At 44.2% G+C, this 204870-nt stretch overlaps 8 protein-coding genes across 11 annotated transcripts; 2 read left to right on the top strand and 6 right to left on the bottom strand.

Annotated features, from left to right (window-relative positions):
* Positions 1-18324: 18324 nt before the first annotated feature.
* On the bottom strand, positions 18325-28397 carry C1QBP (complement C1q binding protein). The gene is made up of 6 exons (XM_060259385.1): positions 28121-28397; positions 26028-26178; positions 23851-23935; positions 22951-23046; positions 21960-22082; positions 18325-18795 (listed from the first exon to the last, which is right to left on the bottom strand). The coding sequence occupies exons 1-6, from the start codon at positions 28359-28361 to the stop codon at positions 18646-18648; spliced, it is 846 nt and encodes a 281-aa protein (XP_060115368.1). The 5' UTR covers positions 28362-28397; the 3' UTR covers positions 18325-18645.
* Positions 28398-31899: 3502 nt separating this feature from the next.
* On the bottom strand, positions 31900-51163 carry DHX33 (DEAH-box helicase 33). The gene is made up of 12 exons (XM_060259506.1): positions 50797-51163; positions 47424-47584; positions 46407-46634; positions 45149-45319; positions 43871-44056; positions 42983-43094; positions 39490-39649; positions 37950-38038; positions 37485-37612; positions 35534-35737; positions 33675-33761; positions 31900-32958 (listed from the first exon to the last, which is right to left on the bottom strand). Exons 1-12 carry the CDS (start codon positions 51026-51028, stop codon positions 32650-32652), a joined length of 2067 nt encoding a protein of 688 aa, XP_060115489.1. The 5' UTR covers positions 51029-51163; the 3' UTR covers positions 31900-32649.
* A 1725-nt stretch (positions 51164-52888) lies between these two features.
* DERL2 (derlin 2) lies at positions 52889-63031 on the bottom strand. Of its 2 annotated transcripts, XM_060259252.1 has the most exons (7): positions 62854-63031; positions 60773-60838; positions 59037-59110; positions 58134-58227; positions 56443-56638; positions 55764-55854; positions 52889-53411 (listed from the first exon to the last, which is right to left on the bottom strand). In XM_060259252.1, exons 1-7 carry the CDS (start codon positions 62944-62946, stop codon positions 53306-53308), a joined length of 720 nt encoding a protein of 239 aa, XP_060115235.1. In that variant the 5' UTR covers positions 62947-63031; the 3' UTR covers positions 52889-53305. The 2 variants fall into 2 exon arrangements, with proteins under 2 accessions (XP_060115235.1, XP_060115236.1); XM_060259253.1 differs by lacking the exon at positions 60773-60838 and having other exon boundaries at positions 62854-63002.
* A 58-nt stretch (positions 63032-63089) lies between these two features.
* Positions 63090-65004, top strand: MIS12 (MIS12 kinetochore complex component). 2 transcript variants are annotated; one of them, XM_060259250.1, is made up of 2 exons: positions 63090-63467; positions 64251-65004. In XM_060259250.1, exon 2 carries the CDS (start codon positions 64294-64296, stop codon positions 64912-64914), a length of 621 nt encoding a protein of 206 aa, XP_060115233.1. In that variant the 5' UTR covers positions 63090-63467; positions 64251-64293; the 3' UTR covers positions 64915-65004. The 2 variants fall into 2 exon arrangements, with proteins under 2 accessions (XP_060115233.1, XP_060115234.1); XM_060259251.1 differs by having other exon boundaries at positions 63175-63467; positions 64031-65004.
* A 1913-nt stretch (positions 65005-66917) lies between these two features.
* RPAIN (RPA interacting protein) lies at positions 66918-81559 on the bottom strand. 2 transcript variants are annotated; one of them, XM_060259249.1, is made up of 7 exons: positions 81383-81559; positions 74155-74349; positions 73305-73368; positions 71474-71588; positions 70229-70292; positions 69011-69145; positions 66918-67200 (listed from the first exon to the last, which is right to left on the bottom strand). In XM_060259249.1, exons 1-7 carry the CDS (start codon positions 81470-81472, stop codon positions 67171-67173), a joined length of 693 nt encoding a protein of 230 aa, XP_060115232.1. In that variant the 5' UTR covers positions 81473-81559; the 3' UTR covers positions 66918-67170. The 2 variants fall into 2 exon arrangements, with proteins under 2 accessions (XP_060115232.1, XP_060115231.1); XM_060259248.1 differs by lacking the exon at positions 66918-67200 and having other exon boundaries at positions 68216-69145; positions 81383-81553.
* A 272-nt stretch (positions 81560-81831) lies between these two features.
* NUP88 (nucleoporin 88) lies at positions 81832-99480 on the top strand. The gene is made up of 17 exons (XM_060259130.1): positions 81832-82191; positions 84112-84281; positions 86621-86746; positions 87096-87182; positions 87322-87501; positions 88010-88196; positions 89661-89811; positions 90765-90863; positions 91852-91942; positions 92756-92857; positions 95719-95877; positions 96601-96726; positions 97223-97288; positions 97758-97838; positions 98462-98588; positions 98700-98818; positions 99314-99480. The coding sequence occupies exons 1-17, from the start codon at positions 81925-81927 to the stop codon at positions 99375-99377; spliced, it is 2202 nt and encodes a 733-aa protein (XP_060115113.1). The 5' UTR covers positions 81832-81924; the 3' UTR covers positions 99378-99480.
* A 528-nt stretch (positions 99481-100008) lies between these two features.
* On the bottom strand, positions 100009-188639 carry RABEP1 (rabaptin, RAB GTPase binding effector protein 1). The gene is made up of 18 exons (XM_060259504.1): positions 188435-188639; positions 148524-148649; positions 146833-147036; positions 143712-143872; positions 138517-138636; positions 135174-135309; positions 133379-133557; positions 130647-130772; positions 124577-125041; positions 122803-122907; positions 119546-119662; positions 118683-118781; positions 114640-114780; positions 110959-111148; positions 108493-108548; positions 106515-106613; positions 105478-105594; positions 100009-103065 (listed from the first exon to the last, which is right to left on the bottom strand). Exons 1-18 carry the CDS (start codon positions 188484-188486, stop codon positions 102964-102966), a joined length of 2595 nt encoding a protein of 864 aa, XP_060115487.1. The 5' UTR covers positions 188487-188639; the 3' UTR covers positions 100009-102963.
* A 10400-nt stretch (positions 188640-199039) lies between these two features.
* Positions 199040-204066, bottom strand: IFT22 (intraflagellar transport 22). The gene is made up of 5 exons (XM_060259503.1): positions 203733-204066; positions 202074-202153; positions 201427-201516; positions 200181-200383; positions 199040-199398 (listed from the first exon to the last, which is right to left on the bottom strand). Exons 1-5 carry the CDS (start codon positions 203769-203771, stop codon positions 199250-199252), a joined length of 561 nt encoding a protein of 186 aa, XP_060115486.1. The 5' UTR covers positions 203772-204066; the 3' UTR covers positions 199040-199249.
* Between the last annotated feature and the right edge of the window lie 804 nt (positions 204067-204870).

Here is a 204870-nt window from a genome sequence, read left to right as displayed (position 1 = left end):
TGGGGACAGGTGGTTGCCTTTTGAACTAAAAGATGCTTCTACAACATTCCATAGAGTCCCATATTCTTCATGTCAGAGCTGATGTTTCAGGAAACAGTTTCCCCAAAGTCAGCAGCCTAGTAGTGATGGGCTAACTATTGGACAGCTAGCATCAGATTCCACTTTTGGGATCAGGTAGCAAAATCAGGAGCGGGTTCACAAGAGTTGTGGGCACAGGCAGCCATGATAGAATGGGAATGGCCCAGAAGGGACCATGGTTCAGTACCACAGCAGATGCTTTGTATGCAGAAGGCCTAAGGTATCTGGCATCTCTATCTGAAAGGCTCAGAATGACCATGTGATCAACCTTCACTGAAAACACAGCTAGTGGCTACTGATCAGATTAAACACTACTGACCTTGATAGACCCAGTGGTCTGACTCAGTGTAAGGCAGCTCTAGAAGACCGTAGATTTATACCCTGTCCTCCTCTCTGAATCAGAGTCTCAGAGCGGCTTACAATCGCCTTTATCTTCTTCCCCCACTGCAGACACCCTGGGGGGAGAGGGGGAGGACTGAGAGAGCTCTCCCAGAAACTGCCCGTTCAAGGACAACTTCTGCCAGAGCTATGGCTGACCCAAGGCCATTCCAGCAGGTGCAAGTGGAGGAGTGGGGAATCAAACCCGGTTCTCCCAGATAAGAGTCCGCGCACTTAACTGCTACACCAAACTGGTGCTCATACAACAAAGATCTTCATCTCTAAAATGGACCAGGGTTATGCAGGGAGAAAATTTGACCTTCCAATTCCTGCTCAGTTTTGCTAATCAGAACTAGACTCCCCGCTCTGCTTGTAGCATTTTAAAGGAAATACAGTGACCTTTCCTGTAAAGTAAAGAATAACAACAAGGAGAGACTAGTTTTGACAGTGAAACCAAGCAAGGGTTCAAGGGTGGAACTAAATTTGGAATTCCCTCTCCTCTCTTCATTTAGTCCGAATCTGAATTGGGTCCATAACCAGTTTGGTGTAGTGGCTAAGTGTGTGGACTCTTATCTGGGAGAACCGGGTTTGATTCCCCACTCCTCCACTTGCACCTGCTGGAATGGCCTTGGGCCAGCCATAGCTCTCACAGAGGTTGTTCTTGAAAGGGCAGCTTCTGTAAGAGCCCTCTCAGCCCCACTCACCTCACAGGGTGTTTGATGTTGGGGAAGAAGATAAAGGCTCTGAGTCTCTGATTTAGAGAGAAGGGTGGGGTATAAATCTGCAATTCTTCTTTTTCTTCTTCATATATATGTGTAGTTTGTCTTTTACAAACTTTTACAAATCCATAATCTTTGGGATGTCTTTGTGCACCCTTACCTGAAGGCTGGCAGATTTTCAGAAGGGGACAGGTGACTGATTCTAGAGGAGCTCACTTCTGCCTTTGGGAATCTTCCTAGTATTGACCTAAGGATGCTGCTGAATGTCACAATTTCACTGTTTTGGCTCAAGGATCCCCATTTCAGTTCTGCTTTTCCCTACAGCAAACTGAATTTACAAGTCTTTATTTTTAGTGCTATTTTCCGTTTCTTCATGATGATGATTTTTCTACCATCATTTCTGCATCCATCACATGTCAGTGCTGTACAACATAAAACTGGAAACATCAGCAATGAAAATAGCCACAGTGACAAAACAGGAAGGGGGAAAAAAGAGGTTTAAAAGGGCAAATTTGTATATCTTTCTGTGATATCAGAGGCAGAACCATGAGCAACCTACAAAGCAAGCTTTAGGCAAATTTGGCTTACATCAGACAAACTGTCTTAGTCACACAGTTAGTGGAGCAAGACAAAGACTTAACTACCACCCTGGATTGAGCTGTTAGTAGAAAATCACCTCCATTCCCAAAGAAATTCAGTGTGTGGAGTACGCACTGCATAGATTGTGTGCCCCATTGTTATGAGATAGCCTCAAATTTAGTGGGAGCTCACAGAAGCGCAGCTCCTGAACCTTTCTGAGTTCCTCCTCCTTCTCCTGAGAGTTCCGCCTCCTTGACCATTGAATAGTAGGTGCAGCTGCATAACAATCCCTGAATGAGCTCCACCACCTATTTTTCTACAAAATGACCCCTGGTTATGAGAACATACCCAGAGGGATGATCCTAAGCAGGTCTACTCAAAAGCAAGTCCTATTTTATTTAAGGGATAGCCATGGGGCAGCCCTGTGGTGCAGAGTAGTAAAGCTGCAGTACTGCAGTCCAAGCTCTCTGCTCACGACCTGAGTTCGATCCTGGTGGAAGCTGGGTTCAGGTAGCCAGCTCAAGGTTGGCTCAGCCTTCCATCCTTCCGAGGTTGATAAAATGAGACCCAGCGTGCTGGGGCGAAAGTGTAGATGACTGGGGAAGGCAATGGCAAACCACCCCACCGTAAAAAGTCTGCTGTGAAAACGTTGTGATGCGATGTCACTCCAGAGTCAGAAACAACTGGTGCTTGCCCAGGGGACTATCTTTACCTTTTTTACTCCCATGGGAGAGTTTTTAGGATTGCAGCTTGAGAGACTGCAGAGCTTAACAAAAGGCTAGTTATTTGAAATAAAATGTCTCAAGAATCCAGGGCAAACCGAATTAGTGCTGTGAAATGACAAAATACTCATCTTGTCCTACCTTATGTTTTTGGTTGAACTCCCGCTGTGCCCTTTTTGACCAAAAACAGCAACTGGCTATTATCTAAAAGTAATTTGTCTGTTGCTGATTTACAGTGCTGCCAAACTGCTGTATGAAACATACACCGGATAAAGGCAGAAAGATGCGATAAATAGTCCCAGGAGAAATGACTTCCTTCCCCTAAGAGCAGGAATGCTCTCCTTTATGCTCTGGCATAGTTTGTGATCGATAATCTGCTTTTTTATGCGGAAATGAGCATAGGATTGTAAGACTGGTCCAATCCTAAACAGAGCTTCACTCTTCTAAGCTTGTTGATGTCAATGACCTCGAAGAGCGCAGCTCCACTTGGGATTGCACTGTAAGGATCACTGATTCCAGTCATCACCTGAATTTCATTTCCTTCAGCAAGCAACCCCATTCCATCACTTGAGTGTAATCTTTTAGATCTACACACCCTTCAAAGATCCTTCCCGTAATCAGAAAAGCTAGCTGGGAATCACTGAAACACCTCTACAGAATGAATACTGAGGAATAGCTCACACACACACACGCACACATACCGCCGGTTGCGTTATCAAAAGTGATCGCCCGTGTAGGTTTTCAGGAAGACTGGAAGCAGCCGTGCATAGCTGTGTGAGAAAGGAAGGAAGAGATTAAAGGAGACAGGTTGCTTCTAAGAGAGCGGCAAGCACCCTTTTATCTTTGCCCAGATACGCACTCTTTGATAAACTCCTCTGTTGACTTGCAAAGATAGTTCCGAGAAAGCGCAAGAGTATGATTCCATGTAAGACAGTTTCATTGCAGAAGGTCTGTAGATCCAAGGAAGAGCCCATGAAATGGCACGCCAGAGGTTCAGTTCTGAGCATCAAGAGACCTCTGCTTAGGACCCTGGAGAGCTGCTTCCCATTGGACTAAAGGAAAGGAAAGGTCCCCTGTGCAAGCACCAGTCGTTTCCAACTCTGGGGTGACGTTGCTTTCACGTTTTCATGGCAGACTTTTTATGGGGTGGTTTGCCATTGCCTTCCCCAGTCATCTACACTTCCCCCCCAGCAAGCTGGGTGCTCTTTTTACCGCCTTTGAAAAGATGGCTACCTGAAAACCCAGCTTTCACCGGGGATCGAACTGAGGTCGTGAGCAGAGCTTAGGACTGCAGTACTGCAGCTTTAACACTCTGTGCCACGGGGCTCTTATTGGACTAAAGAGCACTCAACAAAGGATAGCCAATAGGATTCAAAAATCAAGTCCCCCGGGAGGAGTCTGTCATTCGTGATACAGCACGAGGGCCCAAGCTTCATTGCCTGACATCTCCCTTTACAGACAAGATCGGAAAAGTCTCTTTCCCAAGGCTCTAGCAAACCTCTGTTAGCCAGAGTAGTAGATCATGCTGTACTTTCCTCCCGGCCACTTTCACAAGTTTGCATCTGTCTTATTGGAGCCACGTCAAATTGTTCCATTGCACGAAGGTTTGCTGCTTGAAGAGTGATGCCACTGAGTCATCACAGATGCCCGAGTCAGCTTTCAGTTCGACTTGGAGCCTCTTGAAGCTGAGGTGTGTTTTTGGCTCAGGCTGAAGTCTTAAGAGCTTCACCTTTTGAGAAACAATTACCAATGTCGCTACCACCATCTCTCCATAAAGGGACCATTAACCTTTCCCAATACCTTTAGGAACACTTGGCACAAGGACACTGCACTGTCCTAACAACAAATGACCACAGAGGTATCTGGAAGTATCATTCCCGGTATGTTATTTCATTTTATTTTTAACAATCGTTCGAAGCTTTTCTCTCCAGTTTTGGTTCCCAAGTTTATATAAATAGGAAACGGTGTTTCGAGAGCCATCTCCATTGTGATGCTAACCCCTGGTGAGCAAAACAGTTGCAGCTGTCAGACTCCAAAAGGTGGGATATAAATGCTGAAGAACAGAATAAAACCCACCAGTCCCACTGACGGAAGGTCACACCTATCTGATCTCTAAACCGCACCCTAATAGATGACGCGTGCAAAACCTTTTTGATGTTACTCTTCCTCCACGGAGCGCAAAATAATGTACATGGTGCTCCCCTCCTTTATTTGCTCTTAATAATCATTACTCTGTGAGATAGGCTGGAGAGAGACTATGAGCTTCACAAGTGAGGAGGGATTTGAATCCAGGTCTCCCCAGCCTGACACAAACCATGATGCCACCCGGGCTCTAGGAAGAGAGGACAACCTCCAGACGAATGGGGAAAAGGAAGTCCATAATCCTAGATCCACCTGGCAGACCTGGTGTTCAAGGTTACCATTCTGAATGTTCAAACAAGTATCCCATCTGCCTGTAAAAGTATTCTGTCGCTGGCACCCTGCCTCCAAAATTCAGCTTTACTCATGCTGTCCTGTCTCCAGGGCTTTTTTTGTAGCAGGGACTCCTTTGCATACTAGGCCGCACATCCGTGAGGCAGCCAATCCTCCTGGAGCTTACAGCAGGCCCTGTACTAAGAGCCCTGTAAACTCCAGGAGGATTGGCTACTTCAGGGGTGCGTGGCCTAATAAGCAAAGAGTTCCTGCTGCAAAAAAGAGGCCTACCTATCCCCAAACTTACAGCGACTGATCTTTCCTTCTTTGTGTCCTTCTCCCCATCACGCTACCTCAGTTTTTGTGGAACTTATGAAGTTAGGTTCTAATTCTCTAATGTACAGTAAGCTTGATATGTAAACAATAACTGGGTCAAAGGGAATATAGCAATGTTTGTCTCGTGTATCTGCCAGACAGCACCTTTCACATCAAAAGATACTTGTTAGTGTGTGCATAATGCATTCGTTAGGTGCACCAGATCTGTCACTACAGCAATGCTTACAACAGCCCTGTAGAGCAAGCCAGCATTATTGCCCCCAGGGGTGGAATTCTAGCAGAAGCTCCTTTGCATATCAAACCACACACCCCTGATGTAGCCAATCCTCCAGGAGCTTACAAGGCTCTTTTTTGTAAGCTCCTGGAGGATTGGCTACATCAGGGGTGTGTGGCCTAATCTGCAAAGGAGCTCCTGCTAGATTTCCACCCCTGATTGCCCTCCATATAACAATTTTCGGGCGGTGCTAAGGCTGAAATAACAGCGGCCTGCCTGAAGTTCAGAGGAGACAGGCATGCTTTGAGCTTCGACTACCTGGCAGCTTTGCAGGAAAAGGGGATGCAATGAGAGGCAGGGATTTCAACCCGGGGAGTGCCTGTATGTGGCTTCCAGCCTTCAAAGATTCCTTCAGGAAGCAGCCGAAGCTCAATGGCAGAATCTACTTTGCGCGGTGTAGATTCCTGCTTCAATCCTAGGCATCGCCACTTTTAAAAAGACTTCAGAAAATGTTGAGAAAAGACCTTTTCCTTGGCCCGAGGCCCAAGAGAGCTACCAAGTCAGTCTAAAGTAGCTTCCTATCTTCATGGTAGGGTTGCCAGGTCTGTGTTGGAAAATACCCGGAGACTTTGGGGGTGGAGCCAGGAGAGGGCGGGGTTTGGGGAGGGGAGGGGCCTCAGCAGGGTCCAATGCCACAGAGTCCACCCTTCAAAGCAGCCATTTTCTCCCTGGGAGCTGATCTCTGCCAGCTGCAGATCAGTTGTAAAAGTGGGAGATCTCCAAGTCACACCTGGAGGCTGGCAACCCTAATTTATGGGAACGGAAGACTTCCTGATCTGCGTGCATCTGCAAGCTCCAGATTTTAGACCAATAATTCCTCTAAAGGCTAATTTGGTGCTTGGATGGGCCCTGGCAGCAACAAACAAAGCGCCACCTCCGCGCATGCACATGGATCTACTCTCAGTGTGTTGGAGCTTCGTGGAAGTTTGGGCTGCAGTAGAGAAATGATTTTAGAGCCCCGTGGCGCAGAGTGGTAAAGTTGCAGTACTGCAGTCCGAGCTCTCTGCTCGCAACCTGAGTTCAATCCCGGTGGAAGTTGGGTTCAGGTAGCCGGCTCAAGGTTGACTCAGCCTTCCATCCTTCTGAGGTCAGTAAAACGAGTAACCAGCTTGCTGGGGGGAAAGTGTAGATGACTGGGGAAGGCAAAGGCAAACCACCCCGTAAAAAGTCTGCTGTAAAAACGTCGTGATGCGACGTCACCCCAAAGTCAGAAACGACTGGTGCTTGCACGGGGGACTACCTTTAGCTTTTTAGACAAATGATTTGTGGTTTGTAGGAAGTAAAAGCTCATAGGCTATTATGGGATATCCTAATGGCTGCATCCATTTATTCTGGATCAACAGCAGGTGTGTTTTTGGTGTTGTAATGGTGCCTTAATTTAAAAGTCAAGATTCTGCCCTGTGTTGAAAACATTGGGGATAGAATTCCGATCCTCCACGCTGATTTTTTTTTTGAGGGGTGGGGTGGAGAGTTTTGCTGCTTTGTATGCCCTTCCCCCAAAGTAACATGCATAGTGTGTGTGTGTCGATATTTTTGTCTGCTGCTATGTTTGGTGTAAAAAATCAATCTGTATGTATATTTTATGGAATTCCAAAGCATGATGCTCTGCGCGGCCGCTCGCAGTAATGGCAGCGAGAAGGCCTTTGCGCTGTAAATATGTACCATGAATACAGAGGCTATTTTTCGGGGTGGGGTGGGGTTTGGTGGGTTTGCATGCTTTTGTACTCTAGAGATTGGGGAAAACGGCAGGGTGAGGGCAGGGACACCAATAAAGGACTTGACTAAACCAATAGACTGTGTGGTGATTGAAATGCAAGCACATTAATGCCTTCTGACTTCTCATGAATGAACCAGGAGCTATTTTCTGGAGGCAGATAACATGGCGGCTGCCATCTTGCATGCTCTGGGGACTTCTTGGCTTGACTGCTGCCAGGAACTATAGGTGGGGCTGCTCTTGAAGACAGTCCAGTTCTGTGCAGCCAGCCAGCTTCTCGGCAGGCTGAATTCAAATTGCTGACTTGACCTTTCAAGCCCTAAACATCAAAGACAAGGTGATCATCTTCCACAATATAGCAAGGGCAGGCTTCTTGAAGCAGCCAGCAATTCACCGCCTGCTTACCATCTTCAAGCAAGGCTCTTCCCTCGGTTCCTATTCTTTTTCCTCGTCTGCTGCCCCTACCACCACGCACACACCCTTGCTGTGGATCCCTTTCTTGCACCTGGAGCCCCCCACCGGTCACAGAAGCAGGGGATTCTCTTTAGTGGGGGCCAGGCTGCAGAGCCCCTCCCTCAGTGAACGCCACCATGATGCTCAGCTGCTGCTTTTAAATGCCCCAGAAGGTTGAACGAGAACCACTGTTCCCTCTAAGCTGCAGAGTCTTGTGAGCAAAAATTCTACTTTGTGAGCTACTGGCATTCAAGTTGTGAGCTACTGGATAAATTAGTGTGTTCTGGGGTCCTCCTTCCTTCCTGAGCTAAGCCAAAAATGTGTGAGCTGGAGGCTAACAATCTGGGAGCTCGCTCACGCTAACTCAGCTTAGAGGGAACACTTACCAGAACCAAACATTAGGAAGAACTTCCTGCCAGAGCGATTCCTCAGTGGAACGGGCTTCCTCGGGAGGTGATGGGCTCTCCTTTGGAGGTTTTTAAACAGAGGCTAGATGGCCATCTGACAGCAATGCTGATTCTGTGAACTCAGGCAGATCATGAGAAGGAGGGCAGGAAGGGTTGCATCAGTGCTTCATTCTTGTGGTCCTTCCTTACACATCCAGGGAAGCACTAATGGCCACTTTGGGGTCAGGCAGCAATTTTTCTCTAGGCCAGTTTGGCCAGGAATCCTGGAGGTCCCCTCCCTCAAATTCTGGGCATGGAGCAGGGATAACTCTGTGTGTGTGTGTAGGGGGGAGGTATGTGTGGATTTCCTGCATTGTGCAAGGGGGTGGACTAGATCAGGGATCCCCAACCCCTGGTCCGTGGACTGGTACCGGTCCGTGGCTTGTTAGCAACCGGGCTGTGAGTTGTATAATTATTTCATTCTATATTACAGTGTAGTAATAATAAAAATAAGAAGACAACTTTGGATTTATATTCTGCTCTGCACTCCAGATTTCAGAGTCTCAGAGCAGCTCACAATCTCCTTTACCTTCTTCCCTCACAACAGACACCCTGTGAGATGGATGGGGCTGAGAGAGCCCTCCCCAGAAGCTGCCTTTTCAAGAACAACTCTGTGGGAGCTATGGCTAACCCAAGGCCATTCTAGCAGCTGCAAGGGGAGGAGTGGGAAATCAAACCCAGTTTTCCCAGATAAGAGTCTGCACACTTAACCACCATGCCAAACTAATAGAAATAAAGTGCACAATTGTATCATCCCAAAACCATCGCCCCCCCGTGCCCCCCCCCCCCGGTCCCTGGAAAATTGTCTTCCACAAAACTGGTCCCTGGTACCAAAAAGGTTGGGGACGGCTGGACTAGATGACCCTGGAGATCCCTTCCAACTCTTCGATTCTATGACTGATTAAAACTTGGTTGCACCCAACTTCCTGTGGCTTAAGGAAGTGAGTGCGGAACTGACACCTCCTGCAGGTTGCTTTTTTCCCAACAGTGTTTTAACAAGTTGCACATCGCATTTAGTCATAGATATTTATACCCACACTTTACTCTCCAATGGGAACCCAAAGCAGCTCACAGCAACAAGTCTGTGAGGTGCTTTATGCTGAGAGGAGAGTGGTTGAAGAAGACGACTGCAGATTTAAACCCCGCCCTTCTCTCTGAATCAGAGACTCAGGGCGGCTCACAATCTCCTATATCTTCTCCCCCCACAACAGACAACCTGTGAGGTGGGTGGGGCTGAGAGGGCTCTCACAGCAGCTGCCCTTTCAAGGACAGCTCTGTGAGAGCTATGGCTGACCCAAGGCCATTTCAGCAGCTGCAAGTGGAGGAGTGGGGAATCAAACCCGGTTCTCCCAGGTAAGAGTCCAGACACTTAACCACTACACCAAATTGGCCCATCAGTGACCTCCCTGGCACAGTGGGACTTTGAGAATGGGTCTCCTAGAACAGAGGCTGATGCTGTCACGGCTCCAAATTGCTGGCTGCATCTGTAACAGGGAAGATGCGAAGGAACTGGGAACTCTATCTATGTATCCCTTTAGGGGAGGGACGGTGGCTCGGTAAGCAGAAGGTCCCAGGTTCAATCCCTGGCATCTCCAACTAAAAAGAGTCCAGGCAAATAGGCGTGAAAAACCTCAGCTTGAGACCCTGGAGAGCAGCTGCCAGTCTGAGTAGACAATACTGACTTTGATGGACCCAGGGTATGATTCAGTAGAAGGCAGCTTCATATGTTCATATGTTCATATCCACAAGACTGCAGGTGGGTAACCGAGTTGGTGTGAAGCAGCATAGTTTAATTCTAGGTATAAGTTTTCATGTGTATACACTTTTCCTCAGGCACATGAAAGTTTATACCTAGAATGACGATTTATTGGTCTTAATAGCGCCACTAGACAAACGCCACTAGACAAATGTATTCACAAAATTCAGAAATACCAGAATGGTGGAAGATTCCTTTGGCCTTCAGCTCCGTTTTGGAGACAAGGCACTCCCAAGAGAAACATGAATTAGGAGAACTTTGCAAGAATCCTAGAGAAGAGCACAAGAATTAAGAAGTTGTGGGCTGGGGAAGAAGAAGCCCATACACTGAATGACAAGACCTGAATCCCTTTGACAGTGCTTGGGGTTGTGTTGAGGGCACCAAAGGGAGAGGTCAGGCCAATGACTCAACTTCATACCGCAGAAGAAGAGGAGACTGAATTTATACTCCACAATTCACTGTCCAAAGGAGTCTCAGAGTGGTTTACAATCTCCTTTCCTTTCCTCTTCCCACAACAGACATGCTGTGAGGTAGGTGGAGCTGAGAGCTCTGACAGAAACTGCTCTTTCCAGAACAGCCTCTGAGAGAGTTATGACTGACCCAAGGTCACTCCGGCAGCTGCAAGTGGAGGAGTGGGGAATCAAACCCAGTTCTTCCAGGTAAGAGTCCACACACTTAACCACTTCACAAAACTGGCTCTCATAGCACAAGATGGCCAACGCGTTTATCCAAAGGGATAGGCATGGAAAAGCTAGACTGATATTTTAGCATCTCTGTTCTGAGAGAGCTGATGTGGCATGGTAGTGAAGAGACTCTGCTTCAAACCAGAACATATCTTGTTTGAACCTCACCTCTGCTGTGCACTCCCAGGGTAGTGCCAGATAGGCTGATTCTCTCCCTGTCTCCCCTTTTCAACAGCAAGGATTCCTGCCTTGCAGGGTTGGCTTCCAGATCCTCAGATATGCATGTGAAATGTTCGACAGGTTGAAAGTGCCATTCAAATACTGCATACACAGCCAAACCCAATCTCATCAGGTCTTGGAAGCTAAGCGGGGTCAACTCTGGCAAGTACTTGGATGGGAGACCTCCTTGGAATACCAAAGGTGGGAGGTTGGGGCAAGTTTTATTCAGCCATCTCTCTGAACAATCTCCAGGCCCCTAGTAGGGATCAGTCACCAGAGGTTGCCATGACTTTCAGGTGCACATACACACACATTAAAAAAAAAAACTGCACACACGCACATCCACACACATAATCACTGTATCAAATAGTATAGCAGCCCCCCTGCCCCCCCCCCGCCAATAATTAAAGGAGCATGAGCATCCCACCCACAAACTAGATAGGGGACTCTAGGTTAGGGACTAGGTAGTAAATGACTTTTGTTGGCCAAAAGGGGGGAGAGGCACCCCACATGAAGCCTGGACATGCCTCAGAAAGGACAGAATATCAACAGCAGCAGAGATTCCATCCACATCATCAGCGGAGACTGTGCTCGAGCTGGAACAGTGCTTCTCCTAGAATCAGGGGTGTCAAACTCATTTGTTATGAGGGCCAGATCTGACATAAATGAGACTTTGTCAGGCTGGGCCATGTGTGTACCTATTTAAGATTAGGTAGCCAAGATATAAACTTTTAAAAGGACACAAACAGAACTTAAGATTTTTTTTTTAAAAAAAAATCATGCTTGAAACATTAGCACTTGGTCTAAAAGATGCTTTCTTTGTATCTCTCCCATGGGATCCAGGGAACTAGGCAAAGGAAACTCTGGCTCTTTCCCTCCCTACCCAGGCGACCAGGAGGGGGAGGAGACTCAACCAATGGAGAAAATCGAGGTTTTACTCTGTAGCTTCTGTGTGATTGAGCAAGCCTTGTAAAGCAAGCTGAGATGCAGAAGGAAGCAGACAAGACCCAGTTGCTGGGGAGGGGGGCTGATAGGAGCCCTCCGGAGGCTTGATTTGGCCCCTGGGCTGCATGTTTGACACCCCTGATCTAGATGGTCTTGTTTGCACAGGAAAATCCAGTTGCAATTCTAACACTGACAAAGCAGCTTCAGTTAAAGGGGGAACTGAGAGATAAACCAGCCTCTGGAAACCTCCAGGGGTGGGGTGGGGGGACATGAAGGGATTTGCCAGATGGTTTTCTCTCTCAGCTTGCTGGGGGGAAAGTGTAATGACCGGGGAAGGCAATGGCAAGCCACCCCGTAAAAAGGTCTGCCGTGAAAACATTGTGAAAGCAGCATCACCCCAGAGTCGGAAACGACTCGCACTTGCACAGGGGACCTTTCCTTTCCTTTCTCTCCCCTGCTTCCTTGCAGGTCTCCAGTTCTTCATTTCCTATTCCAGATCTTTGTTATGCTACAGCAAGGACAGCAAAGTATTAAACCAGACAGACAACTCTGCAACGTAGAAGCTAATTCTGCCATCAAGTTCAGACATAGGTTGAACAAGTAGCATTCATGTTCCTAGAATGGATCTGCTGTAATCAACTGGCGCCCTCTCCTGGACTTATTGTTTACAAAATTTCTTGCATCCAGACCACAATTCACTAAGAAATTTTTTTTAAAATGTAATCTACTGCACAATATCTTCTGAAAAGGCCAACTAAAAGTTCTCTGAGTAAGAATGTGGTTTTGAGTGTGTTCCACTACTCTTCAGGTTGGGTGTTAAGCTTAAAAAGGTTAAAGGGGAAAAAACCACTTAAAATATGTAGATTTAAAATGGTAGAAATAAAATAGCCCTATGATGAGGGGAGGATCCATTAAAGCTTAAGTCTGAATAAATGAGTTAGTCTTTACTGTGGCACAGAACTCTGTTTCGGATTAGGCTGGATAAGTCTGGATTCAGCTTGCTGCCAAAGAAGAAGACTGCAGGTTCAAAGAAGACTGCCTATTTATAACCCACCCTTCTCTCTGAATCAGAGACTCAGAGCGGCTTACAATCTCCTTTATCTTCTTTCCCCTCAACAGACACCCTGTGAGGTGGGTGGGGCTGAGAGGGCTCTCACAGCAGCTGCCCTTTCAAGGACAACTCCTACGAGAGCTATGGCTGACCCAAGGCCGTCCCAGCAGCTGTAAGTGGAGGAGTGGGGAATCAAACCTGGTTCTCCAAGATAAGAGTCTGCACACTTAACCACTACACCAAACTGGCTCTCTCAAATTCCCAAAGGATCTCCGGGGGCACCTGAGTATTTGGGATTTGCACACATGAAATCTATACAAGATTGAGATGCAGCATGCAGCACCACAGACAGTCAGCCACTGGTTTAAGGCCCTGCCAACTGTAATTATAATTCTTATACAAGGGTAACAACAATAAAAACTGGCCTACCCTACAGAGTTGTTATAAGCTTATTATTATGAGTGGGTGAGCACTGCTAGGAAAAGTGTTTCACAGGCTCCATCCCAGGGGGCTTCTGGCCCATTCAGAAACAAACCACCCCCAAAAGTCCATGTGCCTTCTCAGATTTGGTTTTAAAAGGCCACCTACTTCTATCTAATCATAGCACAGGAACAGGGCAGTCTTGTAAAAGCATTTCAAGCTTCCATTTTAAAAAACTTTCAAGTATAAAAGGTCAATGGTGCTTCAATCCCACTTTTTATGAACTTAAAAAGCAGTTCTACCCAGTCCATAACTAAGTGCAAGGGTTATGGAACTGGATTTCTTACAAGCCAAAGTCTTCCAGAGAGATCGTTGAGAGAGACAACTTCTAGCTCTGCAAAAAATCAAAAAGGCCTCTCTCTCAAGAGATGCAAATGTTTTGGCAAGAGCCATTTCGAGTTCGCTGGCTGCAAGACACTGTGGATAATAGAGAAAAGACAGAGGGAAGAGGAAGAAAATTGCCTAGATCACATAATGATCTCTTCATGCTTGGAACGCCCTCTACTCATTCAACAGGTTCCTTCTCCTTCACTAAAACTATTCCTGCACAAAGCAGCAGTGCTCATGAATGGCTGGACACTCTCTCGGCATTCCAACATTCCCTCCAGCAAGCCAAAGCTGAAGCCTGTGACGCTTGTGGATGACTCTCCTTGCATTTTTTGTTTGGGACAGGCAACTGGCTTGATGGAGGACTGGACTTCCTTGGGGGTCTCCCGTCCAAGTATGAACCAGGGCTGACCCTGCTTCGCTTTCAAGATCTGGTGAGATCAGCCTAGCCTGGGCCATGAAGCCAGACAGCTCTGAGGTAGCCTCGGAAGAATTCAGTAGCTTCTGCAGGGCCAACTGTCCCCTAGGGGTGTGAATTCGGTAAAGATAAAATGTGAAAAAAAAACCCAAAATGTCCTTTTTCGGTAATTTTAGGCTTTCATTTTAGGCTTTCTCTGATCTGACCTGGTAGCTGAATTAAGCATACCAGAGAAAAAGCCAAAAAAAATCAGTTTTTTTCCCTTCGGGAATCAGGGGGAAGGGGAGAAGAATACTCCTTCCTTGCATATTTCAGGGGAATCTTTCATCTTCTTTTGTCTCTACAATTAGAACCATTAAGAGGTGAAAATTTTCAATGTGTTCCTCAATCACTCAGCCATCAAGTTAACAACTGTTTTATCAGTGTGAACTCAATCAGGGCAATGGGGAGAGGGGAGGGATTTGTTGCAGCAAGTTATTTTACTGCAAATAAGAATAAATGCTCTAGAATGGTTAATATTTATAATTTCACACATACTCAGGAATAGATTAGCAAAGGAATGGACTTCTGAAATAAACCAATAGCTAAAAACAAGGCTAGTATGTAGTTTATCTAATTTATCATGCCTTTGTGTTTCCTTTAATTATACAGTATAAATTGCTTTCCTTTGTAAGGCCTAGCAGCGAGGAGGAAGGGGGGTGGGGAGAGAGAGATGGAAAATCCGGCCAATTAGGGCCAAAGAAGTGTATGCCAGTCACAGGGGATTTTTCACATTTTGAAAATCTTCTGTGCATGGCCAGAGAGCATTACCCTGCTGCTGAATTCCTTTGAACATTTCTGAAGGAATACCCCTGACTCCTGTCCTGACCTGTGGCTGCAGGAAGAAGACATCTCCTGGTTTGTCTGGCAATGCTTAAAAATATTTTCCTGTTAGGTCTTTTAAAATTTGCCTAGTGGGTTAAAGGGAGGGCTGTTAAGGGCGGGGGGGGGGGGCTGCCCTTGCCTATGCATTTTTTAAAAATTGCTTTGTTGGGGAGCATAGGTCTGACTTCCAGAAGGTTGTTTTTCAGGGGCAAGCTGGTTGGTCTGAGAGTTGTTCAATGGGTGCTTCTGAGTTTTTACAACTTAGTTAGGGCTATTAGTAGGCTTTTAAAAACAATCAGGGTCTGAGACAGGGAATTCTTTGAGTAACTTTGGCATAGAGCTTTAGCACTGGAGAGCCAGTTTGGTGTAGTGGTTAAGTGTGCGGACTCTTATCTGGGAGAACCGGGTTTGATTCCCCACTCCTCCACTTGCACCTGCTGGAATGGCCTTGGGTCAGCCATAGCCCTGGCAGAGGTTGTCCTTGAAGGGGCAGCTGCTGTGAGAGCCCTCTCCAGCCCCACCCACCTCACAGGGTGTCTGTTGTGGGGGAGGAAGGTAAAGGAGATTGTGAGCCGCTCTGAGACTTTTCGGAGTGGAGGGCGGGATATAAATCCAATATCTTCTTCTTCTTCTTCACTTGCCCTGTAAGTAGGCCAGATAAGATCTTAAAAGCAGGAGATCTCCAGGCTCCACCTGGAGACTGGCAATCTCAATTTAAGCAGTTGTTTTCTCCAGGGGAGCTGATCTCTGCCACCTGGAGAGCACACCAGCCCTCACCTGGAGATTGGCAACAATGGTTCCCCAGAAAATCCCTCCTACCCAATTTGATCTTTGTTTTTTTTTTGGCAATGCCATAGTAGCATTGCCTCTGCTGGGCACATGCACTGGTTCTGCTGCTGACTGAAAAAACACTGTTTTTTAGGTAAGAGATTCTCTTATTTGACCTTAATCATTTCCCCTCCCCGCAATTGAAACCAACGGGGTTTTTGCAGCCATTGATTTCAACTGGGATAGGGACACTCTTTTTGGGTGCCCATAGGATTGGACTCCCTGGTCCAATCTTTTTGAAACTTGGGAGTTCTTTTGGAGAGAAGCTCCAGCAGGTACCCAGCAAATTTGGTGCTTCTCGCTCAAACCCACTCCCCCCCCAGCCCATAAAATGTACTCTGAGGGATTTTGCCATTGATTAAAGTGGCCCATAGAGTATAATGTAGCCGAAAAAAATTGGGAATACCGATTTTTTTTGGTTTAATCAATCCAAAATTTATTTTTAATGATTTTTTTCCCATGCACACCCCTGCAATTGAGACTTTGAACGAAGAGGGGGGGGGAAAGGTAAGATTAAATCCCCTGTGCAAGCACCAGTCGTTTCCAACTCTGGGGTGATGTCACATCACGTTTTCACGACAGACTTTTTATGGGGTGGTTTGCCATTGCCTTCCCCAGTCATCTAGTTTCCCCCCAGCAAGCTGGGTACTCATTTTACCAACCTTGGAAGGATGGCTGAGTCAACCTTGAGCCAGCTACCTGAACCCAGCTTCCGTCAGGATTGAATTCAGGTCATGAGCGGAGAGCTTGGACTGCAGTACTGCAGCTTTACCACTCTGCACCATGGGGCTGCCCCATGCCTAACTCTTAAATAAAATAGGACTTGCTTTTGAGTGGACTTACTTAGGATCATCCCTCTGGGCATGTTCTCATAACGATGAGGCACACCATCTATGCAGCGTGTTCTCCACCCACTGATTTTTTTGGGGAATGGAGGTAATTTTCTACTAACAGCTCAGTCCAGGGTGGTAGTTAAGTCTTTGTCTTGCTCCACTAACTGTGTGGTTAAGACAGTTTGTCAGATGTAAGCCAAATTTGCCTAAAGCTTGCTTTGTAGGTTACTCATGGTTCTGGCTCTGTTATTGCAGAAAGATATACAAATTTGCCCTTTTAAACTTCTTTTCCCCCCTTCCTGTTTTGTCACTGTGACTATTTTCATTGCTGATGTTTCCAGTTTTATGTTGTACAGCACTAATATGCGATGGATGCAGAAATGATGGTAGAATCATCATCATGAAGAAACAGAAAATAGCACTAAAAATAAAGACTATCACTCTGCGCCATGGGGCTCATTCTGATAAGAGAACTTAACTGCAAATGGTTCAATCTTTGCCCCCTTCAAAACACTATGGCCCTGTTCAGACGCAACTGTTTCATACCAGATTAAAAGTGGCTGATCAGACAGCAACATCTGCCTCCCGGTATTAACTCGTAGTAGCCCCCCCCCCCAATCCCTCTCGGAACTGGAGTATTTTGTCACCTGCTCTTTTGTGGTGTTTTTTTAGTTCTCTGGTTTTATCTCATAGTTTCTCCGTCTGGATAGTTCTCGACCAGCTTCCAGATGTCTGAAGGCTGTCCCGGAGCAAAAGGAGCCTCAGATATCCAGTTTACGGTCACCATTTTTATGGGAGTTTGATCAATAATATCCGGAACAAAGATATTCGAATAGAACCGGGTCAGTTTAACACGGACTCAACACGGTGTGAACAGGGCCTTAGTGTGACACCAAGCACCTCAGAGGAAGGACTGAGCTCCTTGGCAGGCTTTCTACAGGCAAAGCAGGTTTTTAAAGTATTTTGCACATCACCTCCTGCCTGACCCTTTTATACTGGAGATGCCAGAGACCAGTGTTCCCTCTAAACTGAGTTAGCGTGAGCCAGCTCACAGATTTTTAGCCTCCAGCTTACACATTTTTGTCTTAGCCAGTAAGGATTGTCCCAGAGCACACTAATTTATGCAGCAGCTCACAACTTTCATGCCACTAGCTCACGAAGTAGAATTTTTGCTCACAAGACTCTGCAGCTTAGAGGGAACATTGCCAAGGACTGAACTGAGAGCCAGTTTGGTCTAGTGGTTAAGTGTGCTGACTCTTATCTGGGAGAACCGGGTTTGGATTCCCCACTCCTCCACTTGCAGCTGCTGGGATGGCCTTGGGTCAGCCATAGCTCTTGCAGTTGTTGTCCTTGAAAGGGCAGCTGCTGTGAGAGGCCTCTCAGCCCCACCCACCTCACAGGGTGTCTGTTGGGGGGGGGGGAGAAAGTATAGGAGATTGCCTGATGCTGAGAGCTTGTTCAATCTTTGCCCCCTTCCCTTCACACACACAGGATCCTGGTTCAGAAACTAACTCTGGGGATCTGTGCTGCATGAGACGGAGCATCCCTTTTGTGTGCCTGGCCACAAACCAGGATACTAAACCATGTGAGGTTCAGAAGTCTGGTCTGCACACCTGCATTTGCACATAATGCATAACTCGAGTTAGTTTCAAACAGGGATTCTCCAAACGAGAAACAGGGTGGGGAGAAGGGGGAGGGTGTCTCCCCCACCCGGTTCCAAGCTAAGCTCACCCACATCCTAGCTGGTTAGAAGTGATACCCAAATCCAGCTAAGCGTTTGGGGGTCGGGAGGAGGGACCATTCATTATATACAGGCAAGGTGTTCAGTTGCATTTATTTTCCTTCCTTCTTTCTTCAAATTGTACAAAATCCACCCAAAAATTCACACTTCCAAGAACAGCAGGCGTGTTTCAAATGTGAGAGCTGGACTTCACCACGCCAGTCAGCCATCACCAAGTTCTCCAAGTGTTTACATTTTCCAACCACGATGAATGTTTCAGACTATCAACTCTCTCTCTCTCTGTGTCTCATCGCCTGGGTTTCCAAACAAGAGTCCAGCACCTAAGGGTAAAAGCACAGGAAACGGAGCCCCATTCCGCAGGGCTGAGGCCTTCCCCTTGGTTTCGGGGCCTACTGGCATTTCACAAACTGCTTCAGACCTTCGAGGAATCGAATGTATTCTTGGTGCTCCAGAGCTGTGCTGAGCTCTATCAGCTCATCCGCAAATGTGTTGTCCACTCCTCGGTCCGCCAAGAAATCCATTAAGTGGTCATACAAGGCCTGGAAAGGGAAAAAAATATATAGGGCGTTGTACGAAGCATGTTCACACATTGCACAGCACAAACCAGGAACTACAGGGACCTGTGGCTGACCCTGGTTTTCTGAGGACCACACGGTGTGTGTGGTACACGTTCAGAGTGAGGCTGCAACATGTAGACTAAAAGGTAAAGGTAGTCCTCTGTGCAAGCACCGGGTCATTACCTACCCATGGGGTGACGTCACATCAGGATGTTTTCTTGGCAGACTTTTTACGGGGTGGTTTGCCATTGCCTTCCCCAGTCATCTACTCCCCCCCCCCCCCGCAAGCTGGGGACTCATTTTGCTGATCTCAGAAGAATGGAAGGCTGAGTCAATCTCGAGCCAGTTACATGAACCCAGCTTCCGCTGGGATCGAACTCAGGTCGAGAGCAGAGAGTTTGGACTGCAGCACTGCAAGCTTACCACTCTGCGCCACGGGGCTCCTATAACATGTAGACTACTAATAATTTATTTATTTTATTAGAAGGTTTATAGCCCACCCTCCTCTGCAAAGTGGGGCTCGGGGCAGGTCACAACAGTGTTAAGAACAATAAGGATAGATTAACTATTTAAAAATTAACCATTTGATTTGAACCATTTAAGAATTTAAATTATAGATTAACCATTTACTTCATTTGTACCCTGCCTTTCCCCCCACTAAGAGCCCCATGGCACAGAGAGTTAAAGCTGCAGTACTGCAGTCCTAACATCTGCTCATGACCTGAGTTCAATCCCCTGGGAAGCTGGATTCAGGTAGTCGGCTCAAGGTTGATTCAGCCTTCCATCCTTCCGAGGTTGGTAAAACGAGTACCCAGATTGCTGAGGGGAAAGCGTAGATGACTGGGGAAGGCAATGGCGAACCACCCCGTAAAAAGTCTGCCGTGAAAACTTTGTGAAACCAACATCACCCCAGAGTCGGAAATGACTGGTGCTTGCACAGGGGACTTTTCCTTTCTCCCCATTGGGGAACCCAAAGCAGTTTATGCTGTTCTCCTCACTTCCGTTTTATCTTCACAACAGCCCTGGGAGGTAGATGAAGTTAGGAGTGTGTGACTGGCCCAAGGTCACCCAGTCAAGTTTCCGTGGCATGCGTGAGGTTTTGAACCCAGATCTCCCAGACACTAGTCCAGCCCTCTTAACCACTACCCCACACTGGCTCAGATTAATCACACTTCATCAGATCAAGTGATGCTTTCAAAATTAACCTGGACAGTCCTCCTTAGAAGTCATGGATTGGATCTGCCAGAAATGTCAACTGGAAATTTCTGTCTACAGAATACTACGTTCTCTCCTCACCACACGCTGTAACCCCAAAATGCCCCTCTGAAATACTGTTCTCAGCAGATGGGGACCACTCCCCCCTCCCCAAGGACAGCATAAGGGAGGAATCAAGAGGTTGGAATTAGCAAAAATTACACCACCATTCATTTTGCAAAGTGGGAAATTTGCCAGTGGATCTAAGCCAGTCCTCCCTTCCCCCCCCCCTCCAAAAAAGGTCACAAGGCCTGGTTCACACATGCAAGAGAATATGGTGGGAATGAGATGGCAGAGCCCTGAGATGGAACCACTGCAGATGGCAGGTGAGAGATTCCAGCTGCTCATGTCCCTCTATGGAAAAACCCACTACAAACAGAAAAGTCAGTGGGACCGGGAGAGATTCCCCTTCCCTCTCTGCTTGTGGTTTTCTATCCACAGAGAAGCTTTATGCATAGGCACCTCATTATCCTGCATCACGAGATTCTGGGAGTACAAACTTTCAAGAGTCAAACCTCCTTGGATGAGGAAAGCGCTGACTCTTGAACACTTCAACCCCGAAAACCTTCTTGGTCCCTCAGGTGCCATGGGACTCAAAACTGGCTCTTCCACTGCAGCCCAACACAACCACCCTTTGAAACTACTGCGGGAGGCTGATAAAATTTACTTTAAAAAGCTGTGCCATAACTTCAGGGGCAAAATACTCCTTAGACACAGAATCGTCCCACCACCACCACATATGAAGCTACCTTATACTGAATCAGACCCTGGGTCCATCAAAGTCAGTATTGTCTTCTCAGACTGGCAGTGTTGGCACTCCAGGGTCTCAAGATGAGGTTTTTCACGCCTATTTGCCAGGACCCTTTTTAGTTGGAGATGCCAGGGATTGAACTTGGGGCCTTCTGCTTACCAAGCAGATGCTCTACCACTGAGCCACCATCTGGCAGCTTGGAGAATGCATTTATAGTTAAAAGTTGCTTTCTTCTCCCTCCCACACGTATTGCATTAAAACGGCAGCTATTCTGCCTGTTTTACCACAAGCTGGGGGCAATCAGTAAAAACCAATAAACAACCTGTCCTCTAAATAGATTATCTAATTCAAGAGCCCCCAACCTGGTGCCCATGAATGCCAGGGCATCCACTGACAACTTGCTTGGCACCCAGTTTTTAGAAAGTGGGTGGGAAAAGGCAAGGCTCTTGCTCCGCATGGCTTTGGATTGGGCCCAGGAGATCTGATTGCCTGTGCAGATTAAACACAATGTTGTTGTCTCAGCAGCAGGCAGGGGTGGCCAAACTGCAGCTCGGGAGCCACGTGTGGCTCTTTCACATGTATCATGTGGCTCTCAAAGCCCCCACTGCCCCATCAGGTGGCTTGGAGGAGGCAATTCTCTCTTTGACAGCTTGGAGAACGCATTTAAAATTAAAGTTGTTTTCTTTACCCTCTCTCCTTCCACCTATTTCCTTCCTTCTTTACAGCTCTCGAATATATGATGTTCATGTCTTGTGGCTCTCAAACATCTGACATTCATTCTGTGTGGCTCTTACGTTAAGTAAGTTTGGCCACTCCTGCTCTATTCTTTCTCACTCCTCTTTCCTAGTGTATTTTTATATAGCTCCTGTTCCTCCCCACCCCGCACTTGGAACAGCGTGTGATTGCTCCTACCACCCTGTCTCAGAATTTCAAAAGTACCCACAGACTCAGAAAAGTTGGGGACCCCTGGCCCAATTTACTTTTCCTTCAACTTAACTCTATTAAATGTAATGTAAAACAGGTAAGCATCTTTCAAAGTTAGAATAAGCATATCTGCACGTGCACAAATCCACCAAGCTATACACAAGTCAGGGGTTCTTTTTGCGGCATGTTTGTAAGTCCAGCTTGCACCTGCCCTTACCCAGTCGAGAGAGTCCGTGTTGAGGGTGTAATTATTTTCTCGCCACTCTGAGTCTCCTGTAGGCTGGAAGCTCACCTCCCGGATGGCGAAAATGTCGTTCTCTTCTTCCTCACCGTGACCAATCTGATGAAGAGGGCAACGAAATGTCAACCGGAGTTCAGAAGGATGGGAAAGAGAATCTCCTGCTTCTCAACAGAGGGTGAAAACCCTGAAACTTCACACTCCACGGCAATTAAGAAGTGCTTTAAAAAGGCCCTCAAAGGGCTATGCAGTGTAGAGGTACTTGGACTCACAGTGCAATCTTATGCAGAGTTACTCCAGTCTAAACTATATTGATTTAAAATGGAGTAACACTGTATAGGATGGCACTGCTAGCCATGCTCTTCAGGCTAGGTTCTCACAAACAGCAAGTGAACCGTGAAACCAGGGTTATTATTGTCAACCCCTTCCGACTGCAGACAAGGGCATGCATGATCAAAGGTTCTCACAAAAGGAACTACTTCTATGAATACGAATAGGGACTAAATTACCAGGAAGGAAGATAGGCTAGAACTCTTCTCCCTGACAGACTAACTTTCCAAGAACAGGTAACCAGGTGGGGAAGGAGGGAGCATACACTTGAAGATAAACTAAAAGACACACCCAGAATCATCCTGGGATGCATCAAGTTCTAGTCTCTTGCACATTTTTGTTAGGCACATAAGAAGAGCTCTTCAGGATCAGACTAGCTGGTCCAGCCCCCTACCTCTCACACAGCAGCCAGACAGTTCCTCTGGACACACAACAACAGGGCATGGATGCTGAGGCCTTCCCCTCCTGTTGCCTCCCAGCACTGGCATTCAGAGGCTGACTGCCTCTGTATGTGGAGGTTCTCTTTAGTCACCATGACTGACTTATCTACCATTCATCCGTCCAATCCCCTCTTAAAACTGCCTGAGTCAGCTATTGCTACATCCTCTCTTCACAGCCAATGAGCAAACACAACACCAACCTCGTCCTCAGGATAATGGCAGTCTAGGACAAGCGTCTGTTTGGTGTCATCCTTGGTCACTTCAACGACAAAATTCGGGGTCGAGGTCAGCTCAGGCTGTAGGGGAGAGAGGACAATGGGGACCATGTCATCACCTGAGGCCAAAACAGGAACAAGAGCGGAGGGTGGCCCTTGGACTTGCCCAAGTTGCAACATAACAGACACCCGACAAGCATCACCCAGTAAAAGTCAAACACTTTGAAGCCCTCTGGTTTTCATGGGAGCTTTCTGAACATCTGCTTGACAAACTGTCTCCCACTGAGGTCTAGTGGGACTTCAGACACGACCAGTTTAAGCACTGGTTACTGATTGTCCCATTCTGTTGACTGTACTGACTCACTGCGTGCAATCCATCGTGAGTCCTTGTGAAAAAGGCAAACAATAAGTAACGTAAATAAAAGATCAATTAAAATAAAAAATTCTAACGACTCTTGGTTAACAGTAATTCTTCGGCTTCCGTGCCCTTCCTTCGGCAAAGGTGGCAGGGAAAAATCCATATAAATCTTCTTAAAAAACACCTTTAAATCTTGTTCATCACGTCATGCATTTTAAAACTCCAAACAGCCATAAATCACGAGGCCCAGATTAATAGGAAAAAAAAGAGGTTCACGCTCAAAAAAACAAAAATCCTCCCTGACTTATTGAGAATTATATAAAAAGTTTTAGCACACACTGAATTCTAGTATTATAGAACATGGTGTAATGTAGACACACCATTGAATGCACACTCGAGAATCTTAAAAGATCGCCTTTAAAAAACCGAGTTTCTGAAAATGCAGGATACACACAACATGGCCCCCAACTCAGTGATTAACACTGAAGATGATGAACAGTCCAAAGAGCACCCCTCCCCTCACTTACCTCTTGCTCTTCAGATTTCTGTCCTTCCTGGGGCTCATCAAAGCTGGGAGGGATGCTGTTGTTGATGTTGAAGGAAATGGTGATCCTACAAAGTGACACAGCGACAGTTGGGGATCAGTTCCCGGAAAGCAGGACACACCAACAGCCCGCTTCCTTACCCATTAGAAGGGCCCTTGGAAGGAGAGGCTTCCAAGGCTACAGCCTATGAAGGACCTCAAGAGGGAATGTGTTTCTATGAAGTCCACTTCTCCAAATCTGCCGCTTCCCCCAAAGGGGGATTAACACATGTTATTCACTGCCACAGGAGGTGGTGGCAGCTACAAGCATAGACAGCTTCAAGAGAGGATTGGATAAGCAAATGGAGCAGAGATCCATCAGTGGCTATCAGCCACAGCGTATTGTTGGAACTCTCTGTCTGGGGCAGTGATGCTCTATATTCTTGGTGCTTGGGGGGGGGGGGCAAGTGGGAGGACTTCGAGCCCCACTGGTGGACCTCCTGATGGCACTAGGTTTTTTTGGCCACTGTGTGACACAGAGTGTTGGACTGGATGGGCCATGGGCCTGATCCAACATGGCTTCTCTTATGTTCTTATGTTCTCCAGGGGAACTGGTTTCTGTAGTCTGGAGGTCAGTTATAATGCTGGAAGAAATCCCAGGCCTCACTGGGAGGCTGGAAGCTCCACTCCTGCCCTGTTTACCTGCGGGGATGCCCCAGTGAATCTGATGGGCATGACGGTAGCCAAATGCATTTGGGGCTCCCAATGTGGAGAACAGGGAGGGGCATAAATGAAGTAAATATAATAAATCAATAATGAACATTAAACAGGGAAGCCATGTTCAGTCAATTCATTGGCAAATTAACCCAAAAGGCTTTGATCAATTAAAATGGGGGGGGGGGGGGGCTCCTGCAACGAATTCAGCAGCAGATTTTAAGTTAATTTAATTCAAGTGATTAAACTCAACATAGCGATATTATAAACAAAATGGCTTGGATCCTATGCTATACAAATTGAACTGCCCCTCATAAATGTCTCTCCCCCATAACAATCTTCTGTGCCCCCAAAGTTGTTTCCCTGTGGGTCAGTGGACCCCCCGAGATTCACTACGTGAAGGGTCTAAGGGGGGGGGGAGGGGCTGCAGCATGATGCCATAAATCAGTAAAGACTGTGTACATGACCTACTACTGTAAGCAAGAAAAGATCCTGTTGTATCTTTATGAACCGTTGTGTTCGTAAGGATAACACTGTTGTGTTATCCTTGGTGTAGTGGTTAAGAACAGCAGACTCCAGTCTGAAGGATTAGATTCCCCGCTTGAAGCCAGCTGGGTGACCTTGGGCAAGTCACAGCACTCTCAGCCTAAAAATAAGCACAGCTCGCCGCCTAGTGGTGCCAAAAAGAGCTACAGCTTCAGGCAGCCAATCAATCCTTCAGGATCTCCTGGCTATGCCATATGATGATTTATTTTTATTTACACCACTGTAGTTAATGTCATGTTTATCATTAAACAAAAGGGATCATTAATTTAACATTTTTATTACTTACAACAGCCGTGCAAGGCAGGCCACCTTCACTGGTATTACTCTCATATTTGCAGATGGAGGAAAGCATGGCTTGCTGAAAGCCAAGGAACGTATTTGTGGCACAGGCTGATGTGAGTCAAGGGCCTTCCAAATCACACCTCATTTTCCTTCCCACTACACTATACAACATATTTACTTAGCATTGCTGCATTGAGCCCGCCTGGGCGAGGAGGACGGGATACAAATCGAGTAAAATAAATAAATAAAAATGTGTGTGAGAGAGTGTAGGAGTCCCCTGATTCACAGCCCTAACCCCAGTTAGAACTTTCTGCCCTCCCACAGGAGGGGTACCTGTCATTGTCCAGACCAGTTCTTTTAAATCTCCCACTTCTAGCCTGTGACCCAAACAACATGTGCAATCCATTTCCGTCACGATTTCCAGGTTCTCCAGAGACACAATTAAACTGATAATGTGGTTCGCTGGCAGAGCATCTGTTTGGCATGCAAAAGTCCCAGGTTCAATCCCTGGCAACTCCAGTTAAGGATCAGGTAGGAGGTGATGGGAAAGACCTCTGCCCTGAGAACCTGGAGAGCTGCCACCAGTCTAAGTATTAGTAGACCATACTGACTTTGATGGTCTGATTCAGCATCACTTACGTTTCTCCGGCAACTTTCCGAACCAGCTTGGCTTCTGTGCCCTGAACGTCCAGCTCCCACCCGCCGGACATTTTAGGCAAAGTTTTGTTTTTCTGGATTTTCTTCTCCTCCTTAATCTCATCTGTCAGAAACTCTGCAAAAGCTTTATCACCTGTAGGTCAGGTGGAGAGAAAAAAAACAGCAATGTCATGCTATGAACCACCAAGGTACCTTCCTCCGCTAGCTCCAAAGGGCCTTGATTTCTGTAACTTCAATTGGGTCGTCAGCATATTTAGCACTTCACAGAGTAACAAAGCCGGCTTTGGGGGGGGGGGGACAGAATGATTTTATGATATTTTGACACCCACACCCCACCAGTCAAAACTCGATTCCCAAAAGGGTTCACATGATTCAAAGTCTATTTTATAACTTTTAAAATATAGTGTTAAAGGGAGAAAGAAGTTGTGAGTGGTAAATGTTGGGAGAGCTGGTTTGGTGTAGTGGTTAAGTGTGCAGACTCTTATCTGGGAGAACCCGGTTTGATTCCCCACTCCTCCACTTGCAGCTGCTGGGATGGCCTTGGGTCAGCCATAGCTCTGGCAGAGGTTGTCCTTGAAAGGGCAGCTGCTGTGAGAGCCCTCTCCAGCCCCACCCACCTCACAGGGTGTTTGTTGTGGGGGAGGAAGGTAAAGGAGATTGTGAGCCGCTCTGAGACTCTTCGGAGTGGAGGGCGGGATATAAATCCAATATCTTCTTCTTCTTCTTCTTAAAAACAAGGGCCTACTGCCCACTGATCAGCCACACTGGCCAAAATACCAGAAGGTGGGAGCAGGTTGGGCCCCTTACTGTCTAGTTGGACAGAACACCACACACTGCATAGCTATCATCCTATGAATTTTGAGGAACAAAAAAGATTGAATATAACAACCAATATCCTCTCAGGCAGCTCAATTTGAATGTTTAACTTTTTTTTTTTAAAAAAAGGAAGGCCTAGAGATTTCCTTTTTTAAAAAAATAAAAGCTAAAAATTCATATTAAGCTCCCTGAGAGCATATTGGTTAGTTACAGTCAATCCTTTTAAGGCTCTGAATTGGAAGAATTACACCACTTTGAGGGAACTTTCTCATAACTGAAAAAAAAAACCCACCCACCAAGACATAAAAAATGTAATAAAACCCAACATTTACCACTCACAACTTCTTTCCCACTTTAACAGTATATTTTTTCAAGCTATAAGATTCCAAATGTTTGAACCTTTCCTACAGGGAAGATGCAGTCTATCACCTATCTCTCTCCTTACGAAAACCATACTACAAAATTACACACTCGGGGGAAAACACAGATCAGAGTCTCTCTTCCAGCATCCCACTAAGTTTCAAAGAAGCCACCCAGGAGTCCTTGAAAAGTCAACAAGCAGGGCACAGGGAAATGGTATTTGAGGATGAACTTCTCCCTCTGGAGTCTCCTTTGTCACTGACTAGGGTTGCCAACCTCCAGATGCTGGTTGGAGATCTCCTGCAACTACAGCTGATCTCTGGGCGACAGAGATCAGTTCCCCTGGGAAAAAATGGCTGCCTTAGAAGGTGGACTGTACCGCATTGTGGTCTGCTGAGCTCCCTCCCCTCCCTAAACCCGCCTTCCTCAGGCTGCGCCCCCCAAAATCTCCAGGTATTTGGAGCTGTCGACCCTATCGCTAACAGACCTCCCCGTTGCCCTCAAACCTATATTCATCTAGAAACTTCCTCTCCCACTTTGAATCTCAATACTAGAGCCGGCGCCTCGGTCATTTCGATGGCCGTTTTTGAGAGCTAAAAGCTGCTTTCATTCACATTATTCCTCCCCCAAAAAGAAGTCCAAAGGTTTTCCTGTAACGTTACAACGGCCATGCCGGATGGATTTGGCTAACCACCCACCCCATTTCACCGCTCAGCCGGGATTTGAACCCGGCTCTCCTCGTGCCTAGCCCCCTCCCCCTCCCGTGGCTCGAAAGCCCTGCTCCAAAGCGAGCGGAGCCCCTAGCGAGTCAGCGCTCCCCGCAGCCTCTCGGGCGCGCCAAAGGCCGCTCCACGCCCGGCGCTTCTCCCAAGCCCACGTGCGCGCTCGGCTGCGCTCACCCTCGGTGTGGAGCCCCCCGCAGGTGCAGGCCAGCGAGGGCGAGGCCCGGGGACCGCGCAGGAGACCGCTTCGGCCCTGCCCGTCGCCGCACAGCAGCCACAAGGAGCGGGTGAAGGGGCGGGCGGCCGCGGCGGGCGCCAGGGCGGCGGGCAGGCGAGGCGCGGCGAGGCGCAGCTGCGCTTGGAGGGGCCGGAGCGCCAAAGCGGCCACGGCCGGGCGGAGAGCGCGAGCCAGCAGCATCTCGGCGGCGACAGAGGACGAAGGAAGACGAGGCGAGCGGGGCGGACGCACGTGGGCCACAGGGAGGCGGCGCAGCGGGACCCAGAGCCGGAAGGACCCGCGAGAGGAAGCGCCGGAAGGGAAGGAGAGGGAAGGCAACGCAAGCCACCGCCTGCCCAGGATCTCTTGCGCCCCAGGCTGGCTATTCGGCGTTCTGCACACGCGCCCAAGATGACGACAGTTAGACGAAATAGCAAGAGGCCGCCTGTGAAACCATAATTACTAATACTCCGTGGGTAGCTGGGGACCTGTTTTTTGAGACAGAGGCACCAGATTTTCAGCATAGCAACTGGTGCCTCGTCTCAAAACACTCCCCCTCCCTAAGTTGCAAAAAGATTGGACCAAGGGGCCCAATGCTATGAGCCCCCAAAGAAGGTGCCTCCATCCTCCGTTATTTCCAACGGAAGGTAAGGATTTAAAAGCATAGTCCCTTTTGTGATGGCCCTAGGGCATTTTTTGTAGCAGGAACTACTTTGCATATTAGGCCACACACCCCTGATGTAGCCAATCCTCCTGGAGCTTACAGGGCTCTTCTTACAGGGCCTATTGTAAGATCCTCCAGGAGGATTGGCTACATCAGGGGTGTGTGGCCTAATATGCAAAGGAGTTCCTGTTACAAAAAAAGCCCTAAAACTCCCTTTGGCGTTTGATAGTGCTTCTCACACTCTTGCTCCTGGATCCACTCCAAAAGTCCCCAGATATTTTCAGACTCAGACCTGGCAACCCTAGCTTCCAGAGACTCATCCTCACCGTTCCTCTTCCTCCTGCTGTCACTTTTGGGTCCTATTGTGAAAACTCCTGCTTTAACTGATATTCAACTGTCCCCATGTTCTGTCTCTTCTGGAACATCTGCCCTGCTGAACACAGTTTGAGGGACAGGTGGGGTTATTTGGCCAATTTATAACATTTTCAAGCCCTACAAGTTTGTAAACATTTTATTTGGGTCTAAATCTGCCTTAGGTAATATTTTCTGCCCAGCTCTCTGTGACCTTGGGTGAGTTGCCTCCTAGAGGACTGTGAGGGGACTAAACAAGAACCACACATGCAACCATCAGCTCCTTTGAAGGAAGACGGGATAGAAAGGCAAGAATGATATGAGCTATCTTCATACAAGGAGCTGCTTGATCAAGACCAGTGAATGAATGGAGTCAGATCAGCAGTCTGTCTAGCCCAGGACTCTTTGCTTGGAAGCGGCTCCGCATGTCTCAAAAGAGTGTGTTGGAACAGTTAACCGGACCGATTTTAACTGGAGGTACCATGAGTGAACCTGTGTCTTCCTGTCTTCAAGCCATGCTCTCTTGTGACTGACCTAGTGTTCCATTTCCAGCCAGGATGCTTCTAGAGAGTTTACAGGTACATTACCCTTCTCTTTGTTTTCAGCCTGTAATAATCAAACGCCTAATGCCTCTGCATGTGGAGGTTTCATTTGGCTACTGGAGCTCAGATTCATTGGAAGACTTCTCAGTTTTGTGATATGGCTTGTTGGACTTAGGGCATGAGTGAAATCAGACTGAACTGGGCAAGATCTCTTGACCAAGAAGGGAAACCTCACAATTTATCCCCCCCAGTAGGTTCCTACAAGGTCCTCAAGAGTATTTGTTTTATTTTTTGCCCCCTTCTCTGTCATAATTAGCTCCCAAAACATCTCAAAGGAATAAATAGAAATAAATGTTCTATGCAAAGGGCAGGAAGGACATGTAATGCAGTCTCAGGGCTTTTTTTGAGCAGGAGCGCGCAGGAACACAGGTCTGGCTAGCTTGGTGGCAGGTGTGGCCTAACATGCAAATGAGTTCCTGCTGGGCTTTTCTACAAAAAAAAAAGCCCTGCTCAGTCCTTGCATCTGTGTTAGGGCCTAACACCGGAGCATATGGTTGAACTAATGAGAGCAAGTATGTTTAGTGGCTACAGCAGTGGTACATATTCCATGGCTTGTAGAGAGCCACATTTGCAATTACTGTCAATCAAAACAGCTTCATTCACTTCCGTCCCATCCCTGGCATAAGCCCTGCACCTCAGGGAGGCTCACAGTTTACCTGTTCCTAGGTGGAAACCTCCTGCCAACCACGTCCCATCAGGCAAGGACTCTGCCCACTTCCCTGAAACATAGGGTAGGGGTGATAACACTGGGGAACAGTGCTCGGAGGTAGAGGCAGCAAACTGTCAAAGAGCAAAATCTGTTTCCTCAACCACTGAGTGAGTATCATCAGATCAGAGTGTTGGACTAGGATCTGGGAGACCCAGGTTCGAATTCTCACTCTGCCTCAGAAATTCACTGGATTACCTTGGACCCAATCACACGCTCTCAGCCTAACTACTATTGTGAGGGCACAAGAGAAGAGAGCAAAACAATGTCAGCTGCTTAGGTCCCCATTGTGGGGGGGGGGGGGGAGTGCAGAGAATGCTATGCTTTCAGCTGCTTAAGGAACGCAATGAAATGCTGAGAGATGGAGAAAGAACAGTAGCGTTCTAGTAATGAAATCAATTAGAGAAAGCCTGGAAAACAGTGTATAGTAAAGAAATAAGGCACCATCATACTGTGTGCAATTCTGGTCACTGCACCTCAAAAAGGATATTATAGCATTGGAAAAAGTGCAGAAAAGGGAAACTAGAATGATTAAAGGTTTGGAACACTTTCCCTATGAAGAAAGGTTAAAACGCTTGGGGCTCTTTAGCTTGGAGAAACGTTGACTGCGGGGTGACATGATAGAGGTTTACAAGATTATGCATGGGATGGAGAAGGTAGAGAAAGAAGTACTTTTCTCCCTTTCTCACAATACAAGAACTCGTGGGCATTCGATGAAATTGCTGAGCATATAAATTTTTTGGCCACTGTGTGATACCGAGTGTTGGACTGGATGGGCCATTGGCCTGATCCAACATGGCTTCTCTTATGTTCTTATCAGACTACTGCATTCAAAATTAATAAGACAGTCCCAGAGGAAGGATTATAAGGATCCGAAACGAGAACGGACCAATTTTGCATCGTCGGACTGTATTGTTTGGAAATAACCTGATATCATCTTATGGACAGTAGTGAAGTTGTGTGCTTCGGATGGTATTTGTCACTGAATTTGTTACTGAAATTTACATCGTAATACTATGTTGTGAATGGAAAGTATTGTAATTATCAAAGATTTCGGGTTTTCACGGCTGGTAACATCATTAGGGTTTGTAGAATCTTTCGGGATCAAGTGCCGTGTTCTACTGGAGAAAGTTTTCCTTCCAGACTGAGAACGAAACGTCTGGAAGGAAACGAAACGTCTGGAAGGAGAACGAAACGTCTGGAAGGAAAACTTTCTCCAGTAGAACACGGCACTTGATCCCGAAAGATTCTACAAACCCTAATATTGTAATTATATTTTGATATTGTTTTGTAACATGGAGGGTGTCTTTTCTGTCATTTCCTGATTCAGCTGCTTAATGACAGGATCTCCCCATACACCAAGGGAGAAGCTTCCAAAAAGGGGATTAACACCTCCTTCCTGAAAAGGAAGACTTATTTTTTTTAAAAAAAGGTTATCTGTTTAATTCATGATAAGTCCAAATGAGTAGCCATGTTACAGCTAATAAATAAATATATTAAGAGCCCAGTGACACCTTAAAGCTTCAACACATTTCATTTCAGCAAAAGGTGGTTATAATAATAACCAACTAAAATGTATGCTGGAATGAATTATTAGTCACTAAGGTGTCCCTAGACTCCTTTAAAAATTTTTGTTACTACTGCATAACAATATAGTTTTTTTTACGAACCCTGAGATAAGGCCCTGTACATACACATAGGTTCTTGCCTCTTTGTGAGGGGAAAGGTCAGTTTTCTTTCCCCTCCTCAAAAGCAAAAAAAGGAAGATATTTAACCAGTGCAAACCTATGCAGAGGTACAATCTTCTATGTCAAATGGGCTTAGAAGATTGTGAACTCTGCTTATGACTGCACCATAAAAAGCATAGTTTCAGAGCATCAACACAGGATCCGCTGCTAAAAAAATGCTACCAGCCGCGTGGACAGCTGCTTCCACTGAGGCGTGGATTGCCTCTTCGTGCTGCTTGTCCTACACAAATGCCCATTTTGGAAGAGACTCTGCAAGGGGCTGGAAATCCAATGCTGTCATGGGGATTTGGACATTCATGAAGTCCAGTCGCTGATTAACTCGCTCTTGTTAGTGGGTACCTAACCAGCACAGCAGAATCCCTGTCCATTGGGTTAACCAAAATCAGGACCATGGTTCTCCCACTTCACAGCCTTGACATCAGTTCTTGGCTGCTCTGAGCTTCCGGCGGAAGTACTCGGGTGCGGCATCGTACAGCCAGTCGGCGTCCACCACGCAGAGGTCCCGCATGTAGCACTTGTTGGTGTGCAGCAGTTCATTGTACGTGACACAGGCTGGTTTGCAGTGGAAAAGGACGGAGGAAGGGTGGATGGCCACTGGCTGGTGGGCGTCAGTTGTGGCGTAGGTCCCGTCCAGCTGCAGCTCGGCTGTGTACATGAAGAGGCTGTACGCCAGGCAGCGGCGGATGTTGCCTGTGTCAGATCGGGAAGACTCCAGTGGTATTGAAAGCTGTAGTGGGAAGGCAAGATAATGGAGGATTATGGGACTGTTTTCCACACTCCCCCCTCCCCAATAACACTGTCTCTTTCGCTATCACTTTCTTTAATTACATGGATATATAGTTCCACCACTATGCAATAAATAAATAAATAAAGCTCCATAATTCACCAGCACAACTTTACTGGGTGCACATCTATGTACGATAGGGAGCCTTTTATAACATACTGTACTGTATGGCATGTATACTTGAAGGAGCATCTTTTTCCATATGTCCCCACCCCAAACCTTTCGCATTAGGAATCTTTTTCAAGATCCTTTGCCTTCTGAGGTTGTGCATGCCAAAAACAGGGCCTTTTTCGTGGTGGCCCTTTCTTTGTGAAATTCCTCCCATAGCCATTCCATTAGCAACAAGAGGGCAGGAAGAAAAGCATCAAGCCATTCATTTTATTTTGTCACGCTTTTGGTTGTATGCTGTTGAGTTTAACAAGTCATCTTTTGCTCCTAAGTGGTTTGAACTGATAGTTTTACTGCAGTTTTAAATGTTTAGTTGATTCAGTTACTTACAACAAACAAACATGGTACATGCTATCTGAGATAAGAACCATGAAAAGAACAGCAACAAGGAAACAAGTTTGGCAGTATATAAATAACAACTCAGTGGATTTGGAAGATGCAAGGTTTATAAAGAACAACTTCAGTATATTTTGGAGTGCTTCTGTAATTACCTTCAAACAAATATCTCGCAGCTGAGCTCTGATGTCGGAGACCAGCATCATGTTCCTGCTATTTACAAAGTTCTCTTTGCACCATTCCTGAGGAGGAGAGAGAGTAAAAAAATGATCTGTTTATCCATAAAGTACATTTTTTCCTGCCTTTCCTCCAAGGACCTGAGGAAGGCATGCATGGTTCTCCCATCCCCTTTTCTCCTCACAAGAACCCTACAAAGTAGCTTAATCTTCTTTCCTTGCCATCAGCTGGATTTTTACTGGCATTCTTATTCTACTTGGACTTTTGACATTTCCCCTGCAAGTTAACTATAATTACACAAATACAGTTCTATTGCTGATTCACTTTGTTCAATTCCTGAATTCTAGTATTAAAGGGGAAGGAGTGTCTCCAGTTTCTCCAACCTGTGTATCTTTTTGCAAACTTGTCTACCTCTGCAGACATTTTCTGTCTAAACTAAAATATCTCTTTTCTAGGACAGGTGCTCCAAGCCTATGGCCATTTTTGGTTGCCCTTTTATTCATATTTTCAGCATTCTGAATGGGCATGCACCACAGAATCATTTGAAGACCTTATGATGCACATTTATTTAGACCCCTTCCTGCATAATTTGTAGCACAGAATTTACTTTTTGGCAGCGACTGCATGGTGAGTTGACATCTACTACTACAGACATGGAGGCCCAGGGGTAAAAACACAGAAAAACTTTTGGGAAAGGTTGTTTCATTACTTTCCCCAATTCTTCCAAGTAGAAAAACTGGAAAATTGAGGGGAGCAGTGGGGAAAAAAACTCCTGTGAAATATTTTCTATTTTAGAATGAGTAAAATTATTCTTAAGAGTATTCTTATGAGTAAAATTATTCTTAAGGCCATTTTTTTCACATTTAAAATGTACATGAAAAAGTTTGAGGGCATTTTCAATTTTTCCAATTCAAACATTCAATTCAAACATTCAGCCGCCCTGAGCCATTCGTGGGAAGGGCGGGATATAAATCTCGAATAAATAAATAAATAAATAAATAAATAAACATTGGGGAATTTGAGGGAAACTTCCTATGAGGGGTTTCTTTTTTTTGAGTGAGAAAAACATTGACTCGTGTTACCAAGCATTTCACTCTTCCCAAAGGTACAACCTCAAAAAGGCTTGCTCAACTTTTCCAATGGAAACATTAGAAAATTTGGGAGACCACTAAAAAAAACCTTCTTATATTGTAGACATATAAAGCATTCTCAAAATTATTTTTATTTACATGTAAATAATTTTGATAATTAATAATTGATAATTAATATGCGACAGCATATCACTAGAGTTTAGTGTTTCAAAGTTATAAAGTTTAGCTTAATATCCAAATACACTGGCAATCTTACCTACTGTGACTATAAGGAAGACACAGTACACGTTCTTTTGTTTACTACCAACATTTGTTTTCTACCTTCAATGCTTGCTTTTTTCTACCTCTCAGATGGCAAAAATTAAAGATACATGTGTTACGTGGTGCCATAGGGAGCAGCGGTTTGCAGCGGTTTCTCAAGTATTTGGTGTACTTGCAATTTTTCTTATAGAAAATGAAGATATTTATACTTTTAAATTCCAGAAATATACCAAGCAGTATGCTAAGTAATAATTTTTCAAAAAAAATTCCTTGTACGCTAAGTATTAAATGATGTATTGTGTGTAGTTCAATCAGTAAAAGAAGTTTGATAGAAAAGTGTATTGCATAATTTCAGTTTTCTTCAGTTTTTTTATTAAAAAACCCAACGTTTTAAAAAAATCCCTGTGACTTCAAAATTTCCATACATTTTACATTAGAGATGAGCTATCTACACCAGCTCCTAGCAACACACTGTGAGCACCTACCCGATTGCCACTGATATTTTTGAAGGCTCGGTAGATGTTGAGCAACGTGATGTGGTCCCCTTCACTGGAGATGAACTTTTTCCGGACGGCCTGGACTTCATCCCTTCGGGACAGGGGGTTATGGAGGACGCTGTCCACGGACAGCAGCGAGACAATGGTCAGGATCTCCTCTGAGCAGTGGAATCTGGGGGACATCAGGATGGTCTGGGGAGCACAGGCAGAGAGGGAAGAGGGTCTGCTTTATTACCATATTCAGCCAGTCAGCCAGCCAAAGGAAATGAACAGGATCAACTCAAAAATCAGCTACAGAAAGAGCTGTGCCACCAAAGTGGTAAACCTGCATCTGCTATACCAGCAAAGGAAGCAGCCCATGTGAAGGCATGGTCCTCAATACACAATAAAATTAAATGGCCTGCAGCTACAAACTTAGCATATAAGGAAGCCGAGTTCTAGACTGGCCTTTTCCCTGACAAGCTTTTCCCTCCTCTCTCTGGCTTAGAAAACTAGCATGCAGCATGTCAAGAAAAGTGTGAGATGACCAAGTTAGAACCTTCTTCCTGACAGGTTAGTTCCCTGTATTTGGGGAAACTGCATGGAGGAGTATTAACTCAAACAAAGAACCGATTTGCAGTCTGAAGTGGAATATTCCACTGCAGAAAGAACTAGATTTGAGTCATACTAGACAGTGCTAACTATTGTACAAATATCTTGCCTTTCTTTCAAACAGTTCAGGGCTGTGTATCTCTTTTTGTTCTCTGTCTCCATTTTACCCTCACAACAGCTCTCTGAAGTAGGTAAGGGCAGAAAGAGAAAGTGGCTGGTCCAAGGAGTGGATACTCGAACCACAAATCTCACCAAGCTTGGTTCCGCACTAGCACCCAGATTAGTGTTGCCAATCCCTAATTGGAGGCAAGGGATCCCCCGGTTTGGAGGCCCTCCCCCAGCTTTAGCGTCATCAGAAAGCGAGAGGGAGGAGGGAAATGTCTGCTGGGCATTCCATTATACCCTATGGAGACCAATTGCCATAAGGTTTGGGGATGGAGCCTGGGGAGGGCAGGGACTCCAGTGGGGTACAATGCTGCAGAGTCTACTCTCCAAAGCATCCATTTTCTCCAGGGGAGATGATCCCCAGGTCCCATCTGAAGGCTGGCATCCCTTTTCAAGGGGCTAGCGTCCATTTTGATGGTGGCCTATCACAACACTGCACAGGCCTGAGACTATCTTTATTTACAAGGATTCTCCCTGCTAGCAGAAAACTACATTTCCTCCACCACTAGCGCCAAGAGGGGACCCCCCCCCCCAGTTTTTAATTCAAGCTTGCAATTAACATCACTGTTAAGAACCTCGGCACCGGCAAAAATTTTCTACAGCAGTGAACGTTCTCCTGCAATCTCTTCAAGGAGCCTCTCTCTCTCTCAGTGGGGCTTTGTACTTAGTCTAGCAGCTCTTCTTGCAGTTAACAGCTACACCAGGGAATGAATTTGTGGTCTGTTCCCCTTCCTTTCCCTTGCAGAGCTATTCTCAGAACTGCAGAACAACAAGGTTTCCTTTAGGGGATTATACTGAAAAGGACTGTTACAAATCCCCTTATATGACTGTGAATGCCAGAAGAAGAGAGGAAGACTATGCCCACCTTTTTTGGTTGCCATATTGACCTGGCCAAGCACAGTGTCCCCTCCTCTAACTGAGACGGGGTAAATCTTGATACCCAAGTGCCCCAAGCCCCACTGTTTCCTTTCTCTGTGTTAGCAAATGACAGCAGAACCAAACTAAACAGCATGGCCTTTTGTCACCAGGAAACAAAAAGCAAACGCTTAACCCCTTGCAACTTTGTTTTCTTCCACGTTTCTTGGATGCTGAGCAGCAAGAAAGCAAAAGCAACAAGATCTAATATTTTTTTCATTAAAGGAAAATGTTAAAAAAAGAGAAGTCATCCTGTTAATATTTTTACTTTGGAGAACTTGGGTTCCAGAGGAAATGCTGCCATCTTTCTTCCCAGTGTGGTCAGGATGAGCTGGTCATCTTTTCTTTCCACCGCCCCCAATAGGGCCAGCTGCTCAATAGCAGACTGAATGGCTTCTGTTAAGGCAAAAAAATACAACCATAAGGATTCAGCTAATAATACTTATGAGAAGAGCTGAGTGACAGGTGTCCAAGATTTCCAGATCGCAGCCAAGATGACTGGGTTACCAGGCACCAAAGAGTGGTGGTGCTTTTTAGAAGAGGATTCTTACGTGCCTCCTTGTGTGCATTTAATACTGAAAGTGCAGTATTTTGACTCAAACAAACAGACAAGCTCATGGTGCATTGTGTAAGCATTAACTTGTTGGGGAGTTTTCTCAAGCGATGCCCCTTATCTGGGTTGGGATTTCGAATGGCAATGAATCCTGCCTCCGTGGGGCTGCAGTCTGCTTACCTGGAGATGGCTTGGACATAAAGTCAAAGGTGAGAACATTTGGAATCCTCAGGGCCAAAAGATGGAGCATCACGCTGGCCAAATTACACCTGCAGAGGGAGAGAAAAGCCTGCTTTTTTGCTTAAGGAACCAAATCTTGCTTTGGCACACAAACCTATCTTGCCAGTGATTCCCCTGTAGCAAGGACAGACACTGTCCAAGGCAACTTTATCAGGAACTTACAAAAGAGATTGTTCTGTTGTTGCCCTGAATTACAGAACTCAGTCCCGCTAGGAGAGGCAACTGTAACATTCTTGGAGGCTTTCTGGCAGCACCCGAAAACCTGCTCTATAAGACCTTTGTGCTCAAAACGGACAAAGAGCTCTTCAGAAGCATTTGCGGCTGCTAAATCTTCTGAGTGACAAGATGTGAACCAGCTCTGGGGGTGGTTGGGGCAGGGTGCAAAGGATGTTGATGCCAATGTAGCCGCCAATTACTTGCTGTACTGAACTGTCCCATGTCACTTATGAAGTATTTAGCAAAACATCCATCTAGCTATTACATCCTGCCTTTCCTCTAAGGAGAATATGGTGGCATCGACAGATCTTCATTTTATCTTCACAACAATCCTGTCAGGTAGACTGGGCTCAGAGTGGGTGGATCCAGCCATTCGAAGGCTTCAGACAGAGTCCCTGAATCCACCCGAGGTCATGCAGAGAACATAATGGTTGAGTTGAGAAAATAACTCTCCCCTGGTCTTAGTTTGATGTTCTAACAGGACCCATGCCACAGTGGCTCTCAATTACTATGTATAGTGGGGCAACCAATTCCTGTCAAGTGCAAGAGCACTTATGCCAAAAAGCAACAAGATTTATTAATCTATTTTACAATAGGACCCACGTAAGATTTTTTAGATCTCCCATCCAGGTACAGGCCAGATTCCTGCCTGTCTGACTTCTGTGAGTGTATTATAGATTTGTGTGCCTTTTAACCATAGCCTGGTTACAGTACTCCTTACAATAGCCCAGTATCCTCTGCATAACGCAGATGGCAGAGCTGAGGCTAAAAGGACAGCGACTAAGCAAACAGCAACTTAGTCAAAAAGTCCAAGTGCAGAGTGATATTTGAGGATGTCCCAGCTCACTCCTTCAGCTAGGCACAGAACCTGCAGTATCTATCAAAATATATAAAGTTTCCTATTTTCCCTGCACTATAGGCTTACCGTCCTATCACTCCTTGGGGCCCGGATATTCTTCCTTCCATGTGCTGTAAAGCATTATATCCCTCCCCGCAACTTCAGAATGTTTTTGAGATTCTAAGTGATCCTGAAAATATCTTGCTTCAGAATCCAAGTACCCCCTGAGAGAATGAGCTCAAGGTACACTTCAGAGAATCCCCACAGAAACTGCCCAGTGACCCCCCCTCCCCGGTGGGCTCTTTTATGGGTCAAAGCCTGGTTCAAGTCCTTGATAAAAGCACACTGAAGGTGTGCCCAGGGCCACAAAGGGAACAAAACTAGTTTTAATAACAGTGCGGGAACAAAAAGGAATTAAAGCCTCACCTCTGTATTTCAGGCACTGTCATTTTGTCAAACTTCTCAAACTCATCTTCCGTGTACAGGCGGTAGCAAAGTCCGCTGTCCTCTCTTCCAGCTCGGCCTGCCCGCTGCCAAGCCTGTGCCTTTGACACCCTTTGGACTGCTAGCACTTCAAGTCCGCTTTCTACCAAAGAGCAGAGATCATCCACCATCAGCATAAAATGTTAGAAATCTTTTGTTCGGGGAGATACTTCCTGATGGAGAATAGATCAATATCCACTGCAGAGCTGATATGATCTCTCTGGATCTAACCAGACTCTGCCAATCTGGTAAGATTTCATGGACTGATCATTCAATTGCTACCAGATTCATCTTTATCCTTGGCCAAATTATGTGGGTAGAAAAAGAAGATCTATCTAATATGCTAAGGTTAGCCCCCATCCCATCTCTTCCCCTGGCAGCCACTGTTTCTTCCCTAGCTTTCTGATACATTCTTCCCTCCTTTACCTTGCTTCATTTTTTAAAGCCTTACCTGTTCCTCCCTCTCCAATTCCATCCCATCTTATTCCTTTCAGTTTACTTCCCCCTCCCCCAGTATAGTTAATAACTGAGGCTGAGAATTCTCAGCAAAGTTGAAAAGTAATTACTGTGTTGTTTTAACTTTACACAAATACGTCTTTACTCTACTTGTATGCATGTTTCAATGAATATTATTATTTCCCTGTCTATTTTCACTGTTGGGCAATAATCAAACTGAGTAGGATGGGTGTATCGGCATAGGGAAGAAACAAAGTATTGACAGGATTTATTTTTTTTAGTCTGTCCTTGATTTTATACTAAATTTAGATGTTTATAGTTTTAAACGGCATTTTCTTTTAGGACAAAAGGAGATTGAGGAAGAATCACACTGCTACAGCACCAACCCCAAATCAGACTTTTTCCTGCAGCCACTGTGGCTGGATCTGCCTGTCCCGCATTGGTCTTGTCAGCCACCAGCGAGCCTGCAGCAGACGTGGACTACTGCACCCTTCTTAAATCTTCGTTCGTGAAGTCAAGCCGAGAGAGAGAGATAATTGTATTGCCTCCTACTTCCTATTATCTGGATTCCTATGAACAAATGCCTAACAAAGGTTTCAGTAATCAGTAATCAATATGCTAAGGGCTGGAAGCTACAAGAATCAGTGTGGGCTGAAAGAGAGAGCTCACAGCTCTGTGGAAGAGTCTCTGCTTCGCCTGCAGAAACCCTCAGGATGAAATCCCACCATCTCTTTTTAAAAGGATCTCAGGTAGCAGCCATTTCTCTGACATCCTGGAGAGTCATGGCAACTAGTCCTGGGCTACAAGGATCAAAGGTCGAATTCCATAGAAGGCAGCTTGGCAGATCTTTGCTTAGGAAGGGCAACCACTGGCTCAGTGGGAGAACATATGCTTCATAGGCAGAAGGGTCCAAGTTCTATTCCTGCATCTCCAACCTAAGAATCTCAGGCCAAAAGGATGGGAAAAGATCCTCAAGAGGCACTGCTAGTCAGGAATGGGTTAGATCAGGGGTGTTGAACTCATTTGTTATGAGGGCCGAATTTGACATAAATGAGACCTTGGAGAGCCAGTTCGGTGTAGCGGTTTAGTGTACGGACTCTTATCTGGGAGAACTGGGTTTGATTCCCCACTCCTCCACTTGCACCTGCTGGCATGGCCTTGGGTCAGCCATAGCTCTGGCAGAGGTTGTCCTTGAAAGGGCAGCTGCTGTGAGAGCCCTCTCAGCCCCACCCACAGGGTGTCTGTTGTGGGGGAGGAAGGTAAAGGAGATTGTGAGCCGCTCTGAGACTCTTCGGAGTGGAGGGCGGGATATAAATCCAATATCTTCTTCTTCTTCTTGTCGGGCCGGACCATGTGTATCATAAAATGTAATGCCAGGTAGTGGACATATAAACTTTATAAAAGGCACAGACACAATTAAAGATTTTTTAAAACTTAAAACATGCTTAAAATATTAGCACACTTGCAATATTTTGTTTTACAGTCTCTGATAAATGTCACCTCCTGCTATGAATTATTGCATCAAAAACTGCAGACAATGTCTGTGCTGTACCAGTCTTGAATATGTGCTGTTCAGGTGTGCACATCTGTAAGTTGTCTGTAAGTTGCAAACCTACTTTTGATTCATTGACATTCATTACAGATATCTCATGGTCAATGCTTTGAGCCTAAGACCCAGAGGAACATGAAGCAGCTGGGCATTGTGAGCTTTTGTACAGAAGTTGCTTCATGCACTAGTCAAGAACATGTGAAGGCACCATGGCTATGTGCTTGTCTACAAAACTATCATTTTCCCCAGAAAAATGACAACAACAACAAAATACAACTTCCCCCCCAAAAAACAACTATAAGAACAGAGAGACAGCCATGTACAGTGGTCAGTGTCAGTCTACTATCTGGGAAGTCTAAATCAAGACCCCCAAACAAAGGAAAATGTGAAAGAAAAATTAAGGAAAATTTGCTGGGTAAACCTGGGGTGGAACACACTCTCAGACTAATGCTGATATTTCTCTTCTAAATAGTTCACATGCTTTCCTATTGAGAAAGACTGGAGGGCATGAGTACAGTGAAAAAGAGGAGGGGAACCCAGTTACACCCATAACAAGCCCAACAAAACTCACTCTCTCTCTCTGCAGCAAGGCAAAAAGCTCATACCTTCACTAAAACGTTGCTAGTCTTAAAAGCAGTCTTTGTAGCTCTCCTGATGGTGGGGACTGGCAAAGGAAGCTCTGGCTCTTTTTTTCCTTCCCTGGGGCATGAGGAGGGGGAGGAGCCTCAGCCATTCATTAGAAGGAAGAGAGGCTTGTCTCAGTAGCTCTGCAGGGTGATTAATTGAGCCTGGCAAACTTAATCACCCAGCAGAGCTATAGAGCCAAGCTTCCTCATTGGCTGAGGCTGCTACTCCCTCCTCCTCCCTTTGGGAAAACGAAGGGGGGAGAGGGAAAGGCTGCTTTGCTGCTCTGGCCTGTCCGGGGAGAAACACAAAATGGCGACTGAAAAAAGCAGATAAGGAAAAATGAAGCAGATGGCAGCCAGTTGCTGGAAGGGCCTGATTGGAGCCCTCTGAATCAATGACAGGGCTCAGTCGAAGGCAGCTGAGTGTGTGCTTTGCGCTGCAGTCATAACCAATCCTCAATTTTTCTAGTTAAAGAATCTCAAATATCAGTTAAAGAATCTCAAACTGACAACCTGTCAGGATAGACGATACTGGGCTAGACTTATCAGCAGTCAAACTCAGCATAAAGGAGAGTCATACAATTTGCTGGCACCACACTACTATTCCCCTCCCCAGTTTGCCAAGGGCATCATCCACCTTCTACAGCGTTTGTGCTTTTCTATCAGACTGTGCCACCCTACAGATCAAGTCTGGTCTTTCTCTGCTTCTCTTTGCTTTTAACCAATGCCCCACATCAGTTGCTCAAGGCAGCAGACCCCCCCTCCCCCTCCCTTTCTCACAGGGCTTTGCCCTACATGTACATACCAGGAGTGTACTTCTTTGCTTTAACCATGCCTGTGTCCACAACATATTTTATTCCTGCGATGGTGATGGAGGTCTCAGCGATGTTGGTTGAGAGAATCACTTTGCGATAGCCCTGGCAGTATAGAAGAGGGAGGGGGGGAGATAAGAAGCTTCATCTAAATGCTTAGTTGCTGTGTAGGGCTTCTCTTTCGAGTATACTCAAGGCCAAAAGGTAGAATTGAGAGAATCCAGAACAAAGCTCTGGAATTCTCTCAGGGAGATTTGCCTGTCCCCTTCTGTTGCCGTCTTCTACCAGCGGGTGAAAACTTTTTTTTCTTTCATTTGGCATTCTCTCAATGATCCCTCCTTCTTCTTAACCAATGTTTTATGTTCTTATGCATATTTTTGCCCTGATCTCGATGGCTCCGGATAGCCTAGAGCAGCGGTGGCCAAACGTGCTTAACTGAAGAGCCACATGGAATAAACATCAGATGTTTGAGAGCCAGAAGGATGGGAGGGAGGGAAATAGGTGGAGGAGAGAGAGGTGGAAGGAAAGCAACTTTAAATGCATTCTCCAATCAACTGGCTGGCTTGGCCGGGAGAAGTGATTTAAAGAGACAAAAGCCTTCTCCAAGACAGCCAACATGGAAGTGGGGGCTTTCGCATAATTTGTGTGAAAGAGCCATATGTGGCTCCTGAGCCACAGTTTGGCCACCCCTGGCCTAGAGGATACTTTATCCTCCTTTATATGATGTGGGGAAGATGGGGCATGTATGACATAAAGAGGACTGGACCACCCACCAAGTGGTCTCTGTACCTTATTGTGACTCTTGGGTCAGAAAGGTTGGACACCTCTGTTCAGCAAGTTAAGAGAAAATGTTGCACCGCAGAAGCGATTCGGCATCCTACCTTGGGTGCAGCCTGGAAGATTCGGAGCTGTTGTGAATAGGGCAGGGAAGCATACAGGGGCATGACCACCATGGGCGCGCAACCGTCAGGAAGATGCTTTGCGATGTCATGGCAGGTTTTGGCCATGGCTTCAATCTCCTCCTGACCCGTCAGAAAGACCAAGATGTCCTGAGAAGACGGTGCTTCCTTGAAGAGATAAGAGCAGAGATATTAATCTAGAATATTAACAATTCACCATCTGATTACAGAAATCTTCACTGGTTATGAATACAGGCTTCGTTGATCAGCAGTGCAGTTCTGTGAATTCACTCCAGTCTTGAAGCCCAATGGGATTCCACTGGAGTAACTTGGCACAGGATTGCTGTATAAATCTGCATAAATTTACATGAAAAAAATAGCTGTATGGGGAGCAACTGGGTTCAGTTTGTCTTGAGACTGCATTTGTGCATCGCAGCGAGCACTGTTTCAGGAAGAGGCATTTGTCCTCTTCTTCCCAAAGGAGGGAACACCTAAGATGACGTTTACCAGTTGCATTTTTTGTAAATACTTATGTTAAATTAAAACAAATTAAGCAAACCTTCCGCCTGATTAAAATGGGTACGTATTATTAATCAGTCAAAACTTCAAAAATATATATATCTAGCCAACCAAATACAGCAGTTACAGTTGATTTAGGAGTTTTATACTTTGTTTAGCACCTAAATTGCTGCTGCTGTCATGTGTTTTACAAAAGCTGCCTTTACCTCTTGAAGTAAACAACAATATTTAATTAATTTATTTGTTTTACAAAATTTGTGTCCTGCCTTTCTGCCCTCACGTGGCCACCAAGAGATGCAAAGACCTGGGGTGGGGGGAAACGGAAATCAGAAAACACCTTCCTAGTCCCAATATCTCTAAAAGAAACCAACAAGGCATAAAAACAGTTATGGACAATAGATCTCAAATCTTAGATTCCATCCCTGTAACATACAGAAGCAAAAGAGATTGAGGAAGCAATTCTAAGCAAGCCTACTCAGAAGTAAGCCCTGTGACATTCAGTGCAGCTTACTCCCAGGAAAATGTTCTTAGGATCATAGCCCAAATGTTCCTAGAAAAATGTAATGAGGGTCTGCAGTGCACATGGCCAGGCAAAATCCAACTTTCAGCCTGCAAATTCAATTCTCTTTGGCTGGGGGAGGGGCCCCAGCCCTTTACATCCCAGTCAGTGAGGCTCAACTGTTTCTAAATACAGACCTTGCTGTAAATATACCTAGTGCTATAACAAAGTTGGCGTGGTACCTGATGGATCTGGAAGATTGTCACTAATGCAGCCTGGAGGTAATCACTCTGAGGTTGCTTGGCGTAGAAGATCTGGATGGAATGCTGCCGGCCTTCCAGGTACAAGACGGGGGCTCCATTGAAGTACTGGGAGAACTGGTCAACATCCATGGTAGCGGACATAACAATCAACTGTCAAAAAAGGGCCCTTATTATTGTGCTCAAACAGAACTGGGTACAAGATGCATGAAGCTGCCTTATACTGAGTCAGCCTCTTGATCTAACAAGGTCTGTATTACCTACTCTCCAAAGGTCTCAGGCTGAGACTTTTCACATCACTTGCTACCTGATCGTTTAACTGGAGACTTCTGCATCCAAAATAAGGGCTCTACCACTGAACTGCAGCCCTTTCTAGGTTCTTGTTGGCAGCTATTGGCAAAAGATTGCCAGGAGAGCTTCAAGGGAAAGGGCATTCTACAGACACTACAACTAACTGAGGGCTGTCACTCAGTACACAAGCCAGTAGGGATCTATGGGCTTATGTGCTCTCTCTTCTGCTTTCCTGTACAAAGACAAATTAAGATATTTTTTTGATTCACAGCCAACCATATTTTGCCATTATGGCTGAACCTGCAAGCCAGAATTCTAGGCCAAAATTTAGTTCCAGTGTGGAATCGTAGTTTGCAAGAAAAGATGCAACAACAAACTAGAGTTTTGGCAGGAAGGTGGAAACGGTGATAGACAGACAGACAGACAGAGAACCTTCTTTTCCAGTAGTGGTTTTAATTATTTCACTCCTCCCATTAAATCAAATTGCAAACAATAACAAAAACCAACAGTAAGAGAATAAATAAAACCAAATCAGCACAACAAAACCAATCTTGGAAGATAATGAAGAATAAAATCAGAGTAACCCAAATTACAAGTTACCAAACAACATCACAGTTTTAACTAAAATATCTCCTCCTGACATGTGACTGTAGAGACATGCTGGGAGAATCTGCTTGCAGAGGCTACTCCACAAACATAGGCCACCACAGAAACTATTCCACAAACATGGGGCCACCAAAGAGAAGGCCCTCGTTTTGGCTGGTCAAAGGACAAAGGCGGGAGAAGATCCCCTATATTAATTTATGCAACAGTGGACTATGGTTTGGTGTTATGTTCAAAGCTGATAAAGCCTCTGTCCCTTTCTAGGAGAATCACACAAAAACAGACACTGGAAAGGCAATACTACGAAGGTGCCATTTCCCAACTTCAGCCTTGCTGAAATGCTCACTTTCAGTGGTGATTTCCCCAAGTCCTTCCGCTTCTTCTGTGCTGTTTTCACCACACCAAAGAGCACATCTGTGTGGATTGTCCTCTCGTGTGCTTCGTCCAAAATGACAACGCTATACTTGTGCAGGAGAGGGTCCCCGATGGCTTCTCGGAGCAGCATCCCGTCTGTCAGGAACTTGATTTTTGTCTCATCTGAAGTGAGATCCTCAAAGCGAACTGTGTAGCCAACCTGAGGAGAGCAGCCATAAAAACAGTAAAGAGAGTGAGTGTGAGAACTGGTGCAGCTTACGGGGCTTAGGTCAAATCAGGAAGCTTTGGAAAAGCCATTTTCTCACAGCCTTAGTCCCCCGTTTGCAGTATGGGAATAATAACAGTAACCTTTAAATACTGCAAGAATAGTATTAACAGAGATAGCCATCTTAGTGCTCTCTTACAATAATGCAATGCATGTGAATTAATTTGCACACTCTCAAATACCCTTACTGTGAGCTTTGGGCCCCCAAAGTCCACTTCTGGAATGATTTCCCACCTCCTTTTCCTAGCTGGCATCCACAATGGCCTATGTCTGCTGAAAGCTAACCATGGTAAATGCAAGTTGCTAACAGTTCCTTCGTAAACCTGAATCTGAAACTCTGATTTGATGTGGATTTGGGAACTATGGTTACAACAGAAAATGATTTGAGTTAATGCACTCACAACCAAGGCCACAGCTGACAAAAGAAAGGCAAGAAGACAACACACATTTGAAAGGTGGAATATGAAACTGCCTTACACAAAGCCAGGCTGCTGGTCCAGCTAGCTCAGTATTTGTCTATGCTGGTGTGGCTCTCATGCAGAGGCAGATCTTTCCCAACGTCTCCTACCCAAGTTCCTTTAACTGAAAATGTCTGAGACCGGATCAAGGACAAAGTGTTTGTCCCATGCAAAGTGTTTGTTCTGCCACTGAAACACAGCCTCTCCTAATATGCAAACTATGGAAGAAATTATGTCTTATTCATCCCCAAAAGAAGCAACATACCATTTTCCCCAGTTCTGTTTTCTTCTCATCTGAGACTCGAGTGGCCAAGGAGATGGCAGCTACACGGCGGGGCTGAGTGACAGCAATGATGCCCTGGCGTCCAATTCCCCCTTCGTAGAGGTACTGGGGGATCTGAGTCGTCTTCCCCGACCCTGTTTCCCCTGCAGAATGATTAAGCAACTAGCTTTGTATGTGGCTACCAGTGACTGTACTGTCCACAAAAGTCAAATCAGATATACGATAAATCGAGGTTCAACTCCCAGTTGTAGGTTTGGACTGTTTTGCCAAATAGGTAATGAGGGGTATAATTTGCCCAAGTTCATGAAGCAAAACAGTGACAAGTCTGGTTTTTTACATTTCAAGATGTCTGGTGAGGAGCTGTTCTTTCAGCACCACACACACGCGCAAAAAATGGAATCAATTAAATGCCAGCTGTTTCTCCTATAAATCTTTCACTGTTAGCAAAATGGTCACCTATAAAAAGAGCACAGGAACATCGGGCAGCATGTTTTCATAACATTTTCCCTTTCCTCCTTTTCTTGGTGTCATTAATCACTGCGTATCACAATAACATCCTGAGAAATGCTTTTACAGAAAGGGAAACAAAATGGCTGGGTATCAGGGCTTGGATCTTACAAAAAAGCTTCAAGCATGCTAGATAGTCTCTGTCGCAGAGGGTGCTTCCTTTTGCACTAACCCTTCCATTCATGCAAGATTAATGGTTTTCAGTGAGCCCTATGCAAAGAGAAGAGCTACTGCAAGAGAAAGCATGCTTCATTGCAGAGACTGGTGTGCATGGAACTTATAAATAGGATCCTAGCCTAGATTTCCATATATTAAGGGGAAAGGGAAGGTTTGCTCCTGCCCCATTCTTAAAGCAAGGGGGGCAAAGATGAAGAAGACTGCAGATTTATACCCCGCTTACAATCTCCTATGTCTTCTCCTCTCACAACAGACACCCTGTGAGGTGAGTGGGGCTGGGAGAACTCTTGCAGCAGCTGCCCTTTCAAGGACAACTCCTGTGATAGCTATGGCTAACCCAAGGCCATTCCAGCAGCTGAAATGGAGGAGTGGGGAATCAAACCCAGTTCTCCCAGACAAGAGTCTGCACACTTAACCACTACATCAGACTGGCTCTTAAGATGGCATTAGACATTTGGTAGCCCAGCTCCAATTCCCCACTCAACCATACAATTGGGGGATAATGAGTCAGTCCCTCTCTCTCAGCCTAATCCTGCTGGCTCTCATTATGAGCACGAATCTGCAACATGGGACTTGCTTTAATGCTTAATAGTCCATGTTTCTTCTTTTCAGGGTAACCAGAGGGATACAGTGACTGCTTGGCCTTTAAAAGTTGTCCAGTGTATGGATGTATGCATGACAAAGAACTGTATCTGTTGAAATTCCTTCTTCAAGATAATAGCTGGAAGTTAGTGAAATTCTGGCTGAAATCCTAAGAGCGTCTTTCCAGGACTAAGACACTGAACTTTCTGCACAGACCTGCTCAGGATTACTTCCCAAGTTTCCATATGTCTTCCCTTAACATTATTGATTTTATACATGTTGCAAACCACCCAGAGAGCTTCGGCTATGGGCAGTATAGAAATAAATAATATTAGTAGTGGTGGTAGTAATAGTAATATTGCAAGAAAAAAGAGAGGGGTGGGAAGAAAGGTCAGATATATGTCCAGCCCTTCTCATCAGAAGACCGAAGACTGCTGTAAGAAACAAAATATGTGTACCTGTATATACCCCTGGGCTGGGGCTCTTCTAAAGAAGAGCAGGATAAAAACATAAGCAAAGCATAAATATAACACGATAAATGGTGTATATTATCAAAAGACATAAAACAGCAGTATGAAAGTTAGCTCACCCTCCTAATTCCACATGCACTAAGGTTGAATAGGTAGGGCTGTCCTAAGCTCCACTCCTGAATGGAGGGAGGGGGGATTCCATAAGCCCCCTTCCCTCACTGAAAGGGGGAATCTCCAATTTCATTATCTCAGTCAGAAGGGGAAGCTATCATAAACACTCATGCATAATTTAGGGTTACCAGATTTTTGGTGTTCATGCTCTTTTGAGCTCTCTTTAAAAAAAAAAAACGTATGAAAATGTCCTCTTTTTGGGTTGGAAGGCTAGGAATATTACTAGTTAGCAGCAATTATCACAGCTTATTTTAAATAGCAAGGGCATTTGAAATGAGATTTGCCCTACTTGTTTTAAGTCAGAGGTGCTGAACTCATTTGTTATGAGGGCCGAATCGGACATATATGAGACCTTATCGGGTTGTGCCATGTGTGTACCTATTTAAAATTAGGTAGCAGAGATATAAACCTTTTAAAAGACACAAACACAACTACAAAAACCCCCCTTAAAATAAAACATGCTTAAAACATTAGCACTCACTGGTCTTAAAGGTGCTTTCTTTGTATTTCTCCCATGAGATCCAGGGAACTGGGCAAAGGAAGCTTTCCCTCCCTCCCCAGGGGACCAGGAGGGGGAGGAGCCTCAACCAATGGAGGAAACTGAGGTTTTGCTCTGTAGCTCCTGTGCAATTGAGCAAGCCTTGCAAAGCAAGCTGAGATGCAAGAGAGAGGGAGAAGGAAGCAGATAAGAGCTAGTTGCTGGGGGGCCTGATGGGAGCCCTCTGGGGGCTGCCGCATGTTTGACACTCATTTTAAGTAATCAGTTGGGTAGTATGTCCTCTTTTTTTACTTTTCAATATATGGCAATGCTACATCAACGGAAAAGGCAGTGAGATTCACCCACTTTGTCCAACCAAAAGGAAGTGAGATCCACCCACTTTGCCCAAATAATACACTAGACAGAAAAATAAAGCACTAAAAATAAAAAATAAAATATTAGAAAAATAAAGCACTAGACAAAAAAAAATAAAGTACTAGATCAGGGATGGCCAAACTGTGGCTCAGGAGCCACATGTGGCTCTTTCACACGTATTGTGAGGCTCTTGAAGCTCCCACTGCCTGGCTTGGAGAATGCATTTAAAGTTGCTTTCTTTCCAACTCTTCTTCCCTCCCCCATCTATTTTCCTCCCTCCCTCAAACATCTGATGTTCATGTCCTGTGGCTCTCAAACATCTCCCATTTATTCTATGCGGCTCTTGCATTAAACAAGTTTGGCCACCCCTGCACTAGACAGAAAAGGGGTGGGGCCGGGGGTATCACAAGCCGCCCCTTTCCTGAACTGTCAAAAGCTACACTGAGCCCCGCCCCGTCGAGAGAGAAGGGGCGGGGTTAGGCAAGCTCCGCCCCTTAGCCCGCACCGCAGAGGCGTCGCCCAGGAGAGGTGGGCGTGGCCTCCATAAGCCCCGCCCAGCACTGAGGGTGGGGGAGGGGGCGTTCTTTCTCCTCACCGATGAGGACGGCGCACTCGAGACTCCGGAGCTGGCCGAGGAGCGCCCCCCGCGCCTGGAAGATAGGCAGGCTGCGGCGCTGGCTTTCGATCCCCATGGCGGGAAGAGGCTGCCGCTTGGCTCCCGGCGGCGCCAACAACATGGCTTTGCGAAAGCTGGAGCTGAAGGGCGCCGCGGCGGAGGCCAGCTTCGGCCGCTTGGACGGGGGCAGCTCGCCGCCCCGCTGAGGCATCGTCTTCGTCGCCGGGAATCAGTTCCCAGCCGCGATAACGACGCTGGCGGAGAACATGCTTACTCGTCTCGAGCTCTCGCCGCCTCACAGCGTAGGGACTGCGTCTCCCAGCATGCCGTGCGCAGGCGCCCCAGCGCTGTCTGGCGACTTGGGCATGCTGGGTAATGCAGTCTGTTTGAACGCGCGTGCGCATTCATCCGCATGCTGGCTGAAGCTGCGTCCTCTGCAGGCCAGAGGAAATCTTTTGAACAGGATAGGGCGGAGGGAGGGGCGAGATTCTCTGGTCTGAAATCATCCCTTAGATCATGGCATGTTTTGGCGTGCCTGTTTCTTATGCTCCTTAAATGAATCGTGGAATCGTAAAAAAGTGAAAACTTGGGCCTGTACTCTTTGTAATAATAAAGCAGCTCCTGACGGAAGGAGTCTGGCTGGAGGTGTTGAAGGAGCCAGTTGTCAGATCTTAAAATTTGTTCATACTGAAGAAAAGCAATATCAAGCATTTTGACAAATCTCCTTCTATACAGCAACTGTACAAGGGCATTGATTCAAATTGGGATTGCAGCTGGGGGTGTGGATTCCTCCTGTGCCTAAAATGACCTCACAGAGCTACTATCTTGCGAGGTGCTGGGCTTTCCTTCCTTGGAGTTTTTTAAAGGGAGGCTAGATGGCCATCTGAAAGCAATGAAGATCCTGTGAATTTTGGGGGAGGTATTTGTGAGTTTCCTGCATTATGCAGGGGGTTGGACTAAATTACCTTGGAGGTCCCTTCCCACTCTATGATTCTATGATCTGCATTACTGCCACTCTGTATGTTGCCTGTGACCTGATCTTGATAGTTTAAACTAGTCTGATTTCAGAAGCTAAGCAAGGAAGGGAGACCACCAAGGAATACCAAGGTCTCTTGCCTTGAAAACCCCACAGGGTCACTGTAAGTCAGCTGTGACTTGACAGCAAAAAAAAAGTTGCTTGTGTCTTCCAATGAGCTAAAACTTAAAAAAAAAATTAGCGGTGCTGTGGTGCTAGCTTTTGAACACAGACCTGATGTTCAAACTTTGGGCTTTAATTGCCACATAGAACATAGTGCACAGGCTAGAGATCAAGACCCTGCAAGTACAGATTCAACACCACATTTTATAATGTACTTATAAAAACAAGCTAAAAGATACTGGATTTATATCCTGCCCTATACTCTGAATCTCAGGGCGGTCACAATCTCCTTTACCTCCCCCCCGCAACAGACACCCCGTGAAATAGGTGGGGCTGAGAGAGCTCTGACAGAACTGCCCTTTAACAGCCTTTCATATACCTCAGGCTCGGTTGCCAATAATTCCTGAGGAGTAGCCTGGCCTTGTTAGTCTATAGAATCAAAACAAAAGTCCAGGGGCACCTTAAAAACTAACATTTATTCTTAACAGTTGTATTATACTATAACCCTTTCTCAAGGAATACCAGGGTCATGATGCAGAGGCAGGTAATGGCAAACCACCTCTGAATGTCTCTTGCCTTGAAAACCCCACAAGGTCATAAATCAGCTGTGACTTGATGGGAAGAAAGACAAGACTGGAATCTTTGACCTTTCTCATCATCCATTATGTGTATCAACCTAACCTGTTCCAGTTCCTTACACAGAGAGTTACATCTGAAAGATTCATAATGAGATTCACACTAAACCTCAAATACCTCCTCCCCCCCACAAACAATAAGCATTAAACCATTAGGTGAGTCAGACTCAGCACAAGTTATCCTCGGAGAATCTGCCTTGTCTCTGACCAACAAAACCAGCTCTTCGGTGCTGTTTCAATTCAGAAGTATTCCCCCCCCCCAAAAAAAAAGTGAAAATGGAAAAATAAAGCAATGTTGCAGGGTATAAATCTATCAAAAAGTTTATTCCCCTTCTGAAGTTTTCCATTCAGTCCCTTGTATCAAATACATTTTTTGGGGGGAAAAACTTAAGAAATATCATTTTTTTACACAAAGTACTGATGATCTTGTTAACTTGAGGGTTGACAAGAAGGTGCATTTGCAGTTATTCTTGGCTCTGTTTAGATAATTCAGTCTGTAACCAGCCAATGCAGCAAAAGCCCCCAGAAGTATGAATGTGTGAAGACGAATGTCTTACAATAAGAACACTTTTTGTTCAAAATTTAAAAAGTGCTTCATATGCTCAGATCAGAAAAGCCTTCAGAAAACTTCTGTTCCTCTCACAAGGATCTCCAGCATGGTTCTCTAGCTTAGTCTCTCCCGGAAGAATCTGGCTATCGACAAGGCTTTCTCTGTTCAGCCTCCAAGGCGCTGACCTTCACCCCAGTCAAAGCCGCCTGGCCGTTCTTCAGGCAGAGGGTTGTAATTGGGATCATCTTCTGGTGAATCAAATATTATTTTCCTAGGAAACAGACATCATTTTAAGACATGAGTGTTCAGAGAGAAATAAACTTTACATTCCTTGATAGCCTCTGGTTTTACAAGGGATTTTTTTTTCATCTTATTTTTTGTCTAAGGCTTCTAATCACTTTCTAGAAAAGAAAATCATTTCTAAATGCTGTATCCAATACAGTGCTGGCCCTTATTAATTGCATTGTCTTCTCTTTTTGTAATGCAGACTATAAAGGAACCTCCCAACCCCCAAATGTAATAATTTCAGAATAAAGAGCTATTTGCTGACCAACCTGAGGTTTTTAAGAACATAAAAGTTCCGCAGCCTCACTTTCCGCCATGGGACTCCACAACTGATTAGCTTCTAAGCTGCAGCTATATCATGCATTCTTCAGACCGTTTCTATGGCCAGGACAATGTATGGTGATAATATAAGCACATTAGCTAAACCACAGCAGCTCATACGGCCTTCTAAACCACGAGCTGCCGGTGGCATGAGAAATTCAGGGCCATAGTTTTTTTTTCACATGGCCTTGGATGCTTACCAAAGTATGCTAGACTCAGCAGCAGTCTCACTGTACTGGCAATAAAGGTGTTTACATTTTTGCTGGGTTGTGTCATCCAGTGACAACTGTTGATAGGCAATTGACAAAGGGTAACCATGGTGGGTGGGGAAGGAATCAGAGATCAAAGCCCAGAAACTGCCCAGCTGAGCAGCTCCTATTCGGTATTGTGAGGAGGGTAAGATAATCCCAGGCTAGCCTGATCTCATCACATTCTGGACGCTAAGCAGGGTCAGCCCTGGTCAGTACTTGGATGGGAGACCACCAAGGAAGTCAAGGTGGTGGCAAACTACCTCTGTTTGTCTCTTGACTTGAAAATGTGGAATCTCCATAACTTGGTTGCAAATTGACAGCCAAAACAAACAAAAAAGGGGATGGGACAAGTCCATCTTCTCCTCTATAAACCCATCTGTCTGCTCTGGTTTTACAATGAACAGAAACAAATTCTGTGGCCCCAGAAGGTAGGACCAGAACCAATCGGTTGAAATTAAATCAGAAGAGTTTCCGGTTCAACATCAGAAGAAGATGATATTGGATTTATATCCCACCCTCCACTCCAAAGAGTCTCAGAACGGCTCACAATCTCCTTTACCTTCCTCCCCCAAAACAGACACCCTGTGAGGTGGGTGGGGCTGAGAGGGCTCTCACAGCAGCTGCCCTTTCAAGGACAACCTCTGCCAGAGCTATGGCTGACCCAAGGCCATGCTAGCAGGTGTAAGTGGAGGGGTGGGGAATCAAACCCGGTTCTCCCAGATAAGAGTCCGCACACTTAACCAGTACACCAAACTGGCTCTCAGTGAACAGACTTCCCCAGGAGGTGGTGGGCTCTCCTTCCTTGGAGGTTTTTAAACAGAGGCTAGATGGCCATCTGATAGCGATGAAGATCCTGTGAATTTAGGGGGAGGTGTTTGTAAGTTTCCCGCATTGTGCAGGGGGTTGGACTAGACCCTGGAGATCCCTTCCAACTCTATGATTCTATGAATTGCTGTACTAGCTATATGATTATACTAGGATTCCCAGGAGTTTGGAATACTGTGTACAGTTCTGGTCACTGCACCTCAAAAAAGATAGCATTGGAAAAGGTGCAGGAAAAGGGCAACTAAAATGATTAAGGAGATGGAACACCTGTATTAAAAGAGGCTAAGATGGGAGCTTTAGCTTGGAGAAATGATGACTGAGGGGTGACATGACAGAAGTTTACAAAATTATGCATAGGATGCAGAAAGTAGAGAAGTACTTTTATCCCTTTCTAGTAATACAAGAACTTGTGGGCATTCAATGAAATTAATGAGAAGTTGGCTTAGAACAGATAAAAGGAAGTATTTCACCCAAAGAGTAATTAACATGTGGAATTCACTGCCACAGGAGGTGGTGGCGGCTACAAGCATGGACAGCTTCAAGAGGGGACTGGATAAACATATGTAGTCCATCAGTGGCTATTAGCCACAACATTTAGATGAAACACCATTTCTGGGGCTCTGTATTCCTGGTGCTTGGGGGGGGGGGCAGTGGGAGAGCTTCTGAAATTCTGGCCCTGCTGGTGGACCTCCTGATTAGTTTTGGCCATTGTGTGACACAATGCTGGACTGGATGGGCCACTGGCCTGATGTTCTTAGCAGGGTCTTGTCTCCAGAGGCCATGCTTTAGATATGTACTACTGAACATTCTAGCCCTTCTTGGCTTTTAAGCTGCAAAATATCATGCCTCTTTACTTGGTTCCAATAACATGTGAACAACATGGCAGGCATTTGTACCTCCAAATATAGTTTTGGGCAACAGCCACAAAGGAAGATACTTACAGAATAGATGGTGTTTTGAGCAGCCTTCCTCCGCCAGGTTGATTGGGGAAAACATCTTCTAAGAAGAAATATATATGGCCTACAGCAATACCTAAAGTCAAGGAGGAGGGGAAGAGAGACCTTTTTAAGATTCTGCCTTTGGGAAACACAGCCACTGTAATTTCTACCCAAAGCATTGTCTTGGGGTAGAACTGCAACAACAAACAAAAAAAAAGTGGATGGAAAACAGCAGTTAGTGGTCTGTAAATGTGTGCAATAATTCCTACAAAGCTACAGTATCTGCTTTAGTAGTTCTCATGCTCCCACAATGGGTCAAATCGGATGAAGAACATCTTTGGATTTTGCTTCATTTCTCTCCTTCAACACTGTAGCACGAGGTATAAAACAACCCTCTGGTGAATCCAGGCTTTGAAACGGCAAGTGCCCATCTTGTGAGCCAGTGTGGTGCAGTGGTCGGAATGTTAGGACTAGGATCCGGGAGACCTGGGTTCGAATTATACTTGGCCATGGAAGCTGAACCTACCTCATAGGGTTGTTGTGAGGATAAAATGGCAGCAAGAACAATGTGAGCTTCTTTAGAGAGAAAGGCGGGGGATAAATGGAGTCAACAAAATAAATTTTAAAAGCAAAAGAATTCTGGGGGGTCCTAAGAATGTCAAGATGATCATAATTGGCTTACCCAGGAGATCCACGATAATCGAGTTGCCCAATAACAGTGAAAACCCCATGAGAATCCAAGGAAGGAATGGGGCCTGGAAGATGAGAAGCCCAAAGAAATTCATGCGGACAAAAGGGTTCCGGCGGCTCCAGATATACACCAGCATTATTGTGAACGCCTGCCCTAAGAAAACCAAGTTGACAAACAAGCCAAATATCTGGTGGAGAAGCTGTCAAAGAAAAAGCATTTAGCAACATCTCAGCAGCGAGGAAAGAACTGGTCCTGGCTCAAATACTCATTCCAAGATCAGACGAGATCAGGCATGTTCAAGGTGGTATGACCATAGGCACCCCAGATACTCTCTCTGTATTTATTCAAAGTATTTCCACCTATGGGGATCCATAAAGCAGATAACAAAAGAAAAAACAAAGTGTAACTACAACAAGAATTATCCTGGTGCTCTTGAGAACACTGAGAAAGCCCTGTTGTACTTTTAAAATCTGAATCCCCCAGAAAGATAAAAGCCAACTGAGAGGTATGACTACTCTCTTCTATTCCTTCCACATCATCACAAAACCCTAACCTAAAAGACAAGGACTTAAGTCACGCAAAGCCACAGTTTGTGCTAACTCATTTTTAAAAACCAAATTATGGCTGGTGTTTCTGAACAACTGAAAACACAAATTATGGTTTACAGCTGCTTCTCTGCTCTCATTTTCCATCCTCAAAACCCTTCCATTTTAACTCAGAAGAGGATGTTCTTAAATCCAGCTTAACGTTTTGGTACTTATGGGAGATCACAGAACAGATCCAAAACGCTTCTTCATGCAGCCTGTAGTGAGCTTAGGGAATTCATCAGGGCAAGTTCAGGCCAATGGCTTACAAAAGGAGCTAGACAAATTCATGGCCTATCAGTAGCTACCAGCCTTGATAATGAAATGGAATCCTGAAGTCTGGCAGTACATTAGTGAAGAGCGATTGGGGGGGGGAGGGGAGAGCTGTTGCTTCCGTGCTGTACTTGTGGCCTTCTCAAGGACAACAGTTTGGCTACAAGAAACCAGAGGAACACATGAAGCTGCCTTCTATTGAGTCAGACCCTTGCTCTGTTTTCGATATTGCTTACTCTGACTGGCAGCCACTTTCTAGGGTCTCCAAAGTCTTTCACATCATGTACTGTCTGAATCTTTTAGCTGGGGATGCCAGGGATCGAACCTGGGTCTTTCTGAACACTAAGCAAATGCTCTATCACAGAGCCACGGCCTCTCCCCTAAGATTAACCAGGATGCAAGTCACATTGCTGGTCTGATCAAGCAGGGTTTGTGTGTTCTCATTCCATATTTATAACTTTCTGACTTCAGAAGCTCGACTTCCATAGAACTCTTTTCCATATAAGCATTTCTGCAAAGGAACCTCATCTGATTCTGAGACAAGGAGCAAACCTTCTGGGGTTGGCCTTGGCCTGCATCAGTTTAAAACAGAACCTAAAGAACTACCCAGAACCCTCCCGCAACTACACATTGCAGTGAACAATCAAGAAATGGCAGACAAGTGGTTTTAGGGTGTAAGGAATCTTGTCCGTTATGATTTTCTCCGTAAGGAAAGAAATTTCTCTATTCCTTGGGAAACGATCTGAAGAAAATGAATCTCAAAATGATTTCTTCAGGCACTCTTGTGGGGCTTCCTAACTTTCAGCTAAAACAGGAAAAGGATACAGTCATTAACAGGCCACCAAAAAAGAACATAAAAACGAAGTCTGCTGTCCGACCTCGGAACGATCCTTCCTCCAGCATTCGACAGTAGCGGTATCTGAGGTTTGAAGGTCAGGAAAATTCTCAATGCCAGATAAACACAGAGACTGCATAATGGATCTCAAGGGTTTGTTTTTTTTAACAACAAGGTTTCATATATCAGATGGGGGGGGGGAGGAGAGAAGTTTCATATGAATGTTAAGTCAGCAAATGGAGATACCTCTGATCACACTATAGTGTGTCATTATGTTCAACAGAAAATGGACAGATAAGACTCCAGAGGCTGCACTCCTGCTTTTTAAAGCATGTTCTATCTAGACTCTGATTCCTGGTTATGACGACTTCGTGATAAGCTTTGCTTCCTTACAAAGTGGGCAATCTACAGATTGAATAGAAGGAGGGGGGCATGTGAGGCTCATTCTATGATTAAACAAGAGGCAGTGTTATGCCAGTGTAGAATCTGAATCCCCACTCTGCCATGGAAGCTTGTTGGATAACTCTGGGCTAGTTACAAGCTCAGACTAAACATACCTCACAGGGATCATAGAATCACAGAACTGGAGGGTACCCCAGGATCATCTCGTCCAACTTCTTGCACAATACATGAAATTCACAGTTACCTCCCCCTGACCTCTTTCTCATGATCTGCCTAAGTTCACCGAGTCAGCATCACTGTCAGATGGCCATCTAGCCTCTGTTTAAAAAGGGGGGGCACCACCTCCCGAGGAAGCCTGTTCCACTGAGGAACCACTCTGTCAGGAAGTTCTTCCTAAATTTTACGTTGTTGTGAACATGTTTAGGTTTTCATGAACACAAACTGGAGGAAAAGAGAATGAGATTTAAATCAAGCTTTTAAAAAAAGGATACAAAAATATCATATTAAATAAAAAATTAAATCCAACTGGTCCAAAGAAAAGGAAGTTGGTAATCAGCCTCCATACCTGGAAGACAAAATGAGTAGTTATCTGAATGTGATTGTTGAACTCACAGCTAGAAGAAATCACAGATGAGTTTAAACAAACAACATCACGTCATATTTAAAAAGGGTTTCGTTTTGTCTGCCTAGCAGCATGGCAAACTCTGCTCCTGACCTCAAGAAATCTGAAACTGGCAATGTAAGGGGGGAAAGCCTTTCTTATAGGCACAGTTGATCTTGATCTAGTAAGCCCACACTCTGCTTTTAGTCTTATCCATTTAATATCACCTTCCCATCTTTGGGCATGCCCATTTCTTTAAACAGGTGTGATACAGTTAATGGAAAGTACTTCTAAGCATGCACGTAAGTCTTTTCTTTCTGACAGAACAATGGTGAGTCCTCCCATTTGAAAAGCAGGGTTTCTTCCAAGGTAGATGCTATGGTCTGCACCCAAACCTGAAAACTAGCATCTCTATTTTCAGTCAGTAAGCACAGTCCAGTGCGGTACCATGGTTAAGAGTGCTAGACTAGGAACTGGGAGATCCAGGTTCACATTTCCATGCTGCCACTGAAGTTCACTGGTTGACCTTGGGCCAGTCACTTTCTCTTGGCCTAAACTACTTCACAGGGAAGTTGGGAGGATAAAATGGAGGAAGGATATTATGTTTGGGGTTCCCACTGGGATGAAACATAGGGTATAAACAGCCAAGGAAATATCCACTACTTTTGACAGCCTGTAAGAACAATGCCTGCTATTTTCCAGTGATTTAGTTGACCCAAAAACACTTGGATTGGCTTGATTGGTCAGGCTGCAGATTTTAAGTTTTTCGATATCTATTAATACAAGTGCTTGCTTAAGAACTGCAGAGAGCAAACTTACAAGAAGCATCCCATCCTATAGAGCATCCTCTCTAAAAAGAAATCCATCTACCAGGCAACCCTAAACAGAGCTACACCCTTCTAAGTCTGCTAAAATCAATAGGCTTTGAGTGGTGTAAGTCTGTCTAGGATTGCACTGTCTTTACTGTTACTGTTTTTGGGCCCATGCTAATTTAAACAGATTTAAAGAAATTAACATTTCTTTAACTTGGTGGTAGCTCTACTTTTAAGGTGTACAACATAGCGCAATACACCTGTACCACCCAACTTCATGCTAGGTCTCCAGACCCAACTATATGTGGTCACTGTCATCACTGCTTGCAAGATACCTTAGTCCTACAACATACCATATGGTCAACTACACAGTATAAAAGGCAGTGAAGTTTTCCCAAAACACTAGGTTTTCATGCTGAAGCAATTATTTCTCCAGTTCTCCAACTTTTTCAGCACCGAAAATATTTGATTGCCACACTTCTGATGTTACTTTTTCATAATGGTGTATTTTGGGAAGCGAGGAAGAGACCCCCACAGAGACTGGAATATGCATACTGATGACAACCAACCCTATTGATCACTAATGTCAGATAATAAATCACACGTGACATATACAGCACTTCTGCTGAGCTCATGTCTGCCTCCCACCTGCAACCAAACCATTGCAATTGGTAGCAATACCAAAGCATCCCCTAACAGAGAGCTATTTCTTGTCTCCACCTGTTGAAAATAGCAGTGACCTTATGTTGAGCAGGTTAAGTTTAAACACTCTTTAAGGAGCAATGACTTACTAAAAAGATAGACAGGCACTTACTTGATAGTGTTTAAATATTAATTCCGGATTGAAGTATAGCTGAAATGGTGTGATTAATTCTAATTGCTGAAAGAGATAAGCATACAAAAGTCAAAGTCTGACAGTGTAGTGATGCTGATCTTTTGAGCACACTGCTAGAACCTATTCTCTGAACCAAGGAGCTCTCTACAAACTAAAAGAAGACCATGAAGATCCAGTGTCAGTGGACAATACTGAGTTAGATCAACAGTGCAATCCTAAATTGAGTTACATCCTTCTAAGTCCACTAACTTCTATTTGCACACAAGTGTACACTCCATTTAGGACTGTGCTGTAAGGCAGCAAGCATGTACTTAGCTTCTGGGACTTTACCTCTGAGTAATCTTACAGTCTTGTTAAGGCTGCAATTGAATGGGACTCAGTTTCAATTAGAACAAAGAGGATATGACTACAAATCTACAACCTTATGCTACATTAGCAACAGAGAGGCAACACAGAATTGTGACTAAGAAGTCAAATTGTGATGCAGGAAGTTAATTGTTCAAAGCTTCTCTACCATGAATTTACCAGGGGGGCTTTTAGCAAACCACTGTCTATTATCCCTCTCAGTTCTTCACTATTATAATATAACACCAATCTAACTAAAGGGCTGTTGCAAAGATTCTGGAGATAATGCATACAAAGAATGTGAGATAACTTTTGAGTTATAACAACATTGTATGTTGTTTATCCAGTGCAAGTTCATTTATATACACACCGAGGCGAACTAAAACTAGTCATGTAAAGCAGTGGTCCCCAACCTTTTTGGCCCCGGGGACCAGTTTTGTGGAAGACAATTTTTCCACGGACTGGGGGGTTGGTTTCTGGATGATACAATTGTGCACTTTATTTCTATTAGTTTGGTGTGGTGGTGAAGTGCACAGATTCTTATGTGGGAGAACCAGGTTTTATTCCCCACTCCTCCACTTGCAGCTGCTGGAATGGCCTTGAGTCAGCCATAGCTCTGGCAGAGGTTGTCCTTGAAAGGGCAGCTTCTGTCAGAGCTCTCTCAGTCCCCACCCCCACCTCACAGGGTTTCTGTTGTGGGAGGAAGGTAAAGGAGATTGTGAATCACTCTGAGATTCAGAGTGGAGGACAGGATATACATTCCATGTCTTCTTATTATTATTACTACATTGTAATATATAATGAAATAATTATACAACTCACAGCCCGGTTGCTAACAGGCCATGGACTGGGGCTTGGGGACCCCTGATGTAAAGGAGTGGCAAAAGGGAAGGATAACTGTGGCCTAATATAGGGATTTGTACAAACGCACACACTCTGGACTGGAATGATTACTGTAGGTCACTTCACTTGCCTTAGCAGACAAGTGACTTAAAGAGATTAAAAATAAATAAAGAGTCGTTAGCCATGACAGCTGTACAATATTTAAGCAGAGCCACACTAGGGACAGACATACACATTCACAACAAGACCTGGAGGGCTGGAAAGAACAAAAAAAAATCAAGGTTATGTGTGGAGTTATAAAATTCCTGCCCACCACCTGACAGGTGAGGTATTATGCAAATATAAACTAATATATGCAAATCAGTCTCTCCACCCAAACCCTGGCAGTGGGATCCCCAGGGTGGGGCAGGGAGCATGAGGTATGCATGAGGTAAGCATATACTCATTAGTCTCCTTCCCAAAGCCTGGCCCAGCATAAAGGATTGTAGTACAATTGCTTAATGTAAGAGCCACATAGAATAAACGTCAGATGTTTGAGAGCCACATGCCATTAACATCAGATGTTTCAAGGAAGGAAGGAATATGAAGGTGGAAAGAAAGCAACTTTAAATGCATTTTCCAAGCTTCCACCTGGCTTGGCAAAGTGCTTTAAAGAGACAAATGCCTTCTCTAAGCTAGCCAATGGGAGGAGCTTTGAGAGCCACACAATTTATCTGAAAGAGTGTGGCTCCTGAGCCGCAGTTTAGCCACCCCTTGGACTGTACTATGCAAACTAGCCCGACCCAAGGGCTGCCCTGGTGAAAGGCCAATGGGGGGCACATGCAAACCCTAACCAGGGTCCAGAAGCCAGACCCCTCCCTCTCCTCACTCACCACGGCGGCGGTTGTGAGGACACAGGCGGTAGTGTAGGCCCGGGTGACAACAGGCATATGAAGGTACTCCTGGCGGAAGGTCCGGTACGCCATCCTGGCGCCGTCGCCGAGGCTCCTCTCCCACCTGATTACGCCACCGCGACGTAGACCAATAACAACACACCTAGTGGCCGGAGGAGCAGCCAATCAGCAGCGCTCCCCTCCCGCTTCATGCCTCAGCGCAGCCAATCAGCGCCGCCCACTTTCTTTCTCCTCACTTTCGCTTCCTTTCCGCGTCCAATCGGGTGCCGCTTTAGAAACCCAGAGATGGGGAAAGAGGCTAGACTCATACAGCGCCGACGGCCTTCCCGAGCCTGTCATCATAGTGATGTGATTGCTAGAGCGACCTCGAAGTAGCCGCTTGGCGGCTGATGGAGGCATTCCCCTAACCGGAAGTTTGAAAGCCGGACGTCTCTCTATTTTTGTCCGAGAGCTCTTTGTGATTCCGAAAAGGGGAGGGGCTAGCTCTTCGGAGGGCGTGATGAACCGTTTGAATATGGCGGGAAAAAGGAGAACTTAGTTGGACGGCAGTTAAGTTCCAGGTCTTCTATTCGGAAAGATAGGCCAAGTCTGAGGTAAAACTATGTATTTTTAAAATTGCATTGTTTGTTATCACTCTATAGTCCTTGTTCAGCCTTAACGAGAAGGGGGCCACAAATGAAGTGAATAAACGTATGAGGTGGGAGGTAGAGTTGCCAGCTTTGGGTTAGGAAATTCCTGGGGGTTTGTGAGTGGAGGAACCTCAGCAGGGTATAATACGGCAGAGTCCATATAGCAACTATTTTCATAACTGCCGCTACCTCTCCTCAAAACCCCACCTCTAAATTTAAAAAAGATAGGGCCAGGGGTTCTATGAGCCCCAAAAGAAGTCCCTCCCCCCATCCTCCATTATTTCCTGTTGAGGTATAGCATTTTAGAGGAATGTGGTCTCAAATGCAACGCGCTTGGTTCTCTCTTCTGGTTCCTCCCTCCCCCGGAGACTCCTGGTTAGTCCCCCACTTGCTTGTCAGCCTTACCTGGCAACCCTAGAAGTGCAGCTGCAAGGGAACTCTTCGAAGGCAAAAAAAAAAAAAAGAGAGATGAGGGAATGAAGACTGTATTCAGAGGAACTGCACTGCTGTATTTTTATTTATTTTAGGGAATTGGTAAGTCTCCAGGCTCCACCCCAAAGTCCCAGGTCTTTCCTTTGTTGGAACTGGGAACCCTAGGAACTGACATCTGTAGTCTGAAGAGCTGGTGTAATTCCTGGAGATATCCAGGTCCTGCCTGGAGGCTGGCAACCAAAAGGAATGCTGGAGGCAAGGATTCCCTAGGCCTAGTTAAAACTACACTGCCTCAGACTATTTTTTTTGTTCCAGTTTCCAGATTTCTACATAGTGTGGACAGTTTTTGCTCATCAAGATGTCGGGAAATGTCATGATCTACGAAACCCAGTTCTTTGGCTTCACCCCTCAGACATGCATGATGCGTATGTACCTTGCATTCCAAGACCATCTCTGTCACATAATGCTGATAATAGAAGAGGTGATCCTGAAGAAACTGGAGAGCATGCGCTACACTAAGCTCACACCTTCTTCAATCCGTCGAAGCAGTGAGAAATTCCTTGCCTATATGAGGAAACACTCTGACCAGCTATTTGGCAAAATGGAACCAGTGCTGCTACAGGTGGTGCTAACTATCCCAGAAAATGTTTTGCTCCCTGAAGACAAATGCCAGGAGCAATATCGCTACACTGAAAGCGAGTTTCAGGAGCTCCAGGAGGAAATCTGTCACCTGGAGCACCGTGTTAAGGCTGAAATATCTGCCCAGCAGGCTCTGAAAGCAGAGCTGGAAGAGCAAAAAGCAACCCAGGAGCAGCTCGAAAAGATCCTTCAGTGGTTTGATAGCCTCGACAACATCTGCCGAGAACATGGGACCAGTAACCTCAAAGAAAGCTTTGCTTTCTTGAAGGGGAATGCCACCAAATTGCAAACTGTGATGCAGGAGGTTGAAGATAAAAGCAAGAAGTTGTACAAGAAGTGATTGTGCTAAGGAAGCACTTGAACAGAAAGTCTGCCATTAAGCTAATATGCCTTTTATCCCCATATAATAAATTTGAATTGTGTGCTAAAAGCAAATTCTGAAAGAGTAATCTCTAGACAGCTATTCTAATTCAGTTCCCTGTGATGATTATCAATAAATAAATCCTGTCATATGGCTTTTTCAGTTTCAGGAGAAAGCAAACCTATATGATTTTCATCTGTCAAATCTAGATTTGAGCTAAATTTAAGAATCTACATATATATGTTTGTGTGTGTGCGCGCACACAGTTTCTCCCAGGCTTGCAGGCCAATTACCAATGGTTTCCAAAAGCTACTAAACTATCATCCTCTTGCATTTACCTTTCTTGTTTAGTTTATGGGACTTTGAAAATCAGGAGCAGCTGAATCTGTTGGGAAATGTTTGGTTTTTATGTTTCTGCCCTATGCTCTTCCCTAATCTGGTTCTTGAGGCAGCTCACAGTAAAATGAGATACAAAATATGTAATACAAGAAAAACTAAAATACCTGGCAGGATCTTTTAACTGACAATGGGACCAATTTCCTTTTTCTGTATGAACAATAGTAGTATAAATATATAGGTGGTCCAGTTGCCTCTGCTGTAGACAGTCAGGAAAAGCCTTTCTAATACAGCCCAGTACAGTTGCATCAGAAACACATAGCTGACACAAAGCTGCCCTATTCCCTGACTTAACAAACCTACTGTTAACGATGACTGGCAGAAGCTAAGGGTCTTTTCTTTTCAAATACATTTTAATATGGCGAGATGGGATTTGAACCCAGGACCTTGTGCATACTAAGCATGTATTTTACCACTGAGCAAGATGCCCATGGGCTGTTATGCTTTTTGATTCTTAGCAAAATTCATGGTTTTTCTCTATTCACAAAGCTTTAGATTAAAGGACTGTGCTCTAACTGGGAGTTAAGAGCTTTTGCAGGAACAAGGCCGTAAACCAGCTTCAGTAATCTAGGAGTATCTAGAGCAATATTTTGACTGATAGTGGTTTTGAATCCACAGAAGCAATCTATCTAACAATAAACATGTAATGATATTCATTATTCAAAACAAGTTTCATTCCTTCAACAGCAAATCTCAGTCCATTGAGACAACAATTTGGTTTATATGACTCAGAGGGAGGGGGAAGAGACAAACACCAACATATAGCAGTTTTGTTTTTTGCAAGTTAATACCTTTGGCGTAAGATGAAGATAATGAAACATGTCCTAGTCAGAGAGAGTCTGTGGCTCAATAGTACAGCACTTGCTTAGAATGTAGGAGGTCCTAGATCCAATCCCCAACAGCATCAGTTAAAAAGGATCAGGTAATAGGGGATGAGAAAGACCACCTGAGTCCCCTAAAGACTCTCTACCAGTTTGAGTGGGCAATACTGACTGATAGAATTGGTATTATGCGGTTTCATCTGTTATACTGGCCAGGAATGCAAGGAACTGCTTGGTATAAAAACAATACAGTTTATTCCACTTAATTAAGCAGCTACAGCATTGCTTCCCTAAGCACTCAGTATTTTAACATACAGCAAACAAATCGGATTTTTATTTTTATACAGCTGCACCCTTCCGCCCATACCTCTCCACTTTCATTATCAGCATTGCTTTTTTTAAAACACTGGGAATAGTTTGAAGACTGTTGGTTACTAAAAAGACAACCTTGGTACCCTGAAAGCCTGGCTGAACACCATTCAATTTGTAACAGTTCTCTGAATATCAAGGTGGAAGGATTTTGTATTCAAATTCTGTTGGAGTTTATATACAACATGTAATGGCTCCCCACAAATACTTTTCCCCACAAGCAGAACCAACTGGGTCAATTGGAGCAAGTTTGGAAAAGTTTGTATATGGGGGAGAGATGATATCAGGAATTGTATGGGGGGAGGAAAGTCCCATTCTCCCAGTTGTCCCACTTTGGCCAAGTCCTCTCTCAGCTCTTTTGTAGTATTTACGGGTATTTAAAAACATGCAGCTGAATTCATGCATTACCTCTTCAATGTTTCAGAGGTGATTTTTTATTTAGCAGGGCAGTGCTGAACACAATTAAGTTAAAAACACAAATTATAACAGTAAAGAATGCTTTCTGCAGTTATATACAATGTGTGCATTGAGAACACATACATTTATTAACAAGATATACAAGTTGCCTTCCAAACACTTGAAGCTTGGGAGGAAGAGGGAGTATCTCAGAGCTGCATCTTTCCCAGAAAACAGTCCAGCAAAGCTGAGATTACAAAATGACTGCCAAGAAATCACAAATCTAGAAAAAGGAGAAAATAAAATTGCCAGGTTGGCTTTTTTTTAAAAAGAGAAAGAAAATAGTCTGGCTGCCTCTTATGCAGTCTTTGTAGTTCTGCCTTGTTTAGGGTAGCACTATGAAGACTGCATGCATAGTTCATAAGAACATAAGAGAAGCCATGTTGGATCAGGTCAGTGGCCCATCCAGTCCAACACAGTGTGTCACACAGCGGCCAATATATGTGTGTGTATACACACACACACACACACATATACATACTGTGGCTAATAGCCACTGATGGACCTCTGCTCCATATTTTTATCCAATACCCTCTTAAAGCTGGCTATGCTTGTAGCTGCCACCACCTCCTATGGCAGTGAATTCCACATGTTAATCACCCTTTGGGTGAAGAAGTACTTCCTTTTATCTGTTTTAACCTGACTGCTCAGCAATTTCATTGAATGCCCAGGAGTTCTTGTATTTTGAGAAAGGGAGAAAAGGACTACTTTCTCCATCCCACGCATAATCTTGTAAACCTCTATCATGTCACCCCGCAGTCGACATTTCTCCAAGCTAAAGAGCCCCAAGCGTTTTAACCTTTCTTCATAGGGAATCATTCTAGTTGCCCTTTTCTGCACTTTTTCCCAAGCTATAATATCCTTTTTGAGGTGCAGTGACCAGAATCGTACACAGTATTCTAAATGAGACCGCACCATCGATTTATACAAGGGCATTATGATACTGGCTGATTTGTTTTCAATTCCCTTCCTAATAGTTCAGTGTGTCTCCATTTCCAGCTTTAGTGCCCATGCTCTGGAGGCTGGGTACAATTGCCTCTCTCCACCAGCACCAGGCAATGGGCAAACCTTCACGACAAGGAGCAGCAAGGAGGTGGGGGTGAGCTGAGCCCAGTGCTGATACCCACCTCCTAACACAATACAAAATCTCCAAGGCACTAGACAAAAGTGATTTCATGCCCCATTTTTATCTGCACGAATAATTGATTTACCTTTGTCTCCTACTTTTTAAATAATTCTTATTGGGATTATTTTAAAATACAGATAAGATGTTGCCAAATGCCACTGCAACCTCTACAGAGTGATGATTCATTGTTCCAAGTAGTTTTAACATCACTTCAATAAATAAAATAGCAACCTCCCCCCACGCTTCCTTTCCCCTCCTGCACAGATATAGTACATTACAAAAAAGTAACTAAACCAAAATAATTTCAGAAACAACAAAATCTGTAATATCCTTGGAGAACCAACCGACTTGGGCCTGCTAGCATCTCATAAAGGATCCCGGCATGATTAGACCTTAACATCACCGAGAAATCTGCCTTCTACCCTTCTGTTTTGTAAAATCCACTCTGATGAAGAGTTCCTTTGAGCTTGAAAGCTTGCATGACATTCTGTCGTTGTGGTTGGTTCCTAACAAAAGGTTTCATTCTTGTAAAGGGAAAGAGGCCAATACTGTTAGATGATGGTACTATGCTATGTCTGGAGAGATAAGAGATCTGGGTTCCCCCACCCCAGCCATGAAGCTCATAGTGCTTTTGGGCCAGTCTTATATAGACTGACATGGTCAGGCTAGCCTACCTTGCAGAGCTGTTGTAAGGATACCATGAGTGAAGAAACACCTGCCAATTTAAGCTCCTTGGAAGAAGGGCAGGATGGAATTGTGGCATATATCCTGCTCTTTGAGTGCACTTAATTTGGCTCATGTTATTTAAGGTAACTGAGAGAATATCCCCACTGTGAGTCAATGGATGGAAGATCCAGTTTGAAGCAGAGCATCTCTTCATCAGGGAGCTCACAGAATTGAAGTTTACCTGGCAACTCATGAGAAGGTTAGTTTCTCCATCCATCCCACTAGTTACAGAAAATTCAGGACTGTGCTGACAGTGCTGGCTGTGCTCCGTTACCCCGTCTCCTAGCAGCGACTGAAGCATCTCTTCAGTCATCCCCTTTGAGAAAGAATCAAATGCATGCAATTTAGCAGAATTGCCATCTACCCAGTTATCTGTTCCCCCTTTCACACATTTCTTTGTGATACTGTCTGCCACGTTCCCAATATAATGCACAGCCCCTTATTTATGGAAGCCCAGATACTCCATTATTTGGTTGAGTATTTACCACCACCCCACACTCCTTCAGCGCTGAGTTTAACCAACTGCACACCCATCTTCTAATACTTTTAACTAAATTCACCAAGATTAAAGATGTATCCAACCATCTGTGTTAAGAAGGTACACAGAGTTTTCCTGAATTCTCTGTTCCCTGCAACCAGTGTTCCCTCTAAGCTGAGTTAGTGTGAACTAGCTCACAGTTTTTTAGCCTCTGGCTCACACATTTTTGTCCTAGCTCACAAAAAATGGCCCCAGAGCAAACTAATTAATGCGGTAGCTCACAATTTTAATGCTAGTAGCTCACAAAGCAGAATTTCTGCTCACAATACTCCACAGCTTAGAGGGTGAATTGCCTGCAAACCCTGGAAAGACCATTCCTGAGGTTCCAGAATCCATGCAAAGTAACAGCTGTGCTGTCAGTGGGTTCAAGAGATGCAGGAATGAAATTGGACCCTTCTTTCAACAGCTGCAGAAGACAGAGAAATTTCAGCCACTGGTCATTCTTCACTCCAGCCTCATCCCAACTCACAGCTATATGTTTGCACAAACTGGTCAGTGAATTGGATACAAGAAAAGGCTAAGGAGTTGAAGGGTTTGTCTTTTTTTAGCTGAGAGGAAGGATAGTTGTAGAAAAAGTGGAAAACTGATGAAAGCAGAATTTAGTGTCATCCAAGAAAGATGGCCAGTAGGTACAGAACAAAGGGGCTATCAGCAGACTGGTAGAAATGCAAAGCCAAGGCTTTCTTTTCTGCATAATACAGCTGCCCATGCCACTTTCCTGTTCAAGTTACCAGAAGGGGACAGAAGAGATGCCTTGCAAAGCCCCCAGCATGCTTCATTCATCCAAAAACTTTGTTAGAGAGCAGTGGTGGCTGTTACACAGTAAGTAACAATTTCAGCGCCTTTTAGCAATTTGTTTACCTGTGTGCTGATGCACAGTCCGCAGGTACAGGTGACCACGTGGCTCATCACGGTGAGGTTATTCCTGGGAAACAGAACAGGACTGTGAGAACAGCCCTCACCCCAATTCCCGTTGCAAAAGCATCAGAAGGGAGAAGGAACAATGATCAAGAACCATATGCAAACCCACAGCTCATATAATGTTCTGCAACTGCCTGAGAAGCTGGACTTCCAGAACAAAGAAATGTTTTAGAACCTTGATTTAAGCCTTCTGTAAAACTGAGCAGTAAAGCAAAGGCTGGCAGTTCAACTGAGTTTGATGCACTGTTTTATGACATGGCTGTGTTTCAGTGCTGGTGGGTATTCAGCAATACGTCAGCAGAGTTAATCTCACTAAGCAGTGTTCTGCTGTCGCATAGGACATAGTCAATACTCCCTCTAAGCTGTGAAGTCTTGTGAGCAACAAATCTACTTCTTGAGCTACTGCATAAATTAGTTTGCTCTGGGGCCATTTCTCCTGAGCTACGATTAAAATGTGAGAGCTGGAGGCTGAAAAAACTGTGAGCTAGCTCACACTAACTCAGCTTAGAGGGAACACTGGTTATAGTGCAAGCAGCAGTGCTGGACATGGAATGATCCTTGAGCATTTGCGAATGGGTGGATTTCAGGCTGTTCTCTCTCTCTCTCAGCCTCACCTACCTAAAAAGGGTTGCTGCGAGGATAAAACAGAGCAGGGAGGAATGTTGTAAGCTGTTTTAGGTCCCCCACTAGGGAGAAAAGCAGGATACAGATAAATAACAAGAGGGGCGTGCAGAACAACTATGTGAGGAGTGGCAGCAAAAGCTGGCAGGATGAATGCAAAACAGAAATCTGGATGAACATATGTTGCAGGAACCCACTTGCACTGTTAATTGCTCAGGACAGAGTGTGGCCCTCAGACCCTTTGAAAGACCCTCCACACACACATACACACCACTAGGGATAACTTCCATTCATGGCAGTGGCTCCCCAGCCTTCCTTAGATCTCTTTTCCAGTGAGAGATGCCAAAGGCTGCACCAGGGGCCTTCTGCAGGCCAAGCAAATGCTGTATCCTAATACGCTATAGGCCTTTCTGATCAAAAGCCATGTGGAACCAATCCAGACCAGGGCTGCCACTGAACTTTGGCCTCTCCAAGCCGCTTTCACATTACATTTGAGTGGTGTGCACGGCTATGAGTGGAGATCATCATCAGTTCTTCAAAGGAAAGAAATACAGGGTTGCTCACCTTTGGCAAACTGGGCAGATCACCTTGGGTTCAGCATCTAAGCCCTCGAGCATCGCATTGAGGCACTCCTCATCAAACCGAAGGCTTTGTTCATATTCCTCTATAGCCAGCTGTTCTGCAAGGGAGAAAGGCACCGTCACTTGCTATAAGGAACGCTATACGCTGAGCACAGCGGATAGCAATGCACAGTGACCCCCATGTTTTGGTTGCAAAGTTCTGTCCTGAGTGCTACTAATTGTCTTCTGATGTGGGAACATGGCTGCATCAAATATGTTCCATGTTCTGAACAAGGCCTGGCACCTAAACCTCTGATGCTAGGGATGGGAAATGTTTTCCAGCACTGACAAGTGCTGCATTACCACCAACCACTGCTGTTTCATGCTGCGGTGCTCCACTGTACGCAGATCTCTTCTTCACACAGCCTTCAAGGTGTGACAAAGACTGCTCGTCCTCCCCTCCACAAAACAAACTTTAAAAGTCAGTTTTATCCTGGAACCAACAAATGCCCTGAACACGCTTCTATTTCCCATGTACATACTCTATTATCAAGCAAAATCAGTTCCTGAAAGTGAGACCAGTGGTCCATCTAGTCCACTATCCTGTTTTGCACAATGGCCAGCCTCTTGCCCTTGATGAACAAACAGGGGCACAGAGGCCGAAACCTTCCCGATGCTGCCTCTTGGCACTAGTATTCAGAGTTTTTCTGACTATGGTGGGCCCCTTCTTGTCACTATGGCTACATCCTTTGCCAGTGAACCTCACAACCTAATTACTTGTTGACAAATACTTCTGTCGTTCCTGAATATATTGCCCCTCCAAATTCACTGGGTCAGCAAGATACTTGACGTTGGGGGAATATTTAAGATATTCATATTCTGCCTCTTTGAAGGAGGCACCTGCACTTTCCAGCAATCATCAAAATACTAACATAAAATATAATGACTAATTGATGAAAAGCATGGTGATCAACTAGTAAAGCCAGCACTACAATCAACAAAACTGCAGCAATAGTAAAGATAAAAAAAGAAAAAGACACTACAAACAAGTCAAACTAGAATGGTGAGCGGAAGCTCACTGGGTGACTCTGGGTCAGCCACTTTCTTGTAAGAAACAGGAGAACCATGTATGCTATGCCGAACACCTTGAAGAAAGGGGAGGATGAAAACATGATAGAATCGACAGAACTGGGAAAAGCAGTTTTTTGTTGTTGCTGTCGGGTGCCTGAAATGCAAAAGCATCAGTGCTGGGTGAGCCAAGGTTGAGCATATGGATTATCAAAAGATAGATATAAGCAGGGGTTTTTTGTAGCAGGAACTCCCCTGCATATTAGGCCACGCACCCCTGATGTAGCCAATCCTCCTGGAGCTTACAGTAGGCCTTGTAAGAAGAGCCCTGTAAGCTCTTGGAGGATTGGCTGCATCAGGGGTGTGTGGCCTAATATGCAAGGGAGTTCCTGCTACAAAAAAAGCCCTGGATATGAGAAATATTTATATTTGAATGTCCCAATTTCATTGACTGTGATGACTTCACTACGCGTAATCTACTTTGAGTCCCTGTGAGAAAGGCAGACTAGAAATAAGACAATTAAAAAAAATTAATACCTTGTGCTCAAGACAGCTCACAACAGCAATTAAAAATCACAACAATTAGATCTGCATCTATTGACAGTGCCGCCTGCTTAATTTATATTGTTCTAACTGTTTTAATTGTTTATTATTGCTGTCACTTCACTGTTGTGATCCTCCCTGAGCTGGCTTGCAGGGAGGGCAGAATAAACACTGAAATAAAAATAAACAAAAAAGTATGTTGTTGTTGTTTTTAAAAAGAGTACCTTGCAAAATCAGCTCTTTCTGGATTTCCTCCAACACTGCTAGTTCACTGGAGTCTTCCAGAACCTAGAACCAAGCAGCACAGACTCAGCGTTAGGCTTTTCCACGTGAAAAAAGCCACAAAGGAAACTATAGCTCAGCTGCGGAACTTGTCCAGTTCAGCATTTGCCATTTCTAGGAAAAGACTCTCAGACTGCAAGGCTGGGAACAGGCCAGTCTGTCGGACTAAAGTTAAGCAAGGAGGACCAGATTCAGTTTTATTTGTGTGGCTGCACACAAACACACACAGTGCAACCAGTGAGCTTATACTGGAGTAGCTCTGCCCAGGAGTATACAGGCATCTGCATTCATGGTCATCTACAGAAGATTCACACAATGACGCTCTCTGAAAGGAATCTCATTCCCATTTGCCTAACTTTTGCTGAGTTTTGGGCATTACTATACAACGTGACAAGAAAAACCAATGCATTCCTCCTGCATTCCGCTTGTCTGCTTAGTAGTTATTGGGGAACAGCCTTTTCAAGGTGGATCCCCAAGCTATGGGATTCCTTCTCCAGAAGGATTTAGTTAGCCTTCTTTCCCCTCTCTCTCAAAAAGACAGGGTGCCCCTGGTTTTTACCACTAGTGTGAGTCATTGGGAAGATGGGGTGGTTTATAACAAGAAAACTGGATAAACATCAAACAGATCAATCAGCCGCATCTCAACACACTGTCTGGCTGATTGGCTTTTAATTTGCTTTTCTTGATGGGTTTAATAGGATGACTTAAAAAAAAAAAGGCTGCCTGTTGTTTAAACATATGTGGGGAAGAAGCTTGTGAATGCTAGGAAGACACAAAACTATGTGAACTAACATGGAGAGAAGTATCTTTCTTCCGGAGGGACGGCAGTTCTGTGTCTACCGACTGCAAGGCCTGCCACTCAACCTCCATCACCTCCTGAACCAGAAGGGAGCTCCTTGTTCCTCCACCAGCAGCAGCGTTCTCTCCCACATGGCGGTATCGGTCCAAGAGTCTGGCCCGGCTGTTCTTCAACCTCTCCACGCAGCGCTGCGGGGAAAAAAAAGCAGACACAGGGAGGGAAAAAACAGTCAATTGCACATTAAATCATTTTCTTGATGTTTCCCTATGACTAGCGGGTCTCTGACTGCCAAACAATTTTGCCAGTCCAAGAGGGGGCAGATGGAGGAGGGAGGAGAACAACTTGCACATTCCCCCTCCTCCCCAGGACTATATAAACTCAGAATCTTGATGGAGTTGGTCCTTGGTGCCAAGGTGGTCCAGTGCACTGGCTACAGTGTCAGAGCCAAGTTTGAACCGCCATTCTGCCATGGAGGCTAGCTGCTAGACCAATCACATGCTCTCAGCATAACCTATTTCACGGGGTGTTCAGATCCCCATCGGGGGCAAATGCAGAATATAAACTAAATACATAAACAAACTGACTCAACATCCTGTGCCACCAGGGGACCATTCAGCTCTTACCAGACAGTACATGAAGAGGGTCTGTACACTATTTTGGTTCATTTACATCAGGGGTGGGGAACCTCCAGTCCTCGGACCGTTTACGGCCCCCGAGGCCACTTGGACCAGCCCGCAGAGCAACCCTTGGCGGGCACGTGTACACGCTCCATATGCCCGTGCAGGTCGGAGGCTTTCTTGCCTGGCCCCATCCCGATCTCACACAAACCAAAGAGCTCTGCACAGGTCCGGGGAACACTTCCTGGCCTGGCCCCACCCCTTTCCTTTCTGGCGCGCCACGGAGATCGGAGCAGGCAGCGAAGGAAGAGAAGCACGTGCGTGCTGCCTGCCTGCTATTGCTTCGCGCTTTTGCACTGGCCGCTTTCCTCCTCTTTTCTCAGGCTGAGGGTGCCTGCTCTGCTTCCCCCAACCATATTGACTTTGAACCGGCTGCAGCAACAGAAGTCAAGAATGGCAGAACACTCCTCCCCACCCTGGCCCCACCGTACAGGTGGGGAATGTGCAAGACACGAGCCGCCAGGAGAACTGGGTGGGGAAAGGGAGGCAGCGGGGGCTGGAGCACACAGAGCTGGAGAAATGAGGAAGGGGAGGCAGCCAGGTTCATAGCTGGGGGAGGAGAACCCATCTAATCAATCGCCGCCCCCGCTTGACCCCTAGGGTCCCTCAAATGGGTGCCCATGGAGTGCGAGGGTGATGGAGGAGGCTCAGGGACCAAAGGAACGGTCCCGTTAGCGTTTAGCTGCTCATCACAGCTGGGTGCAGCCACTGAGGAAGGGGAGAGCTGTGGGAGGGGAGCCAGCCTGAGGGAAGAGTGTGTGTGAAAGGAGGTGTTTGGGGGTGAACAGCAAGGAAAAACGGAGCCCCCAATCTCCATGTGCAGTTTAAAGTCCCGCAAATGGCTTTCCATCACAACGAGGGAGAGGGAGGAGACAGGCTTGAATGAAATTTCCATCTCCCTCCCCACCTGGGCTCTGTTGCTGCAGCCACGCCTTTGCTGAGGGGACCAAGAAGTGCAGGGATGAGAAAGAGAGAGAGCAATCTAGCCAGGAGGGGAGGAAAAAAAGCCAGAAGAAGTGGGTGGGGAAGGGGAGGGGGACTGGAGAAATGAGAATCCAGAAACTTTTGTCAATGGCCACAGTCAATCAAATAGCCAGGGTCATCTAGTCCAACCCCCTGCACAATGCAGGAATTTGTGATGCTGAAAGCTGTACATTAAATAGAATGAGTTCAGTTGTAGTAAGGAGTTTTACCCATTTAAAAATAGCCCCACCCCACCCCTCTAATCTACTGCTTTGCATATTTCTCAAGCAGCTTAATACTTCTGTCCCCAAATATTTCAGGCACCCTGTTTTTTTAAAAAATCCTATTTTCTCTAATTTGGCTTTATATCACTGCTAGATGGCAGGACTTTGTCTGTCCTGCTGTAGCAGGCTAGAAATGAAAGCCTGGGGACAGGGTCTTCTTGACCCCCACTACCACAAGTTGTTAATGTCTCTATGATTTCCTGCTGGGCATTCTCAAGTCTGAAGCAAATAATAAGTCTACCAGTCCAGGATAGCAAGGTTGCAATTCTGTGCTTCAGATTCAGGAAGTGAAGTACTTTTGAGTAAAGATCTAGATTGCAATATCAGCCTGCAATCATATGCTCATTATCTCATTTTGAAGCCTTCCTTCCTGTTTTGCCTTCATAGCAACCCTGTGAGGAAGGTTAGGCTGAGAGAAAAAGCAGTTAGCCCCAAGGTGAACTTTATCCCAAGAGAGTTTTAAGGCAATGGTGGATTTAGTCTTAGCCCCCTTACTCCTTGTCTAGCATACTAACCACATCACCCATTGGCATTTTAAAGGTACACAGTTAAACTGGTTAAGGTTCCCTGCTGTGTGCATCTTTGATGGCAAACCTGGATTTGTTGCTCAGTTCTGATGCACAGTTATCTTTGTATGGATCCATGCTGGCCATCAGATGCTATTTAGCTGGTCCTGGGAGAGAGAAGCTAATAGTAAATGAAGAACATCTGAGAAAAGTGCACATGGCGAGTCCAGCAGGATCTGGGTGGCTTGTGAGGAACACTGACTGCTAAATCTTTATTATTTTGTGCTTATAAAAAGTCAAATGTAAGCGGTTAACATCTGGGGGCCTTGGAAACAAAACAAAGGGCAGGCTAAACAGCGTGGTTCAGACCATGGCTGGCTGAGATGAGTCCTTGTGGTGCCCAAAGATTTGCTAAACTACTTCATCCTCTTTGTAGGGCCGCTCCTGGGTGACACACACACTGGATAGTTATTAAAACTTAAGCGGTGAGACATCCTACAAACGGCGACTACAAAGAAAAGAAAAGTTGACGCAGAGTGTCGAGTTTTCCAAGAGAAATGGACAAATGATTATTTTTTTGTTGAAGTCAAAGGCAAACCTGTGTGCCTAGTTTGTGGCGATGCATTAGCAGTAATAAAAAAAAGCCAATCTGGAGCACCATTTCAGCTCAAAACATGTTAAACTCAATTAATTGCAAGGCCAAACGCATCTGGATAAAATCAATGCTCTTCAGAAGAGGTTGGAATCACAACAAGCTGCTTTCACGAGGCCTCGCTGTGACAGAGACAATGTTATTCAGGCAAGTTATGTAGTGAGTGAACTAATTGCAAACAAGCTGAGGCCTCATGTAGAGGGAGAATTTGTGAAAGATTGCATGGTGGCTGCTGCAGAGTTGCTGGCACCGGACAAAATAAGATTGTCTCAGAGTGTTAGGTTTGTCTCGGAGAACTGTCTCAGATCGGATTACTGACTTAGCACAAGATATTGAAAAAACACTGAAAGATTCTGCAGATTTCCAGTTTTTCTCTCTGGCTTGTGATGAGACAAAGGACATAACAAATACTGCCCAACTGGCCATTTTCATTCGTGGGATAACTGCAGAGTTTGACACGCAAGAGGAACTGCTGGCGCTGGAAGCCATGCATGGCACGACAAGAGGTGAGGACTTGTTTGAGAGACTTGTTTTAGCAATGAAAAACTTGAGCTACCATTTGAAAAGTTAAGTGGCCTTACTACAGATGGAGCTCCAGTCATGGTTGGCTCGCAAAAATGGTCAAGAAAGAAATGAATCGTTTCGGCCTTGAGCCAAGTGATTTAATTATATGCCACTGCATCATACACCAAGAAAGCCTCTGTGCACAGTCGTTGCGGCTCAACAATGTGATGCCGACAGTTGTGTCATGCATAAATTTTATCAAAAGCAAAGGGCTTAACAGCCGCCAGTTTAAGGAGTTACTGAATGAACTTGAGTCTGAGTACAGTGATCTTGTTCATCACTGTGAAGTGCGGTGGCTGAGTCGTGGGAACATGCTCATGAGGTTTTACGAACTGCGGGATGAAGTCAAGCAGTTCATGGTGATGAAGGGGAAACCTGTTAGGGAACTCAATGTTAGCAAGTGGTTGTGTCATTTAGCATCCATGGTGGACATTACCAAGTACCTCTCTGAGCTGAACCTCAAGCTGCAGGGCCCCAACCAGCTTCTCAGCTCCTTGCTTTCAAATGTGAAAGCATTCGAAGCTAAATTAAGGCTGTGGAAAGTAGAACATGAAAAGAATAACATGGTGCATTTCCCCACTCTGGAAGGACAAAACCCTTCTATGACACTTGAATATGCTGGTGAATGTTTGAAACTAATTGAGGCATTTGATGAGATTCAAGGATGTGAAAAGTAAGCAACTGGAATTGAACATCTTTGATACACCATTCAATATGGAGCCAGCTGATGTGCCTGATAACCTACAACACGAAATCATTCAGTTGCAAAGCAATGATGAGCTGAAAGCTAGGTACAACAACGTCCCACTGCTTGAGTTCATAAACGTTATATAAGCAATGATGAATTTCCCACTTGGAGGAGACACACTGAAATATGCATCTGCGTTCAGAACAACTTACTGCTGTGAGCAGTTCTTTCAAAACTTACCATCGCAAAGGGTCAACTGCACTCCAGACTGACTGAGACAAACCTGGAAAATCAGTTGCGAGTAGCAACATCATCAATACCAGTTAACAGCATACGCCTCACCAAAGAGAAGCCATTCCAGCCATCACATTAGGGATGAGTCAATTAAATGTTTGACCAAATATAGCAGGCTAATTTTTAAGTTGATAATTTTGTGCAGCCCTCGAATGATGTTCTAAATATCCAAATGGCCCTTGGCAGAAAAAAAGGTTCCCCACCCCTGATTTACATAGTCAATGTCACGTATCTCCATACTTGAGAGTCACACCTTGTCCCACTCAGTGTCCCCTCTAAGCTGAGTTAGTGTGAGCTAGCTCACCGATTTTTAGCTTCCAGCTCACACATTTTTGTCTTCACTCAGGAAGGATGACCCCAGAGCACACTAATTAATGCAGTAGCTTACAACTTTAATACCAGTAGCTCACAAAGTAGAATTTTTGCTCACAAGACTTTGCAGCTTAGAGGGAATGTTGGAGAAGCCTAAGCTTACATGTGTGAGCAATCTGGTTCTGCTATCTGTGCGACCTGCACAAGGGACCAATAACTTTACAATTAGATACAATTCATTTATTTATGTTATTTACTGTCTCTCTTATTGAGACTCAAGGCGGACTACACAGAGTGAGTAAATAAAATCACTGTCATGTTGCTCCTGCCTTTCAACCTTAAAACTGACTGCCTGAAAAGCTCACAAGAACCAGCATTTAACAGAGATGAAATGCTTCGATACAAAAGCTTTCCAAGCAAGGAGATTCCCCCACTGTAATCCAGGCATAGCAGAGGAGCATCTGCCTACTTGCTGTCCTCTTCCTTCTTTGTAATACTCACACCTGCCTAAGTCTGAGACTACACAGAATCCTGAAGTCTATTCAGCTTCCTAAGAAATAGTTCTCAGGATTGCACTATAAGTCACTGCTGGAAGATTTGGCTACCGTCTGCTGCCTTCTTCCTGGTGAAGGTATATGACAAAGGGCGTTTTGACTCTCAAAAGTTTATACCCTGAAACTCTTGTTGTAGCCAATCCTCCAAGAGCTTACAGAGCTCTTAGTACAGGGCCTATGTAAACGCCAGGAGGATTGGCTACATTGGGGTGTGTGGCCTAATATGCAAAGGAGTTCCTGCTACAAAAAAGCCCTGCCTGCTTGTGTTACAAAAAACACTTTTTTGGATTACAGTCTCTCGCTGTGTATATGTATAAAGCATTGTCAAGTCACAGCTGGTTTATGGTGACCACATACAAATTTCAAAGCAAGAGACTAACAGAGGTGGTTTCTTACCACCTGCCTCTGCACGGTGACCCTGGAATTCTCTAGCAGTCTCCCATCTAAATGCCAACCAGGGCTGACACTCCTTACCTTCTGAGATGTGATGAAATTGGGTTAGGCTAGGCCCAATGCCTGCCCCATGAAGGAAAGAAGCAAATCAACAGAGCCAGCCTGCTACAAGACAGACTTGAAGAGTGCTTGTCACATACAACTTCCAGCTCATTATCAGTCCTACAGTCTCCCATGGATAGTTTCAGTAAAAGTTTGGCCAGTCTCAACAGTGGGTTCCCCCCCCCCCCTTTGCCTGCATTCCTTTCTGTTTCCTTTCATTCAAGGAACTAATGCTAAAATGCATGCACAAAATGTGAACCATGTGGATTTAAATGGATGGTGCTTGCTGGATACTGCAGTTCAGCAGCAATAGCGCAATTGCATAAATGTTTTTTAAAACTTTGGATGCCACTCCCCATATGTCACAAGTGACGTTCCACCCCAATTTAGAAAAAATGCATTTTTAAAATTGGTAGCTGCAGAATAATACACCAAAGGAAAAAGAACGATGCGTACGGTGCACAGAGTCCAAAGTCAAGATTCTTGACTGTGGCTTGCTACTCTGAAAATCTGCAATAAAGTGTGTGCATAGTGGGTCCTTGTCACCAATATCAGTTAATGTTCATTTACACTTCAGACTACTCCCTGAGCAAGCTTCATCAGTAGTTTGCTGATCTCTTTGAACCCGCTAATCCCGATCTAGTAATTTATACAGAGAATCGACACTTGAAAGACTCAGGACAGAACTCACACCTATCCTGTCTCAGCCCCTCCTCTCCCTCTCGTAATCCTCCACCTCACTAGGACTCCCGGTTTGACTTCCCGCCATCTATTCCAAGAAGCGAGCGGTGACTCAGGAAAGCTCACACTTCAATACTGCTAGCCTTTAAGGCATCCCTCAACTTTTGTTCGTCTGCTTCGCAGTAAACATGCAACGGGGACGCAGGGAACTTAGGCCAATTTCGCACTAGACCTTTAGCCCTGTCCCCAAACAGACATTCTGCACTAAAATAATAGAATAATAGAGTCATAAAGTTGGTTTCTCTGATTCCAGTGGGGGACAGGGCTAAACCAGGATTAAAGGTCTAGTGCGAAATTGGTCATAATTTCTCCCACGGAAGCGTGCGCAGGATCGCATAGCACTAAAAGACGCTTTACAGCGCAGGGCTTACTTCCAAGAAAACCAGTCCAAGTGGCACAGCTTTCGATACAATCAATGTATCCACCCCTCGAATGTTGGCACCCTCAACGTTCCAAAGATGTGAAGCCCCGACGCCTCCCTGCTGACCTACCTGCCGGTAGGTCTCCTTCCAAGGCGGGGCTCGGGAACCCTTGTAGAGGCACCGCCGCTGCTGGAGCAACGACGCCATCGAGCCGGCCATAACCGCGAGCTCCGCACAGCTGCTGCTCTTGCCGCCCTCTCCTCCCCGCTGGTTCTTCTTGCCCAAAGCACACTGGGAAATGTAGTCAAGCACAAGCACTCCAGCACCCGATGCATGATGGGAAGCACCTCCTTTCGGGTAGCGGAACCCCGTTGCATTATGGGAATTGAAGTCTGCGAAAGAGCCGTTCCGTTTGGGGGAGGGGTTCGAAAGAACTAGCGCTGGCCCGATAACTGTCGTTTGTCTTCAAGTAACGGCGTGGCTGTCCATCTATATACCTCTATGGTGTTAACCATAACCTTAGATATTTTTGGTAGCAATCTTATAGTCTTGAAGAGTCCGCTCGCGCGGTGATGTCTGGGACATGTAGTCCCGCGCTCTGAGGCGGCGCGGGGCCTACCTTGTTCAGCCTCCTCTCGGCAACAAACTTTTCTCTTCATTCAGACGCAGCGATGGCCGCAGCGGCCGTGGCGCCCGGCCTGGGAGAGCACTGGCGGAAGGAGCTATCCAACCACGCCGTGATTTGTCGCCTGAAGGAGCAGGCCGCGAAGGTCGAGCCGGGTCCGGGCGACGTGAAGGCTCGGCCGGCGCTTCCGCGGGACTTGATGTTCGGCTTGGGCGGCGAGCTCTTCCTCTGGGACGGCGAGCGTAGCGCCTTCTACGCCCTCAGCCTGAGGAGCCTGGGCGGCGGCGAGCACGACAGCCTGAGCCGGTACCAGGTGCGGCCTCCTCGCTTGGTTCTCCTGGAGGCCCCCGAGGGAGCCGTGTGCTGCCACCGTCTTGGGCTCGCAGGTGCCGCAGAGCGCCTCCGTTACAAAACCCCTGCACGTAGAAAGCCAGCATGTCGGTGTCACTCGCTTCCATCTAGTTTTCTCTTCCTGCGCGTGTTGGTGTAGTGGTTTGTCCATACAAAGCGATATATTCTTGATATAAAGAGCCAGTGCCGTAAAGGACTAGAGCAGGGGTGGCCAAACTGTGCCTTAGGAGCCACATGCGACTTTCACACATATTGTGTGGCTCTCAGAGCTCCCATACCCCATCAGCTGGCTTGGAAAAGGCATTTGACTCTTTAAGTCACTTCACCAAACCAAGCCGGCCAGCAGTTTGAAGAGTGCTTTTAAAGCTGCTTTCTTTCCCCCTCCCTCTCTCCCTCTGCCTGCCTTCCTTCGAGCTCTCAAACTCTGACGTCCATGTCTTGCGGCTCTCAACCATCTGATGTTTATTCTATATCGCTCTTATGTTAAGCAAGTTTGGCCGCTCTTGGACTAGAGACACACACAGAGCAATCCTAAACAAAGTTGCAACTTGCACTTGTCTGTGCCGGTTGCCAGCTCCAGGTTGGAAAACTCCTGGACTGGAGATGGAGCCTGGGGAGGACAGGGATCTCAACGAGGTACAATGCCATACAGCCCACCCTCCAAAACATCCATTGGAAATTGATTTTTATTGGCTGGACTGGAGATAAGCTGGCATTCCTGGGGATCCTCAGGCCCTACCGGAGGTTGGCATCTCTAATTGACACCAGTGGACTTAGAACTCTGTTTGAGACTGCTCTGGCAGGTTCAAATCCCTCTCCTATTATCCGGGCAGGCTCTGCCACTAGGCAAGCTAGGCGATTGCCTAGGGCGCCAGCCATCTAGGGGTGTCAAGTGACATCATCTGTGTGCGGGGAGGGGGCACCAGAAGTTAGCCTTGCGTAGGATGCCAGACAGTCTAGGGCCGGCCCTGCCTACTATGAAGCTGTCTGGGCAATCTTGGGGCAATCACTCTGGCTCAGCCCGCCTGTTCCCTTACAGGGTGATTGTGAGGAGAAAATGTAGCATGAGAGAACCATGAATACTCCTTGCATTTCATAGTGGAAGAATGTGGAAAAGATACCATAAACACATGTTGAAAATGTGCCAGTCAGACAAAACAATTGTTTTTTAAAAGGTCTGCAGGACACAGACTGAAACTAGCAAAGCAGGGAAGAGCTGGATGTGAAACCCTCTTCCTAGAATGTGGAAATCAGAGTGTCAGGGAAAAGCTGAACATTGTCCCCAGATGTGCTTGTTTTCTAAGTGCAAGGAATTTTACTTTGTGGAAAGGCAGCTAGGCCTTGTAGTTTGTTTTCAGTAAAGCTCAAGGACCTGTTTAAAGGTTAGGGTTTCTGTATGGAGTCTAGCTGAAACATGGGAGGGGGGGAATGCAATGTTTAAATACTGCTTGCACTTAAGTTGCAATAATTGGGTGTAAAGGACCTCACACTACCAGCTCCTGCAGCCAGTGTTTGTGTTAGGTTCTAGCCTCAGCCCTGATTAGCAAGTTTTCTGTGTGAAGGGTTTTTCAATTATGGAAAAGCACTCCACCTGCAATCTGGAGTGGTACAGTCCAGCCACTGGTCTTTTTCCTGCTTCGTGGAAAGTAGACTCCTACCCTAGTTTGGGCTTGTTTAATTATTTAATCTATGGTCATCTCAGAAAACAGCCTGAGACCCTGGAGAGCCGCTGCCAGTCTGAGTAAATACTGACTTTGATGGACCGAGGGTCTGATTCAGTATATAAGGCAGCTTCATATGTTCATATTGTATAACGTTTATTTGCTTAGAAACAAAAGTTGAAATGTTGTACTGTTAAGTGATTCAGCATTTTTATTTCCAGACACTGCTCTGCATAAATCCACCCTTTTTTGATGTCTACCAAACCTCACTGAGTCCTACACAACAGTATGTGGCTCTTATAGGAACAAAAGGGCTAGCAGTACTGGAGTTACCAAAACGTTGGGGAAAGAACTCTGAATTTGAAGGTGGAAGGGCAACAATTAATTGTAGGTATGTAACACCTCGGGTTTTCTCATGTTTCTTTGACAGCTTTAAAACTAGGGCTACTTGGTGTTCCTTTTCCTTCTTTCTCTTTGGACTTGTCAGGAAACCATTTTGATACGTGGTATGTTCTCTTTGGGGTTTTTGCTATCCTTATAGTTGTAGACACTGCGTATGGAGGGACTCTGTTTTACTTGCGCACATTCCACTAGGGCAGGGGTGGGGAACGTCAGGCCAGAGGCCGTTTATGGCCCTCGAGATCACTTGGTCTGGCCCTCAGGGATTGCTGGGCCGAGCCAAGCCACATGGTGGCCTCCCTGGGGCCCAGCTGGCTGGCAGGGATCATGTGGCTAAGCTGCACTGTGCAGCGGCCTCCCCAGGGCCTGGCTGGTTGGCAGGGATTTTTGGGGCCCAGTCACACTGTAGCCTCCCTGGGGCCTGGCTGGCCAGCCAGGATCGCTGCAGGGCCTGGAAAAGTCACTGCTAAAGTACAGGTAAGTTTCCCCCTCATTTCTTTATTTCCCTTTATTTCTGTTTCTTCCCCCCATTTCTTTGTTTCCTTTATTTCCCCCATTCCCCCCTTTATTTCCCGTTCTTTATTTCCCTTTATTATTCTTTCTTCCCCACACTTATTTATTTCCCTTTATCCTCCTTTATTCTTATTTCTTCATTTTCCTTTCTTCCTCATTTCTTTATTTTTCTCTCTTCCCCCATTTCTTTATTTCCCTTTCTCTCTCTTCCCCCATTTCTTTATTTTCCTTTATTTTCCTTTATTACCCTTTCTTCCCTCCATTTCATTTTCCTTTCTTCCCCTAATTTCTTTTCCTTCCTTCCTTCCTTCCTCCCTTCCTCCGTGGAACCTGAGTGGTAGGCATTGTGAAGGACTACTGCTGGGGTATGTGGGTACTTTTAAAGGTCTGTTGGGAGCAGCTGCAGTTTCCACATGGAGGGAGGGATGGCAGGGGAGTGGGTGGCAGCCAGCTACCACTAGTTCAATTTGCACATGATTATCCCAGATGGTGTGGCCTAATATGCTAATGAGTGTGCAACCGAATACGCTAATTTTAGGGGATGTGCCTGGACCTAGGCATCTGCCTAGGGCAGCGGACCAGACTGTGTGTATGTGCTGAATTAGGCTCTCCCCACGTGACTTCAAATTGAAAAACAATTATTTGCATTAATTTTGCCAGCCTGAATCATTCTCCCTTGGCAGAGCACTGTTTTTTAAGTTGATAATTTTGTATGGTCCGCGAATGATGTTATAAATATCCAAATGGCCCTTGGCAGAAAAAAGGTTCCCCACCTCTGCACTAGGGGGTGGGAGTTTGTTTTCATACCTCTTCGAAAGGGTGCTTGAGATGCTGTAGGTCAATGAAAAGAAAAGCAGCATTTATTCCATAGTAGATTTCATTTAAGCAAAAAAAAAGAGAGGTGGCAGCATTCATCACTTAATGACTGGGATGTCAAATGGCAACTGAGACAACCTTCACAGATCCAGTGTCACAAAGAGGCTTCATATGTCCTGTTCAGTGCAGGCAGTTCAGACATTCTGCTACCATTTATGAAGCAATGTGCTTTGTGGGCAGTTGGCCTCATGTTTGGTCCTTGATTTCTCCAGTGTAAAAGATCACTTTTGTGTGAGGCTGTGTCAGGAGACTCTCATGATGCAGCTCCTGTCTTTTGTTTTGGGATTGGGAAGAAAGGTGTGCAGCTCTTCTTCGGAAGGATCGGCAGATTTAGTCAAAACTAGTGTTATGTGCTTGGCCACATGTACTTGACATGCTGCTGAGTGATGGGAGAAGAGTTTTCGGCAGAGGTTTAATTTCTTTTCTTTTTTTTTCTAATTGTGGGAAAAAAGTAGGAGGTAATATGGTACCCTATTCTTGGCACCGCTGGGCACCATGTTGTGGCCATTTTTGTGTGTGTTGACAACCAGTGTTCCCTCTAAGTTGAGTTAGCATGAGCTAGCTCACAGATTTTTAACTTCCAGCTCACACATCTTTGTCTTAGTTCAGGAAGGAGATTTAATACCAGTAGCTCACAAAGTAGAATTTTTGCTCACAAGACTCTGCAACTTAGAGGGAACATTGTTGACAACTGGTTTAGTCTGTTTGCTGACAGGGTTGCCGGCTGCTCAGAAAAAAATGCAATCTCACCTGCTCTTGTGCTTTTAAAAGCAGCTGGATCATCAAAAAATGGTAGATGAACCTTCCTGCAGCACAAAGTTATTGCCTGCACAGCACTCCGTTGGGGATAGCACAGTTGTACGGGGGCTCTTTAGAAAAACTGACAACTCCGTTTGGCTCACAAAATACTGTCCCATTTTATTTATGAAATCTCTCTTCTAGCACCATTCCTATTGCAGAGAGGTTCTTCACCAGCTCGACATCCCTGACACTGAAGCATGCCGCCTGGTACCCAAGTGAGATGCTGGAACCCCACATAGTGCTCCTAACTTCTGACAACACAATCAGGTACATACCTGGCTCTGATGTCTCCCTTTAAAGTATGTCTCACTTTAAAGGTTCCTTTGATAACGCAGCCAAGACTCATGTCTTGAGAAGAGGCTGGCCCAGTTTCTGCAGTTGTAAGTTCATCAGGCGCAAGTGAGCTGTACCAAAACACACGCATAGGAGGCGTGTGCCAGCAGATGTTCAGTACACGTTAAAATATCCTGTGTTGTTCCACAAATGGGGCGATTTCTCCAAATACATATGAAATATTCTAGCTGTGGGTGCACCCCGCACCCTGGTTGCTGATTTTTAAAATTCTTATGGGAGGCTCACTTACGGGGTGGTTTTTAAAATATTGTTTGGGCTTTAGGATTTACAGCTTGAATTCACCCCAGACAGCCGTGAAAATGATCACTCTTTCAAATACTGATGAGGAGGCTCTGAGTCTCAATAAAGGGTAAGATCTGGATGCTTTCCTCTTCGCTTTGGCAAAAAAAAACCCAAAACCCTTCCCCATCCTTTCCACAATGAGGAAATTACATTTGCGGCAGACGGCTCCTGCAAGCCAAATTTCTAGCCTTTCCCCCCTCTCTCAGGAGAGCCTATACGGCATTGATAGGGGAGACAGCCGTGGCATTTGACTTTGGGCCCCTGGCAGCCATTCCCAGGAACATAACCGGGCAGCAAGAGAAAGCAGAAGAAGTGCTGGCATACCCGCTCTACATCTTGTACGAAAATGGGGAGACCTTCCTGACCTACCTCAGTCTACTGCACAGGTAAAGATGGAAAATTTATTTGTGCATTTCTGGCAGCTGCCACTGTGGTTTTTTGGGTTTTTTTGCAGGGGTGGGGGGAGAGGGTGGAAGTGTTGACCAGAAACTGGATGTGCCTGGAAATTGAGGGTGGCAAAAGACAAAGCAAAATCTGATCTTAGGCAGCAAGCATTTAAAACAATGCATTTAGTAATTCTGCTTAGGATTACACTGTAGGCCACCTCTGGCCTATTTAGAGCAATGGCTTAAAGAGAAAGTATTCCTGATACATGAGAATCAACCAGGAAGGGAAAACTGCAGTTAGCAGTCCATTCTGAGATAAGCATGCAATAATTTCTTGCATGGAACTTCTTTACAGGAAGAAAAGCTCCATTTTTCATGTTCTAGATATCCAAGATATTCTAGTAGAGAAATAGCTCTGTTGTTGCAAATTGATTCCTGCTATTTGAGGGGGGGGGGGACAGCTGTAATGAAACGGCTGCCCGGTAAACGTCCCTTTTGTTTATTCCAGCACCAGAAACCTCGGCAAGCTGTTGGGCCCACTGCCGATGCACCCTGCAGCTGAAGACAACTATGGCTATGATGCCTGTGCGGTCCTCTGCCTGCCCTGCATTCCCAACATCTTGGTCATTGCTACCGATTCAGGAATGCTGTATCACTGTGTGGTGCTGGAGGGGGAAGATGACGACGAACAGACGGTATGGCTGTAATCCCTTGCAGGTTTTCTTTGTGGAGGGACGGAACTTCATATTATATATACCTATGCAGGACTCGGTCCTTGCTAGGTCTTTAAGTACTGCTGGCCTTTTTACCTGGGCTGTCTTGAACATACAGCACAAAAGCTCATTGCTGTCAGACATCCTTATCCCTTTTCTGATATTTTAGTTTTGTTTACATCCTGAGTTTGAAGTGGCTTAATAAAAACAGGAATGGCTGAGTAAGCAAATGAAGTGGTATTGCTTCACTCAGTGGTCTCCAGAAACAACATAAATTTTACATGCAACTCCAAATCATAGCTTGGCCACACACACGTCCATGCATCATGTACACATGCTCCCTTCTCTCAGGTTACTTTTGTAGTTTGCCATCACATAATCTAACACAGAATGAACTGGCAGCTATCCGCCGTTATCAACACACTAATGTATTGCTATTCTAAGATTGAAATGGCACCTGATACTGTGTTATGTTTTTATATTTTTTTATGTTTGCGGTTTATGTTCATACTTGTTTTTATATGACGTTTATGGAGCATAAGCCGCCCTGAGCCTACTTCGGCAGGGAGGGCAGGATATAAGCAGAATAAATAAATAAATAAAATATATCTGCTTTGGTCCTCCAAACTAGATGACAGTTGGAGAGGCTGGTTTGCATCACTGAGTTAGAAGCCAAGATTGGAGCCTTTCCAACAGTCATTGCTTCCTGCGTCAGAGATGGACAAATCATGGCCCAGAAGGCCACACCTAGCCTGCAGGAGCCTTTCATCCAGTCTTGAAGCTGTTTGGCAGTGTGTCAGGAATATCAGCCTATCAGACTGCAGCATCAGCTAATTGGCTGTTGCTCCCGACCAATGGGTTGAACAGGCCAAGGGCCATTAAGAGCTGGCATTAAGAGCAGGCTCACCTGGCTCACTGCCAGTTTTGGGGAACTCCATCTCTGTTTCTAGTCCTAGCATTTGCTACCCCTGGAAACAGGAAGAGGCAAGCATCCAACTTTGCGCCTTCAGAAGTGGCCAGAGACCCAAGGGAGGACCTGGAAGTAACTATTAGGCTTGCATTCTCATTTTTAAAAATATTTTCTCTGGCATTTTATACATGGATGCTCAGAATAAGTGGCTGAAAAATATATAGTGAATATCAAAATGTATGTTCGTAATTTTTTTTCTTGTATCTGGGATTGATTTAACAAACAAACAACTCCATGATGTACTTCAAGCCATGAACTAATGTATATTTGGAGTTTAAAAAGCCAACCAGTTAAGTGTAGAGGTTGTCTCCCTCCCTACACACCATTTATTATACAAGCCAACCTTTTGGCTAAAGAAAAATTAAGGCAGTTGGAAATCACTTGTAACTTACATGAATGACTCTTCCGAAGAGAAGTTAACTCTTATGCCACTGTGAAGGAGGGTGATAGGGTTAACACTCACATCTCTTCGACAGTCTGTCAAATCCTGGGATTCAAAAACGGACCTCATCCCATCACTCTACGTCTTTGAATGCATTGAGTTGGAGCTTGCCCTGAAATTGGCCCCGAGAAAGGGGGAGGAGCCTCTGGAGTTGGACTTCTCTTGCCCAATCAAATTGCACAGAGGTAAGGAGTGGAAGGTGTGACCTCCGTTGCCGTCCCTTTGCTCTAAGAATATGGTCCGTCTGCTGTGTTCTTTTCACTCTTCATTCAAGTTGCCTCGAAGATGAGAAAAACTGGGCCGGGGTGCCTGGTAGCCTACATCACCAGACAGACTGAGGCAGGGAGCACAGGGAAGCCTTTCTTGGCGGCAGCTGATGACCTCAGTCATTTTGCCCTTCTGGCGGCTGTACCTGTGTCCCTGAGAAGATGCCCCATCTGCATGCCAGAAAGAAAGGCCTTCTGAATTTGTGGCCAGCTCCCTCCCAGCTAAAATACAAAGCTGCACCAGTCAGAGAGTGGCATCTCTTTTTCCATTTTGAAATACTTAAAGCTCCAAGTGGCCTTTTGGCTCAGTAGAGGCAGGACAAAACAGAAGCAGGGACTCATAGTGGAAGCTCCGAAAACAGCAATTGATGGGTCACCTGCCACACAATGTTATTGATCAGGAAGGAATGGTTGCTTGTGTGAATCATTGTAAAGGCTGATTCAGAGAGGCTGGTTTGTCCACAGCTCTACTGTTCTGGGTTCCTTACAGAACACTTGCTTCTTGTTTTGAGTTCACAGGAAAGTCCCAGACTTGTAGCGTGACTGCCTCTGCACCCACAGACCCTTCTTGCATTATGATCAGAGTTAATTTTCCTTCTATAAGCAGAGATTCTAAGCCTGGATTGGCTAGAAGCCCTCACTTTGGCAGATGGTTAAACGGTGCACCTGCACTGCTTCATTGTGGATCACTGAAGTTAGTTTTAAAGCAGGGTTCTTATATCGCGTTCTGTGTGGGAGGGCTAGAGCAAGGCATGCTTACGCAGCAAGAAGCAACAAACCAGGTCTGAGCAAATTCAGCCTGCCATGGCATCTGAATACAGCCTTCCCCTGCCTGGCACCTCCACTCACCTGTAATCTTCCTGTGCTTTCAGATCCCAAGTGTCCATCTCGCTATCACTGTACACATGATGCTGGTGTACATAGTGTTGGGCTCACCTGGATCCACAAACTGCACAAGTTCCTTGGTTCAGGTAAGCAGTTAAAACTTCCTTCTGTTTTTGTGTGTGTGTTTTTTTAAATAATTGCAGGAGTGGGATGGGGTAGATCTTGATCCCAATACTGGGATTCAAAACCAGGAGACACATGCAAAGACCCATACGGAAATATATACCCACATTCAGGCTTCCAGGTCATGTTTTTGAACAGTTAGTGCCAGTAATGCAAGAGGCGCATGCAGCCATCATAAGGAATCTTGTTTATACAACTGTTAGATCAAATGCTGGTTTCTTCCATCTGTGATTTTATGCAGATGCTCTTGAAGTGCCCAAGAGTCAGGAACATCTGAAGTTTACCCTCACTTTTGTATTATTCTACTAGCTGGCAGTTGAAACCTTTGTGAAGTGACCCCTGCGCCCAACAATTTAAGCTCCCAGCTTTGGTTCACCCCAATGTTCCCTCTAAACTTTGGAGTCTTGTGAGCAAAAATTCTACTTTGTGAGCTACTGGCATTAAATTTGTGAGCTGCTGCATAACTTAGTTCGCTCTGGGGCTATTTTTCCTGAGCTAAGACATATGAACATATGAAGCTGCCTTATACTGAATCAGACTCTTGGTCCATCAAAGTCAGTATTGTCTTCTCAGACTGGCAGCAGCTCTCCAGGGTCTCAAGCTGAGGTTTTTCACACCTATTTGCCTGGACCCTTTTTTGGAGATGCCAGAGATTGAACCTGGGACCTTCTGCTTCCCAAGCAGATGCTCTACCACTGAGTCACCGTCCCTCCCCTACGAAGACAAAAATGTGTGAGCTGGAGGCTAAAAAACAGCTGGCTCACACTAACTCAGCTTAGAGGGAACACTGCCTGAGACGTGTTTACTCTCTGTGCATGAGGAGCTGGTGCTTGCTTTGAGCAGCAGCTTCTCAGGAATATGTGTAGCGCTCCGGTCCTTTAAGGGGAGGGATGTAACTCCAGATAGCTGTGCCCTCCCTGCATGCCTGAATGAGCTTTACCTGCTTTTTAGATGAGGAAGACAAGGATAGTTTGCAAGAACTCGGAGCAGAACAGAAATGCTTTGTGGAGCACATCCTTTGTACGATGCCTTTGTCATCCAGGTAAGAGCAAGTGGGATGTCGCCTCTTCCCCTTTGGGTGGGGCTGATGATGCCTGGAGAGGCCAGTTGAAGACCAGCCACTGACAACCCAGTCTGGGACCTGAACTGAGAGCACTTGAGACTAAGGGGAACCGGTTGTTGCCAGGGATGGGGGCTTGAAGTGTGAGTATCTCCTCCTTTGGGGACCCGTTTTAGGGACCGAGGGGAGCAGAGAAGTCTCTTCTTCCTTTATTTTGCTTGGTTTGGATGAATGTGTTTGGGGGGGAAATGTATTCCTGTTGAAGGGACATGGAAAGCAGTTCAGAAGGAACTTTTGTAGAGTGTGCTCTTAAGTCTTGTTTTTTTAAAAATTGTTTTTCAGTTTATGAATATTTTACTATCAACATGTTGGTAAAATTTTCCCCAGACTATTCTTGTATTTGTCTGTGATGCAGCCTCTCATGTGCTGTAAAACAGATAAGAACAGCCCATGGGTGCAGGAAAGCCTTTGCACGTATATTTCATCTTAGTGAGCTTCTCTCCTCTGTTGAAGCCGTGAGTCAGATCATCATGGTTTTCTACACTGACATGACAACAAAGATAGCCGCCGCACCACTCCCTAGTTGGCTGGGGTTAGATTTAGTTGGTAACTTGCACAAACTGTGTGGCCAGAGAGAGAAGCAGCAGTGACTCTGACAAAGAAGGCTGATGCCTTTTATGATGTCCCTGGGCTCATTTGGGTTTGCCATACTATGAACTGAAATAATTAACTTGTCATTGGTGCTATGAAAGCTTTTGTGGCAGGTTTGATGTTTGCTCTGTATTGTTCCTCCAGGCAACCTGCCTCAATTCAAGGGTTCTGGATAGTCTCGGACATTCTGGGCCCCACCATGGTCTGCCTCACCAGTACTTACGAATGCATCACCAAGCCTCTTCTGTACGTATTGCCCTTCTTTATCCTAGATTAGATCTGTGCTTATTCCTTTGCCCTTCTTCATCCTAGATCAGATCTGTGCTTATTCCTTTGCCAGTGATTGGAAGGGTTAGTGGTTGCAAGGGACAGTCCAGAATGCAACTCCCAATGATTGGCTCTCCATCTTAGCCTTGCTGAAATTCAGAGATAGCTTATTTGTTCATTAACCCTTTAATACTCAGCGTTTCCCCCCAAAAAACAACATAGAGAACCACTTTGACCTGCCATATCAGTTCACATGAACTGCAATAAACTTAACTGTAATTCAGTAAATAGTCTATCAAGCATGAATATTTATTCTAGGTTATTTATCTTATAATTGTCTATCATTAAATTATTGTTTTAAATAATATTCATGTAGTAGTAAATATTCTGTAATTTCTAATTTCTAATCTGTATTCATTAATCTTTATTGTACTTAATAATATGCATGGGGTAGATAATGAATGTTGATTATACATAGTATATTTAGAGAGCATTCATATAATGTACTATATCATATGCATGGGGCAGATAATTAATGTTGATTATACATAGTATGTAAAAATGGCAAAAAAATAGTTCCATTTTTTCCTACCGATATGAGTAGTTTTGGTTCCTGAAGCAATAAATCCCAAATCCCTCTCCTATTAATTAAGCTGTGCAAACACCATTAAATGAATGGGAGTTGAATGGGACCATGGTAATTGGCCAGATTTGTTTGACTCTGGGCTTAGCAGCACCCAAAATCCATCATCATACATAGCAGACACACCTTGCCCCGCCTAACTGGCAGGTTCCACTTCTGGCTTAGATATTATTGACCAATATTAATGAACCTCCTGAGTTGTACTTTGAAAACTAAATTCAGCATTTATAAAAGTCCTTTGAGAACTTACCCGTTCTCCTCTAAGTAGCTAAGAAATCTTGAGATTTATCAGCACTCCTTCAAGATCCTTGGATGAGATAGCATCAGCCTCCATGGAACTTGAATTCCTCCAGTGTCTCCTTGACACAACATAGACCAGAGATGTCAAATGTCCTGCCTGCAGGCCTAATCCATCCACCTGAGGGCTTCTGTATGGCCCACTATGGTCTGCTTCCTTCTTCCTCTCTTTTGCTTCTGTTGTTGCCATTTTCATGTTTTTCTGTGGGGTTCAGGCAGCCAAGCAAAGCAGCCTCTCCTTGCTCTTTCTCCCCCTCCCTCATCCCCAAGGCAGAGGGAGAGAGAAGGAGTCTTAGCCAGTGGAGGAGCTTGGCTCTGTAGCTCTGCTGTATGATTGAGATAGCCTGGCACAGCTCAATCACACAGCAGAACTTCAGAGCCAAACTCCTCCATTGGCTGAGACTTCTCCCCCTCCCTTGGGGAAGAGGGAAGGAGTGAGGAGAGGCTGCTTTATTCAGCTGCTTCAGTCCCAGAGAGAAAAACAAAAAGCACGTTTAAAGCCAACATAGTTTTATTCAGGTTAACTAAGAGCTTTTTGCCTTGCCTCCCTCTCTGTTTTGAGCTGGTTTTTCCAGGGCTTTCCTGGGTGCAACTGGGCTCCCTCCACCTTTTCACTGTATTCATTCTCTCATGATCCAGACTTTCTCAGTAGGAAAGCAATGTAAATTTTTTTGATGAAGAGTAACAACAAGCCTGAAAGGTGGAGACTGGGAATTTTGAACTTAGGCTTCCCAGATAGTAGGCTAATCCTTAACACTATATGTGGCTGTGTCTCTGTTCTTGCACTATCTCATAAGAGTTCCAGTTTTTTCTCTGGGGAATACTATAGTTTTGTAGACAAACACCCTTCCGTCTGTGCCATGATGCTTTCATATGTTCTTGACCAACACATGAAGCAACTTATGCACAAAAACTGGCAATGTCCAGCCATTTCATGGGTCTTAGGCTCAAAGCACTGACCATGAGATTTCTGTAATGAATGACAGTAAATCAAGAAGTAGGTTTGCAACTCAGATACACACTTGAACAGCATACTCAAGATTGCTACAGCACAGTCTCCAGATTTTGATGCAATTATTCAGAGCAAGTGGTGTCAGTTATCAGAGACAGTTAAATAAACAAAGTACTGCAGGAGTGTTAATGTTTTAAGCAACTTTTATTTTAAGCTTAAAACTTTGTTTGTGCCCATTATAAAATTTATCTCTCTGCTACCTGGCATTACATTTTATGATACACATGGCCTGGCTCAGCATGGTCTCATTTACGTCAGATTTGGCCTTCATGAGTTTGACACCCCAGACATGGACCACAGTGATCTATTCCTTGTTTGTAACCAGGAGCTGTGTGGCTTGTTAGCCTTCCCGTGATCCTTCCCTATCTGGCCATTCACAACTGTTCTTCATGGAGATCTCATCAAGTCTTGCTGCCCAGGGCTTTTTTTGAGCAGGAACGCTGTTCCAGCTGGCTTGGTGTCAGGGTGTGTGGCCTAATATGCAAATGAGCCCCCTGCTGGGCTTTTTCTACAAAAAGCTCTGTGCAAATCAATGGTTGCATCAGGGGGGCGTGGCCTAATATGCAAATAAGTTCCCGCTGGGCCTTTTCTACTAAAGAAGCCCTGATACCTAGTATGGGAAACGGGTTCAGCAGCTAAAGAATTTGATGAAACCAAAGCACAGGACTCCTTGGAGAACAGTAATTTAATTTTTAAAACCTAATCAGAATTTTAATTAAAATGTTTATAATGTTTAAATGTAATTAAATGTAATTTTATTTACTTCTGTACAACTATGACTTGAATGATGCTGTTAGCCGCCCTGAGCCTGCTCCGGCGGGGAGGGCGGGATACAAATAAAATTTTGTTGTTGTTGTAGTAACCAGTAGGTAATGTTTCTTTTGACAGCTCTGCGGTCCACCCAGCATCCCCTCCACTTCTGTGTACCATGGAAGACTCTCAGGTGGTAGCCTCTCCTCTTCGCATTCTGGCTGAATCACAGGATCCCTTTGAGAGACACATCCAAAAGATCCTGTCTCGAAGCTCTGCCAACCCACTGTTGTTGAAGTACGGAATTTTTCTCTGAGGGGAATTAATGTAAAAGGGATGGGGCATGCTGCTTTCTGGTCCCTCTGTCATATGCAGGCCACCAAATGGCCAAGAAGGCCCCTTTGCCTGAGCATTCTTTATAACTTAGGCTCTGGGAGTTGCATGTCCAGAGAGCTGTCCATCTCGTAGAGCACTTGTCTACCTTTAACACCATTGTTCATCTAGCCCAGTGTTGTCTGCTTTGGTCTGGCATTGACGTTTCAGGCAGAGAAAGGTCTTTCCCAGCAACTGAGATCCTTTAACTGTAGCTGCCAGGAACCCAAGCTGGCACATGCTAAAAGCAGAAGCTCTCCCAACTGAGCTCCAGTCCCTCTCCAAACCCTTGCAGTTTCCTCCAGAAAGATTTACCTGGTAGAGGCAAGAAAGGAGCTACTTTTGACTGGTTTTTCCCTACTGCTGCATCCTTGCTGAGGCCTAATTTTGCTGATCTGTTGCTGGCATAATTGACCTGGGGGTAGGGAGTAGAATACTAGACTGGGCAGCATAATTCAACATATTTATTGCAAAATGATTGTTCATGAACAGCAACTCAGTGGTTTGAATGATCACCAACGTGCATGAGTTGCAGTTTGCACATCCACAACAGTTGTTGAATCCTAAGAGGCAGAAAAAAGCATCATGTAGCTTGTGAATTATTGGAGTGCGTGTGTGTACTAAGATCTTATTATATTTGTCTTTAAGGGCTGCAGATAAAGAAACTTCCCCACCTCCTGAAGAATGCCTCCAGCTTGTTAGCAGAGCAACACAAGTGTTTAGAAAAGAATATATTCTCAAACAAGATCTGGCCTTAGAGGAGATCCAACGGAGGTAAAAAAAAACCCCAACAGCAAAAGTTGCTCCTAAATGCAGTCAAGTCTGGGTTTTTTGGTCTCCTGTTCACCACTGAGATGGTAACTTTTGGCTTTCTAATCCACTGGCTTTACATGAAAAACACAAGCACTGAGAATCTCCAGCAAAAAATGTCCTGGCCAAGAATAATCTGTGTTGTGAAGAGGCTCACTGGTTTCAGGTTATAGGATTAAATCTGAGGAGGGGCATGAAAGGACGCAGCCTCCCTGGCTGGCCCAGGGCTCTAGCCACAGTCCCTCCCAAATCAGTTAGTAGAGAAAGTTCTGTTGTTCGTTGGTGAACAATTAGGGGATGGTTTTGTGGAAGCTTCCTCCCTGTGGACTGGAGCCTTGTTGTAACCTTGTTTTCCTTGAGGTTTCAGTAGTTCATAGCAACACTTGCTAGTGAGGGGAGGATGTAGCAGGCATGTGCGCTGCGTTCAGTCTAACCAGCCCACCTGGCTTTTTCTTTTCAGAGTCAAATTGTTGCACGAGCAGAAAAAGAAACAGCTGGAAGATCTTGGCTATTGCCGAGAAGAAAGGTTAGTTGATACAATGCCTTTTTCCAGCAAGAACCGCCGCAGAATGAGTTTGCACTGCATGAGTAGAGCAGTGGTCCCAGGAAAGGGGCTGAAACCCAATGACAGATAAACTGCTCTATATGCTGACAGCCCCAGGGTCAGTCCCTGGCATCTTCAGTTAAAGGATTTTGGGTAGATGTCTGGGACATTCCCCTCTGAAAGAGCCTGGAGAGCACTGCTGCTAGTCAGTATAGACCATGCTGGCCCAGATGGGCACTTTCCTGTTTCAAAGAGTGTTCCTCCAGAAGGTGGAATAAACGCAAACTGCATGACTTAACTAGAGTTCCAGTTGCACTTATGCCACAAGGGCATGTATGAATTACCGGGGTTATGATACAGTTTGCTCTTTAGTCTTCCCCTTGCCCGACCTAAATCACATAAGATGGAAGTTCCAAAATTATTGAATGCACTTCCTCTTTCCCCCTAAAAGGAAGAGTTTGCGGGAAATGGCTGAGCGCTTAGCAGAGAAGTATGAAGAAGCCAAAGAGAAGCAAGAAGACATTGTAGACAGGTAAAGGCAGCTAAACCCGTGGGCCATTGACCTAGATCTCAACATTTCTGCGTCCAGCCGATTGCCAGTGACACTGCAGAGGATTTGGTTTTACTTTTGAGTACCGTCCCACCTGGACTAATGGAGAAGGGGGCTCTTTTGAAGTATCTGAAGGGCTGTCACTTAGAGGAGGCCGGCAGGGAACTGTTTCTATTGATTTGACAACAGAGGAGAGGACTCACAAGAATGGGTTTAAAATAAGGGTGGGAAGGTACTGGCTAGATATCAGGAAAAACTTTCTTTACAGTAAGAGTTCTTCAGTAGTGGAATCAGCTACCGAGGGAGGTGGTGAGCTCCCCCTCCCTGGCAGTCTTTGAGCAGCGGCGGGACAAACACAAGCGGCTGGATGCTCTAGGCTGATCCTGCATTGAGCAGGGGGTTGGACTAGATGGCCTGTATGGCCTCTTCCAACTCTGTGATTCTGTGATGGAGAGCAGAGCTTAGCAACAACCAGAAGCAAGACTTCTATTTTTTTGTATCTGCTGGCTGAACACATTGTGCTTTTAAATGCTGGGCTACATGGTTGACAAACACTGGTTTCACAGCATAGCCTTACCCAAGCATCCCTCCCTTTATGGCCCCAGGATGAAGAAAGTGCTCCGTAGTGTCCACTCCCAGCTGCCCGTGCTGTCAGACAGTGAGAAAGACATGAAGAAGGAACTGCAGACCATCCAGGAGCAGCTGCGCCATTTAGGCAATGCTATCAAGCAGGTGAGTGAATAGCCTTGAAGACGAGGGCTGTGGGCAGTGGAATTCAGGGCACCGAATTCACGTTCTGCCCCTGAGGAGGTCTAGCTCTTGTGCCTGCCTCTTGTTTTCTAGGTTAAGATGAAGAAGGATTATCAGCAGAGGAAAATGGAGAAGGGAACCAGCCCCCAGAAGCCCAGTATCAGCCTCAGTGCCTACCAGCGGAAATGCATCCAGGCTGTTTTGAAAGAGGAGTAAGTTAGACACAGAGTCATTTCTTCCAGAGCTTTGGAATACTTGTTGTTGAGTCGGACTCTTTGCAACCCCATGGACCAAGTCATGCCAGGCCCTTCTGTCTTCCACCATCCTCCGCAGTCTGTTCAAATTCATGTTAGTGACATCAGTAATGCTGTTCAGCCATCTCATCTTTTGCCAGAGTACTTAATGGGTTGTAATTTGGCCAGGCCATCTCCCCAAACAGCAAAGGCTGACATGACTTTGAGTGATGTCACTGCATGCTGGTTGTTACCAGATGGGCTGAGCAGAGAGTGGAAGCTGCAGGAAAAATTGGGGCGCTCTCCCCTTTATTTCCTGCAGCAATAGAAGTCCCCAGTAAGCTTATATTGGGGAGGGGTTCCATTTTGTCCACATCTGGGCTGGGAGGCAAATCTTCCAAAACTTGCAGTACACCCGAGCAGAAGAAAAAGATTCTCTTGCCTTGTTTGCTGAACGTGGCTTCTGTTTTGCAGGGGAGAACACATACGGGAGATGGTGAAACAGATCAATGACATCCGAAACCACGTCAACTTCTAGCTACCTTTTCTTATTTATAACTGGTCTTGCTGCCTCACGTATTGAGGTGTTTTGTAAAAAATCACATTGAATAAACATTTTTTGATAAGTGCTTTGGACAGTTCAGGATGAGGCGCTGTGTTCTCTGGGCAGGAAAAGATGGATACAGTTTTGGCATAACTTCTCTCTGGACTATTAGCCTTGCTTGGGTCTATGGCCTTGCACCTGAGCTGCCTGGCCAGGCCCTCATCATCTCCCTGTTGCTGACATAAGCCTTCGCTAAAGCATAGATACTCTGAAAACCAAAGGGTGTGCCTGGTTCTAAAAGCCAATATGTAGGTACCTGGACCATTCCATCCCGAAGGTTTTTTTTCTTGTGTGAGCAATGTTCCCTCTAAGCTGTGGAATCTTGTGAGCAAACATTTCTTGAGTGGAAATTCTTGAGCATTGCTCAGTCATCTCTCCCCCCCCCTCCCGGCTTCCAAATGCATCAAGGAAGATGGGGCTGCAGTGTTAACATAGCACAACTGATCAGATAGACAAGATCTGAAACACCTCTGTGCAAAATCTCTCCCTCCATCTGTGATCCTTACAGAAACGTGTAAGTCTCCTACAGGACAAAGATGCAGAACATAAAGGAGAAGATGCATACTTGTCGTTAGCTTTTTTCCTCCTTTAATTTGGAACACTTTCTTAAGGATACACCTCCAATACAGTTAACGAATGGTTACATTTTTGAATTCAGTAGACAGGAGAGTTCTACATCCACAGTTTCACAGGACACCAGCAGCTTGGTTCATCGGAATGCAGAATTGGTTCCAAACAGTTCAGTTTGGACTGTAACAGGCTGATTTTTATTATTTTGCGGGAGGGAAAACCCCCAAACAAACCCTAACAGGACTAGATAGGCGAGTTCCCTTTCTCCTCTTGAAAGAAGATATAGGCAGACCACTGAAGTAAAGGAAGGGGTACAGTTAACTGTTAGCAATAACAAGGTCACAGACATGCTGTAAGATTCTTTTTTTTTTTGCACATATCGACTGTACAAGTATATAGAACAGAGTTAAAACTTGCAGGCTTTCCCCTCCAGTACATTTTGCACACAGGCCCGTGGTCCTTGATCAGGAAGGGTTGCTGTGTTTTTACTCTACGTTGTGGTAGTTACAGTCAATTGCTGGAGCTGTAAAGCTGGATGGTACAAATTAAGTCTTTTAATGGAAATGTGACTCAAGTCCATAATTAATTTAAGCCCACGTTTCACTTTGAAAGTTAATCATACTCCAAGCAGAATACTCCCCTTTTGGAATAGCTGTGAATATTCTTCAGCCTGCATATCTATAACCAGTCTAGACTCCTGCATTTATTATGTCATCAAGCTCTGTTGCCAGAATGTAAGACCCCCAAATGCTTTTCAATCTAACTTTGCTGCTCTATTTCCCCTCTCAGTCCTGGGGTTTCAGGTTAGAGTGGATAAGAGTTTAGCTACTAAGCAGTAACTGGAGTCCCCAGTGCCACCGCAGCCGTTCCTGTATTCATAAGATGTAGTCTGCTCTCATTCTATTCTGTATGGCCAGTTCCCTACTAACCAGACTCAATCAACTTAGTTTTAGCCCCAAGTGGTTAAATAAAGCTGCTGGCACTTCACAGGAGACACATGGGAGTTTCTACACCCACCCTTTGCTCCTCCATCAATTTAACGATTTAGCAGCGCTGAAGCGTCAAAAGGAATATGATGTAAGGACAGAAGTTGGCTTCCAATGGCTTTCAACAACTGGAAATTCATTACAGAACCCCCCCCCCCCCCCAGGTAATTGAGTTTAAAAAAAAACCTTGTGGAAGCAATGCGTTAGAGTAAGTTACCTGTTTTCTGATCTTTAATGTGAACAAACTACCCAAGTGTTCTTCACAACTAACAGATTTCCTCACCTTGTTATTTTGGTTTTATAGTTACTGCTATACTCCCCCCCCCCCCTTCACTAGCAGCTATAAAGAGAGGGTGGATTCCAGCAATTTGATCCTAATTCATTCTGTTCTGACTGCTTGCAATTATGAGGATTATACTAGGTTCTATGCAGAAAAAAATCTCTTACAAAAAAAAAAGTGTGTGTGGGGGGGACACCTAAAGAACTTCTGCGGTTGAAAAGCCAAAGATGTCCAAGCCCAAGAAGATCCAGCTAAATCGAGGCCCCTTTGCCAAACACAAGTGTTCAAAGAGAATTCTCTCCTGTTTACATTAATAAGACGTACAAAATGGAATTTTGCTCAACAGTTGCTTGGGCAAGGATCCAAAGATCCTCAACATGATTGACAAGGGAGGCCCCATGCGCTCCACTAGACTCAGTCTTCAGAAAATCAGTGTGAAGGATGCATGGCCGGGTTTGGGGTTGGCAGGAAAACGGAAAGTGGGGGGTAGGGGGGGCAACATGCAGGCCAATGTTTTCACAGCCACAGCTCCCTCTGTAAAAAGCACACCAGCAGCAATGCACGGCCGCTGTTCAGCTAGTTGTGAGGATAGGAGTGCAACAAGCACTGCCCTGGGTCATGCACCAAGGCCCCACCCATCCTTTCTTTCACACAAGTCTCATTTTAAAAAATCCGTACAGAGTCACCAGCTTTCACTGGAACACAATCCTGTGGGCTCAAGAATGTACCACTCAGGCTGGGGTGAATGGAAATGCTTTACATGCAACCCCCGGTGTGACTAGAAAGAGGAATGTGCTTTGGGCAAAGGGCCAGAGGGCTCAGCTCAGCTAGAACACGAGTCGCCGGCTGAAAGCACCACTTGTCGAAGATGGATGATTTTGTTTGAAATGTGCATTTCCTGTTTTACAGCAAACAAACTAACCCAGGTCTTCTTAAGAAAACGTTTCCCCAGATCCAATGCTGGTTTCTCTTTATGGATTAAGTTCCTTTTGTCATTTGCACCCTTCTCCTTCATTCTGTCTCCAAGGGCAACTGAGCTCTTCCAAACAAACAACCACATCAATGTACCAGGTACAAAACAAGCACTGAGCTACAGAACCCAACCTAGATCCAGTGTCCTGCAAATAAATCCATATTTTAATATAAAATATTTATACAGCACAGTATACCCCATTCTTCCTGTTTGCCATCTAGCTAAATACAGTGTGATCAGTCACGGGTAGGGGTGGGGGGTGTGAGCTGGGATGGAGAGAGGAGAGCAGACTTCAACGGCTTCGCTCAAAAATATTTTAAGGGGACGGAGGGAAGCACGGTCTCCGGCAGCTACTTCCGTAACAGTAATATGTTTCTTTACTGGGCAGGGGAAGGAGAGGAGAGAAAGAGAAGTGTGTTAGGTTAAGGAAAGGGGAAAGATATGGTGAGTATTACTTAGCTTTGAATGAGGTCAGACTTTTTTGATACCCTCCAGTGTCCTGCACATCTCTCTCTCTGACCGATTTCTTGCTCCCCACGCTAAACCTTCTCCCCTTCCAGAAACAAAGCCTGGGCCACTGCTCCCCCATGTCCTCTTCCACTCTTTCAGTTAGAGTTAAATAATAATTAATGTTTTGCTATAAAGATGAGGGTTTTTTAAAAAAAAAAAACACCCAAAAAATGCAGCCTTAGAGCCCCGCTCCTGAGGGCGTCATGTTTCAGGAAGTTGATTAATGTCTGTCAGTTTTGTGTCATTGAGGATCGCTCGGATTCTCTCCAGGGAATCTGCTTGCCGGATCCGCTCCAACTGCACCTGAATGAAAACAAGGGGGGGATGAGTGGCAGCCTGCATGTGCCCCATCAGAAGGGCTTTCAGAACTACATTCACAAGCGCTGGGAATGGGCTGTGGCTTTCAGAGAGACTTCGAAGGCCCACAGGATGTTTTCTGCTGGTCTGCAGATTTACAAAATCACTAAGCCCATCAAATAAAGCTGTAGTTGATTACGTTACTACGTGGGAGGAATTTACTGAATAGATGCAAATTTTAAATGTGTGGGGCTGACTTTAACAAACCACCTTTTTATTATTGGGGAGGGATGGTGGCTCAGTGGTAGAGCATCTGCTTGGGAAGGAGAAGGTCCCAGGTTCAATCCCCGGCATCTCCAAAAAAGGGTCCAGGCAAATAGGTGTGAAAAACCTCATCTTGAGACCCTGGAGAGCCGCTGCCAGTCTGAGAAGACAATACTGACTTTGATGGACCAAGGGTCTGATTCGGTATAAGGCAGCTTCATATGTTCATATTTTTCAAGGTCTTTTCTTTTGATAGCGAGTGGCAGCTTTCATTTAATCAATCGTAAATTATCTTCAAAAACCCTTTTTGGTAATTGGCACACTTATTTAAACGTTATCTGTTAATGCAGACACTTCTATCGGATTTTTATCCAGGGCTGTGGAAGGGAGTGGACAAGGGGGAGAAAATCCTGGGGACCCATGGAAGTGAGCAAGTTATATTGATTCGGTATGTTTGGGTTGCTTCAGAAGTATCTGTCTGGGGGACCAGGGTGGCTTTCAGCAGCTCAGTTCTTTATTCTGCCTTTCCTTGAAGGAGCTCGGAGCAACATGAGTGTCCCAGAGTCATGCAACGAAGAGTGTGGAGCTTGGGTTCTTCCCCATCACCTCGACTCAAGCCATCTCAGGCACACACTGATCACAGGAGTAGAGGGGTTTTCTAAGACATCTAGCAACCCAAAGCCAGGGCAAAAAGAATGCTCCAAGGGACTGCTACAGAAGACCTAATCTCTTGTATTTTAAAAAAAAAATCAGGGAAGGGGCTGTGGTTCAGCCGAAGAACTTCTGCTTTATATGCAGAAGGCCCCAGGTTCCATCCCTGGCATCTCCATGTAGAAAAAGCAGGCAGTGGGTGATGTGAAAGACCTCCGCCCTTGGAGAGCTGCTGCCAGTTTGAGCAGATAATACTGACTCTGATGGACCACGGGTCTGATTCAGTAGACGACAGCTTGATGTGTGTATAGAAATGGTCTCCACTGGCTTGAATGCCAATTCAGAACCGCGTTAACAAGCAGACTTCATTACTCTAAAAGTTTTATGTCTTCAATGTAAACTCTGAATTGACTCAGGTTTCTCATATTTGACAACTAGCATGAAAAACATCCAAATGGGGATATATCAACCCTACACCAGTTTTCTGCAGACCCGTCTTTACCACCTGAAGGCCCCAGGACCACCATCCTGCATCTCAAGTGATGCTTCAAACAGGAATTTTTAACTCATTGAAATGCTAGTGGATGAACCTACAAAAGCTGCTTATGCGTGCCGATTCTCCCAGCCCTGCATTTCCCAAGCTCTTACAAAGACCAAATGGCCTGTAACTTCAAAGCAGACCTCTGACCTGTGCTTGCTGAAAAAGCCAAGGCCAAACTGACAGACACAGCTGTTGTGAAGCCAAAAGGCAGACCAGGGGAACTGAATGCACTGGCAAGAGCAAGAGATTGGATGAAGGGGAAAGAACAGTGTATCAGGCAATGTGTCAGGTAGCCAGAGGAATACTGCAAGTGGGGAAAGGCTAGCCGAGCACAAAGCAATTCTTTGGCTTAAAGCTGCCACACTGTTTGACTATTATCAACTGCCACACAATTACTAGACCGTAGCCAAATATTCTCAAACATTGCCTGGAGCCAAAAGTGTGGTGGCAGCTTTTTAATTTCGCTCTGTTGTCTGCTTTGCTATCAAAAGGGCTGCTTTCACCCTAGCCTTGCAGCAGTCAAGGGCAGGTACAACAACAAAGCAAAGCTGCTCCTATCAATCCACTGCAATGTCATGCTATGATTCTACAAAATCCAAACTGACGCATCCACCGCCATCTCTGTGCTCAAGAGCCCTGCCTTAGAGCCAGTTTGGTGTAGTGGTTAAGTGTGCCGACTCTTCTTTGAGAGAACTGGGTTTGATTCCCCCACTCCTCCACATGCTGTTGGGTCAGTCATAACTCTGGCAGAGCTTGTTCTCTCAACAGCAGTCCTCAGAGAGCTCTCTCAGCTCCACCTACCTCACAGGGTGTCTGTTAGGGGGAGGGAAGGCGATTGTAAGCTGCTCTGAGACTCCCAAGTGAAGGGTGGGTGGGGCATACATCCAATCTCTTCTTCTTAGATGTAGTGTGGCCCACTCTGCTACCCTGATCTTGGTAAGTTCACTGGCCGGGTCCCTTACCTGAAGGGTTTGAGAAAGCTTTACAAAGTCTCTCTGCACTTGCTCGCTGACATCCAGCTCTGTCTGCAGCCGCTGAGCTTTGTTCTTATCTTCAAACATCAGCTGCTCCAGATGGGCCTAGATTTAAAACAAAAAAGACTTTTATCATGCATCACCTGCACTGCAACATGGTTTTGATGGTCAAAGCATGTTAGAATGTCAGTAACTGACCACACGGGTAGAGATAATTCTCTCAGTTCTCTCAATACATTTTTATACCTCAGTTTGACTGTTAGTTAATGCCGCGAGCCTTGCCTTCACCCATTTCTCCAGTTCCACAACACTATTTCATGTGTCTCCCTACATACGGTGGTCACAAAGCTGCATATGAGCCACACAGCCTAGAAGAGACTAAGAGTTCATCAAGATCCACAAGTTGTTTTGAACAGTAGCTGGATTGATGTTTCATGAAACTCCATAAGCAGGGTGTGAAAACAGTAACTTCCCCCTTATTTGCAGCACACCCTCACAGAAACTGGTATTCAGAGATACATTGTTTCTGAATATAGAGGTTCCATTTAGAGATCATGGCTAACGAAAGGAATAACCTCCTGAATTTTGTCTTGCCCGCTCTCAAAGGCATCAGAGCCAGGGAACATCACCAGATCTCATAGAAACAGATTTTATAAATAGCAAGTTCTATCAAAAAAGTGTGCAGAAATCAGTATCGTTTTACCAGAAAAACCTCTATCCAGTCTTTCTACACAGTTTTAGAAACCTCTATCATGTCCCTCCTTAGCACACACTCTCAAAATAATTCCAACATGAACTCTGTGCCCTCTTGAATTACCTCAGCATATTAAATTAACATTTTCATTGAGATATAACCTGCGGATCTCTTTTCCCAGGTAACCAGAGCCACTGCAGAACTCTCATCAGGACATTCATAAAGTCACGATTTTTTGCTTCAACAAGCACTGCTTTAGTGAATCCACCTTACCATCTGGAATGCATTAGACTTTGTCACCCTGAATCATTTGGCATCGTTAATAGCTTACCTTTGCGGCTATTTCCTTCTTCAACTGCTCTTCAAGTTGATTTCTCCTTTCTTGCAAGCTTTCCAATTGTTGCATCTTTTCCTGCAAGGTGGTCTCCAGCTGTGAAAGCCAGAAGCAGGGAGTTTGAGAGGGGCTCAGAAACTGCACAACTAACTCTGTATACCCCAACCTTTCTTTTTGCTCTCCTAAAACTAGAAGGAAAGGCTGTCTGAAAAAAAAAAAACCCTGGCCTCAGCAGCAGACCTGGGCACCACCATACATGCTCTAGTCACTTCCAGATTAGACAACTGAAACACAGTGCTCCCTTTCCAAGCTGTGGAGTCTTATGAGCAAAAATTCCACTTCGTGAGCTACTGGCATTAAAGCTGTGAGTGAATGATCTGGCTGCTGCATAAATTCCTGAGCTCAGACAAAAATGTGTGAACCGGAGGCTAAAAAACTGAGCTAGCTCACACTTGACTCAGCTTAGAGGGACCACTGCTGAAACACACTCTGCGTAGGGCTGCCTTGAAGGACTGTCTGGAAACTTCAACTCACGCACAGCACCATGGTTAGAATCTTGACGGGACCATATTGCAGTGAAGGCCCCAACCTTGATGACCTGGGCTAGCCTTAGCTTGTCAGACCTTGGAACCTAAGCCAGGGTTGGCCAGGGTTAGTACTTGGATGGAGACCACCGAGGAAGTCCAGACTTGTTGCACAGGCACTGGGAAAAACCACCTCTGTTCATTTCTCACCTTGAAAACTCTGCAGGGTCATCAGAAGTCAGCTGCGACTTGACAACACACACTCATTGCTGTGAAACTCCTGTGCTTTATCAGTTGCCCTGACTTTTAATTTGCCTCCAGGTCAAATTCAGCCTTTAAAGCCTTCAACAATCTGGGCTTCAAATACCTGTAAGATGATCCCCCGCCCACCCACGTGAATTGACTGGGACCTAAGAACATAAGAGCTCTGCTGGATCAGACCAATGGTCCCTCTAGTCCAGCATCCTGTCTCACACTGAGGCCAACCAAATTTAGCCATTTTACTGTGTTGTCCTTAGATGGTCAGATTTTCTGATCCCTTATGGGTACCACAATATATACTACTGTCTGATGGAGGTTTTTATTTGATGTTATCCGCTCTCACTATTTATTTTTTATTTTATTTATTTATTCATGATTTGTATCCCGCCCTTCCCACAAGTAGCTCAGGGCGGCTTCCAGAAATTGGTCAAACATAAAAATTAAACAATTTTAAATATATAAACAATTAAACATTTAAAACAGTTAAAACCTTAAAAACCAGTAAACATTCCAATTACATATAGAACAGACGTCTGGCCAAGCTACATTGAGTTCTCATCTTAGCTAGGTGTAGGCTAGCCGAAAGAGGGTCGTCTTACAGGCCCTGCGGAACTGAACAAGGTCCCGCAGGACCCTCACCTCCTCCGGCAGCTGATTCCACCATGTAGGGGCCATAACGGAGAAAGCCCTTTCTCTGGTGGATTTCAAGCGGGCTTCTTTCTATAAGCCGCTTTCAGTGTTTCTTCACAATGGAAAGATTTTCTAAACATAAATATGCTTTACTGAAAAAGGACAGGGGTAGAACAGTAACTGTTTCTCAGTCTCACACTCCTCTTGTCCCTCTAAGCATTAGTCATATATAAAGTTGAGCTTATGAAAGAGTCCTTACTCTGTCAAGACACACACACACACACACACACACTGAGCCTACTAAGGAAATTCAGCTGTATTCTGCAGTTCTCAGTGGCTGTGACTTTGAGAGTTCTTTGCCAGAGGCCACTAGAAGCCACAACAGCAGGGGATTTTCCTTTTCACCTCTGCTCTTCAAGCTTTCCTCTTACTCTCTTGGTTGTGGGATGCTCCGTGGCTAAGGGCCTCGCCACATGATATGCAGTTCCTGGGAATGCCCAAAGTCCTGGTGGACAGAAACGCATTGCGCAGCCCTAAAGGCATCCAAATCAAATTCTTACCTGTTCCTTTTCTGCTTTTATCCTCTCCAGTTCTGCTTTTAGACTGGAAGCGGCAGCTGCAAGAGATGAGGAAGATATCTATAGTACTATGGGGTTTGGATTTTAAAATCTCTTTCTCAGTTTACAGGCTTCATGCGGTTTGCATTTGCTGCACAGAGAGGGATAACACACAAGCTGTTACTCATTCAGGCATATATCCTTCAAGATCTTTAGCACTCATAAGAAAGAGAAACCCGTAACAGCTTTGTGCCATCTAAAGGGGCTATCTTGAGCATTGAAGTCAATGGGCTTAGAAGGGTGTAACTGCTTAGAAGAAGAAGATATTGGATTTATATCCCACCCTCCACTCCGAAGAGTCTCAGAGTGGCTCACAATCTCCTTTACCTTCCTCCCCCACAACAGACACCCTGTGAGGTGGGTGGGGCTGGAGAGGGCTCATGCAGCAGCTGCCCTTTCAAGGACAACCTCTGCCAGAGCTATGGCTGACCCACAGCCATGCTAGCAGGTGCAAGTGGAGGAGTGGGGAATCAAACCCGGTTCTCCCAGATAAGAGTCCGCACACTTAACCTCTACACCAAACTGGCTCTCCAGTGCTTAGAAAGCACTGTAACATTCCATGTCTTCAAAATGGTTATCAGGGCTGAGTGAAAGGTGCTTCACCAAGATCATTAAGCAAGTCTCCAGAACTTTCTCACTTCAGACCCAATACACTGTTCATAGGATGAGCTCTCAATCATAAACATGGAATTCTGCACACCAAGGCTGCTTCACACATTGTACAAAAGGTAGACTCCTCCAATCCTTCCATAGCATATCAACCACATATTTTTGTGCCAATCAGAGCAGAGATGTGAGCCAGGGAACAGACTGGCTCCTCCACTTCCCCTTACTAAAATAAAATATCATGTGCTGTGAAAACATGAGGATCCACCTTTGATTCTAAAATGTGTATTCGACCGGTCAAGAAAACTGACAGTGTTCTGACACTGACAGGCTAAACCAGGGGTGGCCAAACTTGCTTAACCTAAGAGCCACACAGAATAAATGTCAGATGTTTGAGAGCTGCAAGACATGAACATCAGATGTTTGATAGCCACAAGGAAGGAAGGGAGGCAAACAGATGAGGGGAGGAGGGAGGGAGGGAAAGGAGAAAGAAAACGATTTTAACTCTAAAAGCATTCTCCAAGCCTCTGACTGGCTTGGCAAAGTGATTTAAAGAGACTTTAAATGCCTTCTCCAAGCTCGCCAATGAGGCAGTGGGGGCTTTCGAGAGCCACACAATATGCGTGAAAGAGCCACACGTGGCTCCCGAGCTGCAGTTTGGCCACCCCTGGGCTAAGCCAACAGGATGTCATAAACTGCTGACACACATTACAACTGGCTGATTTTTTAAAAAAGTTTTCTGCTTCAATGAGGGAAGAGGAAAGTTTGGCTGGAAACCTGACATAGGCTCTGGGAACAAAAGGAGCTTTGTGGAGTAGACTGAGCAATGGGAACAGATTCCAGGAGGCTGGGAAGCCAAGAGTTGGGGCGCCTCACCTGAAAGGTGAGCAAAGATAGGTTGTGGTGGACTGAGAGAGAGGAAACATGAGAAATGGAATAGTGGAAGTAGCCACAGAAGAGTTAGACAAGTGAAGCAAAAGGGGCTTGAATCTGCTGCATGCCTACTTTATTAGAGAACTGTAAGCTGAAAACCTAAAAGAGCCAAGCAGCAATAGCGAGGGGTCCACTGGGGAGGGGAAGAAAGCGAGGGAAAGAGGAGGCAGGAACCGAACTGGGTATATCATCTTACACCTAATCAGCCAGTTCTTCAGCTGCAGACTTCTAGTGTCCTAAAAACACAGAGAATGTTTCAAAACTAACAGGCTGGCTTCAAACTAAACTGGCAATTTCCACCAGCTCCTCCTGCCCACGGCAGACCCCTGCTCATGTCATCCCTAGCAGCAGTCCTTTGTGAAGGTCAGTGGGCTGTGGAGGAAGTGGGGGTGAAGAGGGAGGGGAAGTTTTGTCCCACTGATGGAAAGTTCAGTCAGGATCCAACCTCGTGTTTCCAGAAAGCATATCAAGAGTTAGAATGAAACCTGGCAAAGCTGACAATGTCTTACGATACAGGGCTGTTGTAAGAGTTATCAAGGGGGACGCTTAGAAAGTACCACAAGAGTGTTGTACTTGGGAGATCCAGGTTCAGATCCCTACTTTTGCCATGGAAGCCTAACCTACCTCACAGGGTTGTTGTGAGAGTAAAATGGAGAACAGAAGGAGGTAAGCCACCTTTGGGAGAAAGGCAGGGTACAAATTAAGTAAATAAAAATAAATAAAATTATTCATGCAGGATGCTGGTAGTGACTGCAAGCAACCAGGATTTGTACATTTATCTGCTGACCTCCAGCTTAAGACAAGTTTCTTGGCCAGCGCCACTACATGAGTTTGTCTCCCTCCCCAGGCTCCAAACTTGTCCCTTCTCACCTATCTCCTCTTTGCAGTTCTCTATTTCTAGCTGCAGCGTCTCTTCTATGTTCTCTTTAAAGCACTGCTCAGCTTGAATCTGTTCTTTCAGGAACAAAATTTCCGCCTTCAGTTTTTCTTCGAGGTGATCTGCGGCTGTCCGTACACTAATGATATCTTCACGGTATTTGAGGACCAGTTCACGAAGTTCCTGAAAGGAAGATTGACAGCGGGGTTTAAAATAAGCACCGAATTTCAAGTCACACTACTGGGACATCCGTCTCCATACTGTCTATTAGGACTGGCACCACCTTTTCAGAGTGTCAAGCAGAGAGGAGTCTTTCCCAGTATCTAGAACTGCAGGTGCACTGGACTGAACCCCCGACCTTCTAAACACAAAACATACACTTCTCCATGAGTCCTCCCTGCACACAGAGTCAGTTCAGGATCCTACACGTCACACAATGCACTCACTTTGGTCCTGTTAAAACAGATTTTAGTGCATCTTTCCTTTGTTCTGCCACTTTAACAGGGGGGGGGACATCATTACACTGCTTAAATGTACACTACATCTGAGATCTGAAGATGTAAGCGAAATAAGAGCAACACGAAGTCCAATATAAATGGGGGTTGTGGCAATTACAAAAGGGGGTTATCTGCCCAGCACCGCTTTCCAAATCAGAATTGCCCCCCCACCTAACTGTTTTAGAAGACGATGGTGAAAGAGCAAGGGGAGACAGGCATAATGCAGAATAGTACCAGTCTTTTTTCTTCGTTGTTTTTTGCGACCAAGTCACCTGTAAGGTTTCCAAGGCAAGAGAACGTCAGAGGCAGTTTGTCATTGCCTGCCTCCGCATCACGACCAGGGCATTCCTTGGCTGTCTCCCATCCAAATAAGCTAAGCAGATAACCCTGCTTAGCTTCCAAGATCTTATGAGATCGGGCTCGCCTGGGCTAACCAAGTCAGTGTCCATTTGTTTTGATGGAAGGGGGAAATGGCACGAGGGAAGCACACACCTCCTTCACCGGAGGAGCCACAGCCTCAATGTGTATCAAGCCCTCTCACTGCTAGTAGAACTAAACCGAACACCAGGGAAGTCAATCACAGATTCCTTATTTACCTATATATTTTGTTTTATAGTTTAAAATGCACTCTCTGAAGGAGTCACCTGAGGGTGCTTGGCGATAAAATGCAATACATACAATAAAAGGCAATTAGCAATAAAAAGGAATTGCCACAACATAGAGGCCATTAAAAACAGCAGTGATCTCTGTAACAGTTCATAAATGCAAAAGACCAAAACTTCAAGCAGTGCACAAAGATGCCTTTTGCTGAAATCAGACCCTTGGCCCATCAAGGTCAGTATTATTTACTCTGACTGGTAGAAGCTTTGCAGGGTCCCAGGAGAGGCCTTCCATTTCACCTCCCACATGGTCCTTTATTAACTAGAGATGCCAGGGACTGGACGCAGGACAACCTGGGTGCAAAGAGGATGCTCTTCCATTGAGCCACAGCCCCCCACCTGAGCCTTTACTGCATTAAAACAGCAGTACCTATTATCAATGAGAAGGGCCAAATGACACAGATAATACTGTAGGCCCTACAGTGTAGGGGGAGTAGGGTTGAAAGCCACAGTTAAAATGCTGGCCGGGAGGGAGGGGAAGGGAATCCTCTTTTGGGGACAGTATTAAAAGACAGCTTGGGACAAGGCACAGAGCTGAGGGCAGACTGCTCTGATCCCTGCGTGGGACATAGAGAAAGAAGTACTTTTCTCCCTTTCCCACAACATAAAACTCATGGGCACTCTATGAAATTGATGAGCAGCAGGCTTAGAACCAATAAAAGGCAGTACTTCTTCACTCAAAGAATAACTGACAAGGGGAAATCACTGCCGAGGGAGTGGTGGTGGCTACAAGCACAGGCAGTTTCAAGCAGGGACTGGATAACCATATGAAGCAGAGGTCCATCAGTTACTATAAGCCACAAGATATAAGGCTTCTGGAGTTCTGGCCCCACTGGTGGACCTCCTGATGGCATCTGGGTTTTGGCCTCTGTGTGATACTGAGTGTTGGACTGGATGGGTGACTGGCCTGATCCAGCACGGTTTCTCTTATGTTTCTCCCTCCATCTGGAATGTGCAGCGGCAAGATATCATTTCCTAAGGCCTGAAACAGGTTACTGCAAGCTGTTGATTAGTTACTTAGTAACAAGCTAGGAACCAGTTTGGGCAAGCTTTATATTTTGTAGAAGGCACTGGCTTCCTTTAAGTGATTTCTGTATACTGGTTTGGATAATCTGAAAGGTCGCATATGCATTTTGAATGAAATCTGAACAGTCAGTAACTTCAGAGCCGTTTTTCTACAAGCCTCAGTTTTCAACAACAAGAAGTTAAGCTGCTAGATAATTAATTTGGGCTACTGCTACAACACAGTTTGTACTGAAGAACAGCCTCTCACACACCTCTGTAACTGACTAGTCATGTGGAATCACCAAAGAAAAGGAAGAAGCGTGAGATGGTTGAATGACTACCCTTCAAGGAGGCACGTCTGAAGCAAAAATATGAAATTAGACATTTTTTTCTTCCCACCAAGTCTTTACTCCCAGTCCACTAAAGTAGGGATCCGCAACCCCCGGTCCATGGACCAGTACCGGTCCGTGACCTGTTAGCAACCGGGCCGTGAGTTATATAATTATTTCATGATATATTACAATGTAGTAATAATAAGACGACAATGACATTGGATTTATATCCTGCCCTCCACTCAAAATCTGATTGGCTCACAATCTCCTTTACCTTCCTCCCCAACAATAAACACCCTATGAGGTAGGTGGGGCTGAGAGAGCTCTCCCAGAAGCTGCCCTTTCAAGAACAACTCTTATGAGACCTATGGCTGACCCCAGGCCATTCCAGCAGCTGTAAGTGGAGGAGTGGGGAATCAAACCTGGTTCTCCCAGATAAAGAGTCTGCACACTTAACCACCACACCAAAATAAAGTGCACAATTGTATCATCCCAAAACCATCACCCCCACCCCCAATCCGTGGAATAATTGTCTTCCACAAAACTAGCCCCTGGTGCCAAAAAGGTTGGGGACTGCTGCCCTAGAGAGCGGATCACTCCTAACCCTGGTAGCATATGGGAAACATATAAATCAGACTTTTTGCAGTGCCAAAACAGAGCTTAAATAAAACAACTGAGATCAAGCAAACATGTATCACAGAGTTCACACAAATCTACATCTTCTAAACTTGTTTCCTCTTTCAGCGGGTCCATTATCACAGCCATCAGAGTGGAGTGGAGTGTTTTCTTTGCCTAAAAAGTCTGTACTGAATGGGTAGAAGAAGCGCATCCAGTCACAACCCAGATTCAGAGAGAAAGATAAGCTGATTAAAAGGAAGCAAACACATCTGGGTGAATTATTCTAAACATGCCCCAAACAAAGGGCAGATGGGAAAACGGACTGAGATTCAGATGGGGGTTGTATTGCCTAACAATCTGCTTTTCTCAACAACTGGGATACAAATTAGTATTCTTGAGCGGTTGCCCATACACACGTGTGCAGGCTTTAAACAAGCATGCATGTTTTTATTGAGAATGACAAAGCTGTGTGGCAGGTGCACTGAACTGACCGTTCTTGTCAAGGACTTCTTCCAGTTACTCACACCTAGAAACTTAGCTCAGTGTAGAAGGAAAAACCCTACCTCGCTGGATTCCGGGGGAGTGAAGTCTTCGGCCTGTTGCAAAGAGATATGCAGGCGATGTTTCCCTTGAAGGCTTTCGTTGTCTTTCTGGAGCCTCACCAACTCCTCAGAGACACGCTCCCTCGACTGCATCAGGACCGCCTCCGGGGAAGAAACAAAGATGTAAGAACTACAGTTCTGAATGTACTGCCTCAGATCCGGTCATGTCTCATTCTTAACATTTTGGAAATTTGCATAGGATAGAGCGTTTGCCATGTGAACTTCACAGGGGATGGGGTCAACATGCACAACATGTGTACCACTTTGTGAGGGCTTCCATGATCCAGATTAAGAACTATAAGAAATTCATTTCAAGCACTGTTCAGGCATGACGGCAAGGCAATTATTGGTTTTAAAGTGTATACCCCAAAACACACTCTTGACAAACGACCAACAGCATACCCAATGAGCCCCCGCAAAATCCACAACCAATAAAAATAAACTAAATGTAACCAAGCAATTACACTTAGCAGCCCTGTGATGCAGAGTGGTAAAGCTGCAGTACGGCAGTCCAAGCTCTCTGCTCACAACCTGAGTTGATCCCGGTGGAAGCTGGGTTCAGGTAGCCAGCTTGAGGTTGACTCAGTCTTCCATCCTTCCGAGGTGGGTAAAATGAGTATACAGCTTGCTGGGGGGGGGGGGGGAAGTGTAAATGACTGGGGAAGGCAATGACAAAACACCCTGTAAAAAGTCTGCCATTAAAACGTCATGATGCAACATCATCCCAGAGTCAAAAATGACTGGTGACTACCTTTACCTTCAAATGTAACCAAAGACCTGTACAAACAAAAGAAGCTTTCTCCCAGTATATAAACTTAGATGTGCCAGCTGAGTTGCTGTGGAGGGGGAATTTTACAGAAGAGCAGTTGCTGTAGTGAAAGTTACATCTTTGATGTTTGCTCATTGGACGTCCAAGGGACTTTAGATACTTATTTGAACTGGTGGGCCGGCTTGTGTGGGCTTTTAAGTACCCTGGTCATAGACTAGACTGGGTTTTAAAAGCCAAAAAACCGACACTTGAAATTGTATTCGGAAGTGAGTGGGCACCAGGTGAGATGAGATCACAGTGACTGGTGCCATTCAGCCATCATGCTGCCTGAAGTTTCCATACAGCCTTCAAAGAGCTCCCACATACAGCATGTTGCAGTAGTCCAGTTTAGAGATGATCAGAGCAGAAATAAATGCATCCAGATCATGTTTACCAAGCAACAGCTGTGGCTGATACAGCAGCCCATTGAGTAAAAGGAAAACAATAGCCTTAACTTACTAGACCAGAAAGATCTGCAACACGAATGTCCCCAATTTAACAGGCAGCATTTGACCTGAAGATGCAGAATGAAGGATATCTGTGGTTCACTTGGCAAACAGGAGAAAGAACTTGGGTGTTTCGAGGTTGGATGTCTCCGCTTCTTCAAATAACTTTGCCTTTTTATAGCTTTAGCTAGTTAGACAGTAATTTTTTTAAAAAAAATCTACTGCAGAAAACACAATTTAATGACTCCTACTGGAATAATTCCAAGATAATCTGACAACATAATGCAAAGGAACTCAAAAGTGAATAGTCCTGGGAAGGCAGCGTGTAGAAGGTGTGAGGGAGAAAGAAAACAGAATACAGTTTTTCCTTTGGGTTTATGTTAGACATACAACATTTGGAAAACACATCTATAGGGTTAAAAAGCTGGCAAACATGATCCAGAGGCTATTTAGGCTCCTATAAACTGTCTCAGTCATGGCCAAAACCAAATGAGGCTGGGGGAGTATTCAGGGTCCACTAGTGTTTGAAGGGCATGGAAGGAAATCTGGACATAAAATCCTAGATGGGGTCTTGACCACTGGTTTGTTCCACTTCAGATAAGATGAAGCTGTCCCAGAGCAGCCACTCTACGCTCCCTACAAACAGTTTTCGCCTCCAGCACTTCCACAGACATCGCAAGAGCCTTAAGGCACAAAATGTATCATCTTGAGTTTCCACCACAAATCTGGCATCTTCAGCCCATGACTGAACAACCTCTCTTCTCACTGTACTCTGTATGAAAGGCAATAACAGAGTCCAGCTTCTGCCTCCTCTTTTCTTTTAACAAACATACATACAGGGGGAAGAAGAACATATTTATTTATATCCCACCCTATACTCCGAATCTCAGAGCGGTTACAATCTCCTTTACCTTTCCTCCCCACAACAGACACCCTGTGAGGTAGATGGGGCTGAGAGAGCTCTTACAGCAGCTCTCCTTTCAAGGACAACTCCTACAAGAGCTATGGCTGACCCAAGGCCATTCCAGCAGTTGCAGGTGGAGAAGTGGGGAATCAAACCCAGTTCTCCCAGATAAGAGTCCGCATACTTAACCACTGCACCAAACTGGCTCTCAAGCAGCCAAGCATCCTCCCTTCTCCTTCCCTTAGGATGCTTGGCTGCTTCCCTTCCAAAGAAATAAACTTGTGCTTCACCAGCTCCACCTCCCATTGGCCCAAGAGAGGGAACAAGGGAATAGATGCACAACCAGCTCACTTAACTATAACCCCCTTAGTGTTCTACCACACACAGTTAAGGATGTACTTCTACAGTACTAGCTTGGAATAACTGCTCCTCTAAGTGAAGGCTAAATGGATAAATAACAAAATTCATATATAGATCCAGGTGGGCAGCTGTGTCGGTCCGAAGAAGAACAAATGTTGAGCCAAATAGCACCTTTAACACCAGCAAGAGTTTATTCAAGATATGAGCTTTTGTGTAAACGCATGCTTCCTGAGATACACTGAAATGGAAATTAACAGTTCATCTATCTATTTGTCTATATAATCTAATCTATCTATCAATCTTGTGTGTGTGTGTGATACACACACACACACAGACACAAAGTTAACATTCACAGATGAAAGATAGACAGACAGACATTATAATAATAAAACTGTAGTACTGGCCAAACAGAGCTCTCCCACTGGTTTATGCCTGCGCTCCATAAACCATTGGGCCATCATGCATCAGTCACCACCTGTGGGTTCCAATTGGCTGACTCCCCTGTCCCCTGCCTACTGCAAACCTGGGAACACTGAACAAACCTCCAAAAAAGTCTTACCTCAGAGACACACACATCTCCAATGCTTCTCTGTGTCCTCTCCATCAACTGACCTCAGAAAGGGCTGCTGCTCTACGGCAGCTTCATGAAGTGTTTCCTCAGAGGCCATAGCAGCTGCCTCTTTCCTGTCCCTCACTCCCTCTCTCAGCCTGCCCCAGGACAGATGAGGATTGGGCCACTGGAGAAGCTGCTAGCCAGAGGCTGTTGCTAGGCAGTAAAGGGAAAGCCCTCAGCTGAATATAATGCCATAGAGTCCACCCTCCAAAGCAGTTATTTTCTCCAGGGGGAGAGAAATCTGTTGTCTGGAGTTCAGTTGTGATCCCAGGAGATCTTTACGCCCACCTGGAGGTTGGCTACCCTAGGCCTGGCAGAACCCTCTGGGTGACTTGAAACCACCTGGCATGACTTAACTAGGCCTGGCTGCTTGCTCCTATTCAGCAGCAGCCTCCTATGACAGCCAGTGTGACTTAGCAGTTGCCAACTCCAGGTTAGGAAATTCCTGGAGATTGGAGAGGAGAGGGTTTGAGGAGGGGTGGGACCTCGGACATGTACAATGCCATAGACTCAATCTTCCAAATCAGCCATTTCCTCCAGGGAAAGCACTGTTGCCAATCTCCAGGTGAGGGCTGGAGATCATTCAGAATTACAACTGCTCTCCAGATGGCAGAGATCAGCTCCCCTTGAGGTGGGGGGGGGGAGTGAATGCCTTCACTTGGGTGGGTAGGAAGACAGCAGTATGTATATGTTAACATATGCATATGTTCACTTCCATTTCAATGTATCTGAAGAAGTGTACCTGCACATGACAGTTCATACCTTGAATAAACTCTTGTTGGTCTTAAAAGGTGCCAATGGACTCAGAGGCTGTTATATGAATGAAGTAATGGTATCAATGAAATATATGTATTTTTAAAAGCATCTCATTACCATTTGGTCCTGGACATCTCTCTTCACCTGAGAAAACGCCTGCTGTAGTTCACCAAGTAAAGTCTCGGACTCCTGAGCTCTTACGATAAGTGAAGAGATCTATCAAAGGGGAAAACAAACAAACATGCAAATTAGATTCATTTAAAAAATGGATTTAAATTTCTTATTAAAACACAACTTTAAGAGAAAGCAACTCTGTATTTATTGAAATCAAACTGTCATTTTATGTCTCATGAACCACCTTCCTCTATCCAGCTTGCACAGAAATGGAGATCTCTTTTCTATCAGCTATTGTGGACCAGACACTGATAATGAACACTGATTTTGACTGCAGTTGAGGCTTAAACTAAAGTTCTTCAGCACCAGCTGACGACAGCTGTAGTCACCTATTAGAACATAACATAAGAAGAGCTCTGCGGAACCAGACCGGCGGCCCATCTTTTCCATCAGCCTGTTTCATACAACGGCCAACCAGTTACACTGGAGGCCCACTAACAGACCATGGGAAGCAAAGCCTTCTCATTCTATCTAGGAAGCTATGCTTTCTATGAAATTTTTATCATGCTGGTTTTCAAGCTGTTATTTCAGAGAGCTCTTGGATTCTTCAGACGTTGGCCGGGTGCTCTGCAATGAGAATCTGTTAAGAGTGGAGAAGTTGCTCAAAACGTCTACAGCCATGCAGGAGTTCTACAGCAGACGGATCCAAATTCCCCAAGAGCCAAAGTATGGTTTAAAAACTATATAGGTTTTGCTGTCTCACTGGGTTCCACTACACACAAAACCAAGAGTTCAAGCCTATGACATTATTGTGGCCAACCATCACTCTCAAATAAAGGGTTTCCTTCCCGGCAGGTTTTCTGTACCTGACTTTCCGATTCCTCAGTGCTCTGCTTCATGCGTTCCTCCAGCTCCTGCTTCTCCCGCATTGTTTTTTCTAGCTGGTCATTGGCCTGTCTCAGCATCATCTGAAGCTTCTTTACCTAAGTGGTTAAGGATGAGAACGCAACATAAATATCCTTTCTGCTAAGAGGATGATATTTTCCCCTCAACTCGAAAGCTATGAAAGCATCCGGAATGCAGAGTTCAGCCTACACAAACATCATGAATTAATGATTAGATTACACTTGAGAGGTTTTAAGGGAGGTTTGGCTGAAGCCAATGACCTCTGGAGAAGACCACCTTCCCCAATACCGCCAGTGTCTGATTCTCTGTACTCAAAGCTGGACGAAGGACAGAATCCGCAGTTATTTCAGGTATGGGGGCGGGGGAGCACCTCAGCATCAGTGGCTCCACATTTAACAACCTTATGCAGGTTTGAACTCCAGCTCTTCTTGGTCTATTGTGAGATAGGTCTTTAACCTCAAGCATTTAACTAGAAGAGTTATGAATGCAGAAACTACATTCCAGCATTGAGGTTGTCTACTACTGGTAGGTTGAAATGTGTTTTCAGCTGCTCCCACATGGGAAGTGTTTCCCTGCACTCCCTTCCATTGTTGCTCCAACTGCACAGGCATTCAGGAAGACAATGCAGGGCCCGCATGGTAGTTTACCCACACTTTCTTTGCCTCAGACCCCCAGTCCCTCCACACCAGATGAATTTTTTCCCAGGCTTTTAAAAAAGCCAGTAATTATGGTGCGAAATGTTACAGTGATATGTCAATTACTGATTTTCTGAAAACCCAGACAGATACATAAAAGAAAGAGCAAATGCTCCGTCAAGTGGATCACATGACTGGTGTGTGTGTGTGGTGTGGGAATATCTAAACGTACTCAAACATCGGACTACACATTCATGTTAAAAAGAGAAACGGAGACATATTCTTTAAAAACAATGCTGTTCACAAGCAAAGGGGACTAAATCCTGCCATCCTGCTGTTCTTTGATGTATTCAGTGCTACTCCCAGTCCAACAGGCACCAGGAGCATGCAAGAATGCCTTCCTCTCTTGGGCAGGGAAGGGATGGGCAAGTTCAGCTGGACTTCAGCACCCTGAGCTGTCACCTTCTGAAAACAACCTAGGCCAGAATAGTCCTCACCTTATTTGGATACAGGCTTCCCTTTGTTCATGAAGTGGGTGGTGGGGAATTGAAGAAAAGGGGAGCCAAACCCTGTTGCTTTGAAGAGTTTTCTACCAGCCTGACTCCCAATACTGGAAAGAATGCCGAAAACATCAAAGAACAGCAGGATTGAGTCCTCTTTGCTTGTGAACACCATTGTTTTTAAAGAATATGTATCCATATCTCTTTTTAACATGGATGCGTAGACTGGAGTAAGAGTACATTTAGGTATTCCCACACCACACACACACACACCAGTCATGTCTCCTTTGGCCACCAGCTGACCAAATATTTAAACAGTGAGATCATAAAATAAATCAACATTATGGGCTGAGGCTACCAGCGGAATCATGGTTCACTTGTGTATCGTTAGGCAGATCTAAACCGTTCAGTGCAAACAGAGGCTTTATTGCAAGTATCCTGACAGCAAAATTTACAGTTATAAAGAAGTCTCTCCACGGTGTGTCAGACTAACGGAGGGGACAATGTCACAATAGCAAACACTCTGACAGCCCCAATGCACAGAAGAGAAGGAACAGGCAGCTTCGTTAAAACATCTATCTCTCTGTTCTGTAGCATCTTATACAGCAACACATGCAGTATTTACTCCAATGCAGGACTAGAATATTTTTCCAAGTATGCTGCCATTATGCCCAGTAAAAAAAAATTGGGGGGGGGGGGATATGTGCGTTTAATATCCAAGGGTGTTGTCTTACATTCAGGGTCCTCTTCCTTTCAAATAAACTGGGTAGTTAAGTGCCACATTTCAAACTGCACAACGGCTGAACTGCCATCAATGTGGGATTCCTCTACTGGTTCTTGCCTGCAAGAGCTTGTTAACCCCCTTCCCCCATGGTGTAAAGGAACGGAGGAGAGTTGGATTTATACCCGTTGCCCTTCACTTGGAGTCTCAGAACAGTTTACAATCTCCTTCCCTTCCTCTCCCCACAGCAGACACCCTGTAAGGTAGGTGGGGCTGAGAGAGTTCTCTTGAGAACTGCTTCTGAGAGAACTGGGGCTGACCCAAAGTCACCCGGTTGGCTGCAGGTAGAGGAGTGGGGAATCAAACCTAGTTCTCCAGGTTAGAGTCTGATGCTCAACCACTACACCAAACCAGCTGTCAGAAAAGGCCACTCTCAGTTAGAAAAGAAAACTGGCTGATTGTATGGGAGATAAGGTGGCTCAAGTGCTTTCAACTATGCCCCCTTCCCTATTTTGGTCTCCTGGCTGCCAAAAATGGAAAGGCAATCAGAGCAGCAATGGAACTGTTGCATGGGTGTTTTTCCATGCTTTCCCCTTGTGTCTGCCATTCCACCCTCCCATCCTCCATCCATGCTTCTGGCAGGCTTTTTGCCATTTTTAAAAACCACCAGTAAGGAATACTGTTAGGATAAGATAGAGATATATCAATTACTGGGGGGCGGGATGACAAAAAGTCCACTAGTGTAATGAGGAATGGTGGGCATGTGGGAGCAGGGTGGGGGACACAGCCATTTATGGACTAGGAGGTATGGAAATCCTCACTTTTACATCTTGCACTCTCTGTAGGAAAGATCATGTCAAAGTAGGTTTAGAAATCCATGCAGCCAAGCAGGGGGAAAGCCAGAAGGTGGGCAGCTGTACAACAAAAAGGAAGCCCAATTTAAAACCACTGGTGGGGGTGAGGGGGAGGGTGGATGGAGCAAGAGCTCCACCAGAAGTAGCCTGTATTTACATTCAAGATGCTTAAGGGTGGGAGAATTTAGGACTGCCGGAGGTCAGAGAGGGTTTGGATTGTGCCTTTCAGCTACCTAATCCCTATGCAGTATATATTACATAAAGGTTTCGATTGCTTTCTTCCCTTTCATATTCAAGAACTGCAACCTGCAACATAGCCCTCTCCAAATATAAGTATTAGGTTTCACTTCACTGTATTTTTTTATTAGTTTGGAGGCTGGTCAGTTTGGAGGCCTCATCTATTCCACAATCTAGTATTTATGGCTGAGCCATAAATACTTCTCATATATATCAACTTTAAATCCAGGGAATTTTCTGCAAAAAAAAGAAGGCCCCATCAGTACTCACCTGATCCCTCATTTCAGCCTCCTGAATCTGGATTCCTTGCAATTGCTTCTCGTAATTAGAGCACATGTCACAGCGCCTCCCCAGCTTGTTCCCTGCATTTTGCACCTAGAGAACAAAAAAGCCATTACCTGCCCAGAGAAATTGCAGAACTCTATGAAGCAATGTGGCCATAACTGCAGGAAGAGAGGGTCAAACTTCATTAGACCTGAGAGTTCCATAAATGGTGCTCTAGTTATTTCTTTCAAAATTCAATTATAGGGTATGTGAGAGCTCAGTTTGGATGGAGGCACTTAAAGCCCTACTCCCCACACTGTTTTCCCCCCACCTGGAACATCTTGGGAACCAGTATTTGCCTCATAAGCAAAATATACAGGTACTGATACAAGCACCTGCACGTTTGTCTCCAATAGGGTCATTTCAGGATGGAAAAACTGTGTATGCTTTGGAAGAGGAGGCTAACACCACCAATTTGGCACCATGATCCCAATCCGAAGAGAGTCCCCCACATGCCTGATAGACATATTTTAAATGAAGTTGAAAGATCCATCCTGGAACTTCCAGTATCTCATCTGGCTTGGCCTTCAGGTTGGGAATTCTGGGTAGGGCAAAGTGTCTGAGCATGTGGGAGGACTTCCTCTGACAGTGAAGGGTTAATGTGAACAACCTAAGTTTGTGGAATTGAATTACTTGCCCCTGTGTATTTTATAATGCAAATCCACTTGGATTTCAGTGTGGTGAGTTCAGAGCAGATGGGGGAAAGTTTGCTTCTTCAGCAAAGGAACAACAGAAAGGCCAACAATGAACAGTTTGAACCTCTCTGCTCTCGAGAGAGACAGACACTGAAACTACAAAGCATCAAGCTTTTAAAGTGGCACCTAAATATTGAACACTCCGTGGGGGTTTTACTAATACATATATTAAAGCAATTTTTTTACTAAACAATTCAACAGCCAGTTTCCTTATCACCACCCTTCCAGGAAGCCCCACCAAACAATGGGTACATTTACAAACCAATTGCCCTCTCACCACACCCCCTCCAGCCTAGAAATAGCAGCTCTCCAGCAGCCCTTGCCTCAATCAATGCACAGCAGCCAAGAAGGTCAGAACGCCTGCTCCGGCTGCAACGCCACTGAGGATGTTCTCCGCAGCTGAGAACGAAATGTCTGGAAGAAAAACTTTCTCCAGTAGAACACGGCACTTGAGCCCGAAGGATTCTACAAACCCTAATAAATTCAACAATATTCAGTAGCATTTAAAAAAAAATTTCAGTCCATTCTACAGAATGATGTACAGTGTTCTCTCTTTGCTTGCAGGGCTACTCAAAGTCCAATAATTCCCAAATAGATATGACTGCTCCCAAAACAGGTGTGGCAGCAAATGGACCATTGCTTCCATCCTCTTTTCAGAGTCAATCCTTCAGGCAGCTCACCACCTGTTTTGGGAACAGTCATATCTATTTGGGAATTATTGGACTCTGAGTAGCCCAGCAAGCAAAGAGAGAACAATGTACATCATTCTGTAGAATGCACTGAATTTTTTTTAAAATACTAGTGAATATTGTTGAATTGTTTAGTATAAAAATTGCTTTAATATATGTATTAGTAAAACCCTCAAGGAGTGTTCAGTATTTATATGCCTACTTATACCCGTGTGCTCTCTACCTTGAGACACTATAAAGTGGCACCAGCATAGCCCCTTTTGGCAATTCCCACAACATCTTTCTCCGCAGCAGCAATCCTTGAGTGGGATGAAGGCAGGAGATGCAAAAGCTCACCTCTTTCTGAAGGAGATTCCATTCCGTTTCACTAACTAAGCGGTAACCACTAGGTGAGACGTAAGCGCTTTCTACACTTTGCGTAATGCTGGAGAGAAGGGAGGCAGTCTCTTCCTGCTCCGGCGTCATCGCTTTAATTGCTTTTTCCTGGTCTTTGGTTAACATAAACCCGCTGGGCATTTGCAAAGAACCAAGGGAAGCCGTGTCAAAGTTCTCAGACATGGAGTCCGCTCCAACCAGAGGCCCAAAGTCGGATTCGTCAAGGTTCCCAGCGGATTTGGCTTTGTTGTTGTAGCCTAGAGTTTTGGACTGTAAGGACCCCGACAACCCCAAGCTGTCCGTTGACTGTGCCCTTCGGAGCCCTTCTTTAAACATGTCGTTGTCTGACTTGAGAGATTCTCCTGAGGACAGCAGCACGTCTGTGTCGAGCGAGTGAACTGAGCCGTGAGTGCTATTTACATGCTCCTTCAATTTAAAGACAAAAATAAAAACGTTCTCAGGTGACACATAAGCTGTGGACAGAAAAAGTTGCTCTGGATACAGAATCGCACCAAAGTTCGACCACTTCATCAGCAGCTCTAAAGAGCCAGTGTGGTATAGAGGTTAAGAGTGTCGGACTAGTATCTGGGAGACTCAGGTTCGAATCTCCATTTGTGCCATGGAAGCTCATTGGATGACCCTGGGCCACTCACACTTTCTCCGCCTAACCAACAATCGTAGAATTGTTGTGAAGATAAATTGGAGGAGAGAACAACATAAGCCACTGTGGGCTCCCGCTTCAGGAAAAGGCAGGGCACGAACAAATTAAACGAATGAAAACCACCTCGTAAACTTTTAGAGAAGGATATGCTGTCACAAATCAATGACAGATTGGGGCAAAGGTATTTCAGAGGCTGCTATTAAAGTGTTTGGTCTAATGCCAAGTCATCTCTCCCTTTTGTTCCCCCTGGAGATGGAAATCTAGTGCCTTTCCATGCAGTAGGCTTTTGCCCAGATGCTCACTACCTAGGAAGTCCCCTGTGGATGGGTCAGGTGCCTGCTTCACTCATTATTCAGCCATAGCAGCATAATTGTTCAGCAACAAGTAAGCTGCAAGCTGCTCCAACCTGTTTCACTTCAAACATACCTGCACCACCTGGCAAACATCCTAAGAAAAAGGCTTCTCCACAACAGGAAGTGGGAATTTGGAAGATGTGACAACCAGGGTGATGCAGCAGGCAGAGTTCTGGGCTAAGGATGGGGAGGCTTAAGTTCAAATCCCTACTCTACCATGAAAGCTTACTGGCTGACTTTGAGCAAGTCAGTCTCTCAGATTAACCTGCACTTCATCCATCAATGCTACACAAAATGTTTTCCCCAAGGCTGCCATTCTGAAAATCAGGAGCTACGCTTTGGCACTCCTACCTAGATCACATGAACAAGCTCTTTCTTTTTTTTAACATACACCTGCAGAATTTGGTTTGTACACTGGAAAGGAATGCCGATAAAAGTTACTCTGAATCACCTTCCCAGTTACCAAGTCTCTAGGCTTGCTTCCACTTTTGTAGGAAGGGCACCATCCATAGACTGAAGCATGAAAAAAACTTAAGGCTTAAGCTCTGACCCTAAAGGGACAATTCTCTTGGGGGGCTTGTTAAAACATCATTAAGAGATGGAGAAGCCAATTACACTAAAGGTAAAAAGGCAAAGGTAGTCCCCGGTGCAAGCACCAGTTGTTTTTAACTCTGGGGTGACGTTGCTTTCACAACGTTTTCACAGCAGACTTTTTTTTACGGGGTGGTTTGCCATTGCCTTCCCCAGTCATCTACGCTTTCCCCACAGCAGGCTGGGTACTCATTTTATCGATCTCGGAAGGATGGAAGGCTGAGTCAACCTGGAGCCAGCTACCTGAACCAGCTTCTGCTGGAATTGAACTCAGGTCGTGAGCAGAGGGCTCCGACTGCAGTACTGCAGCTTTACCACTCTGCGCCACGTGGTTCTTAGTTACACAATTACACTGGTGGGATCCAATTAGCAGGGGAACTCCTTAAAGAACCCACCACTGCAAATCAATCTTGTTAAGATGGCTTATTACAAAGACTGTGTACAGATAACTCAAGTTAAAACGAGGACAATGTTTTTGTAACCAAATAAATTATTTTTCTTTTGTATACAAATTAAAACCAAAAGCAATGAGGAATTAGGACAACAATGAAGACACACAACCCCCCGAGCAAATCAGCTTTTTCATCATGAAGGAATCTGCGCTGTGCCAAGCATAGCTGCTGAAGTGAAACAGATTCAACTTTTAAAAAAAAGAGACTGACAAAAAAAACCCAGCATACCAAGAACATACTAAGCAATAAAGTTAGAACAATGACTACATTCAAGCCAAAGTTGTTCTTCCACTGCTTCTCCTCCTGTCCAATTCACTTATTTGATCACATAAACGGTTATGTGACTTTAAATTCCAAGCCAATCCCTACTGCTTTCAGAGATGAGATCCCTCAATTAGCCAGACTTTCCACATGCAGAAGCGTGTGTGGGGGGGGGAAGCTATTTAAACTTCAACAAAAAGGAAAACTAGGGGCTCAGTGTTGCTTGTTGGCTACGTTCATTCTTGCTAAACCTTCCGAGACAGGCTGAAGGGAAAGAAGAGAGGGAAGATGGCCTGGAACCCATTTGTGGGTTTAAGGTCAGAGAGGAAACAGAAACCTCACAAAAATTAGGCATCTTGTCCCCCAGCCAACACATTCAACAGCCATGAATAAACTGGATTTATTGAGACATATTACAAAGCGAAACCGACACTACCTAACCCAGGAATCTTGCTTTACCTCTTCTTAGTTTCCCAGAAACTAATAAAAACCTTTGATTCAAATGGCATTTACTGATTTTACCATTCTACCCAGTTTAATCCCTACCACCTGATATTAGCTGATTTTATAGTTTTACTTTCTGCCATGTTAGCTGTTGTTCAGCATTGGCTGACAGGGGTTGTTTTGTAGAAAAATAAGTGGTGGAGCTCATCCAGGGATTGTTATGCAGCTGCACCTACTATTCAATGGACAAGGTAGGTAGGTGGGGGGGAGGAGGGGGAACCCACAGAAAGGTGCAGGAACTGTGCTCCTGTGAGCTCCTGCTGAATTCAAGGCCTGGCTGCTGTCATTAAGAACATAAGAGAAGCCATGCTGGATCAGGCCAATGGCCCATCCAGTCCAACACTCTGTGTCACACAGTGGCCCAAAAACCCAAGTGCCATGAAGAGGTCCACCAGTGGGGCTAGAAGTCCTGCCACTGTGCCCCCCCCCCACCCAAGCACAAGAATACATAGCCACTGATGGATTATTAGCCACAGCTTATTGTTGGAACTCTTTGTCTGGGGCAGTGGCACAGCTCCTGAACCTTTCTGAGGGTTCCCCCTCCTCCCCCACACCTACCTACCTTGTCCATTGAATAGTACGTGCAGCTGCAAAGTCCAGTAATGCCCAAGAGAGCAACAAGACTTTGCAGGTATAAGCTACGGAACGTCAAAGCTACTGGACTCCAATCTATCTGTTCTACTGCAGACCAACCTTTTGAAACTGTCATTTTTTTTATTAACTGGCCCTACTTTCAGCTGCTATTTTGCTTGCTGCTTTTCTCAAGTGTGACAGTCTATTTTCTTGTTTTAAATTAATCTATTCCCATTTATTATCTTGCCAGTCCCTTTTCATGTGATGTCTGTAAACCTGCAGAAAGACGGGACATGGATTTTCTAAAATGAAATGAATTTGTCCCCGTGATCTGTTCAGGGAACATAATTGTCCTCAGAGGTATAACTGGCAAAGCTGAACCTCTTGTAGTGATTGTCTACTAGGGATGGGGCACAGACTGGAAAAGCCCAGTTCGGGGCTCGCAAACCAGGCAGCCCCAAACTGAACCCCGAAGCCAAAACCCTTGCCCAAACGGACCAGTTTGGGTCCCCTGGCAACGCATTCACATCACTTCTCAGAAGTGACATGAGCATGTAGGGGGCCAAACACCCAAAGTCTTTGTGGGGAGATAATTTTTTGAACTGCAATACGGGGTCCGCAAACTGGGCACAGTCCAGCCTGGACTTTGGCTTGGGTTCAGGTTTGTGCCCATCCCTATTGCCTACACATCCTTGAGGATACCTAAAGCCTACTGTGACCCTTTGCTATTTATTTATTTATTTAGTAGGCTTATATTCTGCCCTTTCCCATAAATGGACTCAGGGTGGATCACAACATAAACTGACAACAATAAAAGCCTACAATTCAGAGCTAAAAACAATGCATTAAAATTGAACAAAATAAGAACAATAAATAAAGTGCATCACAGGCAGGAAAGGCACATTTTACAGAGTAAACAGTTATCGGCCCAAAAATAAAATGATGGTAATAATAGATAAGATAGCACCATAGTAAGTGTGATGTCGCAACAAGGGAGGCCAACTGATGGAATAGTAGCTGGAATAGCTGGAATACTAGAACTATAATCTCCAGCATATGTTCAGTTTTATAATTAGATTGCTAAAAGACAGATTTTTTTTTTACAAAGCCTCTGTTAGTAGAAGCCTACGATCCCCAGCTTTTAGAAAACTTACATGGGTGCACCGGCACTAAAGTCAAAACTTTTTAAACTGGCTTCACAGTAAACCAAGTATTTTAAAACAAGCCCCCACATTAAAGAAATTCTAGAACAAGTACAATTAAAAAAGAACAAATACAGTTTGGGACCATCAGCCCAGGGGGTTCTTAGGCATTTGGTTTGGGAAGAAGTGCAAGAGACGCAGTCCTTTTTAAAGGGTGAAAGAGTGCTTTTGAAGAATCAGATGAACGGGAAAATGAAGTCAATGACTTAAAGAAACCTGTGTAAGCATTCCTTCACAGATTAGGAACCAGGCCTCTCTTGTTCGGATGCAACGACTGACTCCTTTAGGTGGCATTTATTGAAGCTAATTATCGTCACAATTCAAAGCTGTCTTTAATCCAAAACTGTAACATGTCTATTACTAGATGCAAAGTAAGATTTAAATTTTTAAAATCCTGAGGCTTTAGGAAGCTGCTGGGTAACAGATGCCTCGAGCTTTGCTGGTAACAAGGGGCAGGGGTAAGAGAAAGGCTCAGTACCATTAGGAATTCACTGCAAAAGAACTGAAACATCTGTCTCCCATTATAACCTGACTTGGAACAGTATTGTGAATACTTAGTTCAGCACCAGAAATTGTTAGTCTGTTTCTAGGGGCACAGACGTTTCTTGCCAGAATCTCATTTGAAATCATCCCAGATCTCCAGCTCATCGAAAACTTAGAGGTGTTTTCCGCAAAGGGACAGGCTTATGTGGTTTTCCCTTATTACTGATGCAGGTGCTGATACAGGGCAGGTTTCCCTACATTCTCCCTGCTTTGGTCCCCTGGCAACAGCCAAACTCCTCCTCCTTCCTGCACCACCAGGGCTTTCTCAGTTTTTAAAAAACAAACCCAGCAAAACTGAATACCACTACAACGTAGCAATATGTGTATTAGGTTCTCTAATTCTCAGCTTTCATTATTTTCTGGCACTTTTTGTTATAGAGATATTAGGGGCAAGGGATATCTCCACAACTAAAGATAATAGAGACTTACTATTTGGGGCGGGGGGGGGGATAGACTCAGTTGGATAGCTGTACTGGTTTGAAGCAATAAAACAAAATTTGAGTCCAGTGGCACCTTTAAGACCAACAAAGTTTAATCCTGGGTATATGCTTTCGTATCCATGCACACTTCTTCAGATACGTATCCGATGGTATCTGAAGAAGCGTGCATGCATGTAAAACCTTATACCCAGAATTAAACCTTGTTGGTCTTAAAAGTGCCACTGGACTCAAACTTTGTTCTATTTTTTTTTTAAAAGATCGAAAATTCTGGAATAAGTTGGCATTTTGGCCATTATCATATTGTAGTTTATTGTCTGAATAAACTCCAGTGGCAAAACTAGCCTCCGATTATTTTGTTAGCAGAAAACACCAATAGAAATCAAATAATTCAACTATCATTGGTAATGTGCACCCGCACTGTAAGAAATGTGCTGTCAATACTTGGCTGTACCTCTTCAGCAGGGAACTGTGGGAGGGATTCATCATGGGCTATGGAACACACAGTTTTCGATTCATCATTGGCGCCTCTCTGTTTGTCTTCCTTCCTTTTATGAAGCCTTCGCTGCTCTTCATCCTCCTAGAAATGAGTCATACATAAAAGAGTTTTCATGCTCTTGTGTGGCAATTTACAAATCAAACTTACTATGAATAGGCAGCTTGACCACCATTCAAATATAACCACAAGTTAAAAAATGAATAGGTTATGTTGCATTAATGCAAGGCTTAATGAAATGTTCCACTCTACAACTACACAAGTCTCAACTGCAAAAATATTTGTCAAAGATTTAATATCCGCTTCTTTCAACATTAACTGCAGCAACATCTGTTTTGCAATTGCACCACAAATTACACCAAGACAAACTTCAATTCAAGTAAACTTTGAATGCTAACAAGTAGGAACTCTCCAAAGCTGGGAAAGTTTCACTTTCACTTTCTGGTTCCAAAAAGTGTAATGAGCAGATCAGCAGCAAGAAAGGAGGTGGAGTTTCTGCAATCTAGAGAAGCAGATAACCCTCATTTGCAACCTTTATGCATGGGAGAAGTCAGGAAAGAGGGTGAGAAAGCTGGTACTCTGTAAACCCCAGCAGGAACAAGCAATCACATTTGCGAATTTTATTTTGCATGGTGCAGAGTAGAAAGTGCTAGTTGTCTGTGAAATCGCAACAGTGGCAAAACTCATTTGCAACTCTATGCTGGGTTTAGCAGAATACAAAATGTCCATTCCATACACAAACATGACCAAAAACATGCTTATCTTTATATGTATGTTAAATGCAGTATTAGCAGGTAGGGATGAAAACAGTTAGATGTTTAAAGTTTGTATATTGCTAAACGTTTAAACTAGCCTTGTTTGCAAATGCTACAGGCAGACCTTGGAAATCATGCAGGGACAGAGCTCAACAAACATAATAGACTGGTTGCTGAGGTGGAGTTGAGAAAAAGGTGGTGCTGGGAAAGGGCATCGTTAAGTTTTACTTGTATTCTGCTACTTCTCTATTCCAATCGCCACAAGAACGGATCATGCTCTTGTAGCAGCAGGTCAAAAATCCACTGCTTGAATATATTTTAATTCAGACCAATTTCCCTGACTTTTCCTGACCAATTTCCATTCCCCTGACTTTCCAGAAAGTGGCAACTCCGTATTCTATCTTTCTCACAAGGATTTAAGGCAGATTTCACAGAGACAATACAATCAATAAAATGGAACATTCAGTAAGCAATACATTAGGGTTGCAGAAGTCTGGAACCAACCCAGAAATCTGAAAAGATAGAACTGAAACATAATGTTAATTATTAACACAACACATCAAGTGGTGCAAAAATTAGGTAACAGGATCTTATTTACAGTAATCAATACACAGCAGTATACACAACAATCCCTAATAATTAATAAAAGTAAATTTGTGAGCCATTTGGCACAGTGCAACCCTATTACCTGTGCAGAAAATAAGTCAATCAGGACAGTCACGAGAGGGGGAACCTTTCTAACCTCCTTGGACAAGTAATCCCATAAAGTGGAAACCACAAAGTCCTTTTCAAATCTCATCTTGCCACATAACAGGCATGTGAAACAGGCAGACCCCAAAGCTCAGCAACTGCCATCTACCCTGGTGTGGGTGCAGAATAGAAGATACTGGATTTATATCCCACCCTATACTCTCAGGGTCTCAGAGCGGTCACAATCTCCTTTAACCTCCCCCCACAACAGACACCCTGTGAGGTAGGTGGGGCTAAGAGAGCTGTTACAGCAGCTGCCCTTTCAAGGACAACTCCTACGAGAGCTATGGCTGACCAAAGGCCATTCCAGCAGGTGCAAGTGGAGGAGTGGGGAATCAAGCACGGTTCTCCCAGATAAGAGTCCGTGCACTTAGCCACTGCACCAAACTGAATAGAGACATGAATGCACCGTTGCCATTTCGTATGGACCTTTCCATCTCATACAGCCTGACTGGTTCTTCTTCCTGGCCCAGTATGGTTACAATTGCTGTGCACAGATGCAAAAAAAGCAGAAGCAGCTGTCAACTCAAAATTAATCAGCTCACTGCCCGATTACTCAGGTGAGGCCGATTCATACATAGGAGTGCACTTAAGAAGCCCTATGCATCTAGTTATTGAGATTTCTCCTTTTTTCTTATATTTTTGTGTTTGTGTGCGTGTGTGCGCATGCGCACAAACACACCTTGAAGTCATGGCAACCTCTGGTGACTGACCCCTACTGGGGGCATGGAGGAAATTCAAAGAGGTGGTTGAATAAATCCTGCCCCTGCCTCCCGACTCTGGTATTCCAAGGAAGTCACCCATCCAAGTCCTTTCCAGAGTTGACCCTGTTTAGCTTCCAAGATCTAATGAGATTGGGCTTGCCTAGGCCATCCAGGTCAGGGCTAGTTAGCTTTTCTATATCAGATCATTTATCCCCTGGCCAGAGGTATACCTCAGTAATACGCTAGGTTTGTTCTGGGTATAGTAAACAAGTAAATAGCATTAGAGGATCTTGGCTTCCATTTTAATCTCTGCTTTTCATTAAAGAGTAACTATTGTGTTAAAATTAAGACCACGGACTAAATCAATAAAGCTTTATCCTATCCATCATTGTTACACAGATAAGTAAAGAAGAGCAATTAAACAAGCCTGTAAAAGTTTCTTACCCAAAAATAAGCAGGTCACAAGCAAGGAGCCACTAACCTGATCTTTCTTCTTCAGTTCTTCGACTTGGCGGAGCTGTTCTGAAGTCAGCACTATCTCCATCCGTTGCATGTCCCTCATCAGCAAGCGCTGAGACTCTAAGAACTGGTCATTGGCCTTTTGCCATGTGTGTTTCAGTTGGTTGTGCTGTTGCCTTTCTTGTTCTAGCAGATGACAGACTGCACAGACAGCAAAACAGAATCATAGTGAACTGCAGCTTCAATGGTTACAATTCACTTTACTCCCTCCCCGCTTCCACACACAACACTTTTTCCAAATAGTGGGGTGCACTTGTTTGTCGTTGCCCACATGGATTCTCTGCCCCTCTGAAACTGTTTTTATAAATCTGGAGACAGGCAAGTTGCATGGAGACAGTCCCCATGATAAACGGTGCAGAAGCATGGAAGACATGTTGTATATATTACTGTCCAGATTCAATTATTCACCCGTTTATTCCTGTCAACGTAGAGATAGGGCTTTGTGCAGGGGCATCAATGAAAATGTGGATCTTTGCCCCAATGAGATTACGATTTACATTCCGGCAAGAGAGGGAAGACAACAAGTGAAGAATAGGGTGAGGTATCAGGGAAAGCATAGATTCAAGTTCAACTGCATATACTCAAACCTTCCCACAGAGGATAAGAATCAAGGACTTCAGAGAAAATGCGAATTTTGAGGAACAATTTAAAGCTAATGTGACATAAGCATTCTGGGAAAGAGCTCCAGGCATAATGGGGGAGCAATTATGGCCATATGCTTTTATCACACTGGTATTCTGCAAACCACGATATCCTACAATTGTTAAACTGTGTTTTAATCTCCATTTCCACTTTGAAAATGGATTTTAATTTTGACACTGGTTTCATAAATAATACTTTTCACTGCATTTCAACATACAGAGTTAACCAAAAAGTTTTAATCACATTTCAACAAAGCATGATGTTAACACATAATGCTAAAGTGTTCTAACAGAATAAGCTCAATACAGGTAATTACCATCAAAACACAAGGTATCCATTTAACATCTTTCTGAGTTCCTGGGCCTGTACTGTGGCCTAAAAGAATAACCCAAGGGTGTCAAACATGCAGCCTGGGGGCCAAATCAGGCCCTCAGAGGGCTCCTATCAGGCCCCTGAGCAACTGGCTGCTTGCTTTGCTAGGCTCTCTCAATCACACAGCAGAGCTACTGAGCCAAGCCTCTCCTCCTTCTATTGGCTGAGGCTCCTCCCCCTCCTGGTCCCCTGGGGAAGGAAGGAAAAGCCATAGCTTCCTTTGCCCAGTTCCCTGGATCCCATGGGAGAGATACAAAGAAAGCACCTTTCAGACCAATGAGTGCTAATATTTTAAGCACGTTTTAAGGGTTTTAAAAAAATCTTTAATTGTGTTTGTCTGTGTTCTTTATAAAGTTCATATTTCTGCTACCAAATCTTAAATAGATACACACATGGCCCGGCCCAACAAGGTCTCACTTATGTCAGATCCATCCCTCATAACAAATGAGTTTGACACCCCTGGAATAACCCATGTAAAAGAACAGAGAAGATATATAAATATTCAATTTTGAGGTTCCAAAACGCAAGGGAAGCAACTGCATATTTCTAGATAGTGATTCTTACGACCATATACTTCCTCTTGTGATAAAGAATATCACCGTTCAGAAAGATGGGGAAGGATTTTGGGAACCATGGGGGACATAAAGCTCAGTCCAAGGATGTGGCTGTCTATCCCTTATTTGGAAACCTCTGTGTATTGTTTTTGCCGCTCCAGTGTTTCTAGAACACAGACAAATCCTTACCTTCATGAAGCTCCTTCCGTAATTTCTCTGCATCTTCCTGCAGAACAGACTTCTGAGTGTTCAAAACAGCCACGTACATTTCTAGATCAGTCCTACAGGATTTCTCAGCTTCCAAATAATGATTCAGTTCTTTAACCTGAAACATACACCCATATGTAGAGAAAGACTGTAATTCATGCACATGTTTTGTTTTCAGGTTGATGGCTTGCACACAGAGATGGGAGGTTCACATCTGCGTAACAAACTGAAGAACATTACTGAAAATGATGAACTGCAGTCATAGGTTTTAGCCAAGTTCTTCATTCACAAATCATTGCGATCACAGAATTATGGCGCAGCACACAAACGTTTCCAGGCTGATTTGACAGCAATGAACGCTGTTATTGTTTGCTCTCAAAAGTTCAACAGCTTCAGTGCTAAAAGCCCATCATTAGCCATTTTGTATAAAGGTTAACAAGCCATTAGAACTGCATTAACACTGAAGCCAATACTATATGTCTTCAAATGCTGAAAACTAACACCTGCTAGAAGTGAATGTGCTTGCCAACACTATCGATGCTGACATCCAGAAGCCAAAGCACGCTAAGCAGATCTGGAGATTCTTCCTCTTTGCTATTTACAACACTACGGAGAGAAAGCAGTACTGTACTCACCATTCAAGAGCTACACACCCAAGGCCAATTTGTTTTGGGGTTTTGGGGGGGGGGGGGTTGCACACGCATACACACACACATACACAGGCATGTACAATTTGCATTTTGCTTGTTCAAGTAAAACAGGAGTTTTCAGACTACACGCCAGTCAATGTTCCCTCTAAGCAGGGGAGTCTTGTGAGCAAAGATTCTACTCTGTGAGCTACTGGCATTAAAGTTGTGAGCTGATACATAAATTTGGCTTTTTCTGGGGCAATTTTTCCTGAGCTAAGACAAAAATGTATGAGCCAGAGGCTAAAAAACTGTGAGCTAGCTCACACTAACTCAGAGGGAACACTGACACCAGCATATAAAATTATCAATGTTTGCCACAGGTTTTTTCCAAATGGATCCAGTAACAGTGACTCCCTGCCACCACTTCTTGCAAAAACATCCTACTGTTTTCACACTGGGGGAAAAAATTTAGATATTGACTGGTTTCATTAAAGCCTCCAGAAAAAGCATTGAGACCCCAGTTAAAATTCTTCTGTAAGGCAACATCAAGATGGCTAAGGAAAAGGTATATTTATAAAATTGTGCATGTGGTAAAAAAAGTGAAGAGAGGATTTTTCTCTCCTTCCCTTAACAGTGATACCCAGTGAAACTTGATAGGCAGAATCATACAAAATAATTTGTGGAACTTATTGCCATGGAAGAAGAGCTGTTTTTATACCCTGTTCTTCTCTCCCCTAAAGAGTCTCAAAGTGGCTTACAGTCACCTTTCCTTCCTCTCCCCACAACAGGCACCTTGTGAGGTAATTAAGGATTGAGAAAGTTCTAAGAGAACTGTGACCGGCCTAAGGTCATCCCACTGGCTTCATGCGGAGGAGTGGGGAATCAAACCTGGTTCTCCAGATTAGAGTCTGCCATTCTTAATCACTACACCACACTGGCATTGTGATGACCAATGGCACAGATAGCTCTAAGATAACCTTTCAATAAGGTTTCAGTGGAGGACAGGTTCATCAATGGCTATTAGCTGTGAAGACTAAACAGAACCTCCATATTCAAGGGCAGAATATCTGACAATACCATTTGTGTGTGTGGGGGGGGGGAGTCTTAGCCTCCCTGCCCAACTTCTTTATTTGCTTCATTTATAACCTGTCTTTCTACTATCTTTGAGGTAGGTTAGGTTAAGAGGGTACGACTGGTCCCAAGTTACCCATAAAGCTTCCAGGGTGGAGTGGATGGAAGCCTGGTCTCCCAGACCTTAGTCTGACACTCTAAGCTCTACACCACGCTGACTCGCTCGCAGGTGCTCCAGAGGCATCTGACTAGACACTGACACTAGATCAGGTGGACCCTTCATCCATCAGCAAAGCTGCTTGTCACTTTATGATGGTCTGGGAGGCTATAATAACTGTCACAAAGCGGTTTACAAGGTCTCCATTTTCTATTGCAGCAGACAAATGGCAGGATCATTTTTTTCCCACTAGAGATGTTAAAATCCCAAAGTGGATTTCTGGAAAGGATCTTCAGGATGAGGGTGGAAGATAGACTCAAGAAGCCGGAAAGCTTACAGAAAACAACGCATGCCATGCCACTGCTTCTTAAAACCAGGCAGCTGCTAAGGATATGATTCGTGAAAGTTCTTAAGTGAGCTTGCAGGATTTTCAACAAAAGGAAAGTTGCCACCCGCTATGCAGCCTTGCCCAGCTATGTAGTGTACTCAGCACTGCCATGGTATCCTCTCTGCCAAAGCACTCTGCGGCAAGCTGGAGCCTTGCCAAACACACACAGGTTATAAGCAAGCACCTTTTGCATTATCTGCCCAGATGTTTGCTAGACAAGACTGTCCACAATCCTCCACTGACAAGTCAAGCAGCAAACCATATAAAGCAGGGGTAAAATAATGCACCTGGAATAGCCTGGCAGGAGAGATGGAATCGGTTTCATCAGTGAGAGATGTCATGGAAAATATAGGATCCTACCCACCCAATGCCATGCAGATAACTTGTTTTTAGAAGCAAAGGCCAAAGTGATGCAGCATACCAGCCATTAGCAAGCAGCAGTTAAAAACAACCCTCAAGATAGGATAACAGTTTTTTCCACTATAGCTTTTATGCTTTAAATACTGGACTAGCTAATGTTCAAAACACAGAATGTCAAGTCAATATCGCCAACTGGTTATTTTCAGAGCTTGGCCTGAGGAATCATCATTTGTATCCAGAAAACAGGTTTAGGTGGGTAGCCATATTGGTCTAAAGCAGCAAACAAAGTTTGACAAACTGGTGCAACAATTAAAAAGGTGACTTGTTTTGTCCTAAGAGCACCCAGCTGACGATTCAGAGGAAGATTTTAAAAAGTACCTCTGGAAAGTACCAACCTCTCCCTTTCTGCAGGGTAAAACAGCTGCCAGATTTGTAAATCTTCCTTTTGTTGCTTTAAAAACACTGAAGGAAATTTTACCATTCAGTTTGAAAGCCTGCCACTTAATATTTCTCCCATACATTTTTTAATGTATGGGAGAAATATTAAGGGCCTAAGTATGTCATTTACTGAATTCATGCTTCATAGACAGAATATAAAGATAATCAAAGAACAGATTCTCTATGCAAGATCAACTGACTTCCAAGAAGAAGACAAATGGCCCTGATAAATTATGATGCCCATCCTTTCTAGCAACAGTCTTAAAACTCAGTGTTACCCACCTTTGAGGCCTCCAGCTCCTTTATCTTTTCTTCCGCCTCTGTCAGCTTCTCTTTTAAAGTTGCAATCTCCTTTTCCATGGGCATCACTACTGAACGAAGCTTCTCGGCATCTTCTTGGGCCTGATGTCAACAACATGAAATGATGCAATAAATCAACACCTCTCTGAACTTTAGCAGCATCTTGTCCTGAAACGCTACGGAAAACCAGCCTCAAACCAGTTAGTTACAGATAACTGGATTAATGTCAAAAGGCTAGAAAAAGAGCAGCACAAATTTGCTCTGTCAGCTCTAGCAACCTATTTTCAGCATCAAATCATTACAATGGTAAAAATATCACTACCATCACTTTACAGCACATATTGGTTGAATGACTACAAATAAGGTGGGGTCACCACCTACAGGTAAGATAGATATTTGTGCATGTTTGAGACTCCCCTCAAAAATTTTATTTGTCATGTTAAAATTAAGTTTCAAAAACCTCAAACATGGCTTATGGAAGACTGAACATTCTTGCTGCCCTTGCATGTACAGGGCAGCTGCATGACAATTAAGGAACATAATGAAAACAAAGGGGAAAGTGAATTTACAATGTCCTGAAGGAGAAGATTCGGGTGACATTTCCCCACAGTTTTTAATGCTTCCCCCCGACTTGAAGTGATATCCATACTTCCTGGGGGCGGTGCCCAGAAAACCAGAAAAGTTTCATTTATCTTTCTACTCAGAAGAAGAAGAAGAAGAAGAAGATATTGGATTTATATCCCACCCTCCACTCCGAAGAGTCTCAGAGCGGCTCACAATCTCCTTTACCTTCCTCCCCCACAACAGACACCCTGTGAGGTGGGTGGGGCTGGAGAGGGCTCTCACAGCAGCTGCCCTTTCAAGGACAACCTCTGCCAGAGCTATGGCTGACCCAAGGCCATGCTAGCAGGTGCAAGTGGAGGAGTGGGGAATCAAACCCGGTTCTCCCAGATAAGAGTCCGCACACTTAACCACTACACCAAACTGGCTTCTACTCTGTCTCAGACATCACTGTAGCTGTATGCAGGCTTTGCTATTCGTGTGCCTGACAGACTTCATTACAGGGCCTTTGTACACCATATTGTATTTTCATCAAAGATGGGAAGGAAACCAACTTTCTAATGCTTTAATGCTAAAAGTACTCCACTGACAGAACAGCTAGACAAGACAGAGATTTATGACAATTTTCTAATGTACTTTTTTACGATTAAAAAACAGCCACAGGGGGATTCCCAATTTAGATTGTGGTGTGAGGGCTGGGTAACAGTTTTCCATTTCTCCAATAGCTGCTAGAGGAAGGGAGAGAATCGCTATTATCCCTAACAGGAGGGGAAAATGAGGCATCCACATCCCTCTAGTAATGCACCGAAAACAAGAGACCTTCCCATTCAGTAAACTGATAAATTCAAGAACATGCAAACATCTTTATATCATCTCTTGCCAGTTACTTTTTACAACCAGCTGAGTCAGCCAATGTCTATCAGTATTTGCGATGCGCCAAGAACATAAACACAAACAGTAGCCTGAACTGCACTATTGCAAAAACACAAAAGAAAATGTTTTTGAAGTGAAATTTTATGGCCTTTTAAGCAGATGACGTATTCTGGGAAACTGCTTCCAGTTCTCTAAATTGCCTTAAATCGATACCGTCATTTTTAATCTAGAGAGAAGCCTGAACAACAAGCCTCTCACCACATCAAAAAGCAACACAAAAAAAATGAAGTGTGCTTGACTACAGCCGCACTTAGTATAAAATTAGAACAATGGCTTAAGTATAATGCATTTCAAAGTGTTTCATGTCACCTGAGCCCCAGGGGTATATATATATTACTATTAAACTACAGTATTTGCATCATCAGCTTACATAATTATTTTATATATACCTCAACAAAATGGTTCTATCAACCACAAAGCACTCATTCCCAAATTGCATTGATAGGGATACAATGTACACAATGCCAGAGGTATAAAAAGGAAATCTGGGTGTCCAGTCAGTCACAAAATCTATGACTAGGGGTGTGCAATTTTTTTTATTGGTATTTTTTGGTCTGGGTCTATTGAATAAAAAAAAAATTCCAGTCTTTCCAAAAAATCCCAGATCCCAATACTGGTATGGTATTGATCTGGGATTTTTCAGAAATCTGAAATCTTTTGGGGGGTCCAATAGACTCAAGAAGAAAAATATTTTTTTAAAAAAAGCCAGCCTGATCCTTAGGTTCTCCTGCAGTGTGGCTTAAACTGCACTGCAGGTGATGCTGGCCCCAGCATCTGCGTGTCACCAGGAGATCTCTCCCAGCTGCAAACAGACCTGGCCAGGATGGCTTCTCCTGCAGCACAGTTTAAATTGCACTGCAGGAGAGGCTGACAAAAGAAACAGCTCCACTGCAGCTAACAGACTGCTATGCTACCTGAGGAACAGCAACTTCTGGGACTGGCTTCTCATGCAGCCTGGTTTAAACTGGCCACCCAGAGCTGAGCTGGCAGGAACACTCTGCACAACTGATCCTCATACTGTCTTCTGCAGTCCCTTTAACCTTTAAAGGGACTGCAATAGAAGCTCAACTTAACCTTTAAAGGGACTGCAATAGAAGCTCAACAGACAGCTGAGAGGTGAGAGCTATCTGCTCTTGCCTTTCAGCTGTTTCCAGATCTATGGGTAATCCCCAAATAAATCTGGAATTTTCTCTGGATTTTCCCCCTGGTTTTCCCAAGAAAACCAGATACATCTGGGTAGCCGAAATATATCTGAAAAAATACCAATAAGGTATTTCCTGGGTATATTTTTGGCTTGAGTAGATCTGAAACCACATCCTTAAGTATGACTTTCCATCTATCAGTAAGTTCTCCGGCACAAAGCTCATTGAAATAAACACAATTTATTTATATTATTTACAAGCTATCATACTCTTTCACGGACCCTGTTTATTTTGATGGAGTATCTGTCAAGTGATTCAGTAGTACATTAAAGATCAACTTTCTAGGACAAAGTTTTGTGACTCCAAGCTCACTTGGTCAGATGTATAAATGGGCAGTCTTCGCAGAGGAGGACGGTAAGCAGTGGGGTGCCGCAGGGCTCGGTACTGGGTCCCATGCTCCTTAACTTGTTCATAAATGATTTAGAGTTGGGAGTGAGCAGTGAAGTGGCCAAGTTTGTGGATGACACTAAATTTTTCAGGGTGGTGAAAACCAGAGAGGATTGTGAGGAACTCCAAAGGGATCTGCTGAGGCTGGGTGAGTGGGCGTCAACGTGGCAGATGCGGTTCAATGTGGCCAAGTGCAAAGTAATGCACATTGGGGCCAAGAATCCCAGCTACAAATACAAGTTGATGGGATGTGAACTGGCAGAGACTGACCAAGAGAGAGAACTTGGGGTCGTGGTAGATAACTCACTGAAAATGTCAAGACAGTGTGCGTTTGCAATAAAAAAGGCCAACGCAATGCTGACAATTATTAGGAAGGGAATTGAAAACAAATCAGCCAGTATCATAATGCCCCTATATAAATCGATGGTGCGGTCTCATTTGGAGTACTGTGTGCAGTTCTGGTCGCCGCACCTCAAAAAAGATATTATAGCATTGGAGAAAGTCCAGAAAAGGGCAACTAGAATGATTAAAGGGCTGGAACACTTTCCCTATGAAGAAAGGTTGAAACGCTTGGGACTCTAGCTTGGAGAAACGTTGACTGCAGGGTGACATGATAGAGGTTTATAAGATAATGCATGGGATGGAGAAAGTAGAGAAATAAGTACTTTTCTCCCTTTCTCACAATACAAGAACTCGTGGGCATTCGATGAAATTGCTGAGCAGACAGGTTAAAACGGATAAAAGTACTTCTTCACCCAAAGGGTGATTAACATGTGGAATTCACTGCCACAGGAGGTGGTGGCGGCCACAAGCATAGTCACCTTCAAGAGGGGTTGAGATAAAAATATGGAGCAGTGGTCCATCAGTGGCTATTAACCACAATGTGTATATATATATCAGGCCATTGGCCTGATCCAACATAGCTTCTCTTATGTTCTTATGATGCCTGGGGTATCTGAAGAATGACTTGCTTTCCATGAGTGGGAGGTTGGATTTTGTGTCTACTTGCTTGTTTAAGTTCTCGGATTTTTTTTTTTTAGTTCAGTGTTTCAAAATTCTGTTTTTAATCTCTGCTGCTTTCTAAACATCAACATATCTTTCTCATGAAATCATCTGAGATTGGACAACTGGATACTTACCGTGAAGGGTCCTTCTCCTCTGAAAAAAGGAGGACATCTTGATGGGGTGATTCCCGCCATCCACTCAGGGAGGCAGAAACAACTTTTTTTTCTCCTTCCACTCTCTGCTGTGGGAGTCATCCACCTGTCAGTTCTTTTCGTGTCTCATCAGGAAGAGCAGTTCAAGAGTAGGCTGTTCTGCTTCTACTTTCTATTTCACTTATCTTGCTAACTCTTATTTTTTTTCTCTGGGCTTTATTGGATCTTATATCCTACTGGCTCTCCTTTCTTTTCTCGACTCCCTGGCTCAGGGAAAGAAGAGAGCGAAGACAGAGCTCCTTAAAGGAGTGGCGGCCAATTCGGATCGTAAGCTTGCATAGTGCATCTTTTGGCAGCTCAAGCCATGAATCATTGGGAGGATAGCGATGGCTTCCTTTCTGAAACAGAGCTGGAGGCTATGTTCATGGCAGAAGTAGGAGCAGGGTTTTTCCCCTCCCTGGAAGAAGAGGTGCTAGAACTCTTAAGAGGGAAATGGAGGAGAAACACATGGGTGGCCCCCCCCATTAACTTTAAAGCATTCGTTGCGTATTTTGTTTCCAGAAAAAGGTTCCATAATTCTGTTCCAATGCATTCCCCCAGGGAAAAAAGCCCTGCGTAAGATCCGGCAGGCAATGACCCTAAAAGAGCTGCCTTGGCCATGATAGATCAGATGCCCGAACAGGAGACAAAAAAGCACCCCAAAAAAGCGCTGCCTTCACAAAGCAGCTCCTGAATACTCAGCCCACTCAAATCTGTCAGTTATGAGTGGCGGCCATGTTTATTACACAAACAGAGGCTGCTTCAGAAGGAGAACAAACAAACGTCACAGTTTTATAAATGCTGTCAACTGCTTTGAGAACTCCAGTTAAAAAAGAAGAAACAGGGTACAAATCCCTGCTTTCCCCCTTCAAAAACTGAGAATAAGTTTCTGGCCTACCTTCTTCATTTCGTTTTCGAGATTTTCCTCTTCCTGACCTTCTGAAAGCCGTCTCCTCAGCTCCATTATTTCTCTTTCCATGTTCTCCCGGTACTGGTTCCACTGAGCTCGCTCCTTCTCCATCCTGTGATGAAACTGGCGTTCATAGTCACGGACGGTTTCTGTTTAATTACAATGATAAATAAGTTACAAATCACTTCTTTCACCCCCTACTCACCCACTTCAGTAGGCAACAAGCTCATTACAAAACTACCAGGTGTCTTGGGCTGAGGTCTTAGGGATGCACCAGAGAAGATTATGAATTCCTGGTTTGCGCTCTTTTTTTTTTTTTTTAAAGCTTACTAGTAGCCCCAAGTGGTTGTTTTGAAGATTGGAGAAGGGTTATTAGGAGAGAGGATTTACTTCTGATCTACTCCCGACTCTTCTGCAATTTAAAACACTACTTTGAAGTGTCACTTATCCCTGCAAGGAGAGGAAAGACATGTACAAGCCCTGTGCCATGAGTTCCTTCTGTGTTTTATCTTATTCGGACCTAAACCACACTTAGGTGAAGAACCAGGAACTCTGGGAATCAGTGAAACAAGATTCCCAAGCAGGGATGTCAGCCTCCACATGGAACTTGGGGATCCCTTAGAATTACAGCTCATCTCCAGAGATCACTTTTCCTGGAGAAAAAGGATTCTTTAGAGGGTGGGCTCTATGGCGTTGTATGGTCCCTGTCCTCCCCAGGCTCCATCCCCATATTGACAGGAGGATCTGGCAACTCTATCCCCCACCCACATCCCAGGGGACCTGGCAACCCTATTCCCAAGTAAATGTGCAGGATTCAAGTTTTCCAGTTATGCTACGGTAAATTTAAGCCGCTATTGTTCCCTTAGCATAAGGTAGTACAACAGATCTGCAATGTATTTTGTAGACTGAGAAAAATACTAAAACAAATAGTGAATTATCAAAACAAGATGTTAGTTCAAAACAGTTGCATGCCAATGAATGTACCATAATGGCCAATGCTGTGATATAAGTAGAACTGATGATCTTGACCTCTGAAGAATTTTAGGTACATCCTAATCTGATTTGAGGCCAGAATTTCCACAAATCTGTTACTTATGCAACTAAGGCTACCATGTGATTAAAGAAATATTAGGCAATTAACTGCCAATAAAGGTAGATGTTTTACATGAACAAAAATAGCTCTGAAGGAGAAAGAAAGCACAATTTTATTTCCTACTGTATTTATTTGATTCTTACCCCCCTTTCCTTTTACAAAGGAGTTCACGGCCGCATGCGTGTTTCTCTCCCCTCCTCCATTTTACCCTTGAAACAATCCTGCGAAACAAGTTAGCTGAGAGGATGTGACTGGCACAAGATCACCCCTGTGAGTTTTGCAGCAAGTGAGGATCTGAACCTGAATCTCCCAGGTCCTCATCGAACACTTAATCCCTGCATCTCATTAACTCTCACTGGGTACCTGCACATCAGAGCAGACAATGTCTTAGAACAAGTATTCCCTTCCATGCAATGGCAAAAAGAAAATCTCTAAAATAGTACCTGCCATCTGAATTTCTTTCAATTTTTATATTGAAAGTCTTTTTTAAAAAACATCATTATCCAATTAATGGGAAGCGGTGCACCTTTGTGTTTGATCTATCAAGCTGATTGATCAGCTGCAGTTCCAGCACCAAACAACCCACCCTTATGGCACAAATGCCAATGAAAGCTGTGACAATGACAACAACTTAGTCCAGAGATGCTGAACTCATTTTTACAAGGGCTGGATCTGACATAAATATCATTTTGCTGGGCTGGGCCACGTGTGCCATAAACTGTAATGCCAAGTACAAGAGATACAAACACAGCCAACTCAATTAGCATTATATTTTACTCAGAAGACAAACATGCTTTAACAGTAACAGTGTTTCCTTAAAGTATCTCCCAGATGCCCACCCTCCCACTCCCACCCCTTTATGCATTAGCACTGGGGACAGTATACAGGGACATAATGCACAGCCTCTGTCATCTATTTATTTAACTATATTTATATCCCACCCTCCCCTATTGGGCTCAGGGCAGCTAACAACAGTTAAAACACATAATGTTAAATCTATCTAGCAATAAAGGTAATGACCAGCTGCTCGTGGGATAGATAAGAGCCCTGGACAAGCCAGTTCTGGTCCATGGGCCATATGTTTGACAACTTGGACTCGCTCTAGTTCACTCTAAATTCTGAGACAGACACCTAGCAAATGACAAGTTAACAGGCAAGCCCCACAATATTTTACAGATGAGCCTTTCATTAATGCAGCAAGAATCTAATTTCTTCTACTCACAAAACAGCAAACTGTTATCCCTTGTTTAAGCGTTCCATTAGAAGATAACGTTTCTCTCTGTTTCCCACATGGAAGTTTTTTTCTTTTGCCACGTACACGTATTTCACATCAAGGGGTGTGGTTGCCTATCTCTTGCTTAACTTGGTCTCTCTCTCTCTCTCACACACACACAAACACACACACAATCCATCACAGGGAGGAAATTAACAGTGATCACAACAATGTGGTCCCAAAGATCACACACAAGTGTGCAAAAGATGAGCCCGCTTCCTTTCTTATGCTCATAGCAGTAAAGGAAAAACAATGCCTTCCACATGAAAAGTTGCTTTTCAAATCCAAGCCATAAAGTCTGCAGACACATTCCACTGCTTAAGAGGCAGAGATACAGATGCTGCCCCGGAAGAGCACTAAAGAATAACATAATACTCTGGAAAGCTCTTCAGTGCCAAAGCGGTGATGAATACTGACTTGGCCCCTTCTCCAAATTCCCTTCCTTCTGACACTGGTCCCAAAACACTGCTGAAGTAAGAAGAAATGCTGAAGTAAAATGCAGTCTGGGATGGAAAACAAAAAGAGAGATCTGCTGAAGAACCACCCCAAGTTATCTTGCAAGGCAAACCCTCTGACTTTAACTTAATGTACCGTCTCCATTCACCTACCGCCTTACAAAAACTGTATGAAGCATGTGGTTTAGGAGCAGCTAACCACATATTAACCAACTATGGCATCACTAAACATAGAACTTTGTGTGTGTGTGCGCGCAGCAGTTAAGCCCACTTCCTTCAAAGCCCTACCTTTCATTATAGCCTGCAGCGAAGCAACTTCTTCCTGCCATTGCTTCTTCACCTCATCAATAGCTTCCTGCTTCGTGTTTTCAGACACTGTTGCAATGGCTTTAATGTTCTCCATTTCGGCCTGGGCATCCATGAGCTGCGTCCGCAGTTGCTCCAGGTCATCCTGGGCAGCCTGCAAAATTGCATTTTGCCTTTTCAGATCCTCTGAAATAAAATGAAATACAAAGTGTGTCCACTTAACAGCATGGCACGTTTGCAGGAGAGATGGGTGAAACAGAACTCTAGGCAGCTTGTGTTGTTGGTTCTCAATTTGATGCAGACCCCCACAATGAGTGTGATATTTAACCAACTGCAATACTGGCACTTCGCTTATGCCTCTCTACCATGGAAAAGGCAATAAAGTTCACTTGGTGCCTCAGTTGTGCTCCAGATTCTCCAATAATAAACTCCCAGAGGAGGTGCGGGCCCTGCGGAACCTTGAACAGTTCCGCAGGGCCTGCAAGACCACCCTTTTTAAATTAGCATACTCGGACTGCTAGGAAAAACGGTAACCAAGGGTCCGCCAATGCGGTCTAAAGATCTATACCGCATCACAACTGTATTACTGGACTGGTTTTAAGTTAATATTTTAATGTTTTATTGCTCTATATTGTAATTTTAAGGTTTTACTTGTTATTGTATGATTGTAGAATGTTGTTAGCCGCCCTGAAACTGCCGTGGTGGGGGAGGGCGGGATATAAATGAAATAAATAAATAAATAATAAATAATAATAAATTTCTGACACTTCTAAAACAGTACTTTCACATCACTGCCACATAGGTTAATCTCCTAAACTACAGAAACTGACACAATGAAGGCTTCCTTGAGCTTCTGAAAGTTCAGAGAAAGCAAAGCACACAATATTCTAAAAAGAAGGAAAAGCACAGACTTCAGTCATCATTAAGAACAATTCTCTTCATTCATGGGGTGCTTCAGAAGGTCTTTGAGAGTTAGGAGGGCCTGTTTCAAGGACCTATTTAAGCAGCATCCTTTCTAATTTGTTCAGGATTTTAATGTCCAGACCTTCCTTGCTGCTGCAGCTCAGAGCTTGCACAGCCTTTAATCTCTCCTGTTGTGGTTCATAACTGGTCTGGGTTTACTGATTACGACATCAGAGTTTGGGTATGGTCCCACACTTTTTAAAAGCCAGTTTTTCATTACAAGCAAAGTATTCTTCACCTGCATTCCCAAGAGCTGTGATAATGCAGTCTGCACAAACAAGGCAGGCATTCCGAGGTAGCCGTGATTTTAAAAAAATTCAAATAAATGAGACCATCCACTCACAATTGAGTCTTTGGGATAACAACACTGTTTCCAGGCATCAGTTGTTGCTTCCGGAGGTGTTCTCTGAACTTGTGCATTAAAAAGCCAAGCTAAAAATAGCTGTATATGTAACTAGATAAATCAGACTAATCGGCAGGTGTTCAGTTTTGTGCCACATACACAGACCACAAGAGTTGAATGCTATCTCCCATTTTTAAGTTACCGTGGCCTGTTTATTTCACATTCGATCAGCAACTCATTTTGGAGCCTGAGGTTTGAAAAGCTTTCATGACACACAATGCAATAAACCTTCAGTAGCAAACTTCCTGTCACCCAATTAACCAGATTAACATTAAGAACACATAATTCCAGACAACCTAAAGCTTACCTTCCTTCGCCAGGTACAGCTCTTTAAATTTTGCCCTCTTTTGATTAAATTCTTGCTCCAGTTGCTGCTTTGTGCGTAAAAATTCGGCATTAATTTTTTCCAGTTCTGCTACCCGCTGAAGGAGTGCTAAAATGAGCAAACAAGATAAAAAGGCATGACACCGACAGTCAAAAGAGTTGCATCTTCATCAAGACAGCCTTCTTGCTCTTTGAGCCTGACAGGAAACACAAGAGTTTGTCCAGAAAGTAGCTTCATCCTCAGCAATACAGGTTGCACAAGAAAAGAGGTACCAACTTGGTACACAGTTATCCTGCTGACTGGATGGACTACCCACTCCAATCTCATTTCTCTGTCTGCCAGTTGGACTGGAAGGAATGAGCACAGAACCTTACAAAATCCTTGCTGGGCTCATGAAAATCATTATGCCTGTCATTGCAAATGCTCTTGACTTGGAAGCACTCTGACTAGTCTGATGGATGATTTCTCCCCCCCCCGCCCCCAACATTACTTTTATTAAACTTTTAAAGGATATACAGCAATTGCAGTCAAATATTCACAAAATACTTAACCCTTTGAATCTCCCCTCCCTCCAGACAAAACCTATAATAAACACATCTATTCAATTATCCTAGTAGCAGATTCAAGACAGGCAAAGAGGTAGATACAACACCAAGACAATATAATCAAAATAAACTGCACAAGTAAACTTAATACACAGAGAATCAGGCTATAGAATGTACGGAAAGAACACTGAGCCCACCTCTTCCATGTTCACACACCTGCAATTGTATGGGGTGTGGAGATCCACCCCCACCACACATTTGGAGTTTTAAAAGTCATAGAACCAAATAGTTGGAAGGGACCTCCAGGGCATCTAGTCCAACCCCCTGCACAATGCACAAACTTCATAAATACCTTCCCCTGCACACACACACAAGTGTATTCTTCTTTCTGGAAGTGGCAGGGAGCCAGTTCAATGGCCTGCTAGATTACAGCTGTACGTATGCTGATGGCCTCGGAATGAAAACCAACTAAGGAATTTGGTGCTAGGAAGTCCCTGTTTCTGGAGATTTCCCATAATGCCTTCCAGGAGGGCTCCAAGGATATACCTGCAACCTAGACAGACTGGGTCAAGGGGGCGGAGGGAATGATGTAAAGTGGATGGAGACAGCGGGTTAAAAAAACTTCCTTGCAAGGGGAAATTATTCTCTCTCTTCCTTGAGATATTGAGCTGGACAAACGCCTGAGTATGCAAGCAGACAGCCATCTTTTTCTGCCCATGCAGTCTCCCAGCCTGGTAACGGCCCGGATGCAAATAGGAATCTTGTAACTCTGAGATTATTAGTGCCTGTGCTAACATCAGTTAGAGCAGAACAGAGAAAGGGGATTGCATTTATGACCAATTTTATTTAAAATCCATTTGCTGATCTAGTGCTGTGCTTAAGGATGCTTGTAAATATTTTCTTGGCAATACATCTTTTTTTCACTTTGGAGGTTGGTTCTCAGTCTCTGTAGCACCCAGATCCCTCAACATCTTGGACACACTAATGCAAGAGGGGACCCTGGGTTGGGAGGAAAGCGGTCTGTGTGCATATGGCTATTTCTCCAAGAGTTGTAACTGGTCCCTGTGGTAACCAGGCTCTGGGTAACGAAGGACATAGAAGCAGGGCCTCAGGTTGGGAAGGGGAGGTAGGAGCCCTGTCCCTCCTAGCAGGAAACAGTCCCAAAAGAGCAGGTGATGGCAGTGAGTAACCCTAGTGGAAGGAGGAAGTAACCTCCCTCCAGGAGTTGGCAACACCCAGGAGGGGTGGGCAGAGCAGGGTCTGCAAGTCAAAGCAGGCCTGTTCTGCCGTGCAGGGAAACAAAGTAAGGTCCTGATAGAACATCAAGATAGTCAGATACCATGCTATCTGTGCAACTGCAGCAGCACATTTTCCAGTCATCAATTTTTTTAAATATTTGTATGTCTTCTTTTGGCTTATGCAAGGGCTAAGCCCTTAACCCCCCTCCCCCCCACTTTAAACACAATCCTAACAAATTACAAAATAAAAATCATTATGCTACAGCAAAAGCAGGAAGTTGTCAATCAAAAAGCGGCAAATAGATAAGGATCAGCAGCAAGGACTTTTCATCGATAAGGAGCTCAAAAGCTCTCCTACAGACTTTTTGCTTTTGCCCCAATATTAAAATGCATCAAGAAAGGTGCAAAGTGGATTGATCCAAGGATCCAGTATAGAAAAAAGAGAGTTACAATCTGTTGTAACACAGTACTTCCCCAAACTTCCAGTTTTCCTGCTTGGAAAAAAAATGAAAAGTCTTGGGAAGGGGGACAGAAAATTATTTATTAATTTAATTTATTTATTCAGTTGGATTTTTAAACTGTCCTTCCCTGCTTGCATGGGCCTCAGGATTGTTTACAACAATAGACACCCCTCCTCCCACCAGCCTTCACATTCCTAGCCACTGCTGCTGAGAATCTCAAAGATAGCCATATGGGAACAGGACCTTCTCTCAAGCACAGGCTATGTGAGCCAGTTTGGTGTAGTGGTTAAGTGCATGGACTCTTATCTGGGAGAACTAGGTTTGATTCCCCACTCCTCCACTTGCACCTGCTGGAATGGCCTTGGGTCAGGCATAGCTATCACAGGAGTTGTCCTTGAAAGGGCAGCTGCTGCAAGAGCTCTCTCAGCCCCACCCACCTCACAGGGTGTCTGTTGTTGGGGGGGGGAGGTTAAGGAGATTGTGATTGCTCTGAGATTCAGAGTGTAGGGTGGGATATAAATCCAATAATTATTTCTTCTTCTTCTTCTCCTCCCCCCTCCCCCTTTCTTCTTCTTCTTCCTCCTCCTCATTAATATGCCAGGCAGTATAATTCTATATGCTAACCAAGTTATAAATTACACATTTTATATTGTTAATGCAGCAAAATAAGGCAGAGACAAAAAGTAATAAGTATTATCTATATTCTATTTTTTCAACATTTATGCCCCCCCCCTCCCCAAAATCATTTTTGGGGGGGTTTCCAGCCCAGCATTTTGCTTGCTGTGCTTACTGTCTTTCATTAGAAAGGATACTTTGTTTTGTTTTACACACACACACACAAAATGTTATTTCCCCCATCTATACTCTATAGTGGTATAGAGGCCATTCTACCACATCATAACTTCATTGTGTCATTCCTACCAAATTCTGCTACAAGTTTAAATCAGTGGCTGTAGGGACTCCCAAGACCGAGGTGAAACAGGAAGAAAAGCCAGAAAGAAACTCATAGCATCCAGTAGTGGAAGAGCAGTCATGAATTTGCAATCAGAATGTGCCTTGCACATTCAGGATAATGACCATGCTATCACATATGAGAATCAGTGTGCTGTAGTGGTTAGCATCAGAGGATCCAGGTTTGAATCAATACTCTGGCACAGAAACTTCCTGGGTAACCTTGGGCCAGTCATATTCCCAGCCTAACCTACCTCATAGGTTTGTTGTAAGGATAAAATGGAGGAGATGGAAATGACAGAAGACTCTTCAGGTCCCCCATTGGTGGGGTTATAAATGCTATGTATCTATATGGTCATGGACAGAACCTCGTAACTAACCAGAGACTTTAACTTTCTTCCAGGGCTTTTTTGGTAGAAAAAGCCCAGCAGAAACTCGTGTGCGTATTAGGCCACACCTCCTGACATCACACAGGGCTTTTTGTAGAAAAAACCAGCAGGGACTCATTTGCATATTAGGCCACACCCCTGCTACCAAGACAGCCAGAACTCCGTTCCTGTGCGTTCCTGCTCAAAATCCCCCCTGCTTTCTTCACTTCCTGACATATCATGTGCTTAACTTTTATATACAAATGGGCTACTGAAACCAATGAAGGGATGACAGAAGAGGAAGAGTACATAAAACTTTAAGAGCCAATTCTAGCTTACAGTTAAGTACCTCACTATTAAATGAACACATCCATAAACTACCCCACATGACACAACAACAGTACATGGTATAAAAGCTAGAATTTGTAATCACCTTCTTTCACGCCTGCTTATCTAAAGGGCATTCTGGTTTTCAATATCCAGAGGTATACTTCACCAAGCCAGCAAGTATCATGACGCCTCAAGCCAGATTTTATAACTCAGAAGACAGCAACAAATGGTAAATCCTCCACATTCAACAAACATGCCAATTCCAAGGTTGTGTAAAATGACTACTGAAGACGATCCAAAATCCCACAATCAAAACTTCAAACAATGCTCTGCTGTCTTTAAACAGCAGCCACTGCTTCTTGTGTGGTAAATTTCATTAGGGGACAAATGCCCATTTTGTGCACTGCTCCACTAAAGCAATTTGTTCCCATCCCCATGGGCAGACCCACAGCCACTGCTTTTTAATAATAGCCCAGTTACTGCAGGATCTGAATCAATACATGCATTAGAGCTGTTTACATAGCATGCACAGTAATTATAATAACCTACAAATAATATTTTTGAGGTAATTATAATAGCCCATTATGGCTTCATCACTGACCATTGGTCAAAAACCCTCCCACCCAAGCCTCTACACCAAAATTGTTCCTTCCAGCACAAACCCTCATATCTTACAGCACCTTTTGACACCTACGGTTCCAAGCTTCTGACATCTCCGCTGTCAGTACCTGTTCCTCCTACCTCATCATATCCTACCAATCTATGGCACTTTGTAGTGCTGCAAGGCAATGCAGGAGATTTTCCCCAAAACCGTTATCTGTCAGACAGACATGACACTATGAAAACCTGCATGAAAAGCGCAAACTGTAGTGCCCCTTTGAAGCTTCAATACCTGTTAACATAAACCCTACGAATCATCAGTTGTAAAAGACTAAAATGTACAATAATTAAAAGGTTGTTTCAGCCACAAATATACCAAAAGTGCTGCTGTTACAAGCACACTTACAAGATTGCTCTCTGATTCCATCACTATGCAGTCCCATACTAGAACAGATTAGCACGTGACCCAAGAGATATAACGTGGGTAGAATATTATTAGTGTTACAACTCTGATGGAATCCTCTCATAAATACACAGTTATGCACATTTTTCTGTACAGAGGACACAGTACATCCGCCTCCCACTCTGGGTGGGAGGCCTTACATGACAGCCCTTCCATCTCCCATCTCCATTCCAGTGTCAATGAAGGAAATTTCCAATAGGACATGCTGCCTGTTTCTCTCTATCACTGTCTTCTACCAGCAGGTGAAGACTTTTTTTGTTTGGTTTGGCAGAATCCCTATAACTGCTACTGGCCCTCATCCCTGTCTGTGGTGTTGTCTGAGTTTGGCAGTTTATGCATTTTTTTCCTCTATTATTTTTATAAATGCAGTTTTAATGTTATAAATGCAGTTTTAAAGGCTTGCTGCCTTGAGACCACAATTTGGGTGGAAAGGCAGTATAGAAATGGTTTCTTTCTTTTAAAAACAAACTAAAGAGATGTGCTGCCATCTTACAGAAGCCCCCTCCCTTCCCTGCCCCAGTTTCCATATTTTTCTTGCAGACCCATAATTTATTTTTTTAATTTAGTAGGCTTATATTCCGCCCTTTCCCGCAAATGGGCTCAAGGAGGATCACAACATACAACAACAACAATAAGCACCTATAGTTCAGAGATAAAACAATAAATTAAAATTAAACAAGCAGAAACAATAAAACAATAAATAAAGTGCGCCACAGGCTGGAAGGGCACATCATACAAGATAAACTATTATAGGCCCAGATTAAATGATGGTAGTAATAGCAGGTAGGGTTGCCAAGTCCAATTCAAGAAATATCTGAGGACTTTGGGGGTGCAGCCAGGAGACTTTGGGGGTGGGGCCAGGAGTCATTGGAACAAGGTTGGAACAAGTACAAGTACATGAGCAAGGTTGGAACAAGTACAATTGAACTCCAAAGGGAGTTCTGGCCATCACATTGAAAGGGACTGCGCACCTTTTCAATGCCTTTCCTCCATTAGAAATAATGGATAGGGGCACCTTCTTTGGGGGCTCATAGAAATGGCCCCCTGGTCCAATTCTTTTGAAATGTGGAGGGTGTTTTGAGGAAAGGCATCAGATGCTATGCTGCAAATTTAGTGCCTCTACCTCAAAGAACATCCCCCTCAGATACCCGCGGATCAATTCCCCATTATTCCCTATGGGAATCGTTCTCCACAGGGAATAATAGAGTGCCCAGTAGACATTTCCTTCCCCCCCCCACACACACTTTCTAAAGCGGGGGGAGGGCCTCTAAACCGGGGAATACCCTGCCCCCTCTCTTTCTCATACACACACACACACAGGGTCTGGTTCCTCCACAACTTTACTTGCTCTGAAAACAAAACCAAAAGAAACGGAGGGTCTGTGCTCTGACGAAACTGCTGCTGACCCTTCCCCATGAAGCACTTCCTGTTTCCTGCTCAACTTTAAAGGCACACATTTTAAAAATGGACCTGTTTGCAAGTTTCTAAACCTGCTGGAGCTCTAGAGGTACATGGTGACTGTGGGGACAGGGCTTCCCCCCCGCCGGCCAGCTGGCTGGGGGCAGGGAGAAGCCAGTAAAACCAGGGGATCCCCTGCTGGGACCTGGGGATTGGGGAGCCTAAGGATAGCACTGCAGTAAGACACAATGTTGCCACAAGGGAGGCCAACTGATGGAATAATAGCTGGGATAGGATGCCTGCTGCCTCAGCCATAAGCCTACCATCAACCCACAATACCTCAAGTTTTCTGCATGGATCACTACATCAACACTGTAAAATTACTTTCCTTAACATCCCTGCCCTAGAAGACATTCAGTGTAATTTCTATACACATACACAAACATCTTAGGCAATGATTTAGAAGTTCCATCAATGGTCCTTAGATTCCTTGAGAACTGGTTGCCAGGTAAAAAGAATAAAATAGAACATCATGTCCCACATGTAATTCAGGAACAAAGATATTATTTCATTGGCAGGAAATGGAAATAAATAAAATGCCAGGAAACCACTTTGCTACAATCACCAATTTGACTTCCAAGTTGCAGAGTCCTTTAGTATCCTTAACATGGCTTATCCCTGCAACCATTTTCCCAAGGGGAAGTCACCTTAATAGGAAACGGGGGCCGAGAAAGGTAAACAGCTTAATTTTTAAAGTGCAGCAGCATCTAGGTCATATTGTACCACACACTAGATTATGTTGCAAGCTACTGCCTCTAAATTTCCATTCTGTTCATGCACAAAGCTTTCTCCCATCAGCAGATAGGTCTCATTAGTTCCTAAATTCTTAGTGGGCTAAGAGAAAGGCTGGCTTACTCAAACAACATCAGAGTTGATTCAAGGACTAGAGGACATCAAGCCCAAAACAAAAGGAGAGGCAACATCAACCCCAAAACAAAAAGGGGGCAGAATTTTTCAGAGTCCAGGTAATTGTGCTGCCAACAGAACCCCTAGTATACATATGCAAACAAGAGGAGGCTGGTCCTAAATCCTGTAAGGATCTGAAACCTAAGCAAGAATGGTAATTATTTCTTCAGCATTTTTCTGCATAAGGTTTTCCCAGCACAGCATTTGTGCAGCTGTGCTCCCATTCCACACTCGGTAACGCAATCTTCCATATTTAATGACAGTGGCTGGGCATGTAGTAAACAAAGCCTCACAGGCCTAGGGCTGTGATAAAACACCACCTGACTGAAACAGGAGACTGGAACAAGACACAGAGCGAGGCACTTTGTAGATATCGGTATTGAGATTGCCGCACAGTGGCAAAATTCATATGACAGAGCTGAGGCCACTCCGCCTGTTCCTGTGATTCAGAGCGGCCTCCTTCTGAAATTTCGTGTTTACAAATATTTAAAGCAATATCACCATTTCTGAAAAAGCTGTCATACAGTTTGCATGAACAGTATGAAACAGACATTGAAATTCTAAGACACCGCCCCTCCTCCCCCACAAAAAACCCCTTTCTTTTGGCTTCAGTATCCCAACTATCCACCCCCTTATTTGGGAAGTGTTGGTTCTTCATTTTGAATCTGAAATAGAAAAGACAGAAATGAGAGGCCAAAGGCATGTGAAAAATTATTTTCTTCCCTTATCTATTGAGATTCAAGTCTGAAGACCCTTTGTCCCCAACTGGATGATGGCTGAATAGTACAGAAGCTGGTTTGATTTAAGATGTACCTGGTCTCCCCATAATCACCACTGATGTACACTGCAATCCTCACACTTTCCTCCCCTAGGGGAAGCACCATAAAACATGGATACATTTGAAACTGCAGAGTCTGTTGCTCAGCACAGAAGCAAAGCGGATGGTGGAAGCAGTAGCAGTCCTTTGACCATGAACAGGTAAGGAAAATAACCTCCGCATGATGGATTTAATTTGGGCAGATCAGTAGCATAAAGGTCTCTTTAGGAGAACAAATTAACAATCAAGTAAAAGAGATTGTCAGTTCAGAATAATTTGGGGGTTATAAAATGTATGTCATAACACCAAAAAGGTTTTTTAGAATATCTGTTCTTCTCATAAAAAACAGAACTATCCCAATTTTAATGTTTAAAATTTATTCTATAAATTCTTTCATTCCTCCCTGTCCAATCCACTTCAAGAATCCACCATAATGAACTATCATCTCTTTAAAATCTCAACAACAATCTGGCACATGACTTCCTGTAGTGTTTCCCCCTACCCCTGGTTGCTGGAATTGTATGCTTCAGGTTTGCATTTTAATTATAACATTGGTTTGATTTTTAAAAAATAATACTGCAAACCACTTGGGTAGCTTTAGTTAGGAGTACAAGATATACAATTTAGACTTAATTAAAGAGACAGGCAAATCAATCAACTTTTACCAGTTAAAATGTTTGTAACATGAAAAAAAAATCAGGATCTCATCACCTCAACTCATAGGAAGTCCAACTAGAAGCATAACCATAATACAAATGAGAAGAATCAAACAAGAGTGTGGACAGAAGTAATCTTGATATTTAAAACAGGACCTATACTGCAATCCTGAACTGTTACATATTCAAGGATTTAGAAGGGCAGGAAATGAAATTCTCAAAAAAATGTTTAAAAGTTCAGGAGGGGTACCCCGAACTTGAGAGTTCTGGCACTCTTTTTCCCGAAAAAAAAAGCCTTGTAGAAGGGCACAAGTCTTCTTAGGATTGCACTCTGAGTTACTGATGGCATCTGGGGGGAAACAGAGAACTAGCAAAATACCATGAGATCTTTAGGTTGAAATAAAATCAGCCACAGATAACAGAAATAGAGGAACTGGCAGGAAATACAGAGGAAAGATAAGAAATGCTGCCTTTGAAAACATAACTGAACAGCACACTGTTGAAAGAAAGCAGCAAGGCTAGATGAGAGATTAGCAATGGAAGAAGACTAGAAGCAGAAAATAACTGGATATTACAAGCATAGATAAGATAAATTGATAGCAAATGACTGCGAATAAAGAGGACAAAATTTATTTCCTTTAAGACTGGGATGCTGAGACTTCAGTAAAGTAAATCTTCAGTAAATTCACTGTCTTTCCTACAAGTACCATTCAGGACTGTGCAAGTTTTATGTGTCTAAGAAGCTTAATTTTCAGAGAAATCCAAATATATGCTCCTCAGTGATGTCTGTTATGAGCTGGGGAAGGGTTGTCAACCTCCAGGTAAGGCCTGGAGATATCCTGGCATTGCAGTTTATCTCCAGATGACAACGATCAAATCCCCTGAAGAAAATGGCTGTTTTGGACACCCTATGGCACTGTACCCTGAAGAGATCTTTTCCCTCTGGAAAACCTGCCCTCCCCAGGCTCCGCCCTCAAACCTCCAGGTATTTCCCATCCCAGAGCTGGCAATCATAGCTGCTAATGGCTCAGATACCAATGGTAGCCACTTATTTACTAAAAATACTGCTTTTCCAGTTTAAGTTCAGAGCTACTCACAAGGCTATATATAACTGAACAACAAGACTCAAATAAATGTGCAGTGTAAGAGTTCCAAAACAACAGATAAAAATCATAGCCAACAAAAAAATCACAACAGTAAAGTAACAACAGCTGCAGATAATCACAGCCTCACCCTCCAGAAACAAGAACAGAATCCAAAACCAAATGCAGAACAAAATCAGTAATGCTGCAAACTTTACAGGGAATGCATCCAGCACAGAGACATACCCTTTGACAGCCACTGTTGCTAATGAACCAGTCCTCTAGCCCAGGGATGTCAAACTCATTTGTTATGAGGGCTGGATCTGACACAAATGAGACCTTGTTGGGCTAGGCCATATGGGTCATAAAATGCAATGCCAAGTAGTGGAGATATAAACTTTATAAAGGACACAGACAAACAATTAAAGATTTTTTTAAAAACACTTAAAATGCTTAAAACATTAGCACTCTTGCAGTATTTCATTTATTTAACAGTTTCTGATAACTGACACCTCTTGTTCTGAATTATTGCATCAAAAACTGGAGACAATGTCTGTAACATAGCAATCTTGAGTATGCTGCTCAGGTGTGTATCTATAAATTGCAAACCTACTTTTGATTTGTTTGTGGGCCTGATTTGGCCCCCGGGCTGCATGCTTGACACCCCTGCTCTAGTCTTTTCACCTAGCGGCCATCTGTTCATGCAGCTGACAAACAGCTTTGGACTTATTCAGTAGCAGCTTCATTTCATTTCTTTAAAATTTCCATGCCTAATTCAAAGTGCTGATCAATACCTTTAAGGCCATGAACAGTTTAGGATGAAGCTATATAAAAGCAGTGCTCTTTTCTTTTTCTTTACAGTAAAAAGAGAGATTCCAGTATGCATATAGTGTAGTAGAACAAAGTTGGAATCCAGTAGCGCCTTTAAGACCAACAGCTTTATTCAGGATGTAAGCTTTTGTGTGCTAAATGCACACTTCATCAGATGGAAAGCTTACATCCTGAATAAAATACTGTTGGTCTTAAGGGTGCTACTGGACTCCAACTTTGTTCTATTGCTTCAGACCAACATGGCTGCCCACCTAGATTTATCTATATGGTGTAATGTTTAAGAGTGTCAAATTAATACCTGGAGATCCAGGTTAAATTCCCCACTTGAGCTGTGGAAGCACACTGGGTGACCTTGGGCCAGTCACACACACTCAGCCTAATCTACCTCACAAGACTGTTGTGAGGAGAAAATGGAGGGGAGAGGAATGATGCAAGCTGTTCTGGGGGCTGAGTGGGGAGAAAGTCAGGGTACATATTAGTTAAATAAATTAATAAATATATAAGGTTGTACCAATTTTCAGCAATTCCTCCCTCTCTTTGCAGCTCCCTATTAGGCTGTTTCTGAGTTTTCTTTCTCTCATTCTGGCTGAGTCAGGTGGGCCAGCACATCAGTATCAGAACTTGAGATCACTGAAAAAAGGCACTGGTATTCAGCACTGGCAAGTTCCATTCCCAAAATGGCCCTGTATAAAGGACAATCTTCTGTATGTTTCTGGTCAGCCTTCCACCTGTTTCAGACATAGGGTTGCCAAGTCCAATTTAAGAAATGTCTGGGGACTTTGGGGGTGGAGCCAGGAGACATTAGGGATGGAGCCAAGATCAAGGCTGTGACAAGCATAATTGAACTCCAATGGGAGTTCTGGCCATCACATTTAAAGGGACGGCACACCTTTTCAATGCCTTCCTTCTATAGGAAATAATGAAGGATAGGGGCACCTTCTTTTGGGGCTCATAGAATTGGACCCCATGGTCCAATCTTTTTGAAACTTGGGGGGTATTTTGGGGAGAGGCACTAGATACTATACTGAAAATTTGGTGCCTCTACCTCAAAAAACAGCCCCCCCTAGAGCCCCAGATACCCGCTGATCAATTCTCCATGATTTTCTATGGGAATAAATCTCCCTAGGGAATAACAGAGTTCCCAGCAGACATTTCCCTTCCCTCCCCTTCTGACGACCCTGAAGCGGGGGAAGGCCTCCAAACCGGGGGATCCCCTGCCCCCACCTGGGGATTGGCAACCCAATTCAGAGAGGTGAAGCACGTAATAGCCAGGAGCAAGGCCTTTTTGGTCATGGCACCCCGGTTGTGGAATGCCCTCATTTCTTAAACATAGAAATATGTTTTAGAAACTTACAAGAAACACTAGATGCAATGTTCATATTAACAACAGCAGGGCTTCTTTTGTAGAAAAAGTCCAGATGGAATTCATTTGCAAATTAAACCACACACCCTGATGCCACCATTGTTCTGCACAGCCCAGCAGGAACTTATTTGCGTATTAGGCCACACCCCTGACACCAAGCCAGCTCAAAAAATGATAGTAACTAAATGATAGTAACCACCGTTTTGAGTTTTAATAAGCTTTCAATGAGAGTTTAGTCAGATATATAAAATCTGGTTTTGAATTACCACTTTTACATGGAATGCTGCTTAAACTTTTCAACATAAACACAATACCCATCAATGGAAGCAAACATGGTGGAGGCTAAACTTAGTGCAATTAGTTTGCTAAATCAGCTAACAATATCAACCGGTTGTACAGCTTAATAATATGAGAATGTATTTTCTCCTAAACAACATAATGAAATTAACTTGCCAAAAACAATTACTGGATGGATCTTTTCCCACTACAATCCGGACTTTGAAATAGACTATGTATATAATCTGGTCATTTTTATTCCTGCAGCCCAATTCCCAATGAAGTCTATTTACACACATTCATTTAAGGAATATATCTATTGCTTCTACAATAAATCATCTGTTGTCACTACAACTTAACTTGCATAACAATTTGGGCACTTTCCAATTATTAAAAAAAAAAACTTTTGAACTTTTAAGCTGTATGGTAACTTGAGCCTTCAGTTTCCCAACAGGTAACAGAGGAAAAAAATATCTTCAGGGCTTGTATACAAAAGGAAAGTAATCTAGATTAAGTAGGGATCTGGAATGAAATCATATTAAACCTCTGTATGTGAACTCAGTTTAGAACTGAATAAATTTTGGTCCATCTAATTTAACTCGGACAGAAAGATGAGGCTACTGGAAATTAAGACTGAGTTAACTGGATAATATTTTGTTATTTTAAGCAAGCATTGCTTAACAGTTCACTTGCTTTACATTGTCTTCATTCCTTGACTACTACATCAAAATACACACACACACGAACACACACACACATCGTATTTGCCTAGAACACTGCACTAAAGCTACTGAAGGAGTCCACATGATGAATGTCCTTAACTGGCACCACTTTCCTTTTCACAACAGAGGGCATATATTCTAGTGCAATTCTATACAAATGAAACTGCACAATCAACTATCAGAACAAGGGGAAAGGAATTCTAGCAAGTCAGTGAAAAACAGCCCATGACTGAAAGGAGTTATTCTTTGGGGGGTTTTGCATATTAGTTAACAGGTAAAGACACCAATGATAACACATATTTCCTTCCAGTGTTCAGAGGCAAAGCACAAACCCACAACTGCAAGGATTGGGGGAATAATTCCTTTCTCCAATCACACAACAAAAAAAGCTCTAACAGCAGTGGTTCCCAGCCTTTTTGGGTACAGTGGTCCACATATCCAAATTCAGAGGATTTTTTTGAGCAGGAACATCATTCTGGCTAGCTTGGTGGTCAGGGGGTATGGCCTAATTTGCAAATGAGTTCTTGCCCAGCTTTTTCTATTAAAAAGTCCTGTGTGAAATGACGGTGACATCAGGGAGTGTGGCCTAATATGCAAATGAGTTCCTGCTGGGCCTTTTCTTTAAAAAGAAAGCCATGTCCAAATTTACTGGTACAGTGACCCATTCAGGGCTAGCCCAAGCGGGTTTTTTGGCACTCTTGGCATCCATCTAGTTCAGCATTCTATCTCCTACAGTAGCTAACCAGATGCTTTTGAGGAACCAATAAATATTGCACAGAGGACACAGCTGCCCCTACTATGAATCCCAAGCAAGTGGTATTCTAACATTCACACCCCTTGCATGTAGAAGTTGCATTACAGCCTTGGCCCACCCTCTCCTTCTCCATAAGCCCCTTTAACTCCCCCCCCCCCCGCCCAAGATTCTAAAAAACTTACTCTAGTCACCACCAGGACATGTTTTACATGATCAACATGTATACTAACTGAATAAAAAATACCCACTAATGTGTGACATAGAAGCTACTGCTTCCAGGATCAGATCCTGATTTCCAAAATATGAAGGAGCAATGAAAAGGGCAAGAGCAGCTGTTAGGAAGGGCTGGCTTGTGACCCACTTTCAGAGGCTCTGCAACCAACTTCTGGGTCCCAACCCATAGGCTGGGAAATGCCACTCTATATTATGCATATATCCAGCTGGCTGTCATCACAGTTAACGCTGCAAATCAACAATTTCAAATTTTCAACCCTTCCAATCGACATATGCTGAGGGAGCCCGTGAATGCCTGCTACAGAAACCCTAGCAAAAGATTTGGGTACTTGTTCATGAGGCACTGACCAAGGACAACTGTCTCGGCTGTCAACATGTGTAAATTGAGAGTGCACTAAGTAATGCACCCAACACACTTCCCCTGTGGCTAAGCATTACATGGGAAGATTATTAATTATCCACAACCTGATTTTCAGAAAAGTTTGTCTGCCAAAAGTTAAGGAAACCAAAGTCTTCCTGGAACACTGTCTGAAAACCACTGTTATAAACTGAAGCAGTACAGATTATTCTCTGGTACTCTTTCAGATGGAGTAGTAACTCAGAGTAATCAGGAGTGTCTCATGAGTCAGGCAGTTTGGAGAGTTAGCAAATCCATCTGAAAGCCCCTCAGAGAAGTCTGGAAATTTAATGGATCTAACAGCCCTCATAGACAAGTCATGCTCATCCCTAAGGTATAATTTTTTAGGAAGGGGGTGCAGACAAACTGAGCAGGTTATCACAAGACCATGTCGGAGTAAATCCATAAAATCAAAGCCAGGAGTACAGTGGTAGAGAAGGAAGACAGATAAGTAAACAGGTAGGAACAGTGGAGATTTTGCAGGACAGGGACATCAAAGCCAGGTTATATCATTAGTAGATGATGTTTCAAGCAGCCATTTAAGAACATAAACAGAACCAGACCAGTGGTTCATCTAGTCCAGCATCCTGTTCCACACTGAGACCAACCACTTTACCCTGAATGGCCAAACAAACACCGCACAGAGGTCACAGCCTTCCCCTGATGCTGCCTCTTAGCACTGGTATTAGAAGCCTGCTGTCTCTGTATATGGTGTCACCATGGTCAGATCATGCCATTGATAGACAGATCCCTCCAAGTTTTCTGTTACAAGTTAATGTGTAAAGCAGTTCATACATCTAACTATAATGCAGAAAGGTGCATTCATGAAGCCAATAAACTACTTATTAGAATTCAGGCTTTGATTTAAAATTCTCTCTGCGCTGGGTGCACTTAAAGGGCTTTCTTGCACTGCATGCTTATTTCATGCATCTGAAATCAACGTCGATTCAACAAGTATCAATTACAGAGTTGATAATCGCATAGCTGGGATCCATGTTCCCTCTAGGTTATTGCTGTTCCAACACCTTCTGTGGGAAAGATTGCTAAAATGTCCAATGGCCAATGTATAGGGCGTTTTTTCCCATTTTTAGCAGAAGAATTTGTACAGAAATCTAGCAGAGATAAGCACACAGGCTTATCAGAACTGACAAGCTGGCTTCACCATTTCTACTTCCTGGAAGCCTAAGTATGTAGACCCAGTGCATGAACAGTTTCTATGATGACCTAGATAAAAAATATATTGGGGGGGGGGGGAGAACCTGTCCATTGTGCTTTAAAAAGTTCTATGAGAACCTAAATTCTTTCAATGTATATTATAGATTGGAGAGAGACAGTGGCTCAGTGGTAGAGCATCTGCTTGGTAAGTAGAAGGTCCCAGGTTCAATCCCCGGTATCTCCAACTAAAAAGTAAACATGAAAAACCTCAGCTTAAGACCTTGGAGAGCCGCTGCCAGTCCGAATAGACAATACTGACTTTGATGGACCAAGGGTATGATTCAGTATAGGGCAGCTTCATATGTTCATACGTTCAACTTTTCTAGGTTTTGTTCATTCACATTCACCTGAGAATTATGTTCAATGCAATATTTGATCAACACGTGTTGTTAATTAAGAACGGGTTTATTTCATGCATTTACAAGTGTGCTTCCCTGGATCAATTATATTCCCAGCAATGAGCTATACAGTCGCCCAAGCTTTCTAAGCCACTAAAGAACACATGAAACTGACTTAAACTGAATCAGACCACTGATCTATCTAAGTCAGTACTGTCTAGTTAGACTTGCAGTGGCTCTCCAGAGTTTCAGGCAGCTGTCTTTCACATCACCTCCTGCCTGGTTCTTTTACCTGCAAATGCCAGTGGTTGAACCTGGACCTTCTCAATGACAAGCAAATGTTCTACCACAGAGCCATAACACTTCCCTAGCTCTCCCAATTTAGATTCTAACTAGAGAAATTTCCCCACAAATCACCGGGGGGGGGGGGGGGTTGCTTAGAAAATGAAGGCATTTATCATTCTATAAATGACAACTGTATACACTAACTCATACATTATGCATTTTATTCTTTTACAGATATTAAATTAAAATTAATATTTGATAAGAAAATGCTGGCTATATTTCAGTTTTTCACACACACCCTCAAATAATATTTTCCTGAGGTTTTTAAAATGTCTGGAAAATTTACGTTTCTAGTTCTAACCCAAAGCAGAAACTATCTACAACAGTTCAATTTTTTTTCTGCACTTATAACACTCCCATTGGAATCTCTTTGTACTCTTGGATCTCTCCTAGTGATATTGAGTTGCACAGATCACCACCTAAATTACAAAGTTCAGGTTGCCAACTGAAAAGAGGCACAGCCTTTTTGGTTGTGACACCACAACTGTGGAACTCCTTCACCCAGGAAAATCTTCTGACTCGCTCTTTGGTTGCCGCTAAAAGATAGTCAAGGGTTTCCCCTCTTTTGAAAGGCACTTGGTGCAGTCCAATCTCATTTAAAATAGTTCTGTTTTAAAACACAATGATTTTACTGGGCACTTTCCAACCAGCGTCCCATTGACTTCAATAAGAATTAAATATGTGCTTTAGTCTTTCTCATTCAAATTGATAAAAATCCAACAAGATGACGGATTTTGCCCACTGTTTTTACGAATTAAAGGCACTATTAATCCATTACCTGCCTTGACTTTGTATGTTAGATAAGGGAGTATAATTAATGTCTCCAACATTAATCAGAAGCATGCTTCTAAAGATACCTTTGATGATCAAAATAAAATAAAATCTTTGATGGCCTGATGATTTTAGCACTCTCAAGATTTTTTGTCTATAAAGAAAAATTCTATAATCTGTGTCAAGCACTTTGAAAGATTTTGTTTGGTCACAATACAATATGTTAACACTGCTGCTTTTGCATTTTTTTCTGGACGGGCTTCTAGCAGTCTTTGTGAAACAGAACATAAAAAGAGCCCTGCTGGATCACACCAGTGGTCCATCTAGTCCAGCATCCTGTCTCAGACAGTGGCCAACCAGTTCATCTGCAGGGCCAACAACAGGGCAGAGACACCAAGACCGTTGCCTCCTGCCTCCGGGATTCAGAGGTTTAGTACCTCTGAATAAGGACGTTCCCCACAGTCACCATGGCTAGTAGCCAGATCTATCTTCCATGAATCTATCTAATCCCCTTTTAAAGTTGTTTGTAATAAGTACATATACAGCAATTATAGGACTTCAACTCAGGAAACAACTGTTGGCAAGATTACAGAGATCCTAAGAAAGACGCAAGAGGAGGAAGATACCAATGGGCCACTGATTATATTCCAACCTGCACTGAGCCTGCCCGTCTTTGTTATATAGTACTGTATTGTGTTGTTTTGCTTTTAATTGCATTTTATTGGTTTTATTGTATTTGACTGGTTTTACTTGGATGTAATCCGCCCTGAGCCCGTTTGGGAAAGGGCGGAATATAAATTTATCAAAATAAAATAAATAGATACAATGAGGACAAAGACACTGTGAAGAAATAACAAATATAATGAAGACAACTGCAATTAGGATGAGGAAGGGTTGCATTGATCCTTGTAAATGTTATTTCTGCAGCACAACACATTTACTCTAGGTCACATAAAAGCCAATGGGACCACAAACAGGATAAGCAGGATAAGACATTGTATGGTCTGTAAACTGCTTAAACAAGGGTGTGCAAGAGTTGTTCATTCATCAATACAGTAAGATTACTGTTATTCCTGCTCGACAAATTATTAAGGGTGGGCAAGAATACAGGGCACAAAACCTTGAGATCAATGACAATATGAAAGCTAGATCCAAGTGTGCATCGATGCTGATCTGAAGCTATAGAGCAAAGCTGGAGTCCAGTGGCACCTTTAAGACCAACAAAGTTTAAGTGTGAGCTTTCATATGCCAAGCACACTTCCTCAAACAGAATGAAACAGAAACAGTAATAACAATCTTCAGGGCTTTTTTTGTAGAAAAGCCCATCAGGAACTCATTTGCATATTAGGCCATACCTCCTGACAGCACCATTGTTTCACTGGGGTTTTTGCAGAAAAAGCCCAGCAGGAACTTATTTGCATATTAGGCCACACACCCTGTGTGGCCCACAGGCTCCAGCCGGACCTACCTGCGTGTTTCTGCTCAAAAAAAGCCCTGACAATGTTACATATAGAGGATGGGCAGTTAATCAGCACACAGAATAATAAAAAAATTTTAACAGATTAAAAAAAGCCCATACTTTGTATCTTAAAGGTATCACTGGATTCCAACTCTGTTCAGTATGAAAGCTAATTTAAGGCGTGCACCTGTCAGAAGCCATCATCTCAGGACAATTATTAAACTTCTGTGCCCCCTAACCACAAGAAACATGGCGAGCAGCACCTCTGCTATCACCATAAGAGCCTTGTTCTCAGTACACAAGTCCCATCTAACAGGGCACCTTGCCCTCAACCAATATCCTATGTTAAGACAAGCACTGATAGTTCTTACCACCTATAACCATTGCATTACTCCTGCCGCTTTGACTAAAGAAATGAAGCCTTGTTTTTGTGTTTGTTTTTTAAAAAAGCAGTCAGACAATCTTGCACCGACAAACTCAGACATCAATTATTTTGCTTTCTATTCCCCAAATTAACAAATGCAGCACTAAGATTTATATTATATCTAAGAAAACTTTACTGTCCCTTAAACTTATAGCTACCTCAATATCAGCAAGAGGGCCTGAGGCAGGGGCAGAAGAACTACATAGCTGCAGAACAGCACAGCCACATGTTATTTTCAGAGCTCAGCCCACTGCTTTTAAAAGCTTGAGATGGAATTATTTCCTTCACCTTAAGCAAAACCGCAAGACCACAGCACTTTGAATTATTCATTTAACACAGCAGATTCAGTATGCTGAATCATCAAACAACCCTACAGAAGACTCCTGTTACTACCATTTTCCAGGCAACTGAGGCAGAGTGAGGTGTCCTCACTAGGTTCTTTTATTTAGATTCATATCCTGCTCGCCTCTTATTAGTGCAACAGTGAAAAAAGGGAAAAATGACCTGAGTATAACAATAATAAGTTTATTGAAAGTGCTCAAGAACAAACAAGTGGGTTTTACTTAATGGTACACTAGTAACAAATGGAGACTAACAACTACTGTCATGATCCTAGGTTTAGTGTGGCCCACAGGCTCCAAGGAAGCCTGTATTAGAGTAGTAACGAGGCCTACATCTTCCAAGATCCCTTCTGTCCCTACGATTGGGTGGGCAGAAGTCCTGGAGGAAAAACTTGCCCAATGGAGAATAGAGGGGTGGGGCCTGGGTGCAAACAATAAAAGAACTAGCTAGAGAGGGGAAAGTGTTCTCTCTGAAAAGGCTGGGCTGGAGAGAGGATGCAGCTAGAAGAGTTCCCTCATCCAAAGAACGGTAAGTTGGAAGCAGAAGGAGGGAACATGTGGTTAGTTGTGTCAGGGTTTTTATTTTCTTTGTACCACTTTTACTGTTTTCCCTTTTTTCACTGTTGCACTAATAAGTAAAACCCACTTGTTTGTTCTTGAGCACTTTCAATAAACTTATTATTGTTATACTCAGAGGTCATTTTGTAGAAAAATAGGAGGTGGAACTCATTAGCATATGCCCCCCAGCCAAAGCAACCCGAAGCAAGAAAGGAGAGCCCTGGGCAAGTGAGGCCTGCTTGGGCTGGCTAGAGATCCAGCCAGCCCAAGCAGGTCTCGCTTGCCTGGGGCTCTCCTGGGCCACCCCCCCCCCATCAAAAGGCCAGCAAGTCACCCGCCATCTAGTAGAGAAAGGGTAGTGTGGGCTTCTCCAGAGTTAATGAGGGCTGCTGAGGGCATAGCAAAGCCACTAGTGGCTGGCTGGCTGCCCACTCTCCTAATCCAGGGATTGTTATGCAGCTGCACCTACTAGTCAATGGACAAGGTAGGTGGGGAGGAAGAGGGGGAACCTTCAGAAAGGTTCAGGAGCTGCACTTCTGTGAGCGCCTGCTGAATCTGAGGCCTGGTTATGCTGCCTGGGTCCTCACGTCTCTTTGGTAATAGAGGAAGGTATTAACTGAGAAGGAAGACAGAGGGGTTGGGTGGGTGCTCTAGGCCCTCCCAGACAGACCTGTACCAGAGCAGTGGCAGCCTGTAGAGGCCCTCCCTGGTCCCCTGCTTGTAGCGACAACCTAAATCAATCATCTGTCTTTTACATCAAATAAATTCAGTTGTATGCCTCCAAAATATAAAAACATGTGCCTCCGTGAGACAGTGGAATGTAAACTAATTTATAATTTAATAATCAAAAGCTACTGCTTATTATTAGAAAGTCAATATTGTCTTTTTCCTCTCCGGTTGCTTTACTGGTTTCATAGTACATTGTTTTAGTTTATTTCTGGCATACTGCGCTAGCAGGAGCTGTACTATATTCTACCCCCAATGTGTCAAAAAGAAACATCAATTTTCCTTCATCTTGAAAATCCCACAGGACATACTGGGATGGAAAAACATGAAATGTGGGAGTGGTAGATGATAGGAAAATCAGTAATCTAATATAAGAATTGCCAAAATGCGGATCACAATGTAAATGTAACATGATAGGCCTACCTTGATTCATGCGCGCACACACCTACTCATATAAAATTGCTTCTTGTGGTGACTCAAAGACTTATTGCAACATGCTTGGAAGTCGCATAGTTGCACACAAGCATGCCACAGTAAATCTGTCAATCTTCACAATGCTACAGACTCCTTTTGATTTTTGTTGCAACACAGCAACAAGGTTAGCCTCCTACCCACTTCCCACTCCAAGAACTTATGCCCTACTCATACTGATCTCCAAACTTTGCCTATTCAAAGGGAACTTCTGAGAAAAGTCAGTGTTTTAGATAAAACTATCCCATGATTTTTTTTTTTCCAGGAGGGAAGCTGTCTGGTCTGTAGTAGAAGGTAAAAGCTTTTGAGAGTCAACGCTGTCTTCATCGGACAGGTGTTATCTACTTATATTTTCGCTCATTGATGTTGTTATGCACATTGATGTTGTTATGCTTTTTTCGCTCATTGATGTTGTTATGCTTTTTTCTACAAAAAAGCCCAGCAGGAACTCATTTGCATATTAGGCCACACACCCCTGACACCAAGCTAGCCGGAACTGCATTCCTATTCAAAAAAAAGCCCTGGTTATGCACACCCCTAAACAGGGCAGTCAATGTCAGGGTTCACCCAATGGCAGCAGTTTACAAATTATCCTAAATCACAATGAAGAAACTCACAAACATATCAATACCAAAGAGAATAATTTGCTTTTCAATAGTTTTCTTTCCTCCCTTGGATTATCAAAGACTTGTAACGATGGGGATTTACAAGGAAACATCATGGGAACCATTGATCAGACGGCCACAAACTGTGTCCTACCCAACACTCCTAGAGAACGTACTTTATGTACAAGAATGCACTGGGCTCATGAATGCCAGTAGGAGCTGGATTGCACTGTTCCAGGTCATTAGACAGACTAATTATAAACAGAAGCAAAGAACACTGTTCCTTGCAGTGTTTATGGACAAGCTATACAGAAAGGGAATACAAGTTGTACGGAAGGATTATATAAGTTCAAGATACTAGCTTTCCTTTAAAAGACTAGTCTTCAAATAACTATCATCATAATTCCTGGAAACCTAGACTAAAAGGAATAGAATAACCAGGCTTGGAGCTTTTTATGAGCATTACGTTTTATGAGACTGTAGCATAGCACGCTGACAATTGTGTTTTATTTTACTGTGTAAATTATTAATGTATTTTAATTTTTGATTTATTGTTAGAATTTTATGTTGTGAGCCGCCCTGAGCCCGCTTCGGTGGGGTAGGGCGGGATATAAATCGAATAAAATAAATAAATAAAACAAATACTTAACAAATATAATAAAACGGTGAAAATGAGTAAAATTAGTTTTGGGGGGGGACTTTTCATCTAGGAATCAACTATCTGCTTATGATCCTTTTTCTTCAAAAGCAGCACTTGACACCTGCTTAGCATTCTAAACCCAGGGATTCTTTGCAAATGAATTTCATGTGAGAGACATTCTGGAATAACGTAACAGAAACTTCAAACCTTTCTTTGTAGCACTCAGGTGGCATAAATGGCAGGCTTATTCAAAAATATAAATCATTCAGCGTAAAGAAACCATTGACTTCAATGTTCTTGTCTATGAAACTGTGCTGAAATCATGACCAGAAATTAAAAAAAAAAAAAAACAACTATGGATGCTAGGTTCCATATGCTGTTAACATCAATGGGTTTGCTGGACCACCATCAGAGAATCTGCTGTTTGAATCCCATCAAAAGACAGACTTTGCCCCCTTCAACAACAACTTGGAAATGCATTGATAATTATGCAATAAGGGTCAGAAAGAGGCCCCTTCTCAATAGCCAGTACTTTTCACCTTCACTCTCCCCTACAAACCCATTCTCAATCCCAATGCTTACTTTTATGTTCAGTCCTTGTAAATGAGGGGGTACAGACCCATGGACCTTCAAAACAAAACAGTACTACACAGATATACTTAATTTCAATAATTCATTGCACGAAATCATTTCCCTGGCTCAGAACAGTCTCAACCCTGCAGATCAGCCCTTTATTTAAGTCTTGGACATTGACACATCTAATCTAACATAATAAAATTCTGAAGACTATGTGGCTGGTGTCCTCATGGAAAACCTAATAGCTTTGGAAAAACAGATTCAACTGTTTCAAGAAAAAAAAGATTTCCAAGACTTACTGGAATACAAGTGCTTGTGTTTTTCAGCAATTTCTATTGGTTTCCAAGAAGCCCATCAAGAAGAAATGTCATGTTGCAATCCAAACCAAGGAACTAATTTGCCACTGAATGGGCAGAACGGGGCTGCTGACTTCAAGCCCAACAACTCATTGCTTGCTGGTATATGAAAAGCATGGTGTAAATGTGTTAAGAGGTGTCAAGACTCAGGAGGGTCTTAACAATTGCTGCCACCACTCTGGGTTAAGAGTTCCCCTTGAGAAGGCCCAGAGTTCCCTCCCAAGTCCTTCAGGCCTCCTGTAGCTTAGGCCAAATAATAGGCATGAGGACCAGGCACAGTGAACAACAACAAAAAGTTTTATTTTAAAGTCAGTGCAAGATAAATTAGCAAGGTGCATAAAACAGTAAAAGGGTGAAGTCCAACACGTCTTAACGTACAGTCACTAAACTACTAACCAGCACTCACCGCTTCCCTTGGGTGAGGGAGCTTTCCCTGGCTCAAGCACTTCAAGCACAGTATGTTCCCTAAAACTAGGGTTGCCAAGTCCAATTCAAGAAATATCTGGAGACTTTGGGGGTGGAGCCAGGAGACATTAGGGGTGGAGCCAAGATCAAGGCTGTGACAAGCATAATTGAACTCCAAAGGGAGTTCCAGCCATCACATTTAAAGGGACGGCACACCTTTTCAATGCCTTCCTTCCACAGGAAATAATGAAGGATAGGGGCACCTTCTTTTGGGGATCATAGAATTGGACCCCCTGGTCCAAACTTTTTGAAACTTGGGGGGTATTTTGGGGAGAGGCACTAGATGCTATACTGAAAATTTGGTGCCTCTACCCCAAAAAACAGCCTCCCCAGAGCTCCAGATACCCGCGGATCAATTCTCCATGATTTTCTATGGGAATAAATCTCCATAGGGAACAACAGAGTTACCAGCAAACATTTCCCTCCCCTCCCCCCGCTTTCTGACGACCCTGAAGCGGGGGGACAGTCTCCAAACCGGGGGATCCCCTGCCCCCACCTGGGGATTGGCAACCCTACCTAAAACTTAAAAGTTCTGATAACATAATTTTTGTTTCTAGTAAAGTCTTACACTCACAGAGTGAGCCCCAACTGCCATGAACGGACAAATTAAAGATAATGCATCTTTTTGTAGAGAACTGAAGAAACTGAAACTGTTCTTTTCTGGATATGTAAACATACATATATCAACTGCAAAATCACCAACAGATAAATGCTAGAGAAACCCAAAGCAATTCAATCAGCTTATATTGTTGGCCTCCTTACATCAAGCTTTGAACTTTCTAAGACTACATCTAATAAAGAGTGTATATCTGAATTCTAAGTTTAATTAAGTATTCTCGCTAAACATAGCCTGTGTTTCTTCTGAAGAGCTCAAAGTGGCATTTTATAATAGTCCTGTAAAATTACAGCGTAACACAGGCACTGTGAGCTTTCCCTCAGCTCTGCTCCCAGCATCTAAATCCAAAATATTGGTTCAGGATACATCCATGATGTCAGTCCTCATCCAGCAAACCCAACTGCATACAGACACTTGTAGAAGACAGGTTTGAACGAAGTTCCCTGGTGCATTTCAAAAACAGCTTTCAAAACTCACAGCACTTTCTTCGATAGCTTCCAGAATGTTTATGTGAGTTGCTTTTCTACACTGGAAGTTCAGTGTATGCTTAGATCATCTTATACATTGCACTGGAGAGGGGACATCCTAGCTACAATCAGGGCTTTTTTTGTAGCAGGAACTCCTTTGCATATTAGGCCACACACCCCCTGATGTAGCCAATCCTCCAAGAGCTTACAATAGGGCCTGTAAGAAGAGCCCTGGTAGCTCTTGTAGAATTGGCCAAAACAGGGGTGTATGGCCTAATATGCAAAGGATTTCTGCTACAAAAAAGCCCTGGCTACAAAGTTATATCACATTTGCCACCCAACTGCTTATTAGTTGTACTTGGGAGTTGATGTGGTACAGTGGTTAAAGTGTCACAACCAGAATCTAGGAGAGCCGGGTTTGAATACCCACTCTGCGACGAAACCTCACTAGGCAACCTTGGGCCAGTCACACACCCAGTCTAGTCTACTTCACAGAGTTGTTGTGAGAATGGAGGAGATGAGAACAATGTAAGCCACGTTGGTCCTCACTGGGAAGAAGGGAAAGGCATAAAAGGAGTCAATAAATAAATAAATTACATTGCCTGCTTACATGGGAATAATCAAATGCACAAGGCTGCAGTGAGCTAAAGGGGAATAAGCTTCAATATCCCACTCCCCTCACTGCAAGAGATGTCTGAAGCCTGCCTATGGCTCCTCAGTGGGAGGTGTTCAACAGCAACCATAATGCTCCTCCTCTTTGTAGTGCAGCAGAAAAGAATAAGAGTCCAGTAGCACCTTAAAGACTAACAACATTTGTGGTAGGTTATGAGTTTCCATGAGTTACTGCTTACTTCTTCAGATATGAAAGCAGTGATTTACAAAAGCTCATATCCTACCACAAATTTTGTTAGTCTTTAAGGAGCTACTGGTCCCTTATTTTTTTTTTCTGCTGCTGCAGACGGACTAACATAGCTACCCATCTTGATATTTCTAGTGCAGACACTGCTTTAAGAGTTACTGAACTCAAGTAATAGGTAACTCCCTTGCAGGAGACAGGAAGTTCAAGTTTTGCCCTTACCTGCTTGATGGCTGATGAGAATCATCCATGACAAGATGCCCTCCCCTCTGAGTGAAAACACACTAGATTTCACTGCAGGCTTGCAAAAAGCTAGTTCCGATCTTTCCAGAAGTACAAACTGTCTCGGGTCAATTTCTGGCTACACTCTCTTAGGGGAGGCAAGCTGGTCAAATATTCAATGAACGTGTAGGGACACCACCACGTATGATGCAGCTTAGGTTTTTAAAAATTTCCTTCTGACATCTTTTGTTAGCAAAGGAAGGAATGAGGGCTGTTTGTCCCACAACCATGCAGGTGTTGGAAGTGGGGCAGACCTAGCAGTGGAGCGAAGCTCCTCCTACCTGCTGCCTGATAGAATTACAAGATCTCCTATCAGGAAGAACTAGTCGGCTGCTTAATTTCCATTTTAATTCCCTTGTAAAAAATCCAAAAGATTAAGGGCGTTTTCGCACAGGGCTTATCCCGGAGCGACGTCCCTCTTCACCGAACAGTGTCTGCGCGGATTTTGCAGCAACTGCTCCGCAGAACCCGGAAGAGCCGCGTAGTGCCGCGGCTTTTGCGTCGCAAATGTAAACCGGCAAAAACCAACTTTACATTTGTGACGCAAAAGCCACGGCTCTTCCGGGTTCTGCGGAGCAGTTGGTGCGAAATCCGCGCAGACGCTGCGCAGTGAAGAGGGACATCGCTCCGGGGTAAGCCCTGTGCGAAAACGCCCTAAGTGTATGCTGTTCCTGGTGTCCCAGGGCAAAAGCCAAAGAAGAAACATCCAGTGAACATTTAATATAAATAGAAAGCTTAACTAACAACATTACAAGTTATAATATCTAATTACTTCTTGAACATAACAAGTAATTAATTTGGTTTTCTAATTAGCATAAGAATATAATCTGTTGAGAAAGTATGGTTTTCATGGTCCTAATTAAATTAGCTCTTGAAAAATACTTGACCATTATTTGGCAATATTAGACTGATCAAGCTGACCAGATTGGTTTTCACAGGTAAAATGGCCAAGCTTACTCTCTTATTAGAAGTGGAGAATGAAAGGCTACACATGGAGAGACAGAGGGGAGAGTAAACATTCTGGAGTCTGTGTCAACATAAAGGAAGCCAGGTACACATTATAGCTACTCAGTGGCAAACCACCCCGTTAAGTCTGCCGTGAAAACATTGTGAAAGCAACATCACCCCAGAATCAGAAATGACTGGTGCTTGCAAAGGGGACTACCTTTACCTTTTTTAGATCCCCCCCCCCTTTCTGGCCACCAGAGCCAGAAAAGGTATGAAAAGAAAGAACACAAGCCTACATTTAATCTCTGGTGCACTGCTAAGGAGGATCCAAAAGGGCTCATAGATCCAAATAGACAGCCGTGTTGGTCTGAAGTAGGAGAACAAAATAGGAGTCGATTGCACCTTTAAGACCAACTTAGTTTTATTCAGAGCGTAAGCTTTCGTGTGCATGCACACTTCTTCAGACAAGGAATGACAAGGGTTCATGTTACCTTTCCCCCTCAGGGCTTAGAATCCACAGACTGAAAATGCAACATAATACTTATGGTGGATGTCTTTCACTGTTCCCTCCCTAAATTCTCAACAGGTTTGGGTGCTTACAGAAGAAAACTGAAGCACAGATCAGAAAAAGTGGCTGGCAGGACAGAAAACATCCCAGTCTTTCCACTTACATGACTGCCCTACAACATTCTCATATAGTATATATACGAACCCAGTTCCCAGACTAACAAACCCGTGCTTCTTCAGTATCCAATCTATGGTAATGATCCCCGCACACATAAATTGACTCGCAGTGGAGATATGCCCTTACACAAAACTGAGGCCAAGCTTGTCCGCAGGCACATAAATCAAAATAAAAGTACAGAAGCCCAGACCTCCAGGCCATGCACCATAGCTTAAAATCAGTAATTGACATACCACTCACCATAGCTTACAGCTACAGTTAAGAACCAATTACTGCTTTGTTTTTTTTTAAGTCTCTAGTGGGGAGGCTAAAGCCTTTGCTTGTGTGGATCACAACAAACTGTGGCAAGTCCTTAAAGAGATGGGAGTACCAGACCACCTCACATGTCTCCTGAGAAACCTGTATAAGAGTCAAGAAGCAACTGTCAGAATGGGATACGGAAAACTGACTGGTTTAGAATAGGAAAAGGAATTTGACAGGGATGTATATTGTCACCCTGTTTATTTAATTTATATGCAGAGTACATCATGCAGAATGCTGGCCTTGAACCACAAGCCGGAATTAAAATTGCCGAGAATTAACGTAAATTAATTAATTAATGAAAATAATTGTTCTTCAATTTGAAGTCATGTGGGGAGAGCACACACACACGGCCTGCCACCCTAGGCAAATGCATAGGTCCAAGGCTTTTTTGTAGAAAAAGCCCAACAGGAACTCAGTAGCATATTAGACCACATCCCCTAATATTAGCATATTAGGTCACACACTCATTAACACATTAGGCCACACCATTTGGGATAATCAAGTGCGAACTGAACTGGTGGTAGCTGGCTCCCACTCCCCATCCCTGCCACCCCTCCCTTCATGTGGAAACTGCAGCTGCTCCCAGCAGTCCTTCACAATGCCCACTACTCAGGCTCCACAGAGAAAGAGAGAGAGAGAGAGAAAGGAAGGGAGAAAGGGGGTAGAAAGGGAAATAAAGAAATGAGTGGAAGAAAAGGAAATGAAATGGAGGGAAGAAAGGATAATAAAGGTAAACAAAGGGGAGAAGAAATGGAAAGAAAGGGAAATAAAGAAATGGGGGAAGAAATAGAATAGGAAATAAAGAAATGGGAGTAAAGGGGAATAAAGGGAAACAAAGAAATGGGGGGAAGAAATGGAAAGAAAGGGAAATAAAGAAATGAGGGGGGAACTTACCTGAACTGTGACAGTAACTTTTCCAGGCCCTGCAGCAATTCTGGCCATCCAATCAGGCCCCTGGGAGGCTGCTGCACAATACATCTGCGCCCTGTGATCCCTGCCTGACCCTAGGGAGGCTGCTGCCCACTGCGGCTGGGCCCCATGTTCCTCGCTGGCCAGCCAGGCTGCAGGGAGCCTGCCACATGGCTCAGTTCAGCCCAGCAATCCCAGAGGGCCATACCAAGTGACCTTAAGGGCCATATACGGCTCTCGGGACGGAGGTTCCCCACCCCTGATGTACAGTCACAGTGCCTTTAAGTAGGATCCTACAATGTATCTTTTACATTGATTAACACATTAGGTTAATATTTCTGTTTTGCTTTAATCCTATTTTCAGATTTCTAGCTGGTTCCAGTTTTTTACAATCCAAATCCTATTGCATTATTTATCTGATGTCCCATCCTGGTGACTGTGGGGATTTAGTATGTGTAATCTACCACAAAATTCCAGTGAGAAAGGCAAATAAATAACATAAATAAAGAAACATATACAAAACAAATAAACACTCCATGAATACAGGAAGCTGGTTTATAGCAACACCCTTGGTGAGGTCTATTCACACAGAAGCTTCTTTGGGGTCTCCAGTAAAGGTCTTTCCACATCACCTTCTTTTAAGTGGAGATTCTGGCGACTGAATCTGAGAACTTCTGCAAGCAAAAAGTGTGCTTTACTGCAGAGCCACAACCCATCATTCAATAAAACTCAACTTAAAATTCAATCCAACAAATTAAGGATTTAAACCAAATGAAAAGACAAGAAAAAATGATCTTCACCAGTTTCCAGAATGTTATGGCCTAATTCACACATGCGATTTAAGCTGCCTTTCAGCATTTTTCTTACTGTCCGTGTGAATAAAAAAAGAGACAGGCAGTTTATAGGTTCCTGAATCAGCTGAGGGCCATGCAATCACATGTCAGCTGTCCCAAACATTACAATACACATTCAAGAGCGATGGTGCCAAATGTGCCCCACAGAAAGGAATTCCACACCTTTGGCACCATCATTAAGAAAACTTCCATCTCACATAAGTGCCTCCCAAACTTCTGAAGCTGAAAGAATATAAAGCAGGGCTGTATGAGTAAAGTTCGCACTGATTATCTGCATATAACAGACTGCTTTTGTGCAAACACAGTCTGAAACGCCCAATATATGACCCTTAAAACCAAACAGACAAAATCATATTTTCTAATTAGGTTCCAGTCCAGCTATAAAAGAAGCAATTTCTACTTGGTTCTCTAAGCAATAAAGGCTTTGGTAATCAGAACACAGTGTGAGTCCAGTGGCACTTTTAAGGCCAGCAAAGTTTTATTCAAGACATAAGCTTTCACGTGCACGCACACTTCTTCAGTCAGTTAAACATACTCGGATTAGGTTCCGGTGGGAAATTTTAAATATTCACCCTAACGGAATTAATTTGCATATATGACAAGACTATTAATATGCCACAGAAGAAAGCTTTCAAGAAGTAGACAGCTAGCAGCCCAAAGGTTCACTCCGGCTCCCAAATTCCCTAATCCTAAAGCCTATGTCTTAGGCAGTTCAGCTACGCTCTTCCATGCTCTCCTCCTGTGGGAGCAGACATTGTTCCTATTCACCCAGGAGAGGTAGTGATAAAAGAGGGCTATGCCTGTGTCACAAAGTGAGCAAGGGAAAAGCATGAAAAGGGGAGGGTTCTGCCAAAGCCTCAGCTGCAACAAAGAGAAAAGCAACACAAAGAACACTTACCACTTTGCCCATTCATGAGGGATAAATCTATTCCATAGGCAGAACCAACAGTAATTTAGACTTTTAATCTTTGATTAAAGTACAGTCAATGGTTAAAAATGGATGTCGACAAGAAGCCTGTGTATGACATGTACATGAAGCTAGGACAGCGGGGAAAGGAAGGGATATAAGCAGCAGCAAACAAGAAAATAGTCAGCGCTAATTTTATTTTGCCATTAAGTCGCAGCTGATTTAGGGTTTCCGAGGAAAGAGATGTTCAGAGGCAGTTTGCTGTTGACTGCCTCTGCATAGCGACCCTGGATTTCCTTGGTGTTCTCCCATAAGTACTACCCAGGGATGACCCTGCTTAGCTTCCAAGATTTGACAAGATTGGAACAGCCCTGAGTTATCCAGGTCAGGCCAACTCTAAATTACCTGTCATGTTATATACACTTAGACCAATTCTGCACTTCTGTGCAGGACTCCTCACGGCAGATCTTTCCCCCCGGGATTCTGCACTGGCATCTCTGGAGCGGGGCTGTGTGTTCCCTGCTTGCTTTCTGCCCTGTGCAAACTCGAGAGCCAAGAACAAGGCAGAGAAAAAAGCTAATGTGGAATTGGTCTTAGTGTGATGCAGTGGTTAGTGCTGGACTGGGATCTGTGAGGGCGAGGGACGCTGGCATGTTATAGCCCCACCTCGTCATATCTCAGAAGTTAAGAAGGGTCAGTACGTGAATGGGAGACCACCAAGGAAGGTAACCACCTTTGCTGCTCACTTGCCTCGAAAGCCTCTTCCTCGAGTTGCCATGAATACGCTGCAGTTTGACAGCACTTACGTACATAGGATCTGTGAGACCCCAGTTCAAAATCCCAACCATAAAGCTCACTGGGTGACCCTGGGCTAGATACTGATTCTCACCTAACTTAATCCATATGGCTGTTGTGGATAAAATGAGGAAGGGATAACTATATGTATACTGCTCTTTTCTTGGAGGATAAGCACAAAAAATGTCCAGAATAAGCAGGCATATGCATTCTTTAGCTTAGGGGTCCCCGGGCCACGGGCTGGTAACGGTCCATGGCCTGTTAGCAACCAGGCCATGAGTTGTATAATTATCTAATTACATATTACAATCTAATAATAGAAATAAAGTGCACAACTGTATAATCCTGAAACCATCGCCCTTCCCCCTGGTCCGTGGAAAGATTGTCTTCCATAAAACCAGTTCCTGGCGCCAAAAAGGTTGGGGACTGCTGCTCTAGCTTATGTACACAGTATCCACAAGATGCCACCAGATTCCCCTTCTCACCTGGTGGTAGAGCCAGCTGCTTCAGAGCCTGAACACTGGAGTGTGCTGCCCTCCTTGGCATGTATAGGCTTACCCACTACAGATGTATTGTCTGTCATAAAACTTTTAAAAAATGAACTAAAAACACACTGGACTGGTGGCCAACGATTAGGAAGCAAAAGGCTTTGACAGCAAGCTCAACAACCAGAAAGACTAGTGGAGAGTTGCAGTGCAGGAGAGGCAATAGTTGTGCAGTTAATAAAAATGCTGCCTTTCTTAATCTTCATCATTTATTCCAGTGGCTTTCAGACTTAAAGCAGCAGGTCCAGTCCAGCTTGGTCAGTCTTGGTCTTTAAAAATGATAGCAAACTAGAAACCTTAAAAAAACCCTTCAGATATTAGTTTTGTATGCTCATGTTTTATTCTAGTTGAAGTTAGTAAGTGTATTACCACACCCAGGGTTTGTTTTTTTTTTAAACTCAAATCCTTACACTGAGCTAATAACCTGGGGGGGTTTTTGTTCTAAATGCTCTGCTCAAGTTGAACAGACTCCTTCAAATAAAGTCCCTATTCTAGTTCAGGAGAAAATACAGGTTTCATCCAGACTTGGTTTACTTAGACTATAGTGTTGCAGGTATGGCAAAGTAGAATCCTTTATAGAGGCCAGTGCTCTGTTTGAAAAGACTGTTACTTATCAGAACCATTTCTAGAAAAGCATTTTCTTGTCTTCCTTCCTTTTTTTCATAAACATGTCAATAGTCATGAGTTTCTGCAGAACAGATAGCGCCATTCCAAAGTTTCCCATACTACAATACTGCAACTGTATTATTTCCTTACATAGATTAATGCATGCATTCAGAAACCATACAAGTCTGCTGGTATCAGCCAAGAATATCACACAGGTAAAAGAACAGCTATTCCTCAGCAAAAATGTGACTGACATCTCACACACCTCGCCCCTCCAGTAACGACCATCCAAAGTACTACTGCTTGGCTACCACAAAAGTCCTACTACCCTTCACAGACTTTTTCCATTTCATCCAGCATTGCAATGCAGAAGCAGTAATTCCCATTGATTCACCCACCCACTGTAGACTCCCACTTAGCCCCCTATGCTGTTCCTGAAGGTCTGCTGACCCCCAGTAAAAATGGGGAGGGGGAGTGGATCAGCTGCATGCAGCAGAAAGTGGAAGCTGAGAAGTCCTGCTCCACGATGTCTATGGCTGGTCGGAGATATGTCATTTGCTCACAGATACTTTGAGAACTGACAGTTCAATGCACTCCTGAAACAGATATTCCATAAATGTTGTCTCTATTGTCAAGTTTGCTAGATTTCGAGAGTGTGGTCATCATAAGATGTTTTACAGACCCCATCAGCATGAGCAACCTAAGAATTGCTCGGTTTCTATATACTGAGATTACAAACCGCAAAGAACACTAATGAATATATTCCAAAGTTAGCTGCAATCTTGTCATGTGTTAAACTATTCAGAAGATGAGACAACTGAAGATTTATCAAGTGTGGAAAGGGAGGGAGAGAAAAGGTCCTGCAAATTCATTTTTAATTACATCTCTCCATGTGCCTTTTAACAGGAAAATTAGTTTTAAAAAAGAACAGAGAAATGGACATCTAGGGGAGACAACTGAACACAAGAGCCTTCACATTCTGTTGAAACTGCTATTTAAAAATTATTTATTTCATCAGGATCATTCCTCATACACATTCAACCACCTGGGTAAATGTTTCTGACATTAGGGCTCCCAAATTAGCAAGACTGCTTTGTTCACTTGCCAAATAAATATTCCTAGACGAAGACAGCAGTTTCTGCATTCTCCTCTTTCCTCACCAGAAGTACTTGAACTGGTACATCTAAATCAGATGCCAGTGGCAGAATCTGGGCACCTCCTAGCTAGAGTGCTGTTCACCCCTCTCCTCGGCAACTTCCTTAAGAGTCCGTGCATTCTGTATACTTCGGCATGATTGGTATCACCAGTAACGTAACTCTAAGCTTTTGACCCTGCGTTGATTCTCAGATGGCAAGAAGTGCCGGTTTCCAGCTTTGTATTGTGAGCCAGCTGCACCCCATTCTGGAGAAGAGAGACCTGGCCCCTATACTACGTGCCATGGCAACTGTTAGTTTGGATTTCTGCAAAGCACTGTACCGTAGAACTGCTTTTAAAGAGTATCCAGGATGTGACAGCTAGATTCATTACCAGTTTTAACCAGAAGCTGAGTATAATACCTATTGTTAAAGGGCTGTTACTGTCTTTGTAGCTAACTAAAAGCACTGGTATTGACCTTTAAATAAATGACCTCAATTGAAGATATATCTCAAAAATGCCTTACAGTATATGTTTCAGCCTTGGGTCCTGAAGGCTTGCAGATAAGATCCTTCTATGTTACTTTGCTGGCCTACCTGGAGTATGGCTCCCTACCTTTGGAGGGGAAAACCTATCTACTTAAAACACTCTAGGATTTTTAAACTTACTTATGTATCTATTTTATGTATTTTAAACTTATTTATAGCCCACCTTTTTCATTGAGACCCAAGGCGGACTAGAGAGTAAAGAAAAAGAGAAGAAAATATAGTAATACAAACAGAAGACTTCTAATGAACAATGCAATCAGACTAGGAATACAAAAATCAAAGACAATACAAACAGTGAAAACAGCAAACTTCCTTAAGACAAAGATATCGTTTGAGCAATGCAGAATGTGAGAATATAAAAGTATAAGAAGGCAGTAAAAACAGATGATATCTACAATACATAACAACAAACACTGTAGTGGACTACAGACCTATTCCCATACGAAGGTGCTCTTTTGGACTGTTTCAAGTGTTTTGCGCAGCATGGAGGTATTTTACTGCGCTGCATGCCTGATCTGATTTTAGAATCTATTTGAAAATTGTTTCATGCTTATATGTATTGTGAACTACTTCAGGAGCCCAAGACAGATGATTAAGTAGGATACAAGAAATGAAACATAACATTAATCTTTGGTTTTGTTATATCCTCTGACAACAACAAAAATGTGATTTACAAAAACACTGAACTTCTCCTACACACAAATCCTTGCCAACATTAAACTCACTGAATTAGCACATTCCAATTCAACTGTCACACCCAGCTCAAATAACTACCCATTCATCTGACAAAATGAACATTCCCACAGCCACATGGAAGTTACTTGCATGCACACACTTGCTGGCTTTCTTCCTTTGCACTCACATGTAGATTTGAGCATTGTCTTGTTCTTTGCATGGAAATATCCATCTTTTTGTCCTCCAAGAACAGTCTGCTTACAGGCTTCTTAAAAGGCATACAAGTCAATGATAACTTCTTAAAGAAAGAGAGCTGGCCCTGATCTGGATAGCCGACACAAGCCTGATCTCATCATATCTTGGAAGCTAAGCAAGGTTGACTCTGGCAAGTAGTTGGGTGGGAGATATCTTTAGAATATCAGGAGTCAAGAGGACAGGGCAGGCTTTATTCAGCCACCTCTCTGAATATCCTCCAGGCCCCCAGTAGCGGTCAATCACCAGAGGTTGCCGTGACTTCCAGGCGCATGCACACCAGGGCTTTTTTTTTTTTTTAGCAGGAACATAGTTCTGGCTGGCTTGGCATCAGAGGGTGTGGCCTAGTATGTAAATGAGTTTGTGCTGGGCTTTTTCTACAAAAAAAGCTCTCTGTGAAATAATAATGATTTCAGGGGGTGTGGCCTAATACCCAAATGAGTTCCTGCTGGGCTTTTTCTACAAAAAAAGTTGACACACACAAATGCACACAATACTAAAATCACCCCCCAAAAGGGTAAGGGAGCTGCAATACAAAAATCCCCCCCCTCAAAAAAAGGGTAAGGGAGCTGCAGACATCTATTCTGCAGGAATCTGTTTAACTATAGAGGTAGGAGGTCAAACAAAAAGGAACTGAGGCCGCCCATTCTGCTTGAAGAATATGCATGTACATGTATAAAGTGACACAAAATGGGGCAAAAAATAGTAACTAACATAAATTGATAGAATCTGAATTAATATTGAATGAGAGTTCTGGGGGCTGTGATGGACAAACCAATAAAAAATCCACTAGTGCATGGCACTAGTGAAAAAGGCATTGTTAGGAAATGTATTGCAAACAAAACTATCAGTATCATAATGCCACTGCATACGGGTATGGCCATACAGGCCTCTATGCATACTGTTTGAGAACCTTAAGGATCAGAACAGTTATTACACATTTCACAGAACTCTAGTGTACCAGTTTCATTGAAGATGTATAGCTCACGGAATACTTCAGGAAAAATGAGCTGATGATCTTATAGGACTAAGGGCTACATCTTAACAATGCAACCAACACTGACTCACTTTTCAGCAAAATAAAGCTAGTTTAGCTGCTACAGTAAAAAATAATATTCTGACCTATAAGTGTTGAGGGTATACCAAATGAACCACAATAGTGATCCACCATGAGAGTGCCATACAAAGCATATTACAGTGCAGCAAGGGAAAGTGTCATTTACATAGTCCTCTTCAGCTACAAAGCATAATTTTTAGCCCTCATCACACAGTCATTGTAAGTGGCTTATTATTTCCATTTAAAACATGGGGGAGCAGGGAAAGAAAGATAAAAGTTTGCTGGAGACTTCTCATGAGCAGGAGGAAAGTCTCTTCCATGAGGCTGCAAAGCAAAAGGAGGAAGGCTGGAAGACCGTCACTGCAGTGAAAAAGGGAATTCCACAGACAGAAATGATGTAGTGAGGAAGCATAAGGAAAGGGGGGCTGGAGTGATCAACACAGAATAGCCTGGCTCCATAGCTACAGCGGGGCATCTTGGGGCCACGCCCCCTTAATTTACCAAAATTCTGTCTTAGGAAACTTCTCGAGTCAGCTGTAATGTTCCTGCGCTTTCCGACTTGCTGTGCCCAGGCTGCCTGTGATTAGCCAGCCAGTCTTTCACAGGAAAAAAACTTAGTGAGTCTGCACCTCTTCAACAGTCAGAGAGGCATGGGGAAGGTCTTCTTTCTGCTTCTGCAGCCAAATTCAGCTGCAGAAGCAGAAAGAAAACCTAGTGAGCCTGCACCTCTCCAACAGTCGGGAGAGATGCAAGGGGAGGTCTTCTTCCTGCCTCTGCAGCTGACATTGCCTGCAGATGGGATCTCTCTTTCCCTCCTCTCCCCCACTTCCCAGATTTCCCAAAACCCCACTACCCAAAATTTTCTGACTATGGGCCAGGAATAGCCAGAATCTAAATATAGGTGCCAGATAAAAATAACGTAGTTTCCAAAAATTTACACAAATACTGCCTAATTATTGGCTTTGCACTCACTAGCCAGAAAACTGGAAGGCAGAAGCAGAACTAGGCAGAATTCTGTCTGCATGTTTTCATTTGTAAGCAAAAAAAAAAAAGGCTAGCAACTTTATTTTTGCTTCTTTAAATGAAAACTAAAACTCAAAGAAAGGGCCTGAAATATCACTAAGAGACCAAGCATGCCCCCACTCCTAATAGCTTCATGGATCAATGGGGGATTACTCCATCATCCCACGGAGCTGCACATAGGTTATGATTTCAACAGAAGAAGGGTTCATGCCTTTTTGGGGTGTCCTTTTTAGCCAAGGAAAGAAATAAACAATAAGCAATACAATACCAATCCATAAGGTACTGCGCACCTGCAAGCAATGAAAAATCAATTCTATGAGTCTACTGGGGAAGGCTTTGGAGGTATAGACTGTGGGATATAGTGAAGTTAGGGAAGTCTAAGGAGAACTATTCAGAAAGATTTTCCTGGGAGAGGGGATGGGCAGAAGAAATGAGTTCATTATGAAATGGGTGCACAAGGGATGGGGGGAACTACCGGGACAGGGAATTTTGCCACTGGGATGCTATTGGAGATAAGACCGTTGAGGTCAGAATGGTGGCCATGAAAAAGGAAAAGGTTACTGTGGTTGGAGAGAATAACCAGACTGGGAGAGGAAGCAAAGAGCACTGCACCAGGCTGTGTACTAATGAAAAGAAGAAGTGGGACTGGGATGTGTGGGAAAGCAACTCAGGAGAGCAAGATCATTGCACCAGGGAAACATATAGACAGGAAGCAATCAATTATGGAGCAGCAGAAACCTGAAATAAGTTACTGGAAAGAGCCATAGGGGAGAATTTGGATGAGCAATGAACAGATTATTAAAGGATAGAAGGGTTATTTGTAATTCCAACATTCATATGTTGTAATGGTCAATTGTACAAGAGTCAATAAAACATAAAAATATTTTTTTTTAAAAAAAGAAGCTCCTATAGTGAGAGGGGCTGCAACACACTACGAGAATCAGAGAGGTTCTTAAGTAACAAAAAAAAAAAGGTACTGAAGCAGGATCAGTAGAAGAGTGAAAATTGCACAATGATGAGTGTCAGAAGAGATTCCCTCCACCCAAGAAGGGGGAAGTAGCTACTGAAGGATCCTGAAAGAGGGCACAAGAACAGAAGAAAATAAAAGGAAGAAACGAATGAGAACACAGTGGAGCTTACTGGGGCGCAGATGTGTAGATGCAGCCTAGGGCTGCCAACCTCCAGGTGGTGGCTTGTGATCTCCTATTATAACTGATCTCCAGGCAACAGAGATCAATTCACCTGGAGAAAATGGCTGCTTTGGAAATTAGACTATGGGATTATATCCCATGGATGTCCATCCCCTCCCCAAACACCATGCCTCCTCTGGGCTCCATCCCCCAAATCTCCAGGTAGTTCCCAACCCAGAGCTGACAACCCAAAAGCAGCCATTAAGGTAGATTAACAGTAGTGAAGAAAGTAATAGTGGGGGGACTGGGGTGGTGAAGAGGAGGGAGAAACGATGGTGGACACTTTGGAAGCTGAGAGGGGCACTGGATGAAGGGAAGCTACACGGACGGGGTTTGAAAGAAAGTGGCACAGAACAACAAAGAAGGAAAACAGTACCAGCTGGGTGTTAAGACTAGGTAAAACTTGGAACATATTACACATGGGACCTTGAAACAAGAAGGCCCGTGGAAGCGTGGAAAGAAGGAGTGCAATTACTAAATGGAAGGTCAGCTGCAAGCAAGGAATATCAAAGGCTGCGGGGGGGAAACTAAGAAAGCCAGGGGAAGGCGGAAGAAAACCTGTGAGAGAGCTGAAGGCAAGGGGGCAAAAGCAAAGAAGAGTGTGATGTTAGGCTGTGAGGCTGTAGTGAGGCAGGAAAAAGGCCCTTAAGTGGAGGTATCAATAAGGAGGGAGCTGCATTAAGATAAGGGAAGAGAAGCATTAGCTACAGGTCTGGAAAAGAGAAGGAAAATGATAAGGAGGAAAATGATGGCTAAAGATGGGGGCTCTGTAGAAGGGGGAGAAGCTACCAGAATGGCTAAAACAGAGGTTCACGCTGGGAAGAAATTCTGTCATCCGCCTGGAGTCTCAGAGGCAGGCTATAAACGAAGAAAATTAAATATTATTGTAGGGTGAGGAGTGGGATGAAAGCACAGGTAGGGAAGGGATTGCATTGAAAGGAAAGGGGAGAGTTCACTGATGGGGGTCCAGATACTAGAAAGGGGCAGAAGAAAGAAGGAAAAGGTACGGGGGAGGAGCAAGTAAAATATAGGGAGAGGCTGTAAAGGGGAGGGGCCACCCCACAGGTGTTTATAGGGGGAGAAAGGGGTACAAATATTTTAAATCAGTAACTACGAGGCGGCGGCTGCCTGGAAGGGTGAAAGAAGCAGGCAGGGACACAGGTGAAAAAAGGGTGGGACTGGAGGGCACTGGGGTGGGGGCCCCATCCACTGGGGGTGAGGGGCAGAAGAGGCTACAAGGATGGGCGGGGAGAAGAAGAAGCTGGCGGGGTGGGTGGGAGCCTGCAAAAAGCCAACCCAGCCGTGGGGCAGCGAGGAAAAGGGGAGAGACCATTGCAGTGGGTGGCGGGGGAACTCGGAAGAGACGACGAGGGCGGATCCGTGGGGGAGCGACGAGGGACTTCCTCCACCTCCCCCCCTCGGGCCGACTATCCCTCAGGCCCACCCGCATCCCCTCCCACTCCTCAGCTCCGCGAGGCCTCCTCGCCCGCCTCCCTCACCGTCTGCAGATTCAGACGCCGCGGCGGGAGCAGCAGCCCCGGGCTGGGCCATGGCCGAGCCGGCTGGTCCCCGTCACGCCGAGGCCGGGTCCGCTACGTCAGAAACCAGAGCGGGGGAAAGCGGAGCCGGAGCCTCAGCCGACGCCTCCGCCGGCCCTGGGCCGCCTCATCCTGACAGGCAAAGGGGCGGGCGGTGGGGGGGAGAGAGCGTAAAGAGCCCCGCGCATGCGCACTGTGCCGTTCGAGTCGGGGCTGAGGGGAGGTTGAATGAAGCGGGGAGGAAGGATGCGGGCTGGGGTTTTTAGGTTGCTTCTTCCCGCCTTACCTGGCGCGAAATTGAAACTCAGGTGCGCCACAAATAACGATGATGTGTCACTTTCGAAAGAAATTTAAGCGCTGCAGACGAGGAACGCTTCACATATCTCAGCTTTTAAACAGAAAGAAATACACACTTACCTTCAAATATAATAAATTTATGTACAGTATAGTTGTAGAAGCAGTGTGGTGAAGTGCAGGGCTCAGATCTGGAAGCAAAGACTTTTGAAAGAAATTTTAAGCGCTGCAGACTAGGAGCCCTTCAAATATCGCAGCTTTTAAACAAAAAGAAATATCACGCTTACCTCAGGCAGGGCCTTTTTGAGCAGGAACGCAGTTCCGGCTGGCTTGGCATCAGGGGGTGTGGGATAATATGCAAATGAGCTTCTGCTGGGTTTTTTTTGTAGAAAAAGGCCCTGCCTTCAAGTATAATAAATTTATGTACAATATGGTTGTAGAAGCAGTGTGGTGTAGTGTAGGGCTCAGATCTGGAAGCAAAGGAAAAAAGAAGGCCCCTTAAAGAGGAACAAAATTGTATTCCAGTATGAGTCTTTTGTGAGCTACCTGAGGAATTGCAGCTCTGTGTGGGGAGAGCTGCTACTGGAAGAAATGGTGAGGTGGGTAGCCGGCTTCGTCTGAAGCAACAGACCAAAGTTTGAGTCCAGTGGCACCTTTAAGACTAGGAAGTAGTTATTTAGTTAATGGTCATAGATCAGTTCATAGGAATCTAGATAATAACAAGTAAGAGGCAATACAATTATAAAAGAAAAAGCCAACTAAAATTACACGTAAATATTTAAGATCCTGGACATCTAAATTTAGTACAGCCATACAAGTAAAGACATATTTGCTTAATGTTTAAGCAACAGAAGTGTTATTTTCCAACATTGCTGTGAATTCTCAGCCTTGGTTAGTGCTAGTACTGTGGGAGGGGGAGATAGACTGAAAGGGATGGAAGGGGATGGGATAGGAAGAGTGAAACTGGAGGGGGAAGAGCAGAGAAGGCAAGGAGAGCAAGGCAGAGAACAGAGGTAAAGAGTGTATCTGAGGGGGGGGGGAAGGGTAGAGATCTCCAGGGGAGGAAATGGGAGGACAAAATGGTGGAAAGGAGGAAAAACCTTTAAGCCTATCAAATTTAATTCTGGGTATAAACTTTCCTGTGCATGCACACTTCTTCATATGTTGGTCTTAACGGTACCACTGGACTCAAGCTTCGGAATAAAGGTTGCTAGTGTCGCAACAGCTCTGGATTTCTGTTTTACTTTGTTACAAGAGTGTAATGCAGGGTGAGAGTACAAGAGAGTAATACAAGTAAGGTATACAGGGTGGTTGTTTTGAAGTAAAATTGAAGAGACAAGAATGATGTAAGCTGCTTTGGGTCCCCATTGTTGAGAAGAAAGCCACGGTGCAAATGAAGTAAACAATAAATTTATGTATTGAGAGCCAGCATGGTATAATGGTTAGTGCTAGACTAAAATCTGGCACAGCCAGGATTGAAATCCCACTCTGCCATGGAAGCTTGCTAGGTGACCTTGGGCAGTCACACAAACTTAGGCTGACCTACCTCACCAGGTGGTTGTGTAGATAATATGGAGGTAAAGAGAACAATGTAAGCCACTGCTGAGGGGGCACAATGGATCAGCCCCTCCCTTCAGATTTCAGGGAAAAGACAATTACATTTTGGAATGTTTATGTTAAAAACTTCCTGCAAATTGAAAACTAGCAAACCAAGCAAAGAGAATTTCGCCCCATTCTGTGCTATATGTTTTATATATACACACGCGCGTGTGTGTATCTATATATGTATGTAGACACACATATATTCATATCTAGATACACACACAATTTTATCTATTTAATGCATTTTAACTTGCTGTGTATGTGTATGTATATATACACACACACACACATACATACATATATATATATACATACACACACAATTTTTACTTATCTGTTTAATATATTTTAACTTGCTTTACAGCCAAAGCCTGGTTCCTAACATGACACAGCATTTACAATACAGATTTGTAACAAAAACAATACAGAAATGTAACAAAAGATGCTAAAAGAAGCTGTTTTTAGTAGCCTGGATTCAGAGACCACAGAAAGGGTACCTAAGTGCTGCCTCTTCTATCAGTTTGGCTTCACTTGTGGCAAAGGTAATTTGAATGTAAACAGTAAAAGTGAGGAGGATGGGACACAAGATTCACCAAAGTTGGATTCCCTTTCTCGAATACATCAAAGGTGAATCTGCCAACCCAACAACAATGAAAACCCCACCCTTCTGTATTTGAATAGCACCTGTTCTGATTGTGTTTGTATATGTCACAATAATTATAGCAGTGACTCTTTCTTCTGTTTTAGAAGCAAAGGGATTAATGCCTTTGGCATGGAACCTAGCACACAGACTCATTTCATTGTTTATGGCAACAGCTTGTAATTCTGGCAAGAAAGACAGAGGCACTCCTGAGGAATAATCACATACAGTCTGGGAGGTAAGGCAGGCAGCAACTCCCCTCCCCAAATGGCCCATTCCAGGTCTGTCCAATTGTTGCATAAATTTAAAGAAGGATTCTAGCATCCCTTAATGTTTTAAAACTGCGTATAAGTCTTGAGCGGGGACCTTGGGGCAGAGCTACAGTCACACCTTTCTTAGGTCTGATTCACATGCTACAAAGTCCACGTGGTGACATGAGGACTTTGAATCAGATAAACATCTGGAGTTCTATTCTGGGAACTGCTTTTCCAGGCAGGCAGGGGCCCAATTTGCATCAGGACTCCATTGCATAGGTAGAGAAGGGTTCAACCTTCCAACCACTGCTCTTTTCCTAATTTGAATAGCCCTGGAGGTTCACTATTTGTCTTGTTGGGGAAGCTTACATTTATTTATCCAGTACCTGTAAGTTTCTCCAACAGATGCATAACAACTCTCCTGACCCCTTTTAGATCAGGAAAATGGTGAAAGGTGCTCCTCACACCCCAGTGTCCTGATCCAAATCAGGCCCTCAGATACCAAGAAATTAAGTTTCCAGCAGGGAGCTCCCAGAATGCCTCTGTATAAAGTCCATGTGACACATTGGCTATCCAGAGTGCTAACTGACTGTCTCTTGTGGCAGTAATGAAAACGCTGCCCTCCTGTCTCCCCACTTGGCTGTTCAGAGCACTGATTGGATCAAATCTCTCCTTAGCCCTCCCTTTAGAATCTGCCAAACCCATTTACCAGAGGCAAAAGTTGAATGAATATTCATGCAGGAGCAGTGTTCCCTCCTTCAAGCTGCTTCCAGTGTTCTCAGATACCAATCATTTCTCTCCTGACAAAAGTTTATTTCCTTAGGCTTACTCCAAACTCACACACACAAGCACGCACTGCACAGTGCAGCACGCATACACATATATATATGTACACACATGCACACCCAGGTGCAACCATGTACATTGGGATTTCCCCCAACCCTGAGGGAATTACTACTACAACGATGACTACCACTACTACTACTATTTATAGACCACCTTTTCCCTAAGGGCTCAGGGCAGTGTAGAATGGGTTAAAATAAACAATAATTTAATATCAGCTTACAATGGATGAAAGGACAATAACACAGGAAGCTAATATGACTAAGAAAAAAACCAGGCAACATGAATGAACAACAGGAACAATGAGAAGGATGGAAAAATAACAAAGCAAAATTGAATTGCAGCACAATCCTAAGAAAGGTGCTGAGTTAACTTAATTGCATTGAACTCATTGGGGTTAGAAGGATTTAACTATGCTTAAGAATAGGTTGCACTGTGAATACCGGTAAATTATAGAAATGGCAGAGGAGAGGGAAAATGACAATGGGAAAAAAGAGGGGAAATTATTCCAAAAACAAAACAGAAATACAAGCAAAAATACAGAAAAGAAGGAAAGGGAAGGAGAGAAAATAACCCAGGGAAGCATTAAAATTTACTGTTTTGTGTTTAAAAATGTTTTTAATCTATCTTTAAGAAGAAGCTGTTTTAAACACATTCCCACCTATGCAAGGACTTAGTTCCTGCTGTACCATTCCCCCATCCACTGTTCAAAATATCTTCAGCTTTTCAGCAGACCTAGTCTTTGATATTTTGAGTTTAAATGTTTATGCCAAAAGGTTCTTTTTGGGGTGCACACAACAGAGACAACCACTACTGGGCTAACGTGGTGCTACCAGAACAAAGTCTGAGTCCAGTGGCACCCTGAAGACCAACAAGTTTCATTCTGGGTATAAGCTCTCATGTGAATTCACACAAAAGCTTATACTCTGAATTGAACTTGTAAATCTTAAAGGTGCCACTGGACTAGGGTTGCCAAGTTTAACTCAGGAAATATCCGGGGACTTTAGGGCTGGAGCCAGAAGCAAGGTTGTGACAAGCACAATTGAACTTCCAAGGGAGTTCCAGCCATCACATCTAAAGGGACAACACTACTAAATGCCTTACCTCCATTGGAAATAATGGGAGGATGGGGGCTCCTTCTTTTGGGGCTCATAGAATTGGACCCCCTGGTCCAATCCTTTTGAAACTTGGGGTGGGGGGATTAAGGAGAAGCACCAGATGCTATACTGAAAATTTGGTGCCTCTACATAAAAAGCTTCCCCCCAGAGCCCCAAATATCCACAGATTGATTCTCCATTATAGCCTATGGGAACTGGTCTCCATAGGGCATAAAGGAGTGCCCTGTAGACATTTCCTCCCCCCCCCCACACTTTCTTATAATCCCTGAAGTGAAGGGGGGGCTCCAAACCAGGGGATCCCCTGCCCCAAAATGGGGATGAGCAAGGCTACACTGGACTCAAATTTTGTTCTATTGCTTTAGGCCAACATGGCTACCCAGCTGAATCTATCTTCAGTGATGTTACCAGATCAGCACTTTGTGGGAAAGGCTGTAAGTAGAGCTCACAGGGGAGGAAAAACATGAATGAATGAAGCAGCAACTTGTTCAAGATTTAGCTGGTGGGAATCTTGCAAGTTAATTTCATCTTGTGTGAAAATAAAATAGCAAGACGGTGTAATCCTTTCTTTTCCAGTTGAATTCACTTCTGTTCAAAAGTACCTCATTGTACAACCAGATGCACAAGTTTTGCTATAACCCACTTATATCCATGAACCCACACATGCCTAAATTTGTGTTGGATTGCGGCCAGTGTTTTATCGGTGGCTCATATCACCAAAAGCTGTGGCAAGTGTACACCCCACAGATGGTCCTAATGAAATCTGTGGGAGCACACATCAAACTTGAATGATTGACATAGGAGCACCAAACAAAGATGGGTCTGTAGCTCTTTCTGATTGATGTAGCTTTGATTTGTGAATGTAAGTGAGCCTCCAACTTCTCACGAAGGAGTTTAAACTCTCTCAGACCTCCAACGATGGTCCCAGCTAAAAGTTTACTCCAGATTTACGGTTCTACCCTGAAGCCACTGGGCTGCACGTAACAGCAGAGTTTCCATTCTTCGGACATGTTACCCAGTTTAAAAACCTTTGTGAAGAGCAATTGAAAAATGATGTTCTTTCTCTCTTGCTTAAAAGGTTCCGTGTGTCACGTTTCTTTCAGTAGATGGAAAGCAGATGAGGCCCCCCCAAAAATGAGGGACGGGGGGAGACACTGGCAGGCAGTACATATTCGCACATGCCTCATTGGCTGCAAGTTGAAATAGACACATACTCATGATCTCATTTGAATGTTGCTTATATTAAATTTCTCAAAGCTCTTTCTAAAATCCCCATGGGATGTGTTTGCTGAAGACTGTGATATACTATGAAGCTAAACAATTATTCTTGCTGCAAAAATATTGACAGAATCTGAAATTCATTATGAATATAGTATTGTGTTCATACCTTACATTTGAACATGCCATGGAAAAGGAGCATTTCTGGCGAAATTCTAATTGCAAAACAAAAAGGCTTGTATGTCTGCATTGGTAGCGTCTTCCTCTCTTGCAGAAATTCCCTGCCATGTCTCTGCAACAGATGAAGTTAGATGATTCAAGCACTCCATTAAACATCCTGTTTTCAGAAGAGGCTGCCCATTGCATCTCTGCATGAATCCCTGCCTTCAACATGCATCCTTCCAATCAGGAGGGAGATCCAGACCAGCAACTCATGAATACAGGTAACCAAAGCACTACTCATTCTGCCCCAAATCCCTCAACAATTCCATTTTTGCGGACTCACCAGAAGCTTTAAAAAGTACTACAGTGGATGGTTGGGTGTGCCACAGAACTCTAGGATGTGACATGCTCAGTTCTTTGAGAACCAAGATTGAATTGCATGCAGTTTCTGCCTCATTTTGAGCCTTCAAGATACATCAAAAACAATCAACTGTTCACTTTGTAAAAGCTCTCTTGAACACCAATATAATGCTTTTGCTTAAAATGGGGGAGACACGAATAATGTAAACCGCTTTGTGTCCTCATTCAGAAGCGGGTTGGTATAAATGAAGTAAATACATAAAGAAAGGCGATGATAATGGGGACAATATTTATAGAGCACCTTTTAGAGTGTTTAAAGTGATTAATGTCCATTATCTCATGGTAAACCTTACAACAATTCTGCAAGATAGGCAGAGTCAGCACCTTTCAACCACTAAAAGTACACAAAATGGCTCAGAAATCTTAAGATCAGATTTTAAAAATTCTCAAGACCACTTAAAATGAATCAGAGTGCAGTAAAGCTTGTTGCTATCATGTCATCAATCCTTTAGAAATAGAAAAGTTAAAAAAAAAAACTCTAGATGGCTCTGCAGAAATGGTGCAAACTCCACTTCCTGCAGGGAGGGAATTCCAGTCAGAAGGGAGGGGGCAGTCACTGAAAAGACTTTCCTGTGGATTCTTCTCTGGTCTCACTTGAGACAAGCAAGGTCCTGCGTAAAGGCCTCAAGTTTACCAGCAATCTCAAAGTTCTGATATGGAAGAAAACGACCCTTCAGGTACTTTGGACCTATGCCATTTAGGCTTCAAAGGTCAAAACCAGCACCTTAATTTGGGCTTCGAAGCAAACTAGAAGGCCGAGCAATTAATATAGTATTATTCTTACATGCTCATTACAGTAGTTTCCTATCCAAATGCAAACAGCTATATTGTGTACTTAGCTGAAGCCTATGCTCCATCTTCAAGTGTAGCCCCACAAAGAACACCATGGTCAGGCTGCACCTGGTTTATTGTATGCAGTTGTGGAGGCCTCACCTCAAAAAGGATGCAGACAGAATGGAGTGGGTGCAGAGGAGAACGACAGTGATGAGGGGCCTGGAGACCAAGACCTAGGAGGAAAGGCTGAGGGAGAGAAGATGAGGTTGAGGGGGGACATGATTGCTCTCTAAGTATCTGAAGGGCTGTCACTTAGGGGAGGGGAGGGAGCTGTTCCTGTTGGCAGCAGAGAAGAGGACTCACAACAATGGGCGGGAAGGTACCAGTTGGATATTAGGAAAAACTTTTTTTACCATAAGAATCGTTCAGCGGTGGAATCAGCTACCTTAGGGAGGTGGCAAGCTCCCCCTCACTGGCAGTCTTTAAACAGCGGCTGGGCAAACACTTGTCGGAGATGCACCGAGTGGGGGATTGGAGGAGATGGCCAGTGTGGCCCCTTCCAGCTCTGTGATTCTATGAACATGTTTCAGCAGCCTTATTTGGATGTTAACAAGGCCACTATTCCCACAGTTGCTGCAAGGACCATGTATGCCTCTCTGAGCTTTTTAGAGGAAGAGCAGGATAAAAAGCCTTCCCTCTGAGGGTTGAGAGTACCTTACTTAAGGTTATTTAGCGTGTCTGCAGCAAAAGCAACATTCATACCAAGAACTTAGGTCAGACTCTTAGACTTAAAACACAGGAGCACTCAAAAGCCCAGAAAAGCCTAAGCACCACTGTAAATGAACCTTCCTGCAGTCATCAGTCCAAAAACCTGCTATAAGCACACTAGAAACTGCTTCTATTCCACACATGTACACTGGCAGCAGGAAAGGAGTTGACAATGACAAACACTTTTGGTGTCATGGGGAAATTAGTCGCTACACTGGCCTAGCTTATGGCTGATGAGTAGATAGTTCTAGGCTGGCCGGAACACCAGTGTTGTGTTCCTCATTTTGCAACTTAGGATGGAATGTATGACAGAAGACCTTTTTAAAAACCCAAAACCTGCTGACGTTGGAATTTCTAACCCTGTTAAAATTAAGTCTTGCTGAATCTGCACTACATTTAAGATCTTTCCCTTTTCTGGGGAACAACCCCTCCCCCCAATATTTCACCAATAAAAGACAGAAGAAAAAGAAGAGATTGGATTTATGCCCTGCCCTTCACTCGGTGTCTCAGAGTGGTTTACAATCTCCTTTCCCTTCCCCTCCCCACAACAGACACCCTGTGAGGTAGGTGGGGCTTTCGAGAGCTGCTCTTGAGCAGAAGAGCTCAGAGCTGTGACTGACCCAAGGTCACTCAGCAGGTGTATGTGGAGTGAGAAATCAAACCCAATTCTCCTAGATTAGAGTCTGTGCACTTAACCACTACACCAAACTGGCTCTAAGACTATTTGTGTTCTTGAGAAGAGACAGTTATTGTCAAGCTCAATTTTTTTTTTTAATTTGGAGTCTCCTATGGGATGGAAAGGTATGGATGGGTGTGTTATACCTTCACTGAGTCATAACTTGGAGGCATTTTATGATTATTGTTCCATTTCATTAAAGTCGCAAGAAAGCAGAGTTCCCCCCTTAAAAAGAACATTGAACTAAAACCCAGATGGAAGCAGTGTTTTTTTCTCTTCTCTTTTTACCTGGGCCTGAGGAATGTGCTGCAAAATAAGAACTATACCGGCGAGATCTCATCTCAGTTCCTATTGGCCGTCAGAGCTGAAGGAATGCATGAAAGAGAACTAAGCCATGAATGACTAACATCAGATAAGGGAATCAAAAAAGGGCTTTTGGAGGGAGGAGACCACAAGGAGATGAACAATACTTAGTCTCCACCAAAAAGTTTTGGGAGCAAAAGAACCTTGGCAGCTTTGAGACCTAACCGGAACACATCTGGGATGATTATATGGCAAATTAATGGAAGATAGGCATCAATAGTTAATCATTGTCACAGGTTAGTGGAACCTTCAAAAACAGGCAGTATCTCCTGTGAATAGCAGTTGCTGGGGAGCAAACAGAAGGGAGCTTTCAAACTCAGTTTCAGCTATTTTTTGGATGAATCTGACTGGCAACAGGATGGACCCTTGGTCTGATCCAGCAGAACCCTTCTTAGGTTCCATGTATACTGCCCCTCCAAAGCAGAGGTGGGGGAAGGAGGCTATTCACTTCGAGACAGCAGGTTTTGCAACTCAATTCTCTGCACATTTACTCAGAAGCTGGCCTTACTAAGTGAGGGTTACATCCAAAGACAAATTATACATTGAATTCAAAGACCACTGGCATCCCCAGAGCCAAATGCTAGTATGATCTTAAGCACAAATACAGGGTGAAGCTCCTTCCTTCCTAGACTGCTTTCATATACTGTGCTTTTTATTTCTTTGTTCTAGCCACACCATCCCCCACATTTGTGGTTGAGCAGTGAAGTCCTACATCACAATCAGAAGGTCCCAGATTTAGTTTCAGAGAGCATAAGAAGAATCCTGCTGGATTAGATCAATGGTCTATCTAGGCCAGCATCTTGTTTCATATAGTGGCCAATCAGATGCCCTGCAACAGGGCACAGAGACCAAGGCTTTTTCCTAATGCTGCTTATGAGCACTGGGCTTACTGCCTCAGAATGTGGAGGCTCTCTCTAGTACACCATGACTTGTAGCTATTGGTGGACCTATCCCCCATAAATCTGCCTGATCTTTTTTCAAAGTCATCTATCCTCATAGCCATCACTATTGGCACTGTTGATGAATGAATGCTCATCAAGTGAACTAGGTGCATCAAAATTCTAGCATTATTGGAGAGGAAGAAAAAACTCTTGCTATCCCACTCTACACTCCATGCACCTCCAAGTAAAGAGCACCAGAGGCTGAGAATGGCTTTTCTCTTCCAGAGATTCAGAGAAGCTGCTTCCCCTCAGAGTGGGCAATACTGAGCAAGCTAATTTAACTCAGTAAAAAGGCAGCTTCATACATTCATGTATGTATCAAGTAGATAAAGTAGTGTGGGGATTAGGGTAAAAAATATGGTGAGGCAAAACCCATAATGTAATGCAAAAGTTAGAAGGGGACAGATCAAAGAGGCTAAACTTGATGTTAATTCTGTTCCTTCAAAGAATTCCCTCAAAAGCATGTAAACCACAGTCCATAGTGACTGCCTTGTGCTTTTACCCTGAGCTGAGCGTTACACATCTTTTATTGCCAAATCACTTTCATTAGTTGTACAAGGAGGAGAAAGGTCTGTAATGTGTGTTCAGGAAGAGTGCACGGTAGTTTTTACTCGCCATTAGTTTCAATCTTTTTTGTTGCTGTTGGGGTTCTCCCCCCCCCCTTTTTTAACAATTATTTTCTGTTCCACCAAAAAGTCTCCATCTTTCATGTGATAATCGACATCTCTTCTTTGTCTCGGTTCTCATTCATCAAATTGATAATGTTCTTAAGATACTTCACAAATTCCATCCGGACATCCTCAGGTTCTTCTTCGAGACTGGAATGTATCAGATGCAGTCTGTTCAAGGGTGAAGCTAAGAAGTTCGAAAGGAAGACAGTCACAAGATGTGGAAAGGTGAAGACCTAACATATGTGGCTGTCAGGATATTCATCTTTTGCTCGTCCTTTCTGACCGGCAACCATTCTCTGAGGTCTCAGATAGAGAATGGTCTTTCCTAACACCCTATACCCAAAGACCAAACCATTTTTATGCAAGTATCAGGCACATAGAGCCCCAGTTCTGACTAGGTCAGTGCCTTAAGGGGTGCAGAGGTTAAATCTTACCCCAGCACCATTTTCTAGTGAGGCACTGTTTGCTCAGTTTGGGAACCATACAGGAACGAATACTGGTACCTATATATTTACCTACAACAGGGCAAATAGCATCTTTCTGGGACCATTTTGGAGCAGGAAACCTCCTTCCTAATGCCATGGTCTCCATCAGAAATGGACTCTTAATTATTGCATTTTTTAAAAAGCTGGATGCTCTGATCATGGCATTCCTGGAGTTTTGTCTGGTTTAGCCCTGACACCCTTTAATTCTAGATGCCAAGACTGAACCTAGGACCTTCTGCAGGCTAAGAAGCTTCTCTACAACTTGCCACAGCCCCTAAGAAATAAATGCACAAACATGCCTTATATGAAGTCAGAACAGGCCATTGACCTTTCTGGGTCAAACACTGCTGCTGAAGACCCTTCAGCTGGATATGCTGAAGACTGAGCCTGTAACCCTCTGAACACAAGCCTATGAGCCATGGCCCCTTCCCCTAAATAAAAGCATACTTTAACTGTTGGGAAATCAAGCTTGCAGTCTTACACAAGGTGAGATTCTCTATGTCTCCTCCACTGCCAGGTTTGTGATGCGCAATGAGTAGGCACTGGCTATCGAGGAGCTGTTGCTGCTGCACAAAACAGGAATACCACATCTCAATTTCTTTCAGGTGACTGGGCAAGTCTGGGTTGAAGACAATGATGACACCATGGGAATCCTTCATCAGAGCTGGCCAGCAGGTCTCAAACCTGAAAAGGTAACAGGGAAACAGTCCATACTATTTTTAACAGAGGTTAATAGATTTGAGATTTTGCACTGCTTTGCAGATTTTTAGGTACAGGTTATTCATTCTCATGACCTCTACATTAATGTGGATGCCAGGGCCACAGGAAGTAAACACGTGGCTCTTCTGCAAGGCCTCTAAACCCACTAACCTCATGCCTTGCCAAGCATTTTTTTTCAGAAAATAATAATAATATAATAATAATAATAATAAATTTTATTTGTATCCCGCCCTCCCCGCCGAGGCGGCTCAGGGCGGCTAACAACCTTTTATACATGTACAATAGTAAATAAAAACTTTAAGGTTAACAATAAAAACATTTAAACATTATAAAAACCAGTTAATATTTAAAAATTCATAAGTTAAATTTAAGTTAATCTGGCAGCATGGTGGCATTCTGACGCTGGTTCTGCCAGTTTAAGTAATTCTATGATAATGTAGGTCCTTGAAACAGGACCATACTGGCGGGTCCTTAATTCACAATAATTCAGCAGCCGGTGTATGCTCATTTAAAAAGGACAGTTTTGCAGGCCCTGTGGAACTGGTCAAGGTTCCGCAGGGCCCGCACCTCCTCCGGAAGCTGATTCCATAAGGCCGGGGCCGCAGCTGAGAAGGCCCGTGCTCTGGTGTTCTGGAGCTTGACCTCTCTCGGCCCAGGGATAGTCAATGTATGTTATTCAATGTATGTTAGGAAATCTGAGATCAAGGCAAATAATCAGAATTCTAAACACAGAGGCATGCTTAGAAATCAAATCCTGAAAGCCTACAAAATTGAAATAAGGCTTTTAAGTAATCCACTGGATCAAAGAGCCCAGGAGTAAGTCAACTAATGTCAGATTCAAATGTATTTGATAGATGAGTTCTCTATCCACAAGTGATGACACCCATAATTTTTCACCCTCACAGGTGGTCAATATATACTTAATTCCTTACCGGCTGTCTCTAGATTATACAGTAGCAAATGCCTATGTTTTGAGTCAACAAGCCATATAAAAGAAACCTACTTACTTCTGGTCACCTCCACAGTCCCATAATTCAAATCGGTACTCTGTGCCTTTGCTGTTTTCATTGATATGGGGCTTCTCATATTCCAGAATCCTAAAATTAAATACAAATGCACATATATAGACAACTGTCTATAATTTTATTCCTGATTGCCAATAAAAACACAAGCACACACTCTTCCCCAATCAAATGACTGCTACACAATTTGAAAAGATAAGCTTCCATGCACAAGTGGCTCACTCCATATCAAAAGCGTGTTCTGGGATGCTGCAGACAACTCGTTTCCCAATCTGCAGCTAAACTCACACTCACTATTACATTCCATCTGCGAAATAGCTTGCATTGTACTGGAGATACACATGGGCCAATTATGAGGCACACTTCACATGTTTCAAGGACGGAAGGAAATCACATCTTTCCCCTTCCAAGTATGTTGGGCTACGTGTGTACCAAATGCAATATTCCATGTCTTGGGAAACTGTCCAGACAATTTCAGCTACCTCAACAGCAAACAAATTAGTTAAATGAGTGAATAAGTCTCATGTGGCATATGGTATTATGAAGAGGGGGGGGCAGGCCTTGATTTAAAGAAATCAGTTCAGATGGCTTAGTTAGGTACAGCAGTTTTTGTCACTCAGCTTGGGACTCACCTCACCCCTTGTGTTGGGATATAGCTGCCGATTCCTTCCGTGCTCTCCGACAAGAAGTTTGCCAAAACAGATTTTCCAGACTGTCACAAAATGAGAGCAGACATTAGACCATTTTTAACAGGAATATTTTCCTAAGACCAAACGCAATGCAATTTCAGTGCAACTCATGTGTCATACTCATTGTGGGATGGTCATGGGTAGCCATGTTTGTCTTCAGTAGACAAATTAGATTCAAGTCCATTTGCATCTTAGAGACGAACACGATTGTCACTGCATAAGCTTTCGAGAATCAAAGTCTGATTGGTCTCTAAGGTGAAACTAGACTCGAATCTAGCTCAAAAATAATAGTTGCCATTCTCGCTATTGCTTAAACATAAGTCCAGTAAGTACTTGTAGTAGCCCACTGTGGTTTTTATGGTATTCAGACAACTAAATTTTTTTACACAAAGAGTTCACCCTTCCTGGCAAAGAGCTCAGATAAAATCCATAGCAGAGTCTCATTTTATCATCACACTATTGTTATCAAGTATGTACCACATTAGACAACAGGTATGGAACTTAAAAGACTGACTGTTTCTGCCATCTCCCTCAAAAATAATTTCCTACTCACAGAAAACTGGCATGCTAGGCTATGTCAAAACTCTCTTTTCCTATATAAGCTAGCTTTCTAAATATGGGGATTTTTTTTTTAAAAGCATTCAGCCATGTGATCCCTCCCTCACGTGCAGCCTGAAGTATTTTAGTACAAATTACCACTTCAGTGAGAACTAGGCAGTAGTGATTTCCCCCACAATATACAGAATGACACTATGAGCCTGTCTTTACACTTCACATGAACACTTGTTCCACTGCGCTGCAATAGATCTCATGGATCAACAATTAAGGTTACTTAGTTTACACAGAATGAGTCTATTTACTTAGATAACTTCTACTAAACTTTTATAGTTTACAAACATAACCTTAAAATCAAATATTTAAAATACTTGAAAGCCAACATTTTCTCTCTCAACATCTATTATGTAGCGATCTACTGCCTCTTTACATAGAACTTCCATTCCTAATAATCATGACTACCATAAGAAGAGCTCAATAGGATCAGATGAAGCCAACCTTTTAGGATCAGACATAGCCTGCATTCTGTATCCAATAGCAGCCAGCCAGGTATCTAAGAAATATACAAATAAGGCAAAGAGGCATGTCCTCTTGCATTATACATCCTTAGATCTCCCCAGAACTAAGATATACTGTTTTTGTACAAAGAGGCTCCATTCTTTCACTTTTAGCACACAGGCAAGAATAGCTCTTCTCTGCTTGCTGAGACCAAAAATCCATCTTGTTTTCCTAGAGTCCTTCACCAGATGCCCCAAGGAAGTCCACAAAAAAAGGCTATTGCACTTCCAGCAACTGGTATTCAGAAGTACACTGCCTCCGCATATGGAAGCTCCACGTAGCTATTGTGAGTTATAGCTTCCTATTTTCTGAAGAAAAGAAGGTCGAAGCTCTGATTCTCTGTGTATGTGTCTGTTAAGGAGGTGGTTTAAAATAGATTAAATATAAAAGCCACTTTTGTTCAGGGCGATCACACAGCAGTGACACGAGCACTCAGTCGCCGCATTGAGCTTGGGGCCTCCCCAAGCCAGCCCGAGGACTCATACCTACCTCACTGGGGCCAACGAAGAGGATCTTTACTTTAAGCATCCCTTCTCAAGAGGCCGCGCAGCCTCGGCCTCGCGTACAAAACCAACCCGAGCGCAGACGGGCAAACTGCTCCAGCAGACTCCGCCCAATTCAGCGACTCGGCGTTACTAGGGACGGTTACTATGGGCTGAAAAATAGCCCCGCCCACCATCCTAGTAAGGAAGCGGCGCTTGTTAGCCTGTCTCTTTCATGGTGTGTTTTCTTCAAAGTAAATCTACTGTGTGCAACAGGCTTATTCCCAGGGGACTGAGTATGCATAAGGATTGTTTTCTTAGTTCTGGGTGAGGTTTACAGCTCCTCCATCCTACTGATCAGACGTGTGTGCCTTTAAGGGTTGCAGACAGTTCAACAGCTGATGTTCCCGCGCTACTGCTGCTTTTTGGAAGCTTCACTCGTTGAATTACTTACCTGTATAATAGCGATATTAAGACACAGGCGACCTGCCAGAAAAGGCAAATCTGGAGGAGGGGACCAGGAACTCCACCTGCCCTATTTTCTGAGATGGTGCTATCTATATCTTGGAGGTATCTTACAGGGCTCAGCTGCTAAACTACGTCAATATTCAGAGTAGAAAATCAGCAAGGAGCCAGCATAACAGAAACGATACCGTTTAACATTACTGATAATTCACATGTTGATTAATAATCCATAGCTTCCTCATAGGATTCCACTAACTCCTGGGTGGTATCGAGATCCACAACCTCAACACTGATTCTTGTCTTTTAATAAAGTTGCCAGCCCTCCAGGTGAAGGTTGGAGTTCTCCCGGGACCCCTCCCCATAGGCCACAAAAATCAGTTCACTTGGAGGAAGTATGGCAGCTTCAGAGATCAAACCCTATGGCACCATATCCTTGACAAACTCCCTCTTTCCCAGGCTCTGGCCTCAGATCTCCAGGAATTTCCCAAGATGGAGCTGGCAACCCTGTTATCTGGAAGTGGTATACAGGAGGTTTCACAATACGTAACAAACATACCCAGGAATGCTCTGCACCGTTATGTTAGCGCAAGGCAATCCATTTGTATGTGGTTTGCACTGGGATTACCGGCAACTGCTCCCTTCTTCTTTCTCCCTCTGTATAGTAGGGGTCACCAACAGCT

This window comes from Heteronotia binoei, chromosome 18 (genome assembly GCF_032191835.1).
Source record: "Heteronotia binoei isolate CCM8104 ecotype False Entrance Well chromosome 18, APGP_CSIRO_Hbin_v1, whole genome shotgun sequence".
Lineage (NCBI taxonomy): Eukaryota > Metazoa > Chordata > Lepidosauria > Squamata > Gekkonidae > Heteronotia > Heteronotia binoei.
Note: the sequence above shows the minus strand (reverse complement) of the source record. Positions and strands in the feature narration are given on the sequence as shown.

Bases quoted from the DNA above. Each gene is read 5' to 3' on its own strand.
- DERL2 (XM_060259252.1), bottom strand. From the start codon at position 62,946: ATGGCGTACCGGACCTTCCGCCAGGAGTACCTTCATATGCCTGTTGTC. The intron at 60,839-62,853 runs GTGAGTGAGGAG...TATCTCTTTCAG, and splicing joins TCCTCACAACCGCCGCCGTG to CAATTAGAATTAATCACACC. The intron at 56,639-58,133 runs GTATCCTTTTCC...CTTCTCCACCAG, and splicing joins TTGGTGGCCTGTTAATGACT to ATATTTGGCTTGTTTGTCAA.
- MIS12 (XM_060259250.1), top strand. From the start codon at position 64,294: ATGTCGGGAAATGTCATGATCTACGAAACCCAGTTCTTTGGCTTCACC.
- IFT22 (XM_060259503.1), bottom strand. From the start codon at position 203,771: ATGCTTAAAGTAAAGATCCTCTTCGTTGGCCCCAGTGAG. The intron at 201,517-202,073 runs GTGAGTCCCAAG...ATTTAATTTTAG, and splicing joins ATCCCAACACAAGGGGTGAG to GATTCTGGAATATGAGAAGC. The intron at 199,399-200,180 runs GTAAGACTGCAA...CGAACTTCTTAG, and splicing joins CATAGAGAATCTCACCTTGT to CTTCACCCTTGAACAGACTG.
- RABEP1 (XM_060259504.1), bottom strand. From the start codon at position 188,486: ATGGCCCAGCCCGGGGCTGCTGCTCCCGCCGCGGCGTCTGAATCTGCA. The intron at 148,650-188,434 runs GTGAGGGAGGCG...TGCTCATTTTAG, and splicing joins GGCGTCTGAATCTGCAGACG to CACTCCTTCAGCGGGTAGCA. The intron at 118,782-119,545 runs GTACAGAAAACC...CCCCTTTGATAG, and splicing joins CTGAGGAATCGGAAAGTCAG to ATCTCTTCACTTATCGTAAG.
- RPAIN (XM_060259248.1), bottom strand. From the start codon at position 81,472: ATGGCCGGCTCGATGGCGTCGTTGCTCCAGCAGCGGCGGTGCCTCTAC. The intron at 71,589-73,304 runs GTACTCTTTTTA...TCTCCCTTGCAG, and splicing joins GAAAGAGCTGATTTTGCAAG to AACAGCTGGCTATAGAGGAA. The intron at 69,146-70,228 runs GTAAACAAATTG...TCTTTCTCAAAG, and splicing joins GACTGTGCATCAGCACACAG to GGGATGACTGAAGAGATGCT.
- NUP88 (XM_060259130.1), top strand. From the start codon at position 81,925: ATGGCCGCAGCGGCCGTGGCGCCCGGCCTGGGAGAGCACTGGCGGAAG. The intron at 82,192-84,111 runs GTGCGGCCTCCT...TTTTATTTCCAG, and splicing joins ACAGCCTGAGCCGGTACCAG to ACACTGCTCTGCATAAATCC. The intron at 87,502-88,009 runs GTAAAGATGGAA...TGTTTATTCCAG, and splicing joins TACCTCAGTCTACTGCACAG to CACCAGAAACCTCGGCAAGC.
- C1QBP (XM_060259385.1), bottom strand. From the start codon at position 28,361: ATGCTGCTGGCTCGCGCTCTCCGCCCGGCCGTGGCCGCTTTGGCGCTC. The intron at 23,047-23,850 runs GTAAGTGAGGGG...TCTCCCCTACAG, and splicing joins AGAAATCTGAAGAGCAAGAG to CCTGAGCTGACCTCGACCCC. The intron at 18,796-21,959 runs GTAAGGGCAGGT...TTCCCTTTCCAG, and splicing joins ACACGGACTCTCTCGACTGG to GCCTTGTATGACCACTTAAT.
- DHX33 (XM_060259506.1), bottom strand. From the start codon at position 51,028: ATGCCTCAGCGGGGCGGCGAGCTGCCCCCGTCCAAGCGGCCGAAGCTG. The intron at 39,650-42,982 runs GTATGTACATGT...GCTCTTTGGTAG, and splicing joins AGCAAAGAAGTACACTCCTG to AAAGCGGACTTGAAGTGCTA. The intron at 37,613-37,949 runs GTAAGCAGACTG...TTGCCTTAACAG, and splicing joins TATGTCCAAGCCATCTCCAG to AAGCCATTCAGTCTGCTATT.